This window comes from Tyto alba, unplaced genomic scaffold (genome assembly GCF_018691265.1).
Source record: "Tyto alba isolate M040663 unplaced genomic scaffold, T.alba_DEE_v4.0 Super-Scaffold_7, whole genome shotgun sequence".
Classification (NCBI taxonomy): domain Eukaryota; kingdom Metazoa; phylum Chordata; class Aves; order Strigiformes; family Tytonidae; genus Tyto; species Tyto alba.
Genome location: NW_024881328.1, coordinates 34,585,449 through 34,801,553, shown reverse-complemented (window position 1 = coordinate 34,801,553; position 216,105 = coordinate 34,585,449). Strand labels below are relative to the sequence as shown.

The window sequence follows — 216,105 nt, the reverse complement described above, 5'->3', positions numbered from 1 at the left end:
TTAGCTGCCATATTTTGTCTTACTAGAAACCCCCATTGTGAGCAAGGCTTTTCTGTGCCAAGCTGTGCAAACCTGGAGTAAGAGGGATGCTCACAGAACCTGCCAAGGAGCCAGCCAATGGGTATTACACTCTCTGTGTACTGGGAGGAACATGAAGTCTCGTTCAAGTGAAAAAGCCAGAGGCTGGAGATGCAGTTAAGAGGAAGGTGCATGTCCCTATTGATGTGTAGTTATATTTTCCAGGTGGAACAGTGGGAGAATTGAAAGTGAGGTGAGAAGCTTTGATACTTATGCAACTTCTGAAAGATCGTATACAGGTGTTGGCAGCTGAGCCACGTCTGAATATCGGCTGGGTAGACATCGTATTCACTGTACACATGTTTGAAATGAGCTTTGGCATTATTTTTAGTAGTATTTAGTATTTTTTTTCAGGTGCACTTGTATACAGAGAGCCAGGGTCAGAACAGAAGTTTGGAAAATTCTGATTTATAGAATTGTGTCATTTAGTAGATATTTCAGTGGATTATTTATTTCTGTTATTCTTTTGTGTTGTATCATTTCATATTTGTTCATTACCTTTTTCAAGTGAGATGAGGATATAACGTATGAGAGGATTTTCTTCAGCCTTTTATTTCTTTGCTAAATGACCGCAGTGCAAAATCATGTTAGCTTTACAACCCAGAAACAAGATCTAGGCATATAAGACCAGAGGAATGCTGCTGTTGCTGTTCATGGCCAGACACACATCTAGTCCCAAATTGCATTTTGACTTCTGTAAGTGGCTGTTCTTGGTTCAGATTTAACTCAGCTGTCACTGGCTTAAAAGACCTGACACTAGAGCAGAATGACAATATTTTCACCGACTTTTGTTGGGAACAGGGGACCTGACTGAATGTCAGACTTGCTCTTTGTCTAAAGAGGTCAGTCCCCAAATACAGCCAGACCTTGGCAAATCTCTGCTCAGACCTGCTATCTGTCCTTTAGATTTCAGCAAGCATAAGAAGCTATATAGCTGTGCTTTACTTATATTTCTGGTTTTGCTAACAGACATCCTGGCATTTCATTCAGAATACATACACTCACACACATTTTATAATCTTTCCATAGGACTGTCATTTTGTATATGTGATAAATAATCTCAGGGATCAACTGGAGTTTTGCCAAATTTTGTTCTTTACCATTTGGCAAATCTTCATCGTTTTCTAATGTAGCTGATTTTCTCATGGTTTACTGTGTACTGGTGAGCTTGTGTAGGTACCACATCAGGACATTGAATTAGTAATTTGAGGACCACCCAGAAAAGCACATTGATTAGTAATTTGATTTTGTGCTGTCAGTAGGGGGAACTATTGCACTGTATGTTTCTCTTTAGCCTTCAAATAAATATTGGTAACTATTTATTTTTCTTTTTAGATTAAGTACTCTTTCTCTGAGCATCCTTACATAACTGCTGTCTGTAATGATAAGAAGACAGGTAGTTCGTACCATCCCAGTAAAATAAGACAGTAACAGGTTTCCAACCCCCTTTTTGCTTGCTGTTTCTCTGCTTAACCTAAAGCAGAAGCTATATGGTGGAGTGGTTGCTCCTAAGACGATACTGTTTCCTGTCACCCGATGCAAATACTTATTCCGTCTTGCTTCAAGAGTCCATGAGAAAAAGGTGTTAGGTGTTATTCCCAAAACCTAGGGTAATCAGAGGTCATTCTGCACCTGAGGTTCAGAGATCAGTTTCTGGGAAGATGGTTCCTACTCCCCCCTTCCTTCCTTCCTCCCCCTGCTTTCTGGCAGGTATGGCAGCGAAGGCAGGTCAGTGGTTGGGATGGAGAGCAGCTGTGGAACCAGCTGTTGGGGGGTGCAGGATGCTGGATATGAGACACAGCAGGAGAACAGGGGTGTGATTCTGACAGCAAGGGGTGCAGGAAAATGAGTGGAGTAGCTTGTGATGTTACAGTGAGTCAAGAGGAACCCTGGGGCTTTACAGAAGCTTGCTGGAGACTGCGGAAAGGAAGGTCACTTTATTTGGAGGAGGAGAATAAAGAGGCTTGTGGTCCTAGCGTGTTAGAGTTGGATGGTCAAAGGGGTTGAGGCATGGCTGAGTGGGAAAAGGCCTGAAGTGTGCTTGGGAAGATAAGGTGGCCTGAGTGGGTAGGGAAGCTGTCTGAGGAGCACACATGGGAGAGGGGAGGGTGTCGAGCAGCAGAGTGTGATGTGGGGTGGTGAGGGCTAAGAGGTTCCCTTCTGAGGCTGAGGGATGGATCAGCTCTGTGCTCAGGTAAGAAGGGTCAGTGGGGTGTGAGCACATCACGAAGGATGTGGTGATGCTTGAAGGTGTGAGGGAAACTGCTGTGGAGCAGGACTGAGATGAGAAGAGCTGGTCCAGGTCAGTTCAAGGAAGCTCTGGAGGAGAGCTGGGATCCTGGAGGAGGTGGCTTGAGGCATGCAGCGATTATGGCTGAGCTAACACACGAGGAGGGTGTGAAGGAGGCAGCCGTGTGGGCTGAAAGGAGAAGCTCAGGGCCAAGGAGTTGTGGTTCACAGTCAGTGGAGGTGTTCAGTGAGGCACACTGGCAAGGCAGGACAGGCTGAAAGGATGATTGTGAAGTGGGGAATGAGGAAGTAAAGAGCCTTGGGCAGCCCATGGAAGTGAAGGAGTTTCTCTAGCTGCAGTGAGTCGCAGTAGTATGGCGAGGGTGCAGGTTGCAACCCTGGAGACTATGGGTAAGCACAGGCCAGGAAGGGTTCAAGCCACTGTTGAGTTGGCAGGTCAAGGTTAATGTTCACTGTGCAACATTTCATTCCATTTTGCCAGTGTTTCAGCAGCAGTCAAAGGAGGAGAGTAAGAAGCAAGTGTCTAAATTGTGTGGGCTATTTAAAGGGAGGAAAAAGTCTCAAGTGATAGAGAGGAATTCAGGACATGGTAATCTTCTCATCAAAAGTTCACAAAGTTGTTTCTAGGAATATTGAGCCAATTTATTACTTTGATCTGTCTGACCAACCTGTAATCAAGATTACCTTCTCTTATATTTGGCCTCTAGTCATTATACTCTTTGACTAACCTTTAATTAGAATACGTGTCATCTATCTTTTACATAAAGGAGACCTTTAGCTTGTACATGCTATACATACTCTATGTCTTGTATCTGAACTGTTTGTAGATTTTCTTCTTGCATTCAGAACATGGACTTCTGGTCTCAGTGAGACTAGTAAACACTGTAATCACGAGAGATTGTCTTGCTGACAGTGTAGTTCCTCCTAGTCAGCACAGCATAAATCGGCAGCTGTGTGTGCAGGTCACATCCCTTACTGTCCTCTATTCAGAGAAAAAGACAGGAACAGCAATGCTGTCCTGAAGTTACATGTTGTAACAAGCTTTTTATGAATACTGGAGAGAACTCTTAGCTCTATGTTTGTGTATAGCTAAAAGAATCATTATTATGCTTAGAAAAGATGGGGGAGTTGGCTGATTGGTTGTTCTCAATTTCTGAAAAAACTTACAGTTTTCCCCCTTCCAGTAATGAATGAACCATATGTGCAGATATATAAAAGAAGTAAAGATACGTATCTCACCCAAATTCAAACTGATATTGGCTAGGACAAAAAGTAAATAACTTGCCACATAGAGAATAACAAGAAATCCAGAATTATAGAAAATTAAGTTTTCTCCTGCTGAGTTGTGCTCATGTCTCTTCAGGTCTCTGCTTTTGTGGCAGAAGAGCCTTTTGATACTGCAGTTTCTAGCTTTGCTTTTTTTTTCTAGTAGATGCAGGTAAGAGCGACCAACCAGCAATGCAGGAGCAGGTTAGAACCTACCTGTAGGTAGAGGACTTCCCTCCTGTGGCTTTTTGCTGCAGCTTGTGCCTGCACCCAGAGCTCTTCAGCCCTAATGGAGGGTCCATGCCCGTCCCTACTGCTGGGGAGAGGATCTTCTGCAGTGGTTCATAGCAAGATCAAAGTGAGAAGTTCTTCTGTCAGGCTGGGATGTCAGGAGTTCTCTTCTTTTATTGCTACCTTTGAACAATAGACATGTTGCTTTGATGCATGCCTTATTTATTGTTTTACCTCTTGACGTCATATTTGCAGTTTTGCACTGGGTGTTTTAATGTGTATCCTGGGAAAACTCGGAGGCATTGGGTCCCAAGAGGAAAGATTTGAATATTCTCATGAGGTTTTTTTTCTGGGAAGGAGGTACTCCTCTGAGGAGAGAGAAGCCTGTGCATCTCTCTTGTAGAAATTAAGGCCAATACCACTTGGGGTCCTATGGTCACCATGAAAACTTATTCACTGACAAAACTAAGATAGGAAGAAATTATCTGAAAGGCCTCAATTCCACCTGAATGCCAATCTGTCATCGTCTGTGGAAGGGACACGTGTGAAGAAATAGAAGAGGCATGGAAAGAAGCAAGGGCAAAGAAAGTAGTTTAGAAGAACAAGAAGGAGAGGAGCTCTGGGGACCTTGTATTAATTGCCTTATAGTGTAAATGAAACTTCCTTTTGATAATGAAAAATTGCATATGTGGAATATCATTATAAATCTGCTTTGCCTTGTATCCCTCCTCTGGTAACTATTTTTTTCAGCAATTTTCATCACTTGATCATGACTGCTTTAACCCTTCCACTTCCTAAATGATATATATCATGCAAGTTTAAGTTTTACTTTTCCTGAATGACTTTAGAGTCAGATTTCCTTTTTTAAATTTTTTTTTTAAAAATGTTTTTGTACTTGTGTAGATTGTTAGGAATACTGGTAGTGCTATTTTAATAAGCTTTTCCACTCAGTGTAGTCTGTGGGTGCTCAGGAAGCTTTTTTCTTATTTGTACAACAGCTTCCCCGCCAAATGGTAATGATCACTTTTTGTCTGCGCAGAAGCTGAAGACTTTGTGATTAGTGGTTTCCAAAGCAGAGTGCGAGAAAAGAATATGAAGTCAGTGTGATTTGGGGAATGCTGTAGTTTTGTGTATATGTTCCTGTGAGTTACAGCTTGGAGGGCAAAATGGAGACCCTTGGTGATGCAACTTGATTAGTATGTAAGTCAATGTCAGCTGGACAAGAGAAAAGAGAATTTTGTCATAGTAAGCTCACTTGGGATTTGTGCTACCAATAGTTACTTAAGTTCTTATTGCCTTCCTTGCCTGGGATCAAGATGACTATGCATAATGGTAATTTCTGAGCGTACTTAGGAATATTTTCATTTTGAAGTCTCTTAGGTCCTTAGAGAAGTCCTTGAGTTTTATTCAGCTTGCTAGTATATGCTAATTGCAAAAGCCAGTTTGATGCCAAACAATGACTTCCAATTGAAAAGATCAATAATTTTAGAACTAGTAATGGATCATGTTCTGAGAAGATAACTTGGCTAATTAATTTAATAAAGTCTTTTCACAAAGGGAGCAATTAAACCGAAGTCTGATTATGTCTGCTTGATAATACTTGAAATATTCTCTATTAAAGTTACAGGTTTTAACTCTGATGGCACCAAAAGAACCTCTTGATTTATGCTACTCTCTGAAACTCCTTAGCTTTTTATATTATTTGTATAACGAAGCACACATCTTCAGAAATAATGTCAGCTTTTTCCTTGGCTAGGCAATAAGATATCAACAAATCTTGAAGCAGTCGTACAGTTGATCGTAATTGTATGGTTGGCTATCACAAGGAGGATGGCAATCCCATGCCCGTTAAGGACTCATTGTCCTCTTTCTAGGATGTACCCAAGTGGTATTTGCTTGGATCCTTCTATTCCTCTCCAGCCTCCTATAACAAATCCCAGTCAGATGGGATTTTGTTTTTCCTCTGTAAACCTGCTTTTTCCCGGATCTCAGCCCCTCAGCGTTCTGTAGTAGGGGCCCTTGTGATGGGAAGGTCAGCTGCAAACTGGCATGTCCCTCACTCAGTGCAGTTCCCATGGTAGTGGGGAAGGAGGAGCAATATGGATGAGTATAGTGATCCTGTATTTATTTTGAAAATCATTGTTTCTGAATTTTCAAAGTGGCTTTTTATAGTATATTTTGAAATTTTCAGTATGAATCAAATTTTAGTGTGATCAGTTCATACCAGAAATGAAAACAAGCTTCTTTGCACTGGGAGACAATTACAGTGTCTGCAGGTGATATGAAGGACTAACACTGTATGTGAAAATTTAGCAATGAAAGTTTTTCTAATGGTGTGAACAAAACTCATGGTGTTTCCTTATCTTCATAAGGAGAAAAAAGGGATTTCCAAAGCTGGCTAACATGAGGTGAAATGCTAGTAGGAAAGGAAGCAACTTGTGGCCACAAAAGGACATGAGTAAGACTAACGCTCAATTGTTTTGTCAGTCTGTGGTCATTCGAGCTCATATCTTGCACTGTCCCTGAAGCTGCTCTGGTCTTGAGGGTGGGCATGGGTGTTCTCCCATTTGTCCCGGAGAAGCCTATTTGAGATTCAAGGAGGGAGCTTGCTGATTCACTGTAGCCTAGTGATTCAGGCAGTCCAGCATCAGAGTCCGGGGGCTTTGCACTTCAAATGAAGAAGTTACGTCTGACATACATGCAGCGGGAATCAAAGCCCAGGCTTCTTCCCAATAAGAGCTGAGGGCCTTTGTGGTTGGCCAGAATGATGATTTCATTCCTGGTCTGGATGGAGTGGCAAAACTTCAGCTGTGGAAGAAAGTACTCCTCACCCTCCCTCTGACTCATTTATCATTTATAATATTTAACATGTATTTCTCACATATTTCAAAACTTTGAACAGAGAATAAAGGGTTCCTCTATACAGTTTGTATCATTGATCCTAAACCCAACATGAGTGGAAATCTGTGATCTCAATTTCCCTCTTTTCTCCTCTAGGGCAAGATCTCCAGCTTCTGCCTGGTGAGAATCCACAACTCTTTGATTTTCAGACAGGGAACCCTCATGGTGAGGCCATCTAGACCAGTGTTTTTCAAGAGGTTTTTTTTATCCATATGGCCTCCTAAACTTATTGGAAAAAATCTGAGAACTGCTTAACTTTTTGGGGGAGAAAAAATGAATCACAAATGCATTGTGGAGTGCTGCCACAGTAGTTATCATTTGCAGTCAAAAAATAAGGAAAAGCTTTTGAATTATTATAATTTTTCCAGTGCTGATTTTATTTAGTTCTTTCCATACTTAGGAATGTATACATATCTTTCAAAAAAATCTTACTTTGTGTATAGTTGTTTTGCAAACTGCAGCATGAAGGTTTATGACCTACTTGTGACCCAGAGTTTGAGAAGTGCTGCTCTAATAGCTACCAGGGTGCAGATAACCTACACCACTAGCATTATCTTTTGTCAAAAAAGAAACTGCTGAGTTCTCTGAACTCCTGAGAACTGAGCAAGAGATTCTCGGTTAGACTGACTTGTGGTATTTTTTTTTCACTTTGTTTTATAAGCTGTATGTTGTTGTTTTTTAAAGTGCTATTACTGGGAAGGAAATAACATAATGCTGCACCTGAATGCACATAGCAGTCACAGCACTGGGAGGTGCAGGGCACTGAGCGATGCCAAAAGGTGTGATACTATTGAAGGTTGTAGTATTTTGTAGCATACGGCCCAGTTTGTGACTTCTTTCCTTGAAACCCTAGAAAGAAAATGGACAGTTGAGGGGTTTTGCCCAGGCTGCCTGTCATGCCTCTCCATTCCTGGGAGAGATGGCTGTACAATGGCTTGATGACTGGCACAGCTGTGGGGGGCTGAGCCCAGGGGGCACCTTGGAAGGGACTTGCTCAAACACTTGAGGGAGGGAGGCACAGCTGGAGACTGTATGCTGTATTGTTTGAAGACGACATCTTGTGAAGTGCCATTCTCCTGTACATAAACTTTTTTTTTTTTTTTTTCCTTTAGATTGTTGGAGCCAGGAGTGTAATCACACAGCTGGATGGAGAGGACTGCCCTGTCTGAGAAAGCAAGTGATCTCTACCCCTTGTCAGCTCCTATGTCATCAGCTACAACTACAAGCCATGCATATGAAAACATAAGAATACATTTCTTAGTACTAAAAGAATATTTAGCAACAGGAATTAGCTATATATGCAAACTTAAATGGCCATACTCAGCTAGTGGGAAGAATAATCTTCATGCATGGTGTTAAAGTTTGCATGCTTCTGCATCTAGATTTGAGTCTTCTGTCTCGAGCTCACTACCAGTGTTGTGTAAATCATACCATATGTTAGGCATCTTCAAAAAAAACCTGAGTAAACCACACAGTAATTAAAGTGGGTTTTTTGAAAAATCAGACAGGTTTTGCTTATTTGAAAATTTGTTGGTTTGCAGTTCTGCTGAGAACAAGTATCTTTACTTTGTAAACCGCATATTTTTTTTTCTCAGATGATGCTAATTCTGAATAAATGCAGTAATCTATGGTCTTTGTTCCATGTACATTAGCATTAAGAGGAGAAACAACTATGAAGGGATTTCCCAAATTCAGCAGATTATAGGTAGGGGACAGCAAAGCCTACTGCTGTAGTGAAACTTTTCCTGTTTCATCAGCGTGAAGAGATACAAGTGTTGATAGGCTTAATGAGGTTCTCAAATGACATTAGGTTACGTGCTGATGTGGGAGTTGTGTGGTAACTCAGAGGTGGCCACATCTGAGTTGCATGAATGCATTTGTTTTCAAGCAATGTGGTTATATTGCCTGAGTTCATCAAGGTAAAGACTGTGTTTTCCATGTACCTTTCTTTACCAAAAGCCAATGTTGTGTTAGGCAGTGAGTAATTAGCAAAAAGAGGGCTATAAAGAGATATCTTGATGAAATTAACAAAAAAAAATAGAGTAAAAGAACTGTGCTGCCATTGAAAAAGATCCTGTTGAGAAAGACAGAACATAAAATTAGGCTCAAGCTCATGTAACAAAAGGATAATGCTGATAGGATATAGAACCATAGAATGGTTTGGGTTGGAAGGGACCTTAAAGATCACCTAGTCCCAACCCCCTGCCACGGGCAGCGACACCTTCCCCCAGCCCAGGGTGCTCCCAGCCCCGTCCAACCTGGCCTTGAACCCTTCCAGGGAGGGGGCAGCCACAGCTGCTCTGGGCACCCTGTGCCAGGGCTTCACTACCCGCACAGGGAAGAATTTCTTCCTTAGATATAATCTAATTCTCCCCTCTTCCAGCTTAAAACCGTTACCCCTTGTCCTATCCCTACACCCCCTGATAAAGAGTCCCTCCCCAGCTTTCCTGTCCCCCCTTTAAGCACTGGGAGGCTGCTCTAAGGTCTCCTCAGAGCCTTCTCTTCTCCAGGCTGAACCATCCTAACTCTCTCAGCCTGGCCTCCCAGGGGAGGTGCTCCAGCCCCCTGATTATCTTCATGGCGTCCTCTGGACCCACTCGATATAGCTTGTTTGCAAACCAGATTTTGCTCCCATAGCTACATACCTTTATGTCATGGTTTAAATCCAGCCGGCAGCCAAACACCACGCAGCCGCTCGCTCACCCTCCCCACCCGGGGGATGGGGGAGAGATTTGGAGGAGTAATGGTAAGGAGATTCATAGGTTGTTTAAAACCCACAATTTAACAATGGAAATAAAATAAAATTAAAATAATAATGATGATAATAATACAATATACGAACAAGTAATGCACAATGTGGTTGCTCACCACCCACTGACCAATGCCCAGGCCGTTCCTAGCTAGAGATCCCAGAGGAGTGAAAATCCTCAAACCGCAATGCCAGAAGCAAGAGTGAGCTTCCTGGCCAACTCTCATCTATATACTGAGCATGACGTTGTATGGTATGGAATATTTCATTGGCCAATCTGGGTCCATTGCTCTGGTTGTGGTCCCTCACAGCTTCTTATGTACCTGCACACTAGTAGGACATGGGAAGTTGAAAAATCCTTGATTTCTTAGTAAAAACTAAATCCATCAGTATATTATCAACATTCTTCTTATACCAAATCCCATACTGAATCGAAAGCACAGCACTATTCTAGCTACTGAGAAGAAAAAATTAGCTCTATCCCAGCTGAAACCAGGGCACTTTACTGGCCTAAACGTTGGCTTGACTTTATAGTCTGCCAGCTGGGTAGAAAATGGAGAACCTCTTGAAACTAAGCCAAAGTAACGGGTGTTAAGAGGTGGATTTAATTCCAGCATATTGGAAAGCAAGTCATGTCTCACACTGAGATTCAGACTATCCAAGGAGCTGTTATCCATTAAAACATGAGATCAGTATTTTCTTCTATGGGTTGTAAATATTCTTTCTGAATATGGAAAATAGACTACAGAGAGTGCTTGTTGCAAGACACTTCAGGCAGTCCAGAAGCAAAGCTCAGATTCAAGCCGTAGAAGCCCATTTGGTCTTCCATCAAGGTTCAGGTTTGTGTATGTCCCAGTGTCTGCCAGATCACAGCAATAAGCATCTCTTCACTGTAATAAAATCCTTCATTTGTTCTAGTATCTGCTTTACTATTTTGGTATCGTCTTCAAAGAGATTTTTCTAATTAAGTTCCCTTTTTTTGTTCATTCTTTTTTAGTGTTTATATCTCAAACTCCAATAGATATGCTTCTTTGACCTGGAGGGAAAAAAGCGTGATGATGACCACACAGATGCTTCAGAGCGGTGAGGTTGTGCATCATTTATGCAAAATAGAAGTATGAGATAAATATTCAATGAGCTTTATTACAATAAAAATTCCCGCTTGCAGTCATTCCTTCCCATCCAGCCTACAGTTTGGCTTAGGACTGTTACTACTCTCCTTGTATTGTGTAGTGATGGTGGTTAGAGGCCTTGGCTCAATTTTGCTAAACACTGTATGCATCTCTCACCCAGAGTGCTTATTATTTAAAGGTAAATGGATGTGCAGTTGAATGAGCACTAGAAACGTAGAAGGGGGAGAAAAAGGTGACAGTGGAGTGACGTTTATCACTCAAAGCAGTAGTCACATTACTCAGCTGCCTCTCCAACTCAAACTTTGAGGCAAACCCCTTTAGGAGAGCATGTCTGGCTTCCAGTACCTCTGTTTCCCCATCTGGCAAATGCATTGTCCTGCTTGTCAAGTTCTTGTTGTTTTTGTATGAGAATGATATTGTGATGGCAATGCTGTTATTTTTGTTAATGGGGGCCTGTGGTAGAATTACAACTGCCTTATCTTTTTTTTTTTTTTGCTTGTTTCCAAGTAGATGATGTTATTAAAATCATCATGATATAGATAAATAAGGAAATTCAAGTATAGTATAGGTCACTTTAAAGATCACCTCAATTATTTGTCAACTTTTGTTCTTTACTTCTTCATTTTGTTGTTTGTTGTTTGCTTCCCCTGTTACTAATTTTTCTCTATTTTTTTTTTTTTAATGGTTTGTTTGGCCTGTGCAACTAGGTATGAGGGTCCCCTGATGCATGGATGCCAAACACCAGCATTTCTGCTGAAATTCACATGTAGAGATGTGATATGTAACAAACCAAGGAAATACAGGTGAGATCACACCAAGTGATTATTAGGTGTAATTTGGCAGGTTTAGTACTAGGAATGTTTACAGGCATTTTATTAATTTAACTTGGGGAAAGCTTTCTAGATTATTTACTATTGTTTGAGTGTTCACACTGTAGTTTCTACCCTGTCATTTTGTCTCTCATGGATTCCAAGACTCCAAGCCTTAAAAAACTAAAACATACCAAAAATAAGGATTTGAATCCTGCTAAGACTAGCATTGAAACAAACTATTTCCTTGTATGTAACTTCCTTAATCTTTTCTGTGAAATTTTAACAGTTTGGTTCCTCCTGCTTCCTCCCAGTTGACCTTAACTATATGGAAAATATCTGGAATATAAACATACATTTGAAACAGAAGTGCAGAGGCATGAGCAGACACCCACAAATGCTCATCACCTGGAATTAAGCACTTTCATGACTAAACAGGGTGTAGCATAAATCTGTTTGGGTATATCATTTTAATTGGGCAAGAGTTACTTGTAGAAACACTGGTCAAGTTGTGTTGTTTTTTTTTTTTTTTTTTTTTTTGTTTAATAAGGGAAGAGATGAGGCAAGTGCAAATTGTTGTAATGCTGAAATACTGTAGGTGTAGTTTCAGTGGAAGAATAATACAGTCAGGACTAATGTCTCTGATCTCTCATCCTGCTGGTCATATAAAGGTAGTGAAATACCATTTTAGTGCACATGCTAAAACTTGCCCCTATATTGTTTAACTACTGTCATATGAATATTTAATTTAAAGGAAATATTTCAAAACCCCCAAAGGCTTATTTTTCAGAGCTTCATCAAACTATGCTTACCTAAAAATGATGCCTGAGATCCCTTTAAATTCTGTTGAAGTTAAATAAGGGAAAGCTTGTCAGGGTTTTGAGACTTGCTATGCATTTAGACAGTTCAGCTCTTAACTCTCTGGCTTTGAGACATCCTGAAGTACCTTGCCTACCTTTGTGCTGTTTCTCAGCAAGAATTGATCAAGCCTGATACACCAGCAAAGCAAAACTTTGATTATCTTTTAGTACTGCACTTGAATGTACATGCTTTTTTATGAGATGTGAGTCTTATTTGCGGTAAAATCACTTCTTACGAATCTGAGCAGTGAAATAATGATGATGTCACGAATCTGCAGGTGTGGCTAAAGAAGAGTAGTAACTAGCCCTCTGCTATAGGCATGTATCCTGTATAATATTGAACTTATCAGTAAAGACTTCCAAATCGTGAAAAACAGTGTGTGCAGTACTTTATTTATAAATCTAGGTGATGTCACAAGACTTTCTCTTGTGGAAGGGAAATTGCCAGATTTACTAAACCATGTTATTTCTATGAAGCCTTCTAATCTCTTTTTCTTGTTTCTTTTCTTTCATCGCAACACCGAATGCCCTGAGCTATCTGTATAATGATTTCAGGCAGCAATTCACACTGTTAGCTTATTTCCCCTGGGTATATTTGGTGTATTTTTGAAAGTCAATTTAAAAATTGCATGGATCCATTTGAAAGGAATACAGCAGTTTCCGTTCAATTTTGCCTTGCGAGTGCCTCTAGCAGGCTGAATTACCAGATGCACACAACTTCTTGGAAACCTAGTGTGGAACAGCAGAGCACAGCTCAACAGGAAAGGTGGTGTTCAACACATCATGGCTCTGGTATTTGATGCTCTGGGTGAAGATCTGCAGGAGCGGGAAACGAAAGTCATGTATAAGTAATATCTGCACTTAGTCACCAAGTCTGTACAGGCAGATACCACTGCTTCCACTTCTGCGTTTGCAGGTAATTGAGCAAGGCAATGAACACAGCTAGCTTTAGTCATGGATTTTCAGTTGTGCCTTGAACTTTAAAGAGCTGAACTCGCTGAAACCTTATCTGACACTGAATGTCTGATTTTTCTTGTCATTAAATAAAACCACCTGGAGATTAACAAGTTGGGTAAAAGCAAATTTACTAATTTTGTATTTTCCAAACCAGAGCTGATTAAAATGTTCAGTTCCATTCTGCAAGGATCAAGGCTGCTCAAGACACTGAGCTCTGCAAATGGTGACTAAATGACTTGGCCACTGGTGAGCACCCTCCTGGGCCTAGCTGTCCCTCTGCAGCGTGACCGCTCTTTCTGCCAAGCAGTCAGCATGACTCCTAGCCACAAAGAAGATCCTGTATGCTGAGTCTGAACTGGTACGCTGTGCCCGGTGGCTCGAGTCATGGCAGCACATCTCTTTGGTCACATCAGCTTGGAAAATAATTTGCTTAAACCCTGTGAGCACTTGTGTTCAGCCTTGCTGACTCTTGCAGCTACTGAGCTCAGTGATGGCTGAGCTGCTTCCCACCCTTCCACCCTTCTTCTCCAGCTAAGCAGCCACGAGCTTTGAATCCAGAAATGTGGCAGTGTTAGAGATGGTCCTGCCAGAGCCTGAAGCTGTGCCATCTGTAAGGACAAGTCCTGGTGTTGTTCAGGATTCAGAGACAGAAGTCCTCTGCAAAGCTGGCCTCAACTAACCCATCCCCAAATGTTTCTCCCAGCTGCTTACCTGGAAGTCCATACTCATCTCCCCCAGGTGCTGTTGTATGCATTTCCATTTCAGATTGCTGTTCCCTGGTGCTTGGCGCTCATGTCTCACATCACACCTTGCTAAGGGACATGTGCTGGTTTCTTTCTTTCCTCTCAATTTCACAGGTGCTTATGTCTGAAGGCCACCACAATGGCTCAGGTGCTCTCCTCTGCTTTAACTGTCACTACAGCTTCTGGATGATCTGCATTTCCATATCTGGATTTCTAGAAGGTTTTGCATATCTGTTTCACCATGGCCTTCGTATTTAGTTTAGGTCTTACTCTGTACTAAAACCAGAAGGACTCTTTGTCATCTTCTACCGGAGAGAAGTGGTTGAATATCAGGCTTTCCATTTGTTAATAGATCTTCCTGTGATAGGTGTGGAAAAGCTGTTATAACTGAGCAGAAAAAGCAAATAAATAAGTTTGCAGTCCAGAGATGTATGCTCTGCTGTTCTGCTGTTATTTTTAGAAGACTTGTTCTTATTTTAATTAAACTTCTTGTTCAATTTTAGACGAAAATGTTTTACTGCGATCTGAGATTTAGTAGTTAAAATAAGAAATTGTCTCCCTCAAAAAGCAAGAGGAGGAATTCAGGTGCTCAGACCACCATGTGTGTTACAATATGCTAAACATGAGAAATAGTCCTCTTTACTGAGATTACACTTCCTGCAGAAACTTAAAATAGAAACCAGCTCACTAGTTTATGACATCAAGGGTAAAGCTGAAGTATCAATTGCCTTGCCTAAGGAAAGAGACAATAATCATGAGACTACATTAAAAAAAGGTGATGATCAGTTCATCTTATAAAAGAATATAAACAAGCCTCCTGCTGGCTGAATGTGAAGAACCCTATAGAAATGTTGGATTTGTGTATTTGTTCTTGTGTGTGTGTAGAAGGTGTTCCTGCTAAAATTTACCTCCAGCTTTCTGCTAAGTTCCTGCACAGCTCTGGAAAAAGCTGCACTTACACATTTTGCAGTTAAACACTACTGCTTACTGGACTTACCTCTTGATCAAGATGTGTGACATCTCAGTTAATGCCATACAGCTTGCTGACTGACAGTTGGATAAACACAGACTTCATAAGGATTATTGCTTAGTTTTCATAGCGCCTTGTGTGTCTGACAGGCATGCAATCTGTGGACCTTAGGATGCTTTTGAAATTTGTCTCTTTAGTGGCCTGGGCTGATTTTGAGCTTCACAGAAACAAGGTTTCCTTCGTGTTCAGGTGGTGTAAAGATTGCACTGTTTGGTCCACTTGCAGGTTTGTATGTTTAGTGAAAAATCTAAGTTCTTCAATTTTATGAGGATACCTATTTTTCAGTCATTTTGCAGAATCAAGAAAAATTTTGTGGAAAACTTAGTTTAATTTCAGTGGCCATTTTGAGGATGGACTGACTCATGAGTGATAAAATTTTGGATGTGTTTGATGAAGCGTAATTCAAATAGAGTTGTAATCCAGGTTTAGGTGATCCTGTTGGGACAGAGGTGATGGAATTTCTCCTAGTAAATGAGACATCTAAATGGAGTCTCTTTTTAAGGAATACATAGCACCGGAGGATACTGCAGGTGTGAAGCACACATTCTTGCAGCTCATGCCAAGTAATGCTTCTTAAATGATACACTGGGGCACTATTTTATGTAACTTGCCATCAGATGACATAAATTCTCTGACAACTCTTAACTACACTGAAGCAAGCATTCTTCGAATAGGTTGTAGTACTGGAGCCGAGCAGTTAATCAGGTGTAACATGAGGTTTTGACATGATTTACTGTGTGCTGGTAGCTTGTACTGGGACTGTATTGTCCTTCTGTATGTACTGTATAATAGATTTAAGCTGTCCTTGGACAGGGCCCTATTGTAAACAAGCTGTCTGGCTTAACTGGGATATCCTGTAAAAATATGTTAATAAAAACTGAAGTCATTGTAAAGGATCCTATTCCTACTATTTCAGTTTCCCAAACTATTCCCACTAGTAAAGTGCAGCACATGCTCTTAACTCTTACTGTTCTGGGGCTTTGCTGATGCCTGCTAGCGTTGTAATACTTGTTTCAAAACTGATCGATTGTCAGGTGCCATCTCAGCTGGCTGCTGGTGTGCGTGAATTCTCTCCCGCCTCAGTGTACACAACGCAGAAATCACCACTGAAATAAAGCTTATTTTCAAGGGGTCATATGATTTTATTAACACTTATTTTATTTCGTGTCCCTTTGTGTCTTAACTTAGTCAGGTCTACGGAGTGAGTTCTGAGGTAGTGCTTTATTTAAGTTAAAGGAGTTTTTTAAATTAAGTAACTTGTGTTTGGTATTAGTATGTTATGTCAGGTCTTCGTAGCCTGGAGCTAGCAGGTCAAGATACAGCAGTAAACACTTCATGGTGTGTAATTTTCAGAAGGAGATTCTGAAAGACATCGTCAGACATCATTCACTGAAGGCAACCTCTACTAGACTTCCTGGCTTAGGGATAGATGTGGAAAATGTGAGTTCTTGCAAATTGAAGTGTTGTTCCTTCAAACAGAGAGATGTGTTCTGGTGGGTTTAGACATGAATTTCTTGAGGAAACAGGTGCCAAACAGTGCATACTGAGAGTCTTCTCACAGAAAGCACTGAATTTTATAGGCAGGGTGAGACATTTAGGAGACCCTCAGAGTAGACAGTGATCTGCATGAAGGGTTCTTGTTTTACTAACCTGCCTGTGGTTCCTGGAGGAACATCACCTCTGTCAGAGGGACTTCCCTCAGTCTGCAAAGAGTAGCACTAAGCAGTAAGCAGATGTGGGATGCTTTGGATAGATTTCTGGTTCCTCCCTCTCTTCTCCTCAGCCTGGAGCTCTGCAAAACATAAATCCTTTGGAATATGGGCACCAGGATTTTAGCAGGACCTCAAAGGGACCCGCTGATGGCTCTAGAGATATGCATCACTCCCAGTTTGAAATAGCCCCCTCCGACCCCACTCATTTTTGTTGAAGACAAATTTGTGATATCCTTCCTTTTGTAAATTAATACATAATTTTGAATGTAGAGCAGGCATCAAATCTTTTTAGTAAGGATTTGGATCATGCCCACAGTTGGAAACAGTACTTGTGTGTTGTGTGGTGGTTTGGGGAGTGTAGGGTTGTGTGTGTTAAGCTGTTAAAGGCCATTAAAAAGTGACCTGAGCCCCACTGAGAGCAAGCCTGGGATTAACTGTAAATTGATATAGTAGATTTCAAACACAAATTTTAGATTTCTGCATGGCAGAGTTTCGCTAAATATTCCAGGTATTCTGGTTGCACTAATCTTTCATATACTTCTAAAAATAGACTGCATAGCAAGTCATTGGCTGTTGATAAAATTTAATAATTGAAGAGTTAATCTTTCAAATCTGAATGAGATCAATGACCCTCGATGTATTTCCAGCATAGTAGTTAATTTAAAACTTATCTTTAAAAATAAGAAAGAAAAAAAAAGAAGGACTGACAGTTTTGATTTTATATTACAAAAGGAAAAATTATTTTTATTGATTGTTTTTTAAATTTAGAAATGCATGTTGTCTTTGCTCTGGTAAACTTTTGACACCGAATGCTACAGGGCTTAGTGTTGTGATTGTGCTGCCTAAAGGCTTAGTATAGCTTGGAAAAAAATTTGGCAATGTTAGAGAGAACAAGATCATGGGTCCTGATTTAGATTTAAAAGAAGCTTGCAAGCAAACCTCCTGTGATGCAAACACTGCTTTGGCGTCTTTTTTTTTCTTACTTTTTTTCCCTCTTGATCTGATGGTGGATGGGCTAGTTGATTTTTAGGCATCAGTAACAAAAGTGAAATTACTTGATCAAGTCAATGGGGCTGGGCACCTGAGGTAATGTGTTCACCAGATCCGCAAGGAGAGCTTTCTGATGGAGTAGTTACCTGCAGGGAGATACTTCCCTGTAAAACCCCATAGCTAACCGAAACCGGTTATCGTGCCTCAATATCGCAGTGGATACAAAGCAAAGGTATTTACCTCAGCCAACAGCCCAAGACAGAAACGGTGCCTATATGGGCTGAGGGGCCAGTGGCAGAGACCCGGTGTGGATACAGGCCTCGAGTGTTTCTGCCAAGGCAAAAGCCTTGCGTGACCCCTCTCTGCGAGGGAAGCAGCTATGCAGGACAGTGGTCACTGCTTTTCAGTGGCAAAGTGGCACTCAGGAGTTAGTGTACGCTTTTCGTGTCTGCTTGTGTGATTTCTTTATTTTAGGTTGCTGTTTTTGTTAACTGTTAGCTTAATGAAAACATGAGGAATAGAACCTAAGTTTTACAATATAACTGTCTTCAGAGCAACAGCAACAAAAGCAATCATGTGACGTTGCTTGTAAATGAGCATCAATGACTGTTGTGGGGGAAATACAGAAAAATTGCTTGTTTTTAATAAAATAAACTGTTGCCCTCCCCTAACATACTTCTTTTTATTTTTGTTCCTCAGCTCCTCTCTGCACCACTTTGTACGGGGGTTGCACAACCTATTTTCAGCAAGGTAAGGCTGAAGGCTTTCCCAATCAAATAAAAAGGTGATGAACCATGGCCTTCAAAATATCATTTATTCACTCAAATTTAATAGTCATGTATTGCAAAACATTTTTAGACACAAACGTGTCTCTAAATTTTTCACTGACATACTTCAAATTCATCATTCGTTTCCCTTCCTAAGCCAATGAGACTCAGGAGGGAGTCATGGCAGAAAGTTAAAGCCTATTGTATCATTTGATATTTAAGCTGCATGCCTTTTGCATACAGTAAAAGCATCAGGGATTAATGAAAACCTTTTAATGGGTTTCTATATTCATGAATCATAGCAAAACCATGAGATCACTAGAGATAGCCTGACTACCACATTTTCAGGCTGGGCAGTGGCACACTCTATATTTTCAAGTACAGTTTTTCTGTGAGTGCAAGAAAATATCTGGTGAATGAATGGTGTTTTTATTTTCCCCATTGTATTTTTATACTGTGTAAGATGCATGATAAGGCTAATCAAAATAATTTTGACAGAGAATTGACAGCTTAAATTTGATCACAAGACCAATCCCTTGCTTTCCAGACTAATGTGTCTTCTATCATGTTCTGGAAAACAGAAGCCACTCCAGAATGCCATTTTACAATGCATATAAGATACTGGATTCACATTCATTCCCAATTAGTGATAAAATAAGTGATATTCTCCTATAAATATATTCAACAAAAAGCATCACAGTAAACTAATGATCTATTTATTCAAAGTTAAGGTAAGCAGACAAGTTAGATCTGCCTGTGACATGTAGGATGTCTCTTAGCATGTGGAGCAATTACTCTGTATAATGCCTAGAAACCAGACTGCTCAGTACACTGAAACAGTGATGTAAAAAATGGCCTGAAGTGTACACCAGAGGACGGTCTTGCCCGTGAGCAGTTTTTGATGTCTCTGAGTTCTGCGACTAGCAGAGCAGAGCTCAGTCCGCAGCCACTGGAAGTGTTCCAGTAAAGCAATTTAGAATATCCTGGATCTAAAATAGGTTAATACTTCTATTCATTCTTTTAACAACCTTAACATATTGACCTGATTTATGATCCCCCTCAGATTTCTCTAAGGAGAGGCTGTAAGAAGCTTCTTTTGCCATTGATGTTGAAGAGTCCAGGAACCATGCTGTAGGCTGGGTAAAGGGGGTTTCTTTTATCCTGCATCTTGTATGCCATACCTGTATCTTATCTGCATTGACTTATATAACGTGATTGTGAAAATTCTGTGGTCTGAAATATCCTCATTCTGCCACCAAATTACCAATGCCTAAGCCTTGGAAGTCAAGGATTCTTGTAACTTCCCTGCTACAAGTCCACTATAGCATTTTGAAGACAACACTATGTGCCAGTTCTGAACACAAGACTAGAAAGCTATTACTTAATATTGCTAACAAACACAGAATTTGTAGATGAAGTGTCACCATATGGATCATTGCCATCCATGGAGAAAATAGAATTGGTGTGTATGGCTTGTACCTCACATTTATTTATTTTTTTCTTTAAATGCTAGGGAGCCTAACTTCTCCCTTTCTAATGAGAGCCCTTTACTTCATTCTGGCATTGTCAATGGGCATTATGATGGGTTTCATACTGTTCCTTGAAGGTCCTCTGTACTGCTGGAGGGAGTCATAAGGAGCATTTAACACAGATGTAAATCAGACATAGCTCTCTCTTCAGGAGACAATAGCTCTGTTCATAGCTCTGTTTATAAAGTCATTAAAAAATGAGGAGAGTGACTTCAAAGTAGCAGAATGAACAGACATGTCCAAACTCCATTAGGAACTGAACAAGCTGGACAGAAATTCACGTTTTCTTATAAAGTGTTAATTGTTTCTTATAGAGACCATATGGAGCTTGACAAGAATAGCTGAGATGACCCTAACGGTTTTAGACATGAGCTTTCCTTAATCAATAATTAAATTGCTTAATGGATTTCCACCCACCCCCCCCCTCAAAATTAAGATGAAGAAGCTACAGTGAAGCAGATATAGTGGGTAACACTATGAACACTTTCCATGTAGATACAAGTTTGCCCATCCGAGCAATGACATCAAAATGTCTAACAGCATTCTAAAGAAAATGGCAATTCATGCATTTAAACAGACATTGGTTGACTGCTAACAATTATTTGTAAAATCTTTGCATGTTTGCAAAAGATGCAGGGCTTGCAAAAATTAAGACCTATAGAATACAAGATTTAATACATAGTACTAGTCCAAATTGACTGTTTTAGGGCATGGAGGGGAATTCTCATCTAATTACTACTATGTGTATTTTTTTTTATTATTTTCCTGATTTAGTTTCAAAGCACAGAAATACCATTTCCTCCCTCTCCTGATTGTTCAAGACATTTTGATTATTAAAAGACATTTTGTATAATTTCTTCACTTAGCCTTACAGTGCCCCTTTTGAGCATCTGTTTTAATTATACTGAGGCAAGCTATGATTCTGCTGGCTTAAAATTTCCAAGACTGGATGCCAGTGGTGATGTGTTTGTCTATTGCCTTACTCTAGTTCTGCCAAAGCAGAAACTCCCCAGGCTATTCACTTCTGATCTTTTTATTTATTTACTTATTTTCTTTCTCTCTTTGGGGGCTGTCAAACCAGTTTTGATTGACTTTCAGACTCATTTATCAACACGTGTCCCTCCTCTGGAAAAATAGTACATAAGGAGATCCATAATAATGGAAAACAATTCTGTTTGCTTTAGCAATGAGAAGGGATCAGAATAGGCCTAGCATGAAAATGGTATGGTGGTGAATATCAAGCTTTGCAGCTAGTGTTTACAGCTGCAGATGATGTTTTCTTGTAATCTTATTCTTGTCTTTATAGTTATTGTACCAAATAACTTATTTTCTTTGCTCAGGAGATGTCTATGTTTGGCATCCTGCGGAGCTGGAATATGTAATACTTTCTTCTTTTTTAGGAAGTATACACTGAAGAAAGAGGATAAGACAATATTTAACACATCCCTTATGAAAATAAAATGAGTTACCATAGATTACTGTTATGTTTGAAATCAGCTACAGCTAACTGGTTAACAAGGAAAGGGCAGGGTGAAAGGAGATGCTGCTCAAGGTTTCTTAACACAAATAATGGAAGGACACAAGCAAATGAGCAGGATTTCTCTCTTTAAAAAACAAACAAACAAACTTGGTTTTTGTTTACTTTTTAGATCCCAACTGAAAAAAATGTGACATCTAAGATCAGTGATTACCCTTACGTTCTAAATTTTTTTTTAAGACAAGACTATAGGTATGCATGGTCTCCCTAGTTAAAATTAGAAACTGCTTAATATTACATTAAATGAGTGATTATGCCTCAAAACACCAACTCTGAGGGAATGCCTGCAGTGAGGACTAAAGCATAACTTCAGCTCATGCAGGCAGTCCTTGTTACACTCTGTTCTGTCATGGCTACCACCTTGGCCGTATCAGAGGTGGTTCAGAGTCAGTCTGGGGGCTCCATCCATGGGTTCCACCTGCTGTAACTTGTACATATTCTCCTACATTTAAAAGGTCAGCTGGCATCTGGGGGCAGGCTGTTTCTCTTTATCTTATTCAGCTTACATTTCTGTGGATCCTTTAGGAAAATATAAGCGGAGAGGAGCAGTTTCTGCAGGCAAGCTGTGTGTTCTAAAGGAAACAATTTGCTATTTAAGTGATAATTGGGTGTTCTTGTGTTGGATATCAGTGTGGTGGTGAATTTAACCCTGTGTGAAGCAGTAGCATGATCCTACACTGTGCTTGGGCTTCAGGAAGTTTGTCTTGCTATGTGGTTTTTCTTAAGTACAGAGTTAAAATTATTCTAAACAAAATACTCTGAAATGGGTGTCTGTTTTGAAATATCCTTGTAATGTGGACAAGGCACAATTATGTTGACAATGACATTTGCATCACATCTTTATATAAATAGCTTAGAATCTGAACTTCATGATGTGTTGTATTTGGAGTGGTGGCAGATAAGAACTTTGGAACAAAACCAGACTTTCATGAGGAAGTGTTAATGCAGCTGAAGAATCAAGCTAAAAGTTGAAGTCCTTCACCACCTGACACCTCCAAAGTAGGATTTTCAGAAAACAGTTTATTTGCTGAATATCAATTTCAATAAATTTCCTAAAAGTTTGGTTGCGGCGAGGGCTGAAAAAGAAAGAAGGATAAAAGGCTGCAGAAGTAGCTGCAACCCTTCTTCCAGTTGGAAAGGATGTAGATGACTAAATGAGTATCACTGGCAAGTCAGAGTGCACTTGCCCCTTAATTAGTTGTATCTTGCTTGCAGAGGATAGGGCTTTGTTTCTGCAGGTGTCTAACCATATTAATTGGTATTTCATATCCCTTGCTGTGCACATCTTTCTGTTGCAACTTTCTTCTTCAAAAACTTCAAAGATTAAGCTGCAGTATTATTGAAAAAGTCAATAATACAGATGCTGAGTGACCCAGAGCAATAAGAAAGGAGTCTACCCTGAGGGAAGGAGTGGGAAGTCCCAGTGTAACATATTGAATGTTTCAACAGTGATATGTTCATGATTAATAAATTCATGAGAAGCTGTTGTGCAACAATACACAGAACAGATCAGTGAGTAAGCATTTAAAAAGCCTTGTTTTAGTAGATTAATAATTATGCAGGGCTATTCTAATTTCACAGGAGATGTTTTAGTGTATGATCTGAATGACTATATATGAAAAGTATAGGTTCAAAAGACCTCATAAAAATCTAATATTAGTAGAAACAGTTTCATGATTAAAAAAATTGCACAAAAGCCTTTTTATTTTAAATTAAACACCTGTTTGTTTTTTTTGCAACAATATTGCATCTGTAGACTACTGGCGTAATCAAAGAACAATGAAAAACTAATCAAAGGATAAAATGAACCTATATAAATTCACCTCATAAAAGAGGTGAAGAGACTAGTTTCCTGAAGGGTTTGTTTTTAATACTGATGTGATATTTAGTTTCTGGCTTTCAGTAAGGCTTTTACTTTGGAATCCTCTGCTCCTAACATGTGCAAGGAATAGCAAAACCATAGCGAACATTAGTACATACAGTTGTGTTTGTATTGTTACCTTTGGCACAAAGGTTCATCACCTCTTTTTAATTTTTAGATACAGAAATATAAACTAAAAGCCTTTTAGAGTGAGAATGTACCTTTCTGTTTTCCAGTAAGGCTCCAGAACAGTTTCCTGTAGTCTTGGGGTTTAAAAGGACAGCCCAAACCTTGGCATATGTGGTTGAGGCAAAATTGCAACAAATTCTGAATGTTTTGCTATCTAAAGTCCAGACTTCAAGTCCACTCACCGCCACTCAGGATAAGTTCATTCCTTTTGGCCTGACCAATGCTTAGCAAATAAAATCTGGCTGTTCAAAAGATTGAGGACATGATAAACTCAGATACTTGCCAATATCACGGTCTGGATGTTTAAACAAGACTGAGTTGTTCATTAACATTGATAGCCTTTAAAATAAATCCTTCCTTACATCTGAGCTTGATTAAGGCCTCGTGCCTCTTAAACTGCACTGTCAGGAGGTGGGCAACTGCAGACTAATCCCAGTTGATATCCTAGTTTCTGCTCTGAAAAAAAGAAAAAGAACCAATGCATTTTCCTCATGAGCTTTGACATCGCAAAGTGGCAACAGTTGGTGAGTGTCTGTATGAAATGTGCAGTGGTCTCTGCAGTGCTCATTCATTCCTCTGAGCCCGTGTCTGCTGGAATTTCTCACATGGAGAAAGTTATCCGTTCTTTAAACAAGAAAATGTAAATTAATGTCTTTTGTAAGAAACATGCTGAATAAGGCTCTCCTACAGACCTAGTTCTGTATGTAGGCAGAGACAGTTTCTGGACTCAAGCCATTCATTTTTCTCCCTACAGTCAAAAACATTCATTATAGCCTACATAGTTTTACATGAAGTCTACCAGCTTTGTTTGCAATAAAGAATCCAGCCCTCTGGATACTTTTCTGTCTTTTCTGGTATGCTATCTTGATAAAGTTACCAGCCCTAATTCTTTCACCACAGCAAATGTGGTTTATCCATCCTTTCATTGGATCACAGAAACTCCCTCGCCATGAGTGATCTTCTCAAGGGCTTGAATAGCACACACATTCTCAGTATCTGCTTCTCTGTTGCCTTTTTAAATTGCTCATCCTGTGTGTCAACAGCCTGCTCGGTTCTGTAGCCTTGCCAACACTTTGTTGACTTTGATAGCACGCTTGGTATGATGCTAAACCATTGCACAGAATGGCTTCCTGTAAAGTATGGTGTGGTAACCCTCATCACGCATGCTATAGTGAAAGTTTTTCTGGCATTGTCCCTGCTGAGGTAACTGCTAGATATAAGAGACAATACAGCAAGGAACTTCGACCAACCTGAACTCTCCTCATTTTTTTTGTATAGACATCAAGAATACACGGAGAATAGCTAAATCATACATACTCAGTGAATATTGGAAGTGTTTATGTAAGTTACATTTTGACAGAGAGACTAGTGATTAATCTGGTAACATTTAATAAAGTATAGGTAGTGGAATAGCTTGAGCAGCTGCATTGATGAGGAGTTAGTAGGGCAATGTAGAGGGAAGTTGCATTGATGTGTTTGCTCTGTTTCTGTTTGGACAGAGTTAAAAGTTTGGCTGAGGCATCAGTTACATCACTGTTGCCTCGCTTCTTCCAGTAGAACTGTAGTTAGTTCACACCAGCATAGCTGGGACTGGATTCAAGATCCTTGCTTCAAGAAGGTTGCAAACAGCAGCTCTTACAAGTGCTGCATTCACCTATGATGGAAGCAGAAACACACTGTATACATATGTTATTAATTTGCTTCTTGTTGGCAAAAATTTGCACTAAAGAGTTCACTCTTTTGTAATAAAGCTGGAGAACAAAGAAATTGCTTTTTCCCTGCATATAAGACATGCATAACCCCCGGTGAGTAGTTAACATTTGGGTAACATAGGAAGAACTCTGGTGCTGGCAACGTCTGTCTGGCGTGTGCAGTCACATCCTTCACAGCTGGGTTACCTTCCACAGGCTTTTCTTGCAATTAAGTTGGAAGAAAATACTGTCCTTGTGTGCCCTAGATAAGTTGATCTATTTTCTTTAGCTAGTAGGGGAAGTGGAAGGCTCACAGGCTTACAAAATTATTAAGATGGAACTTCCAGAAACATCTCATTTCTGACTTCTGTAGCCATTGATTTTTCCATGCTGCACTTCTCTTTATTATTTATACTGCTTTCATTGTTGCTACCATTCATAGACTGGTGGATAGCCAGCAAAGAGTTTGGCTGAATTGTCCATCTGTCTGCACTTTTGCTCGGAGTCAAAAAGGTTTTGAGTCTGCAGCCTAAAACTTGCATAGTTAGTTCCCCTTTAAACTCTTTAAGAAAATCATAGAAGTGAGAGAATCAGATGTAACTAAAGGAAATACATGAATAATAACTTGCTCATCTGTAACTGCCTGGACACCATTCAGTATTAGTATTTAGGATGAGACCTTTTGTAAACATTTGTTGGCTTAAGTGGTGCAACTAATTTTCTACCACCATCATCTGTCAATCACTTTTTGTAAGAAGTGGGCTTTCATTTTCCAAGTTCTAGTGGAAATTGCAGACCAGTTTTAAATAGTGGAAAAAATAATAATAAAGCATAACTCCTCCTCATTAAAATTCTTGATAAATCTATTCTAGAAATTTCACATCGTTTCACATGACCAAACAGGAATGATCATTCCCAGTCCGCAGCAACCTGCTAAGCCGCAATATGTGACATGCAGGATTTATTCTGATAATATACTTGGTATTATTCTGAAAATAAGTTTGCATATACCTACAGTTCAATTCCAATGCTTTTTTTGTTGGGTAATTTTGTTTGCAAGAATAGTTATAGTTTGATATCCTTAATCTAAGTACAAGTTTTCTTTCTAAGCAGAGTCCTTGATAACAGAGGACCATACAAACATGTCACTACGTTCACATGCCCATGAGAAGGAGGATACTCACAGACTGATGTTACATGTGGTTAGAAATCTCAGTATAAGTGCAACTCTAACACATCAGATATTGTGCTTGAGAATCCATAATAGCACACACATTACAAAATCAAAGAGTTCTGTGAGAAGTGTATAAAATGGGAAAAGAATATCCATAATTGCCCTGCTACAAAGATTTTCAGGCTGTATATCCCTGTATGCACCGAGATTGCAGCACAAATACTTTACTGGTGATGTTTGTCTTGCAGTGCACAAAGAGATTCTTCTCCCTAGTGCTAGATGGTTTCATACTGAAGATCTTTCCATTGCCACTTAATGTGAGGACATGAACTTTTGAATCTCACAGGACACTGGGCCTTTCCCTTCCCTAATTACAGTTTTTACGATTTGCTTGAGGGGGTGCTTGTGAAGGGATACATGCAGCTGTGTCTTAAAAAGATTTTGTTTACAGAGGGAAGAAAGGTTAATTTGTTATCCTAAAAAAAATGGGATCTTCTCCTGTTCTGTAACATCAACGGTGCAATCCGTTGGGTGAGTGGGTGAATATTATTTATGAAGTCTGAAATTTCAAGTGTTACTCCTGATTAAACTCTTCCTTAAGCTCTTGAAATACATCCCAAGTTTGCAGAATTAACAAGATGACGGTTCAGAAGGTTCTTGTAGCTCTCTTGTGTTTTTATTTTTTTTTCTCTGTTCCTTAATTTTAATGGATGTACTTACTCTTGAACTGAAAAACAGAGTTAGTAAGGTAGGTTAGGAGGGAAAGCTGTATGTGGTTTGTTTAAAAAATAATAAGAGAAGAAAACCTGTTTGAGGACTCCTGTTTTCATGACTCAGTGTGCTGATCCAGCAGCTCGTGAGTCCATCAGACACTGCAGTACCTGCTTCCTTGGGGAGTCCATTTTTCTGCGCACTGCATCCCAGGTACTTACAAAGAGAAACCAGAAAATAATCACCCAGGTACATAAGACGGAGGTGCTCAGCCCTTCAGAGCAGATGAACCATGCTGAGGTTCATTCTGCTTGGTGGCTGTTGGGTCCCACTACTGAGATCACTGGATCAGGCTGGGGATGTGCCCTTGGACAACAGAATCACAGAATTGCCAAGCCTGCCAGCGTTGAATTCTCCAGGAGTTTTTCCATCCTTCTTCCCTGCTGGCTGCTGAGGAGGACACCCAACCCCATTTTCAGGGGAAATTTTCTTGAACTGAATCAGCTGCCCCCAGATTTATCCTCAGTCAGTTTTTAAATGTGTTTTCAAAGGAAACAACTGTGGAAACGAAAGTTTGAACATGTTGCTATTGTAACTTGTTCACGCTAATGTAAAGATCTCACCAGTGTTGGCATTGACAGGAGGAACTTTTCCAGACGTGCCTTTTGAGAGGCCCAAACATGCTGATGTCTCTAGGGAGCACTCAGCTGCGAGATGGAGTCTGGTGGGCGACGGCAGGAGGTGGGGGCTGAGCCACCTCCATACCGGGGGTTTCTTGGTTATCACAAGACCATTAGCATGAAATGCACAGGTTAGGTTGGTGGACTTTGGTAGCTTGCATCAAGCACCAAATTGATTTCTAACCTGAATTAGCCAGAAAAAAAGTGAATGCTGCTTCTCAGATCCTGTCTTGTGCTTAATGCCAAAACACAGGCTGAAATCTCCCCTGGGGTGACTTCTCTTGAATTCTAGGTCTAGACCCTCAGGCTGTCTTACACAGGTCTTCACTGCAAAGGAGAAAAATACCATGCTACTTGAAGGTGTATTGCTGCTGCTTCTGGACAAAAAAGGAAACTCCCTGTTTGGCAAAATGAGGAGACATTATTGCAAAATGGAAAGCTGACAGTGTCTTGATAGGTGGGAATACAAATCCTATATAAGATCCACACTTGGAGGAGGCAGATGATCTATCTCAACACTGAATTAACCAATGCTTTCCGAAGCACCTGAGGAGCTGTACAGAGCCACTGCTTGTTTGTTCTAACTTGTATGCAGTTTAATTTGCCACAGGTGGGTGAAGGATGAGCTGTGTTCATGTACAGTCTTTGGTTTCTGGTTTTCCAGTCACAAAATTGGAATTCTCTGGACCACTGGCAGCTTGTTTGTTGAATCATTCACTTATGTGCAGACAGAGCTCAAACCTGTGGCCATTTTCCATGACATAGAAGCCAGAGACTATTATTGTTAAATCCCTGTGCTCAGTCTTAGAGGAAGATTTCCTGATGTTGTCTTACAAGTACTGCTTTTCTTTTTTTGCTTGAAGTGGAAAAGTATTATAACTGCTGTAGGGTATATTCCCACAACTTCTGGTATGCTCTCAGACCCACTGATTTAGAACAGAGGTATAGCTGCAACATTTTATGAGTGTACAGAATTTTCACACTAAGTATAGGAAAATGGCCAAGCTTGTTCTTGTGTCTAAGCATGAGATTAGAAATACGGACATCTAAATTGTGTTTTCAATACTGTCAGGGAATTGCCATATTTTTTTTGGTTGAGTTATTCTTGCAGACGCAATTTCCTCATTTATGAATAAGAATAATTTGATAGTTAATCTCTCCATATATGGAAATTGGCTATCCAAACAAATATGAAATAATAAATCATGTTGATCATGTCAAACTATCCTTGGTGTCTGAAAGAAAGATTAAAAAAAACAAGGATTGATTTTGTTTTCTCTTTTTTTTTTTTTTAATAACCACTGTCTTAAGTACTGATTTGTTAATGCATGGTTCAACCAACTAGATGTATTTGAGAGCACTTCTACCTGCCACCCAATGTTATCTAATACTGTCAGATGTTTCTGTATTTCTAGTGAGCTAACCTCATTCTAGAGCCACGAACACAAATGAGACTAGATTACTATCCTGCTTTGCTGCAAATCCTGACAGGCAGTACAAATTATGGTTCACAGTAGTTCTGGTTTTGTTCTCTGACGTGGATGGCTCAGCTATTCTTCGCCTTCTTTTCTTGGCAGAGTTGGCTAGGGGATACTTCTAGCTCTTAACTAGTGCTCTTCGAGTTGCCAGGGACAGTCACAGGCAAATCTAAGGGCTGTTGTGTGTTTGATTCATGGTTCATCAGTCTAAACAGGACCCTGAATCTCCACAGTTTGCCCTTGCAGTCTAAGCAACAGCTAGTTTTACAGTTGGTTTTGTATCTGACTTGCTTGGCTTGTGATGCTGTAGGCCTTAAGGCTGTAATTGAGAAACTATAATCTACGCTTTGGAGACGTCTGGGAAAAAAAAAAAAAAAAAGTCAAAAGGTCATTTGTAAATAAGCAGCTCTTAAAGTGCTCTGATGTACATGGATCTCTGCCACAGCTTCTGATGAGTCCAAGACTTGGGAGCTGCAAAACAGGGGTGCAGCCACAGTCCCGCTTTCTCTCTGAAATTGCTGTAGGCTGTTGCCAAATGAAGCCTCTGCCTCTGCCCTTTCAGAATAACGTGTGTGTGCTAAAGAAAGCATATTTAATGATTCAGTAGTTGGAAATTCCCCTTAAATATCCTCTAGGTTATATCAAACGTTCAAAAGAGTCTTGAATGTGTGTTGAATACTGATTATCCCCGATATGTCTTATGTAGTCCAGGATATACCACTTGGCCTTAAGAAAAGAGTAATTTCATAAAGAATTCTTGGTATCTGCCTGATCATCTGTGACCAGGCATCTCTTTTAGTTTATTTTAGATTTTTTTTTGTATTTACTGCAGATTGTGTCAGTGGTAATTATGGAATCCCAGTAGATATTGTAAAAAGAAAAAAAAGTCTAGACTGAGTTGTTTGCATTGCACTAGCTTTATAGAAAGAACGCAGGTTTCAGGACTGATGTTTGTTTCTTTGCTTACTTTACAAAGTAAAGAATGTAAGATGAAGCAATAGGCCACTAATTCACACTTCATAAAAAATGAGAATGGAAAATTTCCCCAGAATAAGGATGGGTAATTGATATATCTTCCTTTGCACAGATCTGAAATGAGGGGGGAATGGAGCACCTGGAAGGCTAGGGGGAAGCTCTGAGTATTTTTGCTTCTTTTCCTGGAGGTCAAAGCAGCCTTACAAGGATGTTTAATATTATCTGTGTTATAAATGCTACCAAATATCACCCGCTGCTACAGATGGACATTCTTATTTACAGGAATCTAAGCATCAAATGGGCATGAAGAGTGCATCTGAGAAGTAGCTACCATTAACTCTTTGAAGCACAGTGGTAGGATCATGGAAAGAAAGCTACATTGTTTTTTTCCTGTGTTGATGCTTCGCTTTGGATGAAATGGAGAATTTTAACCTCTGAGGTATAAAATTTTGTATTTTCAAAATGGTGACTTATGATAGTTTTAATGTGTAAATATGAAATATATACTTTGCAGTTGGTGTCTTGTGATGCTACTTACTGTTTTGGGTGTGTTGTTGATAAATAGTGTTGGCTGAACAGTAACTACTTTCCTTACAAAAACTGGAATTTAGTTTTCATTTAGATTTGGACTAAAAGGAAATTACTTTTTTTTTTTTTTTCCCCCCTTTCATTAATTGGGAAAGAATGCAATAACTTTGTCCCAGAACTGCAAGCTAAGTCACAAGCAAAGCATTCACCTGAATGGAGAATGGGGCAAAAGGGTGGGGTCATGGTGCTGCTCAGGAATGGTTCTTGCCTGTATCTCCTTCAGACCACCCCAAACCTAAATTATCTTCCTGAGAATACCTGCGTCAGACCGTCACTGTTTCCGTAGAACCGAGTTTTGACCAAATCTTCAATTTTTCAGTGGGAAAATACTTTGTTGAACCAGTTTTTGACCATGTATAATAAAAGCAGTCATTATTTTTACAGATATAAAAACTTAAGAGTGAGACAAATCCTAGGAGCTAAGCGTCTGCTCTGAAAGTCTACAGATAATAAAATAATGATGAGTGTATGAATCAGCAGGGCTGCAGGGCTCTAGTTTTCATCTAGATTCATCCGAAAGCTGCCTCCAACATTTGTATAATTACAGACTGGAAAAATTGTGTGAGAATACAGCCTCTTTCTGTACGCAGAAGGACTATCAAGGAATATCATATGTGGCTGAAAGCATAGTATTTACTTTGAAATAACTGAAGTGTTTTAATGAGAAAGGCTTTTAAAATGCATTTTGCATCTTTCCTGTGTGGTTCTGATCATATTGAATCTGGTGTTGTAAGCTGGATTTCTTCCACATACTGAAGGGCATATATTGTGTGTCTGCAGTTCAGGTCCTCTTCACTGTTACCTATCAAACGTAGGGTCAGTTTGTAGATGAAGCTTATTGCTCTTTAAAAACAACCCTGCTTGGAAAAAGCCTACTTTGCAAACGTGAAAAAAATAAAACGATAACGTGGTAATTGGTTTCTTAGGAAAAAGCAGATGCAATGAAACTATTTATGCAGGGTATTTTCCCACCAAGTGTGTGAGTGTAACATGTAGACCTAAATGCTCCCGTCTCGTCTGTGCATTGGGGACCTTTCATGGGGGTGGGGAGGAGTGTCTGTTTACTTGCTCTCAGACCCAGTTTTAGGTCGGGGAATGGCTGAGACACAATGTGAATACAGCCCTTAGGGATTTTTCTTTTCTTTTCTTTCTTTCCGCCCTCCTCCACCCACCCCCCTTGTCACACAACAGGGTAGTCGCCCTAGTCGCCCTACATTGCTGATGTGCTAATCAGTGGCAGGATGGGGCAGATAAGAGATGTCAAAGCTTGGTGTAAATACTTTTGGGTGCTTACATTTAAAACGTTCTGAGGAGACGCTGAAAACATTGTTGCAGAAATCCACCCGGGGATGTTGGGTTTCGTGCTAAAACAGGTCGGTTTCTCTGTCCGGTTAGTTTTTTAAGGCTAAAGGTGAACTATACGGGGAGGGCGGAATTAAGACCGGGGTATGACTGGCGAACTGCAGATGCTTCCAGGTTTGAGCCGTACAACGGAGAGGAGGGGTGGTGGTGGTGGTGGGGGGGGGGGGGTCCCGCACCTGCGGGTTCAGCCGGGGCGGGGGGGGGGGGGGGGGCTGCCGTTGGGCACGGCGAGCCTGGGGGGGGGAGGCTGGATGCGGCGGGGGGAGCTCCGGGCCGGTCACACACCATCACCCACCCCCGGGCCGGAGCGGGAGCGGGTCCCGGTCCCGCCGGGCGGCGCTGCGAGGCCGGGGCGGGCGGGCGGGCGGCGCCTCCGCCCCTCGCAGGCGCTGGGCGGGGAGGGGCCGGGGCTGCGCCCCGCTCCGCTCCGCTCCGCGCCCCTCCGCGCCCCTCCGCCCCGCTCCGCCCCGCTCCGCCTCGGCAAGGGCAGCGGCCGCCGCCGGCTCGGGGCGGGAGGCGTCGGGCTGCCGCGGGACGGCGGGCAGCGCCCTTCGGTGGCAGAGGTACGGCTTCCCCCCCCCCCCGCCTTTTATCTTTTTTTTTTTTTTTTTCTTTTTTTTTTTTTTTTTTAGGGGGGGATTCCCGCTGCCCGCACGGCCAGCCCCCTTTGTGGTGCGGGATCGCGGGCGAAGGGACAGAAAGCCGCCGCCCCCCCCGCCGGCGGGGATGGGGTCGGTGCTGCAGAGGTTTTGGGGCACTTCGAGGGGTTCGGCGCCGGCTCCTTTGCGAGGAAGGGACGGCGGGGCCGGGGGCCGAGCGCGGGAAGCCCGGCGGCTCCTGGGCGTCCCTTCCCGGGGCGAGCCCGCGGCCGTGGGACGGTTTTCGGGCGTTGGGGCTCTCGTTAGCATCTGGTGGGTGGCTGCGGGCTTTCGGCGGCTTCATTTCGGCAGGAACGCTGGTGTGCACACACGCAGAGCTGGTCCGGGGCTTACCGTTTAAAATAAGAATGTGTGTGCGTGCTTTTTCTGGAAAGAGACCGTGGCATCTGTTTCTTCTTGTCTAAAATAATTACCGTGTGTGCGCGCGGCTTCGCTTAATTCAAAAGAGCGGGCTCGGGTACGGGGAGAGGGGGGGACCGTGGGAAGCGTGCTGGTAACTTGGAGCAGGATGATGAATTCTGCCGCCGGGTAGCTTGGAGAAGAGACTTGAGGGAAGGGCTTTCCAGGGCAGGGTCGTTGTCCCAGAGAGCTTCCCCGAGGGGACGGCTCGGTGTAAGCCTCCCAGCTCCAGCCGCCTGCCTGCACCTATGGAGGCTGAGGCTGTTGGGATTCGCCGCAGGACATCTGCCGCCGCTGGGGTTTGGGCAGGGCATCCCTTTGTTCCTCGGAGCGGCCAGACCGCCCCGGGCGACACACCGGCCATCCCGATCCGGGCCCGCGGGGAGCGGGGCTGGTGGAACCGGGGCCCGCGGGGAGCGGGGCTGGTGGAACCGGCGCCCGCTCCGTCGGTGCAGCGCTCACTTGCCCGGCCCGCCGCGCTCCGGAGCCCGTGTGCACGCACGCTGTTTGCTTCTTCCAGTAATTTAAACCTTTGCCACTTCAGATGATGTGATTAAGCCAATCGCTATGCGTTTAATCAGGGCCACTATCCTAAAGGCCAAATGTAACAGTCTTGAAATAAAAGCTCACTGCTCTAAGAGCCTATGGTGGAGAAACTATTTCAAACGTATCCAGGTTAGAAATTACCACTGGAAGATGTAAAGGTCAGGTAAAGTGGCTGACTCTGCAATTTTTGCGTGGAATCATGAGTTTCCCATATCCGGCTGTCCTATTGTTAATTGTGAATTAAGGCTGGCAACAAGCTGCCCATCCTTCCCTGGATGAATCATCACTTTGTCAAGCCCTGTGTCAAAAACAAGGCTTCCCCCAAAAGCGTGCAGTGTCAGGGAACAGAAGTAGTCCGACCCATCTGTTAAAGTAGAGTTCAGTGCTTGATTACCTTTAAACATATTAAAGGTAACAACGTTCTTCTTTGTCTTTTTATTTCCAGTTGTCCCAGGCCTGAGTTTAAGAATGTCTTTAATTTAGTGTTTTATACAACGTGCTGCCTCTGGCTTGGTTCTGTGTGAAGGTGTAATGGTTGGAGCATTCCCATTATTCCCAGAGCAATGTACAGTGGTCACCACTCATGTCAGCATTTACCATTGTGTAGCAATTACTGGTGTGTTAGGTTACCACAAGTTCCCCCCCATCCTTAGAAAAGAGCTTGTTTCTGAAAACACCTATGTAGTGTTAGGTGGCGCAGTTGATGGACATCTTAAAAGCTTGTGGCTCCGTATGGGCACCACAGATGGATTGCGTGTTCTGCAAGGCAAAGGTGAAAAAACTCGTGAAAGCATTTTAGATCCCAGAAGCCTGCCTTTTTTTTCTTTCTTTTTTTTTTTTTTTTCATTTTTTTTATTTTTTTGTAAGAGACCTTGTTAAATCACATCTGTGGGGAGAAACTGAGGAAACGATGCCAGGGAACGGTAGTTTAATTCTGCTATGTGTGTTAGCCCTTTCAAATGTTGTGCAAGACTTGATGTAATTCCCTTTAGAAGGGCAAATGTTCATTGCAAGCCTACTAGTGCTTCTGGGGGAAGGGAAAAGTCTGGCAAATGAGAGGAGGAAGTGGGAGAGCAAAATTGGAAACATAAGCGAAGCCATTAGTTTTTCCCACTGTGCACTCTTAAGAAATTGCTGGCAATATACTGGAGATACTTTGCCTCATGGAAGTGTCATGGACTTGCTTCACATGATCCTCTGAGATCATCTGGTTTCTCTGAGCTCTGTGGGAACAGAAATTCCTCATGTTGGACTCTGATCTCATCTTCCTTCGGCAGCAGTAATAGCAGTGGCTTGGGAATCAGAGAGGAAGGTGAAGAAAGCGCAAGTGGGATGTCTTGGAGAACAGCTTAGTGCTTGTGTAGGCCAATCTGGACACCCTGTGTTTCCTCCTTTCGCTTGCCCTATGCACTCAGAGCTGGGACAAATCCTAACACACCCGCCAAAGTTAAGCGCTCTGTCAGTGTGCTAAACTTATTTAGTGCTGTTCACGTGTCAGACCGTCCTATAAATCTTACCGTATATTTCATTCATCCTTTTTATTGTGCTAATGAAGAAGAAATTGAAATGGAAAATGGTGACTGGAGTGATTGTATGCGTCAAGCTTGGAGAATTTCCTGAGTTTGATGAGAGACAAAAATAAAGGCTTTTTTTCCCCCTTAATAGCTATGTACTTAGTCTTAGAAATTCTCAGAGCCTTCTACGTAGCTTCTCCTGTTTGTTGGGGGACTACTGGCAAAAAGTTTAGGAAGGCTGAAGTAGTGATGACCAGCCCTTGAGTCTGTAACCTGATCCACAGCTTTTTGTCTTCAACTGGGAAAGGAAGTAACAGCTCCTATTACACCCTTATGTAACCTCTCCATTCATATCCTTCAAAAAGAAGGAAACCAGAGCTTGATTTCTGAGTTATAAACTAACATCAAGGCATGGCTTTGTCATAAAGAAGCAGTAAAGAATAACATTAATTTTCTTTTGTTTTGCAGTTCCTAAAAAAAAAAAAAAGTAAAGATTTTTATTTTGCACTGATGGGATAATGGAAAGGGCTGCAAGTCTTTGTCATGTGTTGTGAAGTAGCTGTTAAAGAGGCTACTGGAACTGCAACAAGGGTTATCTTGTGATTCTTTCCTGGTGGGTTTGAGCATTAGTCTCAAAACATTCACCACGTACAGTTGTGCCCCAGTTTGATTGTACATTGTGAAAGCTTTACTCTTTTGGTTTGTATGACTCCAGATTTTGGTGTCTGAACAAAGTGTGGAGGCCAGGATCTCTTCTTTTTTTTTTTTTTTTTTTTTTTTTCTGTTGGACTTAAGCCCCATCCTGGGGGAGAATGATGAGGGAAGAGGAAGGTGAGGTTCTCAAAACTTTTCCATGTCGTTTTACATATATAAAGATATATAAAAGAAGTGTAGTAGGTGTTTCTCCCTTTGAGCAGGAGAAGTACTACTGCTCACTGAGCAAATAAAGGAAGACTTTTTTTGAGTCTATCTGGGGTTCCCAATTTCCATACCTCAGTAGGGACGTTAATTCTTTTCCACACTTTCTCATCATTTTTGCCTTTGGTCTCCTGCTGAGCTGTGTTTTTTCTCTAACCGAGTGGCCTCTACTTCTTTACTTACCCCTCTGGTGCCTGTCCCCCATCTTTCAGAAGCTGCTGGCGTTTCATGCTTGTTGCAGTCATATCCTGTACCTGGAAGGTGGGTAACTGTGAAATGCGTGTCTTGATCCTCGGGGACCAGCCTGGCCTGTGAAAGGCTCTTCGTTGAGTGGACCTGGAGTAGAGCTTTTATGGTATGCATGGACATTTTCAGTGACTCCTGCCATTGTTGATCCTTTGCTCTGTGTTTTGAGAAACTTGTTTTGAAACCAAGCAGTTTATCTTGCCTTTTTCTTACTTCTTTTTTTTTTAAGTAACTGTAGAGTCTTTGGAGTTGTTTGCAAACTCAAGATTTTAGACTAATGTATCATCTAGCTGAACGGCTGGAACCATCCAAATGGTCTTTTCCCCTGTGAAGAGATAGTGGCGTAGCTTTTAGAGAAAACTGAGCAGTCACTTAATCTTTTTGTCTCTCCCAGCTCCTTGTTACTGGGAAATTTCCCATTTGGTATCAGCAAGTAAACTTGTGTCCATTTCTTGATATGTTTTAAATCTGCTAGCAAAGTCACTGTGGTAATGAAAGTGTTTCAGTGGGAAAGACTGAGGTTTCAAAATACAGTTTCAGAGATGAAGAATTATCAAGTCTTTTCAGATGCAAACCAGTTGGGGAATCCTTCTGTGCAGACAGTATAGCAGGAGTAATGGACCCCAGAGGCAAGAGCAGCATCCTTTCTCTCCAGTGGAAAATGTACGCACATGCATGTAACACACACACACTAATGCTCCAGCCTTTGGGCTGAAAGCAATCAAGGGGTGGCCTCTAGCCTAAGCAGCTAGGTTTAATGTTTCAGCAAACAATCTGAAGGCCCAAGGTAAGGAATCCAAATATCCAGAGTCCTAAGGAGTGAGGGTGAGAAACATTTACCATCACAAAGATTTTTCTCCTTTACAAGGGTGGGGAGTGGGTGTGTCTTGGGGTTTAGGTAATTGCCTTGTCCCTGACTTTGTGCAGTGCTGCCTTGGAATTGCTTTGGTGTGGGTGTATTAATAAACTTTGCCTTGTTCTCCCTCCCTTGTCCAGGCATCAGTCCTTACGAAGGTCTTCTATTAGCAGAAATCCTTACACTGTTGGGTAAGAGGACCACGAAAAGAAAAGATACCAGGTAGAAAGAAAAAGCATGTATGAAGGAGAAAATGAGATAATTATGAGGCATAGGTGCTGAATAATGGAAGGGTTATCAGGTGTCAGAATTACTTTAGATTTCATTATTTTCAAAATAAAGGCAGCAAAGGAGAGACTCATTTTCCCCTACTGTCAGCAGAAAGCAGTATTTAAAAGTTTGTGACCACAGCCTGGTCAGCATTGGTACGCGTTTCTTGGGCCCACAAATATGCTCTGCATGCAAACTCTCTTGCTTTTCACTTTCTGTTTTTTTTTTTTTTTTTTTCTGTAGTCTTCCATAATTTTCATAGTTTGTATGCTCTGAAGTGCTACTGGGGATACTTTGAATTAGGAATAAGAATAATTAAACTGCAGGTTTTACTACAATGGAAAGCAAACCAGGTGGAGAGCAGTCACATGCTTAAATGTTTCTACTTATTTTCTTTATGGAGTCTGTTCTTCCTTGTGTCTACAAGAGTATACTGGTGTTTTGAATATCTTTGTAAAGAGTTGGCCTTAAGGTAACCAGTTTTTATGCACAACAGAGCATATGTAAAGTCCTGATACTGTGCTTTAATCTTTTCCACTGACCTTTGGAAACCTGCACCTCAGAAATGAAGTGGGGAAACTGCTGGGTGATAAAGCATTGAAGTCTGTGTCTTGGGAAAGCACAAGCAAAGGAAGTTACACTTACTCTCTGTATTTTAATGCCTTTTGTGTTAAAACAATTTGTAGGAGAGTTAAAAGTGTCCTTTTAGATCAAAGAGGTATCCTTAAAGTCATTATCGCATAAGGACTTTTTGGATGGCACTGTAATGAGAAGTTAGTTCCGCTTTTAGGAGAGCTGTTGAAGGGGGTGAAGTTGGTATTAATTCTCTCTATTGTTCCTCTGGGGAAGCAAATAAGCAGTTTAACAGAGAGTCACTGGTGACACTGTCTGAGAGATGAAGAGGTGCCATTTCTTCTGGGACTCCAGGGACCAGTTAACCATCCACCAAATAGCTTTGCTAGAGCTTCATGTTTGAGGGCTTTTTATAGCAGAGCTTATGCTTATCCGATGTGAAAGAAGGAATACCTGGGATGTATAACTTGTGTCAGGAATATCAGCTGCTCTACCTTTTCACCAGGAGATGCTTGGCGAGAGGTCAGAAGGAAAATGGTGTTGGTTGAAAGGCAGATTATTCTATGGAGTAGTTAAACTCACAAGCTAAACAAGTTAAACCTACTGCTAAACCAGTAGCTGTTTACTTGAATGCCTGGAGACCCTTCCTAGTTTTTATGTGTGAGAGTGGGTCTGTGACTGATGGAGCAGTTGAACTTAGTCATGCAGGGTAATCTAGAGAACCGCTGATTCCAGGTGAAAGTCTGGAGAAGGAAAGAAGAGTAGTGGAGGGGGTGAAAATGAATTGCCCCCTCTTTCTGGAGGAATATTCCTGGTTATGGTGAGGAAATATCACTGCCGTGATGTACCAAGAATCCTCTGTACAGCCTTGGTTAAGGCCACTCAGCAAAAGTGGGCTCAAATAGGAGTGGGAGCAGAAGAGGGCTGTTGGGATGGATGGTCAGGGGGATGGGGAAGCCACTGGGAGGAAAATGAATCACCCTGGCTATGCTTTATTCAGAATGAGGACCATGAGACAATCCTCTCTAAATATTTTCCTGGGAGGGAGAAAACACATTTACATTTGGAAACAAAACAAAATCCCAATAACATTAGCACAAGCAAGAAGGAAGGGCATATTAGTTGACCATGAATAAATTTAGGCTAGAAATTAGGCACATTGTAGGAACTATTTCTCATGAAATATTAGAAGGCTGAAAAATCACACTTGGGAGTAGTGCAATATAGTAGTCACGATTGCATGTTACAGTGGTTTTGGCACCAGTCTCGAACATGCAGAACAGATATATCTATGATTCCCATTGTGCAGTTCACAGACTGTCAGGCTGCAGCAGCTAAAAGGGCTCTGGAGATTACCTTCAGTGATCAAAGGGATCAAGGCTGTGTTAAAACAAAGTTCACTCCAGGACCAACCCTGGAAAATCTTTTGGCAAGCAAGGATACAGCTGGAGCTCCTTCCACCTCATATTTCAGACACAGGGGAAGCTTGCCTGCATCTCATGGGAATAGATCTTTTTGCTTCCTAAAACTGCCAGATGATCGTTTTCGCTGAAACAAAGTGAGGGAAAACTCAGTCCCTGTGAGCATATGTTGAGTTTGTCTGCCGTGAGACCAGCTGTTTTCCTTCTGTGGGAGAGAGGTGCTTTCCACTGATGTTTAGGAAGGTGTCCCTCTAAATGTGCGAAGTGTTGCATTTCATTTTGAAATGCCTTTGTTTCTCATGCTAGATGTTAATAAAAACACTGTCTGCTGGCTTCTAACTTCACAGGCATATGGACAAGAGTGATTTTACTGTGTGTTGAAGTGCAACTTCTTGAACCGGTCCCATTGTCGGAGATATCTCTTGATAAGAGACACACAGGAATAGCTGGAGATACCTTGATTTAAAAATTGATGACACTTATCCTGTGATTTTAGGTGTCCTACTGAAAATGACTGTTGAGAATGAAAATGGCAGAACTGTGGATATAGTTCAACACTTGAGACAAGCAAACGTGTCTAAACAATACACATAATTTATCTAAGCCTCCTCTGCCCTCAAATAGATGCTTTTTAGCCCGCGTTTGGACAAATATTGCTTCCTCTTCCTGCAACACTTGCAAAAATTTGTTTTATTCCCCCCCTTTTCCCCTTTTATTAAAATATTAATTTCATTGAAAATAGGAGTGTTTTGCTGAAGAGAAATTGATGTGCAGAATAAACAGTGGTAGCAAATGGTAGGGTGAAACCTTCCACTGTTCTGTTACCTTGGCAGCCAATCCTGGGAGAAATGGAACTTAATCGAGACTGACTTCCTGCAGGTTTTTCTCTTGTGACAGATTGACTTGCAAAGAAGCAATAATTTCCATTTGAAGCTTTTCTGCAGCTAGGGAATTTTGTGGAGCCATTCTTCTGCAATGGCTCTGTGGTACTTAATAAGGTGTTTGTTCTCCTTGCCATCCATGTCTCTGATGAGATGCTTATGCTCCGATCTCCTCTCCCGCCTGCTTTTACAGACGTGTGGAAAATTAGCTATTCTGTTGTCCTGCCTTTACTCCTCTGTCATTTGAATGAAATTCAACATTAGGCACCTATGAGAGAGTAGACGCATGGACCAAGACATGTACAGATAGCATGACTTGTCTTATTTTTATAAAATACTAGGCTAAAATACTCTAAATAGTATTTACAAATGTTACAAGAAGTCCGTCAGTGAGATTTTCAGGAGGGGGAAATTGCAACAGGCAAGACCTATGGGGTGGTGTTCAGGTGACTTCTTTTCTTTCTGTGTTTTAAACGGAACAGGAAAGTGAATGGTGTGGAAATACACAGTGCTTTCAGCCATGCAAATTTTAGCTTTACCCAGACTTTTACTGCTTGTAAGAGAATATGGGTGCATGGAAACTTGGACTTTCCTCTGTGGGTAACTCGGTGAGTGTGATGGTGTCTGCCAGCTGCTTTAGGAGTTACGGGTATGCTCAGTTGATGGTGGGTAGGTAGGGGCACCAACTCTTCTTCTGGGGTTTGGATTTCCTGAAGCTCCTGATTATCTTTGTGTTTGTGCCCAGTTTTAAGTTTGGTTCAGTGACTGCCATGATGACTTTCTGTGGCTGTTTTTCCTTCTGCTTGTTGACAGCTGAGTGAAGGTGCGACATTACCTGTTCTGTTATTTCATATTCTGCATATCTTCAGGGCTTATCATCAACTGCTTAACAGGCAATGCACACAAGCATTTCAGGAGAAGATCAGCATGTACTGTGGTACTTTAACCCTGTGGTATTAAGACATCTCTTAATACCCACCTTACTGACACGATACGAATTGGTGTTCACTCCAGTTGCCCCACCATGAGCAGATTTCTTTTGCCTGTATCAGGGATGTGTGGTTCACGTGCTGAGTGGAGGAAAGCAAGGTTTGCTTTCTGCCCACATACTTTTGTGGAAGAGAAAGTAAAAATCCTTTTATAATAAAAGTATAAATGAAACATCTAGGTTACTGTTGATTGCTGGATTGCTCCCAAAGGAGTGAAGGCTCAGTTGAAAGAATTGTTTAGGCTTTGTGAGGGCTGGTTGTTTTTAAGTAGTATTTTGTGAGGATCTGCTACTGCGGGATCTTTTGAACACAAGCTATGGTGTGGTAGCAAGCTACTGTCTTTTGACATACAAAAAATAAAGAAGATTCCCCGAAATAAGTAAGTGCTACTTTGGGTTTTGTGCTCCTGTTCTGCAAGAGCTATGCAAACATAGCCTTTGGATTGGGCAGGATCCTGAAAAATTGGCAAAATCTTTAAGTGGCAGCTTGAAAGATGAAGATAACCCATTTAAAAGGGCACCCCTGCTTAGTGGAGTTCAGATATCCAGTAGTAAAAGCGCTTTTTTTTTTTTTTTTTTTTAAGATCATGTTGTCTGAAGAACACTGTCAGTCCGAAATCTAGTCTTTGGTTTAGGACTTTTGGCAACTTTTGGTTTCGCAGTCACATTTTGTTCCTTATTTTGAATAAGATTCAAGAGAATCTTAGCAAGTTATGCCAAAAAGAGACCCTCTTTATTCCTGCATATTTTATCCCTTTCTCTTGCTATGGACCTGGAATAATTGTAAAACTCTGTGGTTAGGCAATGACTAAGAGAAGCCTAAGTGTAAGAAACCACCATGGATCTTGTTTCTGCTGAAGTCAGTGGGAATTTAACCAGAATTTTGGACTGCAAACAGCCTTGTTAGTGAAGACCTAGTTCCAGATGCATTGAAAATGCCCAAGGTGTTCTCCCCTTTAAACAGAAGTAATTTAAACAAAAGAAGAAAGAAAAAAATCAGTCTCTAGAATAACCATTTACAGAAAAGGTTACTCCACAGCTATAATCTTTGAAGCCTGTCAGTATAATTCAAAATGTAAAGGAACTTTTGCGGGATAAAAATGGAGTACCAACTATCTTTTGGTTATTTTAAGACTGTATTTTAGCAGGTAGTAGAGAAGGGTGCCTTAGCACTGTTGAAGGACCCAAATGTTTTTCCCCAAACCTACCGTGACTGTATGCCAGACCCAGATGAGATAAAGCAATGCTGCAAGCTGATTTAGGAAATAGATCAACCCATGAGTGCAATTACTGGTGGCAGTTACGATGTTGTGGTTGCAAAATAATTATTAGAAGTAATTTGAAAACCTGTGCTGCTGGGATTATAAAGTAGAAATAGTAGACTAGATATACCTCATGGTCTCTTACAGCAGATAATATCCGTGCTAATGTTATTCAAACTAGTATGCAAAAGTAACAGAAGGTAGACTTAGAGAAATTCAAACACAGCCCCTCACTCCTTCCCCCAGGCTCATGATTTAGTCTTTTATTCGGTAAGTGGAGGAGGGCAAAGCTGTATCTCCTGCATACATGGCTCAGGTTATTTTGTTTTTTGTGGTAAGGTACTTTTCACCTTTTCCAGGATAGGAGAGTGCTGCATAGTCTCCTCATGAGGGATATGAACAGAGGCACAGGAGAGGTGTCTCTATCACTTTTGGGGGATTAATGACAACTAGTTACTGCTTGATGTAGATTGTAACCAAGCTGATGTAAAAATAAAAAAAAACACCCAAGGCCTCCAACAAAACAAAAAAACCCAACCGTACCCCCCAACAAATGCCAAAGAACTACAGTAACAACAACCAAACCTCTCCCCTCTGCATTTATAAAGGACCTGTGTCCTGTTAATGAAGAAAGTTTCAGCCACCATTTGTGTCGGTAGGAGATAATGTCCCAGCGAACATTTTGCACACATCCTAATGAAGTTTTTCTGAACTGCAGTTAAGCCTCCATTGTTAAACTACTAACAAAATTATATTGCTTCACGTGGTTGCAGCTGTATGTTCAGCAGTACTTTAAGCGGTTTGTTTCTTTCTTGAAAGTTTCTTTCTTGAAAATTACCCAATCTTTAGCTAAATGTGTGGTGCTTGGTAGCAGGACCCAGCTGAGCATTTGTTCCTCCTATGGAATTCTACTGGGCAAATCTTCTGTCATCTAAATTGCAGTCACTGGTGCGCAACTCTGTCCTAATCTGATATTGCTAAAGAGCCGTTCCCATTCAGCTGATGCTGAATGCAAACATTCCTGCAGTCCTAATACAAATATACTCTGTAATGCCACATTTTACTTTTGTAATTCACCAGAGCTGTTTGTTGTTAAGTACTCAAGGAATCTGGTACACGTGTAATGTTCAATGCCATCAGAAAATAAAGAGAAGTTGTGCAAGGGTTTCACATAATAGCTCTTGCTTGGTAGGTAAGATGTGAGACATGTCAGCTAATTCAAAAGCCCCAAATTATAAAGTTTTTCAGTTTGAAAAATGCTGATTTGTTCAGTAGGACTGTGGGAGGAAAAGGAATTCAGAAGATATTCAGACATTGGCCAAACCAAAAGGAAAGATGGAGAGTCAGAGGAAGCGTTTTAGTTCTTTAAGAGTGCTTTTACTGCTGTCACGATACCCTATTAACATTCCTCCCTTCAATCTCTGTCAAGTTTCTCAAGTCCATTTTCTTGCAGGAAGAAATTGTGGGCTGCAACACTGTGCTGTTTTCTGCATGCTCTTCTCTTCAGCACACTGATGGTGACGGAGCAAACCTCTGTGAGCAGTCGGAGCTGGGCAGGGGGCTGCGGGTGTTCCTGGCAGCCAGCGGCCAGGCAGCCAGTGGGAAATGCTGGGTGCACTGCTCCCCTGGAGAATCCAGAGACTAAAAAATCAGGGGGTCTGGAGGGAAAGCAAAGGTTTTCCTTGGGTGATATCAGTATTTTTTCATATACATTGATGTCAGGAAACCTAGCTTTGTGTGAAATAGTTCAGCTGCAGCGTGTGCCTCAGTTTACCTGGTGAACCAGCACAAGGTGTTTCTAGTGAACTTGTGCTTTCTGGGCATCAGTCAGAGGCCAGCGAATATGTCGGGTTTGCTGGGCAGCAGAACAGGATGAATTTAAATCTTGCCTCTTGCTAAATTGATAATTTTGTCATGAGTAGTACAAGATGGCGGTAGTCCCTTTTGTTTTTGTTTTGTTCAGATAATGACACGGCGTCCCTAGCTGCTTTTTGCAGCAGTGGCCTGTCAGTGTCCCTGCTCTGTGTGGGCTGATTGCTCCCTGGCAGAGAAAAAAGGGAATGAGTGGGCAAGCATAATACAGCCTGACGGGAGCTCAGGATCAGGTCTGGAACATGAAATCAGTTTGAACTCCACTATTGAATTACTGATGTTGGAGGTTGTCCCTGTTAACTCTCCTAAAAGAAAAGGTCCTAAAAGAAAAGGTGCCAACTCAGGTGGCAGTGAAACCAAAGGCTTTTTTATTATTTATTATTATTATTACTGTTAATAGTCAGAGCTTGAAGCATATGTGAGTACATCTATCATGTCAATTTTGATAGTAGAGAAATTGCCCTTTTGCTATAGTGCCACAAAAGAAGGAAAACAAGCCACCTCTGCAGCTGGTGATAATTCCAGTTCAGCAAATGCAAACATGTACTAAGGACTGCACATCTGTAGGAAGCTGCTGACAATTGTTGCTGTTTTACTGTATGAGGGTGATGTGGAAAACCTTGGACAATTCCGTAACATGCTGTATGCTAATAACAGGGTATTACTTCATTTCCCCCTTAGAGAATGTGTGAACTTAATTGTACAAGGCTTTTGCGGTTTGGCCTATTCCCTGTATCATCTTCTATTTATAATTTTCATTAGCTCTTGTTTCATATTGGCTGATAAGTCTGCTGTGGCTGTGGAATAGTGTAATTTTTAATTCGCCATCCTTGTGGCCAAGAGGGACAAGACAGTTTTGGATTCAACTGGCCTAGCTGGATGGTAATCCCAGGCATTGCAAGTAGTAGGTACAACAGTCTGTGTTTTGAAAGGCTATGTGTAATGTGGGAGCGTGTGGATAAAAGCATTTTACAGGTGTAGCATGCCCAGCACATCTCCTTCTGAGCATGTTGTCCAACATAAAACAGATCAAGCTATGAAGGACTACCGAATAATCTTTTTTATTTTTCTGAGAATGGAAACGTGTTGAAAGTGTTCTCATTCTGTTGAATTAAGGCCTAGATACGAGACCAAAGTGAGGAAGAACAGATTTGAGAAGTGACTAGAGAGAAAGGAGATGTTCTGAAATGATGACAATGTTTGCTTTAGGGATAAGAAGGGTAAATTTGGGAGAAGACTCAAGTGGTAAGTGGGTGTGGAAGAGATCTGGAAATGTTTGAGGAAGAATCTGGTTTGTAGACTGCAAGCTTTAGAAGAATTTTTTTTTTTTTTTTCAGACCTAACTTGTTGCTATATTAATAATTTACAGCTGTAATCTTTATACAACTCTTGTTTTTCTTGCTGTTAACAGAATGAGATGTTGCAGCCACTAAAGCAAGGTATTAGGTAAATCGAGGGAGTCCCACTTGTGTTTTTAGGCTATTTTTTATTGAATTTCGAGTTTAAAGTTACAGCACAGTTCAAATAGATTCTCACAGCAGTACCCCCATTTACCTTTCCCCATTCAGCAATCTTCATTTGAAAATCACTGAACGTGTCCTTGTTTTAGAGGATACAACCCATCCTGGTTCTTTCCTCAAACCTGATTTCCTTCTTGGTGGTGTTTGCTGTCTCACCAGCACAGCTCTGGTTTCATTCATTGCTGGTCTCCCAGGCACTGGGAGCGTGTTCTGGTCCCGTCCCTTTCATAGTTCTGGTTCTTGAAAGCGGTTCTTGAGAAATGTTCATCTTTTTTAAGGTGCGTGAGTACATATTTAGGCAGAAGCTGTTTACTTTTACCTACTGTTCTCCAAATTATGGTGAGGGTGAGCACGCTGTCACCAGCATTGATGGGAAAAGATTTCCAGCTGCAAGGCATCTTTGAATGTATGGCAAATACAAACATTTGGACATGGATATGGATTGAATTTCTGAGCTTAGTGACGTATTGCTAAAAATCTTGACTGAAGTTTAGTCTTGCAATGTGGCAAGGGTTTAATTATTTCTTTATTATTTTTTTTTCCTCTGTAGTGTGCCGATTTTTGATTTTTTTTTTTTTTTTTTTAAAAGCTACTTCTGAAATCAGCGTTTGGTATTCTGAAAGTGCTATATATATTGATCTTCTATTAATTTCTTCTAGTCTATTCAATTATTGATTAAATTAAATTTAATAGTTTAATATATGTTTAAACATTGCTGGCTTTTCTTAACAGTGCTTTTTTCCTCACTTGTTACCTCAGATAGGCACCCAAATTATCCCACAAGTTTTCCAGATTTTCCTTTTTTGTTAGCTAAACCTGAGTAGGGATTATGATTGGATTCCACCAAAGTGGGGGCTAATAACATTGGTATGACAGAATACTCTTGAATTGTACATCAATGGATGAGGTAATCTTTAATGAATATTTTGCAAAGGCTAAGCTATTGCAAATAATTTTGAAAATTCAGTGTTAAACGAGATGTCTAGGCATATTGTCCATTTTTTTCATCACCTATGCTTCTAGTATTTTCTAGCTTGTGTGTTAACCACAGTATGATGTTAACTTATTGTGAAAAAAAGCAATCTGAAAATTAACCTTTGACCATAGAATTGAACTTTTCAAATATATCAATAAATTAATATTTGTGTACAACTTTCTGATCCAGGTTTTAATAATAGATAAGGTGTCTTTGTGCACCTCTTTTGCAAAACGTGCCTCTGAGCTTGAGAATACATGAATATTCTTGATGGGTTTGGCTGCTCTTCGTCTTGAGATTCCTGAGCAGTGATGCATGAAGTGTGGTAGGTGGTATGTAATTTCACAATGGTAGATGAGGTATACTACTTAGAACTTAAATTTTAGGTTGAAATTGCCCATATTAGGATTTTTATGTAGGCTTTTTTGGTTTTTTTGGCTACCAACCCAATATTTAATAAGTTCCATACTTGAGAAGGACTACTTTTTTTTCAGCCTTCAAAAATTACTTGAGCATTAGTTGATGCATGGGAAGTAATTAGGCCACTGAAACAAAACCGGTAGTTTAAAAAATTTGTCTTAATGGGATGCAGAAATTGAAGTGATACCTTTGAAAAGATTTTGTGAATGTTTAAAATTTTTTTGGTGATTCAGAGAGGTGAAATTTTAAGAATAAAAGTATCTTTCTCTACAGAAATATTTGTCCAGTGTTTTTGTTTAAAATAAATGTTCTTTTGTTTGTTTAGCAGAGTTGACTCAGCTTTGGTTGGTTACCATAGTTCAGCACTGTTTTTGCATTTCCATGTGAATTTCTAGTAATTCCCAGGCTTGGTTCAGGTTTTGGGGATCTTGTTGTATCACTTCCGTTAGCTGCCTGTGGAGCTGTGCTTCTCTTCGTTGAATTTGGAAAAACATCAAACACAACTTAAGTCTTGATCGCTCAAATGTCACTCACCACTCAGAAAATCAAATAACATGTAGTAAGGCAGTGGCTCTGGACAGAAGCAAGACATAAAAGGGTTTGCTTGTTTTAAACTAGTTAGCTGATGGATAGCTACTATGGCAAGTTAATGCTGATTGTATAAGGTAATAGCTGTTCAAAGGCTATTTGAAAAAGGAAAGGCGATCTGAAAAAAGAAAAAATATTTAGAATTAAAATGTGCTGTGGTGATAGGGGGAGCAAGGACAGCCTGATAGCATTTAATAGCTGAGAGGTTACAGCTGACGGGTGAAGTTCAACTGTTGGTTTGTGTAGCTGTAGCTGTGCAGTAGCTGGTTCTTGCTTTGTGTTGTCAGCAAAGTTGTTCTCTCACCTCTGGTTCTCTGTTTGCTGGCCATCACCGCTAATACATTCATTTTGCAGTCTCGTCATGGAAGCTGAAAGCAGTAACTAACTGTGTGCCTGGAGTTCTTGAAGAGCTTGGTTAATCTTCTCTAGCATTTGGATTGGAAGGATAAAAGGCTGGGAGGATGAAATAGGTGTTGAATTTTGGCCTGACCTTGACTTCTTGTCTGAATTACTTCCTTTATCAAACTTGGTTACTTTGTTTCATCATGGTCCCTTGTTTAATCCCTGCCTTTGCCTTTTGCCACTCTCTTTATATAGATGCAGAGTCTCCAGTTGTCAGCTGGATTGTTGCTGCCCCCAAAAAATACTACTTTAAGCAATAAAATTACAAATAAATCCATAACTTAATTGAGTCTGGTTAGGAAACGAAGTGATTTGGTAGCCTCATGTAACCAAGAGCAGTACTGTACTGTAGAATATAGGCACTCCAGAGTATAGGGTTCATGAATTAAGATAAAATAGTGTGTTTTTTGTCTCTGAGTGGGTTCACTTAGTTGGCTTCCATTTAAAAGTTGATGGAATTGGAGATGTGCAAGTAAGGGTGAGAAAGAAATTCAGACTAGGGCACCGACAAATTGAAACCCTACTTTGATCCACTGGAGATGTTGATGAAACTTTTGATAAAACCCGGGTTTGTGTACACTTGAACACTGTATTGAAGTCGTCTAAAAAATCTGGATGTGGTGCACCCTGGAATCTTAATTCCTGTTTCATGCAGTTTCAGATTTAATGTGTAGTGGACCAGAAGGCATTGTTGACTGTTTGAAGTTAAATTTGTGTAATTGTGTGGTCTACCTGGGTAGATAGAATGACTCTGAGAATGCTTCTTGGAAAAATAATTTTAAAGTGGTGTCATCGATGGATTTTCAACTTGTATTCCTTTAACAGTGTTACTGGATAATGCCTGTGAATAATTAGAGTAATTTTGAGCTAACTTTGTTCTTTATTTTATTCTTATTTCTTTCTCTGCAGGAGAAAATGGCCAAAATGGAGGTCAAGACATCACTTTTAGACAACATGATAGGGGTGGGAGATATGGTTCTTTTAGAGCCACTTAATGAAGATTCGTTCATCAATAATCTGAAAAAGCGCTTTGATCACAATGAAGTATATGTGAGTATATGTTAACAAATAATATCCTATGAGGAGCTATGCTGTCATTCTTAAAATATGTGTTTATTTATAAGGATACACATAAACTGGATGCCTGAACATAGTCTATTGTATTAGGCGTATTTTAAACCTTACTTGTGCTTTAGTCTTTCCTGTACTGCATTGTTTGCATTTGATCTTTTCCATCTGGGATATTTTTTCTTTTTCCCCATTGCACAACATGAAGGACCTCTGATTTTCATAAAAAAATGTTCCAGAACTGATGATGACAATAACTTTGATACTCCTGTTGTCAGAGGACATTGTGGTTATAAATAATTCACTTAAAGGGAAAGCACTTCCAGCATGTTAGAGCAAGTCAACATAGAAACAATACACGCCTGGAATATGTTAGGGCTAGCTTAAATGTTGCCCATTATCTTTGATTTGTAAAAAAGTTATGTTTCTTGGAATGGTTGGATTTTAAACTAGAAAGAATGAGCTTGGGTATATGTGGAAGTAATCAAAATCTTCAGGCGTATTAATCTCTGAGTGATGATCAATAGGAGAGATGCTGTGAACTGACAGTTGAAACACAAACAGGGAAAGAAGAGGCAAATTGTGATCCCAGTTAAGCCTTTCATTTCCTGCTTCACCTCTCTTTGTTCCATTTTTGTTAAAATGTGCACAGTATTGTATCTGTTGTACTGCTGAGACTGTGTGAACTTCATGATTTGTAGTGACTTTCCAAGATGGCTGGTGAAAGATGTCTTTCAAGAGTAAAGCTGAAATATTTAAGCCAAAGTAGAGCTATGATCTGCATGCAATTTTGTCTGCAGCTTATTACAAATATGTGTTCTGTAGTTAATTATAACTTAGCCATCCTCCCTTTTTAATTTTTAGAGTGACTATGTTTTTCCTTCTTGCTAAGCATTTGAACCTTCATGGTTTCATGATACCTTTTCCTTTCCATCCTCTAGTATGGGAGGATCTGTGTTATTTTTGTTTGCTGCTTCTGTGCCTTAGGTATAGTCTGTGCTTTTGTACCTCTGCTATTCATTGTCTGCTGCATCTTTCTTTCAGAGTAATTTTCCTACTCAACTATGCCTGTTCCCTTTTCTGTAGGCATTAGCTTGGTAATATACAGCTGCACCTATCTGTTATTGTATCATCTCCACCTGTTTGCTCCTTAAGTTTGGACTGACAATATAAATTAACCAGAAAATCAAAATAAGACAAGGACTCTTAGAATCCATTAAAACCTTGTTGTAGAAGAAACTGAAACAATCTGTATTTGTGGAAATATTTCTTCTGCAACGGTTAAAAAAAATCTTCCTGATACCTTTGAGAGTTACACTTCCAAAAATCTGTGTCTTAAATTTTCCTTGTTCCTTGAAGTCAGTTCCCTCTTAATAACTCGTAGACATTGATACAGGCAGGTAGATACCAGACTCCTCTTTGCTCTTTCATCCTGCTCCTGGCAAGTCCTCTATAGTCAACATCTGCAGTGGCTGCCTGTTCTGGGATTCAGAGTTTTTTTCACTCTGTGGCTTGTATAATTAACGTGTTTCATATCAGTTTTAGGGTTAACTCTATATTCCTAATACCTACAGTAAAAGTGGGTGATAGGAATCATTCTCATTCCGTTTTAGCTCAAGAAAATGTGAAGGAGAAGAGAAGGAAAAGGAACTATTTGCCTAAAGATTGAAGAAGACATTACTACATTGCCCAATCTTTGGGTCATATATGAAAATTTTATTTAAAGCATTAAGGATAGAAACCTATTTTGTGAGGGCACCCTAGACTACACAGTCTCTTAAGAAAGATTGCTATAAGTAATGGGAGTGGATTTCTCAATGTTTTTTCTGTTTGTTTGTTTGTTTATTTATTTTTAAACTATAAACTACTAGAGATTGCAAAGTATTTAATTACATGTTTTTATGTAATTTAGACTGGATAGATTTTTCTTGAAAGAAATCAGTTTGAATGACAAATGGATAATCTGTTTTATTTTTATCTGCTATCACGTGCTAGTTGACAGCCATGTTCAAACATACAGTTCTTTGATAGTGACAGTGAGGGATGTATTTCCCCGCTTTCTGATTTGTCTGGGCCTGGCACTGACGTGCAGTGTAATTAGCTGTATTATGTGCTTTGGCAGGTGATACAAGGTGTCACTTTTCCCTAGCAATGTAGGATCCTTTGCCTGGCAGGTGGGAAAGCCTAATACTTAAAAACATGCTCTGTTGAGAAGTGTGAACTGCTGCCAAAACCAAAGTTTTTTTGTTGTTGTTGTTTCCCCCTGCCCCGAACCATTCCCTTTTAGTTTGTTTCACTATCATTTACCCTTTCTATCTCCAGGTTTGTTTGATCATGTGATTGTGTGTTTTGTTTTTTGTATTTTGTTTTTTTTTTTTTTTAATTTTTCTTTTTGAGGTCTTACAAGTACTGTTTGTGAATCCACACTATGAAGGCAAAAGGTTGCAGATTTTTGCAAGTATTGAAACATTCACTACATCAGTGGTGGAAAGAATAGATGTTTCTGTCTGTGCCCACATGCTGCTAGCAAGTGTACCAGTTACTTGTGATGCTGCATGGTTTGATTTACCAAATCACTTGAGGGATATTATCTCCTTTCTGCATCAGTTCTGCTGCCCTGCAAATTTCATGCCACTGTTGCATATTTGGGAAAACTTTAAAAACAGTAACAGTTGGCGTGGTGCTCACGGTAAGAACCACATTAATTTTCAAGTGCAAACTCTTTTCTCCCTTCTCCTTATTGCCACCCACTCTCTTCTCCCCAAACTTCACTCATGAGAACTATGCTTTGCATTTCTGGTTTTAGACTCAGATGAGCACAATGAAGCCTTTGTTACATCTGCAAGTAATGTTTGTTTTGCCACGTAAGATCCGTAGTTTGCATGCTATCCTGGGGAAACCAAATTGGACTATTAAAGAGCTACTGTTGGTACTTAGCAAAGACTGCAGGTTTCTTCATCTCTAACAAGCTACATACACAGGTTGACCGCTCAGGATCCTTTCAGAAAGTAGTGGGAATGGATTTGTCCTTTCATGGCTCAATTGTGAAGTTCAGCCCTCATATCAGTGCTCCATTATAGGCTTTACCAAAAGTTGTGTCCAAGTTTAAAAAAAACCCAAGTCAAACTGAAGTCATATGAATGGATTGAAATGTTTCTACAGCAGTAAACCAGGGCTTACTCAGCATCAGTTTCTACACAGTTTCCTGTAGACTGATGGCTGTATCTGTGCTACATATGTTAGTTTTAAAATGGACTTGGAGTTAAAACTTTGAAAAGGGTTTGTTGTGTTAGCCAGTCTTGATAGGTGAAACAACAAAGGGGGGCTTATAAGAAAGATGGGGACAAATGTTTTAATATAGAGTATTGTAATAAGACAAAGGGTAATAGTTTTAAACTAAAAGAGGGTAGATTTAGATTAGATAATAAGGTAGAAATTTTTTATGATGAGGGTGGTGAGACACTGGAATAGGTTGCTTAGAGAGGTGGTAGATCCCCCATCCCTGGAAACATTCAAAGTCAGACTGAACAGAGCTCTGAGCAACCTCATATAGTTGAAGATGTCCCTGCTGATTGCAGGAGGGTTGGACTAGGTGACCTTTAAAGGTCCCTTCCAACCCAAACGATCCTGTGATTCTACGAAATGTGAGAGTCAGATCAAGCCGTCAGTGAACAGTGCCAAATCTCTCCCTGGAGCCAAAGATGACAAGATAAATAGGCTCATTCCACTGGAAGGGAATATAATTTTTTGTCTTTTCTAGTCTCTTTCACAGTAGTTATGTTTGACACTGAATGTTTGATGTTGGAAATCCTATTGCCAGCTCCATTTACCTCTTTGAAATTCCAGATCTCTGCAAGAGCTCCCCTTGCAAGAGCATTCACATCTGTATCCCCTGACGGTCCTCTTGTACCATCCTGTGTATGGTCACTGTAAGCCCTTCAAGAAAATTAACGAAGTTTCATGCCGTGGTGCAAACTGGGCAATAAGTGTACTCCTAACAGTTGGAGAACAGACTACAGCTTGATTACCTGTTGTTCAATTTTATGTGTTTTTGATGGAAAGTTTAATGGACTTGGGTGTTAGATTGCATACCAGAGTGCAAAGCTGGAGGCCGTGCCTATAAAAATAAGCATGAAGGCTGGTGGAGCTGGAGTTAGGCCAAATAATCTACTAAAGACCATCAGATTCTGTAGTAATCTCATGCTGAGTGGCTCTCAGGGGAAGGGCTCATTGGGTAACATGCACATGTTAATTGGAAATGGGAATCTTGGAGTTTAGTCATGTCTGGAAATGTCTGGGGTATGTCTGACCAAGAAAAATCTCATTAGAGCTGTAATTGTTTATTATATTCTTTTGCAACTCTTAAACTTTTCATTGATAAAATTTGCATTGCTTTTTTGCAAAAGTTCTTTTCTGTAAATATCAGTAACAAAAGCCTATGATCATTTTTCTTTAACTTTACAGAGTAAAACATGGCTCATAGGCAATGTAGTTACCAAGTAGAAAAAACTCACAAAGTTGATTATTTGAAGGTTTCAGGGAGCAGTTTGTGTGGTTAAAATGTGTGACCTGAGGACCACATGGAAAACTTCAGATGGCATTCAGTTTGTATGTGACTGATAAATTTTCACTCATTCTAGTCAGCTCCCTCCCTGAAATTTACGTTTTGTTGTTTTGTTTGGTTGGTTTTTTGTTTGTTTTTTTGTTTATTTGTTTGTTTTTTTGTTTGTTTGTTTTTTTAAAGTTGGGTGAAATATACTCACTCAATCTAGTTTAGCAATTGTTTTTCCTTTGTATTTTGGGTTGCTGAGAAATGGGAGGGGGGCATCTGTCTATATGTGTGTATTTATGTTGACTCATGAATGGTCAAGATTTGAGATAAATTGTATCATATATATCGGTCTGAAACTTATTTTTGTATGGGGTTTGTTGCTTTGTGAGGCGTGTGGAAGCAGCAAGGGAGGTGTGAGGAGTCTGGAGGGGAGCAGAGCTGCGTAGGCTCACGGGAGTCAGCCTTCAGAGGCCAGATATGGCTTTATTCTGCTGCTCTGCACATTTTTCCCTGCAGTTATGTTGTTTCTTGAAGTCTTCCCAAATTTGCAGAGGTCAACATTTTGTTCCTTACAACAAAATGTTTGTTTGCTTTTTGTTCTTACAACAAAACAGACTCTTTCTCTGATGTCAGCGTTTAATTTGTATTTTCTGTGCGTGGAGTTTGTGGGCTGCTTTGGGCAGGAACAGTCTTATGGTACTGAACACATGTTGTTTTATCACTGAAACATTAAATATTTGGCATTCCAGTGTAGTAACTCAGTGTTAGCTGTTTGAGGTAGCATCCTTGTGGCTGCTTTCTGGTGGTGTGGCTATTCGTGAAACAAGCACACCACGACTGAGCTGCTTCCTGTTGATCTCTATTGTTTTAATATTTTAGGGGTAGCCTTTTTACTTCTGACTTGACTTTATGTCTGTCTATAGTATTGATTCACCCCTTTTTCATCTACCTTGCAGTATTTAGGAGTTTACTGAATTGCTGTCAAGCATAGTGGCTTTGTTCCTGCTGCACTCATACGCATACCTGGTATTCCAGATGCTACTCTTGGAAGAAAAAAGTGGGGGACAGAATTATGTGAATGAGACCAGTTGTCTTGGTCTGCATGGGCCTTCTGTGACCATCTCTCCATATAACTGCTGCTGTTGTGAAGAACAGAGTTTTGTGGTATTGGGAAATGTAAATGCAGATTGCTGGGAACATCTTCATCGTAATATGATCAAGTCAATGTTGAAGTTCAATTTTATTCTCAATTTCATTACCTTCTGATGTCAGCATGATCATGTTGGTCTTTAGTGTGTTGTTTTTGGGGCCAGATGGAGTCCTTTGGGTTTTGAAGAGGGTTGTTGTCCCCTGCGGTTTCAGCTACGTCCTAGCCGCATGGACTCCTGTTGGTAGCAGGTCTGTGCCTTCACTGCTCCTGCAGCAACACGCAGAGAGTCTATCCGCCTGCCCGACCCGGCCCTGCTCTCTTGTACCTTGATGTATTTACTTGTGTTTATCCAGTCTGGACTGCTGGTCTTCCTTTGGGAGTTTGAGGAGTGGCAGGTGTGGTGACGGAGTTGTTTCTTAAAAGGCAGGATGGTTTGAGAGCTGGAGCAGAGCAGCCATCCATCTGCCTGTGATGGGAGCCCAGGGGACCTGAGTTTCCTCAGATCTCCTTCTCTTCCTCCCTTGGGGGATGCCTGCATCGGCTTGAGCAATTTTCCCAGCAGTGCCTCCACAGTTTCCCTCTTTGAGGGAAGCTACTGAGTTGTAGTAATAATATTGTTGCAGCTGCCATGGGCTAGGGCCTTGAAGCCTGCTGCTTCTGCTTCAGATGTGAAGACGGGTTTGTGTGCCCAAGGCATGTCTTTTCCTGTGATAGCTTGTGGTCTAAGAAGTAGTATTCTGCCTCCCTGTAAATCTTGCTCTGCTTGTTATCTAGATAGAAATCGCGTTGGGGTCCTCTGTCCCTTTGCATCAGCCCGCTCTGGTAGAACAAACTTTATAAGTTGCCTGGAGTCAGGAGTAAAGATTTTTGCAGCCAGCAGGTTGGTTACTTTTAATCTTGATGTGCTTGGTGGGAGGAGAGTAACTTATCTCAAGGCAGTGCTTTGTTTCCTTTTCTTTTTGTACAGCTCCCACAATGCTGAGAATTGCATTTGAGGCACTTAGTTGCAGGGCCATATGCAGTATCTGCATAAAGGAGTAAGAAAACATGAATAAGGATCACAGAAAATTATAGGCGTCTTCTAGGCTGTGTGTAGGGGTCGTCTTCTCTACACACTCTTTTTTGCCTCTGGTGTGACACTTTGAAAAAAGAGAGAAGGTGTAGGAAATGCTTCCTGTAGGGCCCCAGGGACTGTTAGAGTGTTGGCTCTGCCCCAAAATGCTGTGTATTTCTCTGCTAAGGTGATGATGACGTTTTGAGCATTTACTAGTCATTTCAGTGGACACCATATGAAATTAAAACACAAAAGGGAGATTAATGAAAGATTGGCAAATAACAGAAATAGAAGTAAAAACATCCAAGTACTGTGAAACCGTGGTTCACATGCTGAAAGGTTAGCCTTGGCTGCAGCATGACAGGAGACTTCCCTCCCACGTTTTATTCATACAGAAATAATGAAAGATTTTGGAATGAGCGCTCTTGCTAATGTTTTCACCAGTGGTTTCTTGGCACAGACACTATCCAATCTCCAGCTACTGTTTGCTTACGAAAACAAGTCTTTATCTTTTCAAAAGTGAGCAAGGACTGACTGGAGTATTTAAATGCTTGCCTTATAATTTCTAATGTCTACTTTGGGTTGACTTCCTCATCACTTACTTTACAGGTTTCATCTGTAATTGCATCCTGCGTAGGAATTTTGTTTGCTTATGTAAAAACATCCCAATGTAGTCAGAGAGGCGGATGGCTGAGATCATTAATCTGCTTTGTTAATAACAACATTAGAGTCTGTCATAATAACTGTGAAGTTAACAGCAATATTCACTGAGCAGCTGAGAGATTTCTTTGCCCTCAAGAAACTCTGAAGGGATGATCGGTGCACATGCATCCCCTTTAAGTACTCGCTCCAACTTGCCATGTGGGTGCCTTTCTCTGGCAAACACTCTGCTCTTTCTTCAGGGCTCGGATCTAAACCAGATTGCAGTACAATTAAGGGCATGTTCCTGGCCGGTGTGGGTTACCCATAGCTTATTCAGACTGCGGCTGTTTGCACAGTGACGTGCAGGATCAAGCCCCTGTTGAAGAATACTGTAGCAGTGGTGTTATCCTTTTATCCATAGGTTGCCTGTGTCATGGTTGTTTGCTTTGGGATATAGATGTGGGCTTCTGCCTTTGTGTTACCTGTTTGAGCTTTGTTTCTTGAGTCACTATATCAGCTGTCAACCTATTTGGTACGTGACTGTGATCCACTCCAAAGCTGAATTTTGTCTCCTCTAGCAATAAGACGGTTTTGCTTGAATTGTGGATACTGTTGCCTCAGTTTCTTCTTTTGCCTGATTTCTACCTCCTCTCCCCCCCCACCAAATTTCAGGAACTCATCCAGTGCTCTTCTATGTAGTTTTCTTTATAGTCTGTACTGTTCTGTCCAGGTTTTACAAGGCTGCCTGTCATGATTAATAACAGCATTAAGCACATATAATACCAGAATTGTTTGGTATTTTTTTCCTATTATAACATACAGACTTTGTCCACTATATTTCTGGGGAAAAAATGGTATGTCCAAGAGGGTGGTCTTGTCCAAGAGAGTTTTAATCATCATGGAGAATAGACTGAGTTTGCTCAGAAATCCAGTATTATGTTTCTTCGCTCATTCAAACCTAATTAGAAAGGACCCCATTGAAACTACAGTGAAAGTTAGTATCAAGGAGAAGCAGAGGTTTCTCCATATATATATATATGGGGAGAAAGGGAAAGGCTATGTGTGAGAGTCTGGTTTGGATTTTGAGTTTACTGCAGACCAGCTTTTGGAAAAGGAAGTTTTTAGTATTGGCTTTCCTTAAAGTGAGAGGAGTGGAAAAAGACTTTCTTATCTGTAGCAATTTACAGATCATTGCGTCCTCTTCAAAGCTGATCAGGAATCTTGTAGGGATGCTGGGAAATACTAAGGAGAGGAGTCAAAGCACAGAATTTTCTTTTGGTAAGGACTAGTGCCATGTGATGCTGTGCAAGTCCAACCCTGACTGGGTATGGGAAAATCCACACAGAAGCTCCTGTTCAAGGAAATCAAACATTGTTAGTTCCTGTTCTTTCCACTTGATCATTGCTCTTGGGGATCCCGGGGATGGGCCTGTGTAGTCGCTTGCAGATGTTGCCCAAAATCTCTGCTCACACTCCAGGCTCACTGAAGCAGGAGGCATGGGCTCAGCACAGTGCAGCTGCACGGCTTGGTTCACAGGGAGAGTTATTTTTTTTATGTACTGTGATGAAACTGTGCAGGCAAACCCTGAAGTATTACGGGATGAAATTCTAGTTTGTTTGTTTGTATTTTTCAAGTACACAGCCCATCCTTCTCCACCAAACAATAAAAACACCTACATTGCTGTACACACTATTACAGTAAATCAAAACCCCAGAATTAGTAATAATGGCCTAAGGTGGTTTTGCTTTTAGTCTTGATGTTACTCTTTTCCTTATTCTTTCCATACATAGTGTCTTGCAACTTTGTGAGTGTTTCAGACCTGAAAAACACAATAGGCCAGAAGTAGGGTGCATTTAGCTATTTTATTTTTTTTGCGGCCAACCACAATGAAAAACAAATTTGAGCACACAGCATGATTGTTCAAATAAGAGGTGATATTTTAATAAGGTGCTGGTCTAGTTGCTAATGTTTATTAAAATGAGAGACTTCATTATGGAGTATAATACGCTGCAATGTTAAATTTGCCAGGTTCTGTTTGAGTTTGAGACAGTTCAGAAAACTGAGAACATGTAAGTACAGGCTTCCTCTGTGTCTGTCTTGACTATTCTGAGCATGCAGCAGCGCATGTGCTTATGAGCTGGCAGGCAAGATCCAGAACTGCAGTAGTTCAGGCAAATACAAATGACAATGAGCATTATATTAGAAATATAATTTTGCATATGTCACCTTAAAAAAACCCCACAAAAATACACAGCCCTCCCCCCTGCAAGGAAAACAGTGCTGCCCAAATCTTAGTTCTGGATTTGTTCCAATAAAATCTAGTCACACTTCTCTTTGATCTCACTTCAATGTCTCTCATTTCAATGAATTATTTTAGTGATGTGATTTGAAACTGTTCAAAATTACAGGAACCCAGCACACTTAAGCATAATTAATACTAAAGAAGTGTGCATTATGCATATCTGTAGTGTTAAAAAAATTGGTCTGCATAAATGGAAGAATCACTATCCACACCAGCAATCTTTTTTTTTCTTTCCTTTTTTTTTTTTTTTTTTTTAACTATAATTTATTTTCTGTTTTTATGCTCCAGGGTTTAAAAACCAAGTAAATAGAGCAACCTTTCTGGTCCTGGGAATTATGCACACTTGCAGGGTACATTAGTAACTGGACATTTTACAGCAGGAATGACTTGTGTGTGGGAGCAATTTTTCTGGACTGTTACAGGCTACCATGGGTAAGAAGGAGTTGGTTTGTTTCTAACAGACCTGCCAGAAGTGATATAAAATACACTTCCAGAAGGTTTGCACCAAATCTGTGTAGCTGCTTAATGATTTTAAATTCTGCAGAAGGTTGCTTTGCAGAGGATGCCACGGATACAGAAAAGATTTTAAAGATGCGGAGCAGGCTGCTACGATAGCTCCAGCTCTGCAGCCTCAACTGCTGTCGATAACATTCTCTGGCTTCAATCTTCTCTCTTCTGGGCCCTTGGGGTATTGCAAGACTAACTTTGCCAGTAGGAAAAATGGCTTTATTAATATACTATGTCCCACGGTGTGAAATATTCTCCCGTAAACTCTACTTATGGTCTTCTAAAAGCTCTCCTCAAGCTGGCCTGTACTGCCTTTTCCCTGTGTATCAGATTTCACCGCAGTGCTTGAGCGTCTTGGCTGCAGAGGTGTGTTGGGACCTTCTGCAGGGCTGCCTGTAAGGTTTTTGCAACCTCTCAGCTGGAAAGGTCCACAGGCATTTCAGGCAGTCCGCCAGTTTCTAGCAATAGCTTTCCCCAGTGCTTGGCTGAGAGGAGGAGGCTGCTGCCTGTAGTTTCTCTCAAGCAACGGGAGCCTCACGTCGTCTTGCTATTTCAGGCCTCTCCTTAAGCTAGTCTTAAAACTGCTTGGGTTAGGAAGGCACAGAAGCCCTTGCAAGGCTCATCTAAGCTTGAAGTAGCAGGAATATCTTGCCCTAAGCAGTTATGTTGGCTTTCAATGCTCGGGGGAGAAAATCGGTCATCAAAGTGTCTTGGTCATTGCATCTCCAACAGTACCTAGAAGTGATGTGTAACAAATATCAGCATTTCCACCTGAGCTATGATTTAGAATTTTCTTTCTGCTTGTGGTGTTAAACCATTCACTGAACAGGAGTGAGTTGCATGCGTTGTTTTGGTGGAGAATGCAGAATGTGTTTTCATTTGACCTGATAGAAATTTGAATGCTCTTGTCCGCAGATGAAATGTTAGCCCATTACAGTGTTGCCATGCTACATGACAGATGCACTGATAAACGATGAGTGAGAGTCCTTTTGGTTTGGGTTCTGGACAAACATGCCAAGGAGGCAGAATCTGCCTTTGTGAGTATTACAATAAAGTAGAAATTTGGAGAGAGGAGTATTATCAAGAGTCTCTAGTTAGCAAAACTTGAGGAGACAGCAGATCTTGTCCAAACTTGCATGATGAGACCATGTCAAAGCCAAGAAAGAAATCAGATCTCCCGACTGCATTCTATGTGTTCATCATCATGAGGACATTCCTCTGGGGTTTCATTTTTTTCCTTACACAGGGAAAATGAAGGATCTCTTTAGTCCCTGGGGTACCACGGTATGATCTCCCACTACTCTTGGGCATTCTGTTTTCAACACTGGAATGTTTCTGTGCTTGTCGCTTGCTGAAGGATTTTAAGCCATTTATTTTGTTTGTTTATAATAGAGTTCTGGTGGGAAGGCAGATGTTATGTGGGAAAGCTATTTTCCAGATCTGTTTATCCCTGTTATGTGGAATCTCACAGACCACCAGTAGCAAGTAGCTTTTAGGCATCAGCTTTGGGATACTGGCATTTTTAGAAGAGGAAATGTATTAGTTCTTGTAAGCAGCTTTGCAGCAAAAACAATGATTTCTTGGCATGGTTTGGCTTGGTGTTTAAAATGGACATGAGTATGTCTTTGTTTCTATATAGTCATTTGACCTTTTGAAATATTGGTATTTTAGGAAATGGTCTGTATTTGTTCATGTCTGACAACAAACAGCTGACTTGAATTCCCAAAATACATTGTCTAAGCAGTACTTAGCTATGAAGAGATGGTTCTAAATAAATCTAATTTGAATGCCTGTATTCAAAATTAAAAATCAGGGGTTTCACTTTTACTCATCTTTCTTTACTTTGGCATCTCAGGGTATTTCAAGGAACTTAGAAATTAAATTGTATGCTATTATGGTAGAAGAATAGCTGAAAAAGGAAAGTCTTTGAGTTCCAAAGAATTCCTGTTTCAAAAAATAATCTTCAAGATCTGGCCTTCATATCTCTTCTGCTGATACTTTCCAGCACTAATTTCACACCAGGCTGAAGTCATCAATTGTTAAGATTTAGGAGGAAGCGAGTAAATATATTGTTTTATCAGGAAAGAGTCCTAACTGGGATATCCATGCACTTGTGAAGTCTAGAAGATTTCTTACTCTTGGGTATCTGTTATTCTCGCCAAGAATCTGTAGGGCTGCAAATTGCCAAAGCCACATGTGTTGAGAGAGCAAAGTAAACACTGTAGAAAGGCAATTTTTGCATTTTTTCTTGTTCAGCCAAAGAGATTAGACATAGATGGAAAACACTTTCCTCCTTAGGGGAAGGATGACCACAGAACTAGAACTTTTTTTTTTTATTATTTGAAGAAAATATATATATAAGCATGCACTGTGGTGTGTTTGAAAGAAGAAAAATCTTAATTATTTTGGGATTTTCTCATGAGTCTGTATCTAAATGCCTTTAGGGGTGCTTCCCCCCCTGGTTTGTGGTGCAAGGCAGGTTGGAGTTGTCCCTCTTTTGAGATGCAGCCTGGCCACGAAGATGTGAGGCACCCTTTGAGCTTGCTCCCCCTTGCAGCACTCTGCATGGGCTCTTGCTGTGAAACCAGCCTGTTTCTAGGGTATTTTGTTCTGTTCTGGGCTTGGATGCATGGGGGGAAATGTTTTGCAGAAGGTTTCTGACCAGTTCCAAAGAAGAGGAGAAAGTATGTGTTGTTTACAAATGGTGAGTCTTTAGCCCAATTAGTAGAGTATTGTGTTTCATCATAGCAGCAGTTGTACAATGAATTGACAGCAGTGGCTGCCTCTGTTTCATCCTGTGGGTAGAAAACACTACAAGGATGAACTAAAAGAGTCTCTGGAAGCCTCATGCTACTTGTTTTGTCACTGCAGTCTAGTTTGTTCAACTTTGTTTTAAATGGGACAGAAAATGCCATGTGAGTTCACAACTTGCCTGTGCATATACATTCTATGAAAAATAGGAAATCTTGCTCATCTAGCTTTCTGCTTAGGACTGAATTTGATTAGCATTTAGCAGAAAATTGCTTTAGACATGAAAATTAGATAGGGAGGGGTTGGCACACTGGAGGGAAGAGATGCCAACCAGAGGAACCTGGACAAGGTGGAGGGGTGGGCCTGTGCGAACCTCATGAAGTTCAGCAAGGCCAAGTGCAAGGTGGGTTGGGACAATCCCAAGCACAAATCCAGGCTGGGTGAGGAGTGGGTTGAGAGCAGCCCTGCGGTGAAGGACCTGGGGGTATTGACTGATGAGAAACTCAACATGACCCAGCAATGGGCGCTCGCAGCCCAGAAAGCCACCCGTGTCCTGGGCTGCATCCAGAGAAGCGTGACCAGCAGGTTGAGGGAGGGGATTCTCCCCCTCTGCTCTCATGAGACCCCCCTGCAGTGCTGGGTCCAGCTCTGGGGTCCCCAATAGAAGCACAGGGATCTGGTCGAGCAGGTCCAGAGGAGACCATAAAGATGCTGGGGGGGCTGGAGCATCTCCCCTGGGAGGCCAGGCTGAGAGTTGGGGGGTTCAGCCTGGAGAAGGGAAGGCTCCGGGGAGACCTTAGAGCAGCCTCCCAGTGCTTAAAGGGGGGACAGGAAAGCTGGGGAGGGACTCTTTATCAGGGGGTGTGGGGATAGGACAAGGGATAACAGTTTTAAACTGGAAGAGGGTAAATTTAGATTAGTTGTAAGGAAGAAATTCTTCCCTGTGCGGTTGGTGAGGCGCTGGCCCAGGGTGCCCAGAGCAGCTGTGGCTGCCCCCTCCCTGGAAGGGTTCAAGGCCAGGTTGGACGGGGCTGGGAGCACCCTGGGCTGGGGGAAGGGGGCCCTGCCCGGGGCAGGGGGTTGGGACTAGGTGATCTTTAAGGTCTCTTTCAAGCCAAACTGTCCTATGATTCTCTGAAGTTGTGACCGCAGCTCTGGAGGTAATTCAGTGCTCTGCTGAACCTGTTGGTGAGTAACTTGGGCCCCTTTTGCCTCTGTTCACATTTAAAAATGCATATTACAGTACTCCCCGTAAGAAAAGTTGGGAGAAATCCAAATAGTGGTTGCAGGGTGCTAAGATATCATTGCAAATAAGCCACTTAAAATCACAGATCTATGTAAAAAGCACTGTTTTTCTTCTGTAATTACTAGCAAATGTAATCCAAATAATGAGAACTTGTGGCTTTTGTGGACAGTCTTTACACCTCCCAGGGAGTCCCTGGTTATTGGAAAATTGTGTTTTACCAGGTGTTATTTATTTATTTCATGGCTGTGAAAAGAGATACCAAACACTTGGGGTTTAATCTTTGGTCAGTATCTGCAGGCAGGGTAGAAGGGGGTTTTAGCATTTTTTGCCACACGGATGTATTTGAATGCAGCCCTTGCAGCTGGAGGGAGGCACAGAGAGCTGTGGGGCACCCAACAGTAGGCTTGACGAAGGCAGTTTAATTGTGTCATGTGCTGACATGGTAATCACGGTGTACAGTATCGGTCTTCGTTCAGCTCAGTAGTGAATAGGATCTAATGGAGTAAAGCAACACATTGCTCTGTCTGCTTTCCAGGGGTAATGGCAAGTATGTTTAGAATCTGGAAATAAAAATTACGCTTCACATCTGCTGAGGAACCATGGCAAGACTTCGACTGACTTGAATCCTGACAGTAAATTTCTCCTTTGACAGGAACCTGTCAGAGGCTATTAGCCTTCAGCTTTCTTCTCTGTGAAGCTCTTCTGTGGCCAAGGCTTTGAAGAGATGGCGCGAAGCTCCTCCTTGGGTGAGGGAGCACAATCCAACTCTGGCCTTGCTTTTACGTGGTTTTGTATGTGTGCCCAAGGGCTGCAGCAAAGCTCGTGTGACATTTGCCATGCAGATGGAGTTGGTTCTTCGTGAACATCTGTGTCCTTTTTCCTTCCCCTCCCTCAACTGAATTAGTCACAGATATATTGTACGATTGGGTTTGCTTTTAAAAAATGCTCTTAAGAGGCTTTCAGCTATGTAGAAAGAGCTACTTGGTACCCAGCAGTGATTGTTGAGAGAGATCTAAAAGGTGATTCAGAGTCTATATACATATTTATTCATTGCTACAATTAGGCTTTTTTTTTTTTTTGGCATAATTATTAAATGGGAGAATAATATATAAGCAGCAAAAGTATGCTAAAAAGAGTAATCCATGATAATTTGTTTTGTTTTCCTTCAACAGACATACATTGGCAGCGTGGTGATATCAATAAACCCCTACAGATCTCTACCTATTTATACTCCAGAGAAAGTAGAAGAATACAGAAACCGAAACTTCTACGAACTTAGTCCTCACATGTAAGTACAGTGAAGAAGTTTTAGTTTTCATTCTGTTCTAAAACAGATGGTACCAGCTGTCTCTCTCCTCAAAAGGTCTGTGTTGATTAAAGCAAACAAAACAAAAATAACACCACCACTTCCCTGAAATGAATTTTTATTAGTTAATCCTTATTTTAAAGAGAAGTCAGGATGGGTTACTTGTTCTATTTAATGTATTTAGATCCTGGCTTGTGCATTTTGGAACATATTCCTGTAATTGTTCACAGTAGCCTTTATTACTGCATTGTAAACTAAGTAGTCTGTTTCCAAGGAAATCTGTTTCTTTCAAAGTCCACATTGTCTTGTGAAAACATCTAGGTGTTAAATATGTTTGAGCCATATAGCATTACTTTTGATATCTGAAACTCTTAATTTCTCTTTGCACAATGCAAAAAAAACAAAAAAAATCCTCATGATGAATGCAGAAACACACTGGATATGTCTGAATGGTAACTGTAGGAAAATAAAAGCTTGGTCTTCTCTCCTCTGTGCTGGGCAAAGATTGGCCCATTCTAAGAGGGTAGGCAGAGTGCCAGAAAGATATAATGCAAATTTTAAGGCTAAAATATATAGCATATATAATATTGCAAAATATGATTTGCGTATTATGTAAATTCCAAGTCTAAATTTAGGAATAGAAGGCTTGGAAGTAGGTATAATCTCTTATTCTGACTTTCACTCACCTTCTGTACCTCTACAGGGGTTGCCTATTGCAAAGAAGTCAAAGGCCTTGCCTTGTGGTTATAGAGAACTGATGTGATCTGTATTATTTGGGCCTGATCAGAATTACTGAGAGTGACAGAACGTGATTAAGCCCTGTCCATAATAGGACAAGACTTTGATCACAGGTGTGGGTGGAATGGCAGAAAGTGAGGTCTTCAAGGTCTGCCTTTTGCAGTTAATCGTTTTATCTTGTTAGACATCGTAGTTGTGAGATTAAAGCCAGCTGTTCCTCTCCTTGGTGTGATGCTGGGACAGAGACGTGTTTCCAGCGTGCTGTGAGGTTGCCACATGACTTTGCAGTCACATATTCAGGAGACTGACTTTAGTGATCAGTGATTGGATAAGTGTCTATACGTGGCCATAAATTTATGCATCTTCCTTCAGTGTTAGCTTTTATGTTAAAAGGAAATTATGTGTGGAAAGAGTTCTGGAAGTTATTTTGTTCTGATTAATTTTTTGCCTCATACTTTATCTGTAACTTTTCCAGATACATTGGCTGAAATGCAAACAGCCAATTAATCATATCAAATAAGCTTCTGGTAGTTCTTGGCCTTCTTGGATCTAGCTATGTGCAGGTTTTCTTTCTTCACAGTTTTCTTTAGCAAGCACAATTGCTTGCTAAATTAACACAGTTGCTTGCTAAAAGAACTTTATGCTCTGCTAACTTTGTTCAGCTGCATAAAATTTGCTGTCATAGGATGGAGGATTTTAAAAATAAAATCTGGGAGTTAAAGTTGTCTGACATTCTGAAAGTCAGTACTATGTACTTGGTTACGTGTTGATTCAAGTACATAGTAATATATTGATCTCCACATTTTTCCATCTCTCTTGAGAGATGTTTTTCCAGAATAGAAATAGTCAACTGTCATTCTTGTATGCATTATGAGAGTCTTGGTAGAAAAATGTTTCATAAACATCATTCATCACTAATGACAATAATTGTATGGTCAGGCTGCCATCTCAGAGCAAGAACTTCTGGAGTCCGCACACTAGAAATCTCCTTTAGAACAAGTACATTGAAGTGAGAAAATGCTGAATTTTAACTTGTCAGGAGATCTTGAATGTGTGATAGTAATAGATTTTCCTTGCAAGTTTGGATGAAGTGCCAAGTCAGGAAAAGTGTAAAGCTAATTTGTCTTGGACAGATATGATCTACCCACAAATTTTCCTTATTTAGTATTGCTTCTGCATGAAAATTTTGTCTTCCAACACCTGCTAAGTAGACAAAATATCTTTAAAAATATAGGATCAGGGAATAACCTTTGTTATGGATTCTTTTGCAGATTCAGTCTTTTCTTTTCAAACTGTAGAAAAATAAAATGATCTTACTTCATGGTGGCCTTGCTTCCCTTGCCACCTGTCTGTAGATGCTTATGAGGACTGCAGAATCAGGAGAGTCACTTTTGTCTCTGCTAAAATGGATAAACTTCTCACCATCTTTGAAAGATACTTTTCAGATATTTTACGTGTATAAAATAAATGATATGTAGGCTGCCTTACGCAGTCTTTGACAAGCCTAAGCAACTTTTCATCCCCTTTAATGATAGTGCCTTGTGCTGTAGCCTAAGGATTCACACCAGTCCAGTTATGCACGCTATGAACATAGAGCTGGTACTTGAATGCTGGTTGATAGACCACGAGTTGAGCTTCCAGGGTGGCCGTATGGTCCTGCTGCAGCCGAGCCTAGGCTGTTCACCATCAGGGTGCTTGCTTACCACGCTGGTCAGTATGGGCCAAGAATGGGGTTTAGGGCAGAGCCGGCATCATCACAGCCTTGGAGCTTGCAGCTATTTCTGGGGTTAACTGATCTTGGAGTAGCAGACCACTGTTAAAAGCATATTTGGTTCAGGCATATTTGGGGAGGTTGCTACACTTCCACAGAGACCTTGAGATCTTCAAGGTGTTTTTTTTTTTTTTTTTTAGCTGCTCAGGAACTTTAATGAAGAGAGGCTGTGAGACAAATTGCAATTTGTGTTATTTCTTCTGACATGGGGGTGAAAAAACCCCATACTGATTTGTGGAGATATACATACTTATTTTTACTAGATGTGTAAATCTCCTTTGAGCCATGGCGTCTTCAGAAGAATTGATTGTGGGTAAGCCCACTGTACCATTTATGTGTGCTCTGGGAAAAATCTTTTGGTTTCTATTGTGTAATCCTGACCAAAGCAAAACTCTTGACCATTTATAAGGAAGCTAATGCATATGACCTAGACAGTGTGTCTAGAAATAAAATTATATATAGTGTGTTTCTTGTTTCAGCATCTCCTTTGTGCAAATAATCAATCTAATTTTGTTACTTGTGCTAGCTAGAAAAATGCAAGCAATTTATTGCAAAAAATTTCCAGCAGTGGTTTGGTTTGAGAATCCTATAGAAACCAGCTTTGTATGGCACCAAAACTCTTCTGTCAGAAATAAATGTGCTGTCACCTGTTGGCATGATAGCTCATATTCTCCAAGGTCTGTCATTTTGGAAAGAACTTTCAGGTTTGGGAATCCCAGGTTTTAATCATCTGCATCTCTGGAGCAGACTGCCATGGGATGTCCCCAGAGCTCTGGTTCTGTGTGAGAGCTCCTGGGAAACAAGAAATTTGAATTGTGCTTTGGTTATTTTCCGGTAGTTTCGTATGACCTTCTGTCTGTGCTTGAGGTCTGTGCACGTGTTTCAGTGTGATGGCTTGGGATAGGGAGGATGTGCTTGAGAATGCCAGCTGTCCCAGTGAAATAGCAGGCTTGGTGAGCAAATGGAAACAGAAGGAAGAAGAGAGAAGTATATAATGATGTGGAGGAAATCCATACCTAGAGATTTTTTTTCCATATATGGTCACTGAAGGAAACATATACTTATGGGAGTGAAAAATCTGTTCACGTGTTTTCTTAGCCCTAATCTGAAACAGGAGGGGAGTGAACACCTAGTCATCTGTTCTCTGTTTCCTCAAAAGCGTCTGTGAGAGTGACTGACGCTTTCAGTGACGCTAGTTAATACTTAATTGCAGGGTTTGGTCAGGGTTGGTTTTTTTTTTTTTTTTTAATGATCTTTGGAAACAAGAGTAAGGCCATGGGCACAGTTTGAATGGGCAGCCAAACTGAATTTCTGGGAGAAAGTGTCTGGTCAGGTGATTTTGGACAGTGTTATACCTGATAAAATTTAATCAAAGAGATTTTATTTTAATAGTTCATTCCTCTCTAAATACACCACTGTTGTTGTGGCACCATGTAATAAAGTGTTACTTTTCTAGGTCTCCTGGAATGATTGTTTTCATAGTCTGTGACTATTTATGTAACTGTAATAGGAAGTTTACCACGCTTTTTAATTGTTTATTTTTCAACATTTTGTTAATCTTGCTGGTTTTGTCTTTATCTGCAAGGCAGGATCAGACTTGTCTCTGGCTTGACAGGGTAGAGTATGACATTTCAGTGTTCAAACAGTTCGCTGCTTGATTTATTTATGCAGTCCTTACACTTCTGTTCTGCTCTTTCAGTTGATGTAATTACTCTTTCAGCTGATGTAATTGCTGTTTTGCTTACCTTGTGGGTAAGCTAGACATGAGAGACAATCAAGCTGCCTATCTTGCTAATTTACATGGACTTCCACCAGTGAGAAAGGCAGCTGCTGGCATCTTTGAAGTGAAGGCAATAGGAAATAAATAGCTTATAGTACTATTTCTTTGCAACCATCTTGCTGTATCACTTTCCTACCAGTAACAGATTTGCTTTAAGGGACTGTGGAGTAGGTGCTTTCTTCCATTTCCTATCTTAACATTGGCTCCTGGCTACTAGCAGCTTTCCATCTCTGGGAGGTAGGGCGGCATGTGGATTTTTGTTCTCCTTTATGTTCTGAAGCACCTTAACTACTCACTTTACAAGAATCACGGATAATTTTAAGTTGAGGTACAAAATAGAAAGTAGCAACTGTACTTCTAACAGCGAGATACAGGCAAATGAGAGTTTAGAGTCAATGTGCATTTTTTTAGCTATACACTGAAGTATTTATGGTGAATAACTGGGACAGCAGGAAAATATCTGGAGAAGGCTTTTATCAGACATCTACTGAATTCCACTTAGACAATTTTCTGTATATTTCATTTATGTGTTACTAGTTATTTTAAGTCAAATATTTCTGAAGAGACAACAGTTTTGCATTAAAAGCTTTCCAGTTTATAGAGACTAAAACTTTTGCAGGCTACTCCTGAAAAGCAGCTTACCTTTATATAGGATACAAGCAGAAATGTATCAACCCGACGGCTATTAAAATGCAAGAATGAAGGGCATATTAATGTTCCCCATTTCAATGATCATCATATTAATAATTATTGGGATAAATCATTATCTAGTGTCCTTCATTGCCCCAGTATGTTTATTTTAACATTTCCTTTTCAGTCTGTCCTTTCCTTATCTTCATTTTCTTTAATTTTGGGGTGTTGATTATGGTGGTGTTTTGTTTTGTTAATGCCCTTCCTTGCCCCCTCCCCCCCCCCCCTTTTGTTCATCTTTCAGTATCCCTTTTTGACAGACCTTTTGTTCTTATTCCTAATAATTTCTGGCTTCTCCGGAGACTCAGTCTTTGGACTTGTTTATGTGCCTCAGTAGAGCACCTCTTTCAGAAGAGATTTGTAGAGGGAAGATGATTACTTCAGAGGTTAGTTGGCAAAATTAACCACTGAGTAGGGAAGGAACATCTATGGCTGACAGAAATCATAAATAGCAATTAGGGAGGACTGCAAGTACCTAACTGTTAAACCCATGTTAGGAATGAGTTGAAAGAAGAAGGGGAAAAAAACCTACAGAGAATGTTGAAATAATATTTTGGAAGGGGTCAGGCTTGCCACTTTCTTAACCTCTGTAGTGAGGCAGTACTGGATATGGTGTCTCCATGAACCTAAATCCCTCCAAGCATGTCGATGAAAAGGGCACGAAGCATCACACTTGCTTCAAGAGTCAGAAGGACTTCATGCCTGAGAAGAGCCTCTTCTATTGCAGGTGGCTGGCACACCACCCATGGGACACACAGTTTCCTAAAATTTACATTTGGTAGGAGATCTCAGAAGTCCTCCTGAGAAAACAGAGTTTTGAGGAAGGCAGTTGTGACATGGCCATATTGAAATGGCTCTGAAGAGCATTGTGGAAGAGATTTGTGATCTTGAAGGCTTAGGGTATAGAGCAAGGTTTCTCTTGCATAAAACAATAAATTTAGCTTTTTCCTGAAATTTGAGCAAGGCTATTTTAGTTGGTTTGGATAGCACATAATGCAGCCATCTCACCCCAGTGCTTCAGAGGTGAATATAGTCTTATTGACAAGAACAGTAGTTGCTTGTTTGCGGCCGGTATTAGATTGCACAAAATTTTGTAATCGTAATAATACAGGAACTGATTTATAGCAGGACATGTGGTTGTAAGGAGGCTCAAGAAATGCCCTCCAACACACCAAGAAGTATAAACAGCCTGGAAAAGCAGTGTGTAGAAGAATGTTGTGCCATCTTTTAATTTTTAAAATGGTCTGGAGTGACATTTAGACTGGATTCCAGAGTTCACTGGGATGAGCCTTTCCATTGGTTCTCTAAGGAGCGCTGCCTAAATTAAGGAATGAAAAGGCTCTTTAAATTATTTTTGTATGGCACTGGTGCTGTCATTCTTTGCTAAGTGTCCGGAACATGGGATTTCCAACACAGAAGCATAAGATGCTGTGTGTAGCCGTGGGCTGTAGTGCAGCTGGGGTGGAGCTGCCTGCACACAGGCTCACCCAGACATCAGGCGGCCTGGTGGCATGGAGGCCAGGTGGATTTTTGTGCTGTTGTGGCATTTAAACACTTCCTAGGCTAGGAAGGAGTATATATGTAGACTACAGGGGATATAAAAAGCATCAAGGCAAAACTGTTGCAAAATACTGGTCTCGCCCTCCAGCATCTCTCTCAGAAGCTACAGCAGCATCTGCTGCCATGACAAAATTACTCAAAAGCACCAGATCCACTGGCTCGCAAACAATTTCAGTCTCCACAGCCATACCAGTTGGCTGGGCCTTCAGTCACAGCTCCTGAAGTCCCACTGCCAGAGGTCCCTCTCTCTGGGCTGGACCCACCTGGCTCCAGCAGATCCTTCTCATCCATCAGTTTCTCATTTAGAGAGCTGTGTGTGGTCCTAGCCAACATTCACGTGTCCAGTGGACTTTTTCAAGAAGCTTGCAAAAAAATGCAAGAATCAGGCACCTTTAAAACATAGTGAGTTTGTAAAGGAAACACTTAACTTGAGATCTGTTCCAGATGCTTCTGTAAATCTATATTTGTTGTCATGGTGTATGGAGGAAAATAAGCATGAGGCATCCTTCATGAATTAACTGCTGGCCTAGAGCCTCAACAGAGTAACTTTGTTTTCAGAACTGTTTTCAAATATTTACTCATACCTCTGTACACAGCATACTTACACATTTTACTTCAGTCATGTTGGGGATCGAGAGTCAAATGATCTTAGTTACCTGTGATGATCTCTCTATTTTTTGCATGTGAGTGTATTTGTTACAGTCTGTGTTTATTTGTAAGCATAAAAAAGTTTGGGATTTGGCTAAATTGTTAGAGCAAGGATAATTTAAAAAAAAAAAAAAAAAAAAAGAAAAAAAAAAAAAAAGGCGCCTTAATATATATTGGATAGTTGGGAGATGTGTGTCAATGTTCCAGTAGTCTAAACTTTTTTTGCCAGATCCTATTTCTCTCATTTTCCTGGAATGTTCTGGCTGGTGTTCATATTATGCAGTTGATATTTTTAGGACATAAAATGCTGAGATTTTTTTTAAATTAATTTGCACTGTCACATAAAGTAGAATCCCTCTAACACACACAAAATGCTTGGGAATCCATTCAGTATGACTGAATTTTGTGAATGAAGTGGGCACATAATTAAATAAAGGAAAGGACCTGCAGTAACTCTTCAGTTTTGTAATTCAGTTCTCCAAATTTGTCAGTATATAACTGTTCTTTGTCTCTTCTCAACATTTCAAATACATCTCCTTCCAGCTCTTCATTTGTATGTCCAGGCTAGAACTATGATTGAGCCTTTTTTGTGCTGCTTAACAAAATTAAGTTCTTCCAATTAGAAAATTGACTGATGTTATGGTAGGACTTGCAAATAAAAGCATTTTTGAACACTTCACGAGGCTTTAAGTGTAACTTGATTTTTAAAAAGGGATCAGATAGCTTCATTTTTCTTTTTATGAGAATTTTAAGATTTTTTGCACCTGAAAAGAATGAGAAGTACTTATAGAAGGAGACGCTGCTGTGTTTCACTTCTTAAATGCAGACTGAAAAGTGAGGGCAGGTAGAGGCCCTTTCAGAAATGAGAGAAATACCATTTTATGGATTGTGTGTACATGGACAAGAATTTTCATTATGACTCTCCTGAACTGGCAGCATGGTACTCTCTTAAGATCTGGGATTTCAAATTGCAATTAAGAACAGCTGTCGTACTTTCATTGGAAGTGTCTCATTGTGTTTAATGGTTGTCTTTTTTTTTTTTTTTTTTAGCAATTTATAACACACCAGGAAATGCCCATCTGCTATGCTAGGAGCCTTTGTCATGATTTTAGATACAGCATAAACAAGGCTAATGCTCAAAGCCTTAAAAAAACCTCAGTAAAATTCCAACTCTTGTACCACCTTTAGTAGCAGAATGTATTCCATTCAATCTCTTTTTATCAACAACTTTATGCAAAAGCTTCTGATTTCTTCAACTCTGGGTGCATCATGGTTAATGCAGTTTGGATTTTTAAAGATAAACTTTTTTCATGTTATGAATCAGGAAATACACAGTCTTAATATTTACTGTCTAGCACACTGAATAATCTTTTACTTATGTTTTGAATAGATAAGAGAGCTGGGACTGGGGTTTACAAACAAAGGTCTGAACTACAAAGACAGTTTAATTGTCATCATTTGAGTAAATTAGTTCAAATCTGCATTTTTCTTGTATACACAATTTCCTTTTTATATACTACAGAAATGATTTTTAGTTGCTAAACCTTATGGAGTTTAAACTGCAACTGATAATTACTCCAAGATAATTCTTAGTGAGGATGTATCCACAGGACAAAAAAAAGGCATACAGTTGATATCATCCTCAAGTATCAGCAGGCCAACTAAGGACGTAGATGAAATACATTGCCCCCAGAAATAGTCCATGTGGGCTGAACTGAAGCCTAGTGTTTGAGCATATGAAGAAGGCTCTTCATTTCTTGCTTTGACCATTCACGGAAAGAAAATTTTGGATATATGTCTACAAATCTCATGCACAAACTTGAGCAAAAGCCATTTTATTGACTGGATAGACACGTTAGCTTGATGTTGTACCTGAGCTAAAAAGCTCTTGGAAGCTCAGTGCCTACTTTGTCCAGGGGTTCATGAGGGGTACTTTATTTGGAAAAGAGGGTTGGGAGGCAAAAAATAAGTTGTATAAGGCTTCTTAACAAACTACTTGGTTTATTAAGCAGACTTAAGAGTTACTTGAAAAATTTAAAAATTCAGTAACTCTTCTGAGTAAAGTAGCAACATACCGATGTAATTATAAATTGTTGATGTTGTCCTCAGCGGTTTTCTAGATAACCAAATAACTTTTATTTGCAGTTTTGTCACTGTTGTCTCTGACAAACTTGTGGGCAGTTGCATGCTAGCTTTTGTGTTACAGAGCCTAGACTTCAAATCTGATGATTAGCAACTTTAGCTTACAAATAGCTATGAGGTTGTGATAGTACTCCTACTTCTCCAGTATTGTAATATGAATTTGGTGGACTGCTTGGCATTTTTTGTGATGGCAAACAGTTGCCTTCCATTACAGTCTAACAGTACAGTACTAACACATGGCTGATATTTCTTTACCCATCTCACCATGCAGAGCTATGAAGTCATTCCAAGATGTATATTTGTATGTGAGATGCTATTGTCCTGTGGGATGAGACCTTTGAAAGTGTGCCTCTTTCTGTGAAGTGAGTATGTGAAACTGGACACCTCACTTCACTGTTTGTCTTCCCCTGAGTACTGGAACATGTTTAATTACTTTAGAATAAGGGAATAAATTTAATTTTCATTCTCCAGTTAGCAGAGTAGAGCAAGCTTGTCTGAGAGTATTGATACTCCTGCAGTAAAATTATTTGCAGTGAGAGAAGTCCTTGTGTGAACATGTGGTAGCAATGCGTGCTTATTGTGGAATCCAAAACTTGACTTGCCATATATCTGCTCTCACTGCATCACAAGGAAATTACTTATTGCTACCTTTTGACTTCAGGATGACGCTTCTTAGGGCTGAAAATAAAACCAGAGTTTTCTTTTTGCTAAAGCAGGAGTATATTTTTTTGAGGCAGCAACATGGAACACTGCCTGTTTGCTAAACATTTTTCCATGTGAAATCATAAGGGCAGCACTCCCCTCTCCTCTGCCTCAGGAAAACCCTGCAACCAGTGCCAGCCTTATCGTGGTTTCATTGGTGAGATCAAGTCGCTGGCATTTTTACATGGAGCATCTGTGCTCTGCCACTGATTCATACAAGCTCAAACTGTAAGGACCAAAGGTACATCCTATTTTAAAAATAAATAAAAAAAGGTTAAAAAGTGACTAACAGTATATCCCCATCTGTACAGGAAAAGCTAAGCTATAATGACCATTGTTCCTCTAACAGGATTATATAGTCTTTTCTTCTAAGTATTTCACTTCACTTTCCACTCTGGGCCTGGGTTTTGTTTTATTTTTTTTTTTAAATAGCTATGGATAAATGTAAGGACCTGTGTTTAGCTACAAGCAGTGTTTTTAAAATGAGGAATAATTGTTCCTCAGTGTTTTATTTTGATGGAATATGTATTATGCTCAGCCACTTAAGATGAATTACAGTTTTATTTGCAGATTTTACTTTTAGTGTGCTGTTCACACAGTGCAGCAGCATACTCAAAGTATGTCTTGTTCTGCAGAAAAAGATTTATTTTATGTAAAATTTGGTTGAAGCTGGTATGAACTGAACACATGTGTTTGACCATCAAACATCTCTAATTTTCAGACACATGTTGTATTAGGTACAGAAACTAATTCAGTTTTCTGTAAAATATTGAGAGTTTGGATATTTTAGCACAGAAAGGTAACAACTGTTTTTCCCCTGGTCCCTCTTTTCCTCCCTGTCCCACCAACCATTCATTTCCCCATACGTGCAAGAGGTCAGAGGTGCAATTCAAATCTGCTAGTATGTAGATGAAATAGTAAATTGAGATTTAAAAAAAAAAAATTCTATCCTCTAGTTAAACTCTCACAGAAGTCGAGCAAAATCAGTTTGCACCTCTCTTTCCTTACTGTCCCATTCAACTATCTGACTCCTTGCTATTTCATATGAACTGGGGAATGTGCTTGTTTATGGAATAAATCCCAATTTTTACAAACCCAACCTCAGGGGCTGCAAAGCTTCACAAGGTCCATGGAGAAATGTGAGTCTCTTGGCACCGGCATTTCTGGTGTGCCATGAAACTGCTTCCCTCTCAGGCGGCCACATGCTTTTTTAGTGCAGTCAGGCTGACAGTTGGAAAAGCCTGGAGCTTCTTACAGAAAATACGGCTACCAAAAACGTTCAGTGTATGCTTTTGCAGTAAACCCACTGATTGTAAGGAGTGTTGACTGTTTTAGTCAGTCATTAAGCATGCAAGTGCTGATTTATGTTAGGAAACAAACTACATCTAATTCAATAAGTTTTTAAATAAAACAATAGAGAAAACTTCCTGTACTTCCCTTCAAGGATATCATGGCCCAGTAAAGTGATTATTTTCTGTAAACAGAAATGCCTTTTCCCCCAAGAAACATAAAATCTTTGCAGTGCGTGTTACAGCAAACTGCCTTGTTGCGTGGGTCTGTGCGAGGCCAGCTGTGTCCTTTTGTGTGGTGGTGCAGGAGCTGCTTGGCCACCTTCCCTAATGCAGCCTGGTGCCTGGGGCGAGAGGTCGTTTTGGTTACAGACTCATCTGGTTAATGCTGTGCCTTGGCAGTGGCAGTTACTCGTTCATGTTAGACCCACGGGCCGAGTATTAATATGGGTGAGGAGGTGATGGTTATGTGGCATCCAGCTGGCTGATGTCATTTCAAGGAATGGGACTAGTCAAAGGGGAATCCAAGCCAAGCTGCTCTTCTGAAAAGCTCATGACATGGAGATACTTGTTTCCCGCCCCCTGCCTTGGTTTATGTATATATTCATTTCAGGTGACAACAGGAACCTGCTCCAAATCAGAGTTCACTATTTTAATTTCCTTCTTTAGTCGAAGAAGTCATGAGTTATACCCGTTGCATGCCTGCAGGTGTTTATGGTGTGTCCCGCTGGCACCGGTCCATGTTAGCCCAATTTGGTACACCTGAGTGGGCTTTCCAGGGTTAACGTGTTACCAGGACAGGAGATGGACCTGTCAGCTCCGTTACCTGCAGCACCAAAGCTCAGCCCGCTGCTCTGCTCCGCCACCATAGTACATTACTTTGGAGGACCCAACCTTGGACCCATGCCCAGGTCACTCCCCTGACACCGCCAGGTGTACCTCACTGCCAGCTCACCGGGCTGAGCCACCCAATGCAATGTGGACATGCTTACTGGGGTTGATACTGTTTGCTACAGTTTAGAGAGAGGATTCATTTTGTGGTCTGGATTAGAAAGTGACATGGTCATCCTCAGTTTCAGAGATCCTGTTTTGTACCAGTTGAAGGAAAATAATGTAGCAGCTGGTTCCTGGGCTCCTCCTAAAAGGTGTTTCTTGTTTTCCATCATACTAATGTGCAGCTCTTAAAGAGTTGTTGAAATAGGCAGAAAATCATAGGCTGTGTTTTTGGCTTTTCTGTACCGTTCTGGGAAAAGAACACTGTTGGTTTTCAAAAAAATACATTTTTTTTTTTTTTGACTGTCAGTCAGTAAAAAGGAAGTGATCTAAACTGATAAAGCCTCCCACTTGCTTGGAGGGGAAATGTGTGCCATCCTGTGCGAGGGAAAAGAGTCGGGGACAGGCTGGTCTATGGTGAGCTGTGGCATTGCACAGGCCTGGTATTTGGGCAAGAAGCAGCGGCTGGACCTCTCTGCAGGGAGGTTTTTGAGGCAAAGTCCATAGAACATGTCTGAAATATGCTTCATCCTGAGAAATGCAAGATTTTCAGAGAGAACATTTTCTTCTTTTTGTCCAGACCTCAGAATATTGGCCTGAATCAACTCTTCTGCTAAACCTGCAGTGTGTATATGAGCATCAGAGGCTATATTATATTCCCAGTCTACTGGAACAGAAAATAAATCTCTCTGGCTTAATATTAGGCTGTGTTTTAAAGTGTTTTACTCTTGAAAATCAAGAATGGCTTTGTCTGTCCTCTCTCCCTTCCATATATTATGGCTGTTTCTTACGAATCGAATGGGCTGATTTTCACAGTTTTGGGCTTTATTCTGCGTCTAATTATGTCACAGTTCCTAGCATGAATAACAAAGTGGGGAAGCATACACAGGAGGTACTCTTCTGCTGTATCTATTAGCCACATAGTATTGTTGATAGAACAGGTTTCTGTGCTTACCAGGAAAATAAAATTGGAGAATATGAATGGGAGAAAAGGCTTTCCATCTGTCTTAGCACACCTCTTTATCTTGGTGTTTAAACTTGTTTTATTTTTTCCTGATTGGCATTTCTCAAAGAGCAGCTGCTTGCCTGTGAAGGTCTATCCTACCCCATGCTCCATCAATTTAGCTGTTACTTTATTCACTTCAATGGCAGGCTAATCAACCTTTTCTTTTCAAGTGTGTCAAAGTGCTGAACATGAGACAATTTGTAATTATAGAAAATGAAAGTACACTTTTTATCCTTAGGGCAGTTAGATTAAATGATTCTGCACTGTGAACTAATATTATAAATAATCTCTTACGGTTGTTTTTCCTGAATGGTGAATTTTCCACTGAGCTTCAATGGGCAGGGGGAACATATATAGCAAATAGTGATGATTTACAACATAAAACCTCAAAGCACGTTACCCTAGGTTATTAGGAATTTTTATGCCCATACAAAATGTGATTCTGATGTTTTCCCACTGCATATTGTGAGAGGAAGAAATCATTTGTTTGCTGTTACCCTGTTACAGAGCACTTGTGTGCATTCAGAAAAAAAAGAAATCTAAATAATGTTCTTAATTAAACGTGAAAGAATTAATATAAGTTACATTTTATGTAAAATTTTCATTAAAAATGTATGTAGAATTTACATTTTACTGCTATTCTTTTTAGTCCAGCATGGTATATAGTTTTTGATAAGCACTGGTATCCTGACAGTGTGTTTAAACACAGTTGAGCCGAAATGAAGAGGTACCAGGGCTCTGCTTCGTGGGGAAGTGGAATGGTCAAGAAGAGAGGTTTTCTGAATTTCCTCTGAAAGTAGCAAATGAGTTGGCAGTTGCAAGCCAAGATTAAGCAATAGCTGTTTTAAAACAGGGACTGAGACTCTCGGAACCAAAGCAAGAGTGGGTGAAGATGGGATGAAGGGAATTGGTTCTATTAGTGGATGAGAAAAGCAATTGGAGGGGGTTTAAGATAGTGTTAACTAATTACTGTTAATTGAGAATGCTAAGAGAAGTGAGAGGAAGAATGAAAATGAGAGCAGAAAGAAGTACCCAGAGCTGGCAAATTCTGATCCTTGTGATTTTGCCTTAAAGGAAAAAGGTTGTAGAAAAGAAGATCTGCTCTCCTGAGCTGCATTTATGACAATGAGAGCAAGGTTTTTACCCCGGTGTAATTGTGGGTGCAATCTTGAGCGTTCAAATGAACCACTAGCAGTTGATGCTCATTTTGGAGTGGGTGGGAACCTTGCTCCTGTCTCTTCCTGACCCCAGCGTTTTGTTAGAGGGCAGAGATGCTGCTGTGCTGCTGAAAATTGCTGGAGCCCTTTGGAAAAATCCCCCTTGGAGGCCTATCTGCTGTTTCTCTTTGTTAGGATGTTTGGGTTAGGACTTTGTGACAGATCTGGCCATCTGGAGCTGTGTGGCTGAAAAAGCCATGCTATAAAAAGCAGAGCCTTCTTATTGAGCTAGGTGTGGGTGGCGTTTTGATTTCAAATTGCTTCTATACATAAACCTTAGCTAAAAGAGAACTTCAGTAAATATTTCTGTGTTTGTTGTGGTGAAAGAATGTTGTCGTCTTTCATAAAAACCTAAAAATCAAAGGAGAGCTTATTATAAGGTATGGTAAATGACACTGCTGACACACTCACCAACTAATTCAAAACACATGGTTTATAGCTGCTTTTTAAACTACAAACTATTCTAAAATTTTACTTAGGCTCTGTAATTGTGAGGTGGCTAAAAGAGTGGTATGTGGTTTAAACCTATAGTAGCAAATGGTGAGCCATGCCTCTTAATGTTGCTAAAAGAAGAAGAATAGGATTCCTTGTGATCTCTGTATCATTAAAATGTGTTAAACTAAAATGACCTTAAAATAAATTATTTTATATGTTTGTAACAAATAGGGAATAGCATGAAATTATATTTTTTGAACAAATAGAGTTTGGATCAAAAGACTCAAAGTTTCATTTTTTAATCGTTTTTTTTTTTTTTTTTTTTTTTAATTTATTTTATTTTTATTTACAGATATAGAAGGTGATAATACATAGAAAGGACTGTGAGATGTAATGGTGTGCCATGAAAGTCGACATGACAAATTAATAGATCTGTCTTTTTCTTTGAGATAAAGATCTTTGTTCTGGCTCTGACATAAATGTGTCTAATGCTGTTTATAAAGTGTCAGAAAGACAAAAAAAAATCTTAGTTATTTAAATACGCTCTTGATTATGCCTCCTCCAGCTGAGTTGTTGGAGCAGTGATTGAAATGTAGAGGTAAATTTTAGAACACTTCTAGGTAACTTCTGATAAGTGCATATGCAAAAGTTCTTTCAAAATGAGTTGACTTATTTTTTCTTTTGTCTGTGGTAGATAATATTTGATATGCTTGTGAAATATTAGGCTTGCTGGATTGTGTAGATTGGAGGAAAAGTTAATGTATGCCAAGCGTCTCTGACTAGATTGGCTAAAACCAGAACTGGAGGAAATCCCACTCTCTTGTCCAACTCCAGAGGTCTCATTGCAGTATTAGACTCTCAGTTACTCTACTGAGGGAGGAGAAAAATCATGATTTGGTCTTTTTAACTATGCGGTGCAGGCAGAGTTAATAAATAAATCAAGCAGTAAAATATATTTTGACAGGGGCTGTTGGGAAACTAAAATTCAGTGTATTAGAAAAGATGAATGGTTACTAAGCTGATTAACTTATAACTCAGTATATCAACAGAGAGAATACTTTCTCTGTGCTTTAAACTGACTTCATTTTCCAGTGTGAAACTACTGCCAAGAAAGTTGTTTCAACAGTGAAATACTAGGTATTTGATGGCTGAGATTGTTTAAAAGACAGCGGGCACAGAATGAGCCATCTAGTCTGTAGGTTTGAGAGGCATCTCAGAGTCTTGCCTTCCTGCTGAAAGCTGGTTTCCTGAATCAAACCCGTGGAAACCACGGCATTAGTATTAATGTTCTCTCCCATGGCCCATGTGAGGCCCACTTTTATTTCTTTCCTCTTCATTCTGCTGTTTGGTTTTTTTTTGTTTTGTTCCCCCCCCCCCGCCCCATGCAAAGAGGAGTGTAGCATGGGCTGGAGTAAGCTTTTCAGAGTGCTGCACATTGTACTCTTCAATTTAGAAGTATATCTGCAACAGCGTTCAACAAGTATTATTCATTTCCTAACTATGTCCTGTAAGAGAGTCTGGTAAAGTGTTACTGCTACTGTAGTTTGGATTCTGGACAGTAAAGCGGATGCCAGAAATTGTGTCATAGTCTCTCAGCAGCAGCAGAGTATTATCATTTTTTGCTAGTTCTCCAGCATGTTGATCACATCACAAATTGACTTTGCTGTAATGCTAAAAATGTTACAGCCTGCTACTTTCTTGTAAACACATTTTCACCTCCAGTTGAACTACTGAGTTCAAATGCTTCAATCACCATAGCAGTATTAAGTTTTGAGAGATTAGTCTTAATTCAGGTTCAATGGTATGTGTATCAAAAGGAGTTAATGACCTTTGATAGTGCTTAAGTGGATGGCCCAACCACCTGTGCAAAGAGAAGAATTGTAATTTAGTGCCTTAGACAATGTGAGTTGGCGAGAAAAGCTGTGAGAGGTGGGGCCCTGGGTTGGTCATGCAACTGGACAGTTAGATGTGCTGCTGGAGAGAGGAGGACAAGGAAAGCACAAAGAGGGGAAATCAATGTCCTGAGCATCATAGGCAGGAGCTAGGGAGGGAACGTAAGGTGTGATTATTTAGTAGTAAGCCATAAGGTATTTCATTTACCTGTTTTCCAGCCTTTTCAGAATACCACTCACTTGGTATGCTGGTCTCTTACAGCATAGCTGAGCTGATAACATGATGCAACCATAAAAACAAACAACCAAACAAAACCAAAACCCAAGTAAGCAAATATGAGATGAGTCTAATACTGATGAGAGATGAAGAAGTATAAATGGTGTTTCACATGCATGTGGTGATTAAATTGGAGACAGTATAACACGCTCTCTGTAAAATTTTTGGGGAGAGAATCCAGAAAGAAGTGTCTGAGCTAAGAGGCAGTGGTAGCAAAGAAGAAATAAGCATGAACTAATTTGAGTACATTTAGCTTTACTATCTCAAGCTTTTAAGCTGCAGCAATAGGAGCCTTTGGAAAAGGCTCTGTGTGGCTCTCACTACTCGCATTGTGGTGTCCATGCTACCCCTAACTAGTTTCATGACAAAGAGCTTGCTTATCTATAATGGGGCTGTGGGTGCCTGTAAAAGCACTATATGGCTACATTATTCAAAACAAATACTTGATCTATTTGTAGTTACCAGCTGAAGGTGAAGGTACTGAACTGTCATAAAATAAAGAATCAGGTTTCTAAAAGGTGCATTGAACCTGCAATGATTATGCATTTTATGTTGGCCTGAGAGTTCACTTCTTATTTCATAATAGACAATAATAAACAATATCCACTTTTAAGTACATACAAACACTACGTATTTTACTAGGTGCAGTAATCTAACAAAGCTCTTGATCTGTTGAATGGATGTTTATTTCATGTAAAAATATGCCATGTTTGGCTATCAGATTTTTTCTTTGTGTAATGCAAGTGCGCCTTTATTTGGGTTTTACTTTTATGTTCTTTTTCAGGTATTACTTGCTCAGGTTTTCCCAAAAGATTCTAATGCTCAGTTTCCAGAGCCCTTTATTTCATGAACTGAAAATGCAGTTGAAACAAAATCAATATTACTTTTTCTCTGTCTCAAAATTACTGCTAAGGAAAACTAAATATAAGTAACACATCTGCATTTCTCCAAAATACATGTTGCATGGCAACAAAGCACCTCTGGATTCAAATGGCAGCCCGGTAGTTTTAGGGTCATGACGTTCTGAGCTCCATGGAAAGACATTTGTGGTACAGGAAAGCTGTTGATTCTTACTATATTCTTTCATTTCACTACATGGCAATGCCTTTACTGAGTTAAGAACACATTTATTGGGAGACACTTCTGCATATTATGCAAAAGACCAGCAATACCTGAATTCTTAAAATGCTCAATATTTTATAAGGTTCTGTGACTTCTTCATACTTTTCAGAGTGGAAATTACAGGTTAGGGTATTGTTAGAGCTCAGGATTCTCCTGTTTCCTTTTTCTTAAATGTCTTCAGACAGCAGAACACATCCTGTCAATGCATTGACATTTTGTTCAACAAAGAAAGCTGCCTAAATTTCCCTGGAATTTTGTGAATTTGTTTTGAGCTTGCTATCTTTAGAAAAACTAAGAGATTTTGCTTGCTTGTTCCTGGAGAATGTCTAAATAAGCCACTGAGAAAAAGTATCCATTTTACTTCTGTGGGTCTTTATATTCTGAAAAGTGAATGCTTCACCACTTACAGAAAATTAGGACTTGGAGTTTTTTGGTGTGTTTTTTGTTTGTTTGTTTGTTTGTTTGTTTTGTTTTGTTTTTTTTCCCCCTGCCTGGATGAAGGACAGGTTGTAGTTATTGTTGGTATTTGTTTTATCTCATTTTTCAGTTGACTCTTTCTTACTTTGCAGCTTTGCTCTGTCAGATGAAGCATACAGATCTTTAAGAGACCAGGACAAAGACCAGTGTATCCTTATTACAGGAGAGAGTGGAGCTGGAAAAACAGGTAATAAGCAATTTTGATCTTATTCAGAAACATTCAGAGTTACTCAGTCTTGCAGTCTGTAAGAGCTGAGAGATAGCAATATGCTTTTGTATTTGGCGCTTGTGGAAGGTGAATGCTGTCATGCTTGTTGATGTAGGTATGAATTTACATAACTTGTGTTTTTTCACATCGTCACCATGGTGCAGTCATATCACATGTTAATACAGCATCCTCATCAGTATGCAAAGTCATACTAAAGTAGTGCTGGTTTGGGATAGTGTGTTGCAAGGGTCAGAGAACTTCGAGGCTCTCTCTGTGGGAAACATGAAGAAAACTGAATGCTCCTGGTCTTCTAGACTGGAAGACACTCCTTTGATATGTTTGCATGTCTTTTAATAAATATATACATTTAAACTGTATTATGCCATTTATCCAAGGAAAACAAATAATAGTAGCTGATTACCTTGGAAATTTCATCAGTCTTTTGCATGCTGTGCTCAGCTGCAATTCTAAGATTGGCTTGTGTACCAGAACACCATGTTTCTCAGGAAAAGCTGAAACTGCCTTGAAAATGACTGCTAATTTTTGAACTGGAATGGTAGAAATCAAGAGAGGATGTAGAACATTTTAGGTAGACCTTAAAGAAGAAAGAAGCCAGTTATTTTCTGAAATAACAATTTTAAACAGAGCTGACTTGCAAAAGAGACAGTGGGTAGGAAAGCATACATCTGTTTCCATGTAATTTAAAAGTTTTATTCCTTTGAATCTGAGAAAACGTGGAGCTTTGTATGCTTATACTAGGAAGACTTAAAGTGGGTAACAAGAGCTTGCTTTCCAAGCCTTTTGTGAAAAAGTGTGGGCTTCATCTTTGTTTTTCTTTGTCCAACTAGAGGCATCTAATTGAGAGGTCTTGAAATCTTGTAATATAATCCTTTTTTTTCAGTTCAATAATGTGAAAATGCGTATATGTTCAGTAAAGTAAAAATGTATAGTAAAATAATCAAGTTCTTATTAACGTGATTGCTAGGGATACTGTCTAGGAGTTCAGACTTTAGGAAGGAGTTCTGTAGTGGCATTGTTTAATGTCTTGATTTCCTCAGGAACTGTGAATTATCAAGCACCTCATACAACTGAGGTCCACCTTTTATTCATTTATTTATTCTGTTGAAAGTTGTAGCAGTGGTTGAGTTTCTGAAAGTCTCTATTTGTAGAGAATATTCTGGTAGATTCATATTTGTATAGAGATTTTGACTGTTCTGTAATTTTCATAGCTATATGGGACTTAATATGAATTATTACTTCTTTATAAAGGTAAGTACAGAATAATATAGGGTTTGAAGTTCAAGTCAGTAATCGACTTGGAATCAGTGCTATTCTCTCACTAACATTTGATGTAACTACTGTTGATGAAATGGGGCTATGGAGGAAGTTCCTGGAGTTGAGGAAGCCAACTTGTTAGTACAGGACCTATATAACTCTGTTTTAGATTTTTAGTAGCCAGAACGTTTGGCATGTTTGGGCCGGAAGAATTGAAACTGAAATCAGTTGGGTTTATTTATTTACTTCAAATGTTGTTCTTGTTTCACTGCATGTTTATATTGCTAATCATTAGAAACCTTGTGCAAGAAAACATGCTGCATTACCAGAACAAGTGCTGTATTTAAATGTTTTGAGATGTTAAGGTGATGGTTTCCTTCATGGTGTCTTTATTGGACCAAAGTTCCTAAGAAAAGAAGGGGCCTTTATTTCCTTTTCTCTGTTCAAAGCCTGTCTTGAAGTCGTTCTGTGTTGTCTTAATGCATATTATTTTATAATACCTTATTTGCTGCTTCAGTCCTTTCTTCTCTCAGTGATTAAGTGGCTCTATTGAAAGATGTTGACTGTTTTAGGAAATATTTAAAATCAAATAATTTGGCAATTCCAAACTCTGAAGGGAACGGATTCTTAAAAATGAGAGCTGGGTTTGAGGTGTGATTAAAGGAAATGGGAGGCCTTATGGACACACCTATAGTTCTTGCTCCTTGTTTGCTTCCTGTGTTGCAGGTTTGCTCAGTTTTCTTTACAATATGGGATAGTAATTTAATACTAGCAAACAAATTTGATTAAATAGGAAAGAATCAAAATCCAAGGGATAAATAACTTGTTTGTCATTTTTTTTCCTGAAATGAAGCGCCTACATTTGTAACAGATCTCTGAAGAACAAGTAATGTTTTTTTTAATGACCATTGTCTTGAGTTGATGGGGATTCCAGCCGTTAGTAATTACATTGTATATCAGCTGATATTGCCTCAAATTTCACTACCTTGCATCATACTAAACATCACAGACTATTTTATAAACAGAATCCTTTCTCAGCTGCTCTTTGTTATAATCAGCGAAAACATAAGGGTTGGATGTATTATTTAATATTTGTTTCCATTTGTATATGGGTGACTGACACTCATATGAACCCAGCTTTGAGGGTCCAAAAATTGTTCCAGAGTTGGTTAAAAGTTTGTACCTTCAAATTAGTTTCATTGTTTAAATGAATGCTTCACTTCCTCTATTTGCTATACTGTGAAACAGACTGTATCATGTTATGTGATGTTGAAGCGTGGTTATTCATTTACTCGCAGTGTACTTTGGAGTTGTAATTACATGTGTATAGTGTTGTATGTTTACACTTGTGATATTGTGTATCGGCTTATATAAATTGATAGAATTTTGTGTCTTGAAACTGCTTGGGCCTGTGTTTTTGGGCTAGATTAAACCATTTTGAGCGTGTCAGCTAGGGATAATGTTCTTTCCTTACTGAATACTAAATGAAGGCTAAATGAAAAAGTAGCGGGTAATGTGCCATATCCACTGGTGGCTGCTTTAGCTTGGGAGGGCTCTAGGTATTTAAGTCAGTGGGGCTGCTGATGTAATGGCACAAGTCTCATAGCAGGATGAGCTCCTTCCTCATTTCCACATGGTACAACAATGTATAAAACCCCTGAAATTAAATGTGCTTTACAGTTCCTGTATGACATGGTGAAAATGTGGTAGAGATCAAATCTGCAAATCATTTATGGCCTATTTGCCAGTATTTATCATTGCTTTTTTTTGCTCTCCCCCCACAGAGGCGAGCAAACTTGTCATGTCATATGTAGCTGCTGTGTGTGGAAAGGGGGCAGAGGTTAATCAAGTTAAAGAACAACTTCTGCAGTCAAATCCAGTTCTTGAAGGTAAGAATCTCATAGACCATGTAGGAGTGTATTACCTCTGTGTGTATCAGTGTTCCTGCTGAGCTGGTTTGGAAAACTGTATGTTGTTTCATTGTTATTTGGTGTCCAAAACCATAGGAGGTGCTTTCTGTGAAGACAGCTACAAGATTTTATTCAGTTATGGAGAGGTTTTCTTGAGAAGAAAACTTTCCCTCGTGAAGGGAGAGTTTAGGAAGTTAGGTCATATTTCCCAGACTCCTTCTGCTGCTGTCTGAGGGCGTACTCTTTCTTAACCCTGCCTTGATGATGCTTGGCTGTATCAAAAGACTTAACTTCAGTTCAGTCCCTCTGATTTACTTCCTTCCAAATTATGTTATTATAGTCTCTAGTAAACAAATAAGCTCTGTAAAGCATTATTTTTCTTTTAGAAAATAAAAAGCATGAAGAAATGGATCTTAGGAAAAACTAGGACAATCCATATTCATGCCTGTTGTTCCCTAAGACTTATTGCTCCCTGGTCTCCCTGGACTCTCTTGGTCCATCTTCCTGACTACTGCCTTTCCTGCTCTCCCATGAAAGATGACTTTTTTATAATTAGTAATTTTAATATAAAGATATTGGCTGCCAGAAACAGGATCTTCATTTTTCCTGGAGGTAGGATATATGATCCTCAAAGCTTGCAGTTTTGTCCCATTGTCTAATAATTGCCTTCAGAAGTGCCTTGGTTAGTGTTGACTTATGTAGGTCTATTGTGTTGATTCCTGGCTCAGTCTTTCCCATAGTTCTCTAAGCTATTGTGGTACTGAGACAAATTCTCATGACATGTACAATTTTGTATTATGGCCAGATGATATGCAGTACTTGTAAGACTGTTGAGTGTCAACACTTTATTTATTGCCTAGCTATCTATACATATATGCGATGATTTGGAGTCTGTAGGGAGCAAGAGCTCTGCAAGTGAGAATGGGAGGAAAATAGAAAAAAAGGGAAGGGAATGCAAAGGTAGGCTGAGAGAAGTGGTGAACTGGATAGGTAAAATGTGGTCACTGACAGCACACAAAACAAAAATCATAAGCAAAGACTTGTAAAGAAAGGACGAAATGTTAAAATTTAAGAATAATAAAAATGCTGGATAAGCCTTTCTTTGATGATCAGATGTGTTCCACTTAAAGCTGGATGGGGGGATTGCAATCTTCCATTGTTTTGGATTCACAGAGAAGAGCTGTGTTGCTTTTATCACTGTTCTGGAAGGCAGATTTCAGATGTAGACAGAAATAGTATGGCAAGTACAGAGGTTTTTCTTGCCAAAGCTAGATTGCTCCCCAGGGGCTGCCAAATGTATTGGATTTCTTGTTGTTTTGTGAATCTTTCTTTTAATGCAAGAGGAATAGACAAAGCTTACAGAAGAGTGCCTTATCATTTTAAAGTATTATTTGTTCTACTTGGTGTGCTAGTAACTGCCTGTTTAGTTTTTTGGAAGGTAGGATGCTGGATTATTCCACAAGACTGCTGAGCAAGCCTGGCTGCTTATATACATTCTAGACAAATTAAGCATTTGTGGTTAGATTTATTTATCTTTGGTTATGTGGCTCTGTTTCAGTTGAGCTGCAGTGCAAGAAAATGACATAAATGTTACATATGCATAATTTATCTTATGGGATTTTTAAAAAAAAAAAAAACCCTACAGTTGCTACTGTAAACTAACTTTTAGAAACAATGAACTTAAGGGAAAACTGAGGAATGTGTCTCATGCTTTATAATGGAACATTTGTGCTTGATTCTGTGCAGTTATAAATGACTCTACTGTTCAGCACCGTGTTTAAGAAAATGCAGCTCAGAGATTTGGTTGTTGAAAAGATGATTTATTGCAGGGCATAAAGATTTTAAAAACAATTCTTTCACTTATCCTTGGCCTTCAGGAGCAACAAACTTTTCCTTTTGGCTTCAGTTCTTTGATCAAGAATAAGTCTACTCATGCAAGTTTGTTGAAGCCTAAAAGCACGTATTTATTTCTGTCCAAAAAACATTGACTTGACTTGATCTTTGAAAATATATATGCTATATAAATAAATACTGTGATAAATAAAGTCTCCTGTTGGAGCAGAAGTGCTATACTTAATAATGTAGGGGGCATTCCTGTTTGACTCCGTGCTTTGACAATGTGTGATGTTTAGAACTTGAATTGTCCTCCAGTCTGAGTTGTTGTCCTGCCTGTGTTCTAAACTGGTGGCTGCCCATCTGAGTGTAGCCCTGGGAAGTCCTTTCTCAGAGAGTTTTTATTGTCAGAAAACTTAAGCTAAAGAAACTAAAACCAAATTAATCAAAAAGCTGGTTTAGGTCAAGCTGAAGAGAATGTGTTAAACTTGGCCTGTAAATCAGACTTATGTCAGCTGATTAATATTTAGCTTAAGCTAGCATAAATGTGCTGGAATAGCATAAATAAATCAGTTTCAAAGCATTGATTAAACTGTCCCTTGTAAACAATTTTTAAGTGTAATTCTGTAATTTCCTCAGTTCTGGCCTTCATCTTTTACCATCTATATTTCTGGGAACTAAGATTAAGTTCTTTCTCTGAATGGAAGAGGAAGAAGTATTTCCTATATTTAAAGTTATCCGGGTAACAAAATTTTAAATTTTATTATGCAAACCCCGTGGATATATGCTCCAGGTGCTATCCAGGTGCAGTTTTGTCTTGGAACCATTTCCCTTTATTATGTTTTTCTTTCACTTTTTTAAACAAAGGAAGTATTGAGATGAAACTTCTTTGGACTTACATAGGTGTTTTCTCATTTGTGATCATGCTGTCACACTCTCTCTATCCCCAGTGACTGACACCCATACAACAAACAGAGCATTGTTTTTCAGAAGTCTATATACAGTCATAGACATTTTAGCATTTAAATAATTACTACTTATAGATTTGGTTGACATATTTGTTTTTCTCTTTTTCCAGCTTTTGGAAATGCCAAAACTGTGAGGAATGACAACTCCTCTAGATTTGTAAGTATGCTCTTCGAGGCTGAATTTGAATTCCTTTTAGGAGAGTGTGTTAAGTTGTTGGCTATTTCTGTTTTACCTTGTATCAGCCATCAAGGCATCTGTAGAGAGGGAATGAATAATTTTCAGAGAGAACTTTTTTGTAGTTGTCTGAGGACAGTGGTGTTTGGAGAGGGCAAACACCTTCAGCAGCAATCAATATTTCATTTTGTACATTCAAGCATGTTCTCCTTCCCAAAAGTGTTAGTAATGCATTATTAGCAGTCACCCCTCTTTTTAAAAGATGTTTCACCTCCTTGTCAGAAATCTTGTTGGTTTCACCGAGTTCTATTGAGAATCAAAATAGAGGCTAGAAAAAAAAAATTAGGATGTGACAGTCTGTGACCGGATGAAAACATAATTACAGCACAGCTGGATTCTTTACTTTTCTGGCACTGGTGGCCATAATGTCAGCGACCATGTGCCTAGCAACTGGTCTGCTTAGCAAGCCAATCTTTCTGCGTGATCTCATTTTCCATCCATATGTATACATCTTTTTTTTTGTTAAAATTGCTACTTCAGGTTCTGATTTTCCTCTATGATGTTTCAAAGTGTGTTTACATTTTTAGTTTTAATATAAAAATTTGTAATGTTATTTTTTTGCTTATATTCTTTATAATCAACTGGTTGAATTTAGGCTTTTTTAGCGTGAAACTGAACATGAAATTATAGGAATTGACAATTGGCCAGAAAAACCACCCTAGGATATTGTGACACTGGAGAGCAGCTTTTTCTCCATGTGAGAGACTGCTCTCCCCTTCCCTTCTGATTCTCGAGGGTTGATTATATTGTTCCACATGGATATGGATGCTCTTTCTGCAGCTGTCATTGCTCCTGCTTGTGAACAGAGCAAAGGGTCTTCCTCACAAGGTCAGGGCCAAAATTTGACGCACTGTAGAAAAATTTTTTTGAAAGACAGAGTAGAAAAAAATGCAACTATCAGAGATGACATACCGCAGAAAGGTGGAGGAGATGGTAAAGAGAAGAGGTGCCATTTGCAAGCAGAAGTCTTTCCAGGATGAAGTGCAACCAACTACTATTTTGCCTTTAAAGTCCTTGCTTACAAACACAAAGCTAAAAATACTTCTGGAAACATCCAGCTGGCACAGTCCTTGGGAAATTAAAATTTAATTATCTGATTTAATTCTTTATCTCAGAAATTTGAATCAGCTCAGAATTAACTTCAAACAAGCAAGTACAAGTACAGTCCTGTCTACCATGTCTCAACTACCAGCAAGGAGAAGAATAAAATTTAAATAGAGTCAAGCCAATCTTGACAAATACCTAGTAAGTTATAAAATATCTTTGAGGGAGTCAATGTAAAGTGCTTGGTTTTTATGTTCCGTAATTAAAATCAAAAGAGAAAAAAAGAAAGCTCTTCGTAAATGCAGTGAATAAGGAAGTATAAACACAAGGCTTCTCTTTTCAATAGATTGTTTTTGTCCTCTGTTAAGTAAGCACCAGAGGGTAGTGAGATCATTTCTGTGTGTGGCTTGTGGAATTTGGTTGAATTACTACCAGCACTTTTTATCTTTCTAAACTTCCTGCCAATGCAAGCTGCACTGCTTTTGCCTTTTCTACACAGTATGGGTCTGTCCATTTTGTCACTGTTAAATGTAGCTGTTCCTACAGTAAACACTTGTCATATAAATTAAAGTGATGCAAAGACCAGAACAATCTTCTGTGATGTGGAAAAGTCAAACAGAAGTCAAGGAAACATACTGCGCCAGTACAGCTAAAAATGAAATCACTTTTGCGGTGACAGTCTGTTAATTGTTGCCTCTGGTCTCCTGAGTTACGAGGGAAAGAGTTCAGTGGGAAAAATCCATCACTTTTACAAGGCAAGCACGTGCTTAGGGACAGACACCCCACGACTGCTAACAGCGATCGTTGCCAACCAGTCCTTCAAGCTGAACCGAGCGGCTATCCTTCAACTGCCTTGATTCATGCTCTGAGAAGATTTTACATTGAGAAAATAAGTCTGCATGGAAGATAATTTCTTCCTGTGTTCTTCCGTTATTAAGCATGGTAATACCTGCCTGGCCGCAAGTATTACTTGGTGTTCTTGGCATTCCGGCGAAAGTTTGTATAACGTGTGTTTTCTTCTTATAACCTTAGAAACTCAGTAAACTAATGAGTTGCATTACAAACCTGATTAAAACTATTCTCATGAATACCTCTGGCTTTGATAATGCAATTGTCTTAGAAGCTTTTAATCATTTTCTGTGTTTAAAAATTTGACAAAGTGTACAGGAGATTGCCAGATTAAGCAGTTTTTCTTAAACAGAACTTACATGTTGCTTTCGCAGGGAAAATACATGGATATTGAATTTGATTTCAAGGGTGACCCACTTGGAGGAGTTATAAGCAACTGTGAGTATTACTCTTGGTATCAGCATATTACACGCTTAAAATGTTTTGTTCAAAAAGGAATGTGGTTATATTATTGAAAAGCTCAGCTGCATTTGTCTAATGGAATCTCTCTTCATGATGTGGTAAATTCTGCTTTTTAATTTTATTGTTCTTTTGGTGCTGAATAGTGTACCTTTGAGTAAGTGGAGACAGACTTGAAGTAAGCATGAATAATGAATATACTGTATTGTTTAAAAGGTACTGAGTAATGTATGTGTGTTTGTATATTGTCTCTGAAGCTGGTAGCAGATGGATATGGGTATCTGAGGCTTCTTTTTATACTTGAATCCCTGGAATTAGTTGTGTCACTTGATGTGATGGGTCATGTATATATGGCAGATGATATCTGACGTGCGCTGGTTTATAATTCGTAAGAGTGACTGAAAATATACTGGAGATCACCATGAGGTGGGTATGTTTATTTGGAGTCAAAGCATTCTGTAGCAATTTTAACACACCTCACAGTGTAGGAGAAGACTTATCATGAGAGAGGATGAACAGCTGTTGATTTTAGGGAAGCGAAGGTGGCTTTGGAGCTTGTTACTTGATGTCAGGATGCTGCTGCGAAATCTATAGAAATTCAGAAATTTTAACCAGCTCTCTGTTTGGAAGAAAGAGGCTTGGAACTGAATGCCAGTTCAGGATGCCTTGACTTGCTTTCCTTTTGAGAGTTTAAAGAAAACGCTCTTCTGTGCTATATAAAGCTATGTATATTTTTCTTTTCTTTTTTTTTTTTTTTTTTTTTTAAAAAAAGGGATGGAGGGGGGCAGTGAGCGACAACTATACTAGGTGTCACTGACCTAGCCATGACCTCACTTCCCACTCAGCCAATTTTATTGCGGTTTCTAAAGATTGACTTTTGACTCCATTGGCATTTTACTGGTTGTGAAATAATGTGAATCATACAAGGTGAACTGGACTCTTCATATACAGTATAAACATTTTAAAACATTGTGAAGAATTTTATGCATAAATATAGGTTTTAGTTTTTTTTTCATAGGGCAAACATTTTTTCTGGACCAGGACACCTTTTGGAACTGTGCCTGAAAGAGTGTGATTTTTGTGACTGAATAGATCTTGAAACTCAAAGCAGTCACTGTTTTAAGTGTTTATGGCTATTAACTTTGACATTTGGCAGTCAACAAAATTAGAGGCCGAACATACTCTGTGTATTGATCGGTAATTAAAAGTGAACAAAAAAAGGTTCTAGCAGGCTTGCTGTGTTGTTTGTTTCTTTTTATTTCGTATTCAAAATAGATACATAATAATGAACCCTCCTTTTGTAGAGTGGACATTCAACAGCTTGTCTTTGAAAGTACTGTGCTGAGTCATCTAATTAAAATATTGTGTCATATCAAAAGATGATCCAAATAGTTACTCTATAGTTTTATCTGCCTTAAATCTTTGAATGTAATTATAACATTACATGTAATTAGAATGATGTGATGACATATGTAATCAAGGGCAGACATATTTTTAGATCTTCCGAAAAGATGCCTATTTTAGGCATTCTTCCTGTTTTCTCATGTTTAATAAATATCTAATAGCAAGAAGATGAATTTAAATCTAAAAATAAAGACCTTATGTGTAAGCCCTGTAGATGAATTTAAATCTAAAAATAAAGACCTTATGTGTAAGCCCTGTTGTGGAAAATATGTTACTTGTTGAACTGTGAAACACCCCATACTTGACAAGGTATGTCACAGGTAAATACTGAGTTCTGTAGCTGCATGTAAATATATTTCATCTTTGATTTAATGTTTGTAAAATTTGATAGTCCGTCCATCTCTCTGTAAAAGAGAGTTTGAATTCTGTACAGTTTTAAAGCAATTTTGTTGTCCCATGTTTGATCTTTTCCACATATCTGCAGCATTTTGTTGCAGTGGAAACATTTTGATTATGAGGTATCACCATTCTGGAGATATTGGGGTCTTAAATTCTTTTACACCACTTACAATTTATTCTACTTTTAGTCAATTTTAGGATTTGTCATCTTAATTCCTCAAGTAGGAAGTCAAGTAGTGCTGAAGTTTCCTACCCTTAAAAGGGAAAGTATGATTAGTTTGCTCATAAATTTTCTGTGTTTTTTCACTATCTGTTGATTCGGTGTTAGTATGATGTGAAGATGATATTATAATATTTTGATTAAACTTTAATAGTTGTATCTGACGAGCTTGATGTCAAAACTTCAATTAGGTTAGTGGGCTTTTTGGATCACAGCCTATGTCACCAAGTTGTATTTCATACTGTGAGTGGCTGGAAGCAGACATGGCGAGCATCTAGTTTATTTTGGTGGCAAGAAGGGTAATGAAGATAAGCTACTAATTTTATCAGGCTGGTAAAGACAAGAAGAGACCCATTAGGCTAAAAGATCTTGTTTGAAATGGTCTGATCTGTCCTACTCTGAAGTGCTGTGAAGATCTGTGAAAGGCTAGTCACCTGCTGATGCTGTTGTGACCTTCCCTTGGGCTGTTCTGCTGATGCCCTTCAACATGTTCTCACTTCTTACTGACGGGGGTTAACCTACAAGTGAACCTTCCATGGGATGGAAGTAGAGGGTAAAATTATCATGACAATGCATACTGCATGTCCATCCTGTCCAGGGTGCAGTGAATGGAAATGTCCATTGGCTTTAGCAGGAGCTGGTAGATCTGAAATGTTTCATCTACCATAAATGGAAAGGTAAATCTTTTGAGTAAAATCAGAATGGGAATAATAAAATGGAAGGAGTTGTAATGGAAGGGATTTGTAATGCCAGTTAAGCCACAACTGGTATGTTCCCAAACTGAAGATAATTTTATGTTTGAACAGCGTAAAATACATGTAGACTCATTACACATACATTACACGGCTGCTCAGAGCTTCAGTCTGCCCTGATTTCTAAGGCATTTGACATATTGCTATATCACGGTGTACAGTCATAAAAAGAAACTGAGAGTCAAAAATTTGAGATGAACACAATTTATGCAAACTTTAAGTATATTGCTTCAGTCAGGAATTTTTTCACCTTAGACTACAAAAGAAAAATTATTTCAGGTAGCATGTCTTGTACTTGTCTGATCCAATGTTGTCAGCAACTGAAGCTTGGGGATGAGCAGGAGGGTGAAGAAGGCTGAGTAAGCTGAGGTACGTAGTAAGCCCGAGTCATTGGAGTCCTCTCTTTTTGATAGTTTTCTGTGAAGGTCCCAGCTTGTTTTCCTAATGGGCAGGAGATGCTGGAATCCATGTAAGGTGAGGTGGGCAATCCTCGTGGTGGCTAACAGCCAGCCCGTCCATCCACGGGCTGACCTGTTTCGTGGGGGGGGTTCGGAAGCCCAGTTCACTCTTGTGAGCGTTCCTGAACACTAAACCCTTGCTGTACTGTCACCTGCAACTGCAGACATCCCATCAGTGTTTTGTAGTAAACACCAGTCCCCACCTGAAGGTGTGTTGCTGCTTTAAAATGCATTTACAAACAGGTAAGTTGCATTTACGTTTTTTCTCACTGAATTGAGTATGAGGTATATATGTGCTTTCTGTCCTCCTGCGGGGTGTCTACAGTTGCTGCTGTTGCAGTTAACAGTCTTGTCAGTGCCTATGTGTTCAGATGTTTTTTTCCAGAGCACTTGTGAAGGAAGGCAGTTGGACTGTTGAGTAATTAACTTGCTTTCATCTGGGTGTAATATTGTGGAACTAAATTACAGGAACCATCAATATTATTCTTATTTTTCCATTTATTATAACTACTGTGTTAGTGGGCATGAGAGCAGAAGAGAATAGTAGTTTCTTTTCCACCTACAATGACAGAATAATATGTATTTTATATAAAATGGGCATGTTTGTTTTTAAAGTAATAGGTGCTAATTGCAGTAGCTTGTACAGCTCTAAAATATGACTGTCCACAGATGCTGCATCTGTTTTGTACTCAAGGCAATGTTTGTGTGCACACTTGGTTCATTAGTTTTGTGACTGGTTTTGTGTACAGTAAATTTTATGGTTGAAACGTTTTTGCGTAGTACAGTACAAAATGCTTCACACTTGCAGTTACTTAGACCTTTTGAAAAGTACGGATCTTACAGTATCTTTCTCAGAATGTTTGTAAGTCTTAAATTTTCATGTTTCACCTGCAATTTCCTGCTGAAAGATACCTAGGTTTTAGCATTAGGTTATCTTTTCTAATCTAAGCCCTTCGCTGATTTAATGATTAACTAGAAGACAACAGTGGTGCAGATGAAGTACAGTATATGTAATGACTGCTTTTGAAAACCAGCACAGTGTACTTAAAGTTCAAATAACAAGTGATTAAGAAAGAGTCCTGTTTTGCCATCTTTTCCAGGAACAACATGAAAGAAACTTATGATGTTTCTCTAAAGCAGCAACTTTAGAGTTAGCAAAGTGATAAGTGATAACTTTACAACTTGTTCTTCTTTACAGCTTGTTTGTTAATTTAAAAAGACAAAAGTAATCACTGGCAAATCAACAGCTCTGGCTGTTGATTTTGGCTATGTGATTGCTATTAGTAAGCTCCTTTGCATAGGGAAATATTACACAAATTTTACAATTAGGCATTATGGAAATCGATACTCATTCTTGTTGATATTTTTTTTTTAATCTTAACTTGTTCCAACATTTCCCTCAGTGTTAGTGTTAGCATAGTTGCCACCGTTTAGGCAAGTGCCTTGCCTAAATTAGGAAGTGTTTAAAAAAGCAAACAACAAACAATATTAAACATTTTGATTAGCTCATTTTTAAACATAATTTATCACTTGAGTAATCAAGATTTAGCACTCTTAAAATTGTGTAATCATTGTATTTTCACTACACATACTGCCCAGATAGTAGTTTTTGTTTGATACAATTATGGATCATTTAATGCAGGAGAACATTATTATAAAGTTGTTGGGAAAAATGGGAAAAAGTTCCTGAGAAACCACTACTGTATTTTCTTTTTTATCAGTGACTTTTGACAGCTGAAGAATCAAGGTAGGAAAACAGAAAACATAATTTAGCATAATGTGGCTGTAGAGATAAGATTCCATGACTCAAAATGTTCTGTAACTTCAGTTGAATAGATAAATAGGTCCTTAGTCATGGCCAGCTGAAAAGACTGTGACTAAAAGAAACTTTTCCTGGGTTATTCAGAATGTACCAAGGTACTGTCATATTTTCTTTCTAGTGTTTACTCATTCCTTTCTTGAATGTTGATTCAATTTCTAGTATATTTAGAGAAATACAAATATCCTAAATTTTTATGCATCAGTCAAGTTCATGGGTCAAGTAGCTGAAAAGAAATCATGTATATTTGTACATTAGAATTTGCAGAAGTATTCAGCATTTTTTTTTCTTTCATGTTGAGTTCAGTCAAACAGTTTAGAAGGATGCTTACACAGATCTCTTGCATTTAAACCAGTGTTATCTAGGAATAACATAATCTTCAGAACCTGAAGAATGTAGCTGGATTTTGAGTCATCTGAATCGATGGATATTCAAACAATATGATTTAAGAACTGCTTCCAGGGAGGACCCTTCCAAAGCAATTTATTTTTTACAGTTGCTTTGATACGCACATGTTAAATGTTTCACTTCAAGCAGAAGCATTGTTAGATAATGCGGAAGGAATACATAGTCCATAAACACACTATATGTAGTTCTGTATGTTCTCTCTACATGATTTTGTATAGTCCCTATATATAATTTGTATAGACTATATAAATGTACTATGTATAGAGTTTGGGGTTTTTTTGCTTGTGTGGGTTTTCATATAGATAAGCACCATCTGTCCACACATGCCACTGTAAACAGAATTACCAAGTAGATGCATGCAGAAATCTGATGTGCATCTTTGCATCTTCTCTTTTGACTGTTTGATCCACAGAATTTGTAATCATGTGAGAGTTAGCGCGGAAGTTACTGGTTGTGCAGTAGTTGCTGTAACAAAAATAGATTTGGTTGATTTATTAAAATGCTAATTAGGGCAAACAAAGGGAAGAAGTTTTCTTAAGAGTAGGGCAGATGGTCTGGATCTTTTCTACCCGTCTGATTTCAGTCTGCATGTGAACACAGAGAAAAGGGAATAAAGAGAGAATGAATACAGCTTTAAAAAGAATTGGTAGCAGCTGCTTTGTTAAGGTAAATACCTGATTTTCTGTCAGTAACTGCTTTCTGGAGCTTTTTTCAATTACAAAGGCTGACAGAATATGGAACATTGGGGCTTTGGAAAGCTGATTGTTAATTAGTTAACCTCATTGCTTCTAAAAATATATAAATAAGATAAACTGTGGTGAAAAATCCAAGACAGTTACCCTTCTAACATGACTAATTTGACATATGTTCAAGAAACTGTTAAATCTGCTGAAGGCATGGATGTAATTAGAAGAAGGCTTACATATATTTTGCCAGGATATGTAGCTGAGTTTTTATGACAGCATTCGAGTAAATTTATATGTAGAATATTTTTAAAGCCAAATAAGCCAAACCGCATTGCTTCAATATCCTTTGAAAATACAGCCATTTCCTGAAGTGTGTGTAGCCACTGTAGGAGCTGAAGTTGTTTATTTCTTTGAGATTAAATTTGGCTGCAATCTGTTCCAACACTTCACTGGAGAACCTTCACAGCCAGCAGGACTCTGAGCTGCCTGGCGCTCACCTTGCCTTTCTCGGCCCAAATATTAACACTTGGATGGTAGACCAGCCTCTCCCTTTCAATTATGAATGAAAAACTGGAGAGAATCAGCTATCCAATAGTTAGGCTAACCAACCAGGATGACTGAGTTTGAACCACAGCTCAAGGAGGAGAGCCCCAACCTTAAGTGAAGTTAGAGAGCTTGCATACTAGGCTGCTGGTGAGGACTACACCTTCTGATCTATGCCTTTCTGACGTAGCATCAGCCACCTGATGTTAGTCACCTGTGTTTAAAAAAATAAAACCAAAAAGATGCCAATAAAATGTAAAAAGTAAAAGTGGAAATCTGTTACCCCATCCTAAGGTAACAATGAGCTGCTGGCAATATGTGACGGCCACTTGTTTGGGTATATCTTGAGTGTGCTTTGTCACCAGGATGTGCAAACTTCCAAGTGCAGAAACAGGGCCACCTGTGGAAGGAAAGAGACTGTAGAGTTGTTGAGTTACAAAACCACAAATCTCTATTTAAATAAGGCTGAAGTTCTGACGTGATCACACGACACGTTGGATGTCACCTGCTGTGCTGGTTGCAGTTCTGTCAGGCAACTATATGTTTATGGAATAGCATAGTTCAGGTGGTCCGTAAAATATTTGAAACTTGTCCCATTATAAGCCAACCAGAAGATTAATAATACTGTCTGAATTTTGTCATTGTTGTCACTGGCAAATTATTGGAGCAGAATTTAATTTTTGCATCTATCTTGCTGTGGATTATTTGGAGGAGAGCCTCCTAAGGCTTGTATAGTTTCATGGGTTGAAGTTTGGTCTTTGGTACCTATCCCACAAGAAGGGGTGTCAGCTCAGGTAACTACAGTGGGCAACACAGGCACAATGTGCTGCCTGTAGCTCCGGAAAATATGAATATGCTCTGTTGCACTCCTCTGTTTGTGGAGTGAACCCCGGGGCAGACGCTCCCTCTCGGGCTAAGCCCTGGTGTGCCGGCAAGGCGGCACAGCCCAGCACAGAGCCACTCGCTCCCCAGCTGCTCCTCTGCACCGGGGCTGGGGGGGTGCAGCACAAAGGTGGCTGCCGCCTCTCACCTTCCCGATTGCTAAGGCAGAACAGGCTCAGTTTCAGCAGAAATGTGAATCTGAAGAAAGGTATAGTAGAATACACGTTGGATATTGCAGTAGCCAGGCAGGTCAAGTGTTTGGCAACCCCGCGTGTCCTTAAATGAACTGGGGTTCCCCGTGTTTTACTTTCGTGAAGCCTCATCTCAACTTTGTGGCAGCTCTTGTGAAGCGTGACATCCAAGCTGTGGTAATTTCCATTTTGGGACTTTGTTCTTGCATGGGCACAGCTTAGAGAGAAATTAAGCCTGGTCAGGTCAAGCTGAGGCAAGTGTGTGGTGGTAGGTGCACGGGGGAACTCCTTTGCTGTGCACTTGGAATGAGGCACTGAATGTCTCTCTGCATGTTGCTGAATATGTGTAGCTTAAGAGAAACTGTATACTGGGTACTGTGTGTTTGCTGTTTGGAAAAATGGTGTGGAGCCCTTGTGCGCCAGTGAGAAAAGAAGGAAAAGCAGGTTTTTATGGTAAGAACCAGCGAGTGACACTGATACCTGTCCAGAGGTTCTCTTACCACATCCCTCTCCCGGTGCGCTGGGAAGCACAGCCTTTCACTGCAGTACAGGCTGAACAGCCTTTGTACTGTCACCTCCATGGTAAATACGCTGTAGAGTGCGAAGCGTTTGCAGTGTGTTACAAGCCAGTGTGCGTCTGCTGCCGGCCTGGAATCCTACCCTTATTGGTAAGGCATAGAAACGTGCCCGTCACTAACGGTGGGGGACAAAGCAATCTTACTGTCAAACTACTCAATCAGTGCACTGATGCTTTTCAAAGTGCTGCTTTTCCGCTTCACCGTAAGTGTCTTGTGATGGAGCTTCTGTCAGTCCCATTAGGAATTATTTCATAGTCCAATGCTCCTGAAGATCACAAAGTGCTATACGATTATTCTGTTTAAATACTTTATTTATTTGGCTTCCTCCTTTCATTTACCCATCTTTCATGTGCTTAGCCTGTTAACATTTCAGTTCTTTTCAAACCTTCACCCATACAATCCTTCTCACCAAATGTTAATTTTGTGGTGGTACTGTAAATAGGTTGATGTCTTTTGAGCATATTGCCTCCCTGACCTGAGTTTTCTTTGCAACTCTTAAGCTGCAGCATTTACACGTGTGCTGGGTTTACAGCTTGCTCAGCTAATGTGATACATTGTGATAAGGTTCGTGTCTACCATTTATCATCTCCTAATTTGCTGCTGATGATGTAAAGCAATGAAGTAGAAAACGATAGGGGATTATGTTAATATTAAAGGGGTTTGCTCCAATAATCTTACGCTGACCTGTGAGATTTTGTTTGTTTGTTTAGATCTACTAGAGAAGTCTCGTGTTGTTAAGCAGCCAAGAGGCGAAAGAAACTTTCACATTTTCTATCAGATACTGTCTGGTGCATCAGAAGACTTCCTCTGTAAGTGTTGCCCTTGTGCCATTTTCATATATGAGCTGTCTTTATATTTAATGTGCTGTTCCATGCACATCATCTTTTGTGGGAAATGTGATATTGATTCATTTTTCAAATTACTGGTGGTAGTGGCAATAGTAATACCTGGAGTGTAAATACATGGTTTGGTATTATCCAGGTATCTGAGTCAGAATTGGCCTTGCAATGTATTATAGAAAAAGAAGAAAGCCTTATTCAGAAGGCTTGCAATTAAAAGATCCTTGAAGAAAACTTGATCCTACTAATAACAACAGTTCTTGACAATACTGGTTCTGGGCTAAAAGAGCTACTAACAAGAATGCTGTTACTACTGATATTTTTATTTGATTTGTTAGGCAAACTCAAACTGGAGCGGGACTTCAGCAGATACAACTACCTGGGCCTTGATTCTGCCAAAGTGAATGGAGTGGATGATGCTGCAAACTTCAGAACAGTTAGGGTAAGAAGTAACAGGGGTTGGGGCAAACCCCAAAGGGCTGTAGACTAACGCAGAGCTCTTACGCGGCTGGGCTGGGCTGGGCTGGGCTGGGCGGGCTGTCTTTTCTGAGTGTGAGCACTGTTCATGCAAGGGTATAGCGTGTTTGCATGGGGAAGCTTAGCTACAACTAGAAAATACAAAGGACCAAGCTTCTGGAGTATGCTAGTGGGAATACAGAAAAGACCAAAAAAAGAAAAGAAAAAAAGTAAGGAAAAAGGAGGGGAAATTAAAAAAAAAAAAAAAACAAAAAAAAACCAAAAAAAAAACCACAAAAAACAGACCCCTTGATCAGATCATGGAAAAGGTTATATTGTGTAGTTGCTTATGATGGCAGTGACTGAGCTTCATGAACCAGGTGATGCTGCCCAAGTTGGAAGAAAAACAGGGCTGGAATGGTTCTGAAGATGATTTGCCATGATGTATTTTCTTGTTTGTAGTCAGCAACAGGAAGAATACAGGACCCTGTTACCCAGTGTATGCAAATTTAGATTCTAAAAGTTACTGGCTTTTAGAGCAACTGAGTGGACTGGGAAGACAGCAGTACCTGTTCATTTGACTGTGAAAAATTGGGTTGGATTATAAACTAAGTGGTTATAAAGAGGAAGTTCTGCATTTTAGAAACCCATAAACTGAATGAATCCTAGAAGTAGACTGGACTGACATGCCAGCTCGATTACCAGATCTTCTTTAACCTGTCTTTAATATTAAAAAACTTACTTATCTACATGTAGTAATTATATCATGTTCTTTCTGTAGCAAAAGTGTTCATAAAACATTTCTAATTTATGTAATACAGGTAAATGGTGAATTTTGCAAGTATGATCTGTTTAAATGTAGATGCTTTTAGCTCATAATTTTATCTGTCCCCTTTCCAGAATGCAATGCAGATTGTTGGTTTTATGGATCATGAAACACAGTCTGTTTTTGAAGTGGTGGCAGCCGTTCTGAAATTGGGAAATATTGAATTTAAGCCTGAGTCTCGTGTGAATGGTCTCGATGAAAGTAAAATCAAAGATAAAAATGGTAAGATGAGGTTTGTCATGAGAGGACATTAAGATGAGATTTGTGCTGAGAAAACACTAATTTATCTGAAGTCATTATTAATTTTGCAATTTCTGTAGACATACAATATCCTTACAAACAAATTAAATTAGATTGTTTCCAAAACTCACCCACTGGCAAATATGGGGTTGATTTCTCTACAATTTCAATCGTTCTGTTTGATATTCCAAAAATGGTTATTTTCTGTTTTTCTACTTTATTAAGTAACACTTTCTTTTGAAACTTTAAATAGTGCTATGTATTTCTGTAACTGCTTGGTTATTCTGCAGTGGATGCTTTTTTTTTTTTTTTTTTTCATTTGTAGTAGTTTATCTCTGCCTGTAGTGTCAGATTCATTTGGTCATGTTTTTGCAGTTGATACATTTTGAAAGTTCATTTATTTCATTTGAAAGTTTTTCATCATGAAAAGTAGTCTGTGATAAATGGAAGAAAAGTTTCTTCACAAAAGTAACCAGATAGAAAGTCCTTTCAAAACCAATAACCCTGTTTCCTCATGCTGTGCCTATTTTTCAAAACTTTGCTTGGCAGGGTTGATGTGAGAGAGCGTGGATGGGGGACACTTCTGTTGAAGAAAATCTGTTTTGGGAAATTGCTGAACTACTAAAAAAATAATAGTTTTTGGCAAGAAAAAGAAATTATATGAAAGGATTAATTATATTTACGCCCTTCTTTGCATCCTAGAACTCAAGGAAATCTGTGAGTTGACGGGTATAGACCAGTCTGTACTGGAAAGAGCTTTCAGCTTCCGGACTGTTGAAGCCAAGCAAGAGAAAGTTTCAACAACACTAAATGTGGCTCAGGTAAAAAGAGGTCCTGATTTTAAAGGAAAGAATTGCTTTAAGTGGCAATTTATTCTACATGAGTAAACCATAACTGTGCAAATAAAAACTACAACTAATAGGCTAGACTGAATAAAACATATTACTAGCGTGAGTTTTTTCTTCAGCACTTTCTTCTAAGTGTTCAAATATACAGGATGTTTTGGTTTTATGTGTGAATTACCTCAAAAAGATGAGGGGTAGGAGAATGTTGCAGAGAATGAAAAAGTGAAACAGTTCTGCAGAAAATACATGTTGAAAGTATTGTGGCTGACTGTTATCGTTTAGAGCAACTGATGTAATTTCATGTGAACTGTGTGTCCCAGGCTGCTGAAAAACTTTGGCTGCCAGTGTGAATTTATCTTTCTGTAATGCTGCACCACATTAGAGAGCATTACATTTCTGTAATGCTGCAGTGTGATTGCCACCTGTGTCTCGTCAGCGCAGGCTGGCGGGAGCGCCGTTTCCGTAACCGCAGCTGCTCAAGTCCCTTTGCTGAGGATTAGGATGGGGGATGCGAGTCTTTAGAGGCTATCTGGATGAGCGGGAGGGGAGTCGAGGTGCCCTGAGCGTGGCTGAGGTGCCAGCCAGCCGCGGCCGGGCAGCGGAGGGGTGCACTGCCGAGTGTCCCGGCACCTCGATCCGGTTCTGGGGCCTGCTTAGCTGGGGGCACTGCTGCCTGAGCCGTTCTCACTCACTTCACAGCACCTTTAAGATATGTCAGTAACCTAAAAAGTTTGGGATTAGCCCAGCATTTATAAAATTTTTCTCCTTCCTTCTATTTAGGCTTATTATGCCCGTGATGCTCTGGCTAAGAATTTATACAGCCGACTGTTCTCTTGGCTTGTTACCAGAATCAATGAGAGCATTAAGGTATTGTTGTTTTGTGCCTGTAAAAAAAAATCAATAGAAATCCTTTGGATTAAAGCAGCCAGTAAAGCTGTATTTAACAATTTCATTTTTCCTGGTTGTACACTGTTACACATGGTATAGATGAATAATTGTATCACAGATCAACAAGTTGCTGTCTGCTCTGTTTTTAAGCTTACGAAAATATTCATGTTAAGTGCATTTTGGGAAACCATGCTTAACACATACTTAACATTTTAGTTTGCAGAATTTGATAGCTTACTTATGAGATACATTAGTTTTCTTGATTCCCAAGGGTGAAATATACAGATGACTGACTCAATGTTTAATTTTTTTTTAAAGGCACAGACAAAAGTGAGAAAGAAGGTAATGGGGGTGTTGGACATCTATGGCTTTGAAATTTTTGAGGTAAGACCTTTATAATGGAAAACATTTAATGTGAGAGCTGTTACTGAAGCTTGAGAGAGGAGTTAATGAATTTGTAATCAGAATACATCTAATTTGAATCAAGTGTGTCATTCCTGACCGAGTAAAAAAAAAAAAAAAACAACCTAGAAAAGCAAGCCAAAGAGAGACATCTTAGCATGTCTGGCAATTGAAACAAAAATTTCCGAAAGCCAAACTTGTACTTTTACACCAAAGGTAAATAAGTATTTATGTTGGGTAAACTAAATGTATTTTGTTGTGACATACATTCTGAGCATAAGAGAAACTCTGGCAGTGTCATTTCTGCCCTGAGGCATTTTATGGATGTCTTTTTAACAAGCTTTGTATCCTTTAAAAAACACTACAAAAGCTATACTTTTTTTTTTTTTTTTTCCCCTGCCAAATTAAACAAGGGATTCTATTCCATTTCATCTCTATTCACTTAGATAAATATTCTGTACTGATTCCTAGCTAATGATCTGTGGCTCACTGCTGTTTGTTTATGATAGTATTTTTAGATTGGTGGCATTTTGAAACAAAAACGATCAATGAGGAGTTTTTAATTGTGTTAGAGCACACCAGGGAGAGGGAATTTTCATAAATCTTATTCTGACAGTTTATTTTAAGAGATTTATAGATCTTGGTTGGAACCTATATAGTGTTTAAACTAGAGACTTAACTGGGGAGAAGAATCGGTAGAAAACATGAAGTTCTTACCCACTTCCCTACATTCCTTTTGAAAAATCCAGAGAATATGTTGAAGCTGTGTAGAAGATGGGAATAATCCAAAAAAGAGTAATTATACATGGGAGGGCAGCGTAAGTTTTATTTCAGAAGTGCAACATCAAAGTATGTGCAAATCAAAATACCTCTATGAAGAGGAAAAACAAAGCTGAGACTTGCTTCAAGGGTTTACTAAGCTAGGTTGTGTTGTTTGCATTAAACATAAGAGCGTATTTATGAAAATATACTGCAAGCAGTCAGGTGGCTGAGTGGAGATCTTGGTGCCAGATGTCTTTGGAGATGGTCCTCAGCATACCTTTAGGAAGCTGGACACTGGGATGGTACTGCTGGCATCTCTGGGCATGACTTGTTGTCACTAGCTCTTCCTTTTATGTTTGATTAAGGATAAATGTAGGGTGAGGTGAGAGACAGAAGCTTACACTATCACAGAAGCCAACTGAGTAATTGTGTTTGTGTGATGGTGTTCCAGAGACAGGGTTGTTTCTCACATGTGATTATATTTTTTTGTAGGAGTTCAGCACGTCAGAAGGTCATTAGTAGTTGAATACAGGTGATGTAGTTTTGCAGAATTAAAATGAAAAAACAAGGCTCTTTTCACTTACCTTTCATACCAAATAGCTTTCTCAATTCATACAAACTCAAAAGCTTTAAAATAATACAGGTAGTTACTGTTCACTCCTTTAAATACCGAGTATTGCTTCTACTGGAAAAGGTGGAAGAGGTTTGCCTTGTGACTTGAGGATCAAATTCATCAGTACTTTCATACAAGATGAGACTCTTCCTTTCATGAGTTAAGACCTGTGGTGAGAGCATTAGCCAAACTGCTTGGTTCAGCTCCCATTCGGAATGGGAGTCAGGTAGTATGCTAGGAACATACATGGCTTGTACTATACCATGTTTTAATTTAAAGAGGTTTGAAAAAGCAATTTTGATTTGTTTAAGTTTCTAGAGGTAACAAGTACAGTTACTGGTATGGACACTGCATGGCAGAACTATAATTCAAAGCATGAATGATGGAAAAACAATCCATTAGAAAATCCTGAATCAGCTCTATTTCCAGTACTGCCCATTTAGCCATCTCTGTTTTTCCAGGCAGGTTAATTTTATAATCAGAAACTGCTGACTTATCCTCTGTTGAAACAAAAGCAAAGATATTCTTCCAAGGCAAAACAAAATTAATATTCTCTGCAGCTCCAGTGGGAACAAAAGATGATGTTATGTCCTAATACTTAAACTGAGTAAAATAATTCTGTAATGAACACTATATAGGCAAAGTGTAACTGGTCTTGTAGTTGCTTGAATGAATGTCATGTAGTAAGGTCAATTAAGAGGATGCCTGAAAAATATATTTTTATGTTGAGTTTTGTAACAAATGATTCTCACAAAAATTACTAAAGATCTTGAGACAAGGCTTACAAAAATTATTACTGTTTAGAATTTAAGTAACCACTTCACAGAAAATATGTTTAAAGTTAATGATATTAAAACAATCCATCCATGAATTAAGTTTTAACATTGTACAGTACCATAACTCAATGAAAATTCAATAATGTCTTAAGATTTATGTCATTAAAAAGTAGAGTGGAATTTGGAGTGCTTTGCTGCGTGGTACATTTGTAAACACAATGGTGAAACATTCAAAATATTAGCTGAGGTGTAGCTAATGGCAGTAACTATATCCATCTAATTATAACGTACTTAAAACCTCTGACTAAAAATGTGCAGTTCCTTTTTGAACCTAATTCTCAAGTCTGATTTTCATGTCTGTTCTTGAAGGTCAGAACTAAAGTTATCTCTAAAAAGAGTGTATTTTGGCAAATATGTGTTTGAAAGACTTCTTCATCTGTAAACTTGTGCGTTTTAAGCTTGTAAGCTATTTGATATGCTGAAGGTAAAAAGGCCTACTTTAGTCATGTCTCTACTCAGGAAGCAGATAGATTTATCATTAGTCCATGTTCTTGGACCTAAAGTGTCCTTGTACCTTGCAGACAGAACATATCAAAAAACATAGAAGGTGTAGTAGGAGCTTTTTATAGAGAGGCTAAATATTTACCCATGAAGCTTCATACCATTGAAATAAGTAGCAAGATACGTGTTTACTGAAGGGTGATTTCTTCCCCCCCACCCCCCGCCTCCCCCTTTAATACTACACTTACCCACCCAGATTGCTGAAATAATAGACCATTGTTATTCTAGTTTATCTGTTTTGTCCTGAGATTCTCACTTAAAAGTTATTGGAATACATTTTAGAATAGTCTGCTTCCACTGCAAAAACATTAATTTGCTACAGATTTTCGAGGTTTTTGTTTTGTTTCATAATAGGCAGGGCAGACAGTATTTCTTGGGCCTTATTCCTGCTTAGGATGATTCCTTGTATCATCCTACAGTTCCTCCTGTAAGAAGAGTAAAAAAATCTGGACTTGCCATTCTGAAAGATGCTATGCTTCACCTTCTGATGACAACAGCAGTCGTGTTCTATTATAGGCAAATTGAAGCTTATATAAAAGAAATCTTTTTCATCTGTTTTTGAAAGATTACTTTATTTACTGTCCATGTATTTTCTACAATTTTCTGTAAATTAAGATGAAGTTAATTTACAAAGTAACTGGAGGTTTCTTGAAACTTAATGAAGGAAAGATAATGGAGTATTGATAAAGCTGGCATAAACTCTTTGGGATTTGGTTTCTGCTAGTATTTTTATCAAGTGCAAACCCCATTTTTCAGACAAACCCAAAAGCTATCCAAGAAAGCAGATTTATGGACTTGACTGTCCAAAAATTCAGATTAGGGAATTTAAATCCATCAATAATCCTCTGCCTGTGTGGGTTTGGCAGATGTCAACAGCAAGCTTGGCTAAACAATCCACAAAATAGGTGCTGTAAAGCTGCGTTTATTTTTGAATCCTGCTATGCCCTTTGTGGTAAGCTGTATGCTGGGACTGAATGTCTTCAAAGCGAAATGCTGAAGTGTTGGATGTCTCTGTGTGAATTGTCTATGGGCAAGGATTTAGGGACTAGGATTAGTGTGAAATGCAGGCCACAGGACTGGGTTGGTTGTGTAATGCTGCTGGAGCTTGAGCAATGGATTGAAGCTTGACACTAATTGCTCCAAATATGTTTATCCACATTTTTGGGCAGCAGCATGCGTACTGAGCCTGCAGTCTAGACTGTGATTTGAGGTGGGGTAGGGATGATGGTTGGTGGCACTGGGAAATTCAGAACCAGCTCGATTGCAGACTTCCTGGGGTAGGTTTAGGGCTGGTCCCATTTTATTCCACGTTTGACCCCTGTATTTTTGAGCAGAAGCGGTTTCCACATCTCTGCAAAATGTCAGGGTAGAGTTGTGGGAGGGGTGGGGTTTATGAAAAAGAAATGAAGGCTGTAGAAGGCAGATGATGGAGGACCTGGCAGACTCATTCTGTTCAGTTTGGACATTTAATTTTCTGTTGAGTACGTTCCCTGTGTAGATGAGAGCTAGGGTATGTGAAAATGAATGTCATGGAGGAAGTGTGAATATTTCATCCTGCCTAGTCTTCAGAGATAAAAATGTCTGTTTGTGCTTGTAGGCTTAAAGGGCTTTATTCTGAATCTTCAGGTGCCACTGTGTAGCTGGTCCATATGATGAAGTTAGTGATTTGGAATGCAGCTTTATGAAAGTTCAGACTGTCAAACAAGGCTTATTCATGAAATTTGCCAGGCCCTGAGAAGACAGGTTGAAAGTGTGAATGGTTTCTGCTCAATCCCTTGGTGGAGCAGTTTGTTCCATTTATTTTAGCCTGGTGAGAACTGGGGATGCACCTGAGATAGAGCTGCAAAAGTAAAGGCCGGAGAAAGAGGGACTGTTTCCATTTGGCTGGCATCTGCTGAGGGTTGGCCTGAGGTGACGTGAATGCCTTGCCTTTGAGGTCAGCATCCGACCAACTCCTTTTGCTTCAGGTACACAAGAACATGCAAAGACGTGTCAGCCTCCATCACTTTCTGCATAAAACCCAGTAGTAAATAAAATTACCACCAAAAAGAGGGCAAAACAAGCCATCCAGCAGTAAAACCAAGTCCATTTCTCAGTCTGTGATGCACTTTGATAGTGCTTCTATTTATTTACGGCAATTAGCTTGTTTCTTATATGTAGAAGTCACTTGTAGTGATGGAAAGAAGCTTGGTCATATTGCATGTACTACATAAAATGTCATATGGGTATTGATAAAATGCCAATATTTTCATTGATGGAATCCCTTCGAAATACAAATAATGCCGTTTCATTATATTAATATGTTCATAGTTGTGGTAATTATGTTTTTAGAGGGAGATAACCAAGTAAGAAGGGAATAAACATTGAAAATACTTTTCTGACATATTTAAGGCATGAAAAAATTGATCAGGTATTTCCACTTTTACCATAAACCTATATGACAGCTTGGTCCCATTGCTGAATAGTTGCTTTGCTTCTTTCTATCTTGTTCATTACATGAAGGAAATTACAGCTGAAGAGCAGGCTGAGCTCTGAGAGATTGCTGCTGGCCCAGAGACTTCTCCCCCTCCCTCCCCAAGGATCATTTTACTGGAGAATGGTCTAGTTATTTGCTCAAAAGATGACTTATTAGAAGAAAAAAGAATGACGAAAAAAAAGCATATGGAGAAAATAATTGGCTTATCAGGATCTTCTTTTATCTTCATCCTTTTTTTTTTTTTTTTTTTTTAATCTTCTCCACCCTTCTTTTAGGCTCTGCTGACCTTTTCTTCGTGTCTTGACTTTGGCTCTAACTCAGCCATGGATATCTGCTGTTTTGGATGTTGCCTTAATCTTCAAACCATAATTTCCAGCTGCCTTTTCTAGGCATTCTACCTTGCAACAGATTTCCTTTTTGGAGTTGTTCAATCCTTTTTCTGATGGCCATCAGCGTATCATATACTGGCAAGCAGCAGTGTCAAAATGCATGTACCCGGCCCTCTATTCAGTCTGATCGCACAGGACAAAGCTCAATGTAATGTGAAAGAAGAAAACTGAATTTTTAATCTATAATTGATCAACCACATCTGCTGGCAAGTGTTATGAAAGAGGAGAGCTTTGCAGGGAGGGATGCTTGGTAGGAGTCCTAGGTGCTATGGGGATTTTAAAATATAATTAAAGCAATAATTTCCTTAAGTGATAGAATGCTCAGAAGCAGAGGTGCATCCCAAGAAATTAATCACATTATCATTTAAGTATTTAGAGAGGCTTATTTTGCAAATGCAGGTTTATGAAGTAAATCCTATTGGCTGTCTGTTTTCAACAGAGGAAGTATTTGAAATGCATGAAATGGAGCAAATATGAACAAAAGCTTCAGGTTGCAAGAATAACGTTTTGCCCTACAGCAGCTATTCTGTTTTAGTAGAGGAATGGATATGATTATATAGTATGTTCTTGCCTATTTGTAATGCCTGTTTTTCCAGGACTATAATTTATCGGGATGAGTTTGTTGAAGTGATTGTACTTGGGTTTCCCTGTGGATCACACATGCATATTGCATGCACTGAATTCAGCGTAGTTTCTTGCCCTTGTAACTCCACATTTGGTTTAGACCTGTGTGTTGGCACCACAGATGAGAGCAGGATGGATTTCGGAGGGCCTGGTTCTCTGCTAGTGCCAGTAGCATCAATAAGGACTGCAGCTGGTTGTGCTACACAGATATGGAAAAAAAGATAATCCCTGAAGCATCAAAATATATCTTTTGCTTCCATTAGATACACTGAAACATATTGTATATATATGTAACTATAAATATTCCATCATACATAGTTTGATACATGGAATATTTGTAGTTAAATGATATGCTTCTGGGGTTCTTTGCCTAGAGAGATATTTACACAAAGGCACAGAGCTTATTCTAGTTTACATGATATATTTTTCAATTAAGTTTGATAGCTTGAATGTTTGTATATCTAAACAGAAAAGTGAGGGATAAATATTGATAACATATCTTCACTAACTTAGCTAAAATAAAAAAAAATGGTCATAACTGGGTCACATATAGCCCATTGCTTTCTAAGATAAAAACAATGTATTTTTTCATTTTCTTAAAATGTTCTTTCCCCATTTTGCTGATTTTCATTTTCTAGTATTTATATATCTTAGTTTCATCTCATAAACTCTACGTTTCATCTCATAAAATTGTATGCTTCTGTGGTCATACATAAAAATCCCTATCCCCAGACACCACAGTGGGTTATAAATTAAATTTGCTGGTTGGTTTCACCATTCATTCCACTATTCATCTCTGTGAAGTGATTATGTTGGTCTTTTATCATCATTACTTTTGCCACCTGGCTTTTTCTCTCAGAGCCTCAGTAGTGGTCTGGGAGCCTGATGGAACTACTTGGGATCACCTGCCTATGGCAGGAGGAGGTCAGAGACTTCTGATGCCTGGACCTGTGTTGATACTGGAAAAATTTACTTTCTGGGGCTGTATGTGTTCGAGCAAAAGCATCAGTCTCTGTATGCCTTCCGCCTTCCCTGCCCATATTGATCAGAAAGTTTATTTTACTAGCATTAATTCTGTTGATTTCAACAGACAGTCTCATGACTTGAAATGTTTAGGTTTTGCTTTAAATTATGCTTTTCTTTCAAATACTTCTCATGCATTTTTCAGTTGTATGTGTTTGCATAAGGTATTTGAAAGGTGTTGCTGAACACCTTGTCCGTGTGGGTTGCAGACTGAGCAATATGTAGATTTTTGAATTGTCTCTCAACAGGAGCTGATGTGTTGAAAGGTTAAGAAGGAAGAGGAAGTATTGAGAAACACCTTGTATAGATGTGATACTGATGATATAGCTGTGTCTGTAGATTTGGATCAACAAAACATGCTTGATTTGGGGAAAACAGTGAAGTGGAGAGGACACAGGAAAATAAAACAATTAAACTAGGACTTTATTAGACGGGGGGAAGATAAGAATTTATCCCTACCTGCTAGTATGGAAAAGTTACCCAGTTTTCAGTTTTAAGTAGGTATCTTAGTTGTCTCAGTGTGTCTGGAAGTCACTGAAATCTGGGTAGTCAAAACTGAATTTGAATTCTCTATGGGGAGAGAAGTTTAGAAAGTAGCTGCTTTTCATAGGAAAATGCCCTGGTTTAGGTATTTTGTGCTTGTGAATCTAATGCAAGAAATTACACTCGGTGTACAGAGACATTTCCGCCTGAGACCAATAAGAGACTTTTAGCTTTTTTTTTTGTTGTTGTTGTTGACAAAAATGTTTTTATTTTGTCTGTTTGCTACTGGCATTTTAATGGTATAACAATGTATAAGGTCAGGAACATCCATATATATTTTTTCAGATGATTCCATGATACACATGACTGAATCTTCCAAAGAAGAAATTAGGTAAAATGTTAAGAAACAAAAAATATTTTCCTTTGACTTTCAAACACCTGTATATAATTTACATAATAGCAGTGGTTCAAAACTAGAACTTTTTATGTTTTTATGTTTGACTCTAACAACCTGAGTGAGTACAACATTGTGATCTGCTTGTATAGTGCTATATTTTTGCACAGAGCTGCATTTTTAGAGTTCAAAAACTTGCTATTCGTGAAATGCCACCCTGATGCCCTGTAGTTTGTAGGTTGATAAAGAATAAAGTTGTATGACCAAGACACCATTATTTGTGAAAAACACAGTGAAGTAGGCTTTGATTCTTGTCAGTGAATTTTTCTACTTGTCTAAATTTATTGTTGCACCTGGTAAAAGGTTGAGAGGATAAGCTGAGGTTAGTTGGTTAATCAGTATCTATAAATTTGACATAACTAAGACTATCTCAGGTGACATTCTGTTTCCCAGCACCTTTAATTTAATTTGAGAGACTGCGTGGGTTTTTTTCTTCTGCAAAGTTTGTATTTTGTATTCCACAGTGATTTCAAAGGGATAGGCTGAAATGCTGCTATAAAAATGCAGGGATTGAAGTGATGCTGTCAACATTAAAGTAGCAGAATTACAGCATGGAAGAGAAGATGACACTTTGAGAAGTGCTGGTCCAAAATATTTTTTTTTCCTAACATTTTCTAAGAATATTTGAATTTACTCGCTCTTACTGAAATCTGGGGTCTGACCGTGCTGCTTCTGTGTTGGTCAAACCCCTTTCTGTGGCTTAATGTGAACGGTCAGTGCAAGGAGCAAGTACAGTGTCTGATGGCTGGGTCCTTCCAGCCTGTTTCCCCCAAATGGATTTGTAATGTGCTGTCGCTGATATTAATAATTCTCTATTGCCTTCTAAAAAATCATGTCAGAAGTTCATTAGATCCCTTCTTGTTCTGTCATATTGATTTCTAGGAGCCTTCATTAAAATAATGGGGGGCAATTTATTTGTGAGCATTTGTCTATATGCTTTGTGAAACACTCACATGATTAAAAATTATAGATACACAATAAGGAAGAATAAATTCAGTCTTTGTTGCCTTGCTCAGATTTGCCCAGAGATAAACGCTCTAATTGGTGTTTCTTAAAAACTGTAAAAGGAAATGCCTCTCTCTGAAGTGTATTTAACTTACCGAATTCCTTCCGGTCTGTTCAGAGTTAAGTGTTTTGAGAATTTTAATAATTCCAAATATTTTTCCTTGTTTTTTTTTTTTCTCTAATTAACTGTTAGCCTTTTGCTCTGTATTGTACATAAAGAACAAAGTCACTACTGCTCGTCAATGACTTTTTTCCTGGAATAGCAATTTTCAGTGGCTTGGCAATGTCATATAGAATTTCATAGTTTAAAGTGAGTGATTTTTGAAGACCTCTGTGGATTTTGGTTTGCCTTTCTTTGGCAAACCATAAATATCACAGATACATAGCAAATCGGGAAAGCATCTAGCAATTACTTTAATATATTGTTAATGACCTTTTAGTTAGATGGTTTAGCTGGATTTGCAGTTCAGTTTCCATCCTCTTTTGAAGATGAAGACTGTGTCTAACATGAGCAAAAAGTCCTGCAGTCCTGCAGTCCCTGTAATGTGGTCTTTTGGAGAACCAGTCTTTCTGCGTTGGGTGGCATGTGCCTGGCAGGTGGATGCAGAGTGTGTTTTACCCTTCCCTTTGTCAAGGTGATGTGTCAGTTTGGGGTCCTTTTACTTCAAACTCAATATATCTGAAGTTATGGCCATATCTGAATGTGTCAAATGAACTTTTACTCATTGTTCCTCCTGTACTCTCTCTTCCCTTCCCCATTCTTCTCACTCCTTACAGAGGTTTGTCTACTGAAGGTTATATATATGGCTTTTTGAGACAAAAGATACACAGTGATTTAGAGACATGACAATGCAAGAATGCCATTCTGTGTTACACTCTGATGTGCCTCAATCCTTTGGTTTCTTTGATAATCTTTGTTTAGTACATAAAGATACACTCATCTACAAAGTAGTAATACATAACATTTATGTAGTGCTTCACATGTTCAGTGACATACATATATGACTGGTAAAAAGACTGATATACTTGGTATGCTAAATAAATGCTAATACATATATTCTGTGTTGTTATGGAAGTAGTATAAGTACTGACTGCGGTTTATGTAATTTCTTCTTGCAACAGAATGCAGTAAGTATGACTTGTTTGCAGTGCTGATTTTGATGCATGCCGTAGTTTAACTTTCTCATCTAGAGCTACGCAAGTTTTGCAATCTGATCAATAATTGCAATTGGTGTGAGGGGCAGTTTGACACGGCTGAAAAAGTTTGGTGATCAGCTATGATTTTGCTTTACCTAAAACTAAAATTATAAAAGTAATCTGTGCTACTTCAATATTTTCTAATCTGCTTGTGTGTTCTTAATCTAATTTAGCAACCAGATCCTTAATTTAAACATTTAAATGATTGCAGTTGTCCTTAGTCATAAAAATTCTATCAACATAACTTGAGCTTCACAGGTATTGTATAGCAGATTTATTTGGTAGTGTAAGAAGTCTAATGGTTTATTCTGCAAATTTTCAGGCTTTCTAAATAACCGAAGTGTTCCTGATGACTAGTAATTTAAAAAGGGGGGCGTGGGGGGAGGGGGGAGAAAGGGCAGGGTGGAGGGAACCCTACAACCCCACACCCGACAAGACCAGCAGCTGATATCCCAAATTAGTCTTGATTGTAGTTATTTCTGCAGATACGCCTATGGAATTGTTACAGTATTAATAATGACTCTTCCCAGCACTGGAAAAAAAACAGTGAAGCTGCAGTTCCCTTTTTCTTTTTTCTGAAAGGGGCATTTTAAACCAGTCCTCAGAAGGGGCACCTGGCCTCCAGCCTACACTCGTTTGAGATAATGGAGACGAAGTGGTGAACCACAGCTTCTGTTCTGTGGTCCTGGCCCTGGTGACACCAGCAGTGAAACTTCAGTTGACTTGAGCGTGGGAGGGCTGTACCTGTGGTATCTGGGGCTCGCTGCGGCGATGGCTGTGGGTGCTGCCGTGTGTCCCTCTGGAAGCGTGCCGCTCTAAGGTCGTAGTCCTGCCGTGTAGCCGGGGTGGAACAGGCTGCCGTCGCCCAGCAGCCTTCCCGCTGCCCACCCCTCCTCCCGGGGTCTACCCCTTTCCCCGGTCCCTTCCGCAAAGGGTCACGCATACGCTTGCTCCCTAACCCAGTTTTATATGGATTAGCCTTTTAGAGGATTTTTGGTTGATAAAGTTATTTTAATTCCCATCGTTTCAGGGGGAAATTATATGAGCAGTTTGTTGGCAGGGAGGAGGTGGGTTGACCTCTGGAGCCAATGATCTCATAACCCAGGCTCAGCTGCAACCGAAATAGCAGCTTGGGCCTTGATCTGTAGTGAAATAGGATCCTTCATTGGCTACTGAATGGAAAAGAGCTAATGCTACTGTCATAATTTTATTGATCCGAACCTGCAGGAGACTGCCTTTTACATGTGGGGACAGCTTAGTGCGAGCAAAACTTCTTTTGTTTATTCCCTGACACCGCAGGCGCCCTTATAACTTGTCCCAAGGAATTGGTACAGAGGCATCATGAATGTAACCTATAGAGTTTTTGTCCTTCCCAATGGAGAAAGCCTCAGGGAAGGATTTGGTCTAAAATTTCCAAACTAATCTCAATAAAATATTACTCCAACCATCACATCACAAAACTGGAAGGAATAGTTAATAATGCAGCTTGCTGGCTTGCAGCTGCTGCAGGAACTTACTCCAGCTCAGTTTCCAGGGTGTTTACAGAACAGCAAACGTAAACATGTTTTATCTGACAGGACAACAGCTTTGAGCAATTCATTATCAACTACTGTAACGAGAAGTTGCAGCAGATCTTCATTGAACTTACCCTCAAAGAAGAGCAGGAGGAATACATCCGAGAGGTAATACTGGAATAGATCTTTCCTTATCTTCTCCTCTTCCCATTGCCACTGTAAAGGTACACAGACATGCATGCTGGAACCCCTTTTCAGGGAACAGAGTCACTTTTTGATCACAGGCCTGGCATGGAGCATGCTTGTGTAGGACTGTGTGGTAGTTACATTAAGCAAAAAAAGTTGGTTTTGGTTTTGCTTCACATTATGACTTCTCCAAGTAAAACCCAGACCAACTCTCAGTCATTGGCAGCAATGACTGGCAGTTCTGAGCAAGGGCTAGTTAATTTATTAGAAGACTAATATCACTTTCTGGTATTAGGGCCATTACCCTACAGCCTGTGTTTTGGATTACACAGTAGTGTCTGGGATACACCCCAGCAGCAGCCACAGCTAATCCTGTTTCAAAAGGGAATTGGGTGGGTAAAACAATAGCATGCAAGATGAAAGAAACTGCAAATAGATTTTTGGTTCTAGTTTTCCTTCAGTTAAGTGTTGAAGGGAGCTGTGTAAGCTTTATGGGTAAATTTAAGATGTGCTTTGTAGCCCAGATTCTGGTGTTTGATGTTATTCTGTGAGTGAACATCTAGTTAAAGTTTTAATAGGTCTTAGTAGTACTCCCCACGATAGGCAGAGCTCAGGCAAAATACCAACTCACAGCTGTAGAAACTGGCATAAGCTCTCTGTACTCAAATTGTATAATACCATTTTGCTGTATAAGCATTTTGAAAAATTAAAATTCCTGCTTTATAATCCTGAGTATGATATGAAGATTGGGCATGTCTTTTTTTCTTTTCACATTCAGTGGTAAAACTCTTAAAACATCATGACTTCAATTTGGTTCTTGAATGATGTTTCAGGTGCTCTGGAAAAATCTAAACTGTAAGAAGTACTGCAGAATGCAAATTAAGAATGAAATTAATATTTTACTTTTCCAGTCCTTTGCCCTACCAGTGTTACCTCCTGATGCACTGGCATCTCATCCTGGAAATTTTATTTCTGATATTTGAAAAAAATTAGGATATTAGGAATATCTGAACAACAGCGAGACTCTGTATTTTTCAGATGGTGTTATCTAAATATAGTCTTCTTCTCCTCCCATTTAAAAAAAAAAAAAAAAAAAGGAGGAAAAAAAAAAAAAAAAAAGCAACAACCAAGAGCTTAGAAATTTTGATCTCGGATGCTTGCAGTGAACTGGGCTGATTTCCTTGTGACCAGCAGGAGCGCGGGCAGAGCGGTGCTGGGGCGGGCGGCTGGCGGGGCGCCAGGGGAGTGCATGGGAAGCTGACACGGGTGGGGGAAAGGAATGGAGAGCAAGTTTGGCAGGCGCTCAAGGACGGTCATTTTGCACAGATAATGTTGGTAGTAGATGATTCCAATTCTTTCTTAATGAATAAAATGTTGGTAAGCATGTAGAATGAAGTTTGAAAGTAGTATCTTAGTTAACTGGAATATAATTTAAATTGCCTAGAGGAAAAGCTCTCTCGATTGTCTTCCTGTTCATACATGTATTTTTTTTCCTCTTATAGGGAATTGAATGGACTCATATTGAGTATTTCAACAATTCTATAATTTGTGACCTAATTGAAAATGTAAGTTATATTCAAGAATCTCAATGAATAATGTTTTGATTTGTGGATTGGATTTAGCTGTAAAGTTGGTATGCACTTTGATTTTATAAAACAAGCGACTCATTGTATTAGTCATCTTATTTTGTACGGTAGAAGTTTATTTTTCTAAAAAAAATTTTTTTTTAAGTCTATATGTTACTTTGTTATAAATGTTTAGCAGCACTTATGCAAAAAAAAAAAAAAAACAACACCCCAAACAACTCTTAAGTGTTTACATTTAGTGCTGTTTTCAACAGCAAATATCACATGCTGCATTGTAAATAACGTTTCTTTTTATATGGAAACTAGAAAACTCAATGACTTGTTACTGAGTGCTTTAGGTACAGAAAGTACTTTTATCTAATAAGAGGATTTCCTATGGACTTAGCACATCAAGAAAGATAAAATTCCTTAAGAATCAGAAAAAGAACAATTTTTTTTTTAACCATTGACATAAAATGTATGCTGGTTTTACCCATGAAGTTGCTACTTTCAGTTAAGTTGGAGTTTCTATGGTCTGAGTAAATGACATGAAATTTCAACGTGAAGCTCAAGATTCAGATCTCAAAGGCAGTCTCTCAGAAATGCCTTTCCAAAAATCTGTTGGAAATGGGGATGAGGAAAATAGCCAAACTTTGAGATGGCTTGAAGATAGTTTTTCTGGGTAGCGGAAGTCAAACGGGAGTGAACAGCCTCCTTTTTATGCCTTGATGGAAATGTGATGGAAACAAACACTAAAGCTCTTGTCTTGAAATTTCAGAACCAAACTGGAATCCTGGCCATGCTAGACGAAGAATGCCTGAGACCAGGAACTGTTACTGATGACACCTTTTTAGAAAAACTAAACCAAGTCTGTGCCACTCACCAGCATTTTGAGAGCAGGATGAGCAAGTGCTCCCGGTTCCTCAATGACACCTCTTTGCCTCACAGCTGCTTCAGGATTCAACATTATGCTGGCAAGGTACCTGGTGAAGCAGGGAGTATGTGGTGCATGAAGGGTGTTGTACCTTTGTGAGTCCAAGGTTTGGTTCAGTGGGAAGGTTCTTCGTGCATTAAGTGATGTTTTGGTAATGGAGGAGAATTGCGTCAGCCAATAGTTGACCAAAAAATCCAGACCTGTCTTAATCTCTTCCATTTTATGCTTAAGATTTGTGATTTGGGCTGGAAGGTTTGCAGAGGTCATGCTGCTCTAGCTGAAACCAAGGGCAGTTCTCCCTTCATCAAAGGAGAAAGGTGTCCCACGTTCTTTGGTGGTGAGCTGCTTGTGCTGCTAGGTCTTGGAAGCAAAATGTTGTTTAGAATGACAAAAATCCACACACGTGTGGAGGCAAGATATTTTTGGAAAACACATCACTGAATTAGGTGAAGTCCTTAGTCATGTTGATGAGAAAATTTTTGTACATTTGAAGGAACTGAGTTTATTTTGACAGTCTGTGTGTTTAAACAGATGGAAGAGAAGGCTATACAGAGGGCTTGTAAATGTATTTCCTTTCTACAGCATAAGCAATATGAATAAATACAAGTCTGATAGTTTTTGATGTGTAATTCAGTATGGCTTTTTATTAAGGGGAATCAAAATAAAAGTAGACAATTTTTTTTTTTTTTTTTTAAACTTATAAGTAAATGTAGGAGTTGAAACTATATCTCTTGTTTGAATCTGCTGAACTGTTAATCTCAGCGTAAAGAATGTTTGGCAGGTATTTCATTTTCTTAGGACTGTTTAATACTTCCCTAGTTTTTAACATTTTCTCAATCTTATGATTTTGAATAGCTCAATAATTAGCTCATTCAAAGTAGTGCTGGAAATATCATACTTTCAGCCTTTGAGGCAGCTATTCATTAACTTTATGCTATGTATTTGCCAAGAAGACTCTGTAATTGCATATAATCTATTGGGGATATTTCTTTGGTTGACAAAATTCAAAGTGAATTGAAAATACCCCAGTACTTTGAGAAGGACTGCAAACAGATTGTGTCTTAGCAGGCACTGAGGGTCTTTGATTGTTACTGGTATTCACTTACCCAGCAGAGCAGTCAGTGAATTCTTCCTATTTTGGGAGGAATGTTGTTTTTCCATCCTCAGCTGAGAACATTTTGATATAGTCACTGGACAACGAAAGTTTCACTCTCCTTTTTTGAAATGTAAGGAAGTTCATATGAGCAGTTTTTTTCAGTAGTGGCATTTACCACACCTGTCAGGAGCAGTAACATGTACTCCAAAGAAAAAAGCTGCCTGAGTTCCCAGTCACTTATTATGTAAAATATGGCTGTGTCAGTATTAGTTTTATTCAGTATTCTGTGTACATAGTACATATCTACACAAAACTGAGAAACCATGAAGCTGAAGAATCTATATTACCAGCCAGATGACTTGTCACAATTAATCAAACTCAATTCCCTACCCTCAGAAATTAAAAAAGCCAGTAGCAATCTGAGATCTATATGAAGTTCCCCTAGATGCCTCCTGTGTCTCCAGCTGCAGGTCAGAGCTTTGCATTCATGCTTGTTGTTGCTATTGCACTGTTTTCTTCATAAAAGTCCTTTAAAATAACAATCCCCTGAGGACTGCACAGATAGCTGCTTGCTGCTGTGATATCAAGAGGTGTTATTTCATATCTTGGTTTAGTTAGGCAAATAATGTAAGCATTCGTACTTTGAAAGGAAAGGGTATTTTTGCTGTTGAGATTCAAAAGAAAGGGAAGAGACCTTTCGTCAGCCAGAAAAACATTGTTTTGGAGTACTGGCAAGTGATGGCGTATCAGAGGTATCATAGAAGAAAGGGTTTTTTCCATTTCAGAAACCAGAATTGATCAGCACAAGGAAATGTTAGCAGTGTGAGAAAATGCATCTTTCCCAGGTACCATGTTCACAGAAATTTTACTGAACAAAAAATCTTCCAAATGCCAAATTTAAAATGGAAACTGAAATGTCTTTCATTCGTTTTGGATAGTGAGAAAGAAGGAGAAATCAATTTCTTGGGTCGGTTTTGAACTGGCCTATGTTATAGTTCAAATCATGCTCTGATGAGACTCTTCTGTATTGTTCAGGTTATGTACCAGGTGGAAGGATTTGTTGACAAAAATAATGATCTTCTGTACCGTGACCTCTCCCAGGCCATGTGGAAGGCCAATCACTCTCTTATCAAAGCATTGTTCCCAGAAGGTAACCCTGCTAAGATCAATCTAAAGAGACCACCAACGGCAGGTTCACAGTTCAAGGCTTCAGTTGCTACACTGATGAAAAATCTTCAGACAAAAAATCCAAATTATATCAGGTAAATTACCCTGTGACAAAGCTTTGATGATTCTATGTTTGGTGAAGTTGAAAAAAAAGAAAGTAAAATCTTGATATCCAAGGATAAACTCTTAAAATCTATGATTTAAACTCAGAATAAAACTTGTTGACACATACAGTGCTTCAAGGAAGTGTTCCTGTTGGTTCCCCTTTCCAGATGCATCAAACCCAATGACAAAAAGGCTGCACACATTTTCAATGATGCCCTGGTGTGCCACCAGATCCGCTACCTCGGTCTTCTGGAGAACGTCCGGGTCAGAAGGGCAGGTTATGCGTTCAGGCAGGCGTACGAGCCTTGCCTGGAAAGGTACAAAATGCTGTGTAAGCAGACGTGGCCCCACTGGAGGGGGCCAGCCAGGTAGGAAAACACCAGTATTCTTACCTGTCCTGTTCCAATGACTGGAATTACCATTTCCACATGCTCTGATTTTTATTTATGTATTTATTTATTTAAATTTAATGAACTTTCAGGTAGTTTAAAAGAAAAAGTAGGCTAGTGTGGCTCCACTGTATTACCTGTATGTTGTTCCTTAGCATCTTGTTCCAGATTTTGGATGAGCTCATTCACTGGACAACCTATACTTTTCAGTAGGCTAAAAATTACAGTTCCTTGGCAAAGGAGATGGTTTTAATGATGAACTGATCTCCTAATGGAAAAGATTTTGCATGTGAGCAAGGAGAGCACTTTGTTTTTAGAATATATTGCAGCCTTTACTGATTTGTGCCTGAAACAGTGAGTGAGAAAGAAATACTGAAATCAAAATTACTAGGAGGCCTGGAATGATCAGAAGGACACTTATCTTTAGTAACCAACTTTCAAAGTGTAGGAACACCCATGTCTTTGAAGACAGTCATGCAATCTTCCTATGTCCTTTCAAGAAAAATTTTACATAATGATTGGTGAACAGCTATGAGATAATACCACTTGCACATCAATAGCATTAATTGTATAATTTAAAATTGTGTAGTATTCACATGTATTTTTACAGATAACATGTTGAGTAGGCAAATGAGCTTCTCTTAATTCTTTTTACACATGACCACCAATAGCATGATTTAAATTTCATTCATAATAGATTAATATTTTTAACTACCATTTAAATCTTTAGGTTATCAAGATAATAGTGGAAGTGCAGTACTGGTAACAATAGCATTGTTACAATCATCACAAAGATCTGTGCAATTCCTCTCTTTTCTTTTTTGTTGACATTTATATAATGCAGTTGGTAGAGCGTGGAACATTAGCATTTGTCAAATTCATCGGTCTTTATTTTACATTTTGATGTTAGTATGAGAGCTCTTCCTTTTTCCTTTTTTTTTTTTTTTTTTTGTTTAAGTAAAATCATTATTGATGTAACAGGAAAAAATAGGTCACTGCTGATGCTGTTAAATAAAAATTGCTCTTTTCTCATCAAGTTATTCTGAATCTTTACAGTGGTTATTCTTGCCTTTAGCTAAATAACCAGTGAGTAAATGAGTTAGGTTTTCAATCTTCTTATGTCAAGTATTAGGTAAGAATTTAAAATATGCTTTCATATACTTTCCATAAATTAATCTGTGAATATGTAAACTAAGAAGTTTTAGAACTGGGGGCCATGCGTGTTAAGCTCATTTACTTCTTATTAGGGCTGGAGTAGAAGTGCTGTTTAATGAATTGGAAATCCCTGAAGAAGAATTTTCATTTGGTAGATCAAAGATATTCATCCGCAACCCGAGAACGGTAAGTGAAAAATCTCTTCTGTGAAATCAAGCCATCTTTCATGAGGATAGCCTGCTATGAACTGCATAATTCACTAGCTGGTGACTACAGATTTTTCTAGATATGGTGCTTTGATACATCAGTGTGGAATATAGCACTTAAAAAGGCACTTTTTAATGTAAGACCCATTAAAATTGGTGTGATTCAAGACTCTACAATAGCTGCCAGTCTGAATTTAATGTAACTTTCACGCACTGACTTGTGACAGTGTATCTGCCACTAGCCTCATTGATGTATCTGCCTATAGCTCTGGAGGTGAATAAACCAAAAGGTGTCTGGAGGGGGACTTGAAAAAAGGAGAGATTTTTCTTACAATAGTTGTGCTTATGAGTTTTTTTTCTTGTCTCTTCTCCCCTGCTGTTTTTCTTCCAATGTCAAACAAAACCCTAAAAAACCCCACACCCAGCTCTTCAAACTAGAAGACCAGAGAAAGCAGCGGTTGGAGGACTTGGCTACTCTAATTGAGAAGATCTATAGAGGTTGGAAGTGCCGCACACGCTTCTTGTTAATGAAAAGAAGCCAGGTTGTGATTGCTTCCTGGTACAGGAGATACGCAGTAAGATACTATCCTTACTAAATGGGGGGTTCTTTTCATTGTTTAATACATTTTTTCATATAACCGTGATATATTTCATATAATCTTCATATGGCATTTTTCCTTGAATGCATATGGAGAAGTGTTGAAAGAATGCAATTTTCTGCTAGTATTTAAGTACCAATAATGTGAATACAGACAACTTAGTTTCTATAGACCACTATTAAGTGTTTACATTGTGCTTGTGCTTAAATACTTAAAAAGCTCACCAGCGTCCTTTAGCTCTGGGAGAGCAGGACTTTGCGGCCCAGCTGGGAAGAGTCATTTTCATTCAGCTAAAATGCTGTGCTGCCTGGCACTTATAGTGCTTTCAAAACACATGGTTAATGTGTAAAAAATGTTCAGTAATATACATGTGCAGTTCTGTGGAATTCAGTCATTCCTAAGGCTTTTTGTATTTTTGCCTTATTTGGAACCTTTGCATTTGAGGCTCAAGAATGCTGCTTGGGAGGATCCCAGGGATTGATTTTAATTATAGCTCATAAGACTCGTAGTTCAGTATTTTTACTGATGCAGCTTTAAACCAGTTTCAAATCTGTTCATAGACTGGGTATTCTGTGTCATGAAATGAACAGTGCTGTTGTATGACTCTTTCAGGTCTTGCTGTCAGTTAGTAAATAACATTGACTTATAAAAAAAGATTTATTGTTTCTAAGTTTTAAAACAGTTCTTAAACATCCCAGCTGTGTTTTGTTATTGTGTGCATATTAGAAAGCTTGCTAAAATATATGATATGGAAAGAAAGCATCTTCTTAAACTGCAAGTTGCAGAATTGACAGTCACTGCTTTTCAGTTGACGAGCACTTCTGTTTAACATCTTGAAAGCCGTTAGTGTTTGGTTCAGTTCTCTTGGATAATTAGAGAGATGTGTAGATCATTTGGAAAAAGTACGAATAAAATGCTTTTTTTACTGTAAAAACTTTTCTCTCTGAACTTCTCTGATTGAATGCATCGTTTCTACAAATTGCATCATTACAGAATTGCATTGTGCCCATATGGCTTCATTGTGATCTCACACAATCTTAATGAATTAAAAAGGGAGTTACCACAGCTAGATTGGCACAACTTTTAATATAAAGAAATGAAAACAAATATGTGACCAAAGTCACATCATTGTGGATTTAACTGTAGACCTTTATCGGTTCACTGGTGAAACATGGCATCAGTTGTCTTTGAACACAGGACAAAGTCATAGCAAGACCCTCAGAATTACTTTTGGGTGACAATAGAGATACTTCCTCAGCCTCCTCATGGAGCTGGAGGGCACCATTCCCTTAACCCAACGTGGCTGTTAGGCACTGTGATTTGGAAGGTTTCATAAGGAATCCCTCGCATGAACAAAGCTTTTTGACAACACTTTGTGCTGGAGACTTGGTTAAAGGATCTGCAAGCACTTTCCCGTCTGTCCCCTTGCGAGGCATGACTGACGTCAGCCATGGCAAGAAGGTGGCCTAGAGGGGATTCTCTCTAGCTTGCTCGCAGAGTTGTTAACTATAATTGAGTGGGCTGAGCATGAAGTCTAAAAGCCTTCCTGCAGAGTCTGTCAGCTGTTGTTCACTTAGTGTTATGCTAACCACTGGTTTACTGGAGAACTGAGTTTTTCAGAAGGAAAATGCTCAACGGTCCGGGAAATTTATTGTTCAAACTGGCATATTTGGCTAATATTCCAGCATGTCATTCAGGAATCCATGGGTTTTCTTTTTTCTATTCCTAAGTTGTCATCAGCATTCGGTATTCTAAAGGGACTGCAGGTAACAGGAACAGCACAAGTCTTATGAAAAGATGGTAAAAAGCTTAGCCAACAAACCTGAGCATTTGTGATGGTTTGTATACTACTCTGTTGGCGGGAAAGACAAATAAAGCTGTTACTGTTAGTATTTAATCCATGTCACTTTTATGCTGCTGACCATGAACTTAGTGTTTCTGTAAAGAGAGAGTGACATTGTCCATGCAGCATTGTTGATGTGTTTTGTTTCCCCTTGAGTTGAACACAGAATCTACACTCTCATCTGCTTGGTCAAAAATTGTTCACTTTTTACACTTAGTGCTTGTGTCCTTAATTATATTTTCAAATGTTAGGAATTAAAGGATTTTTTTATGCAGTATTTTACAGCTGCAATATTCTGTTCTAAGCATCATGTATTTATTTCCAATACAGCAACAAAAAAAGTATCAGAAGATAAAGAGTTCGGCTATTATAGTACAGTCTTACATCAGAGGATGGAAGGTGAGTTTCCTGTTACTGTGGCCGTGTCTGCACAATGAGGTAAGGAGCAGGTCAGAAAATGCATTCCAAGTGCACTGAGCCTCCTGACTTTCATGCCTTCTGTCCACTGAGCTGTGGCTGTGCCGTAGCCGTTGTCAAACACGTTTGCCATAGAAGAGGTGAGCCTGGGACATCTGCATGCACCCTGGGCTATAAATCCCTGCAAACGGTGCAAGTGGAAGGCTGGGACCACACTCAACTACTGGGCTATCCTTGGAGCATCTTCTGCCAGAGAATTTGGAGAGAAGTGCCCTCTTTACATGGGCTGGAGTGTGAAAGAGTGAGTTTGGTGTTCAGAGCAGACCTGGGTACACGCTAACCAGTGGCCCAGCAGCTCCAGAGGGGGATAGTTGGGGACCCTGACACGGGGCTTATGAAAACTGTAATGTGGGACTGCTTTGGGAGAAATAAGCTGTGGTTGGTGGTTATTTTATGGTTAACAGGATTCTCAAAGAATGAAAAAAAAAAAATTGAAAGTAGGCTTAAAATAGTTTGGGTCACCTGGAAAGTACGTTACTTAAGTCAAGTCTTCAATTCTCCTCTGTGTGCTAAGCAGAGGGGTGAAAGCGTACTGTACTCAGCTTGCACTGAGCAAGTACTTTATCGCTGTTTGCTTGTCCTCTGCCTCATTTTGCTGCAACTTTGCTGCTTCTCCAAGAGCTTTGTACTTTGCAAAGGGATAATCCTGCAGCCATAGTAGAGACTTAAGGAGTGATGCTGTAATAAGGGGTAAAAATTAGGTTATCGGCTCACGTGCTTCAAGCACTGTGGCTGCTTTCAACTACTGCTGTTCAGCTTCAGAAAAAATGTTCCTGGGTTCCTCTGTATTCTTATTAACTTTTTTCCACCCCACTAAATGTGGCTTTCTCCTTTACTTAGGGAAGAGAGAACTGCCTTTAATTCTGGAGTCAGTTCCCTTCCTGTCAGACAGGGAAGGAAGGGACTGCAGTTACTAGCTACAGGTGCAAACAGCCCTTTCCTGCCCAGAAGGTTTTAAAGTTTGTCAGCAATAAGCTAGCATAATTTGATTTTACTGGTTTTCTTGATTTTTACATTGTCTTTATTATTTTGTTTAAATGAGTTAAAAATATCCTTTCAGTCTAACTATTGATGTGCTGTCCTTTCCCATGAACGTTATTTGAAGAAAACTGGGTAAAAGCATCATTTCATCTTGAGTTATGGTTTTCTGTCATTGGAGAACATGCTTTTTGTGGTAGCACTGCCATGGATAAAAGCCTGGTATGACAGCAGCCTTTAGTGTGACCTAAAGCCAGGCAATTTACTTGTGTTTGATTCTTTACTGCAGTCTAAATGGGTAAGACATATGTTGTGTGGAGGAAAAGGATTGTTGCCACTGTACAGACAGACATACAGATATCTCAGATGATGCAGCAAATCTGGGACAAAACCAAACATCGGACTAAGATCCCCTGAACTGCTGGCCCCAAGCTCTCACTCGTGCACAGAATCCTCCCTGCAATGGCAAATGTTAGGCTGCATACCATTTATGAATGTATCTGCTTGGGAATTTGGAAGCACTGTTTTTTGGTTTTGCCTAGATTTACAGGTTGCATTGCCATAGTTTATAATCAATAAGAACTTACAGTTCTTTTTTTGAATAAAATAATGTTTCCAATTGTTCACAGGCTCGGAAACTTCTTCGGGAACTTAAACATCAGAAGCGCTGCAATGAGGCTGCCACAATAATTGCCGCTTATTGGCATGGTACCCAGGTAAGAAAATGGCAACAAAATGTGCATTTAATTGTCTCGACATAGAATGAAGAAGGGCATTTGGGATAAAGTTATCTGGGCATATTTTCAGTGGCTTAAACTGCTGATTTTTTCGTTTCTCTTTGCTGCTAACATGTTTTAGCTGGTGCAATCTGGGAAGCTGGGACACGCTTTAATATTTGCTGTTTGTAGTGACTGGTTTCTTTCTTTCTTTCTTTCTTGCACCATTGGGAACTTGCAGTAACCTTTTCTTTCCTAAGCTTTTCTATATCCCATTTTCAAATGCATCACAGGCGCGAAGGGAACTGAGACGGCTGAAGGAGGAGGCTAGAAATAAACATGCTATTGCTGTTATTTGGGCTTACTGGCTTGGATATAAGGTACTTCATGCACATATCACATGGCCCCCATCATTACCCAACAATATCAACATTTAATCTGTAGTAAATAGTGAGAATTAATGACTAATACAGTTTACCTTAAAATAATAGAGCATGATCATTGATTCCTTCCATTTACATTCATGCCACACTTAACAAATCTGACAACATTCTGTGTGTCAGGTTTTTGTAGAGTAGGAAATTCTTTGCATGGCAACCAAGTAATGATTTGCACTAACAAGCCATTAGACTAGATTAAAAATGACTGGACTACAGTATTCTCAAATTAGGAAATGCATTTAACTACATGTAAATATTCAAAGCATGGTTTGCAGGGGGAGAGAAGGTTTGGGTTTCTGGTGTGTTTTTCTCCCCCCTTAACAAGTGCTTTCAGTGACACTATATTAGCGATCCAATTGAGATTTTCAGCAGGATGTATATTCTGCACCTTGGACAGTCTTCATATACAAATTCAAACAAATGATATTAAGTTTTACTCAATTTTAGTTTTAATTGGTTTCACTGGTTCTCTGGCTGTGATTTGAACTACTAAGAAAATTTTGGGAAGTACAAGTAAAGCGGGTTTTATGACCTGATCTTTTAGCAGAAAATTATGTTAGTTTGCAATTCTAAACTTACAGCCCTAGAAAAATCCCAGGAATTCCAGCATCAGCTGTTTGTTTTCAGAAGCAAAGTCCCACTGAAAGATTCTTGCTAATCCCTAGCCTGCAGTTGTGGGTTATGTGAACATTTGAAATGCTGTTCACTAGAGGTCAAAAATTTATTGGTTTCAATTAATAAATCTGTAATTTAGATGAAAGCCATATTCAGTAAATACATTGTTTGAAACATTTTCAAGTTATTACTTAGGTTGGAGGGGTGAGGGGGGGTGTTGTCAGAACACCTTGTCAACTAGACGGAGAAATGTGCTCAAATGAAATTTGTAGTGTGATGCTGAGTTTGACCTTTGCTATTTTGATACAAATCTATTAGATTTCTAATGAAATGTCAGCCCTGGGAATCCAAACATGTACAGAATTTCCCTTATACTAGAGAGACTTTGGAACTTTTCAGTTCTAGCTTGATAACTTAGGGAGCTATGTAATTTGGAAGAGACACTGTTTCCTCTACAGTTCCTCTCTCTGTTTAAATGCAATACATTGATAATTTATTTTATTTTTGACTAGAGTTCCTTTTATCGGAAAGAATTGCTTGGTACTGCAGAAGTGATATTTATTTTCCTATGTTTAAGATGATGTTTAGAATTATAAAGGGCACGTCCAGAACATGGATGCATAGTGTTAACTGTGTTAGAGTGCCTCATTTAAATATTCAGTAGATTTTGATACTTTTTAACATGTTTTAGTAGTTAGTTTTATCAGTTGGCTCACAGGAATTTAATGAAACATTGCCTCCTTATTCCTTAAATACAAAAAATCCAAATATAATAATATTTATATCTAAAGATAATAATCTACATTGAATTGAGATTAGAAAAATAATTAGAGTATCTGATAAGAGATAAAACTTGTTATTGGTGTGATGTTTTATCTTTTCTCAGGGGAATATTTAAAACAAAAGTTTCTGGAAGTTATTGTCAGTTATTTGCTTTAGCAAAAAAAAAAAAAAAAAACAAAAAAAAAAAACAAACTATATACCTCAAGTACTCAAGTTTCCTTCCTTTTCACAAGACAGACAAATACTTAGCTTTGCAGAGTTCTTGTTTTTACAGTGCTGTGTATGTAGGAGCTTTTATTCCAAGCAGATGAGTGAAAACATACTCTTTGAGAGCCTACATCTAACGCAAATTAACCTTTCTAGCTGCATCAGAAAAGTGTAACTGGCACAGGCTGGAACTGCTGTTGCACAAGTATGACAACAAGTAACTTGATAAGTGCAGATATATCCTAAAATATGAGATTCTGATAAGTTGCCCACACGTGCCTTTGTGTTTAGAATACTTTGCAAATTGCTTTCCTAAAATGGGAATGATTGATGAAATGTAGGTAAGCACCTATCTCTTTGTACATGAGGAAGGCACTAGATGTGGGGGGTTTGACCCTTCATTCCATAGACAGACATAATTTACCAGGCTGGAGAATATTTTTTGGAAGTACATAAAGATCAAAATAAAAAATAACCTCCAGAATAAAAGCCCTCAATGCAGTGCGGGTCATTTATCACTGCGTACATAGTTTCAGAGTTGATTCTGTTGTGCCCAGGCACTTGCCAGTGGAAGAAATGACTAGATAGTGAGATTTTAGTAAGTCTTGATTTTCATACTCATCATTTTGATCATGCAACTGCTGGTGAAGTTCTCCATTAGAATGCAGTTACAAGATACTGCTGGTTCCGAGGTGTGCACGGAGGAGAAGATGGAAACAGTGATAGCGAAGAGTGGGGCTGACTATATCTTATCTGTACATGCCACTTAAGCAGCAGTGGAGGCTTTTCCGACCTCCTGTGTGGCTTCACACCAATTCACACTGGCACGTTGGGTTTAAGGGTTAAACACTGTTCTTCCATCCTTCTATGTCTTGATTGTAAGTTGGCTGTTCTGTTTGGGAGAAGCCTTTTCCTGGTCATTGTGCTGTCTGCATCGGGCTGTCTCTTTTGTTCACTATCTAAACCTTTTAGGCTCGAAGGGAATTGAAACGCTTGAAGGAGGAGGCTAGGCGTAAGCATGCTGTTGCAGTCATTTGGGCTTACTGGCTTGGACTGAAGGTACTTTCTCAAACACTCCCATCGTGGCATCTTACTAACACTTAATAAACAAGCAGTTATGTGGGCTCACTAGCAGGGATGACTTTTACATAGAATTACAATGATTAATTTTTGGCATGAATTTTACTGAAAAATTCATAAGCTGAAATGCCTCATTTACAGCAGTATTTAGGCATCAGGTGTTTTTTGTCATATCAGGAATTTCAGTTTTCAAGTGAAAGACCAATGTCAGAATAAAGGGACTCTGTTCTGGTGGTTGACTTAAAAACCTGACCTACGTTGGCAGAGATCCTACTGGAAAGATTACAAGGATGTATTTTCTTATTGTGACCTCTGCGTGTTTGAATGGGAAGTAGGGTGGAGCTGTTTGACTCTCACTGCTGCTCACGTTAGACCCCTGACCCCAGTGTCAAGGACATGGTGTGAAGCTAATGATAACGTCCTGCCGCTTCCATCAAGCCTCTTTAGGGCATGGCATTGCGTGCAGCTACCTATGGCTGGTGGCAGCCATGAATTCCCAGAAAAACTGAGACATACAAGAGTCTTGTTTCCTGTCCCTTCCTTTCAAGGACTGGTTGGCAAAAGAAAACACATTTGTAATCTGAAAAAATGTAGTTCTGCTCTGTAAATAGACTATGAAAATGGCATCTTGAGATATTTAAGGTCTCTGCCCAAATGACTTACATGACACAGTTCTCAGATGTAGTTTTATTGATGCAGTCCAGAAGAACTGTGCAAATTGAAATCAGTTTTGTTTGGCTGCTGTCTCTCTTGCTAATAGGGATATTGTAGACTACGGAAGTATAAAATGGAACAATTTGCTTGATAATGCAGAGTAAAGCGCAGCTCTCATATTCTAATACTAATTCTAACAATGATGAAGTGGGAAAAATAGTTACAAAACATATCATTATCTATGATGTATGTATATTATGTATATAAAAAACCCCATTACAATACATACATGGAAACCAGAGCTGGAAATACAAAGAAGCCATTTTAAGAAGTTGTTCTGCAGATCAGAATCACACTTTAGGTACTACTGCCAAAGTGGGTCTGTTTTTTTGATTTTAAAATAATATGTCCCTCCTGAGAACTCAGAGGCTGTTTTATATCAAACAGCGGCATTTAAATGAAAACTGATGAATCCAAAACCTTTAAGGCACATTACAGCAGGAATATGTTTCTGCCTGACTGTGGTGTGGTTTTTCAGTGTATTTATTAAATAGTGTAAGTGGTACTTCCATCTCACCTGAAACACGTAGATTTTTCTGAATAAGAACATAGTCTGTGATTCCAATATATCACTGCTATCACAGACAATTCTCATTTGTCTGATGGCAAAGTACTTGCACCTATGACATACGGAGGTGAAGATTTAAAGTTGATACAAGTGATCAAGATTAAACCATTAATTCTGGAGTTGCCTCCTTTTTTTTTTTTTTTTTTTTAAATATTTTCTGATAATTAGATTTTAGTAGCATTTGTGGTACTTTCCAGATTTAGGCTTTTCTGGAACGGCTTGCATTTCTCAGTGCTTGCTTTGCAGCTTCCCTGCAGCACCAATAAGATGTGTGGGCATATATTAGTCCCTTTGTTCCAAATTAATTTACACACCTTGCAGCTCATGAAGAATAATACAAAGCAACATCATTAAAGAGAGTCTATGAGAATATGGTGAGATTTGGGATGATTGTGGCTGGAGTGCTTTTGAGACTGTTAATTTCCATCCCTGAATAATAAATAAAGGATGTACACTAATTACAGAGCATTAAACCTTACATAAAATGAGTTGAATAAGAACTCTAATAATTTTTCTTATAAAGTGAGGAAGGAAAAATTATGTGCTGTATTTTCGTAGAATGATGACAGCTGAACGCTTTCAGTTTTGTTGATGCATTTTAATGTTGTAATTAAGCAAAACCCATATATCTGTGGGGGTTTTTTAATCCCAGAATGGTGATAGATTCTTGCTTTTAAAATGCTGGTTTAATTTTAAAATGCATGACACTTAGTATGGGCCAGAAGGTGTTCCAGGATAAGCCAAGCAAACTTTTTCTTACAAACTGATGTGGGTTTTTCCTCTATGGGTTTTCCTTTATTATCCGGTTACAGTGAACTCAGCAACACATAGTGAGTTAGCTAAAACCACTAAATTTGCTCTGGGGTAAATTATGCAAAGCCACTATGTTTTCCCTGGTTTTTGCTCAAAACTTGTAACAGGTGTGTTGCAGTCTGTGCCAAAGTTTGAAAAAAGTTGGGGGATGTTTCAGCTAACTTGATGTGAGCCTGGGCTTCACATAAAACTGCAAACCGGTTGTGCTCTCAGATTGCGTTTTCAGAATAGAGCAATCTAGATATTATTCTAATTAGTACTGATAGAAATATGAAGGGCAAAACAAGTACTCTGAAACTTGCATTTACAAATGTATTAAAAATTACTATCACCTGCAAAAATGGTTCCCAGTGATCACTTCTTTATTTATTTATTTAAAATAAATGTTAGGAGCAAATATCAAGCTTGCTGACATGAAACAAACTTTGTGTTGATTCTCTGCTCTTCTCAAGAACCAAAACCTTATTTTCCTTTTGGAATGAAGATAGCTTCTGTGAAAGGAGTTTTTCTTCGTGCATAAATCTGCTCTGGAAAAAAAATAATCCCTTTTTATTATAGAAAACTCCATGTATTAAGAATCTTAAAGGAGAAAAATCAGAAAGAGTTAATGAGTTAATGAAGTAATTAACATCAGTTTAATGTCACTCAGACACAATAAAATATGTATCACTGATGATACCTCACTCTTTCCGGTCCAACTTTATGCAAAAGCCTATGAAAAAAGATTAATGCTGTGAATTCAACAATATTTGAGTAGCTTGCCTTTTCAGAGGGGAATTATTTCACATTCTCCATCAAATTTGCAGATGACTGTACTCAGGTCAGCCGAGGTAACTTTCTGACCTCATGGTCCATGGTCTGGTTCATATATTTTAAGTGTACCCAGTTTGTGCTCCTATTTCAGGGAACACTTTGCATGTTTATGTGCTTTTTTAGTATTTTCTGCCATAGAGCTTATAAATGAATACCTGTGCAAACAAATTCATTCTTGTGTTCACTTTGAGGGTTTGTTTAACTTTTCAGGTCCGTAGAGAGTACAGGAAATTCTTCAGAGCCAATGCTGGAAGAAAAATTTATGAATTTACCCTTCAGAGACTTGTATGTATATACCCATACAAAGCATATGTACATTCTCTGTGTTTTACATTTTCGTTTTCTAGCAAAAGTAACAGCTGTGTTACGGCCTTGATAGTCCCTGTAAGGAAATGTCCAAGTTAAACATATGGAAAATTGATGACTTAAATATTCTGATGTTGTAAAGAAAGGATAGTCCTAGTGTTCTGAAGATGTGGCAGTGGTACTAAGCATTTGCCACACTTCTACAATATCTAAATCTGCATTTCTCGATATACATGGATTTTTAAATCCATATTCAGGTTTATGAAAGATGAGAGTTGCAGTTTGGTAACTGTGCTTTTAATCACAGAGCATCTGCTTTTCCTTGCTTATTTCAGTAACTCTGGTATTTGAACATTAATAAAACATCTTGCTTCAATTTTATCACAGATGCAAAAATACTTCCTGGAAATGAAGAATAAGATGCCTTCTTTATCACCAATAGATAAAAACTGGCCAGTGAGACCTTACCTTTTCTTGGATTCAACTCACAAGGAACTAAAGAGGATTTTTCATTTGTGGAGGGTAAGACACATTCTGGTCCAGTCTGTACAGAATTTCATCACATGATTTCAGTACTTTCGTTCATGAATGGCCTATTTTTAGGACTTATTTCTTCCCCTTCCAGACAGGATGATTTTATTTCTTTGGAAGAAGATCATTCTTTGGCCTGCAAAGGGGTATAACTATCCTGCCTAATCCTTTCTGGGGCTAGGGAGAGAGGCTTGCTTCCTGCCATCAGCTTTTAACTCAGTAGTAAAGCAGCATGCCTGCTAATTGGTAGCTTATAATACTTGTGTCCATGGCCAGGACTGGGACTAGCTCTTAGTCCAACATTGGACGTACCGGGTGGAATTTTTTACTTATGAACTGTGGTTAGGTGAAATTTGGTTTGGATCTTTGGAGGGAGAGAACAGAGAGAATCTGTATAAATGCTGATGAGACGTTTTACTGATCTTGTGGGCTATGTTTTCTGTGAATTGCCAAGGAACAGTTCTTTCTGACCCTGCAAAATCAGTCCTCTCAGCTGTGTTTTGTTCTTTCTCTCTGCATACATAAACTTCCACAGTTGTGGAACTATATAGATATTTATTTACGCGAACCTCTTAAGCATAGTCTTGCAATGACTGGTATCTGATAGATGAAGCTCATGTTCAAATGCAACATGCTTAAATGAGATGTTTTAGATACTGGTTTTGGTGTAACTCAGATCTAGAATGGGTGAGGAGAAAAGCACCTCTCCTGTTTGTTACTGTGCTACAGTGGCATGTAGGAAGGAGCTGAGTCACTTCAGAGGTATACGAAGAATGTGCATCTTGAGCAATAAGCAAACATTAGTTCTGCTGCTTCAAATCAGATCTGGAAGGATAACTTTTTGTATTGCTTAATATATCATGTTTTGTAGTGTAAAAAGTACAGAGACCAGTTCACAGATCAGCAGAAGCTTATATATGAAGAAAAACTGGAAGCAAGTGAACTTTTCAAGGACAAGAAGGCTTTATATCCAGCCAGGTAATGACTTATTCTGCTGCTTTTAGTGAGCAATAAATTCAGTATCCTTACATAGATTTAGGAAAGCAAGCAAGAGTTTGGTTTTTATCTTAATGAAGAAAGGGCATTTTCCTTGTTTGGCAATGTCCTTTCATCATTTTACTTTACAATCCTGGAAACTGATCTCAGTTTACTTCTAACGTAGATGTTGTTGTAGCCCACTAATCCTGTGATACTGAGCACTTCTGTCCAGAAGCCATGATGTTTTGTTGTTCTAACCCACCATGACCTGTTCACATCATAAAAGTTTAGAGAACTTGTAGAAGGGAATAACTCTCACCCTTTCCCCTAGTTTCCATCATGCTGATTCCTGCAAGCAGTAAATGTAGAATGAACTGAAAGGCTGTAAGTGACAATGTCGCTCCCAGCTGAAGCGTGCCAGGGAGCTCTCCTATGTTCACACTTAGTACATTCAGCATAATGCTCTAATGCGAAGACTAGTTAATTTAAGAGATACGTAGATATATATCTTTTTGAAATAATACTTTAAAAAAAATGCTTAGAAGTTAATTTCCATTTTTAAATTTGTTTTTGTTTTTTTATTTTTTATTTTGAGACTTTTTTAAAATGGGAAATCTGCGAATAAGTCTTTTGCTTTTGCAGATTATTGAGTTCTTAAAAACTGATAAATTCTTGTCATTGCTGTCTGCAGAGCTAACATTACTCAAGAAAGTGTAGTAGTATCTGATTTTACCTAAGGAATGACTTTTTTTTTGCATGCATGCATTCAGTAAAACTGACAACATAGAGATCTGATGTCCTTGAAAGAAGTCAAATTGAAGTTTTTATGTGATTATGAGCTTAGAAATTGTGTTTTTCTTGAAAGCAAAAGTCTTGTCCATCTCAAGAGAGTTTTCTTTTACAAGCCACGGTTTGAGCTGAGCAGGAACAAGGCACTGTAAAGCGAGAAGCAAGGTTCAGTAGAGAGAGAAACAGGAATCTGCAAGAGTTGATGAGAGCAGTTCCATGCGTGGACAAACTGGTTGTTTGTGTTTCATTCGGTTTGTTTTGTTTCATTTTTTTATTGAGACATTTCCTTTTTTCCTGTAATGGGCTTAGTATATGTTTCTCTTTCTTCCCTTCAGTAGATCATTTATTTAATGTCTGTATATGTTAGCTTGTGGTTTGTTCCTAATTTACTTTGGGATGTCTTTTTATGCTGCTGGAAAAAGAGAAGGATGTTGCCTTTGTACTCTTCTAGGAGCAAGCAGGTTTTTTTGCTTTGAGTCAGTATACATCTGATCAGTGTAGAGCTCCTGGGAAGAAAGGAATTTTATTTATATCCCTGATTTGGTACTTTTTCCACCAAGACTGAACAATGAAATATTATACAGCAAAATATATACCTGAGTTACTTTTATCCAAGACATTCTTAAGTAGTATATGTGATAGAGGGCAACTGTTGATTCATGTCAGTTTTAGCTTGTAAGTCATCATCGTTTGATTCGGGACAAAGTCCACAGGGAATCTACTGGTTTGGTGACTACGGTTTCATAATGCTAATTAACAAAAACAGAACAACACAAAGCTCCAACATGGTAGAAAGTTAGAATGCTTTCCCCACCCTGCACTCACTCAGAAACATTTCCATGTCTTTTTGTCTTGTATTCAGAACTGATTAGCTCCTGTTGTTTTTTTTTTTTTTTTTTTTATTGGTCTAAGGGTGGATGAAATTACTGTATAAAGTTTCTGATTAGTTAGTATGATAATGATTCATAGGATGTGGATAACTTTCTGTGTATAATATAATTAAGAACAGAGAGGGACTTCTTGTGAGTACTAAAATCCCAGTACCCTTCCTTTTCTCTCCCATCTCCCCGTGTGCCAGAGATGCAGTTACAAAGGTAGTGCTATTTCACATAATATATTGATTCCTCTTGGGCTCTAGTCTTGGCAATACTTTGCATTTAGTACTTTGACTGTAATTTAATCAAAGTGATTAAAGTGATTTCCAAACAAAGCAAGCAGCAACTGTATTCACCAATTCTTACCTGATATCGAAGCTCTTACTGTATAACCCTGAGGTCGATAAAGACAGGGTGATTTGCAAGTGCAACAAGTCTTGACAAAGAGCTGGTACACATTTAACAACAGTAGATCTTGAAGGCAAGCTCTTGTCTGTCACTCTGAAATACTGTGAAATGCAAAGGTGTCAGTGCTACTGAAGTTTTATTTCTTGCCTTCATAGAGACTGTTATTGGGTGATTTAAAATCAAAACTGATTGCATATGCAAGCATGTACTTGTGTCTGATAGCCATAGAAATTTGGCCCATTTAATTGGCAAATGTTTTCAGAGCAAGCAAAAAAAAATAATTCCTATTAATGTCTTTGGTGATACATTTCTCTTTATTCACCATCACTGTGCTGTAAATGTACACAAGGGTCCGTGTCTAATACACATACTGGTTTTTAGCCTTCTTCCTTTCTCCATTTCCCCAGGATAACGTGCTGGGACATATATCCACATGACTCTGTAGCAATTCCCAAGCTATTTTTCATCTGACAGAGCATGCCTGCATGGCCCGGGTTAGCGCCGACGCCACGGCACTGAGTCAGTGGTGGCACCGATCTGAAGGGTCTCGGGGCAGCGTGCGGGGCGCTGCCGCTCCCAGCTGCTCAGCAGGACAGAGGGCAATTACGCGGCATAAACACGCACCACGTTAAGAGCCCCGTTTGCATTCAGTCATGTGTTTATTGTTCTAATTATTCTGTTAGACAATAGGAAATTATTTTGCGTTGTTGTTGGTTGAACTAGGTAGAAATAGTGAGTAGAGGTTTCTGGGTTGTGTAGAGTATTATGTTGCTAAAAATGAAGCAGCAAAGGACTCTCCTTGGCAGAGAGTGTATCAAAGCTTAAGAAAGCTTCGGGCAGTAGAGAGTCACCAAAAATGGTATTTCATGCATCTCCTGGCTCCACAAAGCCTGAAGCAGAACGTGGCGGTTTCAGGACGTTTGCTTCTTCCCCAAGATTCATATTTAACTCTTGTTTTCCTTGTCTTTTTGTTGGGCAGTGTTGGGCAGCCGTTCCAAGGGGCTTACTTGGAAATCAGCAAGAACCCCAAGTACAAAAAACTTAAAGATGCTGTGGATGAAAAGATCATTATTGCAGAAGTTGTGAATAAGATCAATAGAGCTAATGGGAAGGTAATAAAATGGAATTGCTTTATCCAGAAGGGTAGATAATTTGTGTTATAAATAAAGTGAGAGGGGAAACTTCATTTCTGCCATGTAGTAGTCTGAGGATTTTTAAAAATGCCTTTTTTTTTTAAGGGCAAGACTGGAAATGTTGGATTTATGTAAATTAGTGATTTTAAACAGCTGTTTTAAATGTAAGTAAAGATTGCTAAAATCTTGTGTTTGTCGTTTTCAGAAACTTTTCCAAATAAAAATGGCATCTCCTTAACTAGTAACAGACTGCATTGATTCACAACTAAATGTAGTCTCTGTACCAAACTTAGATCTTTTATTTGCAAATTGAAGAAAATAAATATTTAGAGAACATCGTTCTTGTTCAAGTATTTAGAAAACTTAACCTTTCAAGGTTCACAATGTTGTTCAAGCTCCTGATTATCATGTTATTATCTTTTAAAATTGTGAGTGACCTCTCTTCTGATTGATATCAAGAGCTTTTTGGAATGAAGAGGCATGTTTCTTCTATCATTTGAATAAAGCTGTTAAATATGCTGGGTACTTTTTTATTCTGCCAGCACAGAACTTGTTTTGCATTTAAATGATACTTATTAAAACAGGAAGCATTATCCTCCCTTAGTAAATGTAATTGTTTTCACTATAGATGTCTAAACATTAGAAGCAGTAGACATCATTTATGCATTTGTAGGAGTGAAATTAGGTTGCCTGTTGTTGATACCAAGTTAATTTTGCGGTTTAGAAGAAACTAATTAAATGAAGACAATATCTTTCCTGTACTTGCATAGGCTACAGCTCTCAAGATTTAAAAAAAAAAAAAAAAAAGTCATGGTTCTATGTATGTGCTTAAAACAGCTACTTTTTAATTATAATACTCAAGATTCTATTATTTAAAATTTTACAGGAGAAAAAGCTATATGTAGATTAAGTTCTCATTTCTCTCATTATTTTCTAAGATGAATTTAAGAACACACATTCATGATTTAAAAATATTTTCATTTGAAATGAATGAATGCTTATCCTCCTAAAGAATAATTCCAATAGATAAAGGGAGGATAACATAACACTGAAAATACCTACGTGTTTTGTGTTGTTCTGCAACACAGTTTTGGTGAATAACAGTAAATAGTGAGGCTTAGTCCCGAATTAGCTATCACTGAAAAGGTACATTGGTTTTCTTGGGTATTGGTAGAGGATGAGAAATGAGGTTATCTTGATTTGCATAGTATCTGAGTTTCAGTTTCTGAATTTTATAACTGTAAGCTATCAATTAAAGTAACTGTTTTATACCTAGGCATGTGTGCTAAAATGGGCTAAGCTTCTCAATCTATAATTAGACACAAATAAATCTGACCTGATTTTAACTGATCTGCAGCTTTTACTGAACATCAAATGTTCATGTTTACTAATGTGGGCCGAGCTTAATAACTCTATGAACTGCTCGTAGTCTTCGTAGGTGCTCAATTAAGACCAGTTCTCTCTTTGTGTAGATAATGGTTTGCATTTTTGTATTTTCACAGGCTACATCCAGGATTTTCTTATTAACCAAAAATAATGTGCTGCTTGCGGATCAAAAATCTGGGAATATCAAGTCAGAGGTTCCACTGGGAGATGTTACCAAGGTGTCCATGAGCTCCCAAAATGATGGCTTCTTTGCAGTGCACCTCAAGGAGGTTGGCTGTAACTTTATAATACAATAATATAGCTGTTTTACACGCAGTGATATAGAAATTATTTATTAATTATCTTGTAGCACGTTAAATTGTAGTGATTTGCCTGTGGGTTTAGAAGTTTATTGAACTTTACCATATCTGCAAAAGCTTTGATTTAGAACTACTGAAGCTAAATGAGAATATTTATTATATTATGGACACCTATTTGCTTGTGAAAATCAAACTTCATATTCACTGTAGCTTTGTCAGGATGGAAGTCTTCCATTTGTAAAAAGGATCTTTAATGTGGTTCAAATACCTTGTGGTGGTGTTTTCCTTTTTAGCTGTTCATATAATTCCTCCTGACACACTGGCAGAATATTTCTTCTTTATGGGATGCCAAGAAATCCACGTTATGGCACAGCTAATTTGGTTACTCAGTTCCAAAGAACTTAGCTCAGTGCTATATTTGCTTCACTGCACTGTCAGCATTGCTCTGCTAGAATCATTAAGCTGGCATTTGTATTCTAGATCAAATGGATTTGAGGAACGTCATATATAGTGTCTTCTCATACTGACTGTCTTCATCCCAACACTGATGTTGGTATTTGGTTTCTCTTCCTTTCTGAAAATATTGTGAGCTTGCTGCAGCGTAGCCAGAAGAGGGATACAGAAACCCTATGGTTTTGTAGGAGAAATGAAGGTGACCCTCCTTTAGGGTCAGAAGGGGTTTATAACTTTCTCAACAGGTTTGTAGTTTATTTGACAGTGAATTGCATTTTGATCCTATTCATTGCGCTGCATCCCTATTTAATTTACAAGACAAAAGGCAATTGTTCCATTACGCTGGGAAGAGAAGACTCCTTGTAAAACCTCCTGCTTGGCTGGCATTTAATATTTTCATATTCCAGGTTTTGGTAGTCCTAACTACTTTCCTTTCTGTTTCAGGGTTCAGGAGCAGCTGGTAAAGGAGATTTCCTGCTCAGCAGCGATCACCTTATTGAAATGGCCACTAAACTTTACCGCACTACTCTCAGCCAAACCAAACAGAAGCTCAACATTGAGATATCTGATGAGTATGTTTTTTGTTTGCTTAACAGTGCATTTCTTTCACTGCAACATGTTAAAAAGTCAAGTATATAATGTTAGAAAAACAAAACACTGTTGTATAACTAATACTACTTTTCTCTTGACAGAATACTTGTAAATAAGGATCCCATTTTCAGTGTGTATTCATTTCTAGTATTCATTTTGGCTCTTATTTCCTTGCAAGTCATTAGAGAAAGTGTGCTTTTCGTAAGGTAGTTTCAAACAGGGCTGTGAAGCACAATTGCTGCTGTAGGAATAATTAAGAGATACTACATTTGCGAGAATCGTTTTGTGTGTGACTGAAAAGCTCACATATTCATATGAGGTGTTTATTGATGAGACTAGGTGCCAAGTACTAGTGAAAACAACCAATATGGAATGAAAAGCTCCTCCCCAAACGCATGTAATGATGGGGCGAGTAATCTAGGTCTAGAAAGCTCTACCTTCTCTATTGTGAAGGTGAAAAATGTATTCTTAAAAATTCCTGCTGGTGCTGTTTGAACCCCTTACTGTTTTGGGTTTTCTGTTTTTTAAAAAATTTTGTTTGATAAAAAGTTTGCATCTCAAATTAGTATATCTTTCTGCTTGGAGGAGTTTCATATTTTGGCCTTAAATAAGGTCTGCACTTGTAGTGTTAACAGTCACGGAGTAAAAATGTGTGTGTGTGTGTGTGAACTCTTAAAGCCTAAAGAGTAAGAGTCCCTCACTTAGTCCACCATTGTTATGTGCTCAGTTTGTTGTGTGAAGAGCCCCCTCATTTCAGTAGCGTTGATTTGGTGGGTTTCTTAATTTTGAATAAAGAAGAAAATTTGAAATGCTCTAACAGTAGTGAAATAAAATTTCTGTAGGCAAAAACTGAACCTTTTATCTGGCTGCACCGCACTGCTTGTATTCTAATCATGATGGCAAATACAGTTTGTATCTGTTCAGATTTGTGGGTTTATTTAAAGGCTAATTTTGCTCTTTCCTTGAAAATGACATTACGATTTTCTTCTGTTACCAGATGTGATTTAATTTGCTGAAGGGTGAGTGTGTTTAGCCTCTAAAAGAGTGTGGCTGTCCCCAGTAAGTCTCTAGTTTAATGATGCCTACAGAGGAATAAACTACTAAAACAAAGTTTAAGCATGCATTGCACTAGTCTGGACTCCCTGCCTGCCTTAGGTCTGGAAAACAGTCTGCTTTCTGGGAGTCTTGCATTTTGGGATGTGGTTTTGTTTCTTGTCTTGCAGACTAAAAACATTCAAGTGTGTATTGCTATTGAGTTTGTCCAGACTAAATAATTTTAAATTGTTAGCTGTTCCATCTCTGTTGATGGCGAAACAGTACTCTCTTCTCCCTGCTAGAGTTTAGGTACAAACACAACCAGGGATCGAGGAGAAAAAGTGGCCTTATTTTGACTACTGTACGTTACTTTTTGGGAAGAGAGTTGGAATAAGCAAAAATGCTGTTGATCCAGGGGTATGTCTAGTAAAAGACATACTGTTTATATATAATATTGGAACAATGGGTCTAGGAAAATGCAGCATTGGTGACAAGAGATGATGGCTACAAGACCTACTCACATTTTCTGTGTGCTTACATGGCTGGGAGCTCCGAACAAGTTAATCTTTGAGCGTCTGGGCTGTGCAGCAGGAAAGCGGGACTGAAGGGCAGCTCGGCGCGGCAGGGGCCACTTCCTCCCCTGAGCTCTGCCGTCAGCTTGATTTGTGGTTTCCGGCTCGAGAACAAATTCTTTGAAGTTTTTGGCCTCTGCTGGAGGACTTTTTAAGGATGCTAAAAGGGAAAATGTGCTGTGTTACAAAGGACTTTTTAGGTCAGCAGCCCGCTGCATGTGAGCCAAAAGGCAGCGCTGCCCTGTTTATTGCTTTTAATCTTGCTATCCAGATCAGTGAGAAGCTTGAGGCTCCACAGGAGCCTGTTGGGTTGTTGTTTTTTTTTAAAGCAGTTCTCCACATTCAATGAAATCTCACTTCCAGTAAAAAGTGAGGAGTCAAATCCAGATTAATTTATCCTGGACTGTAGGAAATATCTAAATTTGGAGATTGCTGGGAAGGAAGTGAACTTTCCCAGTTGCTGAGTAGGGGGCTGTAAAGGCTAACTAAGGATTAGAAATATTAGAGCTGCTGAAATACCAGATATGCTAAATTAAGCATAAACCAGAAGAGCAGCGCTCGTGATGCTGCTATGGAAGTATTTAGCTTCCTTCCATGAAAACAGAAAAGTCCCTTTGGACAACGATGAAGCTGTTGGAAATCATCTTTGCTGTATTTCTGGTACATTAGAAATTCTGTTTCTTCTTTCTTTCTAAAGGAATAGCAAACTAACCGTTGTAAAAGGTCCACAGTTACAGGCAAAAGGCAATAATTAAGAGACACTACCTGAAGGAGACACAAACCACGCCATAACCTATGGCTTTTTTTTTTTTATTCCCCAACGTTATTATCAACACAGAGCTGAAAATTTCTTCTGGAGTGGTGCTCAGAACCAACAGGAAAAGACTTCTACGCCTCATGTGGTTTTTTTCTACCTTTAACTAAAATGTATCTTATTCCCTCTCCTAGGTTTCTGGTCCAGTTCAGACAAGACAAAGTGTGTGTGAAGTTCATACAAGGCAGCCAGAAAAACGGCAACATCCCAACTTGCAAGCGAAAAAACAATCGGCTTCTTGAAGTGGCTGTCCCTTAACTGCAGCTGGTGACTCCCTTTCACGGACTTGTTTCTTTGTAATAGTGCAATTTTAGTTGTTTGGTTTTGCTGGTTTTATCCCTTTCTGGAGCTGTTGATGGCTAATAGCTTTAGAAGCCCTTGGCAAAACATTTGATCAATCGACTTTTTAATCTTTTTGTTCATGCCAGAGTTTTAACCCTCAAAATGCAGATTTTTACCCAGTGAGGCATTTTTACCAGCTGGCACATATCTGTCATACATGAATCATTCTCTTTGTTTAGCAGTCATATTTTAGTGCAGCATACAGTAAGCCCACATATTAATGATAAATTACTCATATTCCGTAGTCTAGAGATCCGCTTAACAAGAACTATACGTGGCCTTGATGCTTGATGGCCACTTATGCCCAATGTCTTTTTACACCGACCCGTTCTGGTGTTCTGATGGGCTCCTTGCTTGCCACCGCTGGGGAGACCGGCAGGATGGAGACTGACACACTAACTCCTGTAGGTCACACTACAACCTACGTAACTCCATCTTTTAGTCAGTATGGCGCAGGAACACCTAATTCTGCAAAACAGAAGGAAAATGCGATTATGCAAGCAGCTATATGCCTAATTTTATAGTAAAAAATGCACAAATTTTGAAACAGGATTTTTAATTAGGTCAGATGTTTTTAATAACTTTATACAGTAGAAATCAGTAAAATTTTAAAAGCTTGTTTCTTTCACAAAGGCTATATAGGTCAAGGCGTATTTTCTGTTCTTTTTTTCTTTTAAATTATCAGTTAAGATTAGAGCCTGAAAAATGCAATAGTATTCATAACACAGGTAAATGCTAGGTATTTAAACAGTTACTCATCAAGCGAAAGGTTTGAGCCTTTCTTTTAGATATTGGCATGTACAATGTGCAATAAAACATACGTGACATTTTGTGAAAAATTATTTATAATACATTTTTGGGTGCAAGAGAGAGAATTGGTGCAGACTGCATAGACAATGTAGGGGTTAAAATAGATTTGTGTTGTTAATTTGCAGTTTTTTAGAGTGTACACTACAGTTGTCAATTTGGGAAGAATACTTAGAATTAAAAAATCCTTAATTTGGGGGTCTGTATATAAATCGGTATTACAGTAATAAACCTGTTCTAATTCTGTGATGCTTGGTACTCCTATGTTATAACCATATTTTTGTACTCCAAACTATTTTATATAACTTGTGTGCCTGATGTAAATGCGTGCACAGAAAATACAATCAAGAGCTGCATTATAAACTTTCAGTGTAACTGATTGCACTTAATCTTTTATAAACCAGAAGCATTAGTTGAAATCCTTAAGAGGAGGGATGCATTTTTAGATAGAAATAACTACTCAAGTGAAGGGTTTGTTGGATGTGACTGATTTGTTAATGCAAGGACAGTTGAGAAAGCATTGTATTTTTGAAGTCCATAGGACAGATTAAGACGCTGGGTATCTGATGTGCAGTGCTGGAAGTCCAAGCATAAATAAAGGAAAGATAAAGAAAAGTTCAGAGACTCGTTACTCTCCCGCTGGTGAAGTGATGTAGCGCTCATGGCTGCAAAGGCTCCTCTGGGTAGTTCAACATTAACGTTGGCTCTCCGCGTCAAAACGGCATTTATTGCAACAGGTGTTCTAATGCTGATGGTTACCGGTCTGAAAAAAGCAGCTGGTTTGGGTTATACCACATTTTGCTTTGGGATTAAAGTAAATGATTTCGCTGTGATTTGGATACAAACCAATTATTTTAACTGTTTGCTTTAATACTGCTGTTAAAAGTCCGCACGTGTGACCTTGGAAGATAGGAGTAATCAACAGATGTATTTCCCAAACTATGACAAAAAGTTGCATCTTCCTTATGATCTTACTTTGAACCCTTCTTTTAATAATCAAGTAAGGTTAATAGCTTAATAAAATTCAAATCATTTGACGTGTATTGCAATTAGAGATGCCTACGAAGGAAATCTTAGTATTGATTTGTAATGCAAAACTAGGATACTTCAAAGGAATTATTGCATTGCCTTAAGAAGACCGCACAAAGTAATATGGCATTTAAAACTCCTAAATCCTGTACTAGAATTCCTGGTTAGTAAAGATTGGAGGGGTTGTAAAACCGCTCCCTATCTTGAAAACCTTACCATAAGAACTACAAGGAGCAAAGTTTTAAAAGGAATACAAAAGTAAGGAAAAAAAAAAAAGAAACTTTGAAGTCTAGTGTAATCCTGTAGTTGCTTGCAGGTAGGAAATGGGAGACCTTAGATGAAGTATGTCTGGATATTTGGCCCATGTAATTAGGGTAATGTTAGGAAATTTGACCCATCCCAGACAGACCCAATACACATCCCTTTTATCTTTTTGATCTTTGCATCAAGTTATGGTAGCCACACCAGCAAAAGACTGCAAGGGGGACAAATTCCTCACTTTGGTTTCTGTTGCTTCCTTTCTTTTTCTGGACCTTTAAGATTTTTACCGTGCATATTAGCTGGTACTTTGTGATAGTTGCCATCTGAGACTTCAAATATTTCTCAATGTACAGAGCAAGTTTTGCTGAACATGAATTATTTAGATATGTTAGGAGAGTCATGGTATCTGGATGTTTAGATTTAAGTGTCTAGGATGTTGACAATAAAAATGCAAGGTCACCTAGTTTGTTATTCTTTTCCACTGTTTTCTTTTATAACTGTCTATCAAATGGAGTTGTAAAGAGAAGGCTATTATTCCTCTTATGGTGCTAACCTTACACATTCTTTTACTTGTAAATTTTAATTGTCATCTGAAAGCTGGGCAAGGATCATTAAAAAAAGTGAGATTTGTTGCATGATACTTTCCAGAATCAAATAAAATTCTGTTCCTAGACCTGTACTTTCTCTATATCTGTATCTTCCTTACTACCATCAAATCTAAAAAGAAGGGGTGACTGGGCTTTAGGTTAAATATACACAACTCTGGAGTGTAACTTGGAGAGAGAAGAAAGTTTTATTTTGTAAGTTATTCCTTAAGAGGCAGCATGTCTTCCTCAGTGATTCACATTAACCATTTTCAGTGCAAGTCCTTTCCTCAACATAGGTTTTCTCTGAAAATTCTGCAAACTCAACTTTCCTAACACAAGGATTTGGACTGATGCCCTAAAAACAATCTTAATAGCTAGATTAACCTGATTTTTAAAAAATGGATTTGAGCCCTAAGCTCACACTCCACATTTTGTCTTGTGATCTTTTCCTCTCTTTTCATCCTTAACAATTTTATCCTGATTTATGTATATTTTTGTTCATCATACACATTCTGGAAGAAAGAAACTGAAATGTAAAATCAAAAGAAGCACCTTCAGTTTTAATCCAGGTTTGCTTTCATCGCCAAAATGAGAACCTTTTTCTAAACAGACCTGGGGGATAAAAATAAAGGATTAATGAAAAATTTTGATACCTAGTGATAATAATTTTCCCCAGTTGCTGTAAATTTCACTGTTAATTCTTAAACATTTAGATCCTTAATTTTGAAAAACAATGTATTTTCCGTATTCTATAGGAAATGGTCGTGGTTATTTTACAAGCTTGCACTGTAGTGTGATGGCGATGGGCAGGAGGGAGATACACGTTGCTATGCTGCTTTGGACATTAGAATTTCCCAACAAACACTCGTTTCAAAGACGGAACTGGAAGTGTTTTACAGGGATGCTGCCAATTTATAACAAGAAAGATAAGCGTGAGTCTCTAGCATCACTAACAGATGAGTTCTGGCTTTCCTCCTCTCTGGCTTCCATCCTTACTGGAGTATTTTGTAGCTTACAGAGACATGACTGTGAGTGGGAGGGACAGTTCTTTGCCAGTGTTTGTAAAACCCCTCAAAGTGACCAGAATTCTATGGACACTGCTTTTAATCATGTGGTTTAAAATAATTGCACATTATGTGACTGTCCCATGACCTTCCAGTTAAATGTAACTACGGGTGGTTGGCATGTAGTGCAATCTTTCAGCCATTCCAGCACAATATTTACTAATTTTCACTACAGACCTGTGTGTCTGAAATTGTGTGATCTGTTAAGTAGTTTCAGAAGACTTAATTCAGGCAGTGGCATCGCCCCTCGAAGAGAACAGCATTTGCATGTCGGTCCCAGTTACAGTGAGGCTTCCCATTTTACCACTAACTGGAGTGTTTCCTCCTAGAGATGCAGATAAAGGGAGGTTTAGTGTATGGAAAAACACCCCCTAACTGCCAGAGTTTGTTTACAGAGCAGCACTTGCTTCTGCTGAAACGTCATACGGACGAGCAGTCGCTGCATGAAGCTCACACTATATACACTGCACAGAAAAGCCACGTTTGTACTTGCAGGATAACAGACGGCGGTACCCGGTCATTCAGCAGCACCAAATCTCTCGGTGGTTCTGCACTTTTGAAGCAGAGTATGTAGAGGATGGAGGGTTGTGGTGCATTTACAGTTGCTCTTAGTAATTCTTGTAAAAATGTACGTATGTAGGTTGGGGCAGATGTGCATTGGCCAGTCTCAAAAAATTAGCTAGAATGCAAAGAGGAAAAAAGCGCTCCTATGAATTTGTTGTTTTCAATGAAACACATCACTGTTTCATGTCTGGCTGTATTTGTCTACACTAGACTAGTGCAGTTTAAAGGATTGGGGCTATGAGAGGAATATCAACTTAATCTAGTAATCAGGTAGCACCACTTCTGCTCCTCTTCCCTTGCACACATGGATGAGTTGGGCATTCAGGCTTTCATGTAAAATGAGAGTTAGGACAGTTTGAGGCCACTACAGTTAGCTTTGATTATGATCAATTAGTGAAATGGAGTCCTAGAAGATCTTTAGAAACAGATTCCCTCTCCTTCATCCGAAACTTTTAAGACATTGACATGATTGTGAGCTGACCAGGCAAATTTTTGAAGTATGAAGCACAAAAGGCTTTATACATGAATGGCAAGAAAATCTGAAGAATATGAATACCTCTTCTTAATAATTCAACTGATTTTCAGGGCTGCACCCTGCATTTAGCCCAAGGTAAGGACCTCTTTGCTGTATAACATTCTATTGTTTATAGTCTTTAATTATTAGAGAAAAAAAATAAATATTAAACATTCCTCTGGCCAGGGAATCTTCTTCCCTGGAAATGTGGCAAAGTGCTGGGCATCTGCAGGGAGTCCTTCTGTAGAAGTCCTTGCCCAGACCCCCAGGACTTTCCTGCCCAGTCTCACCTTCACTGTCTGAAACATGAAATGCCTTCTAGGCTGTTCTCTGAATGTGGGAGATGATGCTTTTTGCCACAATGAATAGTGGTTTTTAGTGGCCTGGCAACATCCCTTCTGGACATTACAAAGCCATTCCCCAGCAGGATCTTGGTGCTGGGTGGTCTCAGAGATGCTGGGTGCCATTTCCCACTCTGGCTCTCATCCTGCCCCCATTCCCTCCTGCCTCTGTTCTTTTCTGCAGTCAGGGAGGGAGGTGTATGCTTCCAAGGGTAAAGGAGCAATGTATTCTTTTTGGTTACTTTTTTCCATTGCCTACCACTGCATCTTGGCACCTTTGTTTCAGCTGAAGATACATTAAATGCCTTATTTCCCTTCTAACCAAGAGTTGTTTTTAATGAGAGATGCTTTGTTCCCTTTTGAGTTAAGATGCAGGCTGTATCAGCATCACCAGTGTTTCCCAAAACTGACAAAAAGCAAAACGGAAGCCTGAAACATGAAAAGCTGCTTTTTGAAGGCACACAGCCTTCAAGTTTGCTGTACATGCTTCTTGTATCCTGAAAAAAATTAATCCATTAGAATATGAAATAGGTAGTTTCAAACTGTGGTGCCAAAAGGAGGCCACTCATTTGTATTTAGATACAAAAGAACATTAAAAAGAGAGGGAAGTGTCCCCCAGCTGCCAGACCCTGGGATGTCACAGGTGGGGGCCTACATCTTCCTCCAGCCAGGGTGGAGCAAAACCTGTTGTAGGTTTGATCCGTTTTTCTGTTTCTGTGCTGATCCCAGTCTGTGGTGTCACTCAGAGGCCTCCCTTGGTGTGGCTTTCCCCTCGAGCTCGGTTTTGCACTGCCAGGTATTCCCTTCTCTCGCATTACTCCAGCGTGTCCTACAGCCCCCTTTTGCCTGACACCTCTCTGCCCATCTCTGCTAGGGCTCGGTCACGCTTGCGGGGGGAATTTCTAGAAACTGGTGGGATGTACGGGGGAGTGGGAAATGTTTTCTGAAGGGAGACCAAATCAAAAGCAGGGTATGGGTAAGAAACAGCTGGAAAAGGCTCTTGAGCTGCAAGGCATCAGGAGGTCATTAGTGCCTGCTGCATCGCAGCCACCTGCCTCGGGGCTTAGCTGCTTTGCCTCTTCAATCTTGAAGACCTGGGCTCCAAAACCGGAGTATTGGTCAAAATGGCAGCCACCTTACTCGTGCGTCGCAGGTAGCCTGCGAGGTGCAGCGCGCGGCTTTTGGAGTTTGTCGTGGCTCGGGTCAGTCCCGGCGACAACAGCAATCGGTGGGAAATGCGTTTGCTGGGGCATGGCGGGGCAGCACTGAGCAAACGTCGCTCCCACCGTGGCGCCTGGGAAGCTGCTTTTGGTGCCCTCAACCAGGGTGTGTGAACGTACATACTTCAGAAAAACTAAAACGTGCATGGTGTGTGAACAGCTTTGGCCTGGCATTTCTGCTGGATGCAGTTCCTCATTATCTAAGTGATGAGGCTACTCTGTTCCCTGGAGATGGTGCCTGGTCTCTTGTGGAAGCCTTAATTTAAGTGGTTTGGTTTTTTTCCCTGTCTTCTTTTTTTGGATTGTTGCACTTTCGATATATGACATAAAGGTTGCTGTGGCTTTAAGGATGCATCTTTTTCCTCAAAAAAAAAAAAAAAATGAAAATGTCCTCATGAAAATTCTACAGAGAGGGATAAATTTCCTCATTTTTATTTTTTGAGAGTGAACTGACTACTAATGGAATTGAAAACAGTTCTCAGCATTGAAAAGAAAGAAACAAAACAGATCGTAGAAACTACAAATAAGACCTGCATTTATAGCTGTTTCTTTCCTAAAAACGGCTGGAAAAAATAAACCTGAGGCTGTGGTTTCGTGTTTCAGCCCGGGCCGCAGCAGCGTGGTTCGGTCCTTCCTGCCCGTGGCTCCGGCCGTGTCACCCTGGCCCTGCGGTGAGCGGGGGCCATGTGCTAGGAGGGCTGGCAAGTCACCCCGCACCAGGAGCTCCCTGGGGGGACGCAGGTCCCTGAGCCGCCCCGTGGGGCTGGAAGGGGTGGGGAGAGGACGTGGGGGGCTGTGACTCCAGCTCGGGTGTGATGCAGAGCCACGTGCTGGGGTAGCGGTTGCGCTTTCTGCAGTCGTAACAGGCTTCAAGGACTTCGTGAGCGCTCTTAAGAGACGCTGTGTGACAAAATCCTAGGTTTTCCAACTTAAGACAGAGAAACGTCCCTGAATTTTTCCAGCTGTTCTTTAAAAGCATATAAAGGACAACAAGAAGTAGATACAGATCCTGCTGCAACGTCAGCGGCTCTTTACAAAGTGCAGTTCAAGATTTCTCTCTCCCCTGGTGCTGACTTTATTATTAGAAAGCAGGGTTTGTATGGGACTTGGTTGGGGAGCGCCGGTAGCACCACAGCATATGTCCTAATGAGCACAGCTTTTGGAAGCCGCGAGGGGAAGCCAGACGTGCCAGGCAGAAGGTGGTGTGAATGCTGTATGATTGCACCACATCCGTGTGGATCATTCGGGGAAATTAAAGATGAACGCAAAATTAATGACTATGTGAAACCTTCACCCCCTCTAGCTGATGATAAAATTCTCATCGGCTCCGTGGGGGCCGGAACCTCTCCCTGTTCTCATGCAGGTTTCTGCGCAGACACCAAGCAGATCATTACAGAGCTTCCAGCTGGGATCATAATGTCATTTCCTCTGCTATTTGCCTGGATTCCTTTTTCATATCTTCCCATTCCCTCCTCAGGCTTGCTGAAGAACTGCTTTGTGAATGTACAATTTACCTGCCCGGTCGCGCTGGTTGAAAGGCTTCCCCCGGGTTGCCAGAGAAATCCGTGCACCAAACACAGAGGTAGTGCCCACGGCTGGTAGGGGGCAAAGCGCGCGCCTCCTTCCCGGGCCTGCGGGTGCGCCGTGCAGCGCGCGCCCCTTGGCAGGCGCCCTCGCGCTGGCCCACCTCCCGGCCAAGGACCGCGTCGCCCCTCCGTGGGGGGGACGTGGCGTATGAAACCGCTGCAGCTCGGCGATGGGGGGGAATGTGCCACCAGCCACCCCCGACCGCGCTCCTCTGCGAGCCCGCGCCCCCCGCGCCCCTGCAGCAAACGCGGGGCGACGACGTGTTGTCAGCGCCTCCGAGCCCCGCTGCTCCGGCCCGCTTCCTGCGCGCAGTCTGACAGTGGACGTGGAGATGGAAGGAAGGAGAAGAAGTGTGTGTGTGTGTGGGGGGGGGGGGGAGGCAGCGCAGTGCTGGCGTGCTTTGAAAGCTGACTCCTTTGCTCCAGATGTTCTAAATCACATGTGGAGAAGTGTTTGTGGTCAGATGCTGCTTGAAACCGATTGTTGATAGTCTCCTGAGACAGCTTGTGACAAATTGTATAATAAAAATGCTAAAAATAGCATAGTTATTCCCTGGAAAAGCAAAGTTCCCACAATCCAATGAGCTGGGAAAATTGTTGAACTTTCTTTGGACACAATGTGCTCTTTTTTTGTGTGGGTGTTCTTCAACCTTCCACGGGTCTCTGGGCTTTTTTCTTATGACCCTTCCTCCTCCTAGCAGCTCCAGGCAACCACGTTTCCAGCCTCCCCAGCCCCAGCAGCAGCTGAACTGACCACTGGCCATCCATGTGTAAAACAGTCTCCCGCACTCCTCGAACCTCACAGTTTGTTCCTTGGTGCCGGTGGTGGTTGTAAATTTGTCTTTGTAGAACATTTTTTTTAAAATTTGGGGGAAAGCTAGCTCACGAGACATGTAGCAATAACACCAAGAGATCTTTAGCACGATAGACCATCCTTGACAGCAGCGGTCATCTACTGACCATGGCTAGCCTAAGCTAACACTGATTTCTTTCCAACGTTGTCTGCTCGTGGCACTGCGAGGCGCAGTACTGGCCTGCCTTCCTCGGTGCATGGGCAACCGGGGGGGCAACCACCCCGCAAGCATTTGGTACTTTGTGTGCTGTCCCCCAGGCACAAGGCTTGAGACCAGCGAATGTCCCAGGACTCTCCTCCGCCGCAGCGCTCGGTGAGGTCGGGTCCCGCTTGAGAACGTCGTAGTTTAATGAGTGGAAGTGGGGTTTTTGGTGGTGAGCGGAGAAGATTTGCTACAGTCTGCTTATGCTGCAGTAAGGAATTGCAGTTCTGGTGGCAGAGGTGATAAAGCCATGGGTCATGACTTTATGGTATGGAAATGCTTGGTGTGCCCAGAGAGAGATCAGGTGTGCTTTGCTAGCCAGCAACAGCCCTTATCATTTGACAGATGCTAAATATGTACAAGTGGCCTGAGTCTGTCTACTACTGGAAGAAATGTCATCATTACAAACACTACCCTTCTGTGTGCTATTTTTTGTATTTCCCCGATTCTGGAGTTAGCTATAGATTCTGTCCTATTCTGGCATAAACTGCAGCTCTGTAGGCATGTATTGCCAATAAACTTAAGAGAAGATCTTGGAAACATGAGCTCAGCTTAAGCAATGCATTGCGATGATCTTTCTGTGGGTAATGATTTCAACCACAACTCAATATAGTGATTTGTTTTATCTGACCATTCATTCTGGAGACTAGCAATCTTTAAACTTGCAGCAGAGTTAATAATTGAAGTAGTCAGCATTTTAATGTACGCACTTGTTTAAAGTCCTGGTCCTACATGTCAAAGTCTCCTCTGATGCTTTTTGATTGGTGGGAAATTCCCCACACCTACCACCCCACCTACAAAAACCTCTGTTGCCCCCCTGCTGTCAAGTAGGCCATCAGCTGATGCCCATTTTTGTGTCCTCCCGGACTGCTGTGGGGCTGTGCGGCTGCGGAGTTTTGCTAGTGAAGCATCTGAGGTACAGCTGTTCCTTGCCCATGTAAAAATCTGAGGCATGCAGCAAATTTAGGGGTAGAGTAAAACCAAAGAAATGGAGCAGGGTGCAATGAAAAACACAAATGTTTTAGTAGTGTTATAGGCGAAATATGAAAAGGCTCCAATTTCATAATGAAATTAAGTTTGTGCTGAGCTGTTGGTCTGTAGTTTAGATCCTGCGTGATGTCTCGAGAATAGCATTTGTAATAGATTTAATCTGCTGACAGACTGATGCTCTGTCCCAAAACCACCAGCATAGTTGTCTCTATGAATCCCTTCCTGCCAGGCGCTGCCTGAAATAGTCTAACAAAAGATAGAAAACTGTAGTTGCTTTTTCTGCTGCGAAGATGAAATGAAATATATGATGGCGACAGGAAAGGCTGCAGTCACCACTGTGATTCTCCTCCAGGGAACGTCCTGGATATTTTTCTGCCCTGAGTAATTGTCTCTCACTCACATCTTCATCCTTCACCATGCCACTGAATCAGGAACTATTGCACGATCAGCTCAAGATGCACAAAACCTACTGTCCTGCTTACCCAGGCTGGCTGAGCTCTGCCTCCCCGTCCCCAGGCCCACCCGTGCCGCTGCTGTCCTGCCTGCGGCCACGCTGCTGCCCCGGCCCGTCGCTCCCCATCCTCCCTCCTCCCACTCGGGAGCTCTCTCCTCGCCCGTGCCCCGGCCACCCCGCTGCACGGCGGCCGCTCTCTTCTCCAGTAGCTACTTCCTTCTACCCTGACACAGTGGATCGAAGACCTGTTGTTTCTGAGGACTTGCTTTTGATATTTCTTCCCCCATTTATAAGAATACGTGTATGTATTCGAAGGCTGTGTGTATTTATCCAAAGGTTGCTAGTAGGTCCAACCCTCTCCCATGGGTCCCTCCTCCAGCAGTTCCCTGGATCCATTGCTAGTAAATAAACATAGCTCTCAGTACTGGAAAAGATAATGGGATGTATAATGCACAGAAAGCAAAATTGCTTTCCTCAAGATTTATTCATCAATTATAGTTTGCCCTGGATGGCGCAGTTTGAACCATTTTCTGGACAGGGAAGAAATATATCAAATAAAAAGAGAGGAAGCTATTTTTATAATAAATGACTGGGTGCATACGTGCATGGCTATGTTTTAGGTCTTTCATAATAGGTAGTCTATTAACAAGATAATGAACATGCAAATCAGGAGCCAAGGATTATCATTAGATTTGAAACAATAATGCATATTTTGGTTTTTGTTTTGTTTTTTTTTTTTTTTTTGCTTGTAATTAATGAGAATGTTGTCTGGTTTGTTGGTGTCCCCTGGGTGAGGTTGTTTGTTTGCTGTGCTCTGCTAGGGCGTAGCAGCCAGTACGCTGTACAAATCCTGCCTCTCCTTTTTGCAAACCCCCTTTTGCCTCTACCCACTGAGCCCTACCTGTTGTTTGTGTGGAACCCCAACATCTCACCAGCCGTCGGGATGGGGACACCGACATCTCAGTTAAAGCTAAAGCCAAGTCAGCGGCTGTAAATGCTCCAGCTTTATTTTTAATTAAGGTTTTAATGGAAATGGTGCATTTGTCCCTCTCTGGAGAACATACTGATATGACAGTGCTGTGCAGAGTATGATGAAAAAAACAGTGTTGCCAGTTACACTTCCAGTGGGTCAATACAGTGTATGGAGAATAAGCAAAGTGATCATATGGAGGAGGAGTGCTCAGGGTCTTCTTAAGGGCTTGTCTGGTGGTGCTCAGTTCCCTCAGCTACTATTTACTTTAAAACTATTTAATAGGATGTGAGAGCTCCCAGCATCTGATGGGATCGGGCCCCTTTGTACATACATTCCTATGAGGGTGCAAGGTGAACTGTGAACCTGTCAGCTACCACGCAGAATCCGACGATGCTGCTATTGACCTTGTCTCATTATGGGCGTTAAATTGGTTTGCTAAGAGGCGTTTAATTAGTTTCCTATTTTTTTATCAGGAACCATTTGTATTGTAAAGCACACTGTCTGCTGCTCTGCCCAGAAATGCTTCTCTGATGCTAGGTAATGCATGAGGCAAAGAGGTCATCCCAGTGTCCTACTCTCCGTTCTTTGTGAGGCCACCTGCAGACTGCGTGGTCCCAGAGAAGGTCCTCTCCTGTGGCCAAAGTGCCTCTCATTTAAGAGGTGAGATCTTCTGAAGCAGGGATGATCAGTAACAACACCTATACACCTGACCTCTCCCAGCAGGGCTCCCGTGACATTTAGGTGCCACCTAAATATAATGAACATCTGCCAGCTGAGAAAAAGAAATAACACCATGTATGTTTTTCAAGGAATCTGTTGGTTGCTGCTGTGGTTGATAATAATGTGACAGAAAAGGAGAACAGACACCCCACCCACTTTTGTGCAGCTCTAACTTCAAAGAGAAATGCCTATCATCCATGCTCAACCCTGTGTTCTGTATTTTTAGGTGCTTATGTCACATTGCCACCTACAAGAGAAGTCCATAATAACTAAAGCGTAATTGGCAGATCCAGGCATTGCTTGCTGTCCCACATTTTCATGGGTCTGGAAAACATCTGTCACCCTTGCAGTCAAAATCATCAGGAAGTCTGTACATCTGTAAGAGAAAGAATAGTCATCACCTCATAGCAGAATTCCAGGTTTATGGAGTGACAGGGTAACTCGGGTGGGAGCAGACCTCGGAGGTCTCCAGTCCAACGTCCTGCTCAAGGCAGGGTCAGCTCTGAGATCAGACCAGGCTGCCCGGGGCTTGTCTGGTCGGCCCTTGAAAACCTTCAAGGATGGAGATTGCGCAACCTGGGCTCACGTTACATCCCGTGGTGTGGATGCCTCCTTAACTGTTGAAAAGGTGTGTTAAATGCAGGTAAGAAATTTGGATCCCTTATTCAGAGCATGGAAAAGAAGGTCCAGTCATCTGCTTCTGTAGTATATTTCCTTTCGTCCATTTATGGAGATAAAATGAGATTGATTTGGAAGCAGTTTAGGGACAGGGAATTCACATGTCTTTCCAGGTCATCAAATATTATTGAATTTATTATACTTCAAGATAGAGTCATGATCTGACCAGAAGACTGGAGGCCAGGGAAGTTTTGAACCGTAATATAAAATGAAATCCTCTTGGCTTGAGGTAAGTCACTTAGTCTGTTCACTGGAACATGGGGAGAAAAATATTTACCACTTGGTGATAGTGTGAGGATTCATGTTTGCTGGGTGCTGTGAAAATATTATTCACAGAAAGCTTCTTGTCTGCAAGGAAAATTGTGTGCACAAAGAGCCTCTGGATCCTGTCCTTTGGCGAGAACCTCTTGTTAGCTCTTTTCTTCTGTTATTATTTATGCTTAAAATAATCAAATGACTCAAGATAGGAAAACGCTTGCCTTCTTTCTCCCTCCCTATCTCTTCCAACAGACAAGTAAGTGTAGAGACCCGCAGAGCGATGGACTATGAGAAGAGGAGGAGATCTTAAACTGAAGAAGGGTTAAGCTGCACACAAGAGCATGGTGACCCATAACTCGGTACAACGTGGGGTCTGTGAAAGCCAGAGGAGGACGCTGGGCAGCTGGATAAAAGGCTGCTCAGCACTCAAGACTGCAATTATGGAAAGGTTAATGTATTCAAGCGGAGTGAGGGACATTTATTTGCGAAATTGCCTGTTGAAAGCTTTGCCTTCCCGGCGGGGCAGGGTCACCCAGGTAGGCCCCTCGGCGCTCCAGGGGCCGGGCAGCGGGACGCGGGGTGTCTGGTTACCCGGCACTGCGTTCCCACCATTCATGAATATGCTTATCTCCACAGTTCTGTAACATGTAGACTTTCAAGTGGCTGAGTCCCAAAGCTTATCAGACACATCAGCTAGGACCTAAAATCTTGAAAGCAAATTTTGCTTAGCTGAAAAGGGAGCTTTAATGTCAACGTGCAGTGAATTATCTCCCTTCCTTTCATTCGCCTGAAATAAAGACTGTATTTCAGGCAAGGTGATGCTGAATTTGGACAAAAGAGCAGTAGGAGGAAAGCTATACTGAAAGTCTGGACATCTTTGAAATTATTAATGCTCTTCTCAGATTAAGTGGAGAAAAATTGCTTCAAGATGCTTAGAAAATATCTCGAGAAAATATTAAACACTCCATTCTGCTGCATATCCTTTTTAGAGTCCTTCTAACCGGTTTCAAGACACAAGTCTAAAAATCGGGAAGACTTTCCAGAGAGCCTGTGGGGTGACATAGGGCATGGCAACAGCCAGCAACGGGGCTATGGACGGGGTGATGCTCAGGACATGTAGTAAGCCAACAGGAGCTAGATGGTGGCACACCACAGAGCTCCTTACACAGTCTCTGAACATTTCCCTTCTTGTCCTTGAAGGAGAATTAAATAAAATATATTTGTTGCATATCTTGCACGGAGATCAGCACCCCCACTGAAAGTTATTTATTCGGTGCTGGTATTGGACACGACCCTTCATTTCCAGACCGCACCGCACCAGTATGTTACAAACAGCCTGAGGAGGACAGAGTCACACTGCAAAATGACACCAGTGGGACTGATCGGGGTATTGATAACTCGGTGTGGCTGTTCATACCTCTCGCGGGTGCTCGCTCAAAGTTCAAGGGCTGTCCCATAAATGCAGGGCTCTGTGATTCACGGCTGGGATAGCAGGGCTCATCTGCCAGAAGTCAGGGAAGGGGCATTTCCATTGACTGTGCACCTCCCAGGAAGGTTAAAAAGCATTTCTACCCTCCTGAGGGGGAAATAAGTCCAGGGAAGCAGCAGGGTTAGCACAGAGGCCGCAGGGGTCCCTCGGGTGCAGAGGGAGGAGGGAAGGGCTGCTCACAGAGCACAGCCCCGGCCCCAGTGCCGGGGCACAGCCGAGGAGCCTCCTCCCCAGCCTGCTCAACACCTCTGGTGCTGCTCTCCTTCAAACCTGATTTCCCATTGGTGCAAATTAGATAAGAATTGGTTCAGAGTCTTTAATTGTGATTTTTATTTTTAATCTGCATAATTAGGCTTGTAATGGACTATTTTCACAGTCTTGGGGCTGCTCTGAGATCGTTAGTGCTGGGTCCTGTGAGATTACCATCTGCGTGGAGAATGCGAGGGCTGCAGGGCAGCCTTGCGAGCCTCCTGTGGCTCGTTCAAATCACTTGTCACTTGAACCCCGGCTGCTTTCCCCAAGTCACTCAAGAGGGTACAGCCTTGCAAAACATTAGTCATCTGTCCCAACTCGTGTCCTCAAGAGATGCAATTGTTTAGGAGAATGTGGTGCTGAGAGGAGATTAACAGGGTCTGGGTTTTAGAATGACTCATTTTATATTAGCTTTGTCTTTAATGAAGGAAAATTAAAAGAAAGCAAAACACGAGGCAACACAGTAGCACCAGGTTTCTGCTTCCCAGGTTGTGGGGTGGTACTTGGAGGTAAGCAAGCAGTGAGGCAGGAGATGGAGATGAGAAGGTACCTGGATGTCCTGGGGTATGGTCTGGAGAGCTCTCCCAAAGGAAGGTGGTGGTTTTGGAAAGGGCTGAGGCTGACAGGGTGGTTGGAAGGCAAGCAGGAGAGTTGAGCCTTGCTGAAAATCTCACTACCCTGAAATCTGCCTCCTCACTTCCCTCATCCTTATGACTTCCCTCCTTCATTTCCATACCCAGCACCCTCCTGATCCTTCCCAAGCCTGTTTCCTCAGCCGTGGATGGCCCCAAGACATCCTTCCCATCCCTTACTCTGTCTACTTTGGACTTGCTGCTGCTATGAAGCTTTATTTTGCAGCTGCAAGGAGAAGAACAAAATAAATCTTCATTCTGGGGGTGGCAAAATTCACTGTAGCCCGCATGCTGAAAAGCCTTGGGCTTGGCTCTGCTGCCACATCTTGTTCTACTTAAACTGCTGCTTTTAATAGATCCAAAATGTTTGCTTTGCCAAAGATGTTTCCTTCTCTTCCAGCAGAACCATGTGCACTGGTTTGTTCATGTAAGACACAGCCTGGCTGCAGGAGCTGCTGCCAGGGCTGTGTTGTGTTAGCTCACGTGGCACCAGCAACGCGAAGACAGGAGGACCACCCAACTGGAAAATCTTCTGTTTGACTTCAGTTTCGGTGGAAGCTAGATTGTAGATTGTTTAAAGGGGATTTGAGGTGTCTCATGAAAGCACATTTCAGATGGCAGATGCCAGCTCCCACCTTTAATTAACTTCCTGAAAATAGGACTTGCTGGTAGCAGATTTTGGGGGATTGCATTCAGAAAATTGGTAGCCTTCTACATTGAAGCTGGACAGCAGGTTTTAGCAAAGCAGTTCTCCTTTATATCTTTATCTCTTTCCCATTTCAGGTCCTCCATGGCCAATGTAATTTCTTTCTCATCAAGTACCTTTTGGCAGAGATTTCAAATGTTGGTAAGAATGAATACCTGAATGATGTAGCTGAATGTAAGGTATGGATCTCAACCCCCCACCAAAACTTTTGGCTTGGTAATGCTGTCTGGTTGCCTGCAAAGATCCTGCTTTGAATTTGGGCTGTGAATATCACTGTAAGATCTGAATGGTGGTATACAAAAAAGATGAAATTTTCACTCCAGTAGTGATTTGCAGGACCACTACTTCTCCCCTCTCACCAGCTCAAATACAGTTTGATGTTGAACAAGGTTGAGGACAAGCCAAGACCCACATGAGAACATTCCTCCTGCAGTCCTGGGCAGTACCCTGGGTGTACAGTGGCAGAGGGTGGGGAGCAGCAGAGAGAAGTAGCTGCACAGGAGTTTCCGTGTTCATTACATGTGCTAGGGAGCAGGCAACACAAAGGACTGTGTTTCTGTTACATTGCACCTTGCCACGCAGGCTCCAGGGGAGAACCCCAACCTGCCCGACGGTGGGTGGCAGGACCCTCCGAGGTCAGGCAGCCACTGCTGGTGTGAGCAGCCCCATGTTTTCCTCTTACCAGCAACTCAGCATGGTCATTGTGTCTTGAAACCCAACCCACAGCAAGCTCATGTGTCTCTCTGGAGGGATCTGAGCCCCTTCTGAGAACACATGGTCTTGCCAGTGCTTGAAGTTCAACCACCTCCACTTCCAGGCACGCCAGGGCTCAAAGTGATCAACAAATCACAGAAATGCACTTTCCACTACAGCACTGATTGCACAAAAGCATTACTGCTCTCCTGGGATCTCTGTAGAGGGCTTCCTCATTCAAATGTCCCTCTTCAGCAGCAGTTCTTGGTCACCTGCCCCACATTGGGCTGGGAGGCCGGGCTGAACTGGAGCAGTTGGGCAATGAGGGTTTGGCAGGGCTCTGGCAGCGGGGGGGCAGTTCCACCGGGTACAGAACCCCTTTCTGCTGCTGCTGGGGCATGCTGTGGATGTGGGTATCGTCAAAGGGTAAGTAGCCGGCCACCATCACATGGAGCACCACGTGACGTACTTCTTGATGTCGTAGGGGATGCCCATCAGGACCTCCAGGGAAGTGTAGGCTGCCGATCTGCAGAATGTGGTGCTCAAGTCCGGTGGTGTTGGCCTCCTTGGTAAAACCAAAGTCACTAAGTTTGGCCTGGCGGCCATCAGCAGTGAGCAGCACGTTCTCACACTTGAGATTCCAGTACACCAAGTTGCAGTTGTGCAGGTAGCACATGACCCCCACGACTTGCAGAAAGATGTCCTGGGCCTTAGGGACACCAGACAGCTTCCCTAGCTGCTGTACCAGCAGCAGCAGGTCAGTAGCTGCTGCCTCCATCACGATGTAGAGCTTCCCACTGCAGACCTTGATGAGCTCAAAGATACATGTGATGTTGGGGTGCCAGACATTGTGCATGATGGAAAGCTCCCAGGGCAGAAACCTGCACACGAAAGGTACAAGTTTCTGCTTCTGTGGGTGCTTGTTGCTGCTCCACCACCTTGATGACTAGGGAGCCCTTGTATTTGTTGGAGGTGGCCGTTTTCACCTTGGAGAAGCTGCCCTCCCCTAATGTGTGACCCAGTCTGTAGCCCAGCTCACAAAGTAGCTTCTTTCCTGCATTGTTTTTTGGCATGATGTGTGATTACAGAATCACAGAATGGTTTGGGTTGGAAGGGACCTTAAAGATCACCTAGTCCCAACCCCCTGCCCCGGGCAGGGCCCCCTTCCCCCAGCCCAGGGTGCTCCCAGCCCCGTCCAACCTGGCCTTGAACCCTTCCAGGGAGGGGGCAGCCACAGCTGCTCTGGGCACCCTGGGCCAGCGCCTCACCCCCCGCACAGGGAAGAGTTTCTTCCTTATAGCTCATCTAAATCTCCCCTCTGACAGTTTAAAACCATTATCCCTTGTCCTGTCCCCACACCCCCTGATCTAGAGTCCCTCCCCACCTTTCCTGTCCCCCCTTTAAGCCCTGGGAGGCCGCTCGAAGGTCCCCCCGGAGCCTTCTCTTCTCCAGGCTGAACCCCCCCAACTCTCAGCCTGGCCTCCCAGGGGTGCTGCTCTGGCCCCCTGAGCATCTTCATGGCCTCCTCTGGACCCACTCAAGCAGGTCCATGTCCTCCTGTTGGGGGCCCCCGAGCTGGACACAGTATTCCAGGTGGTCTTAATTGAAGCTGGTGTTTTGCTCCAAGTTTTGAAAGCTTTAATATTCAGTGCATGGCAGCTGTTGACCTTCGTTCTCCCCCATGGTCCCACGGGTGCCTCTGTGGACTCCAAGGCTCACCCAGGTATTGTGATAGGATGGAGTGTTGTGTGGCAGCGCCTTTGTGAGATGACAGGGATGTCTGGTGGGTCCCCTCTGCTCATGGGTGTCCCAGGCACACCCACACACATGCCGTGGGAGAACTCCTACAGTTTAGAGTTTTTACCTTCTCTGTCCCTTCACTTGGGTTTTCAAAATAGGGCTCTTTGGATGATGAAAGTTCAAATGTCAGCTTTCTGGGATGAGGAATCCCTTTGGGGACCTAAAATCAGAACTGCACAGAGTGGTATAAATGAGTGATTTCTACTGTCCCCAAGTGCAAACCACCTTGGCTGGCTGTAAATATTTACTTTTTTTGTTATGATGGTTCAGGGAGCTATTTTACTAGGTAGACTTTCTGACTGTGTGGTGTGGACAGGGAACTTTAAATGCATCTTTCAGAAGAAATAGCTTTTCCATTTCTTGAACTTGGAATTGCTCTCCCTTTATTTTTATCTAATTGATATTTTGGAGACTTAGAGAAGGAGTGAGACCAGAGGTCCTTTGGAGAGCTTCTGTAATTTAGATTTTAAATGCTTTTAGTCAGTTTTAGTTGCCATAAGGTGACAGCTGAATTAAGCACAGGGCAGGAACAGATGGCAGCCCGGCTTGGTCGCAACATCCACTCGGGAGCAAAGCGTCCCTCCCATTGCAGTGTCCGCTCCTTCCTCTCGGTGCTGCATCCTTGGCTCTCACAGTTGTTTCTGGTTTGTGCTGTTTTTTTTTTTAAGCTGCTTAAGGATCCCGTCCTCCCTGTGGAACCCACATTTCCTTTCCAGCTGTACAAAGGAGCCTAGGACCACAAAACGTCTGTCTTCCTGAATACCAACCCAAATGCTATTTTTAATTTTTGAATATATGTTTCATTCTGCAAATCAGTTCTAATGAGGAATAAGACTTGACCAAAGATAGAAGAAAATCCTTCTCATGAGTCCATCTTGTCAGTGTTCTGAAGTCACTCGAGGAAATTAAGTTAATTAAAAACTGCAATCAAAGGTCTATATGTGCTGTGGGGGTGCTTTGCCCTGACTCCTAAGGGCAAGTAATGTAATTGCCATGTCAAGTTTTATCTCCTGTAGAAGTCATGAGTCAGAACCAAACCACTTCCCTACTTCAGATGCTATTTCTACAGGCCAGTGGGGAGTATGGGAATTCAATGTGCCATGGAAGTGCAGTTGCCAGGCATGTATTGTCAGGCATGCTGTGTCAAAAGGCCAGGCAAGCGGCATGTACGTTGCATGATGAAGGATTTTCTCCTGCACAGGGGCTACCCCACCTGGAAACTTTCACGGTCAGGTAGGATGAGGTGCTGAGCAACCTGATCTAGTTGAAGATGTCCCTGCTCATTGTAGGGTGGGGTTGGACTACCAACCAGGTTTGGGTTTGGGGTTTGGGTTCTAACCGAAACCAGTCTATGATTCTATGCTGGCCACTAAGGAATGTCCTTACTCCATCCTTATCTCCTCTGAAGAGAGTGGAGGCCCCATTTGATGGCAAAGACTTTGCCTGGGACCGATGTCTGCATGGAGGTGGAACGGAGGGAACCCCACACTCACACAGAGGTGCAGGATGTGACCCAGCCAATGCTGGGCCATTTGGGCCATCAAATTAACGCCCCAAGATTTCTTGTGAAGCAGATCAGAAAGAAGCCATTTCCAGAAGTTCCCATTCAGAAACTTCTGGTTTTTTAAACACAAAAAAATCCTGCCTAGCAATCAGTAGGCCAGATGCAGAAAGCCATTCTGCTGGATACACATGATTTCCTGGCACTTCTGTTTAGCTCGTGAGTCATAACCACAGTGACTTCAGCAGAGGTCTGAGCTGGACTTTTCCCAGGAGCTGGGAACTTTGAGGTGGCTAAACGTAACTGAACCAACGTGGCCATTTTTACAAAGGAAAATGCTTAGGCCAGGCGTATTTTCCCCAATTACTACCGGAGCACCTCTGGAAAATGCTGTCGTTGCACACTGAGAGATAGAAAGATGTGTGTGTAGCTATCTATAGGGGCTTGGCTGATGCTCAGCATATCTTTTAAAACAGGAACAGGATTTCACATTGCAGACATGTTCCCAAAGCCTACAGGTAAAATCCTCATTCATGGGGAACCCCTTTGAAGCCCCCTATAATAACATAACCAGAAGAGGTGTTGTCCAAACCACAGTAGAAAAAATGAAGTGGCAGCTATGAACTATGTTGCAATGGTAAGGAGTAGTGTTCTGGGGTCCCGCATTGCTGGTAACTCTCCATCTGCTCGAGGGAGCTTGTTGCTTTTGGGAAGTTTTCAGCAAGCTTGGCTGAGGTGGACAGCTTCAGGCTCAGTAAGCCCTCCTTGAAGCCCAGAAAAAGCACTGGACAGCTAGATGCTGCAGGAGCATCCCGAGGGCTGAAGGGCTTGAGCAGCACCTGGAAGGAGACAGGGAAGAAAGCCCTGCTGAGAACTGGGACGGAGCAGCTATCGTAGCAAACACTCCCCCTCCTGCACGCTCCAGGCTAAACCTCTGCAGGCTGGCTTTGCTGCCAGGGCTGCAGACATCATGGCTGTGCATCTCCATGCTCCTGACCCAACAGCTCGCAGCATGGCCTCGGACTGCTGCAAAAAGCTCCAAAGACAGACAGCAAGAGGCATGAATGAGAGGTTTCGGTTTGGCAGGACACTGTCAGGCAGAGGAGAAGGAAAGATATCTGAGCTCAGCTTTTTGAGCTGTGCTTAGATCTCAGAGAAAAAGATTTTTGCCTTGTTAGCTGCTGGCTCAACATTTATTGGTATAAAAATACACCAAAAAATCTCTTTTGCTTTCAATCCCTCCGCCTCAAGTACTGCTACCTGTGGTATAAATATTTAGGTCACACCAATATATTTTAGTAGGGTTCTCGGTACCAACATATAAAAGGAAGCCGAGCTTCTCAGCTTTCTGGTATATTTTTTGCATCAAAGCTGTTTGCAGAACTGACTTGTTCCACTGCTCTTGTAAACGAGAGTAATTAGAAATCAGGCAGCAATTAATGGTTTGTTAAATCTGGTGGGTGAGCAGGAGGAGCTGGTCTGCAGAGGTATAAATTATTGGAGCTCACCATCAAGGTTTGTATTATGGAGATGTTTTCTGACTCCAGCAGCGTGGTCGCGCATCAGCCTGATGCACAGCTGGCTTCTCTGCCAAAGGGCTAAACAACTCCCGAAGGACCATTCACCCTGCTGCGCCCTGCAGGGACACCCGAGAGCTACCAGGCACCTCAGAAGCAGCTCACTTTTTTCAAACTCTGCCTAAGCTAATGCACCTCCCTGGGTTAGGTCCACCCAGGGTGAGTCCTGCAACACCCAGGGCTGGACTGCTCACCAGAGGCCAACCCGTGCTGGGCATCACTTCACACCAAAACCAGGAACTCTGAGTTGACCTTGTCTGGGTCCTGGGCACATTACAGTTACACAGTATGGTGTTCTCTGGGGGTAAGCCAACCTTGCTCAGAAGCTAAGGCAGCTGAAGGTCTCCAAACTTCTCCACTGTATACAGCTACCTTCAACCAGAGAGGAACAAACAAGCCATGAGATGTAACAGAGGAGGATGGATTTTTTTTTTTTTTTCTTTCTGCATCATCCCATAGATTTTTTTCACTTGCAGGAAAACCCTGGCTGTGCCAGGCAGCTGATAGCTGGGAAATCACCGGCCTGCTATCTGAACATAGGGGTGAATCAAACATGTCTGTGCGGTGCCTTTTTGGCTGGCTGCCCTCTTGCCGAACCTCAGCGAGGCAGTGCCACAGCAGTGTCATTACTGGACTGAGATACCAGCTGTCATGCAGTATGGTAAACACCTGAGCTAACAAGAGGGCCATTAGAGCATGTATGCTTCAGAAACCTCTCCCTCTCCCCTGCGACCCCATCGTCCCCGAAGTCCCGTGACCGACCCATCAGGGCAGGGCTGCGGGGAGTCCCGCCGGCGCGAGGGCAGGAGGGGCAGGGTGGCCACACGGGCTTAGAGCGCCTGACATTGATCTGATGCCAGACTGACACCTCTGGGGCAGGGATTTTGCATGTGAGTGAATGCTGTTGAGCGTAATGTGGGTCCTGCCAGCACATGCGTACCAAAATATGACTCCTGTTAATGCAGATGTCCTGGAAGCCAAAACAAACCATAGTTTTATACGTTATGCCAAGAGGTTGTAAGTTACAACGTGTAGAACAACCTCTGTACTTGCACGGAGCCCTTGAGATTTCTTTAAATACCTCTATTTCCATACAAGCAGAAATATTTTGCCCAGGGGTTGCAAATTTCAAGACCAGTCAAGTAATCCCTGCCCCATTTTGTGGCCAGTCTATGGCCAGGCCTTATTGCTTAGCACCCTGGGAATGTGGGAATGGGCAAACAGCTGCACAAGAAGTAAAAATAACTAATGTTACTATTGTTGCTTGACTACCTTGTCATAGATAGCACAAAGGGTAACCACAGTTTTTCACCGCAGACACTGAAGTTACTAAGGTCTTGCCAGCAATGGGTAAAGAAAGCTCTTTAAACAAAAGTTTTCCATGTTTTATCCTGTATTTTCTTTTCTTTTTTTTTTTTTTTTTTTTTTTTTAATATGATTGTTTTACTTTCACAGGGAACACTGGCCTGAAAAGAAACCCGCTGCTTGTAGCAGTATTTTCCATCCATCTGGATGCTGCAGGTGCTGAAAGCTGGCAAAAATTTTGCAGACGAGAATTCTTCTGTCGCCCTGTGGAGCTGTACTACACTCGCTAGGTACTAGTACTAAAGGGAACAAGCCAAGGTGAGGCTAACTTGTAACAGGTACAGTCACTCATTATATAGGGCATAGCCAGTAAAGAAAATGGCACTATTGGCAAGTACTCTTATTTTTCTAGTGATGTTATTTGTCCCTTACTTGCCAAGTACTATTCAGTGAGCTATTTAAAGGTACCTGACAGCCAGCCTGTGTGACACTTGAGCAGCTGGAAAAATGGGGCAGATCCCATGAAAATCATACTGAATCCAAGCCGCCTCAGGAGCTGAATTGCTGTTGTTGCCCTAGATCTTTTCCTGCAAAATCAAGCTGTCTGTGATGTTATTTTAGGCACTGGTATTAAATGGACCCGGAAAGTCAAAGGTACAAAACCAATTGCAAAGCCTTGTATCTGAATGTTTGATGAAAGCTCTGTGTGTGTGTGTACACTGCAGCCTAAATCTGGCTATGATCTTGTGGCTCCATGCTGGCAGAAGCAGCAGCACTGGCAATGGAGAAAACCAAAGTCACAAGGAGTCAGAAAGCTGTGCTTGGTAATGTGCTGCTTTTTTAGCTTTTTTCTTTTCTTTTTCCTTTTTTCTTTCTTTCCTCTCTTGTTTCAAGGATTGGTGTTTGTTTAAAATACTCTGGCTATGTTGTTTTTTTTATCCCTTTGGCAGATAAGGAGATCTTGAAGCTCACATTCCTGGTGTTCAGAAGCAGCTGTGATCCCCACAGCTGTTTGCCATCAGACCTTGCCCTTAGCCTCTTGTTCAAACAATAAACTAGTGAAGCTGGTGGTGGGACTAGCAAGCGGCCTAGAAATTTCGTAGGAGAGGAACACCAAACAGAAAACCCTGTGGATGTCCATTTGATTAACCAAGGTTGTTCAGACACCAAAGAGAAACCTGAGGCTGGCACACCTTGTGTGCCAGAAACATCGCTTCATGTAAATGCAAATTTAAACCATGTGAGGGACATAAAATGGGCTTGTAAGCCATCAGAGGCAATGGATATATGGCAATAGGCCATACCACCACCTCTTGGAGCAGCTTGTGAGTGCCTCAGTAGATGCCAAAGGAGATGAAGAATGGAAAGGGCTAATGGGCTGATTTGCAAACATGATTTTGCAGCTGGCATTGCCAGGCTGCACCTGCCAAGAATCTCAAACCTGAAGGCAATAAACTAGAGTGGAGTGGGAGACAAAAGGGGTTAAGCAGGCTTTGGCAGGCTGGTTGCTTGAGGAGTGGGAGGGCTTCCCTGACAGGTTTGCTATTGAGAGGCTTTGCACTAAAACCCTTTTGGAAAAAGGGAGGAAGAAGAGTGAGAACTTATGCTTCCATCCTTGTGGTAAGTGGAAAGTCACACCTGGCTTGTCAGAGCTAAGGAAAACCAGCTGTATAGGGAAGCAAGCTTTCCTTTTTGGTGTTGGCATGCTTGTTGAGTGGGGAGAGGCATGGCTGGGGAAAGCTGGGAGCAGAGGGGGGCACTCAGCCTCAGGAACCCACCACACCCCTTTCCTGGCCAGAGGTGTTGATCTCCCTATGTCTTTGTTCAGATGACTCCTTCCCAACACCTCCTTTCTGAAAACTGGGAAGCTTTTTCTTCCTTGGCCCATACTGCAGACACTTGGCTTGGCCTTCAAGTGGCTGATTCCTGTGCACTTAACAGGGAGACTCTCCAAACATCCTCAGGAGCCAAAGGGAAGGGCTGTGAGCTGTTGACAGGCTGCCAGGTCAAAATAAGTTGCTAAGCTTGCTCTTCCTGCCCCAACTTGAGGCCAGGAAAAGAGCCCAGTAAGCCTGCTGAGATACCCCCTTAGTATTGGACAGCCAGTAAGAAAAGTATGGGTAGGAGCTGAGGTTCCATGCTGCGCGTCTGAGACCAGGAAACATTTCTCTGCTCTCCTTGTTTCTTCAGTATCAACAAATCTCTTCTCATAGCTGAAAGATTAAATGAATATCACAGCTGTTGACTTGCTTACTGTATTTGTGTGCCTGCTATCTGTTCTGAGGTAGAGCTAGCCAGTGTTTTGTCATGGCTGGCCATTGTACAGGAGGGAGAAGGCTTCAGGTGAGGCTTTAGGCAAGGCAGAGATTTCAAAAGTCGTACCAAATGCCTCTTGGGTTAGTGGAAATGGAGTTGGAGTTGGGTGGTGATGAGAATCAAAAGAAAATTAGAAGCTTTTCTTACAATATCAAGTTATGTCTGTTAAATCCAAATATAATTAAGTTGAAAGAGCAGGTAAGTGTTTTGTGGTTACCTATCCCAAATGAAAGATACTTAAATTTCTTCTTTATACTGATTTACTACCCTGCCTGTGGAGAACCTCATCACAGAGCATTATGCATTCAGAAAGAGATTTACTTGTCTGGCTTGTATTGTAATTAATTTGTGGCCAATTAAGGACTACCAAATTTGTCCTATAGTTAGGATATGACAGCCTATGGTACACAGAGTTGGAAAGTTGACGGCAAAGTGTTATGGCTGTGGAGCAGATGTTTAAAGGCTTTTAAATGGTATGGATGTTATCAGAGGCTGATTTCATGAGTTGCTCTAGAGTCATGTGCTAAAACACTTCCTGAAGGTGCTCAACTAATCCCTGAGATGGCTTTTCCCCTAGGCTTGGTTAGCCCTGGGTGAGCCAGTCCTGTATGACAGTCTGGCAGGGCTGGAATTAAAAAGAACAGGCTAGACATGTGAACCAAAAAGCTCCAGAGCTGTCAGAACTGATGAGAAAGTTTAGGCTGAGATTTGAAAGATAGTACAGATAAATCCTAAGTGACGGAAGGAGGTAATCTTGGACCAGATTGATACTCACACCAACTAAGCGGGAGGTAGGCAGGCAGTTTGGGAACAAGGCTGGAGGCAGCTAACAGGGTCTGAAGGTCTGTTTGCTGAACAGACTCCATCTGTGTACTCCATCCAAGACCTAACCCGACAGGCTTTTGTGGGATTTGAAGAAACTGCCTGAGAAATCAACCAAGAAACTAGCAGTGACCCCGAGAGGGAAAACCGCCAGAGCAAAGTGGGGCTTCTCACATGCAGAGACAAAAGGACGGGTGGTTTGGTAGGCAGTGAACATGGACCTGCTCACATGAGTAGCACAAGAGCTTACATTACATTTGTTGCTTTGCTTTCCAGAAAACAGCTTTTTGCTTATTTCCTGCTTGCAGGTTTTCCCTAAGAGGGAAATATAACCCATGGAAAGCAGAAATCAGGCGTTCCCCTTGATTTGCCAACAGTCACTGCATAGCGTGGAGGCCAGGCACGCCGGGCTGGAGGCATGGGCATGCCTGCGCCCCGCTGCTCAGGCCCTGGGTGCTCACAAGCCATGAAGAATATATAATATCACAGTGCCCTCTTGGGGGCAGGTGTTGCTTGGAAATAGACCTTTATGATTTGTGTGCTGCAGACAGCATTGCTCACCACTGTCATTTGTTCTAGGAGCTCGTGCTGCCTAGCTAAATCATGGATTTTTACCATCAAACACTGTTCCTTCTAAGGGAGAGTTCAGAGTTTTGGCCTTGGATTTTTATTTTTTTATTATTTCCATATAAATCCTTTCTCTGTGGCCGATCTATGCTTTAAATCTAAAATAACAGAAGCAAGCAAGGTGAGGAGCTCCTGAGTGAAGATGGCAGTCTGCCCTCAGAAATGAAACCTGTCTTGTTTAAATACTTTTGGATGACTCAGTCCCAGCAAGAAACAGATTGTTTTAACAATAGATTTAATTAGCTGGTGTTTGTATTCCTTCACAGCGCACTTGAGTCCCAGTGCACCTGCTGGTAGACCTGTCTCAAAGCCCTGGCATCTCTTGCAAAAGAGTGTGAAGAATGACTGAAGCATTAAATAAGGACATGGGTAAGTATGGCAATTCCTACTCCAGGGACAGCCTGGAGAGAGGAGTGTGACCAGTCTCTCTTCCCCTCTAGCTTTTTGCAGTACTGTCGTTTCTTAAACATTAAAAAGAAATAAAACATGAATAGAAACACAACTACCAGCAATATTTGGGATGATACTATGGAACCCTAACTGTATCACAGCTAATAGGGCTCTTGATGCCCTGCTATTACCATGAATGCTCTGAATGTAGGATACTTAAGACCAAACACTTTGCCTGTTTTTCAGTAGCTAATCTGACTTACAAAAATTGGTAAAAAAAAAAAAAAAAATCTAACAGACACCTTTGTAATATAGACCTCTTTTCCCTGGTTCCTTATGTTTGTAGGATTATGAAAGAACCTCTGTTTTAAGGAATATATGAAATTACAAGCTTTTAACATCTGTGACATTTTTTCCTGTATGTACACATACGAGACTGCATGCGTGGTTTTGGTGTTTGGTTTTGGGTGGTGTTTTGTTGGGTTGTGTTTTTTTTGAATAAATTCAGCTAAAACACCATCTGTGGCAAGGATTCAGTTGAAAAAGATGTGGCACCTGGGAGATGAGTCCGTGACCCTAAAAGCTGGTTTCTCTGAAAAGCCAGCCTCTAAGATTGATGACAAGGGCTTCCATATCTTTTCTTTTTCTATTTGTAGATCTAGTTTACTCCACATCAGAAATAGTTTTCTCAAATGCCAGGCCTGAAAACTTGTTCAGGGCTCTGACAGTCAGTCTTTCATGTTGCTGCTTCTCCCCTTCCTTCTTCCTGTGTCATTATCTCCCGAGAGATAACAACGCAGTCACAGGGCAGCAGCCCTTGGATGTCATCCAGCGATACCAGGCAGCACAATCGGTTGGGAAGACAAAGCACCGGCAAAAAAAATCACCGTGTGAGGAACACTTAACCAACTAGGTGCAGTTGGGAAATGCTAGAATAGATGTCCTTCTCTTTTCCTTGATCAGGCACACCTTGGTTAAACTGGGAGAGGGAAGAAATCCCTGTATTTCTAAGTGCACCTTGCTTTGTGTGCTGAAGCCTTTTTTCCTTGCAAAGACAACTCTTGGCCTCTACAACTCCCTGCTTTGGTTTCTAAGTTCCCATGAGATAGGACACAGCATCTCTTCTGTGCTGTCTTCATTTCCCTGGTTCTTGCTTGTCCTCGGCATGTATAAAGGCACTGGCTGCTTTCATTTTGCTATTTACTGGCTCCATTTGAAGGGGGGGAAGTTGTTCGGTTGCTACTTACTAGATCCTGCTCTCAGTCTGTTGTAAGTTCAGCAAGATTTAACTGCGTGGCTGGAGCTGGTTTGTGCCAGGCAAGACTAAAGTTGAGTATTTTAGGAAAGTGTCTGTATTTCAGGAAAGTATCATTTTTGCGGACAAGGGAAGAGGAGGAAAAAACCTATTATTTGAGAAGCTGTGATAGTCTTACAGGGCAAGGCCTTGGCATCTGGAGAAATGATAGCTTCTGCTAGGGATGTGGCCTAAATCTGTTCAGTTTTGGCCAGCTTGTGAGCCTTAAGAGTGTGTGATTAGCAGAGCCCAGCCGATGCCCTGCAGGGGCTGAGGCCAGCGGGAGCTGCCACAGCACCCAGAAAGCAAAGTGGGGAGGTCAGCTGCTGCTCGGGGTGCCTCTGCCTCCGCTACACAGCCTTTCCGCCTCGGGAGCAAGCTTTGAATTTTGAGCAGACAAGAGCCTCTCTTGTGCATCTTTTCCTGCCCCACCCCCTCCCAGTTGGTTTATTTATACAGCTGAGCAGGTGTATTTGAAGTTAACTGGGGGAAGGATGACACAAAATACTTGAAGGTTCCCCCTTCCAGCTCACAGCTTCCAGAGAAAACAACTTTTTTTTTTTTTTTTTTTTTCTTTTTGAGAAGATAGTGCATTCAAAACCCATTTTGCTATCCCATCAAGCCAGTATCAGCAGGTTATAACGGTAGCATGGTAAGCAGGAGTGCAATAATGGCATCTATGGGCTCTTAGGGACTGCTCTAATTCTGGCAGTGGTGTGATTCAGGGTTTGTCAAAATAGTAAATGTTTTATTCCTCCCAGATATTTGGGTGGCAGGTAGGCAAGATGCATCATTAAGATGGTAATGTCTCCTGCATGCTCTTCCTTTTCCTGGAGTCACTCCAGTGTCCTGAATGCACAGGGGGCACAGAGGAGTAATGAGGCAGGGTTTCATCACTAGCTGTCAGACGCAGAAATAAATAACTTCAAGCAATATAACTTCACTCAATTTGTATCTGCTTGTGCTGGCCATACCTTGTATTTACATGGTGCCACAGGAAGCTATTTTTAAATGTTAAAATTTAAATGAACACGCAGTCCTGCAGGCTAAATCTGTTACCAATGATAACATTTCCACTGCAGTTTGTTTTGTAGCACCTCAAGAAATGTGGCTGATTGGAGTGATTTATTTTCATTTCCAAGGGAAAAAGTAGCCTTAGAGCCTTTGTGAGCTCCAGAGGAAAAGCAATCATGGTGCTGGGCAGGCGGTATCTGCAGTCACGGAAACAACGGATAAGAACTTTCTCACCTTATCACTTTCCAGATAGTTTTTTTGCTATAGGACGCATACATGAAAGAGTCTCTAGGGTCCTTCTGCCCTACATGGGAACACTATCAACAATCCTGGCACAGTTTGAGAAATTGGTCATCTTAGTCACTGTGTAAGACTCAGTTGACTGATGAGGCTGCAGGGAGGCACAAGGGCATGGGAATGCAGGAGTGAGAAGGGCCGGGGACTTGGAAGGGGTAGCGTCTGGGGTGACTAACACCCACGGCACGAAGGGTCCCCAGGCACCCCTGCGTTTCACTTCACCCGAGTAAGTGTGAAGTGCATTTGTTACACTATGCACATCTGGGCATAACCCTTACTTCTGGGCCAAAAGCCATGACTGTGGTGATCCCCCACTTATCCATGGTCTAGAGCTGAGCCAGGCATGGGTGTCCAGGCCCCAAGGTGATCTGGAGGCAGCAGTCTTAACGACCCTTGTGATTCTTCCTCCATCCAGACTGGGATTTGGTTCACTCTGTGGTAGCCTAGTCACACCGGTCACTGTGGCATGAAGGTCCAAGAGAGGACCAGACTTCAACTACTCTCCAGCCACATAGCTTGTAAGTCTCAGACTGCACCCTAAAATAAGCAAAAGTGCATTTGGGAGAGTGGTGAAAAAGGTCCAGAAAAAGGACCAGCATTATGTGCTTGTGATGTATGTAAAGCATGGGGAATTTTCTACAAATACTGACTTGCATTCCTGAAGGAGCAGGCTTACATGCAGGAATATTTCCAGAGTCACATCTCTCTGTGTCTATTCCACCATAATCAAACGCATAACCTGCTTGTCCCTCTGTCTTCCCAGATCCATACCTTGCCTGTCTATGGTATGTTTATTTTCTTCAATTGTCCACTTTTTGGTTGATCAAACTAGAAATGGTGGCAGCAAAAGGAAACGGTAAGGCCTAAAACAAGCCTCTGTCAAAATGACCCTCATGTCTCTCCAGTGCTTTTTATCCAGTTTGCACCCATGGCCAGTAGATGTAGGCCTGTGCCAAGACAGGCTGGTTGGTCACAAAGAATATATGGCGGTAGCATTCCAGAGATGCTTCAGGTATTGGTCATATACCAGTTCGAGTGGCTTCCCACGTATGTTGCACAGCAGCAATGAAAAAATTAGACCACTGATGCAGTCAGATTACTTTCATGCATGACACAGATACGAGAAGTTGGTTTGACATCAGCTGAGAGAGCCCCTGAGGGCCAGTAAGTAGACACCACCAGTGACTAAGACCTTCTGGAAAGGTTTGGCCAGACTGGTGGTGGAGCAGCGCTGCACACCTCTGGGACTGACAGCCGGGATCAACAGTGTGAGCCACAGGTGAGGCACTCAGCCCCAGCAGGGATGAAGAGCCGCACGCAGTGTGCATTCATTGCACCCTGGCAAAGCGTGTACTGGAAGTGAGTTCATATGCCCCTCTTTTTTTTTTTTTTTTTTTTTTTTTTTAAATGTTCAAGTGACATTTTTTGTTTTGTGTGGTGGTCATTTTTCATGAGGTATAGCTCTAATTCAAAATTAAGCACTGACCGAACTGCATAGCCATTACCTGAACAGATCAACATGGGCATTGCTAATTTTGATGCTAGAATATGGCATCAGAGGTTGATTTTTTTCCACTAATGTGTCTCAGAATAAAATGCTTTTTGCACTTTTGAACACCTCAGCACTCAAACCCAACACATCTGACAGGTCCCCTCTGCTCTATGTCCTGTATTTCATGGCACTGCAATGCTAGTTGTGGTCTAAAGACTGGTAGTTCCTTGAGAGGAAACTGCCATCGCAGAGGCAGGCTCCTCATAAGAGGATACAGGATCAGGGCCTGATCCTTTGGATATCTCCATTCCTTCCCAAAGACTGCTCTGTGGCAGATCTGCTTTGTGCCAGGTGGGATTCTGTGCAACCTGCTTTACAACATGGAGGCACCTGGTGATGGCACAAATGGCCCAAGTGGTCTCTCTTTCCTCCTGCCATCCCTCTCCATTGGTTCCTTGCATTCCTAGGTGAGATGCACCGATCCTTTGCAGATTTTACAGCTCCAGTTTCTGAGAGAGTATTTGAAGAGGAGTTTCTGGGTCCGAATTGCTGAGAAAAAAAGTCTGTTTAGGTGGAGATGACAACTTTTTCTATCTCCTTTTCCTAATAGGAAAATACTCTTTACACTTATAATGTGGGAAATTTCCCACCTAGCTGTCTTTGTTTTCAGCTTGGATGTTCTTTCATCATTTTACTGGCAGACACAGCCTCTGGCTAGGGAGAAACTGCTGTTTTTCCAGTCCCTCTGAAATTCTTTCTCACCTCTTGGAATACCAAACATATTTGATATGCCAGGCTTGCAGGCTTGATTGCAAGGTGCTGATCAAGCGTTTTGTCCTCAGGCAGAGGAAATGGCCCTGGGTTACAAAACCTTCAGTTATTCTGCTGCCAAAACTTGTGGATTCACCTCGTGTTGCTGTGGCCCCCAGATACGAGATGTCTGCGCTGGCAGTGGTCGGAAGAGCGTGACAAGCCATCACTAGGGCTTTCCAGGCAGTGCATTTACTCTCTGTAGCCCCCCTCCCCACCATCTCTTAGAAGGATCTGATTTTAGGCACTCTTGATGCAATTTCCTAACTCGAAAAATTAGGTGGCTCTGTCTAATTATGCTTAATGCTTTTGCATGCATAATTACAGAAGCCAGGTGAGATTCTGCTTACTCAGCTCTTTTATCCAGGACTTCATTAATGACAGCTGCTTGTCCCATCACTGTTTTGGTTGCATGCATGATTACAGTCTCTTTCTTGTGTTAACCACAGTGAGACCACAGGGGCGGGGTAGGGCTGGTCTTCCCAAGCTAGACATGGGAATAGGAGCAGCATGTCCTGCAGGCCCCCTCTCCCATGCCTACCCCTTGAGACATGCACTCAACTGCATCAGCTATAGCCAGGAGACTTGCTGAGCAAAGCCCTGGGTGGGCAACGATTACACTTGCCCTGGTGCCTTCCTCTTCTGCACATCTCCAGGAGGCACTCCTTGCCACAGTGCCACTTCACAAAGCTTTGTTGTAGCCGTGAATCTCAGCTTCTCCTCTCTGATCGGCCTCAAAGGGCGTCTCCCTCCCATGCTTCCTAGCACAGGGCTTGTGTGGGTACATTGGCATTTCCAGCTCTCTACAATAAGTCTCAGAGGGAGGCTTCAGTTCCTCAAATCCGCAGATAAAATATTCTGGAAAAGTTTTGCTACATGCTTTTACAGTTTCTATGCGGTGGCTACTGTCACGGTGAGGGAATAGCACTTGAAAGACCTCTTTCACCCAGGCTGGCTGTTCTTGCATTCATCTTGTCCTGAAAAAAACCCCAAAACTATCTGCTGGGTGTTGTCATGGTTTTGCCTCCTGTTTCCCATTCCATTTTGCTCTGTGTGGGCAGATGACACTTATTTTTTTCTTTCTAAGGTGACTGCAGCTATTGCAGTGATTCTCAGTTAATGCACAAGAGCCTAAATGTTTCCATTTGCTAAGCCTAAGGGCTTATACCTGATGGAAATGCAACCCCCAGCAGCGCTGCACCTGACTGGGAAACTGTATCCTACAGCCAGCCTCTGCTTTTCTGCCTCTACCCTTCACAAAACCAAGTACTGAAAGTCAGAGCCTTTGACTGAAACCTGCCAGAAGTGATGTCTGCTCCCCTCTGCCCGGCCGAGCCCGTGTGTGCTGCCACCTCCCCGGCGACCTGCGCCCAGGGCTGCTGCAGCACAGGGGCTCTGCAGGGGTCAGGCGTACCCCCCTCCTTCCAGCCCAGTGTTTCCACCTCCACAGAGCCTCCAGCCGGGCAAAAACGTTGCTGCTGCAGCTCGGTTGCCTATCCCAGGGGCTCACGATCAGCTTTTCTCTAATTAGCAAAGAACAGCTTTCCAGGTGCAGGACAGCTGAGCTGTTGCAGGGTGGGCCAGGGGAGGACTCGGCCCTGGGTGGCAGCAGAAATGGAAGCTAGCTGAGCTGAGGCAGCAGCAGAGGTGAAGGAAGGGGCTGTGAAAGGAGCAAGAGCCTGCTGCTGAGAAAGGATGCTCGTGGCCATGTTTCATGCACAGAGGGTTATCATTTGCCATGAGTCTTCAAGAGTCTGCTCTAAACCCCTCCTTTGGGGAATCAACACCATTTCATAATTCACAGGTTTTGGTCTTAAAATTTATTTTTCTACCAAACTCTTGTAGGAAGGGGAAATCTAGGGCAGATGGGTAGCTTTAGTAAGTGTCAACCTCTTGAACTGAGAACAAGTTCTCTTTATCTCCTGTTCTAAATATCTGTAACTTCTCCAGTGACCTCTCTGACAGATCCCCAGGAAGCAAGATAAACACTGGGTTTGGCCTGGTTTATTCTGCAGAACAACTACTCGCAAAATCAACGGTGGGCTGTTTTTCTCCTTTGCCTTTGCTGAAGCCAGAAATAGGTCAAGCAACAAGCCAGAGTTTCTGAGGCTGCCATGAGTGACTGGTGTATGTAGGTGTACTTCAGAGGTGGCCTTTCTCTGGGGTTAATGTTCTCCCTAAAACCCCCGCAGCTTCCTTCTGCTAGAAGGAGGAAGTGAATTGTTTGCAGCAGAGACATGAAACCACTTAGATTTCCTTGAACAAAGAGGGTAGGTTTTTCAATAGAAAACATATCTAGTACATCCTCCTATGAAGCACTGTGTCCATGACACCCAGCTTTGCTTTTTAACATTTGACGTCTGTGCTTGGGAGCCGCAGCCCTTCACCAAGACCTTCTTGTATCTTGCCTGCGGTTAGGCTGTGTAAGGCAGAAAACCTTCTTAATGGAAGTGAATGAAAGAGTCTTGCATTGTACAAAGCTATTTCAGATCACGTGTGGAGTTGTCGGGTCTATTCTAAGTCACACAAAAGTTAATTTGGTCACAGCAAGACAGCGATATTCACCATATTTTTGGTCCCCCCTTCAGTAAGGTTGTCCTACTTGATTTCCCTTGGAAAGTCCCAGCACTGGTGACTGGCTTTATTTTCTGCAGATCTTTCAGATCTTTGCTAGTCTCTGTTGAATGTCTGGCCACATTTTCAGTGACACAGGCTGCAACTAACTGCTACAAGGGTCTTGGAAAAAATAGGGGGTCTTTGTTTTCTTGTGTGCCCCCTCAAGTGTGAAATCAACCCTTCAGAACACACAGAGTGCAAGAGTGACAGCCCACAGATCATTTAATATTGCTCTTAACTGCTTGGGCAGCAGAGGAACAGTAGACACATGTGATATTCTAGTTCCTATCTGTATTGTGGTGTTTCATATCAGACTGGCTTGCTTGAAAGGCTAAGTTCTTGGAGCTGAAACCTGGGAGACCTAGGGCAGCTGCCACTGATGTGCATGGGTAGAGAACTGCTGAAATGTTCCTCTCTCTGCTTCCTACGAGTGGTCCACTCAAATAGCAGAAGTAATTTGTAGACTTTCTCCAGCCAAGGTCATAGGAAAGAATTTTTAAAAAAGCAAACAAGCCATCAGCCAGTTTTGGAAAACGCAAGTGAGAAACCTGCTTTACCACAGCATCTGAACGGGAGCTGCTCATGGAAAAAAGTAAAGAAAGCCAGAGATGGGAAATGACCTTCCAGAGGCTTTACCCTGGTGACGTGTGGCTTTGGATCACCAGGGACTTTACTAGCATAGCTACTGCAACAAGTCCAGCAGAGACCTTTCCTTGCCAGCTTCCTCACTAATTCTCCAGAAGAGATCAGAATAGCCCCACTCAAGGTAACACCTATTGTGCTCGTATTTGTTTCCCTTCTTTCCACCTAAAGGTCTCTTTCAACATCTCCTGTGTTGGCTGCTGTAGCCTCTTTCCCTCTTACACCCTAGTATGCACAAAATCTCCTTCCAATCTAGAGAATACGTGGCTAAGTTGAGCTTTTTCTAGTGTGACCTTGTAATTTCTCCTCTCTTTGACTTGCTGTGTGACCAAGGTCACCCTTCTTTTCAATTTCAAGATCTTCCATGAATCTACTCATCTTTGGGTTTTGTTCTTATGTGCTCTCCTCTGAGCCAACATGGCCTCTCCTTTCTATTCCTACACAGTATCTCTTCTTTTTATTTATTTTTCCTCCCCTCACCTTTCCAATGTACCTGCTATATTACTTTGTCCTTTAGATACTTCAGTAGAAATCTCTTGCAACCTCTACCACCTAAATGTGTCCCTGGCCTTCCTCTGATAGGAGGAAGCTGATTGCATCTTCAACACTTTCAGGGATTTGGAGCCAGTCCGGCATTAAAGTAGAAGCCAGTCTGGGTAAACTAAATATGAACTTGCATTTTTGCAAGCTGAACTACCTTACAGACTCATGAAACTGTGTTTAATTCCAAATCCTGGAAAAAATGTGCTTTACCTGGTTCCTGAAAGTACTGGAAGCCTCATGATGGAGCACCTTCAAGACTAATTTGATTTATATACAAATCTGACATTTATCTAGGTTTAATTGTCTGTGGTGCTTTTAGAATTCACTGATCAAATTCAGTGTCTGAGAGCAGCTTATTTCTTAGCTCCATTCATGTTTGGTATGGTCAGTGTAGTATCGCTTTCTTTTTACAGAACCCATAGGCTGACTTTGTATACTATGTGCCAAAAAAAAAAAGAGCTTTTACCCCCTCCTGTTGTTAATGATGGTTATTATGGCAGGCCCAAGGAACAGGCAACCAAGACCAAGATCCCATTGTGATGCACAGTGTATGAACACAGAGCATTACACTGGCCCTGCTTTACGTTACAGTCTAATTACAGCCTGTCACAGTCAACAAACCATTTTTTCCATAATGGAAACCACACATACTGTGTATTATACAGTATGCTAAAAGATACTGTGTGTGCTGGAGAAAAAAAGCTCCTGACTTTTAATTTATGATGAATTTTTGTTGGTATGTGTAATTTATCTGTTCAATAAAGGGTAGTTATTCCCATATTGACTTACACGATTTTAATAAAGGGTAACCGTGGACTAACCTTCTTCAAACTCCTACTTAAAAAGTAACAGATACTAGGCTATCGTGAATATTATGTGAACAGGGTTTCCTTTTTTTTTTTTTTTTTTTTAAATTATATATTTAAGAAGAAAAAAAAAAAAGGTTAATTTATACTATTTTTCCTACTTCTACTATGTGTATTTTGGAGGCCCAGCCCAGCACTTGTGCAGAACAAGGTGTTAGGGCATGGACAACTGTAAGGCAGCAGGTTACCACAACTCGATGGGTTGCCACATGCCAGCTGAGCAAAACAGGCTGTGTGTACCTCCTTAGCCCATCCCAGCAGGGAAGGACAGTCCCTTCACTTAAATAATAGTTAGAATTCGGATGATAAAAGTGCTTGCCCTGCCCAGCCTCAGCGTCTAGATGGTGTGTGATCTCCTGCTTTGCCATTCTCTGCCCTCAATGCAGTACTGATCACCAGCGTGCTCGGGGCCCTGGCTCCTCAGCTGGGGACTAAAAATAGCACTGCTAACAAAGCCTGGGAAGGTGTGGGGGGGTAACAAACACATCATGTTGCTTTTATCCCTGGGCTTTCCTGTGGAAACACCTACATGAAGGGGTTTGCTCCTGTTTGCTGTTGCTAATTTGATATTTGTATCAGGTGCTGTGGTTTGTCCTTTATATCCTGGTATTCTTGGGGGGGGAAACAACAAAGGATGCTATTTGTGAGCCTAAAGTCTTAGGAAAGTGTGTGATGAGAAAGCTTTGATAGCAGTGGAGTGGCTGGGGATAGAGAGGGAAGGGAATGGGCAAATATTAGCAAAGAGAGTATAGTTGATCACTTGGATGCCCTGAAATGCCGAGATTTTGTGTGAGTTTGTAATTTGTTTGTTAACTAAATTAGGTGACTGAATCACAAACACTTGGGCAAAATCAGATCAGCAAAGGAGTCTCCCCTTAACAGCAGCTTTCAGCAAAACAAAAGAACAAAAAACCCTGGGAGACTCAGACTTCATGTGCATCTTTCCCGTAGCATCTGCAGCGCCAGGGGACTTGCTTGTAACCTGATGCACCGAAGAGATTTGTGCTACAGCTCCCTTTCTCAGCCTGCCCTGCGAAGCAAGCAGGTCAGCTATCAACTCGCTCTTCCCTTGGGGCTTCATCCCTCTGAAGTCAAGGGGAGCCTTCGCATTACCCCTGGCTTCACAGGCTTTGGAGAAGGCTCTGAAGCTTGTCTTCAGCCAGCTAAACCCTATCCGAGTTGTAAAGCATAATATTTCTTACTGGTTTCTCGTTTCCTGAGGCTGTGAAGAATCTTATGTGAAAGGCACGGTTCAGGGACTTGAGTCTGAGTTTACTCCCTGAAGTCTGCGGGGTCTAAGAACAGAGGGGGGCTGCAGAAACTGCAGCTGTGGCTCCAGACGTACCTGCCTGCCCTAACGCTGCGCTAGAGCCCTGGGGGGAGCTGGTAAATGAGGTCCTGGGCTGCCTCTCACCCCGGTCGGTGATAAGTGTCTTTGGCAGCAGCAGCGTATCACCACCGTCTCCTCGGCTGTCAGCCACCAGAAAAGGGGATTTCCTCAGAAGCAGTGATGCTGTTGGGCTGGCGTGGGCACAACGCGGCAGGCAGGGTGAGTGGTGCACTGCTCCATCGCCACAAACCCCCGTGTGCCCCCCGGGCTCCTGGTGAGCATTCCTCCTTTTCCCCCCTGGGGAAATGATGTTAGCCTTTTATCTATGCCCAAGTTGGCTTTTAATTCATGTCTCACTGAGGAGAAAAGAGGAAGCTGAGGTATCGCTTCCAAGCATTGGCTCCTGCTGCTTTTTTGTAAAATTATTTTTAAGGCTGTAATAATTTGATAGAGCTAAATCCAGCTGAGCAACATTAAAAGAGTATTTAACGCAAAAGCACAATCTCTGCAGAAAACAAAGTGCGATGCAAAAGACAAACACAATGGTTGTTCTAGATCAGCATCTTTCCAGTATCAGTCAAGAAGCACAGGCTGCTCTCTGCCAATAACCAAGTGAAGTCAAACTAATTTAGAAGGATATGTGAACATGACCATGTAGTGAGAATGATTTAATCTTTTTGGATAGGTAGCGTGAAATGGGAGCTGATGAGCACACAGCTCTCACAACCATAGCATACAGGTTGATAGTTTAGGTGCTAGTTACACTTCCACTGAGGCCAAAAAAAAGATGATTGTTCTGGGTGGCCTTTAAAAGGAATGGCAGGGCTGTCAGGAAGCTAACAGTCATCACTGTAAGTCACATCTGATTCAGCTTTACTATCACTTGGAAGGAATGCTGGAGAACAGCCTCTCTGAGGAAAGCTTGGGGGTTAGAAAGAGGCACTAAGGGAGTCTGAAGTCACTCACTCTAGCAGGGCCAGATTTTTGCTCCAGGCAGATTTTTGCAAGAAAGGTGTTGGGAAGGAGGCCCTTGGCTGGTGGGGCTGCTCCCTGGCATGCCTAACTGCAGCAGATGTACTGAGGACCTTGCTTGGTGCCAGCCACCTCTGTGTAGTGCTCCAGGGAGCCACACAGAGTTACACGGGGATAAAGTAGAACTGAATATATGCATAAAAATATGCATAACGCAGAGCTGGGTGTAGGCATACGCTGCAACACAGCTGTAGGCAAGCACGGCATGAGCTGAGACGAGCAGCAATTGTGGGCTGTGCAGCTGCCCCGGGTGCTCGGACCAGGGCACTGCCTGCACCTCTCGGTCCCTTTGGGGCTGCTGTCCCCCTTGGGTGAGGCGCACGCTGCTGGGGGGCATGGGGGCAGCGAGGCAGGCCCCTGCTGAGCCCCCCCCCCATCATCTCCTGGCTTTCAGGAGCTGGTAATGCTGCCTAGCAGACGCCCTGTGAGCTCTGTGTTCATCCTGGGTAACGCAAGGTGGGAAACGGCCACCCCAAACTCCAGTCCAGCCGCCTGAAAGCCACCAGTCTCGATTTCGTCAGAGGGTTGTGTTTGCATAGCTGCATAAGCGAGCCAGCTCAGCCTCTCTGGGTGGAGGAGGAGGGCAGAGATCCAGAAGCCTGGCCGGCTCCTGGCCCCTGAGGTCCACCACCACCTCACCCCAGGTTTTGGTGGCACTGAGATCTTACTCCATCCTGCAGCTTCTGCTTTTTTCAGGTCGCTCTGGTGCCTGCTCTCCCGGTTCCGATGTCAGACAGATTAAGGCATGCTCAGTGTGTTTAGCCGTAGTTTAACAATTTCCTTGTAGCTGCTTGGTGAGTGTATTTACCACTGGTGACTGTATCTGCCTCGGTGTATTTACGTCAGTGGTACGGCTGTCTGGGAAATGGCTATTGTGTTTGCTGTTGGATGTAAAATACAAGAGCTGCTGGCCAAAAAAGCTTGATGGGAAGAAAAAAGACAGTTCTTCACTTAATTCAAAGAGGCCCCTTTCCCCTTGTTCTGATTCCTCCTTTTTTTGTGCTTTACAGTTGCTGTAATATTTGTATTATTTTAGATACATTTGAAAGTAGAGTATTTTGGCACAGTTCACATGGGAAGATTAATCCATCATGGGAAAACTCTGGCGTGCACTGCAGCTGGTGAAAACCTTTGTGTGAAGCTGTTTTGGGTCACCATCTCCGCATGAAACCAGCTCCTGATGGCAAGTCCCTTCTTTCCTCTCCAGCATCGGGCTGCCAGGAGAGGGCAGGCAGCTGCCTGCAGCCCGCTGGCAAATGAGAAACCCTTCACAGGCAGGCAAGAATCGCAAATCCACAAAATAGATAAAAGCAGAAGAGCATAATATCAAATGACCTCACAGCATGTCTAATGTCTGCTTGTTGAAATTACAGAAGCAGAAAAGTAACGCAAATTTGCTGCGTTTCCAGGCGTGGACATGAACTAATAACCGATACCCAAATACCTGCCATGCTTAGGGATTTTAAAAAATGAATCCAGCATCACAGCTTGAGCCTGTCTTTAATTGTTTGTAAGTGATATTTCTTTGCTTGTTCCTGGAGCCAATGTGCAGGCTCTCTAGTGTGAGCAGGCATCCAAAGAAGATTGATAAAGAAAATCAGGTGGAGAGTTATTTTTTCCTCTGACTTCTCAGGTGAACACAGGCACGTGAGCCGGTGCTTCTCACAGATGGCCAAGCAGACTCGGGGGGGTCAGGTTGTGCAGCCCTGGTATTGCTTCCTAAAATCAGTAGCGGTTTCCTTTATGCTTTCTCTTGCTGAGCTGCAGCCTGCCAGGTAGTCTGCTGCAGCAGAGGGGAGATCTGGTAAAGGGCTTGTGAGTCCTTCATCTCCCTGCTAGCATTAAGGCTGTGTGGAGCAGGAGGTTTGGTCAGCCCAGCACGAGGTTTAAGGCCTTTTCCAGATTTTCTGTATTCGGATTTGAGGCCTGTTCTTATAAGGCTGATTTTTTAATCTATCTGAATGCGTTTTCAGAATCGCAGGTGAACACATACCTGTTTGTGTGCTGGCACGTGCGCACAGGCACTTTGAACGTTTAGCCCACAAATGTCAGGCTAGAGCTGCTGCAGATTCCTTGAGCGTGCCTCTGCAGTGAACCTTCGGCAGCTGTCTACCTGCTCCCGTAAGTCAGCGATAGCGGGGGATCTGCTGGTTGCATCCCGGTATTTATATTCAGGGAAAGATAGTTTCTGTCAAAACATATCAGTGAATCTCTTTCTGAGAAATTAATACAGCAAATCCTACAAAACCAGTGTTTTCTGTTATTTTTGACATTGCATAGTTCAGTGGCTTACAAGTGTATACAGTATGCTGCTGTAGGGTCTTCTGCTTCACAGAGGGTGTTTGCTCATAAGGGTTCAGCGTTTCCCCTTGCACGCCTAGGCATTAAATTAGAAATAAAGCTATAACCTTGTATTAGGATAAGCTTGATTAAAGAGGTAGGCCCCCCTACCTGCTGCAAGGCAGTGACAGTCACCTCTGGGCATGACACCTTGCTGCGCCTGCTTTCAAGATGAGAGTGCCTCTAGCTCCCAGCAGAGCTCTCACTGGGGTGGAAGCGACCTCAGACACTGAGCAACACGTTGCTCCTTTGCAATCAAGGCTGGTGCGCTCTGCTGCAGCCCAAGGTGTGCTCGCTGTGTGACGAAAGAGGTGCATTGCCCCAGACAAGTATCAGCTGCCACTTATCTGGAGTTACTGTCTCAGAACCGGTGCCATGCTATGTGACTAAATGGTGTCCAGGTGGCAGAGCAGAGCAAGTTCTCCTGTACCTGCCTGCCAAAGACAGTACCAGGGGAGTGTTAAAAGCAGAGATGTATCACGGGAGATTGGGTTCCTCACTCTTACATCGCCCCTCTTGTGGGAATTTGGAGACCTCAGAGAAAAGGCTGTAGTCTGCCACAAGCTGTGAAGGATATCTGATGTAGACTGTTGACCACAGGGCAAGGAAAAGGGTTTGAGAGGTCTCCAGAGCTGTGGGACCCTGGCTGTGGGGTGTACTGAACTGCGCCGCTGCCTTGTAGGTGGGTACCTGTGTTAACCCTGTGGTGTGACTCTCTGCTAATGCAAGTCCAAATCTAAATGAGTCATCAAATGTCCTGGTTAGGTGCAGAGTGTGAGAGGCAGAATAAATTAGATGTTTCTTGGGGTTTTAGGAGCAGGTTTGGAAACCGAGGATCTAGCAGAGCAAGCCAGCAGGAGTGAAATACAAATCTACTTAATAATAAAAGTTATTAATACTAAGACATCATTCCAGTGCTTTGTGATAGAAGAAAATAATTAGCTTATAGCACAAACAAATGGAAGATCATGGATGATTAAAATTCTAATTAAAGCATGGGAATGACACTGGCACTACAGACATCTCTGCAGACTATGTGAACAGTGTGTTAAGCAAAGTCAATAACTTCTTCATAGTAATGGTATTTACAGTAACACAATGGGAATGCAAGGCATTTCACTGCAGGCAGCCTGGTGTTTTAAAATATGCTTACAGCATTAACATCCAGAAAGAACAGGTATGGTCTGTGTTGAAAATATGGTTAACACTACAGTTCAATTTTCAGATGCCAGGCTTTAGTATAATAAGCAGCACCAACGAAAATGAAAATGAAGAGGGAAGTTGAACAGGGCGTTAAAAAGAAAATTTTCTATACAGAGTTTAGAGCAAGATAATTTCTATTATGTTACTGGGGGGATTCATAATTATAAATGTCTATAATCCATGAAAAATTAGTTAAAGATATGGTGATAGATTATTATTAGCAACTTCAGGCAAAGCATTCCTATTTGTGGTCATTACTAGTCACCTTCTTTGGATCTAATTAAAAAAAAAAAAAATACAAGTTATAGCTCTGTTTCAGCATACAGCCAGCAGGAAAAGAAAAACTAAGATTTTCTTTTTTTCTAAAGGGCTAAACTCCCTTCTAACCCATGATTATTTTTTTGTGAAAAAGGACACTTCAAAATTGGGCTACAAATTAGCCCAATTACATAATAGCCCTGGGAAACTTTAGAAGGTACTAGAAAAGAATAAGGTGTGCCATCATGTGCCATGCCACGCTCTGTGATATTCTGAGGAGATAATCAGCTGTTCCATTTCCATTTTCTCTTTTAAGGATAAGCAGGGGACGCTCAAAGATAGGAAAACTAAGAAGACTTAAACCAATCAAAGAAACACTCAGAATTAATTTGAGTAAATCCTTGCCACTAAATACTGCTTTATCAGAGAGGTTGGTATGGTACAGGAGAGACCGTAAAGTGAAATTCTTAGACCCTGCTGTTGAGTTGTACCAGCCCCATGACGTGTCTGCCTCTAATATATTTAAGAATTGCCTTTTCTGTTTGGTATTTTTCTGGAAGAAACTGTTACCTTTTCTTTTTTGTTTTATTTCAAGCAGTTGCTACTGCTCATTTACAATTTTGGGTTGTTAGTCTGCTCTGTGATGAGAGTTCCCACACTCCAGTTACCTGATTAAAAAAAAAAAAAAAAACAAAAAACAACCAAAACAACTCCAAACACCACCACCCAACAGATTAAACTTGTAGATCTTTTCATCTACTTTTCATTCACAGGTACAGATCCAACCGATAGTGAGACTGCGCTAGTAAAGCTTCATTGTTTGTTTGGAAAAACCACATCTCTGCTGTTCCAGTCTGCTGGGGCTCGTCCCACTTTCCAAGCTGGTCTATGCGAGAGCCTCGGCACACAGCCGAGAGCTTCCACCGCAGGGCAGAGGTTTGAAACCAGCGGCTGCTTCTAAAAAAGCACCAGTGCCCCCCAAAGCTGGTTTGGATAGTGCTGGCAGGTGCGGAGCAAACCAGGATCAGATCACCTTGCTGGTCACAGGAATTAAATTCACTACAGTATCTACTATTCTTCTCTCGTTAGCAAAGCACAGAGCGGAGTTGCTGCTTTGCACCGACTCCTACCCAACAGTTCATCAGCCAGTGTAACTGCGATGCCCCATACAGAGGGAATGACGAGTATTTTGCTGATACCACAGGAAGGCTAAACTTCTTGATTTTGGGTGTATCCACATTGCTCTGGGCAGGTTGTGGGGCCAGATGCTGGTCTCTGCTATACCAGTGGAATGTTGATTGTGGTTGAGTTACTCCGAGATAGAACGGCAGGAACAGACCAGACACTGGTGAGGTTTTGGCCGTGTTTCCAGGCACGCCTTCCGGAAAACATAAATCAACACACACTAATAGGTCGTTTGCCTTGCATGCCAAGTGATCAGAAAAATACCGGGCATACAGAAGACAAGGGCAAGGGATCTTAAGGAGGTTCCTTAAGTATGTCTGTACCTCCTATAAATGCTTTGCTTGTGCCTTCAGAAGGCAGACCTTCCTTGGGGAAAAGAAAAAAACCATGGAATCCAGCTGGTTTTAATGCCCTTGAAATCTTTCAGTTGGATTTTTTAAAGACTGAAGTGATGGAAAAAAACAGTGATGGTGCTGTACACAGAAAATGTTGAAGACAGCATGAAAGTGCTGCTAGGAGAGTGTTCTCCGTAGAACAGTGGTGAAAGAAAATATAGGCAGGAGGAATCTTCAATTAAGATAGTATAAGGAAGCAAATATTTGAGGAACCAGTAAATCAACTAGATAAGGGTAGAATAAATGTAATTCAAAGACCAATTTCTTGTTGTAGTGTGTTACAAACATCAGAGCGCAGGGCTGCATTTGATGATGGACTATACAGTACAAAGTTGGCAAAGAGGCAGTAGCTCTCTTTAAAGCTCACTGAAAGATAAATAAATCACAAAGGTTATTGTATCATACTGACAGTTAGGTTTTTAATAAGTAGGTACAATTATTTTAGGCATGAAGAAAATATAAGAAATATCTGCCCCCAAGGGCTGTTATTTTCTCAACGAATGTGCTGGCAGAGAAAGTCAAGCAGAGACATAAATATAATAGGATGGGAAACTATGTGCTGGGGAAAAGGAGTTTGTAATGCTGTTAAAAGTGCCCAGTACGGAGAAGCAGATCCCAGTGGAAGACTTTCACAGAGGGAGAAAAAAACCCCAAGTTTTACATATGGCAATAAAAATGGGATACAAGGCATGAAGCTAGGCATCAGTAAATTCATATAAAACATCAGATTTAAACAGCATTAGAAATATGCTTAGCACGATCTCTGCAGTTGATCAGTGCTGGGATGGGAGGTGTTAAGTCCTACTTGCATAGATGAGGGCCAGTTTAGAAAGTCTTTGCTCTTACTGGTGAACATTTAATGCTCATCATGCCACTGAAACCTGTGCTCAATCTGGGGTGAATAAAGGCTCCATCGATTCAATTTCAGGCCTAGTCTGATGATTTTAAATCAGTTTTTCCCAAGTAATGACTCCCCAGATAAGGACTGGAGGATCAGAAGCATCAGAGAATATCCCTACCAGCAATATGAGTTCCTACAGAGGGTTTACTAAAGGAAGAATAACATTTATTTCTCTTGTTAGGGAAAGTAAACGTAAAGCAATGGAGAAATGTCTCAAGAAAGATAGATGTTCCATGTCAAGCTTTTGCACTTAGATTCAAGCAGTATGGGCAAGTGGGAGGATAAATTAAATGTACAACTTGAATTTTAAACTATTCCTAGTGACTTAGGAACATGTCAACTAAGCGCAGTCTAACAATATACTGTAGAGGGCAGTCCACGTATCTTGTTTACAGGGTGCACAGCAATTTCCAGTCTCACACCAAGCCTGTTCCTGGCCTACCAATGAGAACCCTAAATTTTCTTGGTTATTACGGTTCTCCTTTTCTGTAGCTGTTTCAGTTAGGTTTTAATTTGCATTTTTTTTTTTAAACCTAAGCATTGCATCTGGAGGGAGATTTGTGAAGGGTTTGTTTTTTGTTTTGTTTTTTTTTTTTTTGTAAAAAGTTCTTGGGAGAGTGGTGCTAAACCCTGTAGCAGCCCTGCGTTCTCAGGTATGGGTACTGAGGGTACCACCACTGCCCAGGCGTGGACCAAACACTGCTGTGACTCTTTGTTTCAGGGCTAGTTTGTTAGACCCTGGCAGCAGCAGGCGTTTAAGTGTGTAAGTTGAGCATACTTGCAGTTTGAGTTAAAAATCTCCTCCATCTATAGGGAAGAAAATCGCTGTGGTTACTGTAGTAACCATGATCTCATCTGCCAGCACACACCAACTTCTGAACAGTCAGTACTGCAGTTGTGAAGTGTTGCACATGTATGATTGTAGCAAGCAGGGCTTGGGTAACATTTTCAAAGTCATCTTGGCTACCCCTTTGCCCCAGGGCATGACTGCCTTTACCTTCACCAGGCAGGTGTTTGTCTAACTCGGTTTTTAAATCTCCAGTGATGGGGAAGGGAATGTTTTTTCCTTGTCACAGCTGTTGCCTGTTTCATAGCCTGCAGCGTGAAATGGATGGCATTTCCATACAATTTTTATATTCACTGGTGTAACTGTAGTTCATGTCTCTGGTTGTTTAATAGATTGCACTAATGACCAACCATTTGGGTCGTGATCTTTGCTGTCTTCCTTTTGATGTTGTGGGAGTTGGATTACAGTCATCTAACGCTCAGGAGGTGGTGAAGAGCAGAGCTGCCCTCTAACTTTACAGGGCTGGAGAGCACCTGGGCAGACTCAAAATAAGCCTTTTTCTATCTAGTTTATTGAGCTGTATTCCTTATTTATAGAATTGACTCTCTCCCAAGCTTTGAAGTAGTATCAAATCATTCTTGTTTGTGACTAATTTCCTTCATTTTGGCTTTTAAATTTGCTGCCACCACTAAATAACTTTAGAATAGCACCAGGTTGTGAGAAAATCTAAGTCTTGAGGAAGAAACAAATGGCTACCTAAGTAATTGCTGACCAGAACATGTAACGTTTATCAGATGAAACAAGTCAGGGGCCATAATGTCTAAAGAAGTAAAGAGGACAGTTGTTTTCACTGAACTGGTATTAGCAGCATGAGCAATTCACTCACTTGTTCAAACAGTTTAGCTTTCTGTTGCTGGCATGCTTTATTTTCAGCTAGGGCACTCCCAATTTTCAGGCATAATAGTAAGCAAACTAGTAACAGCAGAAGAAATAGCAGTTTAATGAAAGCGCTCCTGTCCTGCGATAATGGGTTTTTTTCTATTTTATTTATCAGTTTGAGCTTGTGCATCCTCCTTTCACGCCCCACTCCTGACAGTACCTCCATCCATCACCCCAAGGAGCAGGCTGGATGCAGATGCTGCCCTATCGCATTCTGCAGCAGGATGGAGACAAGGAGATTATTTAGCTGCTTCAGAATGCTTTTCTATCTCATACATTGCTCTATTCAGGTGGTTATGAATGCTTCTGCAGGCTTTCATCTTTTACTATATTAATAAAAATATGAAGGTTTTAAAATTCCTTTAGCTCTTAAAGTTCTTTTTTGGTTTTGCCAGTTTCCACTTTGGGTTTTTCCCAGGTAAGCTCTGTTGCGTTTGTTTTGCCTGGGTTGTGCTTTCATTTCCTTAAGGACAGGTCTGAAGTTCAAAGTGATGCACAAACTTTTCCATTTGGCCCTAAGACTCGTCTCTCCCCTGCCTCCCATTCCTTTCCCTCCACTCCGCTCTCATTTCTGGATAGAGATGAGATTGGCTTCAACGCTTGGTATACTTTCTTGTGCAGCCTTTGTGCTGAGTTTAAGGACTTTAATGGCTGCATGGATGCCACCAAGAGCTCCCTCCCCCGCTTCCAGAAACTCATGCTGCTTCTCCAATCCTGCCTATTTCTCTCGTCCTTATTGAAATGTTTGTGTCAGAAGCTAAGCTAATTCCTTCTTGAAGATACAGAAATTCAGTGATGGCTCAGGTAGGGTAACTGGGTTTCTTCATGGACCCCTTCCCACCCCCCCACCAAGCTGGATGCCATCTGAGACCTGGGGCTTGCAGGCAGTGCTTGGAGGAGCCCAAAGGGGCTGGAGGCACTGTCAGAAAGCATCGAAATGAGAGTCACTCATGAAAAGTCAGGCAGGGAAAACAGCTGAAGCCATCATCCTTCATGGGCGGGAGACCCCTAGACCTCCACAATGGGGAGGGAGGCAGGAGGTATGGCCCAGGTCAGGCACCACAGTCCAAAACTGGCAGCCTGGCCAAGGAAGTCCAGAAGCAGAAAAGGTGTTTGGGTGCAAAGCCCTTCAGCCCCGCACCGAGCCACTGCTCCCACCAGACAACCCTGCAGCGTAGCCCTGTTACGCCTTTGCCCAGCTGGGGAGGATGGTCCCCTTCCCAAGCAAAAGGGTGGCCAGGGGAAGCACAAGCCTTGACCAGCTGAAGCCTCCTGCCCATGTTGTGGTGGGCCCTTTGCAAGGAAAGATCCCCACCCGCAGATGAGACTCCCGCTGTCATTCAGCTGACTGATGGGATCACCAAGCTTAATTTAATTTTTGACCAGTCAAAATTTGAGTGATTTGATCGGTGCAATTCTCCAGAGACAACAAAAAAGAAAACCATTATTCCCACTTCCTGCTGTATTTGACTTTGATAAAACAATGGATTAGTTATCACTGAGGTAAAGGCATCAGCTGACCAGAGTTTTTGGCTGGAGTATTGTGTGTTTAAGTGATAATAGGGCTACGTGAGCATCCAGTACCTTTTTGTTAAAGGTGCCTCCTACTTAATGAAGTGTCACATAAAAACTAAATTGTCCCCAGATAGTTTTAGTCTGGAGTATTTGAGTATGACACAAAGCAACAGCTTATTAAAATGGAAGAAGGAAACAAAAATAATAATGATGAAAGGGATCCTTCATTCAAAATGATATTGCTTGCCTTACAGCACTGACATTTGTGTCAATACCGTATTAGTGGTAATCAAATTTCTCATTGTCTGCTGCAATGTAACCAACTCCTCGGGTATAAAACTCCATTAATCATGGAGGTGTGCTCTCTGTGTCCGCGTTGGTGGGAAGATAAATTAGGTGGTGCTTTGCAGATCTGCTGAAAGAGAGGAGGGCATGCATTGAGTATAGATGGAGGAGGATAAGCAAAATCTACTCCTAGATCTTTTTCCTTGATGTTTTCTCTCTGCCAAGCCGAAGAATGGTTCAGAGACTGCAATTTTATTAACTATCCTGCATCATTTTGTATCGTAGTTTTCATTTTAGAGCAAATGGAAGTGTAATTATATGCCTAAGGCAACATGTTGCAGGGGGTGAGTTTCTATAACTCAGCAGATTGTACAGTCGTTTTCACCAGCTTAAAACAGGAGTAATGCATAGTTGTCTTGGTCCTGACAAAAGTTGCAACGCTGTCAGCAGACTCTGGAGACCTAAGTCTGCCACAGCTCCCTCGTGGACCTCTTGCATGCTGCTGGGTAGGTCACTTCATTTTGCTCTACCTCATTTCCCCTGTCTGAAATGCAGGTAACAGCACTCCCTGCATCCAGAAGGCATAGCATCAATAATGCCATGTTAATGTTCATGAGATAGATCCAAAGAAAGACTTTGTGGGCATGTTTTTTTTTTTTTTAAATATTCATGTTTCTGAAGCCATGCGAGAAGAGGATGCACTCACTGCACGTGGCCGATGCCGGCTGGGGGCTGCTGAGGTTCTGTGCCCTGCCCCTGGCTTTCTCTTCACGGCTCTGCGTACACCCTTGGAAACGCTGCTCACTGTGCGTGCCATCAGCAGGCTGCTCTCTAAATAAACGTGCAATTTTGCTGCAGCCAGGACTATACGTGTGGGGAAACTTCACTCCAGGGACCTTTCTTCCCAGTAATTGCCCCGTCGCTTTCTAGAGCCTGTTCTTATCCCAGTGACTCGATTCCATACACTTTGACTATGCTTCAGTCCCAGACGTCATGTGGGTTATCTGCAGGGGCTGCTGTATGTTTGAAAAGGTGATTTCAGGTACTAGAGCACTGAAATGGGTGGGGTTTAGCTGAGGGAACAGTTTTACCTAAGAGTGATCATACTTTCAGTAACTTCAGTTGCAAAGTGATGATGGTATTTCTTACCTTCTGTCACAGAGCTCTTGGTAATAAAAATGCCAAGGGTTGTTGCTGTGTAGTGTGACAGGGCTCTGCTCTGTAAGACAGTTTCGAAATCTTTGGTTGTCCATAGCAACCCGAAGGCACTGAAATACCAGCATGCACATATGTGGGGGCTTGAAATGCTGCTGTTACTGGAGGCTGCTAGGAAAAGGCTCTCTGCTTTGTCCCTGTGTTGATGTTTTCCTCATCGCTCCTACCCACCCCATAGAGGTTGCTGTTCTCAGCAGCACAGTGGTGTTTACCAGGCTGCCAGTCACCCTCCCTAGGAGGTGTGCACTGTGTATGGGCAGAGAGAAACCGGTACCAAGTCCTAACCAGAGTTAACCCCCATCCTGTAAAGACATCAGTGCTGCGATGTCCACCACAACCAAGCGTGTGACAGAGCTGGAGCCATCACAGAAGACCACACAGATCCCTGGAGGTGGATGCATTGTAAAAGGCAGACTTTATTTTAGTTGGAAGTAGGAGAGAGAGACCCGAGCCACTTTCTCGCATGCTCTCAGGTATCCCAGGCCACAGTCTGGGCAAAACCCCTCTTCCCCGTGCCACAGATAACAAGTGGGAAGCAGGGCAGCATCCCAAGCTGTAGCCAAATCACTGGCTTGAAGTAGTGGCTGAGTGACATGACCCAACATTGCAGGGTTCCCCCTTGGCTGCCAATATCTCAAATAAACACCTCGGGTCATCCTAAACCTGTCACTGACCTTGTCAAAGGTTGCGCCCCTCGTGCTTTGCAAGACCCTCATGCCAGCCAGCTAGTGCACACTGTCCCCGCGCAGGGTGTTGTGACAGCCCTGACAGGGTCACTGCTGTGGGTGCTTCATCACTGCCTGTCACCACCCCACTCCTTAATACACCGCTCTGCTGGGAGCCACAGCCTGGACAGACCACTCAGCCTCATCGAGCCACTTCTGCAATGCTAGAGCATTAAGACGTTTTCAGCAGCTTCTGTGCTTTTGGCAGCGCCCAGTCCCTGCTGTAATTAGGTTTGGGTGTCCTCCAAAGTGGCAGAAACTTCAAAATCCCCAAGCCTAACCTTGGGGGAATGTAGGTGGGGCTGTGATCTCCAGGCAACATCATGCTGGGAATCTTTCAGCTCCAGTGACCGGTTTACATAGTCAAGGCCTGACACAGCAAAAAAGAGACTTAACAGTCTGATGGCTTCAGTCTTTCTATTCTTACTTCTACCAGTAATTCTTTTCCTGTGAGTAGGCCCTACTCATGCAAGTAGTGTTCTTGGCTTCGGTGGAGTATCTTTCACCTGCCTGTATTTAATGTAAACTAAGATTACTTTTGGCATCTGTGGAATCCTAAAAAACTAAAACAGCAGAGCGTGATCCAGGGCAACAGGTTTTACAGACCCAGGAGGTCATGCTGGGGTTTACATTTGCTGCTGGCAATTGCAGAGGGTTGCTAGCGCAGGCACAGCAGATGGATTTCCTTTCTGACTACAAAATAAACGCTGCATGTGGGTTAATATTAAAGGAATTACTGTAACAGGAATGAAAAGGGAGGAAGACTCCTTTGTCAAACGCAGTCAAAGGATGTCTGTTTACCTGATAGCCCCATGCAGCAGACACTGCTTATTGGAGTGTTTAGGAAGTCAAGAGATAAAGCCTTAAACAGGGACAGCCAATGTGCAAAGGCGAGCGCTCTTCCAGCTTTTCCAGTTTCGTGTAATTGTGGCCATTGCTAATTTTCATACCGTGATGGTTGAACAGTTCTGCGCCTGTGACTGCGCAGCCTGATTCACATGGGAAATGCTTCTCAGAGCCTAATAAGCACGAAGGTGCACATCCTCCGCGCTGCCATGGCAACGGCGGGATGCAGGAGAGCTGGGAGGGCTGTCTGCCAGGAGCTGCTGCACCTTGGCAAGAGAACTGCCCTTTGGGTGCCCAAATTGGTTTAATTACCGGCTGTGGAAACTACCTGGTGTCTAGTGACTGAGTCTTCAAACGTGTGTGTACCTCCCTGAGCAGAATTAACCCTTTGGGTGCTGGCTTCAGAGGTGTGCTGGGCCGCTTAGCACAGCTGTGTGTAGTGGGGGGGAGGCAGTGCCGGGGGGGCTGCGGTGCTGTGCACAGGCTGGCAGCGCTCATGCAAAACTGTCAGTCTCCATAAGGAAGCCTGGGGAAGCTTCGCTGATGGTGTTTCTGGCATTCAGGGTCAGACTGTGTTTTGGGTTTTTGCTGTTAGCCTGCTTTCGCAGCCACTGCCGATGCCCGTCCCCCTCCCTGCTGGCGGGGGGGCAGCCCTCACACCCTGCTGACCCCCTCCAGGCAGGGCTGAGCGCCTCCGGGCTGCTGGCAGGAGAGTTGATAACAACAAATTTTGTCCCACAGAGAACTCTGGTACTTTGACACTTATTTTCCCCCAGGGGAGAGACAAAGGCAGTCATTTTCCCTCCTGAAAAAGATGACTCTGAAATGCTGAGGCTGTGTTTGCCAGGTCAGCCGGGCAGGGAAGTCTGAGCAGCGGCAGCGCCCGTGGGAACCGCGGCTTGGATGCCCCGTGTTCTCAATTCTCCTCCGTGGCCCAGATTTCCCTCAGGGCAGCATCTCCTATGCTGCGTCCTGGCCAGGGAAACCACGAGGCCCTGTTGCTGCTGGGGGGGGGGACACACAGTGGGATGGAAAATTAAATGGGGGAACACAGCCCATGTAAGAGAATGGGGGCATGAAATAATTTAACTATAGTTCTTATAAAGTACTCTGGCAACTTGAGTAGGTATTTGTTAGTGCCAAGCTGAACCAAAACCAACGGGGTTTTTTATTCCGTTTGACAAACTGAAGCAGTTTGATTAAATTCCCACCGACCCAAAACTGTTTTGCTGTATCTGTACTCATGTTTTGGTAAAAAGGAGTATTTCCCACTCTTAGGCCTTGACATTAAAGCAAGCAAGCATTTTGCACTAGCCACCATTGCTGATTTCAGTTGTCTGACACACCGTTAGGAATGGGGTTCCTGCCACTGCTAATACCTCTTGCTGCTGGGGGGAGAAGAGTGATGGTTGATGGAAAGCGTCGGGGCCAGTTGTAAAGCCCTTAACCTGGTCTGCGATTTGCTCACCAGACACCTCCATACCGTATCAACCACATGAAATCAGAGGGTGGCTACCAAAATGATGCTCTGAGCGTCCCACACTTCTGTGCTGAGGTGTTGGGTAACACGGACCTGACGGGCTCTCCCAGAAGAGCCTGCGTGGCCGTGGCCGTCATGCCAGCGCGGAGCCGCTTGGGTGACACATGCTCCACGTGAGCTCCCCGCACCCTCCCCTGGTGCACCACTTGGCTGAAAGCAGGCAACACTTACCGCTAATTATGTGTTGCTCTGCTACCTGCTAATGAGGGAGAGCTGCAAAGTTGAGATGTGTGTTCTCTGGGGTAGCGACCACCAAATTCAGTGGATGCAGAGGTGCAGTATAAAAATTTTAACAGAGAGAGAACCTGGAATGGCTAATACAACAGTAGTTGTTTGGTGGTTTTTTTGTTCATTTGTTTTGTTTTTTTGTTTTTTTTTGTTTTTTTAAATCATCTTCAGGATTTACTGACAATCCTGTTCAAAAACACAGCAACATTGACTGGGATAAGTACATGTAAATGCTACAGTTCCTAACTCTAGGGAAGTGAATACACTGCAGTAGGAAAAGCTGTTTCTTCTTATCTGGCTGGAAAAAAAAACCCAGTTGTGTTGGCACAAACACGTTTTGGAAAAACAAACGGCAGGGTGCAGGCTTGCAGAAAGGCTGGCAGAGGAGGGAGTTCCCTTGCTCTGCAGGCTTCAGAGAAGGCTGAGGGGAACTGCAGGAGCGGCTCCCGGTGCTGGGAATTCAGCAGGGTTTCCTGGGGGTGAGCAGCCGGGGCAGGGGCTGTGCTCAGGGGGGTTCTGTCAGGTTCAACAAACCGCTCAATCTCAGCCATGTGTTCTTGTGATGGTCCCTGTGCACTGCAGGTGGGCAGGGACGAGCAGATGCACATCTCCCTGCTATGCCGGACCGGCCACGATTTCACCTTGGTAGCGAGGCTGACAAATGTCAGGAGGAGTTTTCTTAATATAACCTGTGTACGTTGCAGAGTTTCATTACAGTTACAATACAGGGCTGGCTTTCAAAATCAGAAAGGTGCCATCAAGCTTCTGAAGTTAACATCTGGTTAAAGCCTGGCTTATGTGAGCATTTTAAAAACCCTTGTAGTATCACAAGATAAAAATGAGTTTGAATATGGAAAACCTGTACAAAAATATTCACGCGTCATTATGTTTCTTCTTTTACCATGGCATCTGGTAACGATCAGGATCTAAATTATTTAGGGAGTTATTGAACCATGTTATTGTCATGTTCCTGTCTCTCAGTTCTGCATCACAGCAGCTGAAGTTCAGTCGTAAGAGATGGACTAAATGACAACACGCGGATGATGTGCCTGCTAATGACCCTACAGCAAGTAAGTGAGCCCAACAGAATGGAAGAGTTTCTGTGGACACGTGTATGTCCCAGTAAGTACTTTCTCAGTCGGACTCCACGTGGGAGGGAAAGGCAGATTTGATTTCACCCAGACCTGTAAAACATGCTGAGGATATCACAGGAAAGTACTTTGCATCAGGGAATGAAGTAGTACTACTACTTCTGTCAGTGGTGGGTGAGATCATTTTGACAGTTTGCTGTTTGCTTCCTTTGGAAAGAAACAGCAGACGTTGTAATACAACTGGGGAAATACAGATTTTACTCCCAAATTTAGCAAGTCCCAAGCTGACAAGGTACCCACTTTCCTCGGGATTTCTTCATCTGTTATCCATTAATTTACAATCATTTCAAGAGGTTAAATTAATATACCATTAGTGGCATGCCTGGGTTCTATCCAATGGAAGATGATAGGTATAAAATATTACTTGTTTCATCAGTATTGCAAGATGAGTGGGTTGTTCTTCTAGGATTTTGTTTTAGGTTACCTAATGGTATTTTAACAGTGTATGAAACAGTCACCTAACAAACCCTGTAGTGTACCCTACTGGAGAAAACTCCTCCTTGGTACAGGAAAAATCGGACAACCCATCAGAAGCCAAAATACTGCTGTAGAAGGAGTAAGACAGAACCTTGTTAATAAATGTGTATTGGCTTTAATCTTTCACACTGAAGTCCAACATACAGACAAGCCCAGCAGATGAAAGACTTTGATTACACTAAAGCCTTCGTCATATGAAGTAAATCAACACGGCAAGAACCACACACTAGGCTCACAGTCACCTGCCCGGCGAAAGCTCTGCTAGTTAGCCTTCACCTGGAGTCTTTTACAAGTTGCCTTCAGGTAGTTGCCACCTTAGGAACATCCCTTTTCACACTGTTGTCGTTGACACTACTTGCTCCACAGTTAGTCTAATTGTTCCAGAGATGTAAGAGAAAAAGAGGACCCAGTTTCAAATCCAAAATAGGGTCATTCAGATTTTTTTGCCCTTGTATTCAGCCTTTGCAGCAGAGGCTAAGGGTGTTTTTCTGCAAAGGCTGGCAGAATTTTTAAGGATTGGCTCTTCCTGGAGTTCAAGATGCCAGACACAACCCTTGGATTGTATCAGGTAGAGGTCAACATCCACACACAGGGAAGATGACTTACATAAAACAGCTGGACTGATGCTCTTCTATTTCTTTATAAATTACAAAAGAAGCTTGAAATACCTGTAATACAAAATAATTTTCTTGTACGTGAAGATTTCAGTATTGTCTAGCTTGACTGGAGAACTTAATGAAACTATGGCATCAATAGATAATACAAATGCAAACTGAACAATCTGAAGGAATTTTTGGTCCTCCAGCTATATAAGACTTTTTATTTACATTTGCTTGTTAAGCTTAATTCCAATAATTAATTACACTTTTGCAGAAAATATAGTATTATCTAATATCACCCTGCAGCCAAGATGAGATTTTTAGAAATGCTTCAAATATAACCTCAACAGGAAGAAGCATACTTGGCAGTACCAGTGCCTTCATGGTTAAAAACACAGAAAAAATTAGTCCATACAAGAATTGCATTTTTAGCTCTCCTTTATATATATCTGAAAGTAGCACGAAGGGAACAGAGAGACTTGCTACACAACATGAAGACAGTCTGATATTTTAGATTATTAAAGCTTTTTATTGGTCAAGGAGACCCAGCAGAACAGAAACAACAGTTATTTCACGGCAATACCAGTTTTACAATAGTGGAAATGCACTCAGTTGGCAAACCCCTTTAAATTAAAGCAGTGCAAGCACCTGACGCCCAGCAGTGCCAGTGAGGAATCACGCTCCTCTTTCCTTAAGTGAAGCTGCATTTACTAAGACATCTGATACTGGCTGCTTTTCTTTTTTAAGCCTGGGTAAAATCCCCTTTGGCTAGTGGTGCCTACTTCGCCGGCACTGCCTTCTCTGAGGAGCTCCTGGGCACTGCTGAACTAAATCAGGCCTCTGAAGGGTAACGGGGTGGCGGGGCTGAGATGCCAGGAGGGAATGATCACCCAGCTGGGTAGCGGCTGATGACGTGAGGCTGGACACCCGAGAGCCTGCCGCACAGCTTTTGTGCCCGGAGCTGCTGCGGGATCAGGAGGAGCTGGACGGCTCTGTCCCTGTTTGTGCAACGCCGGGGCGGCTCGGCCGTGCTGCCCTCCCGCCCGCCTGCCTCACAGGGCAACGCAGATTTCCAAGGAACTTGTGCTGGGGATGGTCTTATTCTGAGCTGCCCTGCCTGGATTGCTCAGGAGTATCTGGGAACATGTATTCCTGAACTGTCAGTCATCAGCAACCTCAAGAGCCGGGAAATCCTAGGAAGCTTTCATCGTACTGTTTATTTTTCCATTCCCCCCCACACCCTAACACAACACAGAGCAGTGACATACGCTGCTGTAAAACGTTTCCTACAAACACATTATCACTATGAATTAGGCTTTTTTTGTTGTTGTTGTTCTGTTTTAAAATGTTCCAGTCTACAACTTGGTTTCAAACAGTACCTTCCCAGAGGTGCTCACCACACAGGACCACTTGGAGTACCCATTTGATTTCCTATACATTGGTGGCTTTTGGAAGAAACAATTTCCTTTGCTATCCCATCAGGACAGGAAAGTTGATGATAAATATATGGTCAGAAAATGGAAGTGGAAATGCAAAAGCTGTGGTACAAAACCTCTTTGTGTTGCCAGTGGCACTTGAAATGTGCTGCATTGCCAGGTCTGATGTTCTGAATGAACATTTTTTTTATCTGCTGACCCTTTCTGGCCCAGGAGGATAATTCTTAGGACCTTTCCTGACATTGTAAGCAGCGGTGGTAATGTGCAGCTTATGGAAATGTGCAGCAACTGTTAGGTACTCATTAGTCACTGACACAAAGCTTTGCACATCAGAATCTATCTACAGGTGCCACAAAGAGAAGGCAAGAAAGAAAAATGTGTCATACTCTGAGGTAAACAGCTTGATTCCCTATTAGTCTGCCGGAGGCTGAATTAGTAATTTATGAAGCACTTTGCCACGATGAGATTTGTTTAGTCCATTTAGGATTTGTTTTTTGCTGTTAACACAGAGCTAAACAACTGAGACTGTGTCTACATGCTTTTCTGCAGATACGAGCTCGCTCCGTGCCCCTGCGACTGCCAGCTGTAAGCCACATCACCGCCAGCGCAGCCACGTTGTTTGCACAGCACGGAGGGTAGGGCTAATATTCCCACAGTTACTCATCCCAGCACCGCACCCCCCCCTTCTTTCCACCTGGTGTTGCAGCCGCTTCCGAGTTGTCAGTGAGACGGCAGGCATGCCGTCTGCCGAACAGGAATGCAGCGGGGAGGTCACGGAGGAGGGGTGGCGACTATCTGGGGCAGGATGGGGGTCACCCCATCTTCATCCGGCTCTGTGGCAGCCCGAGCAAAATGTGGTTCCCCTGCCTAGGGAACCAACAGACCTCTGGGAGGAGTGGGGGTTTCTCTACCTTTAACACACCCTATTATTTATTAAGAGTTGAGACAGGTAGAAGGCCAACAAATCTTCAGACGCTGCTACAGAAAAAAAAGAAAGGAAAAAAAAACTACAAACCAAAAACATAGAAAAGAAACCCAAATCCCCATTACAAAAAATAAATCCAAACCAAATTAAATCTTCAAAGCCTCCTTCCTGGGCATAAATCCCTATTTTTCTTTTGAAGGTCAGCATTAGATGATGCAAGACCAACACTGAACTTCCAGCCCATTAGCCTCCGCGGAGCCAGCCGGGTGATGTGGTACGTCTGCATACCTCCTCCAGGCACTGGAGGCGAGAAGCAAAACCCTTCCTGGGGTGGAAAGAGTTAAGGGATCCTCCTCATCTCCAAGGGCTTGTGCTGCTGCCATGGGGGTGTCTGCGGCAAACCGGTGGGCTAGCCTGCAGGAATCACCCCTGGCAGAAACAAGGCTGGCAAAAGGAAAAGGCATTCGCAAAGCCCTCTTAGATGTTGCCTCGCCTGGCTAAAACCGATAGGGAAGGGCTTGCCTTGCTGCTATCTGAAACGTTTCGGAGCCACTTCAGACACCTCCCTGGTGCTGACTGCCCTGCGCCGAGCCACGGGGGCGAAATAAGTGACTCAGTTCACGCGGGGAAAATGCGGAGATCTGTGCAGAGCTCTGTGCCCCCCATGGAACGGCCTTCTGCCTCCGACTTGAAGCATTTGTCTCTTCTATCGGCCAACCAACCAACCATGGCAGCGGGCTAATTTAAGGGACCAGTCCAGTTTTTGTTGGTGTAAAGCTGGTATCTGTTTTCCCTGTGTAACCAGGAGTTACTGAACTGGTTTAGGCAGCTGTGACTGGTGTCCTCACGAACACAGTGGGGGTTCTTCTGGCACAGCTACAGTGGGAAAGTGTTAATTCCATCTGCACTTGTAAAACCTTTTAAGTAAAGATCAGTTTGATGAAGGAGTAAGGCTGTGAGGTCTGGTTTTTGCTATAGCACTTGCTAGAGACCTGAGAAACAGCAATTTTGAGTGTTAGCAGGCTTCATGCCCACAGATTTTTGAGACTTGTTGTGCAAAGGCCTTCGGATCTCTAATGGAAAAGATGAGAAGACACTAGCTCCTATGCTCTCCATCTGTATGAGGCAAATTTAGACCCAAATTCCTCTGGCCCAAGCCTAGATTCACAGCTGAGCAGGAAAGTTGCCCTAGAGTTGTCCTGTGTCAGGGATTTTGTGTAAGTCATCTTACTGATGTGTGTAGGATTGATGAAAAGAGGGAAGAACTTCCATAAATGCCTTGCATGACTGGGTCCTCAGATGAAAACATCTGCTAAAATGGGTGGAGCCCAGGAAGAGAAGGCAATGTTAGTGCTGCAGGACCCACACGTGGCTCCTCTGGAAAGAAATGCTGCAAATTTGGAGTGTTTACTTTGCATTTGAGGTTTTGTTCTGTGGTACGTTACAGTCCCCTGGTACTCAGTTGGCTTAGCTCACAGCTAGGTAGGTAGACAAAGCTGCCCAAGTTGCTGGTGTCAGACACGTGGCAGTCCTTCCCGCTTCAGGCGTCTTGCAGGTACACCGCCTCGAGACAGGGCGGGCAGCGGGCAGCTCGGATCCGTGCTCCTGAGCCGGGAGCAGGGCCCCAACAGAGTGGGGATTCCCCGCTGCATCTGTCCCACTGGCGTCTGGCTGAAGTTCCTCTCAGGCCTGTGTGGCTTCCCGTGGAGCCATCCGTATTTCCTTGGAGAAACCCTGACCCCGATGGCTGAACATGGTGCGCTCAAGAGATGCTGAAGGCACCAAACCACTGTCTTCTGCAGTCTCCAGAATGCCAGATCAGCTGCCAGCTTGTTAAATGGGAATTGAAGTGCCATCAATGTTAAAAAACAGGTGACTAAACCCGTAGCTTAATTTAGGAAATTCTCACACATACGGTAATGGCCTGGTAAGGCTTGGTGAAAGGTGGCATTTGCACGCTTCTGTACATTTTTAATCGCTGTGTACAATAAAATATTAAACATCAGCTCTTGTTCTTGCTGGCAGATTTCTTGTGGGAAGATTTAGTCTGGGATCCCAGTAGCACTGAATACTGAGTAACTGACAGAAAAGAGGGAGTTTAGACCAACGTCTCTGCTGGCGTAACTCCATTACAGCCAGAGGGTGAAATCCCAGCCCTGCTGAGATGCATGGGACTCCTGCCAGACTTGTGATTGCTGAGAACTCTTTTTACAACTCAACCCTGATTTTGCTTTGGACTGAACCTCCCTCTGAGTCTTAACCTATACACACTTGCATCTTGCACTCGGAAGAAAAATGTTCTGCAACAAGCAAGTGGGTTTGGAAATGGATTTAACTGCCATCAGTGGAACCCTTGCTGTAGACACTCACTGCAGGCTAAGCTTGGCTTGTGTAGTAAGCAGCACACGGGGACGCAACGCCCTCGGTGATGGAAAGGCTCCTGCTCTGGCTGCAGTCACAGTTTGACATGCTCCCTTTTGGTCCTGTGAACTGCACAGGAGCACGGTTTTGGTGCAGTCTCTCAGTGCAACCCGCTCGTGCAGTCAGTGCTTATTAACATCTTTTTAAGACCAAGTTACTGCAGGAACCCTACAATGCATCTCTCCCTTTCCGTTGCATACTGCTGCCGTGGCTTCCTGACTTCTTTTTAGGCCAACCCATTGTCACAGTGTATTTGCAAATCTTCTGGAAGCTCTTGTGGCTGAGGATACACCTTGATCAAAGCCGTCTGTTTCTGGAAGACCGACAACACCTCCTGTGAGCAGATCAGACTGCTGGTGCTTCTATCACCCACAGCTGTGACTCAATAGCCTTATGGTTCTGAGGTTAAAAAAGCAGAAAAGAAGACGCAAGAAAAACCAAATAAATTAATAATAATTCAGGTTTCTTTATACATTGTAAAGAAGCAGGGGAGAAAAAACTGTTTTGCTTTGCAGGTCACCTTCACAGCTAATAGGAGTTGCTCAATCACTGCTGGGGAATACCAAGGACACTCTCAGCGACTGGCAATTGGAATGATGATTTAAATATGAGCAAGATTTTACGAAGATGTCTCTTTGTAAAATAAACAGAGCAAAATTGTTCGTCAGCAGCAGAACAGAAACTAAATACTGTCTTAAACCGAATCTGGAAGGGATGTGTATCTCCCCAATACCGACAGAGAAGATGACCAGTTCTGTCTTCTCAGCACAGTCCCAGCCCCTTACGGGTACAGAGGGAGTTTGTGACTTGACCTTCCCACTCCACACACCAAGCTTTCTGGAGCTCTGTGTCTCTTTTTGCATTTGAGAAGACAGATAGGAAATATTCCACGGAAACACAGACTGGATGAAGTTAGCTGGGACCTCTTGCAATCATCTAGTCCAACCTCTGTCAAGCAGGGTGAGCTAGAGCAAGTTGCCAAGGACAGTGTCCAGTTGGGTTTGGAGTATCGCCACGAAGGGAGACTCCATAACCTCTCTGGGTAACTTACTCCAGTTTTTGAGCACCCTCACAGTAAAGAAAAAAAAAAGTTTTCTTGTGTTCAGAAGGAATCTGATTATGTTTCAGTTTGTGCCTCCTACCCTGTGAGAGCTACTGAAAAGAATCTGTCTCCCTCCTGTTGCTGTGCTTCATTTTCTACTTGCTGGGGTAGACCTTCCCTGAGTTTGGAGGAGGATCTCTGAAAGTCAGCCAACTCTTCTGGACCCCTGTGCTCTCCAGGACCGTACCACAAGATCTTTGAAGATGCCAAAGTCTGCTCTTCAAAATCAGTTGTGGTCCTGCCTTTTGCCCTGCTCTCCCCTCTTAGGATCCCAGACTCCACCATCTCACAGTCACTGCACCCAGTCCCGACCCCGCCTGTGTGTCCTCAACCACTTCTTCCTCGTTTCTAAGTATGAGGTCAGGAGAGCACCCTTCCTTGTTAGCTCCTCGATCCCCTGTGCCAGGGAGTTGTCAGTGTGCTCTTGAACTCCCCTACATTGCTGGGGCCCTGCTGTAGTGTCATTTCTACTTTAAACTTGTTCCTACCAGCTTTACACTTCACAGTGTAAAATAAATCCACCTTCTTCTGTGCTCACTGTTGGTTCCTGCACTCCCTGCTGCAGGGCTGGTGGCTCTGTGCTGGCCAGAAGTGGTCACACTCACCAACACAAAGGTAGCCTGTCTGCCTACTTGTAAGTACACTGACTACAACAGCAAGGTGGCTTGGTAGCCCAGATCTGGCGTCCTCTGCACCTCCCCCACTGCCACTTGCCTTCCTGCCCAGATGTTCACTTGTAACTATCTTGCTGGTGACACATGACTAGATGCCTGTCCTTGTTTTTAAGTGCTTTCTGCTTTCGAGCTAACCACCTGTCTGACCTACTCTCTGTTCGTGACCTGCCATAAGGTATTTTTAACTTTTTTTCTTGCAAAATGAAGGATTCCCCTACAATCTCCAATGAGATTTACTGTATGATCCACCTTCTCTTTTTTCTCTCCTCCGTTTAAGCCAGAATGTAAGAACTGGGATTGGTTGTGGAGGCTTTACATAGTGTTGCTCTCCATGAGGCAGATCAGCGTATGACCTTCAGCTGTCCTGTTCCAGACGTTTTAGGACTGAAAGTTATGGCTTCTTTTGTTAGTGCCTGGTGAGTGATCCAGAACGGGGTCCTACTGTGTTTGGGGCTGAAAACACGGAATACAAGATGATTCTTTCCTAAAGGCACTAAATAGATGGGACAAACAAGACCAAAGGTAAAAAGGAAAGCAGAAAAACCCCATTCATCTATAAAACTTTGACCTGTTCTACAAATAAAGGTGTTTTTGTCCAACCTTTGCCAGGGAAACTGTCACTCCCGGAGTTTGGTTTGAACTCTCTACTGAGTGTCTAAATTAAAGCCATTAATGTACCGACATACAGTTGACCACTCTGAAGGTTTTAGCATTAACAGATTAAGGTTATAGAGCCAGTCAGGAGAGAGGACATCGAGGGAGTCTGTCACTCCCCACCTTCTTCTCCCCCCTCCCGCCTTCCCGCCCATCTGCACTGACTGAAGGATTTGGGACAGAATTGGATTAAGTTCTTGGGGGTCTCTAAAATAATTCTCCTGTGGCTCACGTTGCCTTCCTCTGAGATTTCTGCAAGCAGCACGTTTTATTCCGAGCACCAAGTTCCACCCAGCAGGGCTGCTCCACTGCCTACAGATAAGCATTGCACAAGGTTTGTTGGACCAGAGCTTCAGTGTGGCAAAACGCGTAGCCAAGCATTTCACAACTGCTGTCATCTATGGATTTCTGCTTACAGAAATAGAAAGCCCAGCTAGCTAAGTCTTTCTCTGAAAAGGAGAAGCAAAGTGCACATCCACTGCTCTGCTACCTTTCATGGGTGGGAGAGCTACATTACAGAACCATCCGCGTGTCTGAGCTGTTCTGTGGCAGGGAGCTATTCCCTCGAGGTTCTCCAGCCAAGGATGTCACAAGGCTGAGGGGGTTTGTCATTGGCTGGTCCAACACCTTGATGGCTTTCCACCCTGGAGAAGCTGCCCTCCCCTCACGCTTGATCCACCCTGTAGCCAAGCTCAGAGACTAATGTGTCTCCACAGGAAGCTCCCCTTTTTAGGGCTCAACAGGATTCAGGCTCACAGTTTTGGCACAGAAAGGTTAAAACATGGTACTGCATAACCCTAGACTTCCCCTACATCCACTGAGCACTTGGTTCCAAAAGCACTACGTGGTGCAGCCCTGCGAAGCCCTGAAGTGCCAGGCAGCACCTCCTGCTCCTCCCTTCAGCCCCCGCAACGGCCATTTCTTCTCGGTGGAGACAAAATCAGACTTCCCCCGAGTAACAACAAAACTTCCCCAAGCCGGCAACCAAGCGGACGCACCCTTCTCCTAAATTTTTTTTTTGCTTTTTTTTCAGTGAAGGGAAACGGAACTGCTACGAAATCGCTCTCCGGGAAATCTCTTAAGACCCCTCTCGGCCCTAAAATGGCGCGGAGAGGCGACGAATCTCCCTAATTCCCCTCTGCCCCACCGGCCGCGCTCGGGGGAGGCTGCGGAGCGGTTTCCCTGACGGAAGCGAGTGAGGGACTGAGGGAGGCGAGCCCGGACACCAGCCGATAACGGCGCTGCCCGGCTTGGCGGCGCCCGGAGAGGGAAGAAAATGGCGGCGGCGCGGCCCAATCAGCGCGCGGCGCCAGCTCGCGCCCGCCCGCTGCCCAGTCCCGGCGCTCCGCGTGCCCCGGACGGTACCATTCCGGCACCATCCCCCCCCCCATCCCCACCCCGCCCGGCGCCTGGGGTGGGCCCGCCCGGTTGGTATAAAAGGGAGCGCGGCGCACATGTGCTCCTCAGTGCCGGCGGGAGCGGGCGGGCGGGCGGGGGTGTGGGAGCTGTGCCGGAGTGTCGGTGGGGAGGGAGGGCGCAGTGGAGGGGGGGTGTGCCGCACAGTCACCGCGCAGCCCCTCGGTGCTCGTGTCCCTGTTGCCCCGTGAGGGTCGCCGGTGCCCCTCTGCCCGGCCCTGCGCTGCCGCCGCCGCTCCCCCGCGGGATGCGGGCTCGGCCCGCCCCGTCAGCCCTGCCCCCCGCGCCGGCCGCAGCATGAGTGCGGCGAGCGATACGTACTTCCTCATAAAAGACATAAAACCCGGACTGAAAAACTTAAATGTCATCTTTATTGTGCTGGAGATCGGTAAGTGGCGTCCGGCACGCCCCACCCCCGGGCCGCCCACGCCTGTCACGCGTGGGGTGGGGGGAGAGGGCTGGCGGGGCCGTACCGCCCCCCCCCCCCCGCCCCGCTGAGCCGCGCTTCTCCCCGCAGGGCGAGTCACCAAGACGAAGGACGGGCACGAGGTGAGGTCCTGCAAAGTGGCGGACAAGACGGGCAGCATCACCATCTCCGTGTGGGACGAGATCGGCGGCCTCATCCAGCCGGGGGACATCATCCGCCTGACCAAAGGGTGCGTACGGGGCCGCCCCCCGCCTCGCCCCCCGGCCGGGCAGCGCCGGGCCGGGGCAGCCCTTTGTCACCGAGGCGGAGGAAGGTGCTGGGTCGTGAGCGGGCTCGGCCGCCTTTTGAGAGGCACGGATGACACGGCCGGCCCGCTTTGGGCCGGCTCCTTGTTACCGAGGCAGCACCCTGACATCGCTTGCCAAATTCCAACTGCCTTTGCCACCCCAGAACATGCCTAGCAGGAGCGCACAGGCTAGTAAATGGCTAGGAGAGGCTCGTGTTTTTAATGAGGAGGTGGTTAAGACGCTTGGTTTGGCTTTAGGAAAAGCTCCCTGGGAAATGACTTCTTTTGGGGATGGGAGGGGGGAAATTCAGCAGTCAGTCCTGGTCTGTAAATCAAGCAGGGAAGTCAAGAGGGTGTTCTTATTTTTACAGCCAGTTCTTTGCTCTAGCAGTCAGCTCCTTAATGAAAGGAGGGAATGATTAATGCCTCTCATGCAGAAAAGTTGCTTTTCATTGCAGTGGATTTAACAGAAATGACAGAGGAGGAGAAGCTTTTCAAATTCACTATAAAAATTCATACTAGGGCTACACTGTAGAGCGTGTTAGTTTGGCTGGGTACAGTTCATTTATCTCAGAGAGCTGGTTTAATTTTTCTTAAACCCTTAACATTTACTATCTGTGAGAAAGAAGTTTCAATTTGAAAATCCTTTTCCATGTCACTTAAATTGTCAGTACAAAGTGACAATCACTTTCATTTGAGTTCTTCATGGCAGTTAGGTTACACTTAGGAATCTATTACACTGATCCTTTGGCCTACAGCACTCCAGGAGGTAGTAGAACTACAGCATATGTAAGGTCCTTTTAATTTTTTTTTTTTTTCTGAAAAAGTATGCAAAAGGTTACTCAGTGTAGCTCCTAACTTAGCTGCTCTTAAGTTGCGCATTCGAGTGTAATTCTCAGGTTTGGAGTGAAATTGGATGGCCCTTCACACCAAAACTACAGCTGCTTCCGCCTAGGCAAATGTCCTTTTACACGGAATGGGCTGACTTCTCGGCAGAGGTACTTCTGGAGAAGCCAGCTTGCGTGGGGAGCACGTGGAGTGCTGGGGCACCGACATGGGTGGAACTAAACCAGAGCTCTGGGCCAGCACAGTCCTGTGCGTAGGTGACACTGAGGCAGATTAATAGTGATACTGTTCAGCAGTGTTACTGAATTCTGCTCTGACTGGCTTACTGTAGCTGCTCTGGTGTGCAACAAATGGGAGGGTCGCTGTATCACTTCATGTCAAAAAGTCATTTTGGCTTGCATGAATTAAATTTATGAGCTGACATCACTGTTCCTGGTGGGTGGCTAAGTCATGCCTTCATTTACATGAATTGCATGCTTAGGACTGTGTATTGAGTTAAATGGCAAAAGCTAAATACATTCCGGTTTGGCTCTCATCTTAAGAAAAATGCCCCTGAGCTGGCACATACAAGCTTTTCCAAATACAATTTTATGCTTAAATAGGATTAATTTGAGTGTGTGATGTTGCCACTGCAAGACAGGTAAATTTCAGCTCTGTAGGCTAATCTGACTTTCAGGGCAGGATGCTCACTGTAGCAAATGGAAAAGTTTAGCTAGGCCTCGTGTGTAAACATGCCTTTTTTTATTATTATTATTTTCCTGCTGAATTTCAAGCTGTAGATGCATTCCTCTGGAGAAAAGCAGACACTGTTGCTGACTTTTGCCATTGGCCGATTAACTCATTTATAGGAAGCTGTTGCAGTTAATATTTCTAAATTTGAAGTTAGATCTGGAGTTTACTGCTTTATGGCCAGCTCTTTCTGAGACAAAAACAAATGCTTGCATACATGAAATAACTTTGTGCTGGAGGTTATCAGTCCCATGATTTGCTAGGTCATGTCCCAGTAAACGTATGTTTGACTTATATCTATTATTTGAGACCTCTTTTCCTCTGTACTCTGCCACAAGGCTGTCCAACTAGCTGGTTATTAGAGGTTAAGCATAGAGGGAATCTTTGAAGTGAAAGGTAGCATTATGAAGTGAAGACCATTAATCCTACATCTGGATGGACAACTCCTGAGTTGGGCACCGTAACTGTAGTTGCTAAGCTTTACTGCTGGTGCTGAAGTACAGTGAAGTTTATTGTTGCACTGGCGTTATGGTCCTGTTCTGCCAACCTGGCTCCTCCCTGCTGCCTCTGTTCAAGGCCCTGTGCAGCCGGATGGCTCCCAGGCTCTGCAGATAAGGCAAAGGGCAAGAGGAAGGTTTGCTATCTATGTTCCAGAGATAGGCCCAGAGCATAAGGAAGTGGTGACTTGTCCAGATTATCTGTGACTCCTGAAAGTGGCTCCCTATTCCTTTGCTTGAAGACACCCGTAGTCCTGTTAACTCCCTTGTGCTGCACCTGGGTTTCTGGTCTGTATTTTCATTTCTTCACATACATGATGCCCCTCACTGAAAGGAACAATTATACACAAAATTTTTTGCATAACTCGGATTCCAGTGTTTGAAGTCAAACGCCTCTGTAAAGACTAGAGTGCACTCATGCTGTCTTGTAAGTGAATGTTTCCACAGTCCTAAAATTATTTCATCGCATTTCTGTATGTCACTTGGAACATGAAGGTCAAACTTGTGCCTTTAAAAAAAAAAAAAAAAAAAAAAAAAAGAAACCATAAAATCTTTTAAGGGCCTATACTAAAACAGTAAGCGCTTGCTATTATACACATTCAGTAGCAGTATCGATACTCTCTGGTGAACAAAGGTAATTCTTCCTGACTCCTGCTGAAAGCAGAACTGAGAGTTGTCAGTGAATGGTAACACAGATACTGCTTTTGGCAAGATGCCTTTCCTCTGCAGGAGCAATCATAAGGGCTGCTCCAGCCAAGGAAAGAGCATCTAGTCTCAAAATAATTGGCTGCTTTCCTGGAATTGCCAGAGGAAGTCAGCTGACCTTCCAGTACTTTTTGCTAGAAGTAAAACATGGGGATCTATAAAATTTTAATGTGGTGAAGCTGAGGTCCCTGGGAATGTTTCTAGTCCATTCATGCAGATACGTAATACTTACTAACTCTTGGAAGATGGCATGCTTCCTCTTTCTTTTTCAACAGTGGTATTTGGCATTAGCTAAGGGGTTGATTTGCTTCTCCTTTCTTTGGCCAGGTATGCATCTCTGTGGAAAGGATGCCTGACACTTTACACAGGACGAGGAGGCGAGCTGCATAAAATTGGGGAGTAAGTATTGCGCGTCTATACTTGCGGTGTTATGTACTCAGCAGAGCATCGTGGTAAGTATAAGAGGTGGTGTCTCTTAGTAAATGGAAGCTATGGCAGCAAAAGTTTGTTGATTGGCCATGGATAGGTACAGTACAGGCAACTGTGATGTTATGGTAATGAGCTCTGACTTTCTCTGCATTCTGCGTAAGCCGAGGAGAATCAGCCTCCATCACTGGCACAGGTCTGGGTTGTACCCAGAGGGAGGAAGTGTATAAATGACAAGGGATTTAATCTGCATTGCCTACCCAGGCCTCAGCTTGATTAACCTCTTTATTTTGGTGCAAGCCGTGTGTGTGTGTATCATGCTTGAGAGACAGGCAGTGCAAAGAAGGAAGACAAAGGTAACTCCAGTGAATCATATCTAAACAGAAGCAAGCCTCATTATACCATCTTTAAACTGCCCACAAACTGAGGTGGCGCCTCCTCCTAAGAACAAACATGAGTAACGTGCTTGACAAGCAACAGGAAAAATAGCAACATTTTCTAACCAGAAGAGTACTTCAGCTGTTGCACAAAGAGCCGTGGGAGGCCTTATAGTCATCAGGGAAGTGGGGATGTGGGGTGGCCACCTTTCTTCTCAGATGGTTCAAAACCACCCAGTGCTCAGCTGGGTTTTGTGAGGGATGATCTGCAGATTTTCTTCAGTGCAAAGATGTCGCCTCAGAAGCGTCATCCAGTTGGCTTACTCTCCAGCAGGCTGGAATGAGGTGGGTCCTCATCTGGGTTGTGCCTTCCAGGAGGAGGTGGGAGCTCCACTTCTGCTTAACCACTCCAAGCTGTGTAATGATCCAAATCTTTCTTCCCCTCTGCCATAATTTCCATGTGATGAGTTGGTGGGACTATTTCTCCATAGTCCTCTTGAGTGGAAAAGGATGTTTTGAATTACACTCCCTGTTTTGGACTCCTCTGTGCTATTATGTTAATGGGGCACTCCATAGCGTGGGAGTGTGTGGGAGTGTTTAAGTTTTCACTAGAGATCTAATGCAGCCACAGTCTGGGTGACTGTTTCTCAGGTGACCTTGTGAGTGGGTGCTGGACAAGATTGTGCAGCTGGAAGAGAGGTGAAGGGGGAGCCATTTCATCACCTTTTGTTTTCTTTAGGCCATTTTACTTCTTAGAGTAAATATGTCCTTGCCTCTGCTTGACTGAAGCACCCTCACCAGGAAGATGCAACAGCTTCACCACAAGCCTGTAAAGGGATCAAGGAGCCTTTTCATACCTGCGGATACTCTTTGAACAGTGGGGTCTGGATTAGTTACTTCTAGGTGATAGGATGTGTCAAGAACATAAGCTCTTTGAGTTGTGGAGTTGAGAACTCTGTTAAAAAATCACTTTAAAACTCCTTACAATTCTAATTTCTCCCCAGGTTCTGCATGGTATACTCAGAAGTGCCAAACTTCAGTGAGCCCAACTCAGAACACGTCGGGCAGAACAAACTGGTATGTTAAACTTGTCTGAGGCTTCTGGCATGAAGTGCTCTGTTCTGAATACTTCACACTAGGCTGTGATGTGACTCTTCTGAAAAAATGGAATTGAAATGATGTATAGATAAAAATGAGCCAATAATTAGAGTAGCAGAGAAATTCCATGTGGAGCCACTATAAGAACATGGGGAAAAAATATCAGCCCTTCTGTAAAAATGTGAAATTTCTCTCTGATTTTTTTTTTTTTGTTTTTTTTTTTTTACATTTCTCTGAAGGCACAGGGTGAACAGAATAATAGTTCTGCATCAAGTTATATGGGTTCTTGTACTTTCGGGCCACTGGGTAAGTTTTTTTTTGTTTTGTGGAAGTGAAAGGATGAGAAACAATGTGAATAAATAAAAAGAAATTTATCTTGCTAAGGGTTCTCCAAACTGGGGCAAAAGTGTACTATGCTTTAAAAAGTCTTTTAGACTGGAGCCTGAACCTGCAAGCATGTAAGGATGAACACTTCCTGAATAATGTTTTCAGGGTTTCTTTCCTAGAAGAGGAGCAGATCAGGATATTCAAGGTGCTGATACCATGTAAAGAGACTTGAGCAATCCTAAATTGTTTTGATGCTTTCAAAGAGGTTTTGCAGCACTTGAAATTCTGTTTTTTTTGAACTGCCTGACACCTTGGCTTTAAAAATTACTTTAATTTTTCCAGTCACTGTGGCTTTCCTGCCAGGTTAGCTCCATGAAACAAAAGCGGTAATCTGAATTCCAGTATTTGACCTGGCTGGACCACACTGAGAAGCTTAAACAAGAAAATGCTACAAGGACTTGAGTAGGTGTAAACTGAGAGGGAACCTTAATGTATGGCCTGCCTATGTGATGCCCAGACTCAGTACCTGGTGTTATCTAGCCAAGTCCTGCTGGTGGATGACAAGAAACTGATTCCACAACTTGCTGTTAAAAAGTGTCACTTCAGTTCAGTGACTGTCTGCTTCCTCTTTAGCAACATGAGTTTATTTTCTCTTATTTTATACCTCCTATGAGCCCTTTCTGTTCTCT

At 41.5% G+C, this 216,105-nt stretch overlaps 3 protein-coding genes across 8 annotated transcripts in view; 2 read left to right on the top strand and 1 right to left on the bottom strand.

Moving 5' to 3' along the window:
• The first annotated feature begins 10,483 nt into the window (after positions 1–10,483).
• Positions 10,484–146,756, top strand: MYO1B (myosin IB). Of its 6 annotated transcripts, none has more exons than XM_032995199.2 (33): positions 10,484–10,563; positions 11,316–11,411; positions 18,409–18,459; positions 49,472–49,612; positions 65,007–65,122; positions 83,972–84,066; positions 87,147–87,251; positions 90,184–90,230; positions 92,576–92,639; positions 101,711–101,809; positions 102,178–102,281; positions 103,196–103,343; positions 104,064–104,182; positions 104,987–105,073; positions 105,413–105,478; positions 117,437–117,541; positions 119,062–119,124; positions 119,903–120,103; positions 122,190–122,416; positions 122,594–122,794; positions 124,063–124,156; positions 124,602–124,751; positions 126,949–127,017; positions 128,703–128,789; positions 129,083–129,169; positions 131,807–131,893; positions 135,033–135,107; positions 135,516–135,650; positions 136,531–136,637; positions 139,689–139,821; positions 141,345–141,497; positions 142,425–142,552; positions 145,127–146,756. In XM_032995199.2, exons 4-33 carry the CDS (start codon positions 49,478–49,480, stop codon positions 145,248–145,250), a joined length of 3,411 nt encoding a protein of 1,136 aa, XP_032851090.2. In that variant the 5' UTR covers positions 10,484–10,563; positions 11,316–11,411; positions 18,409–18,459; positions 49,472–49,477; the 3' UTR covers positions 145,251–146,756. The 6 variants fall into 6 exon arrangements, with proteins under 6 accessions (XP_032851090.2, XP_032851091.2, XP_042664487.1 ...); XM_032995200.2 differs by having other exon boundaries at positions 10,501–10,558; XM_042808553.1 differs by lacking the exons at positions 10,484–10,563; positions 11,316–11,411; positions 18,409–18,459 and adding an exon at positions 32,685–32,814.
• Positions 146,757–162,458: 15,702 nt separating this feature from the next.
• On the bottom strand, positions 162,459–163,280 carry TSSK6 (testis specific serine kinase 6). The gene is given in 5 exon segments (XM_032995237.2): positions 162,459–162,560; positions 162,563–162,663; positions 162,666–162,760; positions 162,762–163,114; positions 163,116–163,280. Coding segments are annotated over 5 exon segments (816 nt in total).
• Positions 163,281–209,777: 46,497 nt separating this feature from the next.
• The window catches only part of NABP1 (nucleic acid binding protein 1), a 9,587-nt gene continuing 3,259 nt past the window's right edge, over positions 209,778–216,105 (top strand). The window contains exons 1-5 of the mRNA XM_042784304.1: positions 209,778–210,086; positions 210,216–210,354; positions 213,516–213,587; positions 214,996–215,068; positions 215,329–215,395. Coding sequence (XP_042640238.1) covers positions 209,996–210,086; positions 210,216–210,354; positions 213,516–213,587; positions 214,996–215,068; positions 215,329–215,395 — 442 coding nt within the window. The 5' untranslated portion in view covers positions 209,778–209,995. The remainder of the gene's footprint in view (positions 210,087–210,215; positions 210,355–213,515; positions 213,588–214,995; positions 215,069–215,328; positions 215,396–216,105) is intronic.

Excerpts from the sequence above, each read along its gene's own strand:
- MYO1B (XM_032995199.2), top strand. The coding sequence starts at position 49,478 with ATGGCCAAAATGGAGGTCAAGACATCACTTTTAGACAACATGATAGGG. Across the intron at positions 84,067-87,146 it reads GAGTGGAGCTGGAAAAACAG|AGGCGAGCAAACTTGTCATG; the intron begins GTAATAAGCAAT and ends CTCCCCCCACAG. Across the intron at positions 122,795-124,062 it reads CACTGGAGGGGGCCAGCCAG|GGCTGGAGTAGAAGTGCTGT; the intron begins GTAGGAAAACAC and ends ACTTCTTATTAG.